General features: G+C 45.8%; 6 protein-coding genes and 1 pseudogene across 14 annotated transcripts; 3 read left to right on the plus strand and 4 right to left on the minus strand.

Moving 5' to 3' along the window:
- Positions 1–21,641: 21,641 nt before the first annotated feature.
- On the minus strand, positions 21,642–37,406 carry CD8B (CD8b molecule). The gene is made up of 6 exons (XM_032352704.1): positions 37,290–37,406; positions 33,821–34,180; positions 29,946–30,032; positions 26,097–26,186; positions 24,593–24,629; positions 21,642–22,397 (listed from the first exon to the last, which is right to left on the minus strand). Exons 1-6 carry the CDS (start codon positions 37,330–37,332, stop codon positions 22,385–22,387), a joined length of 630 nt encoding a protein of 209 aa, XP_032208595.1. The 5' UTR covers positions 37,333–37,406; the 3' UTR covers positions 21,642–22,384.
- A 15,848-nt stretch (positions 37,407–53,254) lies between these two features.
- On the minus strand, positions 53,255–71,504 carry KRCC1 (lysine rich coiled-coil 1). 4 transcript variants are annotated; one of them, XM_032352709.1, is made up of 3 exons: positions 71,265–71,503; positions 58,492–58,604; positions 53,255–54,654 (listed from the first exon to the last, which is right to left on the minus strand). In XM_032352709.1, exon 3 carries the CDS (start codon positions 54,630–54,632, stop codon positions 53,859–53,861), a length of 774 nt encoding a protein of 257 aa, XP_032208600.1. In that variant the 5' UTR covers positions 54,633–54,654; positions 58,492–58,604; positions 71,265–71,503; the 3' UTR covers positions 53,255–53,858. The 4 variants fall into 4 exon arrangements, with proteins under 4 accessions (XP_032208600.1, XP_032208602.1, XP_032208601.1 ...); XM_032352711.1 differs by lacking the exon at positions 71,265–71,503 and adding an exon at positions 70,885–71,255; XM_032352710.1 differs by lacking the exon at positions 71,265–71,503 and adding an exon at positions 59,026–59,130.
- On the plus strand, positions 57,470–57,943 carry LOC116596395 (annotated as a pseudogene).
- On the plus strand, positions 71,488–122,115 carry SMYD1 (SET and MYND domain containing 1). 3 transcript variants are annotated; one of them, XM_032352705.1, is made up of 10 exons: positions 71,488–71,673; positions 96,918–97,097; positions 100,935–101,148; positions 102,360–102,490; positions 104,755–104,793; positions 106,669–106,858; positions 113,696–113,788; positions 116,102–116,265; positions 117,302–117,470; positions 118,784–122,115. In XM_032352705.1, the coding sequence occupies exons 1-10, from the start codon at positions 71,492–71,494 to the stop codon at positions 118,940–118,942; spliced, it is 1,521 nt and encodes a 506-aa protein (XP_032208596.1). In that variant the 5' UTR covers positions 71,488–71,491; the 3' UTR covers positions 118,943–122,115. The 3 variants fall into 3 exon arrangements, with proteins under 3 accessions (XP_032208596.1, XP_032208597.1, XP_032208599.1); XM_032352706.1 differs by lacking the exon at positions 71,488–71,673 and adding an exon at positions 79,413–79,912; XM_032352708.1 differs by lacking the exons at positions 71,488–71,673; positions 104,755–104,793 and adding an exon at positions 79,413–79,912.
- Positions 122,116–130,065: 7,950 nt separating this feature from the next.
- Positions 130,066–135,188, minus strand: FABP1 (fatty acid binding protein 1). The gene is made up of 5 exons (XM_032352713.1): positions 134,973–135,188; positions 133,215–133,387; positions 131,696–131,788; positions 131,203–131,275; positions 130,066–130,190 (listed from the first exon to the last, which is right to left on the minus strand). Exons 1-4 carry the CDS (start codon positions 135,037–135,039, stop codon positions 131,225–131,227), a joined length of 384 nt encoding a protein of 127 aa, XP_032208604.1. The 5' UTR covers positions 135,040–135,188; the 3' UTR covers positions 130,066–130,190; positions 131,203–131,224.
- A 30,033-nt stretch (positions 135,189–165,221) lies between these two features.
- On the plus strand, positions 165,222–179,959 carry THNSL2 (threonine synthase like 2). Of its 4 annotated transcripts, none has more exons than XR_004287899.1 (10): positions 165,222–165,383; positions 167,320–167,554; positions 168,857–169,051; positions 169,453–169,605; positions 172,455–172,685; positions 175,567–175,715; positions 175,819–175,944; positions 178,327–178,478; positions 178,587–178,728; positions 178,924–179,016. XR_004287899.1 is itself a non-coding variant. In XM_032352716.1 (10 exons), exons 2-10 carry the CDS (start codon positions 167,332–167,334, stop codon positions 179,097–179,099), a joined length of 1,437 nt encoding a protein of 478 aa, XP_032208607.1. In that variant the 5' UTR covers positions 165,222–165,383; positions 167,320–167,331; the 3' UTR covers positions 179,100–179,959. The 4 variants fall into 4 exon arrangements, 2 of the variants coding, with proteins under 2 accessions (XP_032208607.1, XP_032208605.1); XR_004287898.1 differs by having other exon boundaries at positions 178,889–178,977; XM_032352716.1 differs by lacking the exon at positions 178,587–178,728 and adding an exon at positions 169,859–169,860 and having other exon boundaries at positions 172,460–172,685; positions 178,889–179,959.
- A 28,132-nt stretch (positions 179,960–208,091) lies between these two features.
- LOC116596396 (ATP synthase F(0) complex subunit B1, mitochondrial-like) lies at positions 208,092–209,331 on the minus strand. Its single transcript, XM_032353700.1, has 2 exons — positions 209,321–209,331; positions 208,092–208,715 (listed from the first exon to the last, which is right to left on the minus strand). Exons 1-2 carry the CDS (start codon positions 209,329–209,331, stop codon positions 208,256–208,258), a joined length of 471 nt encoding a protein of 156 aa, XP_032209591.1. The 3' UTR covers positions 208,092–208,255.
- Between the last annotated feature and the right edge of the window lie 76,976 nt (positions 209,332–286,307).

Below are 286,307 nucleotides of genomic sequence, written 5' to 3' on the forward strand. Positions count from 1 at the left end.
ACTCTTCTTTCATTTCTTAAGGTGGAAGCTTAAATTATTGATTTTAGATCTTCCTTCCTTTTTAAGACCCGTATTTAATGCTGTAAATTTCCCTCAAAGCACAGCTTTTGCTCTATCCCACACATTTTGATAAGCTGTATTTTCATTTTCATTTCATTCAAAATTAGTTTTAAATTTCTTTTGAGATTTATTCTTTGACTCACGTGTTTGTTGTTTAATCTCCAAATATTTAGGGATTTTCCAGATATCTTTCTGTTACTGATTTCTAGCTTAATTTCATTATAGTCTGAGACCATGCTTTGTATTATTTCTATTCTTTTAAATTTGTTAAATGTGCATTATGGCTCAGAATGTGGTCTGTTTTGGGAAATATTCTGTGTGAACTTGGGAAAATTTTGTATTCTGCTGTTGTTTGATAGGGTATTCTATAAATGTCAGCTAAATCAAGTTTGTTAATAGTACTGTTCATGTTGATTAACTCATTACTGATTTTCCCCCTGCTGGACCTATCAATTGCTTATCAAAGATTAGAAATATCCAACAATGGTGGATTGGTCTTTTTGCCGTCAGATCAGTTTTTATCTCACAGATTTTGACAATCTGTTGTTAGGTGCATACATGTTAGATTTTTTAAGTCTTCGACATTATGTAATGCCCCTTTTTAATCCTGAGACTTTTTCTTATTCTGAAGTCTGCCCTATCTGAAGTTAATATAACTCTAAAAGAAACAGCTTTCTTTTGGTAAGTATTAGCATGATACAGCTTTTCCCATCGTTTTGCAACCTATCTGGACTATACCTTTAGGCTTCTTGTAGACAGTATATGCTTGCATCTTGTTTTTTATATACTGACAATCTGTCTTTTAGTTGGTATATTTAGACCATTCCCATTGAAAGTGATTACGGATGTGGTTGGATTAATATCTATCACATATGTAACTGTTTTTATTTGTTGCCCGGTGGCATCCAGTAACTATTTCTCAATGTTTTTCCAGCATGTGCCTGAATAACACTGAAGTGAGTGAACCATACCTTTGGTGATCCACAGTGATCCCTGGGCCAGAGATGCCAGAACAGCCATGTCTCTGAGCACTTTCCAGTTCCAGCGCTGCCTTTTCCCCCAGCCTCTTGGACTTGGGGCAAATTTACTAAAGGTGGACACTCTGTAGGTCACAGGGGACAGAGGACACCACTCACCAGGGCAGAGCTAGAGTCTCTTACCTAGAGTCTGACTCACCTAGAGTCAGAGCTAGGACTTGGGATGGGGGCGAGGAGCTGGAACACACTGAGGGGCGGGGGAGGGACTCTGGTAAAAATGGGAAAGATCCACTCACATTGACCTGCATATCTTGCTGCTGATCCTCAGGGACCCTGGGGCCAAGCAGCTGTGGTGAGGTCACAGTGTGGCTGTACTTTGCAGGTGGGCATCATGAGGTGGGGATTACTGAAATGCCTTCTCTTTGGGGCCCTGCACAGGATAGGGGGCCCAGTACATGCCCTGAATTGGCAACAGGCTGTGAGTTACTTGCTAAGAACAATGGATGATTTACTCTGTGACTCAGTTGACCAGTTCCATGTTGTGTCAACTTACAGAGAAGGAGCCAGGACTGTAGCACTCCACAAGCCTAGGGCACCTAAGAGGATCCACCCTCAACTAATTTAGGAGCCCGAAGCCAGAAGAGGCAGTTTCTGTTTCTTCTGAATTCTCCTAAAGGAGGAAGTCACACACACTGAATCACTTATTGTAATTATGCCGCCAAAGTAAGCAAGTTCATCTCGTTTGGGAAAGGAGGCGTCATCGCGGGTTTCATCCCATAGTTAGTCAAGGTGAATTTCAGTAGCGTGTGACTTGCAGTTTAGTTCCCTGACATTTGGGATTGAAGGTGCAAGGGTGTGTATGTGCAAGAGACATCCTCATCCCTTTTTTTTTTTTTTAAAGATTTTATTTATTTATTTGACAGAGATCACAAGTAGGCAGAGAGGCAGACAGAGAGAGAGAGGAGGAAGCAGGCTCCCCGCTGAGCAGAGAGCCCGATGCGGGACTCGATCCCAGGACCCTGAGATCACGACCTGAGCCGAAGGCAGAGGCTTAACCCACTGAGCCACCCAGGCGCCCCATCCTCATCCCTTTTTTAAAAAAAAAAATTTTTAAAAGGTCTTATTTATTTGACAGAGAGAGAGAGAGAAAGAAAGAGCATACGTGGAGGTGGGGTAGAGGGAGAAGCAGGCTTCCCACGGAGCAAGGAGCCCGATGTGGGACTTGATCCCAGGACTCGAGGATCATGACCTGAGCCAAAGACAGACGCTTAGCCAACTGAGCCACCCAGGTTGTCCCAAGATTTCATCATGCTTTTAAAATTTCTCCCACCTGAGTTGTGAGGTGGGTTGGTCTTGTCATCTCAGGTTGGAAGACAAGCGAGTCTGTCCCTGACATCAATGAACTTGTTCTGACAAAAACTTCCTCTTAGAGATAAACCATATTAGATATGAAGACACAGCTTCAAGATATCAGTGTTCCCAGCTAATATGCAGAGTCTGTGTACTCTGAATGTCTACTAGATATTCTTAACAGACTGATTATAAACATCTAGTGGAAGTCTAAAGGGGCAAAAAAAGTTAAGGTAATTTCATTGATGGGTAAGGGGAGAACTTGCTTTTCCAAATATCAGGATTTATAAACTATAGTAATTTTAATAGTAATAAAGTGATAGAAGAGAGTAGAGGACCCAGAAAAAAAATATATGAGAATGTTCGAGTTGGTTGTACCCATCGGTAGTCATGTTGCTGTGACTACTGGCTTTCCTTGGGAAAAATATAAAATTTGACCTCTATCTCCAATCATTCGCAAAAGTATATCCCTGATGGAGCGAGGCAAAATGTGAAAATAAGTGCTTTAAAATTTTTGAAGAACAATATTTTTTAATGACATAGGATAAGGGCAAGATTTGCTGATCCAGACATAAAAACAAAAACCATAAAGGTCTGATGATATATCACATTAAAATTTAAAAAAAGAATGTAGGACAAAAACTAGTAAGTACAAAGTTCAAGGACAGATCTCAGATTAAGGAAAGATAATTGCAATGCATAGAAGCAACAGAAGATCATGATCCATTATATATAAGATGATTACAAATTGAAAAGAGAAAGACGTGTGGCTCAATTAAAAATGAACTAAGTACGGGGTGCCTGGGTGGCTCAGTGGGTTAAAGCCTCTGCCTTCCGCTTAGGTCGTGGTCCCAGGGAGCCTGCTTCCTCCTCTCTCTTTGCCTGCCTCTCTGCCTACTTGTGATCTCTGTCTGTTAAATAAATAAAATCTTTAAAAAAAAAAAAAGAACTAAGTACATGAGCCAACCGGTATCCATATAAAAAGATACTAAACCTTAAGTGAATAAGGAAAATGCAAATTAAAACAACCAATATCACTTTATACCCAAATTAGCAAAAATTAACAAGACTATTCATATCCAGTATGAGGAGAGGGCCCAAGAGCTCATAGGCAGTGTTGATGGGAATGTGAATTGGTGCTTCCACTTTGGAGTTGATTCGGCAAAATCTAGCAAAATTGAAGCTTCTCACGATTTTCCCTCAATCCACCCTCCCTCTCCAACCCCAACACCTGTGCTTTCAGGTTCATTCCTCAGAGAAACTGTGAAGTATAAGAATGTTCACAAAAATAACAAAGAACAGAAACTGGAAATTTATAATAAAAAAATTGGAATTAATTTAAATATCGAATAATAAAGGAATGGACAAATAAATCGTGATAAGTTAAATAACAAAGTGAGCGAACTGGGTCCACAGACATCAGCACAGATAAATCTCAAAACGTGCCGTTCTACAAAAGAAGCGAACTTTCAAAGTGTACATACAATATGGCATCATTTATAAAACATAAAATCACATGCCAAATAATGGTCTGCATTATTTCTTCTCATTATTGTTTATAAATAGATACTTATAGAATAAAGGTATTGTGATTATAAAAATACAAAAGCCTGAGTGGGGTCAGGTGAGTCCACAAACTTGGGATGAGGATTCCTTCGGTGATGAGTGGTAGTGGAGTGTGGAAGCGGGTAAAGTATTAACATTTTACATCTTGAGATAAAAAACTGAAGAAAATTTGGCGAAATGTTAAACTGTGTAAATCTGACAGTGGGTATCCTGGGGCATCTACTGTAAGACTTTCAGTGCTTTTCTTTATATTCGAAGTATTTAATAATTTAAAACAAAGTACTTGAAAATTCTGTCGTCTTTAGAAGGTTAATAGACTAATCATGTAATGAACATCTGCTATGTTCGAGGCACTGTTTAAAGTACTAGAATTTCCAGAAAATAAAAAATAAATAAAATAAAGTACTAGAATTTCCAAGGTTAATGAAACAGACTTTTCTGGCCTTGAGTGAGGGTAAACTTTAGGCGATTTGAAATCAGCCAGGCAAACCATCTATCTGAGAAGGGGCTAATATCCAAAAAATATAAAGAACTCATACAAGTCAATAGTGAAAAAACAAACAATCCTGTTTAAAAATGGGCAGAAAATGGAATAGACATTTTCCCGAAGAAGACATTTGGATGGCCAATAGTTACATGAAAAGGCGCTCAACATCACTAATCCTTAGGGAAACGCAGATCAAAAATGAAATATCACCTAGCACTTGTTAGAATGGTGCTGATCAGAAAGACAAAGATAAAAATGCTACTGAAGATGTGGGGAAGGGGAACCTTTGTGTACTGTTGGTGGGAATATAAATTGGTGAAGCCAGTATGGATAACAATATAATGATTCCTCAAAAAATTAAAAATAGAACTACCATATGACCCAGCAACTCCACTTCTGGGTGTATATATATATGTTTGGTATAATATTTATATTAAGCATATACTTCTGGATACACACACACACACACACACGTATGTATATATACACCAAAGGAAATTAAATCACTATCTTGAAATGGTATCAACATTCCCACATTCAATGCAGCATTGTTTAAAATAGCCAAGATATGGAAACAATCTAAGTGTCAATGGGTGAATGGAGATATATCTATAGATATAGATATAGATTAGATACAGACATAGATATAGACATATCTACATATATATATATATCACAGTGAAATATTTAGCCATTTAAAAGAAGGAAATCCTGGGGTGCCTGGGTGGCTCAGTGGGTTAAAGCTGCTGCCTTCGGCTGGGGCCATGATCTCAGGGTCCTTGGATCGAGCCCCGCATCGGGCTCTTTGCTCAGCAGGGAGCCTGCTTCCTCCTCTCTCTCTGCCTGCCTCTGCCTCTCTGCCTACTTGTGATCTCTGTCTGTCAAATAAATAAATAAAATATTTTTAAAAAAATAAAATAAAAGAAGGAAATCCTGCCATTTGTGACAACGTGGATCGACCTTGAAGGCATTATGCTAAGTGAAATAAGGCAAATGTAGAAAGACAAATACTGTATGAGGTGGTGAAATGGGTTGGCAGTATTCTTTCTATTTATTCACAAGGGTACAAACCCATATATCAAAAAACACAAACTTCCAGTTGTAAGATAAATAAGTTCCGGGGACACAATGTACACAAGGGCAGTTATAATTGACAATACCGTATTGTATGTTTGGAAGTTGTTAAGAGAATAGATCTTGAAAGTTCTTATCACAAGAAAATAATTTATAATTATGTGAGATGATGGGTGCTAACTAGAGTTACCGTGCTGCTCATTTCATGATATATACAAATACCAAATCATTATGTCGTACCCTTGGAATTAATAGAATGTTGTATATCAATTATATCTCAGCAACACGGGGAAAAACAGTAGACAGGGTCACTTGCCTGAGATCAGGTAGGATCCCAGGATGCTAGGCTTTGCCCTAAGCATTGAACCAGGCTGTCTTGTCCCCAGGACTCTGGATTCCGCCCTCCAGCCTCACCCCTTCCCCTGAAACATTCTGTATAGCTGGGTTTACCTGATTTGAAAGGGCTTAACTTTTTTTTTTCCTCAAATAATCCAAAAACTCAGACTTTTTATCAGGTTACACACATATTCCCCCAAGTGTTTCTCCAAACGCATGGGCTCGCTGTTCCTCAAGGTCTAGAGGAACAGCTCTGTATGCCCAGCAAGCTTGGGGAGTAGGTAAGGTATTGGATTCAGGCTGCCCTGGGGGTTGAATCCTAGCTCTGCGACTTAGTAAATGCTGTGTGACTTCCATCGTGCTGCTGAGCCTCTCTGGGCCTCAGTTTCCTAACCTGTTAGAGGGGTCAGTTACTACCATTCACCCTGTTAGCCTGTCAGGAAAGTAAGCCAGAAAGGGAACGCACCTCTCACGTCCTGGTGCCGGCGCCTGGGAGCCCTCAGCGTGGGATGGCATTATTATTCTTGCTTGTCTTGTGCTGAGGCAGCAGATGGAGTCTCGTCCTGTCAGGCATGCTTGAGTTATGACATAAGGGGCCCTCGCACCCTGGCCCAGGCTGGGATACTGGACATGTTGGGGCCATTGTAGCAGGACCTTCGTCGCAGAAAGCAGGTGGGGGGATTATTTTTAAGCCAGTGTGGACCTTCAAGTGGAACATCTTCCCTCCCAGGGCAAACCCCTTTAGAACTCTTGGAAAATAACAGTTTCACTTTTAGCAAGACCCCACCACAGTGTGGGGAGGCCCCCACAGCACCCAGTCCTCTCTGAAAGGGGGTCCTCCTGGCAGGGCTGCACACTGCTCTCTTGCCTTCCTACCACCTAGTTCCCTAGCTCCATCCTGTCCTGCCTTCTTTATCCTTTTGAGTTTTCCAGCCCCACTCCTCTCACACTTTGGAGGGCTGGTGGAGCCTTGGCCCTCCTCGTGGATTCTGGACGGTCTGTGTGCCGTGGTCTTGATGAGGAGCCTCTCCCCAGCAGCCTCGTGTGCCCCTGCACGGCTCCGTGTTGAATTGGGCTTCGGTTACCGCTTCCGAGCAGTCTGCCCTGATTTGCCCCCAAGGACAGGTGGAAATGAACCAGGTACCCTGTCTAGGGTTTGGAGTTCCTGCCCTGTTCACAGCATAAGCTCTCTACTTCAGCTCTGTCACACAGCAGGCAGGTCTGCACACTACAAGGAAAGATGTTCCCCTTGGGAAACACAGAGTTTTAAAATGCAACATTCTTCTAAGGTGTGACCCATGAAAGAAAGAATTGATAAGCTGGATTTCATTACGATTAATCACCTCTGCTCAGCTAAAACAACACCAAGAGAGTGATTAGACAAAGACACGGTCTGGGAGAAAATATTTGCAAAAGACATAACTGAGAAAAGGCTGTTACAAAACACTCTTAAAATTCAACAAAAAGAAAACAAACGACTCAGTAAAAGGGGCCTAAATCTTAGCTAACACTTCACCAAAGAACATATCCAGATGGCAAGGAAGCAAAAGAAACAACACTGCGTCCTAGGTCATCAGGGATATATGCATATTAAAACAAGACACCACTACACACCAACTAGAATGTCCAAAGTCCAGAACACTGACAACACCAAATGCTGATGAGGGTGTGGGACAGAGGAGCTCTCAAGCATTGTTGGTGGAAATGCAAGATGGCATGACTACTTTGGAAGACAATTCAACAGGGTCCTACAAAACTAAACACATTCTCATGCCTTGGTATTTACCCTAAGAAGTTGAAAACTCATGTCTACACAAACACCTGAGTAGATATTTACAGAAGCTTTGCCAAAACTAGGAGGCAACCAAGATGTCTTTCAGTAGGCAAACGGATCAATAACTGTTGGTATGTGTGGGCATGTATCAAGCCATGGAAAGGCATGCAGGAACCCTAGAGGCACACTACCAAGTGAAAGCAGCCCACCTGGAAAGGCCACATACTCCCTGATTCCAGTTATGGAACATTCAGAAAAGGTGAAACTATGGAGATGGTCAAGGGTAATGGTTGCCAGGGTCTAGGGAGCAGGAAGGGATCAACAGCACTGGGGTTCTGAGGGTAGCAAACTACTCTGCAGGACGCTGTAATGCTGGAGACATGTCATCACACATCTGTCCAAACCCAGAGCATGCACACCAGGAGTGAACCTGAACACAGACCGTGGACTCCGAGTGATAACCGTATGCCTGTGGCGGTCGATCAGTTGTACCAAATGAAGCCTCTGGTGGGGATGTTGATCATGGGGGGCTGTGCACGTGTGGGGGCAGGAGGTGTATGGGAAATCCCTGTACCTTCCTTTCAATATTGCTGTGAACCCAAAACCACGCTAAAAAAGAAAGTCTTAAAAAAAATGTAGTAATCTTCCAACACAAGGTTACCATACAATGCTGAAAAAATATTTCCCACCTATAGCCTGGCAGGAAAAAAAAAAGGTGATACATGTTGTGGGTGAACGTGGGGTGAAACCGGGACATGCTGGTGGTCTGGAAAAAAATTTTAAAGCTATAAAATGTTTATACCCATGTGCTCAGTAATTCCAGTCTGGAACATTTCTCCAGTAGATATCAATCTTTGATTCAGTACAATAGGGTATGAACAGAGATGTTAAATGTTGGAAACAATTGAAATCCTTGAAGTAACAGATTACTTAAGTAAAGTATGATAATCCACTTAGCAATTTTAAACATTAAAGATTTGAAGTATTATAATTATGAGAACTTTATAGGAACAAGAAAAATGGCTTAGAGGAGACTTTATGAGAACATACATTCTATGTGATTACAACTATGTAAGTAATATCTAAAAAAAGTTAGAAGAAAATGCATCAAGATTCCTTTCCCTTGCTCTTTTTGCTAATGTCTTAATTCTTGTAATGGGTAGCACCGCAGATCTATTACTTTTACAAATGGAAGGCTTAAAAATAACTCACTTCCCTTCTGGGGGACTGATGCTCAGGGCAAAGCACAACCACTTTTTAAAGCTCTTTGAGGATAAGGACCAAGGCCCTGAATCATTCTCATTTCAGACGTACTGTCTATTTGCTAATTTATTTAGTTTGTATTGTGCTGGGGGGTGGTTAAGCAATGCTCAAGAGACACGTGTATTCTCCGAGGCTGACAGCGTGGTGGGACAGAGGTAACAGGGCAAACAGAGTGGAAGGAACAGCAGAGTGTGAGGACTGGGGACTGGGAACCCCATGGGGTCTTCTGAATGAGTGGGGGAATGAGCTGGGAGGAATTGCAAGGAGGAGCCCTGGGGGTCCAGGGAGAAAGAAGGGGAGGGGCCTTCCATAGTGTGTGTGTGTGTGTGTGTGTGTGTGTGTGTGCGTGCGAGCGTGCCTGAGCACAGGGGCCTCTGGTGACTGGGGAGCCAGTCGGAGTGTATTCTAGGTGTGGTGGGGAGCTGGAAGGGATCCCGCACACCCTGAGAGGAGGAAGGGAGCACGCAGCCAACATGCCAATACCTCACGCTAGCCACTGACGGCCACGCTCTTTACCCACATGACCTCCTGGGCCGGGACGCCGAGAAGCCCCGTTCCTCCAACACCGCGCTCAGGGCAGCCTCTCTCAGGGCTGCTGGCAGCTGAATGGGCACGGCCCATGCCCACGTCTACCACTCGGGTCTATGTCTTTGTTCACGGCTGCCATAGAGCTGTGTGTACAGTGTCTTCTGAACGGCAGGAGGGCGATTGTCATCTCCAATTTGCAGAAGTGGAGACTGAGGCCAGGGAGCAAGAAGCCATCGCCCAAGGTCTTGGAGCAAGGCAGAGAATGAGGAGTGAGTCTGTCACCAAATGAGCAAACAGAAAGAGAGAAACATCTGACTCCATCCCTCCCTCCCCCAAATTCCCTCGCAGGGGCCTGAAGAAGGGGCCCAGCGAAGGGAGAGAGAGACCTGTGGGTGTTGGCAAGAGCAAAGGGGGGAGCAGAGGCCCCCACAGATGATGACAAGAAGATTCTGGTCTCTCCAGAGCATGCTCGAATGTGCTTTCTTGTGCTTCTTTCCCGACCCTTGTGTTGACCTGACTTCCTGCAAATGCAATGTTACGTCCTGTTTTTCCTTGATTATTTGCATAAACAGTCTGAGTCTTTTACGAAATCTTTATAAGCTCCATTTCTGAGCTTGGAATAATCATCTACCAAGTAAACAAACCACAATTTATGAAAATTGATTCTTACTATCAATCATTTAGGTTGCTTTCGGTATTTCTGAAATACATAAATAATAATATTGAATAGTGTGGATAACATGAGCATCTTATTTCCTGAGGATTAATCTGCAGCCTGGGTTTCCAAGGTCTGAGAAGTTTCTTTGGGTCCTATCGGTGTTGACCTTCCACAGAGCTTAAGGTGGCTGTGGGCAGGCAGAGGAGTCCAGGGACAGAGCCGGGATGACACTGCGTCTGTGTTTGTAAATGAACTTGCTCTTTCAGGCCCAAACAGTGGGGTGGGGAGAAGCAGGGGTGCGGGGGGCACTGCTGGAGCCGAGAGGGGCTGCCCTACATAGCATCCCCACATAAAAGGGCAGGTGTGCAGGTGGGACCTGGGGTGATGGCAGTTCTGCCTGACTCCCCAGCAGAGCTTGTTGGGGGGCAGGGATCACCCACATCACCTCCTCTCAGGCCCTTCCTTGGTCTATTCCCTTTGACTCCCTCGGGAAACTGTCCCACATTCCGGGATTCTCTGTGCATTTCAACCTGACCCCATTTGAAGCAGGGCCCCGGCGTCTGTAACTGTCACAGCAAACCCCAGGCACGCACAAACAGAGGCTTGTGGCTGACTTGCGGTTGCTGTGATCACACCAGACTCAGAGAACCCCTCCTCGGGCGGGCGTCACCCAGCACATCCCAAGTGGGAAGAGCCCCGCGCCGGGTGGATGTCCCAAGGATGTCTCTGAGAGAGACCCCAGCCCTGGGAGCCTGGGCTTCAGCCAACTTGGCCTCCTATTGGTTGATTCCTTGGGGGCCAAACACCTCTGGGAGGAAACCAACGAAATTCATGCAGAAGCAACGCAGGAGAAGAAAAGTGCTGTGTCCCACTCTTGCCTGCCTCCTCCAAGTCTGCATGGTCAGCAGACCGGACCATAACCAGAGGGGTGGGAGCATCCCCGAGAAGGCCTCTCCCTTCCTAGGGGCTTACCTCCAGCCCATCCATCCCTGCCCTTTACCACCATTACCTGACTCTATCCGGCTGGGTGACTCAGCATGTGTGTGCCAGCCATCCCCAAAGACACACACACCGTGGAGAGCAGCTGCAGCCCCTGTCCTCAAGGAAGGGACACCGGGCACAATTCAATCACGAATAGGAGCCACATACCTGAATGTGTGGATACTGATGGCTGGAGCTCCTCCAAGCTTTGATAACTCTGTAGGCCAAGCCGACTCAGACACCTGCGTTTTTAAGTGGTTTTTTTAAGAAAGTCTCATGTATGTTATATTATTGTACCCCCGAAAGACTGAAAGGAAGTGTGGTCTTGTGGGGGAGCGCTGTGCAGGCAGCACCAGGCAGCAAGACCTGTTGTCTTCTTAGCTCTGCCCCTTGTTGTCAGAGGAGTCCATCTGCGTCTTGGGAATGAAGGCAGGTCACACCTGCCCCTTTGGTTAGCCAGCGACACCTCCCCAGTTGGGGGGCAGGGTGATGGAGTTAGAAAGCCAAATTGCTCCTTCCAATAAACAAAGTAAAACAAGACAAGGAGCAGTTCTAGAATAGTGACTTTCTTGCAAACAATGAAATATCTGAGAATCTGTGATATCTGTGGGTTTGTAAATGAAGAGGAAACAGGAACCGCTGATCGTAATGATACCATTAAAAGTGGCACTGGTTCTGGGCCAGGGGGCAGCAACAGACATTCTGGGAAAGCAGATGACCCAGGAAGAGAGGCATTCCCTGTAATACCTTCTTAAACTTCTCTGTATGGATATGTTACTTCGTCACTGCTGGCTGTGAATGTAGCAATTAGAAATAACCCACTTCCTTAAAATAAGTGGAGCGGGTTCAAGGCTATTCCTATAAAATAGAGTGTCACCTGCTTACTTGTATCTGGTATGTTTCCTCGAGTGGGCTAGAAAGGGATGGAGTGACAGTTGAGAACTGGCCACGGAAATGGTCACACGTGGATATCTTTTTGAATTTTGTGGCAGCAAAAGGCTCATCTTGGTACACTAGTGACTCAAAACTGCAGTCGTGTAAGCCATTGAGTAGACTTGCTTTAGGAGGGGTTCTTGGAAGCTTTCAGGGACTTCCTTTGAGAAAAACACTTCCTGGTAGAATTAGAGAATGTGAGTTTCATTAATTTAAATGTGGGGAGGACGAGCCCGTGGCAGGGCTGCCCTAAAGGGTCTTCAAGTATTATTTTGGAAGCTGAATGAGACTAAGTTCTTTTCCCAACATAGAGATCTGAATTCTAAAGGATCAGATTTTACCAGTCACAAAAAATTTTTCGAATTTTTCATTTCTGTTGTAGTTTGCTGCTGCTTCTGTTACAACCAGAGTAAAGAAAGAGCCCACAGCATGGCTATTTTGTAGCAATCATGAGCTCTGGGGCTTCATATGGTGGTAAGACTAGTTGAGCTTCTGCAGGACCTAGGATTAAATTGCCCTTTCTTTTGTCCCCACGGCTTCAGGTGTGGTCACAGGACATCTCACTAGGTATCACTGGGTGGTGGGACTCAGAAGAGTCCTATCCCTGACATTTGCTTTATAGCTTGGTTGCTTGGTGATGCTTAGACTTGGCATCCTGCTTGCACAGTGGCAAGAGTGCACACGTGCATAAGGGCTTAACTGAGAGAAGGCAGGTCAAACCATATGTTAATGAGCACTTAACAAGCCTTTGAGAAATAGCGGTGGTGGCTGGCAAGTGAGGCCAAATGTTAATGAACAATGTGTGAAGATATGGGTCATCGGGTCACTTAAAACTTCTGGTGAGACTGGATGTGGGCTACCCTCCTCTGGGAACAAGTACAACATGGGTGCGTGTATGGTCAGACCCATAGACAACTTTTGACAATAGATAAACAAAGTAGATCATCTCATCTAGATTTTGGAAATTTAAAATTTATGTTTATCGTTTATTATTTGATGATTGTTTTGCTCACCTCATTGGAGATTTTGCAGCTTCAGGAGATGCTCTGGATGAGCTCGCCTCTGAAGGTTAAGATGCCTTTTGAAGGGCCCTGAACTCACAGTGAAAGCCCCAGAGCAGCCGAAGATGATGAGCCTGTGATATTCGGCAGGTCATGGATGACTTTTACTTTCGTGTTCATGTGTGTGGATTACTCGCATCTCTGTGTTACATGTACAGCCAGACAAAACTATAAAGCAGTTTCAATTTTGAAAAAAAAAAAATATATATATATATATGAGGAGAATGTGACAAGGAAGGAATTACTGTTTTAAAAAAGTTATGGGTGGGGCACTTGGGTGGCTCAGTGAGTTAAGCCTCTACCTTCAGCTCAGGTCATGGTCTCGGGGTCCCGGGATCGAGCCCCACACTGGGCTCTCTGCTCAGCAGGGAACATGCTTCCTCCTTTCTCTCTGCTTCCCTCTCTGCCTACTTGTGTTCTCTCTCTCTCGGTCAAATAAATAAATAACATCTTTTAAAAAATGTTAAAAAAGTTATAGGCACCTGGGTGCCTCAGTTGGTTATGCTTCCAACTCTTAACTTAGGCTCAGGTCATCATCTCGGGGTCATGAGATCGAGCCCCGAATTTTTGTCGCTATAATTCTGTTGCACACTCATAGTAACCTTTCCATGATAGATTGATAGAAGAGGATTTACTGGGTCAAAAAAGAGACGTAACTCTAAGGCTTTTGATACCTGTTACCAAATTGCCCTTTGCAATGGTGGCACCATTATCAGTACTCTCATCTATCTGAAATATTATATTTGGGATAATCTATCTGGTAGATTGCCTTTTAAAAAATGCATTCCTTTTAAAAATTTGTTGTTTAAACAGTTCTGATCTGTATTAGAAACAAGTTCATATTTATTTTTATTAGTTTATTATTCACTCAATTACTAACCTCCTAGTATCTTGCTTTCAGTATATTTTTTAAAGTATTCACTTATTTAAGACAGCTAGACTCTCTTTCCACATAAGATGTGAAGCGTGAAAACTTAATTTTTTTTTCAAGTAGCTAACCAGTAATCGCTTTATTATGTTAATCCTTTATTATATAATCCATTATTTCCCCTTGTATGTAAATGCTACTGGTGTCATGCACTCCAAATTGTCTAGTGGTTTCTATTCTCATTTTAATTATTAGAATCAGTGATTGTAAATTGGTCCGTATGTGTCTAGTAGCTGATAACCTTATTGGGAGGAAGAGGCTTTTGCCTTTGAGAAAGAAAACCTTGATTCCAAAAAGCTGGATCAGTCACATTCCTCTATCTCTGCATTTTTTCCCTCTGCTAGGACCTAAGGATGGGAAACACAGGACATCACTGTGAGGACAGAGGAATCCAGAATTCAAAACCTTGGTGACCAGTAACAAAGCCTGTGGGAAAACTGCAGCTCCCCTTCCCTCGCTGGGTGGGGTGCGGGGAGGGCTTGGGGCGGAAGGGAGGGGTGTGGGGGGAGGAGAAGAGAGCAGCAGGAGGGGGTCACAGTAAAAACTGAAGATCCGCTTCTGGGATTCTGACGCTTTGAGAAACCAGCCAAGTTCTAGGACCCTGAGAAAAAAATTAAAAACCAAGAGTCTGGGGAGAAGAAGGAAGTATTATCTCGTGCTTTTCAAGAAATTAGTTAAATAACAAACAAATAAATAAAATGATCCACAGGGTCATGCTCAAGTAAATCAATGACCTCATTGTACCTGTGCTTGAAATGCCTTTTTTTGAAGTGTAGGAACGGACAATAGGTCTAGCTACTGTACAAATTCTACCTCTGTGAAAAAAAAAGTCTGAACGAGTGGCAATTGCGTGCTCTCACATAACCGACCAGGCAGCCAGGTGGTGACACACGAACCCACAGCCAGAGCAGCACAGTGGCTCTGGGGTGGTGAGTGGCAATTTTAGGCAAATAGAGAGGAGAAAATAAATTACCTGGAGTGACTGGAAAACTAAACATAGAAAGAGGTGATAACACATCAAGCAAGGTGAAGGACATGGTACCATCAAGTCTTCATGTGGTACCTACCAATGGCTCAGCTAGAGTAGGAAATGTGTGTTGAACACTGACAGGTGCTGTCGCCACCCGGATGCCACCGCTTTGTCCCCACTCCCCCATTCCATTGCTGCTTTGTCTTCTTGTACTGTTCCCTTTGTGTGTGTAGCTGTGTCATGTGCCCCAAGTCCCTTTTGAAATTAGGGAGTGTGCGAATGAATAAAAATATTGATTCTTAGGTGCTTTTCAGAGTATTATAAAACTGAACTTTAGCAATCAAGTTAATGAATAGGAAAAAAAGGAGGAATTCTTTTGTTTCGATATATCCTTACTTCAGGAAAGCTGGTTCCTTTTCCAGGGGAGTATTGGCTGCCCAGCGCTCATGCCCAGTATGGGCGGTGAGACGCATCTCCTTCTACGGTGACATCTGCATGATCATAGGCTCGTGTACCCTCAGCCCGAGACATGTACATGGTTTTCCGTGGGTGATCACTTGCTTTACAAAAAATAGGCTCATGTTTCAAATTCTGCTTTGAAGGAGAATTTTCGTCCTTTTCCACCTTTTCCTCCCTAGGGATTCCTGGCAATCTCACGAAATCATTGTCTTGAGTCATTCTTTTGATGGCCATGTGATGTTATTTTAGGGCATGTACAGATCACATTTTATTTGGTAATTGCGTATCGATGAACTGGGGGTTGTTTCCAGTTTTTATTTGTCTCAAGAGAAATGTATAAGTATATAAACGTGTAAGTATACTTACTCTTTTGCAATAATTACTTTATGGGGGTGTATTCCCTGGATTGTTGGGGTAGAATATATGATTTATATTAGACGTTACTAGATACTTCCAAACCATTTTTCCAAAAGGGAAACAGCTGTAGTGTCTTGTGATACCACCAGCAACCCCCGTGAGTGGCCTTGTCCACGTCCTCTCCGCACTGAGGGCTGTCACTGTGACTGTTTTCACCTACCCAGGGACATCTGGATGCAAATGACAGATTTCCATTTTCCTGGAAAATGTAATCTTAACCTTGACCTAGTCACCACCCATTGTCTGGAGATAAAACTGGTGTAGAGGTCATGGCAGGAGAGATGAGACCTTGTGAATCAACTGTTTTCTCTTGAACACGCAGACACACTCAGAGGGCTTCATTTATCTCAGGGCAGGGAGAAGAGTGCGGAGGTTTGGAGTTAACACCAGCCGCGGCTGTCCAGGCTCAACTGTGGGACAGCTGTCCCCTGAAAGGTCCTGTGGGGCACAATAATCAGGAACCGTCTATGAGGCAAACACACAGGGGCTCACTCCTTCTGAAGAGGCACAGATTAAATCCCAACAGTGTCACCCTCTTCCACTGCTAAGCTCCACAGCTGCCCGAGAAGATGTGGAGAACGGTTAGCAAGCTCTGGCTCCCATCAGACTCCAGTGAGCCTTCCTTCTCTCCTCCTTCAACCCCAATGCCTCAAGGTCGGCCATGAGAGAAGGGAGGCTGAGTTTCTGGCCAGGTGGGCTCTGAGTGTGCTCTAGGGAAGGGTTTCCACGAAGGCCTGCTTGCCTTGTGAAAGTATTCCTCTGTCCCCGTCCCAAACCAGAAGTGTTAGCGTGGCAGTGGGGAAAACGGTGGGCTAGAAGGAAGGCCCATCTCACCCCCAACTTGTCCTGCCCTGCTTACCCAGAGGCTTGGGCCAGTCCTCTCATTTGTGCTGGGTGAGTCTCCCATGGCTCTCTGCTCCTTAGGCCTCCCTGGCTCCCCAGGCATGGCAGAACCCCAGGGTGGAGTGAGGGTAGAGGGCAGAGGAACAGGAGTCACGGCCTCCCTTTGGCCTGGCCTAGCCCCTTCAGCATCCTGTGGGCCAAAAGCTGGCCCGACGCTAGACCTAGACAGCAAGTCTAGCCAGGCAACCAGCTTTTGGCCCACAGGATGCTGACAGGGGGCTGTGGAGGGCTGTGTTGGGGAAGATGGGCCTCCGCCTCCCCACCAACACTTCAAATCTTCCCCTCTTAACTTTGTCCCCACCCAACCGCAGAGACCTCCACAAAATCTACTGTGAAAGGCCTCATACTCTGCCCCCAGCCGAGCACTTTTTGTCGGGTGGCAACTCGTGCCTTCTGCTTGTGTTAACATCACCTGGGTATTTGCCTGTTCACCCGTTTACCATCCGTCCAGGACTGGCACAAGGTTGGGTCGCCGAGGGCACTCGCTCTTGGAGTCACACAAGTGCTGGGCCTGTGTCTATGTCCCCCATGATGCTTTGAGCCTATGGAGTTAGGGATAGTGTCTGTTGAACGCATCGTTGGTGCCAAGAACTCTATAGGTGCTCAGTTAGTAACTAGTTTGTCGGGCATATGGTCTCCAAGGGGTTGGTTGACTGTACCTGTCAAATCAAACACTGAGAAGTGTGGCTAAGTCTAGTCCTCACAACCTCAGGGCCCAGATAGGCTGGGAGGGGGAGCTGGCGGAGAGGGCTGAGGGGGTGCCAAGGGTAGGCTGTGTTCCTAGCTCAGCAAGTGGGTTTCTTGCTTCCTCTTTTATTCATCTAGATTCTGGTTTCGAGGCTCAGGAATGCTGACTGTGTATGTGGGAGGCAGGACGGGGCCAGAGGTCTCCCACAGGCCTTGGTGCCCCCCCAGGAGATCAGGAACTGGCCAGTAAGGAGGGATCCAGGAGGCCAGGCTGTGTCTGTTCTGGTTCCCCCCGTCCCAGCGCAGGGCCAGCAGGACACACAGAAGGTGCCCGGAATAAATACCATCGAATTGTCATGGAGAAGCCTGAAGAAGACAAGGACTAACCTCGGAGACCAGGCAGGTGATGAGCTCGCTTGTCAAAGGGGACAGGGTGGGAGACAGTCTGCAATTAAAAATATATGAAAAGGGACACCTGGATGTCTCAGTCAGTTAAGCATCTTCCTTTGGCTCAGGTCATGATTCTGGGGTCCTGGGATCGAGTCCCACATCGGACTTTTTGCTCAGCCAGGACTCTGCCTCTCCCTGTGCCCGTCCACTGCGCATGCTCTCAATCGCAAATAAATAAATAAAATCTTAAAAAAAATTATATATATATATATATATATATGAAAGGAAACATCGACTTTTTTTCAAATTCTGAAGGCCAAGCTAAGCTCAAGATGGGTACTTGCACATAAAAGGTATTTAACGAGGGGGAGAAAACAGGATCCAGGAAAGCCCACGAAACTGTGCAGGAATAGAGTCCTTTTTCAGCCCTTAGGCGTTCAGCATAACAAGAACCCCCCCACCCCCAGCCCCGCTCCGGGGGCAGGGGGCAGGCATGTGTCTGTGAATCCCAAAATGATTTGGTGTTGGGGGACGTGGCTTCCTTCTGTTTGGGCTGAGGCACCCAGTTAGATAGCCCTCGGGTCTCCAGGAACCCGTGAGTCACAGTCAGCTAGGAGTGTGAGTGACGCATCTGGGGAGGTTTCCCAAGAAGTGGTGGAGGAAATCTCTTTGGTCCTCTACACCTGGAAAGGCCTCTGAAGACAGGGCTCTTTCTCTCTTTTCCTTTGACTGGGTGGTAGATTCGATCAGCTCTGCAGCCCACACAGGACCGGGGATCACTTTGTGAAAACAAGTTGCCCACTTCCTACAGGTAGAGAGACACAAGCTGTGGGGGCAGGGGTGGGGATGAGTAAGGATGAAAGGGAGGGGGTGGTGGAGGAGCCCCCTTCTTCCTTTGAACTTGTGCTGTTGGGTGCTGCACCTGCAGGCTGGCACCCAGAATTGGCTACCCTTGCTTCCCGCTGAGAGGAGGGCCGACTGGGGCAACCAGCACTGGTCTCAGACCCTCCTATCTGCATGCCCCACAGTAAGGCAGAGAGACAGAGACTGCTGCTGCACAGGACGGAACTGAGGCCCGCAGATGTTACAGGAGCTTGCTCACGTTTGCACGACTGGAGACTTAGGCCCTGCTGTCCGGCAGCCCCCACACGCATCACATGATTTCCATTGCTCAGATTTTTAAAAATCATGACTTATGAACAAATCTCTCATTGATGGCTACTGGAGCGGATTCCAATTTTTTAATATTATGATGATCAGAGCCTCTTTTTAAAAAGAGACTGTTTGTTTTTTTCCAAATTATTTTTACCCCCAATTATAAAAGTCACACGATTGCTGTAAAAATTCACACAACACAGAAATGTACAAGGCAGAAGTGGAAATTCCCCAGAGTCACTACCATTAACAGCTTGGAGTATACCCTTCCGGACCTTCTTCTATGCATATACAAATATGTTTAGAGGCATTGATAAATTACCAGAGGGAAAAAAAATCAAATTTGCAGAATAATAAGATTTGATATTTTTTATATTCTATATCTTAGGTATTATGTATTACATTTTATAAGATTTCGACTTCTGTTTAAAAGAACACATGCAGGAAAAATCTGGGAGGACAAGAAAATTTTAATGCCAATTTTGCATATTTCCGCAATGTTCTGTACTTAGATATACAAAACATGCCTTTGTTGGAGTATAATCTCTATCTATTTCCATTCGTACATATGAGAGTTGGCATACCATGAGCATACAGCTCAGTGATTTCCACAAACTGAACACACGCATGGAAGCAGCCCCCAGACAGGGGACAGGACATGGCACCCCCCAAACTTCATACTCCCTCCTACTGAGCAACCTTGCAATAAGGATAACCATATCCTGACTTTAATGTGTATTTGCTTTGCCTGTTTTTATTGTGCTTGAATTTTAATGGTGGCCATATATTGCATTTAAAATGAGGATAATCAATACAGATGTTCAAGCACATGTAGGTGTAGTAACTGTCATGGAAAGCCAGGATGCATGGGTCTCACTCATTCCCTAACAGCTGCATGGATTCCCTTGTATCACAACTGATCTGTCTTTTTCTTTCTTTTATTGATCTTTTTCTGATGGACATTTGGATTACTTCCAATTTTTGGCTAATAAGTAGGACGACAAAAACCAATCTGATGGGTATTTGTGCATGTAGCTTTGAGATGTGTGTGTGTGTGTGTGTGTGTGTGTGTGTTAAAGATAATTGCCTAGAGGTGAAATTACTAGTCAAAAGATAGCTAGGTTTAAAAATTCTTTAAAAAAATATTTTGCCATGATGGACCTCCAGAAAGTAGTAGATGCTCAGTTCCTTCTTCAAAACAAAAGTCAGGGGCCGGGTGCAGACCTCTTCACCGCAACCCCTGCTGCTGGCAGCCAAGCCTGCTCTAGCTCTCTGGGCAGACCAAGCTGTAGCAGGTGCTTGCGGCACAGAAAAGAGACGGAGGTGCGCCCCCCTTGCCCCCCTTCCCCGGCCCTGGTCCCCCAACCTTACCCCCATGTGAATCTGCAAACAACTAAACGTGATCGCAAAGACAGCAATAGGGAGATGCTGCTATATAGCCGAGACAGAAGCGGGGAGAGGGGCCTGGAGGCCTGCTCTTACTTCCGCTGTGGCCTGGGTGTGAGCCTGTAGGGAAGGCAGGCTGCGCCTCTGGGCTTAGTTTCTATCTTTTTTTAAAAAAGATTTTATTTATTTATATTAGAGAGAGAGAATGTGTGAGGGACAGAGAGAGGAAGCCAGCCTGAGCAGGGGAAGGGGCCGGAACAGGGGCAGGGAGAAGCAGACTCCCTGCTGAGCAGGGGGTGGGCTCTTGGGCTGCATCCTAGGACTCAGGATCAAGACCTGAAGGCAGATGCTTAACCGACTGAGCCACCCCAGACACCCTTGAGCTTTAGTCTCTTATCACTAAATGGGATGTCTCAGAGCAAGAAGCCCACCTTAAACATGAACCTGAGAGGAGTCTGGCCCGGGCTGCCTGGGCTCCTTACCCTCTCCCTGGGAACCTGGCAGGCAGCTTGTCCAGTCGTCTTCAGAGCTGATGGGCAGAGAGCATTTGCTTTTCTCAAGAACCTCTTGCACCAACACCTTCTAACGCCCACCCACCACGCCTAGTTCTGCACCCTTCACTCCACAGGCAGCATCTCAGATGCCCCCTCCCCTCGACCCATCTTTCCTTTCCTGTTTTCTGTGGCTGCCAGAACTTCTGAGCAGAGCCTGGTTTGCCACTGCCCTTCATGAAGGGCCCCTCCCAGCAGACCAGGAAAAGCAGGTGGGGGCTCTGTTCTCCGTTGGCCTGATGCTTCTGTTAACTCAGCCTAAGGCTGCACTCATTTTTGGCTCAGTAGCTTTTACACTGTGAAAGCCCAGGTCCCCACCCCGGGCTTTTTCAGAAGGCACGAGATCCTCGTCTCAACTCCCTCTTCCAGCTCAGCATTTTCCCCTAGCATTTGCTTTCCCCATCAAAGCTGAGAGAGAGACCCTAGCCTCTCACCTTTTCTTCAGTACAGGGCCAGCAGTCTGTGGCTAGGACTCCCTGGGGTTCCACTCAGTAGAACCAAACAGGTATAGTGAAGGTGGCTTGGAACGGCCAGAGGTCAGCCCTGGGGCCCCTACTGCTTGGCGCTGGGTGCTGGGGTGCTTCCCAACCTGTGAGACTCTCCTTGAGCCTACAACACGGACGACAGCATGTCACAGGGGCAAATGAGCACGGGCACATTTTATCCTTGTTATTTCTTTTCAGCTGAGCGTCAAGATCTTTACCGTACAGATGGGCTTTGTGCTTTTCCATCACAGGACCCATTTGCATCTTTTATTCAGGGCTTTATTTTTACAACCAAGACATTTTCATAAAAAGAACAGAAAGTGACAGAGAAATTTACAAGCCATGGGAGGGCAGAAGTGAAAGCGGGGGAAATTCTTAATAGGAGATAAAGTGACTTCCCATTCTCAAAGCCACAAGTCCTCAGACCCAAAAGAACATCCCCGGAGGCTGGAGTAACCGCAGGAGTCAGGTCCACCTTTCACAGAAAGCTGGTTTCCAAGCTGGGGCTGGTCTCTGGGGCTCTCAATGAGGACAGTCAGCCCCAGCCTGGCAAGGCCAAGGAGGAGCCATCCTGGGCCATCCCATGAGAGACTCAGGACTCTATGTCACTGCCCCTTTGGGGCAAAGCAACTGGAGAGAAGGGGGCTGGACGGCCAACATAAAGGCCCCAGCCCAGCCCAGGGGAGTTCGGGAGCTGGAAGTGGTGTCATGGCGGCATTTTCTACTCCATCTTCCAGTGTGCCCCCCAACTCCGAGTTGCAGGAAGCTTTTGGGGGACTCTGAAGCCTTCTCTCTGTGACTCCCGATGACCAACTAACAAGTTGCTCCCATGCGTGAGGCCCACAGAGAGCGCTTGCAATAGTTAAAAGCAGGCAACTTCAGCAGGTCCATGAAATCTCCACAGTGGAGTGAGTTGAACGTAGCCCTTCTCTCTCATTTTTCCAGATGTCGCTTCCTACTGACCAATGCATTTTTGTAGCAGGACCCCAAAAGCATATTTTTTGCTTATTTATAAAACCTGAAAACAACAGCAAGTTGAGACACCACTTATTTTTAGGGAAATGATATGCATTTCTTGTAACAAAGACAAATGACAGGTGAGGATCCAGGGCTGTATTTCCAGTAAGGAGCCCAGGCCAGGAGTTTTCCGTTAGTCTGTTCTTAGGGTCCAACTTAGTCATTAAAAAAAATGTTAAGAAGCTCAAAAAACAAAACCCAAAGCCCTCTAGCTTTGAATAGTGTTACTTCCTGCAGGACCTTCTAAGAGAAGCTAGTCACAAATGTACACTCAGGGGCCAGAAGCATATGGCTTGCTGATGGGAAGATTTTCCAGACTCAGCTTTGGGCTGGGGAGCGTCTGCTCCAAATCGAAGTTTGAGTTCAGAAGAGCTGATCTGTGGGGCCCATGGACTCCTTCGCCCACACCCGGATCATGGTAGCAAAACTAGACGTGGTTTCCAAACTTTGTTTTAGCCACAAACCCTTTTGTTCAAATGATTTCTCTTAAGCAAGTATAACTACAGATGGCCCATGAGGCAGTACTGTGAGCAGAGGGTGAGGGAGCTTGCGGCCCCCCGTGACCACCCCCAGCTCCTTCCCCACCTCGGCGGATCCTCAGCACCCCTGGGTTTGCCAGAGCATGAAATCCCATAAAACTGGCATCAAATCACCAGGGAACAAGTTAAAATAAAGGGCTAAGGGGCGCCTGGGTGGCTCAGTGGGTTGAAGCCTCTGCCTTCGGCTCAGGTCATAATCTCAGGGTCCTGGGATCAAGCCCCACGTCGGGCTCTGCTTAGCAGGGAGCCTGCTTCCTCCTCTCTCTCTCTGCCTCTCTGCCTACTTGTGATCTCTGTCTGTCAAATAAATAAAATCCTAAAAAAAAAAACAAACAGGGCTGAGCAGGGGCAGTACCCTGATGGAGATTCATTCTCCATTAGACGTCACCATGGGGAAGATGCTGAACAGAATATTCTGCAGATCTAGGCTCAGACAAATACACTCAGGTTACTGTCTCTTAGGTAGGGGATATCTTCTAAGTCCAGCACATCAAATTGTGGGAAGGGTACACCATCAAAGCTATCATTGAAAATTGCCCATAAAAGACAGCAGGCATGTTTCAGTGACTATCTCTAGTCAAGCAAATATATAGACAAGTAATAATGTATATAATAATGCAGAGAATATAATACAGAGTTTATATGGAGTTTAAATTTTAAGTAATTAGGAAGACATTTTTGTTCCTTGGTAGAACTGACTTTCATCAGAGACATGAGTTTTGTGCTCTGACTTTGTGGGACCAGGGCTGGGCGCAGGTACCATGATCCTGTTTTACAGGTGAAGAATCAGAGGCTCAGAGGGCTTAAGCCACTTGCCCACGGTCCCACGGTTGGTGAGTGGCAGATAGGATTCGAACCCCCAAGCCAAGCCAGGCCCTGTTGCCCTCTTCAATCTAGAGGCATGATGGGCTTCCCCCCCCCCCCCCCGAACACCTCTAGATAGAAGGGACTGTCATTAATGAGAGAGGTAGATGTGAAACAGTCTTTTGAGGAAGAAAATGTAATCCAAGAACACTGCCCATGGCCGGGCTGAGGCCTGGCAGTCCCTTAGGCTGGAAGCAGCCTCTGGCCATCGGCCTCTCAAGGTGTCAACCTCGGGGGGCTCTGCCCGCACTCACACAGCTCAGGGGCCTGAAGAACTAGTGCTTTTTAGCTTCCATGTCTGTGTGACTCAGCCTTTCATTCTGCCAACTCTAGGGACCCAGGCTGCCCGACGCCCCACACCAGTAAGGAAGGAAGCAGTGAACTGCCTTGGCTTCTAATCCAGTCCTGCTCTTTCCTAACCCAAATGCTCTGAGCAAGTCGTTCAACTAGTCTGGAACAATAACCCTCCTATATCCTTGCAGGACCAAGTCAAATGAAATGTTGTGTGGGCAAGGGTTTGGGGTATCCTCCTGCATTCTATGCTTGCAAGAGTTGACTGTGATCATTTCTAAGAGCTAAGTCCGTGCTTGAAATACCCAGAATGTTCATTTGTTCAGATGATCTCTCTTCCTGAACTCTTCGGCTCCCTCTATTTATACAGTCTAAGATTTTTTTGCAGGTGGGGTCGGGGTCTGGCTTTGGCTCCTGCAGGTAGAGGCTGTGGCAGCAGCAGGGGCCGATACCATACCCAGGGCCGCATCACCGACACTTTTCTGGGGCCCTAAGTACTTACTGTTTCAGGAGACGAAGCCGGGCTCTCCTCCGCAGGCCTGGAAGAAGAAGAAAACAAGAACGCGGGTTGGTGTGGGCTGTGGAGTGCCGACACCCAGCCTCAGAGAGCGAGGAGGGAGATGAGGGGGAAAAACAGCACCTCAGACCTCTTTTCTGGCGCCAGGCTCACAGCAAACCTGTGACGACTCCTCTTAATATCTCCACTGGGTATATGGGGAAACTGGGTCCCAGAGCATGCATGGCACAGAGTTACTTGCCCAAAGTTTTGCAGCTAGTAAGCAGTAAAGCCAGAATTCAAACTCAGTGAATCTACTCCAGCCTGTGTGCCCTTAAACATGCCAGTTTGTCCTTCGCAGCAGGTTGGGAATGGAGAGCTGTGCAGACAGGTGGTCTCGAGCTAGAGGAATCACAACTTTTCCCACCGGGATGCGGGAAAGAAGTGAGGGCATGTCTATCTACAGGTCTATCTCATCTTTTATTACTTTTCAGTTATGAAACACATTTAATAACATACTTACTATATGAAATAAATACACCTATTTGCAGTTAGAGTTTAAGAGTTAACTTCTGGTCTATTTGCAGCTGGGGTTCATAATTTAACAAGTTTTTATTAACAAGATCCTTGATGGAAAAGTTTTGCAGACCACTGAACTTTAATGGGGACACATGGATCCTTCCGTGAATGACAATGTTACATAAAAATGTTCACATGACACATTTTTTGGGGGAGAGGGTCTGTACTTGCTATCACAAGTTTAAAGGGGTCTATGACCTATAAAAGAGTCACTGATCAAGTCCATGCCCCTGCGAGCCACCCTCCCCTATTTTATAGAAGCCCAGAGAGGGTCAGTGAGTTGCTCGTGGTGACACAGGTGAGCAGAAAGGCCAGGGGTAGGGTCTGGGACTCTTGGGCTGCCGTGTGGGCTTTCCCTGCAGCTCCCCCCTTTTCTGCTAAAGCCTGGGAGCCCAGAGCAGGAGATGATCTCGTCTCCAGAGTGGCCGAGAGACAGTCATCTTCAGTCTCCCTGCAGTCTCACAAAGGAGGAGGAGTCCGAGCTTCTGGGAACATAACCCAAACCCCAGTGCCATGTCTTCTGTGTTCTGATTCCATCCTGAGTGTTCATGGGAATTCCCACTGACTGAGCTCACACCCCAGGTTGGGACCTCTGGGCAGGACTTTACCAACAGCAACCCTGGAAGGTGAGTAACATTGTTACTTCTGAATGGGGTAGTTGAGGCTCAGAGAGGCCAGGGCACACGCCCAAGGCCCCTAGATCGGCAAATAGTGGGGTTGGCTTCAAGCCCAGGTCTGACTCCAGAGACGGCATGGTCTCTGATCCCTGCAGCGTGGCATCAGACCACAAATCACCTCTGCGGCTTCCATGGGTTGGGGATGGGTATAAACTTCTGCTATCTGTTCCCCTTCCCTAGAGAAGGAAGGATGCTTAGGGGCATCTCCAACAGCAAAAGCAGCCACCACAGTGGTCCAAGAGGGCACAACTTACGGTGTAGGTGGATGGCCACTCCCAAGGACACCAGCAGAAGCAGGACTCCGGCCACCAGGAGCCCGAGGGTGACGGGGCCACAGGACGGGCCTGGAAAAGACACACTCACTGAACATCTGAGGCGAGCACATAAAAATACAAAGAGGGAAAAATCAACCAGAAATCGCACCTCCCAGGGAATGCCACTTTTTTTTTTTTTTTTTTTGCATATTCTTCTCGTCTTTCTTTCTAGGTACTTGAAGCACACTGAGATAATTTTACACAGAAAATGTTGTGTCCTACATCACTCTTTTAAAAAATTAATTAAGCTCAGGAGCTACTTATGTTCAAAGGAGATAATTTTCATGCCTGGTAAAGAGATTTTTACTATTTATTTTTAAAGCTCTTATTTTAACTACACAAGAGACAGCTGAATATATTTTCATTGTAAAAGATTCGAGTATATGGCTAGAGAGCTCCTTGGCAAACTAGACCCCTCACAGGAAAAAAACAGAAACAAACATGCTATGGTTAATTTGGTACCTTTCTCTTTGTGTTTACACATGCATCATTTACACAGACACATACAGGTTTTTGTTTTTTTTTTTAAAGCACACAGTGACTTATATTGTACAAATTATTTGGCAAACCATTTTTTTCTTCACTTAAATAGATTGGGGGCCCCCCGGGTGGGGCAGTCAGTTGAGTGTCTGACTCTTGGTTTCAGCTCAGGCCGGGGTCATGACAATGAGACCCGCAGCAGGCTCTATGCTCAGCGCAGAGCCTGCTGGAGACGCTCTCTCCCTCTTGCTCTGCCCCTCCCTCCACCTCTCTCTAAAAATAAATAAGAAAAATCTTTTTAAATAATACCTCAGCACACACTTTTTCTAGCAGAGTAACCTTTGCAGTTTGGATGTATCATGGATTACTTGGTCCTCGGATGGGCATTTTGTTTGCTTCCTATGTTTTGCTTTTACGAAAAACCCCAGAGAAGCCGCTGGTACATTCTTCCTAAAGTAGGAGCCTGCCCGAGGCAGATATTGAAAACAGGAACGGCCAGGGACTCCTGGGTGGCTCAGTTGGTTAAGCGGCTGCCTTCGGCTCAGGTCATGATCCCGGCGTCCTGGGATCGAGTCCCATATCGGGCTCCTTGCTCAGCAGGGAGCCTGCTTCTCCCTCTGCCTCTGCCTGCCTCTCTGTCTGCCTGTGCTCGCTCGCTCTCCCTCTATCCCTGACAAGTAAATAAATAAAATCTTTAAAAAAAAAAAAAAAGAAAGAAAAAAGAAAACAGGAATGGCCAAACCATTGCCTATGTCCGCCTAAAGTTGCCAGGCCCTGTGAAGTGCCTTCTAAAAAGCCAGCACCGATTTGCCCTCCTAACTACCAGCTGTGCACCTGGCCAACCCTCGATATTATCAAAGTGTTTGATTTTCACTAGTGTCGTGGTTTAACATGATACGTCACTTCCAGTCCTTGATGATTTGTTAGCATCACCCTATTTTCATGTGTTGGCTACTTGTAGGATCTGGCCTGACTTTTCTTGCCTTGCTCGGTTTTCACAGTCCCCTGAAGCCTAGAGGTCACCAGCCGTTCCTCTCAGTGTCATCTCAAGGGACAGCCCAAAGCCTTCTGGAGCAGGCCCTTCCCCAGGGTGGCCATGTGGTTTCATTCACGATGACAAACTTTGAGCTCCAGCTGGGTGCCCCCCTCAAGATGAGTGCCTTACGTACAACACCTCATTCAATCATGCCAGGAAAACATCCTGATGTTACAGATGAAGAAAGAGGTTCAGAGAGGCTGAGTCACCTGCCCAAGGGCACACAGTACAGACAGTGGCAGACAGGGACCCACACCTAAGTCTGGCTGACTTACCACTGGGGTACCCTGTCCCACAGCCCCCATCCCCAAAAGCAACCCCACCTACTTCTCTCCCAGCCCCCATTTGGCCACCTTCACACTCATCCTGGTTATTCTTAATAACCTACTAATGCTGGACTTGCATATTTGCCCTGGGACTTAACTGAGGATCCATGTAAGAAATGATGTAAGAACTTCAAAGAGCTTTGTCCTCATCTCTTACAGAAGTGTTTTTTTTTTTTAAGATTTTATTTATTTATTTGACAAAGAGAGAGAGAGAGATCACAAGTAGGCAGAGAGGCAGGCAGAGAGAGAGGGGGAAGCAGGCTCCCTGCTGAGTAGAGAGCCCAATGCAGGGCTTGATCCCAGGACCCTGAGACCATGACCTGAGCCGAAGACAGACACGTAACCCACTGAGCCACCCAGGTGCCCCAACAGAAGTGTTAGAGAATTCAGTATTGCTCAGCAGTCCTTAGAGAAGGACGAACAGAGCGGCTTTCCTCTAGAATTTAACCCTGGGATGAAGGCTCTGGAGCCCAGCGCCTGGGGTAGTTTCTTCATGCCGCCGTAGAGGGGCAGGGGTTTGTGCAAGTTATCTGGTTTTGTGCAAGTGTTCCCTCTGGTGCAGCTGGCTTCCCTGCTTCTCTAGAGTCACCCTCAACTTTGTGGCCCTGCTGTTTGCCTTTGTGTCATTTTCTGTTATGAACTACCCGAAATCCTTTAGGCAAAGTTGTGGGGCATAGATGCTTTCTCCAATGAGGTCATTCTATCTCCACCTTTATGCTCCCCAAGACTGTGCCCTTCTGTGTCCGGGTTCTGACTTCCTTTATTACTGTGACCCCATGGGGTGGCTTCCTGTGCTCATCGCCTGAATCCCACTAGATGCCTGTCCTCGGGCTCCTTCTGTTACTTAACATATTTAAGACCGGGAAACCCCAGGAGCGCCAGGCAGCTCTAGTGTGGTGGTTTCCCTGCCATTCGTCCTATGGGTAGGAGCAGATGACACCTTCTGTTTGTCATCAGTATCTTTTGTGGGACAGAGGTTAAGTATTTTTCCAGAAACACAGTTGGGCTGATGGTTCAAGGGAAGTGTGTGCACGTGCGTGTGTGTGTGTGTGTGGCGTGCATGCGTGCACGTCTCCATCTGCCGTGTCTGGTGCTTACAGCACAGACACACAGCTTGTTCACTCATTAACAAACATATATTAGCACGTGCTGTGTGTTAGGTCCTCTGGTAAGCATCCGAACTGAGAAAGTTTGAAGTTCTGGTCCTTCTGGTTCGGTATTTTTGGTTGCTAACAGCTTTACTGAGATGGACTTTACATAGAGAGTTCGCCTGCTCCAAGTGTGTAATTTAATGGCTTTTGGTATATTCACAGAGTTGTGCAACCATTAGTCGCCACAATCTAATTTTAGAATATTTTCATCTCACCCCCCAAAAAATCCTGGACCCTTTCACGATCACTCCCCATTCCTTTCCAACCCCCCAGTTTTAGGCAACCACTAACCTACTTTCTGTCTCTTTGAAATGTCATATTCTGGGATCCCATAATACAGGATCTTTTGCATCTGGCTTCTTTCACTGTGTAATATTTTCAAGGTTCATCCATCCTGCTGCTTCCATCAGTAACGTACTGTCTATTGTGGCCAAATAGTACTCCATTGTATGGATATTCAAAATTTAACTCATCTATTCATCAGCTGGTGGACTTCTGAGTTTCGACTTTTTGACCATTATGAATAATGCTGCTAGGCATATGGTGTGCCGGTTTTTGGGGCGACACAGGCTTTGCCCTGTGATGATTTGTAAGCGTGTCCCCTACTAGACTGTGAGCTGCTGGAGGGCAGCACTGTGGTCATACTCGACTTCCCTTCTGAGCCCAGCTTGGCTGGAGCCCGAGAAACGGGCCAGAGTCCACACATGGAAAGGGCTTATGGAAGGAAGGAAAGGGAAGGGAGGAAGGCAGGCATCCTGCTGTGCTTCTGGTGGTCCAGGAAGCTGGGAGAACTCACCCTTCTGGGTCACTGGCCTTGGGGGCCGGCACCTTTTCTTCGTGGTGGTCTTCTTGGTGGGCTGGGCCGTGGTGGGAAGGACATCAACTACAGAAAGTAAGCAAGACACATGTTAGAATCTCATGTCTTCCCTCCAGGTGCTAAAGCCCCTGTGACTGTTCCCTGGGTTGCTGCTGTAGGTGTTTCCCCAACTCTCAGACCTATCTGAGAGCCTAAGCAGGGGGCTGCTTTGGTGTCCAGAAAAGAGAGGGGCTCTGCACCTACATGGTCCTGAACAGAGCCCCAGCAGTCCTGATTAACTGCTGTGTGACTTGGAGCAACTCCTACCACTTTTCCGTGCCTCAGTTTCCCCATCTATTGAAATAAAGATGACTCCCAGTTCCTACTCGGGAGTGTCATGAGAATTAAAGAAGACAGCAGGCCCAGGGAATTGCGCTCCCCCTGGCCACAGCAGGCTTCCCCTGGCTGAAGACCTTGAGGGGAAGCCAGAGTCCCCGAAACCTTGACAAGACCAGCCCCTCAGCCAACCTGCCAACTCCTAAGTGGTTGGAGGAAGCTCATAGAATGGAAGTGGGTGCCCTTTCCCATATGTACAACACTGGGCAGGTTGCAGTGGGGATTTTCTTTCCTTGATAAGTGTCTTTACAAATCTAGTACCAGAGCTGGAAGGACCTCTAGTCTCAACCTTTAATTTCAAAGATGAACAGCAGCGATGCGTGGGGCTGGCCCTGAGGCCCCACAGTGCAAAGAACCTGCCTGGACCCCCGACCCCTCTCCTGATTCTTGGGTGGGCCACTCCTCTCTTTCGTTCTAATCCAGGGTCACATTCTGATGCATGGGGGCAGGGCAGGGGGACAAGCACACAGAGCCAAGGGAGGCACTGGAGGCTTTGGGGTGCCAGGAATGGTGTGAGCACTAGATGCTGCTGAATCCATCCCTTGTCTCTGGGAGGTGAGCAAAGATGTTTCACTGCCATGACTTTCTGCAAAATGGTAAGAGGGGGAAGAGGGTGATCCCATAAATTTAAACTCTAGCATCAAGGTGATAGGGAGGGGCCACCCACAAAATGGTCATTTCAGGGCTGGCCAATCTTCCATATAAGAAGTGGACAGTCTGGACCCTCGCTGGCCTGAGTGTCCCCCAGAAAGTGGAGATAACATGCTCTCCTCTGAAGGTTTCGTGAGGTTTCTGGGAAGAACCAGCTCACCAGAATGGACCCCTGCTAAATTCCACCACGTGTTAGGGGCACAGCCAAGTGCTGCGGCTTATGTTTATTGAAACCAACAACTTTGGGTCAGGCACTAGTACCCCCATCTTATCCCCGAGGAGGCCTAGGCTCAGAGAACTGAAATAGTGTGTCCAAAGTTCAGAAAGCCTTGGGGCGCCTGGGTGGCTCAGTGGGTTAAAGCCTCTGCCTTCGGCACGGGTCATGATTCCAGGGTCCTGGGATAGAGTCCCGCATCCGGCTCTCTGCTCAGCGCGGAGCCTGCTTCCTCCTCTCTCTCTCTCTGCCTGCCTCTCTGCCTGCTTGTGATCTCTGTCAAATAAATAAATAAAATCTTTAAAAAAATAAAAAAAGTTCAGAAAGCGTTGAACAGCACTGCCAGGATCTGAGCCAAGAGACCCTGACTCTGGGCTCTCAAGCCGCTGCCCTGACTCAGGTGCCAGTGCCTTCTGACAAAAAGTTAGGCACATCAGGTCAAGTCCCTCGGCCATGGGAATGCTGAGGGAAACTAAGGTAAGAGGGAAAAGGACACCAGCTATGGTGCTCCCAGGGTGGGCCAGTATGTTTCCTCTGTTCCTCCCGATGGCCCTGGAAGAGTCCGTTCCCTTTACTTTATACACAAGGAGGCACAGAGGTCTCTCGGTCAGCGGGAAGCCTCCAGGGGAGCCAACTCTACAAGGCCTCGCATGTCTTGGCTGGGTTCAGGGGCCTGGGTCTGATGAGAGGTTTGTGGGGAGTCTCGTTCCATTTTAATTTCCTCTTGCCCAGAGCTGGATCCCCTTGATGACTCCTGACTCCTCCTGCACCTCCCATTCAAATCTCCCCACTTCTCTCCTCTTTGAAAAGGAGAGGACTTTTGAGCCCATGGTATGGTTAAGCGGCACCCCAAAGGCCCTATCTTTCTCCAGATACTTTCTTTACTACTCGAGCTTCCTCCTTCAGTATGTGCTGGCCTCCGGCAGGAGGGGCGGGGTGTGGCTCTGGACACCCTAATTCTGGCCAGATGACGCAGTTGCGGGCACGTGTTTTGGGAAGGGTCTGCTATTCTCAGAGAGCTGGGCAGCATGAAGGGTTTGGAAATATCAAAGCCAGGCATGAGTGGGTGGTGGTGTAGGTGGAGGGGAAGCTTCTAGAAGCCCGTTTTGTTTATTTCATCATCTATCTTTCCTAGACCCCAAAATCTCACGAGTAGGAAAATGTGGGTAAATTTGTGGGAAAATTTGTAGAGACAAAAACAATAAACTAAACCAAAACCCCAAACCCCTCAAAGCCCAATTTTCATTATAGGAATCAGCCGACACCCTGCTGAGGATGCCTGGGTTTCTCGCCCCGAGGGCTGACCCTCACCCCTACCTCCTGACTAAAGACCCAAAACTGGTGAGAAGGGACAGCAGCAGCAGCTTCCCTCTGTTTCTGTCTTCCTAATTGTGCTACTGTCCCAGCTGTCCCTGTGTCTTCCCATTCTGAGTGGTCCAATTCCGGGGGGGGTGGTGTCCCCTTGTCCCTCTTCAGTCCCCAGCCTGAGAAGAACCCAGGTGAGAGGGAAGCAGGACAGTGGGAGGAGCGCAGGGGGTCAGCCAGCCAGAGTCTAACATGGGGAAGGGGCTAAAGCCAGGTGCAGGTCTTTGAGAATTTCTGCCACGATTCCCTGACATCTCCCAGAGCTTACTCCTCACTGTCCAAGAGTGCGACCACCTGCCCCTGTGCCACTGGCCAGTCTCACTCGAGGGTTGCCGTGTGTAAGAAACACATCGAACACTGAGTATGCAAAATATTTCAGTAATAATTTTTAAATGGATTATAAGTTAAAATGATGATCTTGTTGATAAATCGGTTAATAATGTAGTATTTAAATTAATTCTGCTGGTTTCTTTTTCTTTTTTAACATGGCATTAGGAGCTTTTAAATCACATCCGTGACTTATCATCTATTTCTATGGGGTGTGCTGAACTTAACTCTCAGAACTGCAGCTTCTTGGGGTTGGAGGGTGTTGTGGAGGCCAACGGCAGCCCCATGAAACAGACGGGAAACCTGAGGCCCAGGGAGCAGAGGGACACAGTGCAAAGGCACACAGTGAAAGTACAGCAGAATTTGCAGCTAGGCCTGGGGTCCAGTCTCCTTCCTCCCTGTACCTCTGGGCATAGGTTTGAGCCACAGGCCCCTCCATTCAGTATGTAAGAGCATCCGCCGGCCCTAGAAATGCTCTCACTGGGCATGTCCAGGGAGCGAGGACCTTCTTTTCCTGGTGTGCACTCTTGGTGGGAATTTCTGAGACCACTGTCAGGTTTGGGAACTGATCCCAATCTAGGCAGAGCCTCATGTAGACCTGGTGTGGCTGAAGGACAGCACTGCCTTGTCCCCAAAAGAAACAGCAATGCTTCTAAGCAACCCACCTGCAATAGGTATCCGCTTCTTACCTCCCAGAGTAGAGGGCAGTGGGAAGTGAAATGACTCCGTAAAACCCCTGCTTCTGCTTGGCCCTGGGTAAGTGTACTCCTACCAGCTATGGGCTACTGCTCCTGGCTGACATCCTCTCTGGCAGAGTGGGGCTTGCCGAGAGCAGAGGCAGCTCCCTCGCCTGGCACGCACCCAGCACCCAACACCCAGCAGGTGTTCCACGCTCATCAGTAGCATTGAGCTAGATTCTTACCCACGCTCAGCTGAGTTCCCTTCCCGAAGTTCAGCTCAGGGCTCCCGATGGTCATGCAGAAGTAGATACCACTGTCTGCAGGCTCCACGCTAGTTAGTTTGAGAATGGACCGGCCGGCATCCAGAAACACAGTCAGCTTCTCTTGCTTCACCTTTTGGCCATACACAATCCCTTTTCGGGAATCCCAGACGGCCAGGAACTCATAGTGACTGTCTGGGCTTGGAGCCTGGCGCTGTCTCAGCCAGAAGATGCCCGTGCTAGTGCGGGAGGTTGTGGCTTCACAGGACATCATCACCGTCTTGTCGGTCTGAATCATTAAGGACGGCGGGGTCTGCAGCAGCACTGAGCTGCCGTGGAGAACTGGGAGAAGCAGAAGGCACAGAGATCATTAGCATGTTTGCCCAGCCACCCCAGTTGCAGGAGCCAGGGGCTATGATAAATGCCGCTGGTGGTTCCCGGACTCAGAGCTTGAGCACCTACATCCCAGGGGACCATCTGCAAGGCAGGTGTTTCTTATGGCCAGTTTGACCGAGGGGATGGGGAGAGAGCTCCCATGTATTGCTTGCATGCTTATATGCCTGGCTTTTTGTGTGAATGATTTTAATCCAACCTGAAACTTATTTGAGGATTTCCCCCCCCATGACACAGATGAGGAAAGTGAGGCATGGAGTTACTTGTTTCAAGTCCCACCAACAGTTAGTAAGTAACCTGGGATTCAAACTCAAAGATTCCAGGTCTGAAATCAAAGCCAGCTGTCTTTCACCTTGTCCTGCTGCCACTCTCTGGACAGACCTTTACAGGCTCCAAGCAGGTAGAGAAGACTCAGGCAGCCTGGAGGATCCCCAAATAGAGGCAGAGCCTGGGGACTGGCCTGGCCAATCTAAAAGAGGGCCAGCCACCCTTTCTGTAAGACCTGCTCAAGCAAGAGGAACTCACTATTGCCACAGGTGCCACTCAATTCTCAGCCTCGCATGTGCTAGGTCACTGGATCCCCATTCCCAAAGGGAAGGACAGACACCCCAGAACAGTCCTGGGATTTCATTTTAGTCTCAAGATGGGAAGCACTGACGAAGAGGGCCTTGTTCATGGAGAACCGGACCAGAACTCTAAGACCCAGTCTTGAACCCAGCTCTGCCCCCTACCAGCGGAGGGATTGCAGGAATTCAAGGAGTCCGCCTCTGCCCTGCTTGCCTGAGAGGGTGAGGATGTCCAAGAAAACGCACTGCAAACTGTAAAGTGCTGTCCATTGGTATATCATTGTCTCCATGTCCCACACCAAGTTGTTACAGGCAGCAGATGACATTTTAGGAAAGAGTTGAATGGATTCTTCACAGCCAAGTCCTACACACTGAATCTGACCTGGTGAGCCTTCCATTTTAGCTGTTGGGGGAAGGGAAATCCTACAGACCGGGGCAGAGACCCAGGAACTGCAAGGCATGGAGGGCACAGGGGTCTAGAGGGAGTGTGTGTGTGTGTGTGTGAGAGAGAGAGAGAGAGTGTGTGTGTACCCAAGGGAGCTGGCCTACTGAGGCAGCGGCCTAGAGTCACAATCCTGCCGAAGCTTGTGTCTCAGGCTGATTCATGGTCCCATAGCACTAGGCCACAAACGTAAGCTTTTTGACTCCACTTACAGGCCACTCCAAGCTTCTGCGTGCATCAAGAATGACATGGTACCTGGTGCCCTTGTGTCTGCTGGCTCTTCTCTTTTCTCCCTAAACACCGTCCTGCCTTTTCAGCAGAGTAGAGCTTCTTTACTGCTTTGGGGGTCACTGATATCTTGGGGGCGATAATAAGAGACGATGCTGCCCATCTTTACTGAACTGTGCCCAGCGTGGCGCATGCATTATGTCACTTAATCCTCAACAGGTCCTGTTCTACACCCATTTTACACGTGAGGAAAGACAGGCTCAGGCAAGTTAAGGCCACGCTCAAGGTCACATAGCCCATATGTGGTGGATGCAGATTCAAACCCAGGTCTGGGGCCCCACAACCTGACTTTGAGCCACTCCCTGAATCGAGGAGACCTGGGATCCTCTCCTGAGTGGCTAGCCTGTCCCCCTCTGCACACAGTGGGTCTGCAAATACGCAGACTCCTGAAATTCCTGCAAGAAAGCCCAGAAGTGACTCCTTTTTTTTTTTTTTTAAGATTATTCATTTATTTATTTATTTGTCAGAGAGAGAGAGGGAGAGCGAGCTAGCACAGGCAGACAGAGAGGCAGGTAGAGGCAGAAGGAGAAGCAGGCTCTCTGCCCAGCAAAGAGCCCGATGTGGGACTTGATTCCAGGATGCTGGGATCATGACCTGAGCTGAAGGCAGCCTCTTAACCAACTGAGCCACCCAGGCGTCCCTAGATGTGACTCCTTAAGGGGTCAAGGGGCCCCAAAAGGACCTGGCGCTTTGTGTGTATGTTCCCCTTCCTGTGTCCTGACACGTAGGCTTGCTAGGTGACATACCCTGGTCTCTCTCCTCTGTCCCCGGAGGCTGAATACCCGGCAGTGGCCAACCCCCGTATCTGTGCCAGACTCAGAGCCGGGCCTTGCTACCCATGCAGTCTCATGGTATTCATCTGACCTCTCCCAGTGATTCCACACTCAGAGGGACCTGCTATTTCTAAAAAGATCAGTAATAACCACTAGGTTTGAATGGCCTGGACTTGTTTCTACTGGAGATGTGGTTGAGCTCACTGGGTCAGAGCAGGGGCCTGGCAGACCTTGTCACGGTCGGCAGAATAACCAGCTTTGGGCTTTCTGGGGAAGACAGCAATCCATCACAGGTTAGTGGGCAGTTTGAGGCTTCTTCCAAGTGGCAGTCTTGTTGGGCTTATGAGAGGGACGGGGGGACTTCCTTGCTACATGTCGACTGCAACATTCCAACTCCAGCACTGCTGGTTGGTTCCGGGAACCCCGCCACACAGCACATACAAGCCAGGGAGTGCTGGGGAGACAGGGGACCCCTTAGGGAGTCCTCTGCCACACCTGTCCCAGAAGGGGCAGTAGCCTGGTGTTCGGCAGATTGTGCGGCCAAGTACAGGACATCAAAACCAGAACTGAGCTTCTGGAACCCTTTCCGGGGCACATCGCTGTGGGAACCCTAGACAAGGGTGGATTTTTCCCCTCCTCTCTGTACCTCCTTCCCCTTTCTCTTTCCTTCTTTCTTAAATCCTTACCCTTCTCCCTGCCTCCCTCCCTCCTCTCTTCTCTCCCCTCCAGGCTTTTGGGGGAGCTCCAGGGGTTCCAGGGATCCCTGGATAAAGACGGTGGGGGGCGGGAAGGGGGGCGTGTGAATTTCTTCTCCACCCTCAGGGTCTGTGCTTGCTGTGCCTCCTCCCAGGGACCCCCACAGCCCTGGCCTCTGGGCTCTGCATCCCGCCAGGACAGCCTTTTCTAAACTCTAGGGCTCAGGCTCTTCCTGGGGCCAGGGCAGACCACCCGCTCCAACCGCGCGCGCCCCGCGAGTCTCCCGGGCTTACCTGTGAGCTGCGCGGCCAGGAGGAGCCAGAGCCCCGGCTGCATCTTGGCACGCCCCGGCGACACCTGGTCCCCGCGGCACGCTGCTGAGACCGTCCAGGCTGGCAGTGGGTGGGGAGCGGGGCGGGGCAGCTAGGGTGGGTTGAGGGAGGAGGGGTGGGAAGGACCGGACGGGGCGGGGGAGGGGAGGGAGTCCGGTGTGAGATTGGCAAGCTCTGCGCCCTCATTCTCCCCGCATTTCCAAGGTCTCGGGTGCCTTTCCAAAGAGCACGCTAGAACCTTCCGCTTTGCTTTCCGGGGAGGAGGTGACACTGCTGTCCAGCGCCAAACAATGGCACGTATGTGATCGTGTCCTGCCCTGGCAGGGTCAGGACTCCCCGCGACAGTTGAGGCCACTGAGACTCAGAGAAGTCAGGATTCTCAAGGTCCCACAGACGTGAAGGGTGGGGCTGGACCCTAATTGTGGTCAATCTTTTCTCTTCCGTCTTGCGTCCACCTACTCTGCCCTCTGCCTTTGTTTTGTTTTGTTTTAAACTTCTTTTCTTTTGGAGAGGCCCTCCAGCTCAGTGGTGCCTAGAGTGACCAAGACTGAGGCCTTGCCCTGAGAAGACATGAGCAGACATTTCTCTGAAGAAGATGTACAAATGGCCAACAGACACATGAAAAAAAAATATATCACATCACTCAACATCAGGGAACTACAAATCAAAACCAGTGAGATACCACATCACACTGGTCAGATTGGCTAAAATGAACAAGTCAGGAAATGACAGATGTTGACAAGGATGCAGAGAAAGGGGAACCCTCTTATACTGTTGGTGGGAATGCAAGCTTGTGTAGCCACTGTGGAAGACAGTACAGAGATTCTTCAAAAAGTTAAAAATAGAGTTACCCTACCACCCAGCAATTGCACTACTGGGTATTTACCCCAAAGATTCAAATGTAGTGATCTGAAGGGGCACGTGCTCCCAAATGTTTATAGCAACATGTCCACAATAGCCAAACTATGGAAAGTGCCCAGATGTCCATCAACAGATGAATGGATAAAGAAGATGTCATGTATATACATACATACATACACAATGAATATTATTCGGTCATCAAAAAAATGAAATCTTGCCATTTGCAACCATGTGGCTGGAACTAGAGGGTATTATGCTAAGCAAAATAAGCCAGTTAGAGAAAGACAAGTACCATAATATTTCACTCGTATGTGGAATTTAAGAAACAAAACAGATGAACATAGGGGAAGGAAGGGAAAATAAAATAAGATGAAAACCGAGAGGGTGACAAACTGTAAGAGATACTGAACTGTAGGAAGCAAACTGAGGGTTGCTGGAAGGGGGGATGGGGTAACTGGGTGATGGGCATTAAGGAGGGCACATGTTGTGATGAGCAGTGGGTGTTCTATGCAACTGATGAATCACTAAATTGTACCTCTGAAACTAATTAAAAACAAAACAAAACAAAACACCCAGACCTTGCCCTTGTGAAGGAGGAAGGGCTGCTCCTACAGCCCAGCCAGAGGCCAGAGTCTCCCTCAAATTCTCCTTGTTTCCATGAGCAAGTGTGAGGCTGAGCATACACAAGGCAGACAGCCCTGGTGTATAGTGTAAGCTTTTTTCCCTCCTTAACTGAAGTGAAATTCGCATAACATAAGGTTAACCATTTTAAAGGGTACCATCCAGTGGTCTTTAGTACATTCACATTGTCATGCAACCAGCACCTACTTCTATCTAGCTCGAAAACATTTTTGTCTCCCCAAAAGAAATCTCTGTACCCATTATGTAGTCATGTGATACTTCCCCCCTCCCCAAATCTTCACCTAATCTCTAAGGATTTACCTATTCAGACATCTCATATAAATGGAATCATACAATATGTGGCCTTTGGTGTCTGGCTTCCTTCACTTAGCATAATGTTTTTGAGGTTCATCCATGCTTTGACATGTATCAGTACTTCATTAACTTTCTATAGTTGTAGTATTCTGCTGTATGTATACAAGATGATTTGTTTATAGAGTCACCTATTACTGGACATTTGGGTTATTTGTACTTTGGGCTGTTGTGAATAAGACTGCTATAAACATTCTTGTACAAATACACATTTGAGTACTTGTTTTCAATTCTCTCAGGTATATACGTAGGGGTGTAATTGCTCTGTTGTATGGTATTCCTATGTTTAACTTTTTGAGGAACTGTCCAACTGTTTTCCATGGAGCTGCTCCATTTTACATCTCTACCAATAGTGGATGAGGGCTCTAATTTCCCACATCCTCACTGACACTTGTTACTTTTTTTATTTTTTAATATATCCCTCTTAGTGGCTGTGATGTGATATCTCATTGTGGTTTTAATTTGCGTTTCCCAAATGATTAACATTAGACATCTTTTCATGTGTTTATTGGCCATTTGTATCTCTTCTTTGTGTGGCTATTCAAATTCTTTACTCATTTAAAAAATTGAGTTGCCTTTTTTGTTATTGAGTTATAAAAGCTCTTTATATATTTTAGATACTAGATCCTTCTCTGATATACGATTTGCAAATATTTTCTCTTGTACTGTTGGTTGTCTTTTCCCTTTTAATGTCCTTTAGTGCACAAAACTTTTAAATTTTGATGAAGTTCCATTTAGGTATTTTTTCTTTTGCTGTTCATGCTTTTGGGGTCATATCTCAGCATCCATTGCCAAATCCTAGGTCATACATATTTACTTTGATGTGTCCTTCTAAGAGTTTTATAATTTTAGCTTTTGTATTTCTATTGCTGATCCACTTTGAGTTTGTTTTCGTATGGTGTGAGGTAGGGATCCAACTTCATTTGCCAGCAGAACACTGTTTTGATCGCTGATGGGATGGTTAATTTTATGTCACCATGGTTAGGCCACAGATGCCCTGGTTTCTGATTAAACTTTATTTCTGGGTGTGTCTGTAACGTTCTTTCTGGAAGAGATTAACATTTGAATTGTTGTACTGAGTAAAGTCAATGCTTTTCCCAATATGGGTGAGTATCCTCCAATTCACTGAGGGCCTGAATAAAACAAAAAGGTGGAGGAAAGTTATATTTGCCCTCCCTCTGCCTATCTGCCTGAGCTGGGACACCTGTCTTCTCTTGCCCTCCACACTCCTGGTTCTCTGACCTTTGAACTTGGACTGGAATTTATATCAGTGGCCCTTAGGCCCTTAGGTCTTCAAACAACACTGTCTGCTCTCCTGGGTATCCAACTTGCAGACAGCATTTCACAGGACTTCTCAGTCTCCATAATTCCATAAGCCAAAACCTTATAATACAGTGTGTGTATATATATATATACACACATATATATGTGTGTATATATTTATCAGGTATCATATATATATATATATATATATATATATATATATATATATATAATCTCCTATTGATTCTATCTCTGTGGAGATAGTACATGTAACTTTCTAATAAATTTTAAAATCAGGAAGTGTGAAAAAAATTGGGAAGTGTGAGTTATTCAACTTCTTTCTTCTTTTTAAATGTTTTTTATGGGTACCATAGTCAGTTAAACGGATGCCTTTGGCTCAGGTCATGATCCTAGGGTCCTGGGATCCAGTCCTGCATAGGGCTCCCTTCTCAGGGGGTAATCTGCTTCTCCCCCTGCCCCTCCCTACTGCTCTGATCTCTCTCGCTCTCAAACTAAATAAAATCTTTAAAAAAAAATGTTGCTTTAACTATTTAGGGCCCCTTATATTTTCGTATGAATTGGAGAATCATCTTCTCCATTTCTGCAAAAAAGCCCATTGGAATTTTGATGGGATTGCATTTAACTTGTAGATTGCTTGGGATAGTTTTGTCATCTTAACAATATTAAGTTTTACAATCCATGAACACAAGATGTCTTTCCATTTATTTGAATCTTCTTTAGTTTCCTTCAGCAGCATTTTTTAGTTTGCAATATAATATAGTTTGCAGTACAATATAATATAGTTTGCAGTATAATCTTTGACCTTCTTGGTTAAATTTATTCTTTGGTATTTTTGGAGAGGTTTCTATTATAAATGAAATTTTAAAAAATTTTCCTTTTTAGATTGTTCACTGCTGGGGTATAGAAACACAGCTGATTTTTGTGTGTTGTGTTTGTACCCTACAACTTCGCTGATTTTATTAGCTCTAGCAGTTTTGTGGGTTTTTTGTAGATTGAGATTTTTCTATATATAGGATCATGCCATGTGAGAGTAGAGATAGTTTTATTTTTTTCTTTCCAATATGAATGCATTTAATTCTTTTTCTTTAATTGTTCTGGTAAAACTAGCAATATGTTATTGAGTAAGAGTGATGAGAGTAGGTATCTGTACCTCTTTGCTGATCTTAGAGAAGTTTTTAGTCTTCTATCATTGAACATGATGTTAGCTATGACTTTTCAAAAGTGTATTTTATCATGGTGAGGAAGTCCCATCTACTGTCAGTTTTCTGAGTATTTTTTACCATGAAAGGGTATTGGATTTCATCAAATGCCTTTTCTGCTTCGACTGAGGTTTTTTTCATTTTGTTCTATTAATACACTATATTGATTGATTTTCTTATGTCGAACCAACCTTGCATTCCTGGAGGGGGGTTCTCACTCCTTGCACTTATTGGAGACTTTCTTCTTGCAGGGCATATAGGGGGAAAGAGAACAAAGTGAGTAACCTCCTTTTGTCATTTCTTGTGTCTGTGCATTACTTAAAGTAACATTTGGAAACAAAGGTGGATGGAAAGAACAGTGGGTCAGGTCACAGAGCATCTTGATTAGAATAATTTCTTGGTTCTTCCAGCCTCCAGGCCTTGATTTCCTCATCTGATAAGTGGGGTTAAGATACCAGCCTTTTCCTGCATAACTGGGTTGTCATCAAGGACAAAGGAAATCAGGGCTCTGATTTTTAAACTGTCAGTTGAACTTCCAGAAGCTAAGTTAGGCTGTCTCTGAGTGAGTAGGAACCTCTGGAAGGGGGCATGTTTTGTAAATTTATGGGAGCCTATGTTGATTGTCTCAACACGTAGGTGAGGCGAAACAGCTACTGACATTTTGTAGGTGGAATTAGGGATGCCAGATGTTCAACAACTGTGGGGTGGTACCAGTCAGCAGACAACGAATACTCCCACAACCTTCAAGATTCTCAAATTCTTTCCAGGCCTACATCAAGGTGAGTTACCTGCTCATCATGACTCAAGCCCAGAAATGAGCTCCATTTTATACATCAAAAAAGCCTTCTTTTCTTTCAGTCTTTGTATCTTATTTGTATTTCATTCTCCGCTTTATCCTTAGTACCTGGAACAATAACTGGAATTTAATATTTGTTAACTGAATGTATACGTAAATGCCTATTTTCCTGTTGAGTTGTTTATATTTTCTTATTAATTGGTAGATACTTTTGTTCTATTAGGGCTCTATTAGTTGGGGCTCAATCAGAACACAAACCATTCTAGTAATTTAAAGAAAGAAAATTAAATAAAAACAAAATTAAACTAATAAAATGTTGTTAACTACTAAAACTAGTACAAGGAGAGTCTGAAACAGGGATTGACAAACTTTTTCTGTAAAAGGCCAGGTAGTAAATATCTTAGGCTTTGTGGAATATTTATGTATAACAATACAGAATACAAATCTCCACGACTTTTGTATTGATAAAATTTAAAATATAATAGTAGGGGCGCCTGGGTGGCTCAGTCAGTAAAGCAACTGACTCTGGATTTTGGCTCAGGTCATGATCTCAGGATTGTGAGATAGAGCCCTGAGTAAGGTTCTGGGTTTGGGGTGGAGTCTGCTTAAGATTTTCTCCCTCAGCCCCTCGCCCATTTGCACTTGCACTCACACTCTTTCTCAAATAAATAAATAAAATCTCCAAAAAATAATAAAAATATAATACTATAACCTTTGGAATAAAGTTCTTTAATGAGGAGAATGGGATCCATTCTATTCTAAGAATAGATCCATTAAGAACTATTCTTAGATGGGGGGCAGTACAAAAACAGGCAGGGGGCTGGCTTTGGACTGCAGACTGTAGTTTGCCTACCCTTGACCCTTGAGGGAGGTGAACATGGAAGAAAGAGAGAAACCTGGAAGAGGGTCTCCCCACATGACTGAGATCTGGACCGCTGCGGAGAGAATATGGAACGCACAGATCACTCAGGTCACCAGGGACAAAAAAAAAAAAAAAAAAAAAATCGTCACATGGTGTGGACTGCAGCTACGTCCCACATACAAAGGCAAGGACTTGCTGCTAGGGGAAACCAGCAACCTCAGGAAAAGGAAGAAAAGTCCCTCCTGCTCCCAGTTTATAATGTCCCTCTAGCGCCCTCTACTGGCAGAGAATAACACCAAGGCAGCGCGCAAAGGAGACCAGTTTCGATTGTCCAGTTTCACAAAGACTGGCAAAGAAGCTGTTTGGAGATAAGAAGCAATAATTTGATAACTGACACAGGAGATATTAATACAGAGTGTTGCAAATATTTTTTGGCAGTGTGTTGCTTTCCTGTTAAAAATATTTATTTAAAAGGTATTAATCTTGGGGTACCTGGCTGGCTCAGTGGGTAGAGAGAGCAACCCTGAGATCAAGGGATGTGAGTTCAAGGCAGGGTGTAGAGATTACTTAAAAATTTTAAAAATCTTTTTTTTTTTTTTAAAGGTAGTGGATACTACCTAATTCAAAATAGAAAAAAATGAACACTTTGAAAAGCCTGCGACCTCTGTCCCCCACCTACTTGGTTTTTGCCCCCAGAGCCAACAGTTCAGTGTATCTTCCTGGAGGTTCTATGCCTATATACAATACTTATCTTTTAATTTATTCTTAAAAAATTTACAAAAAGATGTTCTGTTATACAGATTTTAAATGTTTCTGCAATTACACTTATTATTTTTTCACCTTTATGGATTCTGAATAATGCATCTCATTCAAGAAGGCCATTCACACTCCAAAACTAATTTTCCTATATTTTCTCCTAATAGTTTTATACTTTAGCTTTTACACTGACATCATTAAGCCATCTATATTTTATATTCGAATATAAATCTGAGGTGGGGGTCAAGTTTTATTTTCTTCCAAATGGTGGTCACAGAATTGCTTCAGCCTTTCCAACATATCCAAATCATTTACTATCAGGGGCCCCAAATCCCCACCATCAGTAACAACTGCCGAGGATGGCTTCATCCCACAAGTCCCTCTCCTGCATGCTTTCTTTGCCAGGTTGCGTCTTCTCTCTCTGGGACCCTCTTCCCTCCTTTGTGGTATCTTGGTGGCTCTTCTTTCTGTGTTTGGGCTTTTCTGCGCTGATTGGCTGCACCTTGGCCTTTTCCTTGTTCTCTTTATGGGAATCTCCATCCTCACGATGCTTCGTCTTCCCCTCTCCCTGCTCCTCCTTGTCGCATTCTCCTCTTCCCTCCTCCCTGAACCTTCTGCCCTGGCCTTGATCGTGATCGCCAGCCTGATGAGCTCTGGTGGGATCCTCCTCCCAGAGGTGGCTGGTATCTTTCTTGCATTGTGCAGTATGGAGGTCAGGGGTCTTTCCTTGCACGGGTGGGCTTGGAAGCCACAGATTCTTGGAGAAATGGTCCTAATGTTTTCTGACAGTGGTTTAGAGATTCCAGTCTTTGCCTGGAGTGATGAAGTTTGACCTCGGGGGTAACTGATTTTCTTCTGTTCTCTGCCTTGGGTGGGAACTGGAGAATGTGTGGGTCCTCGTGAAGGAGGGTCCCTGCTCCAGCATTAGAGGTCTGGGTGCAGTGTGGCCTCTGTCTTTGTACTCAGAATCTTCTGTCACCTTTCTAAAGCATACCTCTGGTTGTAATCCTCTGGCTTTCTGCTTTCTAACATAATCCTCAAGTTCATGTTGAAAAGAGTCATAAATCTTAGAATTTTCTATTATGTTGACTATGGATGAATCTCTGCTAGGGAAGATGGAGGAAGAAATTTCTGTTAAATGTGTCATTTTGCTACAGATGTGTTCTTTGTCATTGAAGAGATAGGCTCTCATACTGAGCGGTGTGAAGCAGGCCCTGCCTAGAAAGGTCTCAGGTGCTGGCAGAAAATGTCTGTATCGTGAGATCCATTTTACCTTTGAAAGGCCCCTGGAATTTACCCCCTGCCTTCCATCCTTGCTGCTCCCTCCCCTGTCTGAGCCCCGGCTTCTCTCACTGTGCTGCTACAGGTGCTACAACTCAGCCTTCGTGCTCGCTTTAACACACCCTTGAGTCACGTTCCGGGAAGCAGCCAGAAGAATTGTGTACTTTTTTCAGAGTCAGTCTTCCTTCCTTCCTTTCTCTCTCTCTCTCTCCCCGTCTCTCTTTCTCTCTCTCTTTCTTTCTGTCAGTCTGATTCTTCTTCCTACAGCCAAACCCCTTGTGTTCCCTATTGTTTTAAAATAGTCCTTATTAAGTCCCTGAGGCCACCCCCAGCTGGCCTGGACCTATCCTCAGTCTCCAAGTACCAGCCACAACTGCGGTCCCCCATTTTTTCCAGCCCCTCTGTAACAGCCATGCTCCCTCAGGCCCTGAAACCTCTGCTCAGGCCCTTCCTGAGTCCTTACCTCAGCTGCTACTTTTCTCCACAGTCTGCTAGCTTGTCATGGCCCTGCCTGCTTCTGTGCCTCCTCTCTGCTTTGTTTTTCCTTCTGGCTTTGTTTTCTTAGTTGGGGTGCTATCTGTTAAGACAAACTGTTAAGACAGGCTGCTGCAGAGCAAACAGGTACACCCTGACCTCAGGGCCTTTGCCCTTCTCTGTCTGAAGCCTACAAAGCCCTTTATCTATTTAATCAGGAATGTCAGCTCTCAGAGTTTCAATGGACACCCTCAACCTCTGGGACAACCCCTAGGCCCCTTCCCTACTCTGTTTTTCTCCAGGGCACTTTCTAAGACCTGACGCAGTGCTTTGAGATAATTGTGAAAATGCTGATTCTGAACCACTGGTCTGGGACTCTGCATTTCTACCAAACTCCCAGGTGATGCTGATGCTGCTCGTACCCAGGCTCCATGTTGAGCAGCAAGCATCTAAGTAGAATTTAACTTGGGAATCTGGTCTATCTCCAACCCTGGAATAGAAGTTCCTTACCATATCAAAATGTGTTTGACATGAAATCAAGGCTTAATGCATACTGATGAGTATGAATCCGTGAGTGACGAGAGGCCCTGACCTCTCCTGACACTTCAGGTTCAGTGTGCGGGCCCACTAGGAAGCCCAGATCCAGGAAGTCCCCCCCCCCACCTCTTCAGGTTCACACCTCAGCCACCGTCCCCCACAACGAGCGCTCCAAATGCCACCACACAGAGCAGCAGACAAACGTGTTTGGTTCGCCTCTTACTAGGAACATACTAGTTTACTGAGAGAAATTTCCACAAACAGATGCAACCTTCATCTCCTCAAGTTCGTAAGTCCTTGAGGTGGTGTAAGGAGAAGTCCTGTGGGCCCACAGGGAACAGAGGCCACTGGGCTAGAATCTCAAGAGGAAGTGAGGAGCCTAGTGGAAAGTGCGTTTCACTCTGAGCTCCAGGAGAAGAATCCCAGCTTCCTCCTTGCTCAGAGGTCTCAGCAGCCAGAGGAGCCAGGAAATAGCAGGCCTCACCCTTTCCTTTGTCTTGGTTTTTGGGTTTTAGACCTCCTCATCCTATAGACCCAGGCTATCAGGAGAAACAAATCCTTTCAAGTTTTCAAGGTGATTCAGGAACACCTAAGCCAATCTTATCACCTTGGAATGCACTGTCTCCCAACATTCTCTCAACGTTCTCGTATCTTGTTTGAAGTTTATTGTGAGAAAAATTTTAAATAAAATCCACCACCCTTAAATTGTAAAGTGTAGCACACATGCAGAAATAAAAAGCACAATGATTCATCACAAAGGAAATGCCCACCAACGCACATTCAGGTCAGTAAAGAGACACTGCCCACAGTCCAGAAGTCCGTCTAGTTCCCCTCCACATGTTAACTGTGGGGCACTAACTTGACCTCTGTGGTAATCTTGTCCTTCTGTATAGCTTATCACTTAAGACATCTCGAAATAAGGTAGTTTAGTTTTTTACTATTATTTTATTTATTTTTTAAAAAGTTTTATTTGAGAGAGAGTGAACATGGGGGTGGGTGGGTAGAGGGAAGGGGAGAAGCAGGCTCTCCGCTGAGTGGGGAGCCTGACACAGGGCTCAGTCTCAGGACCCCAGGACCCCAGGATCACGACCCGAGCTGAAAGCAGATGCTTAGTGGACTGAGCCACCCAGGCGCCCCTTGTTTTTTTTGTCTGAATTTTACATAGGTGGAATCATGCACAATGTACTTCTTTTGTTCAGCATACTTTTGAATTTCACCACAATGTGTTCTTTTTCATGGTTGTATGGTTTTGCATTCTGTTGAACTACATAATCACAGATCATGTTTCCATTCAAGGACTTACACATGTTTCTATTCTAGTCTAAGAGCAAAATCTCTGGGTGACATGGCATTGCTTATTCGGCATTATCAAACACAGTAACACCAAATATTTTTTGAAAGAGGATTTTGAAATCCTCCCGCAGAAGTGTTTGATTGCTTCTCATTCTTTCTAATGCTTAGAATGATCAGACCTTAAGTTCTGTATCTCATTTTAATAGTTAAAGTAAAATTCAGAGTAACCAAAACCAAAACAAACCAAAACCAAACACGGGCATTTCTTAGTTTCCAAGGATACCGAGTACCTTTTGTAATACCCACTGGCTTTTTGGATGTTTCTCTCTTGTGAAGTTCTGGCGGAGGTCTCCTGAACATTTTCCTGCTGCCTTTATTGCATTTTCCCTATATTCTGCCAATGAGCCCTTTGCTGGTTCTACAGGTGTGAGATCTCCCACTCTTTGTCTTGAATTTTCATTCTCCTTGTGGCATCTTTTGATGGACAGCTAATGATAACGGGTGAAATTTCATGTGCTTGGCTCTATTCTCCCCATTTGGAGGGGGGACCTTTGAGACCACCCAGTCCAATGCCCTCTTTTTCTGTCCAGAAACAGCCCATTACCCCCTTTCCTATTAGACCAAGACTATGACCTCACTGTGCCCTCACGTTCTCTGCATATTCTCACATACAGAGAAGGTGTACTCCCTCCTTCCCTTCAAGGTCTATGGTAGACCTGTTTTCCGCACTCTTGGCCCCTCCAGGAAGCCCCTAGATCCCTCCAGGAAGCCCCTAGATCCTGTGAAGTCCGGCCAGTACCCATCTGTCAGGTACCCCCACCCAACACACTTCCTCCTAATTCTATCCCAGCTCCCTAAATGGCAGCGTTCAAACCTCAAACCTGGGAGGAGACAGGGCTGGGCTCCAGTGTAACCTTGGACAAATTACTTTGAATGATTCTCAGTCTCAGCTTTCTTCCATGTGAAATGGTGGGAGCAATGGCAGTTCCTTCTTTGATAGCTTTGGGGATGAGATGGATACATACCTATGTCACATGTGCCCAGGCAGCATCCATTGTTATTAGGGGCTCTGGTCTCCAGGCAATCCAAGACACACTGGGATATCCGTACTGCCTGTGAGGGTTGTCCTTTTCTTTGGTTTGTTTCCTGTCCATTGGAGGTCCATACTTTATGGTCCTGGAGGAGCCTCCCAAGATGCTGAGTGCCCTTGGCAGCCATCGTTTCCAGGGCAGATAGCATGGGGGTGGGGGGCAGGGCAAGGACTAGAGTGCAGCCCTTCTCCTCCATGATTAGTGCACCCTCATATCATGGCCTCTGCTGCCCCATCCTTCCAGTTCTTTCACATGCTTTCCTCTGGCATTCTAGGTATGAGGACTGCTTACAAAGTACTAGATCAGTGTGCTCCAGCCTGAGGACTGCCCTCATGCCAGTCTGTGGAGGTTGTTTTTAATTATGTTGAATGTTTACGTTGTGCCAAGCACTTTATCTCCTCTTATTTAATCTTCACAATAGCCCTGCTTGGGTACTTCTCTTATCTCCAGATTAAGAAACTCACCTAAAATCATGAAGTGTGTAAGTTAGCTTTTGCTGCCTCACAAACCACCCAACAACTTACGATTTAAAACAGCAAGCATTTATTTTTCACCATTTTGTAAGCTGGCCGGCCTGGCTCAGTGGGGGTTGGAAGGCCAAGGAACCTGGTATTTGGGGAAGAGGAAGAGTTAGTTCAAGGTCAACTGGGTGACGGAAACATGGCCACAAGTCTCTTATGATTCAGCAGGGCCTGTACAAGGTTGCTGAGTAACAGAAGTAGCATGAAGGCAAGCAGGGGCACTTTCCAAATCTAGCTTGCGTCATATTTGCTGTTCTCCCATTGGCCAAACCAAGTCCCATGACCAAGCCCAGCAGTATGGGAAGGGACTACCTCAGGGGTGGCATGGGGGGGGGCGGAATTATTGCTGTCATTGGCCCGACAAGGAATGTACAATACATAGCTTATAAGTGTCCAACTGGAGTTCAAAACCAAGTTCGTTAGATCTGAAAGTTCAAAACTGTCTTGGGAGTTATTGCCCAGGGTCTGAGAATCCAGAATACTTCATGCATTGCCTAAACAAGTCAACAGACTTTTGCATGCACACCTGTAACTGTTTTGCAAATGTATATACATAGTGCCATTAATAGACAAAAAATACACCTCAGTAAACATAGAAGCGTTTGTTCTGCTTCATTGCTTGTTTTCTTGTTTAGAGATTCCAAATATATTTGATTTACTTTTTATCACCTTCTTGCAAGTCTTTTGTATTATTTTCGTTACTTTTTTTTTTGGCATTATGTTCATTATTCTCCTTTTTACACTTTATTTCCTTTTTCTATGTTGTCTCTACTCTCCTGTATTTTTATTTCCTAAATGCTTTTATTTCCCTGTTGCTATTTTTTTCCTGTGTCTGTCAGGGTCATTGTTTTGTAATCACATCTAGCTGAAATTTGATGCTCCATGAATATTTCTGACTGAAAAAATAGAATTGCTTTTTTTTTTCTTTTTGCTGCATTACATTTTGTTTTCCCTGCAATTAATAATTATTTTTCTTTTTCAGTTGTGTAATTGTCTGGCCATTTTATTCCAGAGCTATTTTTCTAGTTGACGTGCTTTTCTCAAAGCTTTCATTACTATCTTATTTCAGCTCTTTCTGAAGTGTTAGGGCAGAGTTTTAATCTGTTTTGTGTCTGCCTTTTTTCAGTGTCCTCCTGTCAAAATAGTTCATAGTTCATTTTTCTCTTACAATATTTTATGTGTGCAAGATCACATTTTCCTCCTCTTTTCCAAAATTTAAATGAAATGTGTTAACCCTGACCAGTGGAAGGACATTTCTAAGGACAAGGGAATGGCCTGGAGTACCTTTCTCAGCTTCACAGCTCAGGGCTCCCTCTTTGTTATTGTGAAGGGTGTCAAACATGGTTACTTCTCGCCTCTCAGGGCTAAGCCTGCTGCAGAAAATTCTGCTCTATTCCCTATTGGCCTCTGGGTCTTGCCTGTCAAAAATACAAGATGTTGTATTTTGCTGTTATAGTCATTTCTGGGTTTTGCTTCCTCTGGGACCTTTTCTTGCTCCCTATTTGAGCCTTCTCTTCTTACTCCTAGTGTTACTTCCCTGCTTGATTTGGTTACTCAGCCTAGCAGGTTTTTTGTTTTGTTTTGAGGCAAGGTTTTGTCCTTCTGAAGGGAATGGTTGCTGGGATCTTGCTGAAATCTTCAGGGTGTAGAGGACCGTAACAGTAGTTGATTGCCTGGTGCTTCTGTTTCAGTTTTGCACTCACCAACTCAGAACCTGTGATGAGTTCTTCCAGTCTTGCAGTTCTTTTTAGACTTTTCCGGTTTAGTGCAAGGATAAATGATGGTTTGGGACAGGGCGATGTCAAGGAAGATGCAGAGAACTGGACAATAGGAGAGAGAATTCGATGATATAACCAGGAGGAATTACTGATAGGGTTGACGTAGGAGAGAAAGGGTTGAACACCTAATTCGGTGTTGTTAGTCACAGAGCTGGGGAAACTGGGTGGGGAGGAGGCGGGGAGGAATGACTGGTGATGAGGGAAGCAAGTACTCCTTTCCATTTCTAAGTGGAAATATCAACAAATGCAGTTGGATAGGAGTCTAGAACTCACAGAGATCTAGTCTAGAAATAGAAATTTAGAGGTCATCAACTGTCTTAGACACTTTGAGCTGCTGTAACAAATGACCAGACGCCAGGTGGCTGAGCTAGCTGTCTGGCCTCTTCTTACAAAGGCATTAATCCCATTCATGAAGGCTCAATCTTCATGACCTAATTACCTCCTAAAGACACCATCTCCATATACCATGACACTGGGGATTAGATTCCAACATATGAATTTGAAGGGTGGGGAACATGTAATCAACAACATACAGGTAAGTTTAAAGCCATGGGCCTGGGTAAGATCACTTAGGATGTGTGATTGCAGAGTAGTAGGCTAGCTCTGGTCCCCGATGCACCATATGTGATGATGCACTTAGAGGTAGGTGGGGGAGGAGGAGCCAGGAAAGGAGCCCATGGGAAGGAGGAGCTCTAGAGGTAAAGAAAATCGGGAGAATGTGGTGCTATGAAGGCTGGGGGAAGAGCATTTCAAAGAGAGATTGATCAACCAGATGGGAGGGCTGAGAGGCTGAGCTGAATACAAATAAAAAATATCCATTGGATTTGACAACATGGAGGCCATTGGAGACCTTGACAAGAACAGCTTCAGAGAAGCAGTAGGGACAGAAAATTAGGTGGAATAGGAGAAAGAGAGAAGGAGAGGTGACCAAGTATGTGGACAGCAGGTGTAGACAAGGTTTGATGTGAAAGGGAAAAGAGGTAGCTGCAAGAGGATATGGCAGTGAAAGGAGTTGTTTTTTATTCTTTGTAGAGGGGAAACAGAAACCTGTCTGCATACTAATGGAATAATCCAGACCTGGAGAAGGTGAGAGGGTATAGGATCCATTGCATGAGGAGAGACTCGTTTTTAGTAAGAGCAGGGACACCTTCATTGTAATAGGAGGGAAGACCAAGAACCAAATTCTTGAGGGAAGTTCATAAATCTGGTGGTATGGCAATGAGTTAAGGCCCCTTCTGAAGGCTTCTATTTTCTCACTGGAGTGTGAGTTGAAGTCAGGAGCTGAGAAAGGAGGCCTATGGGAGGTGTGAGGAAGGGAAAGGTTTGAGGAGAGAGAATATAAAAGCGGTACCTTGGAGTGGGAAACTTACTAAGGAAACTTGATGGATTGGAGGTTTGTGGTTATTAGTTTAAAATAAAATGGGCCATCTACCTTCTCTCCCTCTTTCCTCCCCTTCTTTCCTTCTTTGCTATTTGGGGCCCAGGGCAGTAGGAGCCCAAGTAAGGTGGTGTGACCCAGAGATGGGCCAGGGCTGAGTAAGGCAACAGCTCAGCAAGGGTAGGGAGATTGGTTCATGCAGGAGGAAGGGTTGAGGGGGATAGATATATTGATATATTTTATTATATTTATGTATCTTTTAGTGTACAAGCTAAAAATGTTTTTAGCAAAAATAATTCTGAAGTTAATATTAAAATAGATATGTAAGCACAACATTGTGAATGCAGACTTTTCATACCACAGAATCTTGTTATCCAAAGCGTATTTGATAATGAGGAAAATGAAGTTAAGCGACTCCCCCAAGTCACATAACAATTTGATGTCATAGTTGAGATTAGAATTCTGGGATTCAGATTCCCAGGCCATAGTTCTTTCTAAAAGATACTGATGTTCAAATATTTGATATACTTATCATAAAAAAGGGAATTATCAGAATGAAAGCATCGGTTAGGAAAGAATAATCTGCTAGCATTTTATTTCTTATGAATTCCTCTCTCTTCAATTTCAGCTTTTTGGAAAAATTGTCATCAATAATAGATCTCTGTCCTAAAAAGTGGGTTTAAATATGAATGAGCAAGGTATAGTAAAGTGTGACCTACCCAAAAGATCTTGCCTCTTAAGTACAAATTGCTTAGTTTTATTTCTCTTCCACAAGAAAATCATTGTTGAATGGGGACAGATCATCAACACAGAACAACAAAATGCAGAAATTAGAACACTTTATTATAAATATTTCCAGAATATAAACTGATTTTGCATAAAGACTCTTTGAAACTTTAAAAACTATATGTAACTTTAGCTTATTATTATTATAATGAATTCCATTCTCCACTTTCCAATCTAGAAAATACACTGCAAGTTAAATCAAAAAGGGAAAAAAAAATCAGTCTAAATTGTATCATAGAGAAAACTAATGAATATAAATATACCTCATTCAAAACTAAAACAAACCCAATCAAGAAACAGATTTTCCAAAGCCTATGAATACACTCCAATTTAAAGTAAATGACCTCCCAAGGGAATAATACTTCTACTATCATAGCAATTTGATGAGTAAAAGCAGAGCCACTCTCATTAAGGGAAATTACACCTTATACACGAAAAATGTAAGGATGCATTTAGAAAATGAGGAAAAGTAATTTCCGTGATGGAGAGTAAGCATATTAAATATTTCCTGTTCACTGCCTGTTGTTAGAAGTTCAAGTACCTGCTCACATGAAAAAAACTGGTAAGAACATGAGCATCAGAAAACCAGGCCCCTCAGCTATTTTTTCAATTTAACCTCAGGAGAACCAAGCCAAGAGCTTCAAAATCCGAGGATAGACTGGTCCCAAAGCATCTCCTCCTCTGTTCTCTCTTTACCTTGTTCCTTTTTCTCTTTTCTCCGCTTCCGTTCCTCTTTCTTAGAGGCTCCATCTCGGCTTTTTTTCTCCTTTCGATTCTTAAGCTTTCCTGTGCTGATCCTGTCTGCTTCCATCTGTGTTTTGCTGGTTTGGAAGTTCTTCTGTTTATCTAAATCTATTTCCTCGCAACCTTTTTTTCTCTTATGCTTGGGCCGCTCCTCCTCTGGTTTTTCTCTGCCTTCTTCCAGGTGCCTTTTTCCCTTCTGATGTAGCCGTTTATGATGGGCTGGATGGCCACTGGCACAGTTTGCTGAGGAGAGGCGATTGTGAACTCCAGATTCTACACTGTATGAATTATAGTTATACTCTTGCTGACTAAGGTTCAGGGGCCCTGGTTTCTCTGAGAAATAGTCCCTTGTGAATTGACAGTAGCTCAGGGAGTCTAGTCTTAGCCTGCTGTCATGAGCTGGTAGCCACTGAGGTAAGCGGGTTTCCACTTTTTGTGAACTAGGGCATGATCTTGGGTAGGTCTGCCTGGTTTCAGAAGAGAGTCTTTGATCAAACATTCTATACCTTGGTCGGTAATCTGCCTCTTCTCTGTATCCACAGGTTTCCAAACAGTTGTCTCTCATCTTTCTGAAACAAGTCTTTGGCTCTAAGCCTCTGGCTTTCTGCACTTTGATATAATCTTCAAGTTCATCTTGAAAAGAATCATATGTCTTCTTTGAATGCTTCATTAGGTTGAGACCAAGGGATTCTCTGTAGAGAAGATGGGAGAAAATTCTTCTTACTAGATTATTTTATTCTAAATATCTCCTTTGCTCTTGAAGAGAGCTTCAAAAAACAAAACAAAGAAGCCCAAACAAATTAAAACTGAATTTGGTATAAGTTAAATACCATGAAATTATATGTCAAAAAGGTGCAATAGGATAGTCAAATATTGGGTGCCTGGGTAGCTCAGTGGTTGGGTGACTGCCTTTGGCTTGGATCACGATCCTGGAGTCCCAGGATCAAGTCCTGCTTCGGGCTCCCTGCTCAGCAGTGAGTCGGCTTCTCCCTTTGATCCTCCCCTTCTCGTGTTCTCTCTCTCTCTCAAATAAATAAACAAAATCTTAAAAAATAAAAGGGTAGTAGACCACTCAGAAGTAGCTTTTTCTTTGTCAGATGTGGGATGAAGGCAGAAAGGAGATGGAATATAGGGTTCTGTTGTATAGCTAAAAATTTAAGACATATAGGAATGTGTAGATAAAGACTACACATTCCTGACAAGTGGCCTGATCAAGTGCTCATATATTTTCTAAAGTTCTGATTTAATAAATTTCTTGTATATTGTTTTCTAAGAGAATTAATAGAACCATATAGAAATAATTTAATTTCTAAACTCTTCCTTTTACTCAAACAAAATAAAATAAACATACATACTTACCTGACTAGAGTACTATAAGACTTAATGTTTACAAAATAGTTTGGGAATGCTGGAAACTAGAAATTCACCTATGAGAAGAAACTACTCTTTTGTATACAGCATGAGAGAAGATGAGGGAACAGAGTTCTGTACCTTCTGTATAGGCCTTGGATTTCATTCTATTACTTCTGATTGGTGAAGAGAGCATTCTAGAATGTCTTCTGCTTTGTTCTCTAATATAAAGTACTGGTGGGAGGGTTAAGGGAGGAAATGGAGGTGAAAGCTGAGACAGTGTCAGACTGACACAGAGAAAAGTTTCAGAAGAAATATAAAGTAGATACACTAGTTTTGTTGTTGGCATGTTTGATTCTTTTGGTGGGGGCAGCACTATTCCTGATTTATTTCTTTCCCCTCCCTCAAATTCAGAAAACACTTACTACAAGATGATAATGCCCTAGATATTTTTGGTGACTTACTCTGTCTCCAAAAATTAGGAGGCTGCATAATCCATGCAGAAGAGTGTATTTCTTCCCTTCAACAGAAATAAGCCTGACAATAGCACTCTAGAGTCATTAATGATCAGTTATCTTTTCTGGAAACTTGAGATTAAAAACAATGTTTAAGGGACGCCTGGGTGGCTCAGTTGGTTAAGCAGCTGCCTTTGGCTCAGGTCATGATCCCAGCGTCCTGGGATCGAGTCCCACATCGGGCTCCTTGCTCCGCAGGGAGCCTGCTTCTCCCTCTCCCTCTGACTCTGCCTTCCACTCTGTCTGCCTGTGCTCGCTGTCGCCCTCTCTCTGACAAATAAATAAATAAAATCTTTAAAAAAAAAAACAATGTTTAAATGAAGCCTCATTTGGTGAGTCAGAAAATTTAGCTCCTATTAAATAGTATAAAAATTCTAACTAGAAGAAAACAATTTAACAAATATTTGATTAAATATAGGTAAAAGATTTGAATAGATACCTCAGAAAAGAATATATACAAATAGCCAAAGAGCACATGAAAAGATACCATCAAGTCAATGTCCATTAAAATCACAATGAGATACCAGTATGAGCACTCACTAGAATGACTGAGATCAAAAGAATAACATTATCTGTGTTGGTGAGGATGTGGAACAGCTAGAATTCTCATACGTTGCTAGTTAGTGATGTAAAATGGTACAACCACTAACAAAAGTTTGGTAGTTTCTGAGGAATTTAAACATTTACCTACTGTATGATCTAGTTAGTCCATTCCTAGATACCTCCCTGAAAAGAAAAGGAAATATACATCCATACAAAGACTGATACATGAATATTCATAGCAATTTTATTTGTAATATCCCCAGAAAGGAAAACACCAAAATGATGATTGACAGGTAAATGGAACTATCAAATAGTGGTATATCCATACAATGATTTATTATCAGTGATAAAAAGGAATGAACTATGGATACAGTCAGCAATATGGATGAATCTCAAAATAATTATGTTGTACATATATATTATATACATATGTATATGTACACATGGATCTATGTTGATGGTATAATTCTAAACTTTATACATAATATATTGTACATAATATACACACATAATATATGTTTCCATTAAATAAAACTCTAGAAAATGTAAACTAATCTATAGTAAATGTAAACTAATCTATAGTAACAGTATTTGCCTGGGGATGAGGCAGGAAGGGGTGGGTGGGATGATTATAAATGGTATCTTTTCGGGTCTGGATATATGTTTACTATATTGATCATTTGAAGGTATATACATCTGTCAAAACCCGTCAAATTTTATATTTTAAATATGTATGGTTAAAAAAATAAATAAATATGTATGGTTTATTATATGTTAACTATACTTCTATAAACCTGCTTTTACAAAGTCACTAACAAGATTAAAAAGATGTTGATAACTGTTGAAACTGGATGATGGGTATATGAAGGCTCACTATCCTATTTTCCCTACTTTTATGTTTAAAAATATCTGATGCTTCGTACCAACAAAGATGGCTAAAATAAAAAAAAGGCAGATGACATTAAGTGTCTGCAAGGATGTGGAAAATTGGTAAATTCATTCGTTGCTTGTGGGGATGTAAAGCACACGGTTATTTTGAAAAATAATCTGGACTTCTGGCCCTGTGCACACAGGTCTGAGCCTACCCGGAGCCAGGTAGATGGTCACCAGGAAGTTCAACCCCTTTGTGATCTCAGACAGCAGCAGAAACCCCAAATGCCACTTCAGTGCCCCCTTGCACGTGTGCAGTAAGATCCTGTCATCCCCACTCTGCAACAAGCTGCGGGGAAAGTACCTCTGCTCCATGCCCATCCACACGGATGATGAGGTCCAGGTGGTTTGAAGACACTATAAAGGTCAACAAATCAGCAAGGCTGTCCAGGTGTACAGAAAGAAATAGGTCATCTACATCAAGCGTGTACAATGTGAGAAAGCTAATGGCACAACTGTCCATGTGGACATTCACCCAAGCAAGGTGGTTATCACCACGCTAAAAATGGACAAAGATCAGAAAAAAATGCTTAAACGAAAGGCCAAATTTTGACAAGCTGGAAAACAGAAAGGCAAATATAAGGAAGACCTTATTGAGGAAAATGTAGGAATGACTATAACCTGTTGTGCAACCATAGTGTAACTGTAGATTTTTTAGCCTGGTATGTATTCCTTTGAAACTTCTCAAGATATCTCTATCTCTTGAATATTTCATTTCCTTCTTGTCTTCTTATTGATATATAGCTCTGTAAATCTACTATTTCTGTTTTGATGAATACTTTTATGAATAACCACTGGAAATATTTCCTAATTAAAAAAAAAAAGAAAGAAAAACAATATGGCAATTCCTCAAACGTTAAACAGTGTTGCTGTATGACCCAGCAATTTCATTCCTAAGTACACAATCAAGAGAACTGAAAACCTTTGTTCACACAAAAACTTAACACCAATGTTCACAGCAGCAATATTCATAAGAGCTAAAAAGTAGAAAACTCAATGTCCATTAACTGCTGAAGGAATAAGTAAGGCACGGTATCTTCATACAATGGAATATTATTCAGCAATAGAAAGGAATGGAGTGCTGATACACAGTACAACACGGATGAACCCCGAAGGCATGACAAGTGAGAAAAGTGTCCCCACAGTCCACAGATCATGCAGAGATCAATAAAGAGGTGAATGGGAACTTACCCTTATCAGGCTGAGAACTTGGTGAAGAAATCTGATCATAGTCACCCATTAATTGCTTCAGTTTTCTAGCATGAACTTTCCCCACATGGAGAGACTGTCCAACAACCAGGAAGCTAAAAAACACAATGCAGAGATCCCCAAATTGATTTTTGTCTAATACTCTGCTCCCAGTCATCTGAAGCCAACTGCAATCTTGTTATAAAAATTAAATAGTTCAAAGTTTAGAATTACACCATCAACATAGATCCATCATCTGAAAATTCACACATCTCCCATTTCTTATCATCTTACTTCCTATAAGTCTAAAAGTTAGGCTAACTCTTTGAGCATGTATTTTACCCCTGAAAAATACATAATATTTTGTTTTAGAATAAAGTGACCCCAAATTTCCACATCCAAATTTGCAGATAGGCATTCATGATTTTTAGTTTATTTAGTCTGAACTAAGAGTGTAAGAAGCATATTGCTCGCTTCCAAGTAAGTCAGCTTCATAGAAATAATCTATGATCTAGAAGATCACTATTTTCTACCTACCTCATAATGTGAAATGCTTTGCAATTCAAACTATATCCCTACTCCCTATACTCCTTTTATAAGGGGAACCAGGAAAGTTCAATATTTGCTCATTCAATGTGGTACCTATGAATAAAATAAAGGGGGGGTAAGATAGAAATTACATTAAAGATACATTAAAGGTAATATTTTCGATCTTTAAATAGACATCATTTCATATACCATCTCAAATTTTAATTTCCTGGATGCTTGCAAGGCTACATACTAGCTTTTTGCTAATTAGAATGAAATTTTAGTATGAAAACATTTAGTAAGCCTCTAATCTTTAATATGGTAATATATTTTTATTTAGTCCAGAAAATACCATTCTAAAAGAGAAGTTACTGGGTCACCAGTCTGGACTTTATTGAAAGATAGGACTAAGGGGGGGCACCTGGGTGGCTCAGTAGGTTAGGTGACTGCCTTTGGCTCAGGTTATGATCCCGGAGTGCTGGGATCGAGTCCCACATAGGGCTCCCAGCTCCATGGGTCTGCTTCTTCCTCTGACCTTCTCCCCCTCATGCTCTTTCTCACACACTCACTCTCTCTCAAATAAATAAATCTTTAAAAAAAAAAAAAAGGTTGGACGAAGAAATCTGGCCTTGGCATTTTTGTGTTTTACAGTAGACAATTTCAAAGCATGCAGTTTGTTTTAAGATAGTCTCTGATTCTAGCTATACCCCTAATGTCATTTGGGAATCACACAGAGGAACCACAAATCACTTTACCTGTGACGGGAAACAGTCCTCCACAGTTGGGACAAACATGATCACAAGCAAGGCTCACTAAACCAGGCTCAGATAAGCCACTCAAAACTATAGTCATGTTCACATATTAATTTCCAGAACTTTTGTTCGAAGCCTTTCTCACCAGAATAAATAATCTGTACCAAAATGACCGCATTTATACTTGAGGTCTATGTTACTATCTAAAAGTTCTTAGGGGCGCCTGGGTGGCTCAGTGGGTTAAGCCACTGCCTTCGGCTCAGGTCATGATCTCAGGGTCCTGGGATCGAGTCCCGCATCGGGCTCTCTGCTCAGCAGGGAGCCTGCTTCCTCCTCTCTCTCTCTCTCTCTGCCTGCCTCTCTGCCTACTTGTGATCTCTCTCTGTCAAATAAATAAATAAAAAATCTTACAAAAAAATAAAAGTTCTTTTTTTTTTTTTTTTAAAGATTTTATTTATTTATTTGAGAGAGAGACAGTGAGAGAGAGCATGAGTGAGGAGAAGGTCAGAGAGTGAAACAGACTCCCCATGGAGCTGGGAGCCCGATGTGGGACTCGATCCCGGGACTCCGGGATCATGACCTGAGCCGAAGGCAGTTGTCCAACCAACTGAGCCACCCAGGCGTCCCAAAATAAAAGTTCTTAACAGCTGAAATTTATTGTATGGAAATTTAGTCATTTATAAATGTGATTATCAAAAATTGGAACATCAAAATTGTACTTCCTATGCAGCCATTTAAATGAATGTACGGTCTAGGAGAAATGTCCATTATATATTAAGGGGAGAAATGATACCACCTATTTACCTATTAATTAATCTTAAATCCAATTTTAGTGTAAAAACACTCAACATACAGAACCAAAAAAACCTAAACATATTCATATATGTTTATTGTAAGGAGGGGTTAAAAGAACTGCTCTACAACCCATTCACTTCCTTTCCTGGGGCTGGGGGAGAGGGTAGAAGGTAGGTGACTTCTGGACCTCTGACTGAAGAGACCAATGGTATTAGCTAGGAGAAAGGGAACTTATATTTGACATGTCCTTAGCAAGATGTCCCTGGCTAAGGATTATCTATAGTAAATAAATTCAGGATTAATGAGGCATAGCTTTCTGAAGAATGTCACGTAAGCTAGGAGGTATAAAATGGAGATGATTCATAATTTAAATACTCCCCTTGGCTGAGGTGACCCTCATTTAGAAATCTCATGTTATTTTGGGCCAGAGATGAATGACCAATGTAGGAAAACATGGTTTGCAGAGCCATCTTTCATGTCCTAGATATCTCCGCTTCTTTAATAGAGTTGCATGGTCCCTTGTATCCTTGAAATACTTAGTAAATGTTGATACTAGGTAATATTACTGATTTGTGTTAGTTTGATCTGACAGTCTGATCTTGTATATTGCAATATCCATAGAAAAAAAATCAGAAAAGATATACACTAAACTTAATGGGATTTGGGAAATGAGTTTAGGAAAGAAGCAATACACAATATTTTGCTCTCTGAACATGTCTGTATTGTTTTAATTTCTGCAAAAGCATTACTTTGTAACTGAAAGCTCTATAAAAATTTAAATGTTCTACAGAGTATCTTCATATTAAGCTTAATTTTTAGTACCAGCATATAGATTAAAAAGGTTTGCTTAAAAATATTATGAGTTTGGGATGCTTGGGTGGCTCAGTTGGTTAAGCATCTGGTCAGGTCATGATCTCAGTGTCCTGGGATCGAGCCCTGTGTCAGGTTCCCTGCTCAGAGAGGAACCTGCTTTTCCCTCTCCCTCTCCACTTCTCCAGGGCTCATGTGCTCTCTCTCAAATAAACAAATAAAATCTTTTAAAAAATTTGAGTTTAAGAACTGTAAATCAGAAACACTTTAGAAACGATGAATATTTAAACATGTTTATTATATATCTCTCTGAATTATCTGAGTTGTTTTAAGGTATGTAACTTAATTACATATGACTCCAAAGTTAAAATGAAAAGCAAGCTATAAACTAGGAGAAAATATTTCCAACTCACATATCAGACGAAGGACTTATATCTAGAATACATAAAGAACTTTTATGACTCAATAAGACAAATTCAAATTAAAATGGGCAAAAGATTTGGACATCTCAAAAAATAATTTATGTATAAAAATATGACTTGAAACCCTACACCATCACTGGAAATCATTAAAATTAATAGGACTGAAAATACCTAATGTTGGTAAGGATGCTGAACAACCAGACTTCTCATATGTTACTAGCTAGAATTTAAAATGCTACAAGTTTACAAAGCAGTTTGGTAATTTCTTTAAACATTAAACATCTACCATATGACCCAGTCATTTTGCCTGTATTAGTCCAAGAGAAATGAAAACATGCATCCACACAAAGACCTGTACATGAATGTTCATAGCAGATGTATTTGTAATAGCCCCAAATTGAAACAATCCTAATGTCTGCCAATAGGCTGATAAACAAAATACGGTTTATCTATACAATATATTTATTCTGCAACAAAAAGAAACAAAACAGCAATATATAGATAATATGGATGAATCTCAAAATCATGCTTAGTGTAATACACAAGAGTACCTACTGCATGATTCTATATTTGTAAAAAGTTCTAGACATATAAACCAATCTATAGTGAGAGAAAGCAGATTAGTGGTTGTTGGGAACAAGAGTAGAGGGTGGGATGGATTATAAAGAGGCCAGAGAAAACTTTTGATGTTAACAGAGGTTATTGGTGTTTTGTTTACAATGGTTGCTTGGGAGTATACACCTGTCAAAAACTCATTTTCTTGTATACTTCAAATATGTGTATATTTTAAGTGTATCTCCCATCCAAGTACTAACCAGGCCGGACCCTGCTTAGCTTCCAAGATCAGGTGAGATTGGGTGTGTTCAGGGTGGTATGGCCGCAGACAGTAAAGTGCATCTCAATAAAGTGTGCCAGAGGAGCTTAAGGATCTTTAACAGATTTTTTGGAAAAAGGAGTAATTTTGCCTTAATTTGTTCAACTAGATTTTTAAAGATTTTATTTAGTTATTTGAAAGAGAAAGATCACAAGTAGGCAGAGGGGCAGGCAGAGAGAGAGAGGAGGAAGCAGGCTCCCTGCTGAGCAGAGAGCCCGATGTAGGACTCGATTCCAGGACCCCGAGATCATGACCTGAGCCGAAGGCAGAGGCTTTAACCCTCTGAGCCACTCAGGCACTCTCAACTAGATTTTTAAATGTTGAGTTTATTTCCAGAAAAATCATTCACCTAACAAAGGCCAATTTATCTACACAGAACTACTGCCAAATTATGTCACTTAATCTCATTGCTCCTAGGGCCAGACATAGGGACTCTGGAGTCAGTGCTGGCACTCCTTAGCTATGTAAGCTTGGTTAAATTCTCAACCTTTTCGTGCTTCAAGTTCCTCATCTCTAAAATAAGGATATAATATATGCCTCAAAGAGCTGTTGTGAGCCTTAAGGAAATGAATACATACACAATCCTTAGAAGAGTATATGGCACAAGGTAGGTGCTGAATTAATGAGCTACTTTTATTAATCCTCAGGATTTCATCTATTTAACTGACATAGTGAAATATTCTCCCACTCAATTATTCTCGTAACTACATAAAACCAAATAAAGGAAAGATTATATGTAAACAGAGCAAGAGTGCCTGTCAGGAGTACCTAAATCTTTTTATTTCAAGCTAACTCATGTTTCAGAGGGACTTCTTAAAAATGAAAACTGAGGGGGCACCTGGTGCTCAATTGATTAAGCGTCTGACTCTTGATTTCAGCTCAGGTCATGATCTTGGGGTCATGAGATTGAGCTCCGAGTCAGGCTCCCGGCTGCTTGGGATTCTCTCTCTCCTTCTGCCCCTCCCCCTGCTCTCTCCCTCTCAAATAAATAAATCTTTATTTTTTTAAAAAGATTTTATCTATTTAAGAGAGAGAGAGAGAACATGAGAGAGCACGAGCAGGGAGAGGGGCAGAGGGAGAGGGGAAACAGACTCCCCACTGCGCAGGGAGGTTGTCCTCCAGCTTGATCCTAGGACCCTGGATCATAACCTGAGCCAAAGGCAGGTGCTTCACCAACTGAGGCACCCATGCACCCCTGTAGTAAACAAATCTTTTAAAAAAGTAATAATAAAAATGAAAACTGAAGATTAGACTTGATCACTGTCCTTTGCGATTGTTCTAATTTTGAACCAATTCTTTGAAGATTTCAGTTTAAATTGTTAATGTGTGTCATGTACAATACTCAAAAGGGTATGGAGTATCAGGCAGAAACACCTAGGACACAAGCTAATTTTACCATTTATAGGCTGTATTAGATCCCATCTTGAGTATTTTTTTAAGACATACCTTCTAGTATTTTTGGAACAAATCTAGGAAAATTCTGAAATCTTGAGTTCCTATTTATACTGCACATACACAAGCCTAGTTATAGATGAACACCCACAGAGTACTACTTACTTGTTCATTTAGTTCGAGAAAAGTACCATAGTGAAAAGAGCAAAAATATGGAATCTTTTATTTTGAAGAAATGAAACTATGTAGGTTATTCAGTAGCTGGAGGTTTGATCTTTTTTATTTCAGTAAAAATATGGAAAGTCATTGTGAAAGTTAAATAAATACATCATATACCAACTATTGTGTTAAATATGAAACACATGAGTAATATGAGTTACTCTTAATTCAAAATTGCCTAAAATAGCTTCATATCTTAATAAAAAAACTAAGAGCCACTCAAATTCTAGAACTGTCAGAGAGAATTTGCTACATTCCAACCACCCATTTAGAAATTGTAAAACTTGAACTTCTGCATTGTGTAAAATGTTTTTAATAAGTCTTGGGTTTGGTGAATAAATCAAGTGAATTTAAGTTAAAAAAAAATCTAATAAAACGTTTATGCCCCACAAGCACATCATTTGTGTTGTGACATGGCATTTAAACATCATACAGTATGAAGGTCTTAAAAAATGTTTATTAAATATCTCTGAAGAAAAAATGGGCAAAATTAGGATGTTAACCCGGTTAGTTTTAGCTCAATTCTTTCCCTTTAAAAAAATACACCAAAGAACATGGTCTTACACTTTTAAACCTAATTCACAAAGAAGCACTAAGAGATGTTTTGTATTTTTCCATTCTCTGCATCTTTTCCTTAGAGATGTTATGTAGCATTCTCTGTATTCTGTTAAAGCTATCTAAAAGTATTTTGGCTTTTTTTTTTTTTTTGGATGCAGTAGTAAATACTATTTTTTAAAATCTAAACTTACTAAATGTTTGTTGCTAACATTTAAAATGTTATTGATTTTGTATATGGGCCTTAAATTTTACCCCCTTGCTAAACTTGTTCTAGTAGCCTTTTCCTAGATTCCTTGCTGTTTCCTACATGTATGATCATCATCTGCAAATAGAGACAGTATTACTTCTTTCTCACCAATCTGAACACCTTTTGTTTTTCTTTTTTAAAATATACTTTTAAAGATTTTTATTTACTTGTCAGAGAGAAAGAGAGAGAGCACACAAGCAGGGGGAGCAGCAGGCTGAGGGAGAAGCAAACTCCTCTGCAGAGCAGGGAGCCTGATGCAGGACTCAATCCCAGGACTCTGGGAGGATGACCTGAGCTAAAGGCAAGCACCTAACCCACTGAGCCACGCAGGTATCCCACCCTTTGCTTTTCTTGTCTGACTGTAAAGGCTAGGACCTCCAGTACAATACTGAATAAAAGTGGTAAGACTGGATATCCTTCCCTTGTTCCTGCTCTTGAGTTCTGCAATCTTTTAACATTACTACTATCTCAGGAAAGACTAAACAGAACATCCATTAAATTTAGACTAGGTAACTGATTCTATTACCTTAGCTATCTTTTAAACTATTTGTTGTCTTTGCAACAAATTTTTTACCTTTTTTTTTTTTTTTTCCTATTTAAGTGTTCTTTAGAAATCTTAATTGTAGTACAAATGCAGCCCTATAGGGAGCCTGGATGGCTCCGTTGATTAAGCATCTGCCTTTGGCTCAGGTCACAGTCTCCGGATCCCGATAAAGCCCTGGATCACGCTCCCTGCTCAGCGGGGTGTCTGTTCCCTCTCCTCTTCCCCTTGCTTGTTCTAATAAATAAATAAAATCTTAAAAAAGAAAGAAGGAAAGAAAGACAGAGAGACAGAGAGAGAGAGAGAGAGAGAGAGAAAGAAAAAAGAAAGAAAGGAAAGAAAGAAAGAAAGAAAGAAAGAAAGAGATAGATGCAGCCCCGTACCTGTCACCATCATACTCTTAGCTATGTTGGTTATTAACCTTGCCTTTTCAGGAAATGAGATTAGTATCTGATGTAGGAGTTTGCCAGGCTCTAGCTATTTTACACTAACACAACAATCACAAAAATAACTAAGGGTTTACTACTATGGTATATTTCCAATGATAAAATACCAAAAAATTAACAAAATCCTTAACTGGGAGTATCTCACATTTAATAGTTAACACATTTAATACAACATTTATGTCTTTATATCTAAACTAAGTCTTTTAACACCAATAAACATTAAGGACTCTATGGCTAGCTAGCTCAAGGATCATGCTTGTGAAGTTAATTTGACTTGGACCCAAGGCAGACATCCTTCATCAGAATGCCACCAAATGTATTCCATTCCTTCCAAAGGGCTGGTAAATGTGAATGGGTCTTTAAGGGGGAAAAACCCCAATGCTCATGTCCTAACGTATATTTAATGAATATAGTAGGGGAAATCTTGTTAGTTGTTTTAACATGCTTAGTCACTATTCTCATATATGGATAGCTAATAAAGGCAACAAACCTGAAAATCACAAATAATCATTAGTGTCTCTCCAGACATCTTCCTCCCCAACCATTCTATCCAGCCGTCAGTTTTAGATTTACAACATAACATGCTCTGGTGTGCATGTAGCAAATACATCTTGAGCAGAGCACAGATTCACATAAAACAATGAACGACTTCTGATTATTCCAGGAGTCCTGGCTGATCTACACTTACACCTGCACTTTCTTCAATGTGCTTATCCTGCTATCTCTTACCCATTTTAGAGGCTGTCTATTAACCTGTCTCTCCCACCCACCAAGGAGAATTTGACTGCCTTACACTACTATCCTGTATTTCCTCTGCAGCCATTTCAGACTCACAGAGGGAAGTTGTTAATGTCAGAAATGGCAAAGCAGCCATGCCAGGTCTGGAGCACTTACCTTTACTGTAATTTGAGAGAGAAATAAACTTTTATTTATTTTATTATTACTATTTTTATTTTTTTATATATTTTTTATTATTATTACTATTTTTAAAGATTTTACTTATTTATTTGACAGAGATCACAAGTAGGCAGAGAGAGAGAGAGGGCGGGAAGCGATGCGGGGCTAGATTCCAGGACCCCAGGACCATGACCTGAGCAGAAGGCAGAGGCTTTGAACCCACTGAGCCACCCAGATGCCCTGAGAGATAAATGAACTTTAGTGTGTTTAAAAGAAACACTGTGTTTTTCTCCATTTTTCTTTCTTTTTCTAATTTCACTAACAAACATTACTACTACCAACCTCTTTAAAAGGGCTGTACCTAATTATCTGTATATCCTTGTACTGAGCAGATAACTGGTACATAGCAGGAGCTCAATAAATGTTTTCTGAATAAATGTCAACATGTTAGCTATTAGCTAGATTTTGTCATTTGATCCAGATCTCTGCTTAGTATCATGAAAACAAAGGAAAACACTTAGGCAAGTGCTATGTAAATGGGTTAATGATTCAATAAGGAGTCAAAAATATCCTTTATTCTAAAACTGAGTCCATTTAATTTTTTTTCTTAAAGAGAAGCAAATAAGCAAGAATTGTTTGTTGCAGTGTTGTTTTTACTGATCCCTCAGGAATATCACTACCAGGTGAAAAATTTTCTGTCAAAAATATTTGAAGAACATCACTGAATGAATTACAGTGTCCTGGAAAATCTTATGACAACTTCACCATAAATTCTTTGTATATTTCTTTTCATGTAAGTCTGGTCATGTGGTATTATTTTTTGGTGACTGAGTTTAATTTCTCAATTTCCTATTTGTAATCTTATACCTTGTGTACATTTCCTATTTGCCAATATTTAATCCTTACATCTGTTCATTATCAAGTCCAATACAGAAGAGCTCCCCTTAGGAGTGTTATAGCTATAGGTGAAAATGAATTAGATGTTCTTCAAATCAGTTTTAATTGTCCTATCAGGATCTTGAAAGTGACTGGAATTTTAGTAACTGGATACATGATAACTCTTTCATACCTTTTGGATGAATCTTCTGTCTTTCAAGAAAAAAAATACTGGATAAGTAACAAGCAACAGGTTTTTTTCCTACTTCTTGTTTATGCACTATCTTGACTGGCAATTATTTAGGGCTTTTACAAGTATCTCAACTAAAAATACATTGCCTCAGGGTGCCTAGGTGGCTCCTTAAGCATCTGTCCTTAGATCTAGCCCTAAGGCTTAAGCCTTTGAAGCCTTGGGTTCCCTGCTCAGCAGCAAGCCTGCTTCTCCCTCTTCCTGCTGCTCCCCCTACCTGTGTGCTCTGTCAAATAAACCAAATAAAATCTTTTTTAAAAAGTACTGATTCCTATCATTGTTCTAAAAAGTATAATATACCAAATATTAGTCATTTGTTAGATAGCAGTTAACTGAACAGTTAATGAAGGATATTTACCCAAAATAAAGTGACATGAGGTAATTTTTTAGGTGACGAATTGTATCTTTCCAAATCCTAGTGAATGGTCTCAGTCTTAACTCAGAGTTCATCACTCTTTTGAATGTCATCTGATAACCACTGTAGGTTGAAGTTTCATGTTTTATGAACTGCTGTTCTAGTACACCCCCAAATCAAGAATATCAATATAGAACTGTAAAGTCAGTTCATAATTTTAATGCTGTCAAGGACCTCAGAGTTCAGTTGGTGCAGAGGTCCTCAACCTTGCCACTACTGACATCTTGGGTAGGAGAATCCTTTGCTGGGGTGGAGGTGAGACGGCCCTGTCCATTTCAAGATGTCTGCAACATCTCTGCCCTTATCAAATAGATGGCAAGTAACTCCTATGCTCACTGTGCCCTTTCTTCCCCAGTGGTGGTAACTAAAATGTCTCCAGAAAGTGCCAAATGTCTTCTGGGGTGTGGGTGCAAAATAACCCCTGGCTGAGACCCACTCAATTGGGCTAATCCAATTCTCTCTCCCAACAGATGACAAAACTCAAAAAAGAAATTTGGGACTTTGAGTTTGAAAGAAAAGTTTGGGACTTACTGAGTTCATACAGCTAATGGGCAAACTAACACTACAACCTATTACTTGTTAAGATTCCTATTCCAGTATTCTCATTATGCCACCTTTAAGTTGCATGGAAAGGTTACTGCTAGCATGTGAACTGACGCTGTATAAAGTAACTGCACACATTCAAAGTCATCACACACACACAAAATGTCATCTGGCAAAAACTATTTTTCCATGAGAAACTATTTCTAGGTCTTCTGTGATCTGGGTATGAGAGCCAAATTGAACTGTAGCCTTGACACCTATAAACTGCTTAGGCTTACTTGTTGGTTAAGAGGCAATAAGTTTGGTATGAAAACAAATAAATCCAGATTTTTAAAAATCTCAGATGTCATAACCTAGGCTGACTGAAGACACTAAATCTAGTCTTCCAAAGGTTGCCTTCACTAAGAGACATTTAATAGAACAGCATTTGGTTGCAATGAAAAATTCCATTTTTAGTATATGGAATTTATATAAGGTGCTTATAAAAATATTTTAAGAAATGTATACTTTTTCTTCTTCTTTTTTTTTTTTTTTACTTTGCCATCCCATCAAAGTGAAATATGTAAGATTATGGAATAGCACAGAAAAGTAGAATATATCAAGAAAGAAGGTGAAAACGAAATTATTTTCATGAGGTTATTCACTGATGTCTCTCCAGAAAAAAGGAAACTAAATTATTCTATAATATTTTGGCTTTCACCATCTTTCATTCTGGAGACAAAAAGCAACATAAGGCAACCCAGCAAATACTAAAAATTATGAAAATGAAGATGGTTAAATGTTTCACTGAGATCTGCAATGTGATCAAGCTCCACCATCTAGAATCCTCTCCAAAACTGCCTTACAGCCTTACCTCCTCGTTCGGAACAAGCAGGCTGTTCACAGGCATAAAGTACTTGTAAGAACTCAAACATCTGTTAGACTGAGATGATTAAGAAAAAGCTTTTTGTGTTAGGGGAAACGTGTTGGTGAGAACTGTGAAAACTTGGGGCAGAAACACTCCTTCCAAACTCCTGCACGGAACACTTGCCCAAATTTTAGCATGGCCTCCAGCAGCTTAAGGCTGAACCCCTGGGATGACGCAGCCCCCTCAGGAGCTCCTGCTAGAAAAAGCTCAGGGCTGTCAAAATACTGTTTTTAGAGCCGACACCTGATGACAGGCCCCCAACCTCTCTTTTTCAGAGTGCTTAACCAAAAAGGGCTTTGGACTGTGGATCCTTCCAGTCTCTGAGACGGATGTGTACCTCCTCCAACTCAGAAGCGTCCTTCTCAAAGACCTGGAAGCCATTCTTTTCAAGTGTCATCACCAGGAAGGAGAGGCCTAAGTCGGGTCCCCCAGTGGCTGCGGGAGGACAGAATCCTAACTTCCTTACGTGCCAGCCAACAGACGCTGCTGGCTTAACAGCATCCACAAGGAACAACCCTTTGTAACTTAACTTCCCTGACTCCTCTTCCACGTTTCCTCCAGTCCCTCATTTTCCCTTTAAACTCCCAGTCAGCTCTGAGCAAATAAGAACGGCGCTCAGCTCCTTCCCCTACTGTGGGCAGTTTCTGAATACAATTTGTTTTTCAACGCTCTCATTAATGGCCGCTTTGCTGTCTTGGACACTGGTAGGTCCGTACTGAACTCAGGCCACTAACAAGAGGCCTATAAATCTAAGGAGCTGTTTTTCAGGGTGTTTCCCTCAAAAAGCCTAGAAAAACTCTCCAAAGAGGCGTCTCACAACTCTTGCCCCTCTTCTCCTCCCTCAGGCCCCCCGCAGTTTTAACCTCTCGGGGTACTTCCTGCTTCTCGGCGAAGTCCTGACTCCACTTCTGCCTAAGTACCTACTTTCCCGGATGTTGAATGGCACCCAGCCGAGGTCTCCACGCTCGCGCGTCTCCGGCTCTTTCTCTCCTCATCTCGGAACTTCCTCATCAATCCCGCTACCCTTTCCCTGACAGTCCCAGGTCGGCTTCTACCTGGCCACCTCTCTGCCCCTTCAACCCTCAGCCTCCTGGGCGTGCTGAGGCGTCTCTCTCCCCTCCGCGCTCCACCTGAGGGCCGTGGCGCCCCTTTCCAGGAGCGGCGGGTGGTGAGGGGAGCGGACGGACTCCGGCCCTCGACCCGGTCGGCCATGGCGCACATTCGGGGCGCGCACAGCCGTCCCCGGGCCGCGGAGTTGAGGGGCTGAAGACCGGGCCGCCCCCGCCGCCGGGGCGGGAACTCACCTTCTCTGAGGCAGGGGCGGGCGTCTACAACTACTGTTCCCCCTCCCCGCCAACGCCGCCGGCCGGGGAATAGGCCGGGGTGGAGGTGGCGGAGAGGCAGGGACAGGCGCTGCCGCCACCGCCGCCTCCGCCGCCGAGCAGGCGGGGTTAGAGGAGGAGGCGGAGACCCGGCTTCCTGAGGGGAAGTCTCCGCCACCACCGGCGACTGGCTGGACGGCGCCGGCGCCATGGCGGCAAAGCGCGCTATTGCGGTTGCGCGGATCGCCCCACTTCCAGAGAGGGCCTTTAGCCCCGCCCCCTTCTCTCGACTTTTCCGGGGCTCGCCCCTCTCGGTACCCGTGTTCTTCGGCCGGGTGCTTTCCCGTACTCGTTCGAGGTCAGGGAGAACGGGTGCGGCGGGTCACCTGGGGTAAATGAATCTCAAACCGACTGAGAAAGAAAAAACCTGGAAACCTCTGGATTCTTCCTTCAGAGTATCTGAGAAATACGTAATCTCCTTTAAATGTCTTTCCCTTGTTAGGGTCTTTAATGTACAGAGTTAGAGTAAGCCGAAGCCTTGGTCATGATACGTTGTCGTCATTGGTCCGTAAATGACTTTTTGTCTCGCCTCCTTCAGTATAAGCGTGTGTACAAACACACACATATACAACCTCACCTCGTCTCATTCCCCATCTCCTAAAGAGAAATCACTGCCCCGACTTGTCCTCATTTCCTTTTGTATATAAATCTTTATCACACAAGTGTGTAGCTAAAAAAACGTTTATTTTTGAATTTCCTAAGATTTAAATCTTTCTCTGTGCAGTATTCTGGAACTTGTTTCACTCAACACTTGGAGGATCAACCAAGCCGTTGCACGTAGGTGTCACTTTTTCACTGTTGTACAATATTCCACCCATTTTCCTGTTGCTGGGCTTGTCTCCTGGTAGCTGTGCAAGTTTCTCTTGAGCAGACTCTCCCTTCTTGTCACACTGCCATTGGTTAGTTTCAGGTGCTCGTCATCTCAATAGAATCATGGCAACAGATGCCCAACTTACCCTTCTGACTTCACCAGTCCAATTTACTCTTCATTAGTGCTGCCAAAGCGTTCTATCCAGAAGTCATTCCTGGCTCTCCATAGTCTATTGGAAAAAGTCGAATTAGACAAGTACTCCTGGGCTTCTGTGCACCTTGATCTCATTATCTTCCTACTGCTGTCACCTCCCCACCCTGCTTTCACTTTATGATTTAGCGACATTAAATCTTTACTGATTCCTATAAATACCAAACTGTTGCATGACTCAGTTTATTGTGTATGCTGCTCCTTCTTCTGGAATGTCTACTCCCTACTTTCTAATGAACTCCTCCTCCCTCCACAAGTAAATTGTATCCTGAATTCAGCATTTCTCATTCATTCTTAATGTTTTTGTTACATATATATCTATCTCTAAGTAACATGAAGTATTACTTTGCATGATTTAAAACTTTACATAAATGTCATTATACATACTGTTTATTCCCCTGCAACTTACTTTTTTCACTTAATTCTGTTTTGGCATGCAGATATGCTGAGATGTGAGGTTCTAATTCATTCATTTCCACAGCTCTATAACGTTTCATTGCATGACTACACCGTGAGCTATCCATTCTCCTATTGATGGACATTGAACTTGTTTTCCAGTTTTGCTTTTATAGCTAGTGCTACTTTAATGTTCTTATGTAGTCTTGTGCACACATGTGATAGTTTCTCTGAGGTTTATACTTAAGAGATGTTGCTGCCTTTTAACTAGAAACCTCAATAATACCCACTTGGAAGGGTGCTTTCCCGTGAAAATCATGGTAATGTTCATGAAAATCATAAGTAATGTTAATAAAGCACAATTTCACGCATTCAAACATTCATTGTTAGAAAAACCTTCAAATGTTTATGAAACACTGGGACATAAAGGCAATAGTCTGGTGCTTGAATGGTAAACAGAAAATGTGTGCTTCTGTAGCTCCTGCAATACCCAACTCATTGTAGTTGTTCGCACATAATGCTTTTTCTTTATCTCCACATCTCTGCTCATGCTGCTATGTTGGTGGGGCTGAAATAGTCACCTCCAGCTCTGGTTGTCTCCCTGCCTTCTTATCTTTGTCACCTACGTCTCTGAAGCCTTTCCTGACCTCTCAGGCTGCCCTGGATATCCTTTCCTCTTTGCTTCCTGTATCTCTCTCACCATTTTTACATGCTCTTCCATAATTATCTCTAAATGGTCAGTGTTCACAAGGCTTTAAAGACAGTGCTCACATTTATTCATCTTATTTCGGGGCACTGAGCGCAGTGCCTGATACATGTGCTGATAAATGCATGTGGAATGAGAAAATTTAGGGATTCTTGGGAAGAAAATGCAGCCAAGGATTTCTTGGGGCCAAAAGAAGAGGGAGGGAAGCAAGCATGCTATTTTATTAAGAGCACAGAGCCCAGAGAGTTTGAAATTTTGCCAGTGATGTAATTATACAGGATATAATGGACTGTTAAAGAGGACACCTGCCTCTGTCATTATGGCATGTGAGTGTTAGATGTGCACATCTAGCAGATTTTCTTTGATTCTATCCCTCTTAGTGATTATGAAATAAATGAATCAGCCAGTGAATGCACTTGAAAGCAATGAGCAGCCCCTGGCTTATTTAATGTTGCTAGACATTAAGTTATTATTAGTTTAAAGCAAACTAACTAAAATGTTGGCAAACATTGTCTGTAAAAGGCCAGATAGTAAATATTTTCAGCTTTGTGGGCCATATGGTCTTTGTTGCAAGTATTCAACTTCGCTGTTACAGTGTGAAAACAGTCATAGAAAATATGTAAACAGATGAGTATGGCTTTTTTCTTTTCTTTTCTTTTTAAGTAGGCTCCATGCTCAGTGTGGAGCCCGAACTCACTACCCCAAGATCAGGAGTGTCGTGCTCCACCGACTGAGCCAGGCAGGTGCCTCTAGTATGTCTGTTGTTTAATAAAATTTTATTTATGGTCACTGAAACTTACCTTTGATAAAATTTCCATGTGTCACAACATACTCTTCTTTTGACTTTTCCCCCCAATTATTAAAGAAGGTACAAACCATTTTTAGCTCAAGGTCTCAAAAAAAATTGTTGATGCCTGGCAAAAATGAACCTTATCCCCAGGTACAAAGGAGGTGGAATCCAGTGTTCTTTTACTAAAGAAATCTTGCAGTTCTCTTGATTTGCCACTAGAGGGGGGTCCCTTGTAGGTGTGTGGCCTAGAGAGCTGGTCTTTCCAATACAAAGGATGATTAGAGTTTTTCCGTAGTGTATGGTAAATGAGCCACTGCCATGTTAATGCAGGCTTAAAAACTGTCCTAGTGTTTCAGAATCATTCCTCTGGGTTTCATTTATATTGCCACCTTCATATTTATATTTATTCCTCCTTTCATATCCAACTGAAGGGAACACAACCATTCTCAAGTCCTCTGAGATTATTTGCTCAAGGGCTCAGGAGGAAAATAATGTGAATACAGGCTGTGGCTAAAGATTTGCGGGCTGCAGCTTGGAATCTAGGAACAGCTGCTAACCAAGATACAGGTTAATAAGTGGAGCTCATATTCAGAGGATGCTTGAAGCCCAAGTGTTGATATACTTAAAACTCCAAAATAGCCCCCATTCTTGGCCTCTTCGTGTCACCTTCTTCTACCCTTAAGGTGCATGACAGGACCCGACATTACCCTGGTCCAGCATCTTCTGCAAGTTTCGTTATACCCTTTTTAGGGTGCGGGAGTACTTGATAGCCATAGTGACATTCTAGGCACATATGTGTGGTCTGAAGTGCAAGGGAAGTTCAGCTGACATAGAGGTAAATAGAACCATAGTGGTTATTCCTGTCATCCTCTTGTCTGAAATCTCCCAGCTCAAATCTCTGTCCCAGGCAGGGAGTCCTCTGGCTTGAGCTGCCCCATTTTTCTCCCTTTGTCAACACCCTTCTTCAGACACTCCAAAGAAAGAGACTGGATGGCTATGAAAATCAATAACAGTGGAAAAAGTTTCCATCTTCTTGGAGCAGGAAAGGGCTTGACAGAAGCATAGCTTTTAAGGACTGTGAAGCTCAAATCTGTCACGTGGTTATGTCTGCTCTGGCCCCAAGTTTGACCTCTGAGGAAACGTAGAATAAATCTGTTTTTCCATACCTCAGTATGTGATGTTGAAGAAAACTCATGTTCTTCCTGAATCTTGCCTGCTAAACATATCTCCGGTTGGGCAATAAGGAATCCTTCCAAAACTCTAGAAGGGTTTTTCCTGATAACGAAGACGAGCAGTTCTCATGAAGGCAGTCCCACCACTTAGGGGGGCATTTTTAGAAATTGCGTGTTGGGGGAACTTCTGGTTGTGCCATGCTACTGGCATATTGTGTGTAGGACTGGGATCACAGAAGGGTTTGGATCCCAGTGGGAGGATCCAGAGGGGCGTAGGTGAGCAAAAATTTTTATATAGGATTTAGGTTGATGAGTAGTGCAGCAGGGCCACATGTCCTCTTCCATGTCACCAGCTAATAACTAGAGCCACCATCCCCTTTCTCGCTGATCCTGGCCAGAGATGCAGGATATCCTTAGAAGCAAGAAGCAGCCTTATGCATTGAAGATTCTTTGCCTGGCCCTCACAACCTCAAATATACAGATGTACATTTTAGGTGGGTGAAACTTTGATTATAATTATCAGAGTCTAGAATTCTGTTTTATATGTAATCATAGAATCTTTTTTTAAAAAGATTTTATTTATTTAAGATAGATCGAGAGAGTGAGAGAGAGAGCATGAGAGGGGAGAAGGTCAGAGGGAGAAGCAGGTTCCCCATGAAGCTGGGAGCTGGATGCAGGACTGGATCCCAGGACTTTGGGATCATGACCTGAACTGAAGGCAGTCGCTTAACCAACTGAGCCACCCAGGTGCCCCCAGAGTCATTTTAATATAAGCTAAATCTTCCAGGAAGGCAGCCTCTTGTTAACTGAAGAATTATGCTTGCTTTCGTTCAGAACTTAACTAAGAATCATTCACTATTTCAGAAAAATCATGTCACAGACAACTGTGCCCTGTGTGATATTTGTGTCTCCAGAATCAATCTACACTTTTAGCTGTTACTATCACAGCGATTCTACGTGGAGTTGCAAACATATGAACACGTTATCATGTGTTCTACTGCGGTTCTGCCTGAGTGTATACATAATGAGCTCACTGACATATTTAATTTACCATGAATATATATTATTTTATTATAAGCTGACTTTAATTTTATTTCTCCCTTATTAGGTTAGGGAAATGTTTTCATCCATTTGGGCTATAATAACAAAAGATCACAGCCTGGGTAGCTTATGCAGAACAGAAATTTATTTTTTATAGTTCTGGAAGCTAGAAGTTCAAGACCAGGGCACGGGCACAGTTAAGTGAGGACTCTCTTCCAGGTCGTTTGTAGTCCTCATGTAACTGAAGTGCCTAGGGACCTCTCTGGAGCTTCTTATTCATGTGGGCTCCATGTTCATGATTTAAGCCCCTCCTAAAGGCCCCACTTACTAAGACAATTACCTTAGAGGATGAGGACTTTCAACATTTTGCAATTTGGGATGGGGCGGAGGGGAGTAAGATAAAACATTCAGGCTACAGGATTAATAATTTATATTTTTTAGATATAAGAGCTAGTAAATTATATATGCCACTTCATTTCAGAGTAGCAAAAGGGTTGTTATATAATATTTATTAGAATGTGAAATGATAGTATTTTATATGTTTGTTTTCTGTTGTTGCCATAACAAATTACTTAGTGGTTTAAAATAAAATAAATTTATTATCCTCCAGGTTGGAGGTCAAACTCCAGAAATGGGGTTCCCTGGGTTTAAATCAAGGCGTAACAAGGCTGTTCTCCTTCTAGAGGTTCTAGGGAGAGAAGCCATTCCCTTGCCTTTTCCAGTTTCTAGAGACTACCTGTGTTTCTTGGCTCATGAGACATCCTCCATCTTCAAAGCCAGCAATAGAGTATCTTCAAACGTCTCTCTGACTCTGACCCTCTTGCTTCCATTGTTATATCTCCTTTTCTGACTCTGACCCCTGCCATCCTCTTATAAGGATTCTTGTGATTCCATTGGGCCCACCTGGATAATCCAGGATAATCTCTCTCTCTCTCAATATCCTTAATCACATTTGCAAAGTTCCTTTTATCATGTAAGGTAACATAGTCCTGGGTCTGGGGAGTAGGACCTGGACATCTTTGGGGGCCTTTGTTCGGTCTACCACACTTTAATATAATACTTGCTCTGATAAGGTTGACACTCGCAGATATAAATAAAGCATTAGGTTTGATGCTCCCTCTCTTTCTGACTTGGGGCAGCTAGATTGCCATCTTGACCTTGGCTGGGGCTGAACTTGTTCCAGGGGTATGGTGTCTAGAGAACAACCTAATCCCTCCCAGGCTGAGCCACTGGCTCCTGAGTGAAGACCTGTGGCTGCAAGGCCCAGGCAGTGTGGGTCCATTTGAAGTTGTGGGTCCCACTGTGGGTCCAGTGTGTCTTCATTTGAAGCTAACCTGGATTGAAGAGCTCCTTTTTAATCTTTTTTTATTCCCCCTACCCCATTGGGAACATGTGATGTTTACTCTCTGGGGAACCTAACTTGATTTAATTAAATTAATTAATTGGTTTTATTAAAGATTTTATTTATTTTTTTTAAAAAAAGATTTTATTTATTTATTTGACAGACACAGAACACAAGTAATCAGAGGGGGGGGGGAGTAGACTCCCTGCTGAGCAGAGAGCCCCATGCAGGGCTTGATCGGGGCTTGATTGGGGCTTGACTGGGGCTTGATCCCAGGCTCCTGGGATCATGACCTGGGCCAAAGGCAACTGCTTAACTGACTGAGCCACCCAGGAGCCCCTTGTTTTGTTTTTTTTTTTAATTGAAGTAGCATTGACATGCAATGCTATATTTGTTTCAGGCATACAATGTAGAGATTTGACAACTCTGTATGTTACCCTATGCTCATAAGTGCAGGTACCATCAGTCACCACACAACACTATTACAGTACCACTGACTGTATTCCTTGTGCTGGACCTTTCATCCCTTTGACTTATTCATCCCATAACCGGAGTCCCACATGTCCCTTTCCCCTTTTGCCCAGTCCTCCAGCCCTCTCCCCTCTGGCAGCCACCAATGTGTTCTCTGTATCTGTGGGTCTGTTTCAGCTTTGTTTGTTTTTTTAGGTTCCACATGTAGGTGAAATAATATGGTATTTGTCTTTTCGACTTTATTTTTTAAGATTTTATTTATTTATTTATTTATTTATTTGACAGAGACACAGCGAGAGAAGGAACACAAGCAGGGGAGTGGGAGAGGGAGAAGCACGCCCCCTGCTGAGCAGGGAGCCCTACCCAGGGCCGGATCCCAGGACCCTGGAAACATGACCTGAACCAAAGGCAGACACCCAATGACTGAGCCACCCAGGTGCCCTGTCTTTTCAACTCTGATATCGGCTGCCTCGTAATCAAGAAGAGTGGCAGTTAGGGGTACTTGGCTGGCTCAGTCACTAGAGCATATGACTCTTGAGTTGTGAGTTTAACCCCCACATCTGGTGTATTTTTTTAAAAAAAAAAAAATACAGTGGAATTTAAGTCAATGGACGTTTTAGAATTGCCCTTCCCATGTCCTCATTCCTAGGAAAGAAGAAAGAGGATGTTGGTGTTTTGGGGGGAGCAGATACATGTTTCAGGGAAATTTGATTAAAAAAATAGAAATGAGTGTTTTCTTTTTCAAAGTCTGCCTCCTCTCTCTAATACAGCCTCCACCAGCACATCTGCATCATCAGGGAGCTCCCAGACCTCCATGCCCTGGGTGGGGGTGCTGTGGGAGCACCAGATAGTACTGAAGAAGAGGGATGCCTCCAGGAGCCTAAATAGTACTGTTATGTATCTGCCAAGGGGGTCAGTTTGGCATCTGCTATATTCTGCAAACAGTCTGCCTATGGGGGAGGAGGGAGGGAGACAAGGGGCCCATCACACTTGAGAAGGTATAAGTCTGACAGCTGAAAGTTCCCAGAGCAGCAAGCATCATCTCTTCTCTTGGACCATTTCAGCTGTCTGCTTTGGATTGACAGAGGCATCTGGCTGCTAAAAATACCCTACTGACCAAGTGCTCCCTATTCCAACTAAAGCTGAGCACAACCGCCATCCGGAACTGATCTGCTTCTTGCAAAGGAATTTTTCAAAGTTTTCAGTCCCCATTCGAGGGGCACACCAGCCCATGGTCATTTCTGCCTTGTCAGCTTTGCTGGGTGATGAATGAGACCCTTGTCAGATCACTGTCATCTTGCCTGCCCCATTCCCACCTCCAGGAAACACGGCAGAGGGGGAGGTGAGGCCCCAGTGGCTGAGAGGGGGTAGGGAAGGGGAGGTGCTTGTCCATTTATAGGCTTGCTCTTTGGGATGCTGAAGGTGCTGAAATAGCAAGGACAAGGGACTTGGCTGAGTGTGAAATACCCACCGAGCGGCCTAAAGGACGCTGAGATGACAATAGGGAACATGGAGAACGTGGAGGTCTTCACTTCGGAGGGCAAGGGCAGAGGTCTGAAGGCCACTAAGGAGTTCTGGGCTGCGGATGTCATCTTCGCTGAGCGGGCTTATTCCGCAGTGGTTTTTGACAGGTATGAAATGTGGGGCAGTGTCGCCTTTTCTCTGTTGGTGTGGGTCTAAAATCCTTTGCTCTCAAAATCATCAGGGAAAGGGATAGAATCCATGTGATCATTTTTAACAAAATGGCACTTCTGACAGCTGTTTCCTGGCATCAATTTTTCTGCAAAGAGTCATTGCTAATGTGATTTACTCTGGTCCCTGGGAGGGTTGTAAAGGTGAACAAAGGCTTTGGGGCACTGTTTCACAGTCCCGTTGAACTTGGTTGAGTGGGTGTGCTGTATGTGGGAAGGGCAGAGAGAAGGGGAATGGAAAGGTGGGTGTGGTGCTGTAGGAAACATTTTCTTACAGAAGGCTCCATGTTTTTAGCTTCTTGAGTAAAATCAGTATATTAGAGCATAAAGTAATTGCAGAGACTTTAAAAAATCAGATGTAAATACACAACACTGGAATCCATTTACATTTGAAAAATTAGAGTACCACCAATGAAACTGAAAGCCCTTTTTATGTCTCCCACCCCTAACCCCAGTCATCTCTGTCTTTCCTCAGAGGTAATACCTGTTACGATTTTAATGTGTTTCCTTCAAGAATGTTCTTGTACTATGATACACGTATATCTGCATTTATCAGAAATGTATAGCTGTAGTTTGTCTTTTTTTTTTTAACAGAGGTGGTGTTATACTTCAAATGTCATTCCAGAACTTACTCTTTTTACTAAACAACATGTTTTAATATGTCTATGGAAACGCTAAGTCTATAGATAATTATTTAAAATCCTTGAAGATCTGTTTCTTTTACCCACATGTAGATCTATCTATGTTGATCCATATGCTGTGTGGATTGCCAATTTTAACTGCTGTGGATATTCTACCCTATAAATACATGAACACTTACCTATCCACTTCCCTCTTGAGAGACATTTGGTGGTTTCCAGTTTTTCATAAAAACAAACATTTCTGCAGTTAAAATCCTTGACCATGCTCACTTGTACATGTGTGTGGTTATTCTTCAGGATATATGGCTAGAAGAGGAATTGTGCCATAAAGAGTGCTATTTCTATTTTAATAGGCTCTCCAAAGCACCTGCATTAAATTTACATCCCCATTTTCCCACAACCATGTCTCTACTTGACTACCAAACTTTTAAATTAGTATTAAATCTTTATTAAAAAAAAAAAACCAAACTGCCAAGTGATTAAATTATAACAATATTCTCCAAGTCCAAAGTTGGGGTGATCTGTCTGACATTAGTATGGTCTGAATCAAGATGGCCTCTGACAATCTAGGCTTTGTGGTTGGCTGAGTGTACTTACCATCCTGAGAATGGGCACTGCTTTCAGAGATAATTTGATTAGTATTCAGATTTTCATTTCTCCTGTGTAGGGACCTTCAGGAGAAGGCAGTGAATGGAATATATGGCTGACTGTCACCTGAGGACTATAAGGGGGGCTGAGGTGACAGTAATACCTCTTCAATGGGAGCTTATCTTACTTGATTAATTTACATGTGTATGTTTCATGGCTGAAGATGAGTGCACTTGAGGACTCATTTGAATTTGGAATTAAGACTGAAAAGCTGGGAAACTCAACTCTGATCTTGGTGCTACCACTGAATGGTCACTTTGCCTTATATAGGATACTTCCATTGGTGCCTCCAGTTCCCTAATAGCCAATTAGTATCCCTTTTAAGAGTGTTTGGAGTTGGGGCACCTGGGTGGCTCAGTGGGTTAAGCCTCTGCCTTCAGCTCAGGTCATGATCTCAGGGTCCTGGGATTGAGCCCAAGTTTGGGTTCCCTGCTCAATGGGGAGCCTGCTTTTCCTTCTCCCTCTGCTGCTTCCCCTGCTTGTGCTCTCTCTCTGTCAAATAAATAAATAAAATCTTAAAAAAAAAAAAAAGGAAAACTAAGAAGAAAAAATACGTATCTTCACACAAAGATACTAACCCTAAACATCGTTGTATATGTCCTTCCAGCTTATTTTAAAACATAGGTTTCATTTTTACTACACAGCTGGAATCTTATTATAGAAACAATGATGTTTTACATTTAATAATTTAGCTGCTTCTTGATACTAAGTTCCCTTCATAATATAGTATTTAATGGCTGCCTACCACTTCCTTATGACTGAACATTTGGGATGTTTACATGTGTTTCTTACCATAAATAGATCATCATTCATTTGAAGTTGTAACTACAAAACAACTTTAGTGTACATTGAGATAACATGCTAACAAAATGTTATATTACTATTATAATAATAAAAACTGAGATTATTAGGGTAAATGATCTTTAAAATGATTGAAAAAAATCTAGAAGAGATGCTTTTAAAAAGTGATTTTTCCCAAATTTGTCCCTGCAAAGATGAAGGGGCTGCTCTTTGGGTGTACCTGAGATAGCCTGGAGAGGCAGCAAAGGAAACCTTTGCCCATGATGTCCTCCCATTTTAGCCTCCTGGAGAGATTCAGCCGCTGTAGAAGAGAAACCCAAGTGGGGAGGTAGGACTGAGTGACTCACAGAAGAGGCACATTCTAATCCATGTTATTGCAAGCCAGGCTTTCTACCCTACCCTCCAAACATAAACAGGAGGAAAGATTTTATTTTTAGTTGATTGCTATATTAAATGAAAATTCTTTCCAACAATACATGACATATATTGTATGTATGAATGTTATGAAACGTAGCAATAAATGAACATCTAGGAAACATAATAAATGAGCACCCATGAAACCATCATCCTGCTTAACTAGAGCATGCCATTATATTGCATCTTTATCTTTCCCTATCCAATCCCCGGCTTGTCACAAAGGTGACTAGTATCTTGAATTTTATGTTATGATTCCCTTGGCTTTTGACTAATAGTTTTATCACATATTTACCTATTCCTAAACAATTTACAATTTAGTTTTTGTGTTTTATTTTTGATCTTTGAAACAATGGTATAATATCACATATGACTTTATGCCACTTGCTTCTTTCACTCAATATTAGTTTTCTTATTCATCCATATGGTTTTGTGTAACTAAAGTGTAGGTTTGTACCACACTTTATTTTTCCATTCTTCTGCAAGTGGTTGCAATGGACATTTTTTATTTTATTTCTTGGTAAACAGATACATAATGTGTGTATCCTAGGAGTGAAAATTACCCGATCATAATGTATGTGATATTCAGCTTTAAAATATAATGCCATAGTGTGTGAGGCTGTCTTGCAAGTTTGCATTGTCTTTGTTAGGATGGACTTAGTTTAGCATTAACAGCAACAATCCAGGCCCTTATAATATAGTCCTTAGTCTGGTTAGAATCTGTTGAATTTTACTGGTTGGAAAAATAGGTGGTCTCCTTAAAGATAAAGGAGCAAGAATAAAGTGGAGACAATCTTTTCAGGGCTGGCAACACTTAGACTACTGAGATCCCTTCCAGGTATAGTTAATCAACTGGGCAACTTCTTCCTGAACTCCAATTTAGCCTAAGGAGTTTTTCTATCAGGGTGCTCCAAGAAGCCCTTACTAATCCATCAAAACTGGCATTTAAAAGAAAAGCTATTTGCCATCTCTCTTAGGGGTTTGACTGGGTGTTGGAAAGGGATGAAGGTGCAGTAGGTGGGTAAGATCAATTTACCAAGGAGCTGTCTTTCATGGACCCAGTCTTTTACAGTGGATGACCCCCCAAGGGTGGTAGGTGAACTGCTAGTTGCTCTCGACTCCTCGTGCTTTCTACTCTGAGTGTGCCCAGTTTTCGGGAGGACAGAGAATAGGAACCCATGATACCTTAGCTTGAGTGATCCTGCTTATTTCTACATGAGATTGGACTAATCTGGGAATTCATGGCATTGTCTTGTTCAGATTTTTAAGCTTTTTTATAAAATACAGAGATTATAGGAAAACCAAAGTAAGAAAATAAAAATTCTCTGCAACCTTAACATTCAGAGAAAACTACTGTTAATATTCTGGCATATATCCTTATGATTGTCTGTTTTGTGTTGTTTTTACATGAAGTATAATTGACTCCTTACAAATGTTTTATGCAGATATGATCCATATCGAATATTTTCTTGATCCTAATGATTTGTAGGTGGGTGGTGGTGGTGGGAGAAACACTACACTAAATGTATACCTTGATCGTAAAATGCTTCCCTAAAATTAACAGACTGTATTAAAATATGGGGGGGGGCAGCTTATTTTACAATGAAAGGAATATGACACAATATAGTATTTTATTAATTCTAGGATACATATTTAATTTTTACATCTCTGAAGTCATGATGTATCCTACAATCTGTGGCTCATGGTTTAATTGGGAGCATTTGTTTGTTTGTTTACTAATGGCAAAAAATGATATATTTAATAATTGACAGTATCTTAAATTCAATGTAATTAATGTACACATTTCTTCCTTTCACAAAAGTGGGTTCTCATGTGACTTCTTTATCCTAAAATATGTTGTGAGAAACTTTTCAAACCATTATTATCCTCCTAGAGCATATTTAATGACTACATTGTATTCCTTTTATTGACTGTTACGTATCACTTCATCAAGGTCCGTATTTTGGAGATCAAGGTTGTTTCCTCCTTTTCCTAATAGATCGTTCCATACATCTCTGATTATTTATTAAAGATAAACTCCTAGATGTGTTTTGGATTCAAAAGACAGTTTTAAGGTTCTTAATATAGATTTCCAAATCACCCCCACCAAAGAGGATTATTATACCAGTTTTCTTCACACGCGATATAGCATTTGCCTCCTTATCCCAGCGCTGGCCAACACAGAGAGCTAACTTTGACTTTTATATTTTATATTTTATCTATAAAAACTTTTTTAGTATTATTTTGTTTTCAATCTTTGTATTATTAGGGAGGTGAAAGGTATTTTAAAAATACATTTATTGGTCATCACCTTCTTTTGTGATTTGTCTATTTTCTTTTGATGCCCTCATTTGAAAACTATATGTGTAGCTCATATAGAGGTCATAGTTCATTTAGAACTTCTAAATTGGTTGACTCCTTCTGCATCATTTTGATTTATTACCTCTTTTGATTTTACCTCTTTTGTAATTCTCAGTTACTTCTATTTTAATTGATTAATTAATGTATTTATTTATTAAGTACATGCCACGCCCAGTGTGGAGCCCAATGTGAGGTTTGAACTTAAAACCCTGAGATCAAGACCTGAGCTGAGTTCAAGAGTTGGATGCTTTGGGCACCGGGGTGGCTCAGTCAGTTAAGCGACCACCTTTGGTTCAGGTCACGATCTCTGGGTTCTGGGATCGAGCCTCATGTTGGACTTCCTGCTCAGTAGGGAGTCTGCTTCTCATGCTCTCTCCCCCTCTGCCTTTCCCCACTGCTGGCTCTGTCTCTCAAATAAATAAATAAATAAATAATCTTTAAAAAAAAAAAAAGTTGGATGCTTAACTGAGGCACCACCCAGGCATCCCTTGTCCTCAGTTACTTTTGACTTTCTTTAATTTTTCATGTCTTTTATTTTTTAAAAACTATTCATTTTTCTATCTTACATATCTTTTAAAATGATATCCAAGCTTTGTTTTTAAGTTTATTTTTATTTTAGTTACTTATTGTCATTGCATTCTTTCACTTTCCTTTTTATAGCTTATTTAGTTCATTTTAGGTCGAGGGGAATGAGAAGATAAGTGGTTTTAGCCTTAAGAGCGACTCAGGCATTCAGCAAGATTAAGGCCTTATCTTTTTTGCTGCTTTGTCTTGGATGGACTGTTCCAGTTCTCTGAAGTAAAACCTCCATCCTTTTCAAACTATAAAATCAGTTGGTTAACCTAGTTGACCTACAGACCAAGGTCCATGGGGCACGCCTTAGCACACTGTGAATAGAATTGTATCATTGCCATCACCATCATCATCTTAAAACAAAACCCACAACCAAATAGATTCAGGGCCAATCTGGCATAGAATCAGATTTGACCAGGATAGGAATTTGAAACATGCTTTATAGTAATATTGGAGAGCTTCTTTTAATAGCCATCTACAAATAATGGACTGTTGTTTGGAAGAAAGAGGGTTCTGAACTTTTCTTTTTTTTTTTTTTTAATTGACAGAAGTGTGAGAACCAAGCACCCTGAGCAAAAGTTACAGAGTCGTATTTCGGGTCAAAATGAAGTGTGGAAGGGGTAGTGCTGGTTAGAGCTCAAGCCATCTAAGAACTAAGAAGGCCCTGAAAACCTTTACATTTAGAGATACCTACCACCTCACAATATATCAAAACGTAGTTTTTGCTTACCATTTTAGAATGGAGTTTTGTAACTTTGCTATTGGAATTGTTATTAATTTCCATTTGGCATTTTTCATTTTTTGTTTGTTTGTTTGTTTTAAGAAAACTTTGAGACTATTCAAAAGTATTATAAGTCCCAAACCTTTTCCTAGGTCACCTATAAGCTTAGGCCTTTGACACTGAGCCTCTATTGCCTAAACGAGACCAGGGCTGCCAGTGCTGTCTGGAGATGGAAAGGCTATTTTCAAGGTTGTGTTGTTCCTGATGGCAACCTGGCAGAGATGATGTCCATGAGGAGTCAGGCAATAGAGGGTAATTGGGTCATTTGGCCCTGATGATCCCCTGTAGCATGAGATTCTACAGGTTATATGATTTCTTCAGTACATGTGAAGGACTCCAGTGCAGCACCAGAGGGGTGCTGGGCTAATATAGAAATGGAGCTTATTCTGATTATTATTTTATTTTAGCATTAAACACAAGAAAGGGCATGGAAATGGTGCTCACAAGCAGTTCTAGGAGCCAAAAATACTGTGTAATGATTCCTTTTTTAACAATCTTAGACATCATGAATTTAGAGTGCATCTAGCTTTTGGGTTCATGGATCCTTAGCTAGGGAGAGACCTATACTTAGAGGATTAAAGTTTATGTGGATGTGCATCCATGCTTTCTACTTCCGGAGAGAAAGTCTATAGCTTGCATCACTTTTGAAATCACTTTCAACCCAGAAGAAGGTTGAGATCCATTGAGTATATTCAGTCCTCTTTTACAGATTGGGAAACAGCTTAGTGACGTGACAGGCCATGCCCACGTCATACACAGACAAATCATACACAGACTGAGATTCCTGGGATCTTGTCCAGCCATCACTTTTCACTGTGTTGAAAAGTGGGATCCAGCATTGCCTACTTAATTTCTTCTTTTCTTGTCAGTCCTGTTAATAATATTTAATTTTAATGCAAGAAATGGTACCCGTCCATCAGTTTCAAAACAATCAGTCTGGTTCTGGGACCTGAGAAGGGTTAGATCCAGAAACTAATTAGATCCAGAAACTAATAGGTAAAAAACAGGAATATACATGTGATTACCCAGGAAGAAAAGTGCCTGTAATAATGAACCAATGTATTCCCTTCCTACCATTTCTATAACAAATTACCACAAATTTTAGTGGCTTAAAAACAAATTTTTTAAAAGATTATTTATTTATTTATTTGACAGAGATCACAAGTAGGCAGAGAGGCAGGCAGAGAGAGAGAGAGAGAGAGAGAGAGAGAGAGAGGAGGAAGCAGATTCCCTGTGGAGCAGAGAGCCTGATGTGGGGTTCGATCCCAGGACCCTGGGATCATGACCTGAGCAGAGGGCAGAGGCTTTAACCTACTGAGCCACCCAAGCACCCTCAAAACACTAATTTATTATCTTACACTTTTGAAGGTCAGAGATCTAAAATGGGTCCATAAGGCTATGTTTCCTAGACTTTTATAGTTTCTTCAGGCTGCCTGTATTCCTGGTCTCTATCTTCAAAGCTAGCAGCATAGCGTCTTTTTCCCCCTCTGACCTCCTGCCTCCTTCTTAAAAGGAACCTTGTAATTACATTGGACCCACCAGGATACTTCAGGATTGTGTCCCCTTCTCAAAGTCCTTAATCTTAATTACATCTGCAAAATCCCTTCTGCCATGTAGTATAAAATATTCACAGGCTTGGGGGGGGTGGCTTTTGGGAATTTTAGGGGTGCCTTTGGGGATTTTGGAGGGCTATCATTCAGCCTATCACAACCAATAAGATGAATTGCATATTAATCCAACTCATCACAGAAGATGTTAAGAAGGATCAAAGATAGGGGCACCTGGGATCCAGCCCCACATCGGCTCTCTGCTCAGCGGGGAGCCTGTTTCCCCCTCTCTCTCTGCCTGCTTCTCTGCCTACTTGTGATCTCTGTCTGTCGAGTAAATAAATAAAATCCTTTAAAAAAGAAAAAAGAAGGATCAAGGATAGTGCATTCTTTTAAAAGATTTTATTTATTTATTTGACACACAGAGAGAAATCACAAGTAGGCAGAGAAAGCTGGGGAAGCAGGGTCCCTGTTGAGCAGAGAGCCTGAAATGGGGCTCATCCTAGGACCCTGTGATCATGACTGGAGCTGATGTCAGAGGCTTAACCCACTGAGCCACCCAGGCGCCCCAAGGATAGTGGATTTTTACCAAAAAAATTTCTATAAATAGAAACTGAACTGGATCCTTATTCTGTTGCAAGAGTTGAAAGTGCCCAGGAGATCATGCATTCCTGTATAGGAAAAAAACAAAGTTAAGAACATAAGAAAAAGTAGAGTACTTTAAAAGAAATTAATGTCAGTCAGGCTTTTTTGAAAATTAGAGCAGTTAGGAGCTTCAGGTCCACTGGAGACAGCTGGGCTTTTAGCTACTGTAATACTATGTAGGCCTGTGGGAACACTGGGATTAACGTGGCTTAAACACCAACACACTGTGGCCTTAAATCTGATAACAGCTGGTAGGGTGGGTAGTGAGGACAACTGGTGCTATAAATGGAAATCATTTAATAAAGGTATTAGGGAAATTCCTGAACAATTAGTTCAGAAAATGAATGAATCATTGTTTGCTATTCAACTTACAGTGTTAAACATTTACACTCAATGTTCAGAAAATAAATGAATCATTGTTTGTTATTCAATTTACAGTGGTTAAACATTTACACTCGGTGTTGAGGATAACCATAGCAGATTTAGAAATATGTCTTTATTTTGTTTTATTTTTAAGTAAGTTCTACACCCAACATGGGGCTTATACTCACAGCCCTGAGATCAAGAGTCACGTGCTCTACTGACGGAGTCAGCCAGGCACCCTTACAAATAGTCTTCAGGGGCGTCTGGGTGGTTCAGTGGGTTAAAGCCTCTGCCTCCGGCTCAGGTCATGCATAGTCTCAGTGTCCTGGGATTGAGCCATCGCACTGGCTCTCTGCTCAGCAGGGAGCCTTCTCTCCCCCCCACCCGCCTGCCTCTCTGCCTACTTGTGATCTCTCTCTCTCTGTCAAATAAATAAATAAAATCTTAAAAAAAAAAAAAAAGAAAGAAATATGTCTTTAGTTTGGCATTTTTAGTTGCAGAGACAAGACACAGTGAAATGTCACATGACCTGTTATAAGCTGTATTGCTAAATTTCATGAAATAACCCTTAGATGTGGAAGTTTGAGAATAATTGCTTTTTCGTTATAATTAGATCCAGGTTGTCCCCACAGCAATGTCATCTTCAGTCATGTGCATCTGAAGATGTGTTTTGAGCATGGGAAGTGGGGCGCGATCACAGCCCCAGTGTGGGAAATGCAGACATGTCCAAGTGGGGTGTGTGAACTTCATCATGTGAGTTGTGGCAGAGAAAATGCTGAGAATTGCTACTTAACTAAGGAAGAGATGTTAAAAAAAAAAAATAGGCAATACCTATATCTGACCTAAGGAAGTAGTATCACCTAACTTCTTATGCTATGTAGAGTACAGACATTAATCCAGCGATGCCCCATGGGCTGACATGGGCCATTTAAAAACAACATTAAGGGGCGCCTGGGTGGCTCAGTGGGTTAAGGCGCTGCCTTTGGCTCAGGTCATGATCTCAGGGTCCTGGGATCAGGTCCTGCATCAGGCTCTCTGCTCAGGAGGGAGCCTGCTTCCCTCCTCTCTCTGCCTGCCTCTCTGCCTACTTGTGATCTCTGTCTGTCAAATAAATAAATAAAATCTTAAAAAAATAAAAATAAAAACAACATTAAGTAGATGGCATCAGGAAATGAAAAATGAATCTCCCAGCCCCAGGTGTGTGTCTCCACTCTGCAAAAGTCTTCAGCGGCTCCCCTTTGCCTGCAGAATAAGGACGTACTACTGAGGGTAACATTCCAGCTCTCCTTGTGTCTGGACATTGTTCCAGCATTGACCCAGCAAATTAGTGGTCATTTCCCAGTGTGGTATAGCCCATGATCTTGTCAGATAGCTACTCCTGTCTCCTCCACATGCCTGTGTCCCCCATGTGGATGCCTTGACTCAAGCCAGTGCCTCTCCATGGAAGAACTTGACATTCTCTGAGTACATACTCAGCCCATGTTTAGTGGGTTCCCTCACAGATGACCGACTTCCCAGATTCCTCGCCTCCCCCACCTCAGTGTGAGTTCGGTCTCTCTCCCTTGAACCCTGCAGCAAGTTGCCTGCACTCCTGGATGGCATGCCTTAGGCATGCCCTACATGTGTTTATGCCTCAGCTCAGTCTGGGGACTGCTCAAAGGCAAGGTTTGTCTTGTTTATTTATTTATTTATTTATTTAAGATTTTCTTTATTTATTTGACAGAGAGAGACACAGTGAGAGAGGGAACACAAGTCGGGGGGTGGGGTGGGAGAGGGAGAAACAGGCTTCCCGCCAAGTAGGGAGCCCAGTGCGGGACCCTGGAATCATGATCTGAGCTGAAGGCAGACACTTAACCACTTAGCCATCCAGGCACCCTTGTGTCTTGTTTATCTTTAAGGCCCTCTGTTACCAAGCTCAAGGCACAACACACAGTAGATGCCCATAAAGGCTTCTGAAAGGAAGGTAGAGTGGAAAGAACAAAGAAGGAAGGAAAGAAGGAATTGAAAATATTGTAAAATCCTCTGGGTACTTGAGGGGAGGAGTATTCTTTTTTTTAAATATTTATTTATTTATTTATTTTTTTAGGGGTGGATTATTCTTTAAGACATGCCCCCATCGCACTGGCTCTCCATTTTTGAGGGAAGAGCCCCTGGCAGGGTGACAGTTTTTAGGAGTCCAAAAAGCCGGAGTAGTTGGTTCAGTCCTTTCTGGCTGTTTCTGGAAGCCTTTTCCACCTTGCAGGCACCTTCTCTTTGCATCTATCTGTCCAGTAACTAGTTGTTTCCATACAAGGAGCTGAGTAGCAGCTGCACGTCCAGCCTCTTGACTCTGACAGATGATATAACCCAGGACAGACTCCAGAGCAAGGAGTGAGTGGAACCGGCTGGCCAGGGCAAAGCATGCTCAGGGCTGCAGGCAGAGCCCAAAGGTGGGCTTTGGCACCTTCCTTTGTCCTCTGTGCTGGGCGCAGTGGAGGCAGCTTGAACTCCTATAAGCATAATATCCCTGGAAAGACTGTGGTCACTATTCTAAAGGGTTGCTGTGAAGGTCTAACAGAGGAGAATTGCTTACAACTTCTATTTGAAAATTGCAGAGTGTTGTGAAAAGGGGAGTTACTATTCTCTAGAAGCACTGGAAAAAGGGCATCAGAAGAAAAATGGGACTTCCCAAAGGTCTCCTGGCTATGGCTGGGTGGAGGAAGCATCTTTCTCTTGGAATCCAAAAAGCGGTTTTGGACTTCCTGTCTTCTGGATACTCTCTCTCTCTCACTGGGGAAAGTATGTAGGAGGGAGGTATTTCTGTTAGAGAATTACCTGCCCCTCCTACAGGGGTTCCCCTCTAGCTGGGAGGTCTTCCTTGCTGGCGGCTGCCTCAGAAGATGCTGGAGGAGAACAGGAGCTCTGAGATCACCTGGCCTGACCTCCCCACATGGCAGATGGGCTGGTGGACCAGGCTGACAGCTCCTGAGCCCTCATCTTGTGCAAGGCTCACTGAGCTGGCTCTTTTACATTTCATTTCATCTTCAAAATCACTCTGAGAGTGGTGGGATTTGGGAACTTCTTTATAATTTTCTTCTTGCTTGAATTTCTTAAAATAGTTAAGCATGTTTCATTAACAAGTAATATTCATCTGTCTAAAAGATTTCAAGATCTAGGTGTTGTTATTCCCATTTTCACATAAGGACACAACGACTCAGAGAGTTTAAGGTACCTGCTTGAGGTCACACAGCTGGTAGCTACTAGAATCAGTTGAACCCAGCTCTGACTGACTCCAGGTCTGACCTTCCATAATATCCATTCTGCCATCAGTCAGGGAGATGGAGACCAGAGGGACAGGATTTTTTTTTTTTTTTAAATTAATCTTCTCTTTCCTGCCTTTCTGACACTTCCGTGCATATCCTACGGGAAGGAGCAGGTTTTCTCCCATCTCTACATTCCTGTTACTCAGTTACAGCTCAGCATCACCCAGGAACTTGTTAGAAATGCAGAATCTCAGGCCCCACTGCAGATCTACTGAATTGGAACCTGAATTTTAACAAGGTCTCTGGCGATGTGTATGCACACTATGTTCGAGAAGCCCAGCTCTGCTTCATACCCACCCCCTCCTCCTTCCCAGTTCCAGCCTTAGGGCTAAGCTTATTGGCAGGTGAGGTGTTGGAGAGAAACATCGGCTTCATCCCAAGGAGATTTAAATTAGGAGATAACTCACAATGCTTTTCACCAGGATTTAAAACTTGACTTTAGGGGCGCCTGGGTGGCTCAGTAGGTTAAAGTCTCTGCCTTCGGCTCAGGTCATGATCGCAGGGTCCTGGGATCAAGCCCGACATGGGGCTCTCTGCTCAGCAGGGAGCTTGCTTCCTCCTCTCTCTCTCTGCCTACTTGAGATCTCTGTCTGTCAAATAAATAAATAAAATCTTTTAAAAATGAATAAATAAAACTTGACTCTAGGCCCTAGAAAACTTGTAGGATGGATTGTAAAACAAGTGTGTGAGCCTGTAGAAAACAGTTTGGATAATTTGGTGGCTAACATCTGGAACCTACTATGAGTTCACTATGAGAAAAAAAAAAAATCATTTCAAATTAACACTCTAACACCCGGTCTGGAGTGAAGTCTTCATGCTGCAGCACGGGACCTCTGTCTCTAGCCTTCTCCTGGTCAGAGTGGTTGTTAGTGACTTAGAAGGCACAAGGGGCTTTCCACTAGAATTTTTTTTGGACATTTTATAGCCATCATTCATGGCAGGTAGATTATTCTATAATTAGGCCCCATTAGAAGTGTAGTAAGTCAGTTCATGGGATCCTGGAGGCAGGTTCCAGGACAGATGTATTGCCTCCCTTCGAGCCAGGCTAAGAAAATTTGAGCTTTATAAGCAGCGTGGACCAAGGAGAGGGCAATGCCAGAGGTACATCCCTGGGGCAGACCGTAAGGGGGTGTTGTCTAAACAGAATTTAAAAACAATAACAAAACTGACATTTAAAAACCTAACTAAAAGACTTGGTTTTAATTGTCAGTGTGCATCAGTAATTCTAAACAATGTCAAGGATACAATACTCTTCTTTGGTGGGGAGTGGAGAGTCTACCTTGGTCTCAGTTCAAAATAATTGTTTTTTTTTTTTTAAAGATTTTATTTATTTATTTGACAGATGGAGATCACAAGTAGGCAGAGAGGCAGGCAGAGAGAAACAGAGAAGCAGGCTCCCTGCCGAACAGAGAGCCTGATGTGGGACTCGATCCCAGGACCCTGGGATCATGACCTGAGCTGAAGGCAGAGGCCTTAACCCACTGAGCCACCCAGGCACCCCAAAACAATTGTTTTTTCATAAACTTCAAATTAGCACGTTTTAAAATCACTTACCCAAGTGATCTTGTTACTCAAGATAACAAATTATCTTGCCCAGAGGTTAAGCCAGAGGACTCTTCAGTCATCTGGCCGTCACCTAACACCCATGCCTTCCACCACGTGTTTGTTGCAAGAGCAAGTTCTTAAGGTTCTCCGTTGCTTGGCCATGGTTCATGTCTCCAGCCCCTGTGCTACTACGTCTTCATGAAGTTTAAATATATTAGAAATAAGTGGAGCCCACAAAGATGAAGCAGCAGAACTTCTCTGTTATTCTAGGTGACCACCTGGAGTTTGTGGTTCTGTTTAAAATGTGAAACAGTGAAATAGTGCGGGAACTGCAAAGCGTAATATTTGGTAGGTGCAAATTTCAGTTTCCACATGAAATATGTCTATGGATGTGAATATATCTGTATAAATAAAAATATAAGGATATTATACTTGAGTAGTCTAAAAATATCTAAAAACTGGGTGTAAAATGCTAGAGCAGTCCCAATGTGGGGTTGTTCCCTGATAGCACCCCTAGAGCAGATAGGCATGGAACTCCATGTGACAAGTCACAAGTGACAGCCAGCATGATCATGCTTGCTTCTCTTTCCTCTCTTACTGTTTCCCTTTCTTTCCTGCCTTGGGTTTGTATTTCTGTTCTGGGTCCTGAGACCCCAGAAGTGGGCGTCTGCTCCTTCTTCCTCTTCCCAACCTAAGACTTGCTCTTAGCCCTGTATCATCTACCGATAGAAGTGATAGCAGAATGAAAGTTCAAAGTGGTCTGGACCATTTGGAATACTATCAGCTAGGGATAAAGGGGAAGGCCCCCACTTCAGGTTAAAAAAGTTCAATGTCATGAAGAAATTTTGGGGAGTGTTGGATAGGTTCACTGTCTTGGTCATGGTGATGGTTTCACAGGTATGTGCATATGTCTGAGTCTATAAAGTTAAAGATTTTGGATAGGTATGTCAGTCATACCTCAAAGCTATTTTAAAAAACACAGCATTGTATAGACACATTGGGGGAAGCTTTGACTCGCCGGCAGCACCTTTAAGAAAACTTGGGAGGTTCTGGTGTCTAGAATTGTCATTTGATCTTAAATAACTGTGAATTTTTTTTGCTGAAAGAGTTAACGGAATCACAATGTTCAGATCCAGGAAATGTGATACTGTACTCTGTTCTGGGCACCATAATGATAAAGCACTGTGACTCACCATCCACCTTTGAGTGACCAGGAAACAAAATTTGGAGCCTCATTGGGATCCAAATTACTTGGGTTCTTCAGCAGTTCAGTCTCTGCTGATGAACTTCATTCACATGCCTGCCAGAGAATGCTATCTTGACTTGAGGCAGATGTGAGAAATTTATAGCTTCCCATCTCTAGGGCTTTGTTGATGCCATTAAATGATCAGGGTCCCTGCCCGTGTGTTCTGTTCTGCTGGAGCACTTGTGGTAGATGACCTTCTCAAGCAGGGAATACCCTCTGCGGCATAGCTACGATGGGTGCAGATTCTTTGCAATTCTAAATATGCCAGTGTAATTCTACCCTTCCTCTCTCACTGGGAAAGCTTAAGGGATCGCAGAGGAGGGAGGAAGACATTATTATGGGGATACCCTTGAACCTGCTCTAAACTTAGAAATAATCACTAACCTTCCATGCCTGTGAGTACTTCATGGTTAATAACAAATTATTAGCAATGCACCTCGTAGTAGTTGGGGACACAGTGGTGTGTTGAGTTGACAACCCAGAGACTGAAAACTGTACTTTAGGAAACCCAGGACCTAGCTTAGAGTAATAGCCCATGCAGTGCCCTCAGCTTGGCTCTCTACCTGTCTGTCCATTTCTGGATGCTGTCCTGGGACCATGGGGCCTGGCCTTTTGGCTGTTGCCCTGACATTGGCCACTGGATCTTGCTTGATTGCCCTGCTGTGTCCACCTTCCTTTGGCTGCAGGGACCCACTGTGGGCACACTGAGACCAGAATGGGATTGTTGAAGGGACTGGAAATATTTAATGTTGAAAGGGGAAGTGAAGGGGAGTCACGCCAGTGGTCTTCAGATTCTGGAAGCACTGAGCTGCCCAGATCTGTTCCATGGGACAAGGATCTAGAGAGCCCAATGAGATGACAGGAGTATGTTTCTTGGGAAGGAAATTTGAGCCTATCAGGAAGAGGAAATCTGCCATAGTTAGGACTGGCTAACAATGGACTAACTCTTCTTGGAAGCAGTACACTCTTTTTTACTATGGGAATTTCAAAAAGGCTCGGTCAGGGACACAAGGGATTTCTGTACTTGTATGTTTTATTGAAGTTTTTTTTTTTTTCAGGCTCTAGAACGTATGATTCTAAAAACCCCTATTTTCCTATGCTTTTGAGATCCCTCTTTAGACTATAACTCCAGCCTGAGTTTGCATACCCATTTTCCCCGGGAAGCTCTGTGCTTCTATGCATACTGCTGAACTTCTTTTCATCATTTCTCTACTTCAGGGGCCAGGATTTCTTTTCCCCACATTGCAGAGATACTGAAATATTGCGCATCATACCAGATTTCACTCGCTCTGGGTGTTAGGTTATGTCTTGAAGTACGTTTCCTTCATGCTAACTATACCTTTTTCTGCCTGAAAGACAGCTCCCACCTGGGAGACACACAGCTCTCTCTTGGGAACACTGGGGGCTGGGAGCATGGGGTAAGGAAACTCATCTGCCTATGCCTCTCCCCCTCTCCTCCTGAGTGGGCAGGCATGAACTTCCTTCACTGCCACTCACTCTCTGAGCCAGGAGAATACAGTGGATGACCTCAGTGACATCAGTGACCTTGTAATTGTTACTCTTGCAAAACGCACAGAACTGACATGTATCACGATGTGCGGACCCCATTTTGTGTAAAATGTATCATGTTTCATGTTCCCTCATATTGTAGATATGAGTTTTATTCTTCAGGGAAAGGGTCACTGCATTTCAAGAAAGAGAAGTTCATGTCACACAGAGCGTTCCCTCCCTCCTTGTGGTGCCAGTGACCTGTGGCTTTTGGCAGGGGGACCATGAGAAATTTCCACCCAGTCCCTTGGCCTGGAAGACTTCCTGGGCTCCTCAAGTGTCTGTTCAAGTGTGTTCCAGGAACACCCCATGGGTCCACTATCCTAGCCTCCTTATGCAGGTTCACTCACTCTGACGGCTTATGTATTCCCAGTGCCAACCAAATAGGGGTCATAAATCTACACTCGCTGAGTTAAATTGAAAGGTTTATAAAGCAGGGTGTAATAGTATCTCCCACAGGGGGCCCAATGTCTAGTGCATTCCTTTTCTGTTGTGACACCCCAGTCACCTGTTTCTCCCTCCATTTCCAGCCTGGTTAACTTCGTGTGCCACACCTGCTTCAAGAGGCAGGATGCGAAGCTCCATCGCTGTGGACAGTGCAAGTTTGCCCACTACTGTGACCGCACCTGCCAGAAGGATGCTTGGCTGAACCACAAGAATGAGTGTTCGGCCATCAAGAGATATGGGAAGGTGCCCAATGAGAACATCAGGTCAGAGCTGGGCCTTGGGGGTGGTACTTAGGATTCCCAAATGTCAGGTGGGGAAAAGCCTTAGTAACAAGCATTCCCAGGCCCAAGGAAGCCAGGCTGTGTGCAAATCAGGATAGAACCTCAAAGAGACTGGAGAGGGGCACTTCTGCATCTGGGAGCCCATCTAGACCTGGATGTCTGCAACAGCCATTCCAGTCCACAACCACTGGTTGGAGCTGGTGGCAGACCCTTTCTCAATGGCTCTCTGGTATTTAATTCTTTTTTAATTGACCTGCCAATGTTTAAAAAATTGGGAAAGGCCACATTAAAAAAAAATAAGGATTTCTGGTTTCTATTTTTCTTTTTTTTTTTAATTTTTTTTTTTTTAGGGATTTCTGGTTTCTCTTGAAAAAAAAAAATCTCAAGATTTAGCCAAATGAGCTAGAACTCAATCGCAGCAGCTGCCTTTAAAAAATGAAGAGCTTTTTTAAAAAAGCTTTTATTTAAATTACAGTTAGTTAGCAGAGAGTATAGTATGAGTTTCAAGTGTACAATGTAATGATTCAACATTTCCACCCGTCACCCGGTGCTCATCACAACAGGTGCCCTTCTCAATCCCCATCACCTACTTTTCTCCATTCCCCTCCCCACTGCCAATAGCCATCAGTATGTTCTTCATGGTTATATAGCAGCTTATCCTCAATCATCAGATTATGGAAGCAGCCCATGTGTCCATCAGCTGATGAACGGACCAGGAAGATGCGGTAGATACACACACACACACACACACACTGGAATACAATATATACATATATTGTGTGTATATATATATATATATATATACACATATACATATATGTACAATGGAATGCTATATATATATATGTATATATATAATGGAATATTACACAGCCATAGAAAAGAATGAAATCATTTGCAATGACATAGAGCTAATGACTATTTTTTTCAAAGAGTATTATCCTAAGTGAAATAAGTCAGAGAAAGACAAATACCCTCTGATTTCACTCATATGCAGAATTTAAGAAACAAAGCAAAAGATCAAAGGGAAAGAAAGAGAGAGGCACGCCAAGAAAAAATGCAGAGCTTTTTAAGCACCACAGCCCGCTAGTCCCTGGGCTTGTGCAAACTGCCCTCTATCCTCATTACACGGGAAAGGCATTTGCAACTGTTGCTGATGACCCCGGCAGCTAAGGCCAGAAATCTCAGGGTCTACACTGCCAAGTAGGGCTGCGGGTTGGTGCTGGGAAGTGGAGAGCAGAGAAGTGGAAGGTGAAATTGGGAGCATTTTCACCAGGTTTGTAGGGTGTGAAGTTGAAGTACAGATTGGAATGATCATATCCTAGAAATTTTTAAGAAACTACAAAATGAAATGGCTCAGTCAACCTTCGCATCTCCCTTAGTTTCATCTGTTGAACTCCTGCTTCTTTAAAAAAATTGTCCTTTTGGGGTGCCTGGGTGGCTCCTTCATTATGCATCTGCCTTTGGCTCGGATCACGATCCCAGGGTCCTGGAATTGAGACCCACATCGGGCTCCCCGCTCGGTGGGAAGCCTGCTTCTCCCTCTGCCTCTGCCTGCTGCTCCCCCTGCTTGTGCTCTCTCTCTCTATATCTATCTGTCAAATAAAGAAATAAAATCTTTAAAACCAACCAACAAACAAAGTACTCTTTTGCAATTTTATTTTACTTATTTTAATTTTTTAAAAAGCTTTACTGAGATATAATTGGCATATCAGTTTGTAAGATATTTAAGCTGTACATCATGGTGACTTGATATATGTATACATTGTGAAAGGATGCCAACCCCCATCTAGTTAATTAACACATCTATCACCTGACATATCCTTCCTTTTTTTTTTTTCAAGTAAGAACTTTTATGTTCTACTCTCTTAGCAGATTTCAGTGATACAATACAGTGTTATCAACTATAGTCACCATGTTTTACATTAGATCCTCAGACCTTATTCATCTTATAGCTGAACGTTTGTGCTTTTACTAAGCCTCTCCCTGTTTCCTCCATGCCCCAGAGCCTGGCAACCACTTTTCTCTGTTTCCGTGAGTTTAACTTCTTTCTTTCTTTCTTTTTTCTCCTTCCTTCCTTCCTACCTACCTTCCTTCCTTCTTTCTTTCTTTTCTCTCTTTTTCTTTCTTTCTTTCTTTCTAAGATACTATATATAGCAGATACCATGCAGTTTTTGTCTGTGTCTGGTTTGTTTCACTTAACATAATGCCCTCAAGGTCCATCCATGCTGTCTTAAGTGGCAGGATTTTCTTCTTTCTTGGCTGAATAATATTCCATTATATATGTTTACTGCATCGTCTTCATCTTTTCATCATCACCTAGGTTGTTTCCATATCTTGGCTCTTATGAATCATCCTGCAGTAAACGTGGGAGTGCAGATAGTTCCTCACTATCCTACTTAGTCTTTCAAGCCCAAAGTAAATGTTACCTTCCGTGATGGGGAGCTCACTCACTTACCTGCACAGTCCCAGTTGTTAATATCTTCTGATACTGAGTCGAAATCTTTTTCCCATTTGTCTGTACTCTCTGAGCTCTGTGACCCTTTCCCTAATATTCAGAGGTAACAGACACCCTGCCCGAAACTTATTTTCTCCAGTGCTGTCCTGAGCTCCATGTGGGGATACCTTGGTTTCCAAGCACCTGGGATGCCCAGCAGGGCATCTTTGCAGAAATAACTCTATGATCTAAACAAGAGGAGAAGCAGGTCTGTTCTTTGCCAAGGGGGTCCCTCAGGGGATGGATCTGCCTTAGGCCACCAGACCTGCAGGTGCCTGGCCAGCATGCATTCAGTGAGTAGCTGAGAGTTGCCAAATGTCCCTCAGTCATAGGCTTGATCTTGTGGTCAATTAACAAGGGGGAACTTCACTGTACTCAGGGTGAAGTGCACCCCTATCTCACTCAATGCCCTGTGCTCTCTAGAACTCCCTCCTGTCCCACCTTGCCTCCACTCCTCCTCCAGAACCCTATGTCCCAGCCAGACCAGTCCCTCCCTGCTTCCTGCATATGCCCAGCCTCTGGCTGCCCCCGAGCCTTTGCTTACACTGTTTCCCCACCTGGATTGTCTTCCCACTTCTCTCTCTAAGCACTAAGACTCTAAGTTCACACACATGTGGACATCCAACATGTTACTTTGTCTTCCAAATACCACTTCAGGGGATGTGTATTATCCCTCTTGTGGCTAAGTTCAGGGAGGTTCAAATGAATTGCCCAAGGTCATACAGTAACTTGAAACAGACATGAACCCAGGCTGTTAGACTCCTTCTCCAGTGCCCATCTCAGTGAGCCATACTATCAGTAGACACCAGGCTGCCATAGCTCAGTGTCCGCAGACCCCTTTCATGGTCTCAAAGACCCCACGAGCCCTGGTTCCTGCCCACTTCTCTACCTTTATTTGCTCTGTACTCCTCACTCCCTAGGCTCCAGCCACTTTGACCTTCTTGCTGTTTCTCCATCATGCCAAGCTCGTTCCTTCTTCAGGGTCTTTGTGCCCACTGCTCCTTCTCCCTCTGCCCAGAGCCTGCTCCTTCTGTTCATTCCATTTTCAGCTCCGGGGCTCCCCCTCCACGTCACCTCTTCTGATCACCGTGGCTTCCCTTCCCCCAGCCACTCTCTATCGTATGACCCTATTTTATTCTCTGCATAGCACTTAGCACTAGTTTCCATTTGTAACTTGGGTCTCCCCCTCTATGAAAAGCTCCATGATTAAAGAAATTCCGTCTATACAGTTCAACACCGCCTGGCACACAGTAGGTAGTCAGTAAATGCATCTGGAACAAACGACTGCCTCGGGACATCCCTAACTCTGCCCCTGTCCACAGGCTGGCGGCCCGCATCATGTGGCGGGTGGAGAGAGAGGGCACCGGGCTCACCGAGGGCTGCCTGGTCGCTGTGGATGGCCTGCAGAACCACGTGGAGCACTTTGGGGAGGAGGAGCAGAAGGAGCTGCGGGTGGACGTGGACACCTTCTTGCAGTACTGGCCGCCCCAGAGCCAGCAGTTCAGCATGCAGTACATTTCGCACATCTTCGGTGTGGTACGGTTCCTCGTGACATCGCAGGGGCTGGGGGCGGGGGGTGGGCAGTGGCGGTGACTGCTGGGATTGGTCTGCTAAGACCTCTTCAGAGCCTGCAGGGCAGAGTGGGAGGGGAGGCCGAGAGAAGGAATGGAGGGGACAGAGGCCCAAAGTAAAGAACTTTCACCCCCTTCCTTCCTTCCTTCCTTCCTTTCTTTCTTTCTTTCTTTCTTTCTTTCTTTCTTTCTTTCTCTCTCCCTCCCTCCCTCCCTCCCTCCCTCCCTCCCTCCCTCCCTCCCTCCCTTTCTTCCTTCCTTCCTTCCTTCCTTCCTTCCTTCCTTTCTTTTTCTTTCTTTCTTCCTTCCTTCCTTCCTTCCTTCCTTCCTTCCTTCCTTCCTTCCTTCCTTCCTTCCTTTCTTTCTTTCTTTCTTTCTTTCTTTCTTTCTTTCTTTCTTTCTTTCTTTCTTTCTTTCTTTCTGGATTTCCCTACTAGGAAGTCATTCCCTCCTTCTCGGAAGCTGGCATCTCATGCACAAACTATTTGTTATCTCCAAATGGTAGATTTGGATAGAAATTTACCATCTGTACTTTCTACTTTTTCTCCTGTTCGTATTGAAAACAAAGACCCAATCACTACCCCTTGTTGTCCAGCGGTCACATTGAAAATGAGATCATTCCTTTTCCCAGACATGGTGGACAGGGTAATGGGCAGCCTGGAGCTGGGGGCTGTGGACATCGGGGAGAGGAGAGGAAGGACTTTTGGGGAGTGCTGTCTTGGAGCAGCAAAGCCAGACCTCTTGTAGCTGTAAGAGTCTAAGAGGTAGTGGAGGCTTAGGCCATACAACACCCCCACCCCTACACACACACAGACACACTAAGGCAGAGCAGGGCAGAGAGAGAGAAACCAAGATAGAGACCAGAGAAGACTCATGTGAGACCCAGATACAGGAAAAGGGAAGACTTCCCAGAAGCAACATTTCTGTTTTTGGCCTTTGTATAGAATACAACTACCCAAAACTTCCAAGGTGGCCTTGCATTTTAGCAAGTACGGTACTCCCCACAGGGTGCTTATCTCGAGGGTCCTTTGGATTGACCTAGAGAATAGGAGACTCTCTACGCATCTCCAGAATGCGACCGAGTCTTCTATTTTGTTGAACTCTCAACAGCCAGGATGGTGTTCTGTCCCTGATCTATGTGTGTTAACTGACTCTTTCATCTTTTCCTCTGGGTAGATTAGCTGTAATGGCTTCACACTCAGTGACCAGAGGGGCCTGCAGGCGGTGGGCGTGGGTATCTTCCCCAACCTGGGCCTGGTGAACCATGACTGTTGGCCCAACTGCACCGTCATATTTAACAACGGCAAGTGAGTACGTCTTTAACTGGGGATGGTGTGATGGGGATGGGGAGACCTCACTGTGTTTTCTCCACTTGACCTAAACCAAACCATGGAACCTGCACTAGTATGGATTTCGACTGGGCAGCAAATAGAAATTTCATTCTAGAATCGTAGTGAATAGGAGAAAGGTAATGAGGAGGATAGCAAAGAATTCCACCTGGGTAATTTCTGGGTCTTTACGTGTTTCTTAAGGCTGCCTAGATGTGTTAGGTAAACCTCTGACTACTGCTTTGAAGCTTGAAGCCTGGGATTATCTATCTAGAGATCACTGCAGAACAGCATCAGCTGAGAAGGGGCTGAGGCCGAGCATATATTAGTCAAGGTCCCAGCAGAAATCAGAAGGCACGCTCAGAGTTTACCCAAAGGGAATTTAGTAACAAGACAATCTACAGAAGTAAGGGTAAAGTTTAAGAAACTAACAAGGAATGGTGAGATGTCCAGAGTCTAGCAATAGTATGAAAACATTACTGCCTCTAGACCTAGGGGCCAGGTGTACCATATTGTTCCTGCAACTGGTAAGAGCTATAGCCATGGGAGAAGTTCCTTTCTCTATCCCCAACCCAATAGCTTGGCTGTACTGGTAAAGAAAGCAGCTGCTGCTGGAACCATTGCAAGGCAGAGAGGGAGCCGGGTGACTAAATACCCCAACCTCTCTCTCCTCCCACTTTCTGATCTCCTCCCATTGGCCAAACTCCAAGCAGAAGCCAGAGAGCAAAGGACCCTGAGTAATGAAGCCCTTTAGAAGCCCACACCCTTTGCCCCACACTCCAAAGGCACAGATCAAGGGACAGAAAGACAAAGAATATGTCTTGGGGGGCACCTGGGTGGCTCAGTGGGTTAAGCCGCTGCCTTCGGCTCAGGTCATGATCCCAGAGACCTGGGATCAAGAGTCCTGCATTGGGCTCACTGCTCAGCAGGGGACCTGCTTCCCTCTCTCTCTCTCTCTGCCTGCTTCTCTGCCTATTTGTGATCTCTCTCTGTCAAATAAATAAATAATCTTAAAAAAAAAAAAAGAATATGTCTTGGGGGTGGGCACAAGTGGAGAAGTCAGCAAATAGGAAGAGACCCTATTGTCCATGGCTCAGGGCTGGGGGGATTTGGGGGAACAAGACCTAAGCAGTATTACTTATTTTGCTCTTAGAGATGAGATAAGCTTTTATGACAGATGCAAGTCAACTCTGAGCCATCAACAGTGAGGAGATTTCCTTTCCCAAAACTTCCTGGAAACCAGAGACAGTGCTTTCTGGTTTTCAGGCAAGAATCAAGCCTAAACCCCAGTCTAGCAGGGCCTCTGATTCCCCCATTCCTTCCTATTTCTGGAAACAAGGGCCTGCATGACACCAGGCTCTCAAGCAAGTGAGAAAGTCACTCAAGACAGAGAAATTTATTTGGGACCCAAATGGTGATTTTCACGTGGCACTTGCAGTTCCCTTCCTAAGCCTCTTGGGGTCACTGGCGTGGACCTCATGGAATCCTCCTCAGAGGAGCTGTTGTTTCAGGTTAGCCTGGTTGGATCAAATCCAGCCACGTATAGGGCTGGCCATTCAGGATGTCACTGCCCCAAGCCATGGTGACCCAGGGCTCCCCTTGTGACATGTGACACAGCCATAGGAACCCGGGAGCCCTTTCTTCAGGTCATTCCTGGTGTCTGTTCCGGCTTCTTTGCATCCACTAACTTTGAGCAGCCACATTGTACCTGGCTTCTTGGCTGTTGTGCAAGAGAATGTGACAGCAGTCACCACCCAGCTGTCTGCCATAGTGGAAAGAACCCAATTCTAACCCCAAGAAACTTTATACATGACCTGTGGGACCTAACCAGTCTCCATACACAGTTCACACAGTCCCCCAAGATAGACATCAGAGAGGCAACGCTTACTCAGCCAAGATGCTTGTGAGTGGGATAACAATAGCATCCCATTACAGTTTTGGGCACCTACTTTGAAATGCACTATCTCATGGCAACTGCATTTCCAGGTTACAGTGGAGCATACTGAGCCCAGGAACGACGAGGACCTTTGAATCCAGAACTTTTCATTCCAGAGCCAGTGTGCTTTCCGCTATACCAGGCTGCGTCTGGTCGAGGGAGCCCTGCTGGATGGGGCTGGGATGTAAAGCTGGTTGTCCTGGCCAAAACTTTGATCGCACTAGCCGGGATGCTGTGCCCCCTTGCTAGCTGTGCTGAACTAGCCAATGGTAATGATTCCCATTCGGGTGTCTGTTTTGTCTTTCAGTCATGAGGCAGTGAAATCCATGTTTCACACCCAGATGAGGTGGGTCAGTCTTTGCAAGCATCCCTTCTCCTCTGACCCATCTCCCTCACTTGCCTGGTTTGCTGGGCCCACCCCTCCCCGAGACTCCGTGGCTGCTTCTCGGCTGTAATGTTCTCCTGTGTCCCCAGAGCCTTATCCTTGCTGAATGCTGTATTTTAAATGCATATATATGAATCATCTTGTTCCTCACCCACCCACTCCCTGCTGTGCCTTTGCTTTCCTTTGCTTCTTTTCTTCCCCGTCTTTCACGCCTGACTTCTCTCACTCCCCCAGCCCCAAAGCATGATGGTCCCTTCTAGTCCACATCACCTTAGCAAAGCCCACACTGTCCCTCAAAGTCCTGCTTATCATAAAAGGAGGACTGCTGATGTTATTGACCTACTAAAGAAGTGTGTTTGTTTATAACCCCCAACTTCCCACCCATACTGGCTTCTGAAAATAGCCCCTGTAACTCTGATAATTTTGATAAATATTTATTCACACTATTCTGTTTACTGCTTCTGGACAATTGTGAATTAGTGTTGTAGGTTAGATTTTGCTCTGACTTTTCTTAATGACAAATAAAATAACCCCAGATGGGTCTTTTTCTCAGGTTTGGTTTAAAAGGACTTGAAGTGCTCTTTGGATTAAGAACCAAACTCTGTGTGGGAGTTTGGGCTCTGGGAAGGCAGGGGTAGGAGTGGTTGGTGCATTGGAGTCTGTGTTGGCCTGCATCACACGTGACTTTAGATGATTTCCATCATTCCCTGGGCCTTTACTTCCACATCTATAGAGCCAAGGTCAGGATGAGACATCTTTAGGGACCTTCCTGGTTCTAAGTCTCTGTGGCTGTGGGCTGCATTTCTAATCTCTCCAAGAAATGCTTAAATAAATTGTCCACGTGTGGCTCAATTAGTTGACCTCTAGTTGACCTCTAGAATTGCTGGGCATTAGAGATGGAAGAGGGAGGATGGCGTGGTGCTCACTGTTTATCCCCTGATCCCCTTTCCAAGTAAGGTAAAATGGGGCACCCATATTTTCATATTTAAGTGACATTAAATTAATTTGGCTCTGGAAATTCCCTTAACATGATTGAAATAATTTGAAATACTATGAGACCTTGCAAGAGTTGACTGAGCCATGATGGGACAGAGAGCTGCTAGAAATCCTAAGTTTCCCGGCACTGGATCACTGTTGAACATCATGACAGAGCCGTGCCTGGAGAAGGGGTTGTTGGGGGGCAGAACTGACTTATGCCACCAGGACCAGATGCCACACTCAACACTGGCCCAGGAGTTGCTCACATGGAGCTCTTTAGAATATCAGCAGAGCCCTAAAATGAAGGGCTTTGGTGCATCTCCTTTCCTGCGCATGGCAGACCCAGGAAGCAGATGGAGGACGGTCCAGGGAGAGCAGTGTGGTGAGGTGAAGCATGACTGGCACTTGATTCAGATCTTGACTGTTGCCAAGGTGCTGTGGGACCTCGGGTGGGGGGGGGGGAGTTCCTTCCCCTCGACCTCCCCTCTGGGAGACAGCGCCCTCCCTTGTGAAATGGAGAGGTTGACCCCCTTTGTTGCAAGCAATCAGTAGCAAAATGCACAGGGATAATTGCAGCATGGAAGCAAGGTATGGTTTTGTGATCTCCACCCAGAATCTACTTAATTGGATTTCCAATCAATTAAATAAGTGGAGCAGATTCGATTGTTGATAAGTAGAGCAGAATTATCCACAAAACTGTCCTTTAGGTCACATTTTCCCCTTTTGGGGGGAAAATGGGAGTTTTCTCGAGCGCTAGTGGAAGTGGTCTTTGAGACTCAACTCCTAGAGACCTTGAAGAGCAGAAAGCCTCTTCTGATGGCCCTGGATCTGACTTCCTTTTTCCTTTACCCTCTCCAGGATTGAGCTCCGGGCCCTGGGCAAGATCTCGGAAGGAGAGGAGCTGACAGTGTCCTATATCGACTTCCTTAACGTCAGCGAAGAGCGCAAGAAGCAGCTGAAGAAGCAGTACTACTTTGACTGCACCTGTGAGCACTGCCAAAAAAAGCTGAAGGATGACCTGTTCCTGGGGGTGAAAGATGACCCAAAGGTACATGCGGCCCTGCCACTGGGGTGTTTGCGACCCTCTTCTCCACGAGTCCACGAGGCTGGCGTTCACTGCTAACCGGCGCCCCCTGGTGGCTAGTCCGTGGAGAACCAGCCTGTAACTGTCCAAAAGGTGTTAATGGGGGGTGGACGGAACACTGATAACAGGTCCCAGCTAGTGTCCTGGGGCCACCCCTTGCCAGGAGTTTACACTGGGAAGTTGCTTGGTTTTCTCATCTATAAAATAGGAATGATAACACCCAGTAGACGGGGTTGTTAAGAGGATCGAACAAAATAATATATGTAAAGGGAGTGGCATATAGGATTGGCACTGAGTAAATTTTAGTTCCTCTCTTTACCCTTTTGCTGGTTAAGTAATGCTGAGAATTTCACATATTGAGACCAGATGGGCAAAGAAACTAGTTGCCTGGTTATCACAAAGGTATTCCTAGTGCCCTGGGAATGGGTAATGTGGGCATGGGGCAATGTGGAGGCTGGCTAACAGGCTTAACTCCTGAGTAGCCTGTTGTCTGGTTGATGGTGAGACCATTGAGCAGCTGAAGGATCATGGAGGGGATGTCAGGAGCTCAGCTAAGCTGGGAGAGAGCCCAGCAATGGTATCAACGAAAGACTTAAACTGGCCACCTCCTGTTCCGTTTTCCCCCATAGAAGGGAGCACAGGTGGAGGTCAGGGCACAGATGTGGGGGGTCTTCTCACTGCTGGGGCGCTCAGAATAAAGGGCTCCATCACTTTTATAGACCCTGAGGTGGGGAGGGTGAGGGAGAGGGTGTGGGGGCAGGGCTAGGGGTGGAAAAGTGCTGGGTGCTGGGCTGGAGTGAGAGAGAGAGTCTTCAGATTTCCCCCCTCCTCCCCTGTAAGGCCTAGGAATGAAGGCCCTTGGCTGGGAATGAAATTGTGCAAGGAACATGAGCAGCAGAGGGCTGGACTCCCTTCAGAGACTGTTCAGAGGGCACTTTCCCCCACAGGCATGCCAGGTAGAGCCTTTATAATTGTGGTCAGGTCTGAAAAATTACACATAGGTTTTTAACCGGGAGCTGGACTCCTGTGGGGAGGCTTTCTGAGCTCCTCTCTATAGCCCACAGGCCACCAGTACACTTAAGATACAAATACACAAATGTGCTTCTTAGTGAGCTTAACTTCTGCATTGTATGTGTGAGCAGAAGTTTGCCTCTGATTAGAGCAAAAACTAGGAGCAAAACTGACTTCTAGGTACAGACAGTGGGGCCACTCTCAATTCGTTACTCAATGCTATCAGTGCTGATGTTCAGATAACACTATTTCCCCACTTGATTCATTTCTCTCATTCATCCTCTGGCCATTCTAGGCTATTTTTTTTTTTTTTTTGACACTAACTTTTTTTTTTTTTTTTAAGATTTTATTTATTTAGTTGGTGGCAGGAGAGAGAGAGTACGAATAGAGGGAGGAGCAGAGGGAGAGGCAGACTCTGCACTGAGCAGGGAGCCGGACATGGGACTCCATCCCAGGACCTTGGGATCGTGACCTGAGCCAAAGGCAGACGCGTAACCCACTGAGCCACTCAGGTGCCCTGCCACTAAGTTATTTTTATTCTTAGGATGTAATATTTATTACTCTTTGTCCAAACAGTTCTACTTCCAAGAATTTACCCAGCAGAGTTACTTACACATGTGCACAAAGGTATGTGTATAAAGAGATATGTTGCAGCATTGTTGAGAACAACTGAATAAAAGCTAAATAATTACCAATTGGGAAAATTTAAATTAAATTATTTTGCAGTCACTCAAACCAATGAGTGGACAAATTTTTGTGGACAAATATGGAATGACCTCTTTTTTAAAAAAAGATTTTATTTATTTATTTGACAGAGATCACAAGTAGGCAGAGCGGCAGACAGAGAGGAGGAAGCAGGCTCCCTGCTGAGCAGAGAACCCAATGCGGGGCTCGATCCCAGGACCTTGGGACCATGACCTGAGCTGAAAGCTGAGGCTTAACCCACTGAGCCTCCCAAGCGCCCCTGGAATGAGCTTTTTAAGGGAAAAGAACTAAGGGCCAAACACTGCCACTGTATTGTTTACTAGGGCTGCCATAACACAGTACCCAGAAGTGGGCAGATGACAACAGAGATGTTCTCTCTCCCAGTTCTGGAGCCTGGCAGTCCGAAATCAGGATGTAGGCCAGGTTGGTTCCTTCTGGGGGCCGTGAGGGGAGGCTCTGCTCCAGCTTCTCTCCTTGGTTCTCAGATGGCTGTCTTCTCTCTGCGTCTCTTCACGTTGTGTGTTTCTTTGTCTTCACCTGATATTCTTTTTGTAAGGACACCAGTCATATTGGATTAAGGACCCCCGCTACTCCATTATGACCTCATCTTAACTAATTAAGTCTGCAGTGACCTATTTCCAGTAAGGTGCATTCTGAGGTACTGGGGGTTAGGACTTGAACATATGAATTTGGGGAGGATGGAATTCAATCCATTACACTGTTTATAAACTATCATTTATAAAAATGCCATTTATAAAAAATAAAAGGGACACATACTCTCTCTCTCTCTCTCTCACACACACACACACACACACAAACACACACACAGATCCATGCACACATATGCCTGTGCAAGCATAGTCAGCCTTGATACAGATGGCAGGGGGAGGAGAAGGCTGTAAACAATGCATCAGTGATGCTTGGTGTGGACAAATTGAGGGTCACCCTTCCCAGACAGGATACAAAGGAGCTGGGACCCATGAATTATTATGTGTGTGTTTTTTTTAATTTTATTTATTTATTTGAGACAGAGAGAGAATGAGAGTGGGAGAGCCCATGAACGAACAGGGGGGTGGGGCAGAGGGAGAGAGAGAAGCAGACTCCCTGCTGAGCAGGGAGCCTGATGCAGGGGCTCCATCCCAGAACTCCAGGATCATGACCTGAGCTGAAGGCAGAGGCTTAACTGATGGAGCCACCCAGGTGCCCCAATACGGGACTTTTGTTTTTCACAAATCAAATGTTCTATATTCTGGAAAGTGTATACTGGCACGTGTATGCAGAGCATGGAACACAGTACCATAGAAGCTACAGGAAAGAATAGGCTCCTGTGTCCACCCTCGCCCTGACATTCTAGAACCTGTGGGATAATGTGTTTTATCTGCAAGACAGCCAGTCTTCCTTCCTGATGTGTGGCCCTGGGTATTTGTTTTATAACTTGCTCCCACCATTACTTAATTTTTTTTTCAAGATTTTATTTATTTATTTGACAGAGAGAGGGAGATCACAAGTAGGCAGAGAGAGAGGAAGGGAAGCAGGCTCCCTGCTGAGCAGATAACCCAATGCGGGGCTCGATTCTAGGACCCTGGGATCATGACCTGAGCCGAAGGCAGAGACTTTAACCCATTGAGCCACCCAGGTGCCCCCCCATTACTTAATTTTTTGTTAAGAAACCAGACTCTTTTCTCCCTTCCAAGATTAAATGTATGTGGTAACCTGGATAAAAATAAAAACCAAATATTTTTAAAAATGAGAAAATAACTCCACATTGTAGAACATTCCCCTCAACTGTAGCTTTGGAGCCTCCCGGTTTAGGTTGCTTGGGTTTTTCTTTTCTCTCTCCCCAGCCCTCACCCCTGGTTTTCACAATAGGAAGGTACTAGTTTTTCAAGGTTGGGGAACCAGCGTCCCTCTTTTTTCTTCTAGCTCTTCTCCCTTCAGTGACTCCTCCCCCTCTGCTGACTCCTCCCCTTTCTCCTCTAGTCTTCCTCTGGCTCCTCTTCCACTGTCATTTCCCCCTGCTCCAGTTCCTTACTCTTTCTCTCCTGGTTGTCTATTTATTTTATGTTTATAGGGAGGGGAGTCTCTCTCTGTAGGGTTCCTTAAATCCTAGCTGTGGATCATGCTTTCCTCTTGTCTTTACTCTGAAAAGTGGAGCCAAGTGAAACAGCCCCATTTCCTCTCTCAGAATAGCTTTATCACATGTTGCACATATAATTAACAAGCTTCTAGCCAGGTTGTTTTGAGAATCTTGGCAGTTGCTCCTTGAAAAAATTTGACTCACTTCCAGAGCTTGAAGTAACACTCTTCCTTTCAACGTCAAATCGAACAAGACTTTTTATTAACATCTGACCAGTTGGTATTCTCCAACTCTACCCTGCAAGCTATCGATTACTACAGAAGATTCACTAAGAATTTTGAGTTTTAAAGATGATGGAACTTAGATTAGAGACCAGTGGTCATAAACTAGATTGATTCTATGAACCAGCTATGGATGTTACCAAAAATCTAGGTTTGGCAGACTAGTGGTATACTTCTAGACTACTAGTTACAGAGCTCTGTACAACCAGATGAGACGGCGACACCCTTTTACTTATGTGCTTGATTGAAATGAGTTTAGGAAAGTGAATATGCACCAAAATGACTTGTCTATAACCAAGACAAGGCCTAAGTCTACAGAAGACTAAGTAGCACTCTGGGACTAGAAGATAGCCAGAAGCCAGAAATCTCGGCCATATTAAAGATCGAGACAAAGGTGGGATCAGGAGTGAGGCCTGTGAGCAGAGGTAACAGCAGCGGTGGCTACCTCAGTGGTTAGAGTCAGGCCGTGTGACAAGGGCAGGTAGATGTGCAGGATTCCAAGGAGGCCAGGAACAGAGGGAAAAGAGGATAGTCAAAATTGTAAGGACAAGAATTTCAGAGAAGCCAGAGTAGGTGAGGTGAAGAGAGGCCTAAGTAGAAAGTCCATTCCTTTAGGAGATCCTGACCCAGAAGCAAGCCGTCCTGGCCAGGGCCTCTCGTACTATAAGGAGGACCCTGCCGCACTGGCTCAGGACACCTGGGAAGCTGAGGGAAGATCCCGATCTCCATCTCTTAAGGGAGTGTTTTTAAGGGAATGAATGCCCATCCTACTGTTACTTTTTGATAGTGCGGTGAAGGTGACCTCACAAAACAATGTAGGCAGAAAACCTAAATGGAAGCTCTGAACTCAATTCCTTATAGTGAGAAATTTGGAAAACTGGAGAACTGGTTAAGTAAATTATTTTGGTTTTATACAGTGGAAAACTCTACAATTAATTGAAGTGGTAATGTGTTTTTATATTGGTATGGGAAAATATCCATACCTACTGAGTGAAAGAACAGACTATAGACATAAATCTGGTACACTTCCAGTTGGAAGAACTATTTGTGCTGTTGGCATATACACACACGCCTGTGTACACCTATGGAACACAGTTCAGCCAGTAGGTGCTGATAAGGCTGTAATCGACATGCTTCCTGTTTATGGTCAGTGTCTGTTCTGATTGGTCAGTGCCTTTCCTGGCCAGTTATTAAATATTTTAATATTATGCCTATATGTATGCTTTGGAAAATGTTCTTCGAAATGGTGTGTTCATCGTGGAGTGGATTCTAGGAATTTCTATTTTTATTCCCTACTTTTTTTCATATGTTTTGATTTTTTACAGTTTCCATCTATCAGTTTTGTGGGGTCCAAATGATAATGAAGTATTTTCATTTTGGAAAAAAGTTTTATCAGATATGCCTAAGCAAAAAAAAAAAAGAAAGAAAGAAAGAAAAAGAAAAAGTTAATTCCAGAAAGGAGTTTCTCATATGGACAAGCACAGCAAGTAAATTTTTTCTTTGGAAATTGAGAAGTTTGACACTCCTTTCTTCAAAATTGTGATGCCTTCATGGGCTTCTTAATTGAGATACCTCTTTCCCTGAAAAGCAAAACCTCATTCTTTTAAAAATAAGATCATTAGGGGGGGTACCTGGGTGGCTCAGTCTGTTAAGTGTCTGCCTTCGACTCAGGTCATGATTTCAGGGTCCTGGGACTGAGTCCCACATCAGGCTCCTTGCTCAGTGGAAAGCCTGCTTCTCCCTCTGCCTCTTGCCCTGCTTGTGCACTCACCCTTGCTCGCTCTCTCTCTCTGAGACATAAATAAATAAATAAATAAATAAATAAATAAATAATCTTTTAAAAAAGTAAGATCACTAGAGGGGCACCTGGGTGGTACAGTTGACTAAGCATCTGACTCTTGGTTTCGGTTCATGTCAGGATCTCAGGGTCATGATATGGAACTCTGCATCAGGCTCCTTGCTCAGCACAAAGTTGCTTAAGACTGATTCACCCTCTCCCTCTGCCCCTTCCCACCTCAAATAAATGAGTAAATCTTAAAAAAAAAAAAAAATCACTAGACCACTCAGGTAAACGCTATAAGCCTAATGAATCCAGATTTCACAGAGACAGCTGACAAACTCTTATGATGCAACCTGGTCAAGACAAAGAACTAGGAACGGGATGCTAAGATACTTCAGAAGGATCTGAATGCCCACAGCCACAAATCCTCCTTTTAATGAATTCCAGTGGCAAACTGGAGTAGGATTTATTTGGTCAAGCCTTAAGCTTCAGTCCTCAGCTCTGTGCTGGTCAGTATGTAAATCGGTGAGTTGAGCAAAGACTAAAATGCAAGGGCATATGTGGTTGACTTGAAGTGATGAGGAACAATGGGAAATATTCAGGTGATAGGCTAAAAATCCAAAATGCCAGAGAAAATACCACAGAGTTCAAGGTCCAATTCGGCCCTGGGGTCCAAAAACCCAGGCGAAGAGTGCAAGATGGGGAACAACTGGCTGCCAGCAAGGCTCTGGGGCTTGGTCAGTGGAAAGTGTCCCTTAGTCAGAAGCTTGATGAGGGAGCCTCAAAAGCTGTAGGGATCTGGAGCTTCCTGTATGGAAGTGAAGCATTCAGAATGAGGAAGGCCTCCATCTTGCACGACACTGAATGTCAAAGATGGCGACTCTGCAGAGATGCAATGGGTTGCTTCGTGAAGGGGGGTTCTAACTCATCGTCCGTCTCTTTCCCAGCCGTCTCAGGAGGTGGTAAAGGAGATGATACAATTCTCCAAGGATACCCTGGAAAAAATTGACAAGGCTCGCTCTGAGGGTCTGTACCATGAGGTAAGAATTCGTTTTTATAGGGATGGGATGGGGAAGAGAGCAAAAAGTTTCTTTGGTAAGCGGGGCGGGGGGGTGGGGGGAGATGGAGTGGGGTGGAGATGGGGAGACTACCAAGCAGGTTGTTTTTCTGGAGGACGCCCCTTGGTTCGGACTGTGACTTTTCTTGTCTTCAGAGCCTCCTCGAGGTATGTTGTCAGGGACTGTTCAGCCTACTGAAACTGGGTCTGGGGAGAGCACAGGCAGCCTGACAAATGTCCCTGGGGGATCTGTGATAGCTCAGGTTGGCATCAGAGGTGGAGGAATGGAGTGGCAGTGGCTTGCTTGCTTTTTCATAATTGAATGCATGTCCTGGCTACAGTTTTCAGTCTCTACTGAGTATTCAGTCCTGGCTCTCAAAGAAGCAGACTTACTAACTGTCGGTGCACTAGAATCATGGAAAAGTCCTGATACGCAGACACCAACCCAGGACAATTTTATCAAAATCTCTTGGGGTGGAACCCAGACATCAGGATTTTTCAAGCTCTCAAGTGATCTCAACAGTCACCCAAAGTTGAGACAAACTACCCCCCAACCCCCCTCCCAAGTAAACACTGACCTGCATTTCATCAAAGTCACCTGTGCAGCCTGCTGGAAATGCACAGTCCTGTGTCCCACCCCCTCTGATTCATCCAGTCTGCAACAGACTGCGAATCAGTATTTCGTTTCCAAGCTTTTTGAACATCTCGGGCATGTAGCTGGGCTTGGAAACCACTAAGGGGTGGCAGTGTGAGAGATGAGTGTGTGTTCACTTCTGTCTGCTTGTCCTTTATCTTCGTCCTCCTCGTTTACTCATTCATTGCACATTTAAAAAAAAGATTTTGTTTGTTTATTTGACAGACAGAGATCACAAGTAGGCAGAGAGGCAGGCCGGGGGTTGTGGGGGAGAGCAGGCTCCATGCTGAGCGGAGAGCCCAATACGGGGCTCGATCCCAGGACCCTGAGATCACGACCTTAGCCGAAGGCAGAGGCTTTAACCCACTGAGCCACCCAGGTGCCCCATCATTGCACATTTTTGAGCCCTTAGTGGGGTGACCAACACAGACCTGCTCCTTGCTTCCCAGGAGTTCTGTCGGGTGGGGAGATGGTCACATCAATGGGTGTTTTTGTACAATGTGGAAACCCTGTGTCGGAGGCCTGACCTAGGGGCTGGAGCAACCAGGAGGACTGCGGTGGTTCCCTCTCTTCTTCCTTGCAAACTAAGCAGGGCCAGGTGGAGGACTGGACACTGGCCCCATGGGTTGAAGAGGATTGTCTTCGAGATGAATGGATTGTAGGCCCACATTTTGTCACACCCCGACTCCGTTGCCTCATGGGACTGGGAGAATCTCAGAGCAAGTTTAGCTTCTGCTCATTTGAAATGGAAGAAATCACGTGGCATTTCTCTCATGACAGTGGCAAGGCAAGAAGAGAACAATGAGCAACTAAAATCCAGAGACTATCTGACTTTGTAGGGTCAGCCTAAGCCTGTGTAGACACATGAGTCAGGCAGGAAAGCTTGACTCTGAGCTGACTGGTGTCAGGCCTGTCTTATTCCTCACCAGAACCAATGCAACACCCTCCTGGTGGGTCTTCTGGCCTCCTGGGAGCCTCTCTGCCAGTTCATGTGGTACACTTTCCTCAGAGAATGATTGTCCAACCTCACTGTGCATAAGGACCACCCAGGGGCTTGTACAAACTACGGATGCCTGGGACCACCCCCGACCCAGTCTCCACACAGCCCCAGATATTTGGTTTCACTTGGTCTGGGGTAGGGCCCACACACCACGCTGTTTTTAAAAAGGTCTGCAGGTAATTCCGGAGCCCAGCCAGGGTGGAGAATCACAGGAATGGTTGTTAAGATAAAGCATAACTGCTTAGTTTGAATTTTTGCTCCATGTTTTACTACCTGTGTGCCTTTGGCCAAGTACTTACCCTCTCTGTGCTTCAGTTTCCTTATCTGGCAAAATGGGACTATTAGTAGTAACTATGTCATTGTACTGTTGTGAGAATCAGTCAATCAGTCTATCAGTCTCTCCCTTTCATAACTCTCTGCTCCCTACTGATCATGAGAACACCTCTCTTTGCCTGTTGCCATGTCAGCCACATCTCCCGTGGTTACCCTCCTCATCCCCACTCGTAGCAAAATTGGACCATTTTGTTATTCAGATCACAAACTTGGGATTTTCCACCCCTGTCTGCAATGTCCTGAGCCTTAAAAGAAGGGGTGTCCAGGGTTATGGTGACGCTCCCCTGCGTGAGGGCAGTGGTAATGGACGGGGCCTGTGTCTCCTCCAGGTTGTGAAATTATGCCGGGAGTGCCTGCAGAAGCAGGAGCCAGTGTTTGCCGACACCAACCTCTACACGCTGCGGATGCTGAGCACTGTTTCCGAGGTCCTCTCCTACCTCCAGGCCTTCGAGGAGGCCTCCTTCTATGCCAGGAGGATGGTGGATGGCTATATGTAGGTAGCAGTGCTGGGTCTCAGAAAGTACCCTGGAATGTGTCTGTTTCAGGGATGGCAAATAGACAGCAAATGTGTTGCTTCTTCCCCTTCCTGTAACTCACCCAGGCATCAGTAATCGATTGTGGTTCTCTCTATCTTTACGACTGAGCATTTTTACCGCAGTACTTTGAGTAGTAATAACCAGATCTTTAGGTCTGGTACCTGCGATGAAACCTATCTGTCATCTCTGGTCTTTCCCACATCCTCCAGCTCATCTATCACTTGGGCAGCGGCTTCTGCTTTTGGTTTTCTTAAGGCTAAGTCCCACTTAATTTAAGTGCTCAGAAAGGTTTGTCTCTCCAGCAGTCAGCATAGGCAACCTTTCTTTTATTAATGAATGAATGAATGAATGAGTGAAAGAATGAATAGAAGAGGTGTTAGCCAAGCCTGCTTTCACATTATAAAATGCAGAGCCCCTGCCTTCTCTCTGCCAATGTCTTCTCTTGCCTTCCATGTCCACATTGGCATGTGACTTTGTATCTTTGGCCAAATGAGTAAGTTGGCACAAGCAGGTTCCCTTTTTTTTGCGAGAATGTTATTCATAGACAAAAGCCAGGAAAATGGTGCAATATGCTAAAAGAAAACTATTAGGAGGGTGCCAAGGAGGTGAGAATACAGTTCTGTCCCAAGAAGGACATTCAAGTTCTTTTTATTCCCCTGAACTTCCACTTTCCAGGAAGAGGGCTGGGGTGTCCCCGAGAGCTCCCCTCTTCCTGTTTTCCCGTGCGGAGTCCTGACTCTTTTGCCCATGAGGACTTGGCTTCATGACCCACGGCAGAGTCTCAGTTCCCACAGCCTCACCGTACGGGGTGTTTGGTAACTTCTCCCCTTCTCTGTGGCTCAGTCCCTGCTCCATGGGCTGCAGATGCCTCCCGGTGCTGGGGGGAGAGCAGATGGACCAAGTCAATGAGGGTACTTGGTAAGCTGTCAGATGCTGTGCAGAGGTAAGGAAGATTGGGATTATCTGTGCCAATTATTTGCTGTGTCCCCACAGGAAGCTCTACCACCCCAATAATGCCCAACTGGGGATGGCTGTGATGCGGGCAGGGCTGACCAACTGGCATGCTGGTAACATCGAGGTAGGGCACGGGATGATCTGCAAAGCCTACGCCATTCTCCTGGTGACCCACGGACCCTCCCACCCAATCACCAAGGACCTAGAGGCAAGTAGCATGTCCGGATTGGGCCTCCTTTTCTGGTCCGAGCTCTCTCTACAGATGGGAGCTGGGTTCTAGACTCTGCTTTTTGGAAAGTCCATAGATTGCCCACTGGAGCAGAAGGAAATTCAGAAATGCTTTAGACCACTTGCCTTGTTTTACATCTGAGCAAACTGAAGCTCCCGGAAGGGCCTAGCCTGGCCATGGTCCCATGGTGAGTGGATGGCAAAGTTGAGGTTCGAAGCCAGAGATGCACCAAGCGTGGACGGAGAAAGCCCACCCAGCAGTGTGCGTGCACCCACGTACCTTGCAAGATGTGCTGTGCAGAGTGCAGCAGGGGAGCGCAGGCTCTGGAGTCAGACTGCTGGGATTAAACTCCAGCTTCACCCCTTTCCGGCTGTGTGAGCGCAGACATGGAATGTGTGCGCCTCAGTCTCCTCAGCAGTAAAATGGACAAAAGGGTAGGAGTATGATAAGGGTTCTGTGCGTTAATGTGTGAAAAGCACTCAGAACAGTGCTGAGCAAGTGGCATGCTCGTAATAATTGCTGTTTTCCTTTGTGCTTTGAAGGGCTGGTTTGTTGGAGGGTGACGGAGTTCAAAGGACTGTCCTCAGTCAGTACAGTACAGGGAAAGAGGATAGATTTTGGTGTCATAAAATGTCTGAGAAGACTAACTTTATGCCTGGTATACTAAGCTTGACTGCTGTATCCTCAGCCCCTCAGTGATGCCTGAGAAATAGTGCTTGAATAGAAATGTGGGAGCCTGGGGCTTTTCTGTATGTCACATACTATATACTCTTCCTGGTCCACTGTGAAGTATGAAGGAATCTCACCTACTTTATGTATGAGGAAACTGAACCCTGAAGGGATTGTCACTTGCCTAAGGTCCCAGAATGTTAGTGGGGACCTGTGTGCAGGATCCAGGGTTCAAATCTAGGTCCCCTCTGGTCCGTCCCTGCAAACAAGCATTCTTTGCCAAGAACATTCCCTCAAGCGACTCTCTCAGGCGTCTGACTCCCTCTTCCTAACAAACCAAGCCCACTCCCAGGACATTAAGCCCCCAGAGGATGAGTGAGTATGTGTGTGTGTGTGTGTGTGTATGTGTCTGTGTCTGTGTCAGTGTGTATGACTGTATGTGTCTGTATGTGAGTATGTTTGAGTGTGTGTGAGTGTGTCCTCTGAGCGCGTGCAGCTGAATCTCAGTGACTGGGAGTCATTTACTCTGTTGTCTGCCCTTTACAAAAGGACCAAGGTAGGTCAGAAGCCAGTATGTCCCTATGGCCTGTTGTCACTGTATGTGGCATATCTGTGTCCCACAGGCCATGCGGGTGCAGACGGAAATGGAGCTGCGCATGTTCCGGCAGAACGAGTTCATGTACCACAAGATGCGCGAGGCTGCGCTGAACAACCAGCCCATGCAGGTCATGGCCGAGCCGAGCAGTGAGCCAACCCCGGCTCTGTTCCATAAGAAGCAATGAGGCCATCTGGTGGGGGCGGGCTCCATGCCTGGGGAACTGGGGAGACATTCTGGAGGGAGTGGGTTTCTGGGAAGACCCTTGATGAGGATGTTCACTCTTGTTGCTGTGGGAATGTACTGTCCTGTGTTCCTCAGGTCAGTTTGGTTCATTAAACTTAGTTCAGTTCAGCTGAACCCTATCCCAGCCCTGCCTAGCCCAGCTTATCCTACCAATATTTATTGGGTGGAAGGCCCTAGGGATAAAGAAGCTTCAAGTGTAGCTGGGGAAGTGAAATGTAAACAGCTAAAGCAAAGTGTAATAAATGCAGTGGTAAACCGTATGGGGGGCGCAGTGGAGGGCATATGTCTGGTATGTGGGAGTGTGTGTATGCATTGGGAAGGGCATCATGGAGGAGGTGACATTTGAGGTGAGAGTGGCAGGGGCCTGGAGCCTCAGGAGGCTGCTCACTGATCTGCATTATCTCTGGGGCTGCTGGTCTCATTCAGGGTCTGGATTACTCAGGTCTTATCCGACGAGGATGGGTGACATCGGGCTTCCTCAGGTTAGCATGGAACTATGAAGAAGGGGCCATGTTTGGACCATTTAGGTTCTACTTGGAGAATCAAAACCTCTTAGTAAATATGAGAATGAGGTGAATATGCAGAAAGAGGTGTGCCTTTGCCTTAGCCACTGGAGGCCTCAGTTTAAGGTCTGGATTGCAAGTAATATTCGGAAACTATTTCTAAAATACCCAGAAAATGTCTCTTTCCCTCACCTTCACTGCCAAGCTTTGATTCCCTGTGATGTGGGTGCCACTTGGACAATATCTGAGATCTTTCTGGCCATTGGCCAAGTAGGATTGAAGTTGTAGCAGGATGAAGCTGAGGGAGAAATTTGTGCGATGGGTCTTGGGTTCAGCAGAATTGGTTTTGGGGAGTTTTATTTGCTTACATGTGCCTGGATGGTCTTTTCCAGCTTAGACATCATCATAGGCCCTCAGTAAATTTCTGTTCTTAGTAAGGAATAATTGTGATTTCCCTTGCTTAATTTCTTTCACTGCCCATGCCCTGGGATCTCTGCTCTCTCACCAGGAAGAGTGTCTAATCCAGACTCTGCACGCCTAGGTTAGGATCTCCTTGGTGATGTGACCCACTTGCCATCATGTCCCGAGAGGTTGCTTTGGTTTCCACCCAAGAGTGAGGGTCTTGGAATCAGCCAATCTAGTTGTCCTGTTATCTTCTGGAGTTCTAGAATTCTCACCAATGTTTTAGGGGAATCCTGGAGCAAAGCTGTCCATTAGGGGGTATCACCAAGTCTTCCAAACCATGACCCCAGAGCTCTAGCTACCATCTTGAAGTGATCCCACCAAGCCCCATATTTGTCACCTCTGCCTCAAATGTTAGTTCCTCCATCTCCCACTTCATCCTCAGAACCACCTCCTGCCTCCCTCTTAACCTCTCCAATGGCTCTTCAAATATGCCAAAAACTGGTCCAAAGCTCTGTGAGTGTGCTACCTCTTTGCAGAATACTCATGCCTGGCATTCCGCTGTTCTTCAAGGTTATCCCCTTCTCTAGAAGCTTTCACAGGAAGACTGGCAGTCTTCCAAGCCTTCATTCTAATAGGCCTAGAGATGGCACCAGCATTCTCCCAGGAACCCAGAGCACATTCAAATGATCACTCTCCTGCCTTCCTGTAAAACCGCCCTCCAAGCCTCTTCTCTTCTTTGTCACCATCCTCTGTGTACCTCTCTGAACACAAGCACTTCTCCACACTCCTTGCCAACCTCAGCTGGCCTTTGGGTGCAGCCTGGAAGTGTTTCATGTGCCCCTCATTGGCTCTCTCTCCCTTTTGCCCAGTAACTATTTCAGCCCTTCACCTCTGCCGTCTAGTCTTGTGCTTTCAGCAGAAGCTCATCTCCTGCTTCGTAGAGAAACAGAGGTCTCTGATTGGACGCCCTCAGTTCTCTTCCCACATTCATGCACATCTTGTCTGTCTTGACCTTCTTTCCCTCTTTCTCATGTCAGTGGAATGGGAGCCCCTCTCCTCGCACAAAACTAACTTTCCACCTGTGTCCTGGACTCCTCTGATGTCCTCGGGCCTTGCTTCACCTGTATTTCCCTCTCCACCCTGGATCCAGGATGTTCCTCCATCCACTGCCTTCCTCATAAACAAACATGCTGAGGATTCTTGGATCATAATCTTCACAGCTGAGTATGTTTTTTAAAGGACTTGTCTCTCATAGTTATTATCTGCCTTTCTTCACTTTCCATTTCTTCCTGAACCCCCTGCAGGCTGGCTTCCTGAACTCCACTAATATGGCTCATACAAGGTCACCTCTGGCCGGGTAGCTTCTCGTCCGTATTTGGCTTCCCTGCATCAGGTGACACTCCCAACCCTTGATTTCTGGGTATCATTTCCTTGTGATGATCCTCTGATGTCCGTGGTTTCTCCATCTTCTTCCCTAACCCTGTTTCTCTGCCTGCCGCCGATACATTGGCGTTTCCTGGGGTTGGGTTTATTCTTTCTGGTCACTCTTGGATCGTCCTTATCTCACTCTGCACACACTCCCTGCATGAGCCCGGCTAGGCCCTTTGTTGAATCACTACCTTGAGGCTGATGTTCTTAATTCTCTATTCCCAGGCCTTGCTCAGGAGCTCCAGCCCCACATGCTCTCTCGAATGTTCTCCAGGCACATCACACTTGGCACATCCAAACTGAAACTCTTTCTCTTTCCCTTGTCCCCTCTCCCACATCTGTCCTTCAACACCCGGCCAGGAACACCCGACTTCTGTTCTAGTCTCTCACTTCCATTGCATCCTAGACACCAATCCGACCTGCTCACTCCTGGGTCCCTGAGTGACTCGTGTTCTCCTGGGTCTCTCTTTGAGTTTTGAAACATTCTATCTAAAATATCTCTGACCTGCCAACTCCAGTTCGTCTTTCAACATCCAGTTAGGAAATCACCCCTTCAGTGAAGCCTTTCGCCAAGGCCTTAGCTTTTGCTGGCTGCCTGTCTGAGTCTCCGATATCACCTTCAAACCCCCCACCAGAACATTCTCCTCATGGCATCACAGTTGCCTTTTTACTTATCTGCCTCCTCCATCAGATTGTGAACAGAAGCCGTGTCCCTTTAATTTTTTCCTCTCCCCAGAACCTAGTCTGGGTCCTGGAATATAGTAGGTGCTCAGTTAATGTGTGTTGAGTGAATGAATAAGTGAATGAACTTGCTTATTTCAGAGCAGAAGAAACATAAAACTGCATATTTTGAGTTTTTATGTTGTAGCAGTCAACAAAGGCCATTAAATCATCTGTATTTCCAAGCAAATGTGTGTGGCTTCTTTCTTTGTGACAGTCTATTTAGAGCAGTGCTGTCGAATAGAACTTTCTGTGATGATGAAAATATATTGTGTCCGTGTCATCAAATATAGTACCCACTCACAACATGTGACTAAGCTCTTGAAATGTATCTAGTGTAAGTGAGGAACTGAATTTTAAATTATACTTCATTTCAGTTTAAATAGACAATGTGGCTACTGGCTGCTGTAATAGACAATGCAGTTTTAGAGAATAACGTACTTTTAAGATTATGGACGCTGAGACCAGTGACGTTCCTATGTCAGCTCTCCTGATGTCAGCGGGATGACGACGTAGGACTGGTGATTTCACCCAGGCCTGTTTCCTCATTTCTACCTACCACACGGATTTGCTGTTGTGAAAGCCCTTTGAACAATGCCTGGCCCATCCTAAGTGCTCCAGGGGCACTCCAGCCATGCTTCTGTCGAGGACCCCTCCCCCTGCAGAGAAGGTGAAGGTGGAGGGCAGACAGGAGCAGCAGTGGGCGGCCAGCTCTGGAGAGCCGACTGTGCCCTTCTCTTCCAGACTCCACATTCAGCACCATCCACGTTGATAGCTCGATATTGGCCATGGTGGGAATATTTATACTGGGGGCAATCGGCTTAACTTTAGAAGAACACATGAATTTTGGGGTGTTGTCCATCTATAAAAATGGAGTTTGCTACATGGAAGTAACAGAACGAATAGTTAAAAATGCCATTAAAGAAATCTTTCCTAACCCTGGGGTGAAATCTGCATTCTGAAGCTTGTGCCCCAGGACCATGACTAAACAATCTAGGACCTCTGATTCCTCCCCTTCTGACTAGGCCACCGCTCACTGCACCACCAGTGTGTCGACAGACACCCGTATTTAGGGCCCGATACAGCCACAGCTTGGGCCAATTGCTCAGGGTTTTCTTCTGTAAGGGTGCAGGAGGGAATCAGGAGAGCTGGGGCACACAGCAGAGAGAATGGCGACATATGGGAGGGCAGTCAGAGGTGCGAGCTCCCGGCCCGAGGTGTGCACATGGTAACAGGTGGTAACATCCAGGGCACGAGGATGAACAGCACTTCTGGAAGCTCCCTTGCCCACTCCTGGTCCTGCATTACAAATCACCCAATCCGTTTGCATAAGGCCTCCAGGAGTACGTCATCAGTCTCGGAGAAGCCCCACACACAGCACAACCGGGGGCTGCCACGTGTGGTCAATAATCTGGCATGAACTCGTCCTCCTCGTCAGCACCCCAGCTCAGCTTGGTCTGAGAACAGTCTGGTCCAGGCACAGGACTATGGTTTCCCAGATGTCCTTAGGGGCCTGTGGCCTGTTGTTGTTGTTTTAAGCCACCTCAGTGGCTTAAAATAACACAGATTTATCATCTGACAGTTCTGGAGGTCAGAAGTTCAAAATGGGTCTCACACGGCTAAAATGGAGGTGTCAGCAGAGCTGGTTCCTTCTGGAGACTCTGGAGGAAGAATCTGTTTCTTGCCTGTTCCAGTTTCTAGAAACTTCTTCTAGAATGCCCACACTCCTTGGTCTGTGGGCCCAGTCAGCAGCCTTATCACTTCTCCTCTGATCCTCCTGCCCTCCTCTTTTACTTACCAGGATACTTTGGGCCCACTGGGATGAGCCGGGATAATCTCCCCACCTCAAGGTCTTTACTTTAATGAGTCTTCCCTCCCTTGCATCACATTGCAGCCACGTGCAATTTGCCTGCTTCCTCTTCCTCATTCACCAAGACAGGGGTTGTAGGTGCTCCCTAAGTGAACCTCAGTCCTGTCTCACCGCCTTCCTCTGCCTGCCTGTCCCAGGCAGGTGTGGTGTGTGTGGAATCCCGCTAGAGACCAGGCACCTTCCTGGGTATGGCAGAGAGCCGGGGGCGGTGCAGGGACCTGTAACTTGAAGCATCAGAGAGCGTTCCAGATGTGTGGTTTGTGTCCTTCTGCGGCATTCGCATTTAGCCTCATAGGCTGGTTCTTCGTCCTTAGGCACCATCTGGCATGTCAGGGTGTGTTTCTTGTGGGAAATTTTGTCTTGCTCACAATGGTAGGTGTTCAGGCCCTTCATACTGCTCATGGCTGAACTCATCATTTCCCTCCAAACCTCCACCAGCATCCACCTAGTTCCCCAAGATCTGGGCTATTATTATTACTTTTTAGATTATTTATTCATTTCACAGACAGAGAGCACAGTAGGCAGAGAGGCAGGCAGAGATAGGGGGGAAGTAGGCTCCCCGCCGAGCAGAGAGCCCGATTGCGAGGCTCGATCCCAGGACCCTGAGATCATGACCCGAGCTGAAGACAGAGCCCAACCCACTGAGCCATTAGGGGCCTCTCTCTCCTTCACCCCCTCTAACGGGCTTCTGAGCCAGTCTCTTCAGCCCAGCATCTCTCCAATTCTGAAAACAGTACCGATTCAGGCTCTAGAGACTCCGCTCTGCACAGGTCACAGGAGGTTGCTCAGGACAGGCTGGCTGAGGACCCAGCCTGAACCTATGGTGGGGCAGCGTTCCCCGACCCATAATGGGTGTGTTGGCAAATATTTAATAACGGTGTTGAGAAGAGCCCAGATATGTGACACGTGCTGATTTTTATGAAATACATACATACCCTCACCAGGGCCAACACTGAAGCTACCGAGCTGTATGTTAAGTTGGGAGCAGGTTCTAGCTGATTCCTGCATACCTCTGGATGCGACCCAAGCTAGGCAATTGGGCTCTTGGCAGGGCCCTTCTGAATTGGAGGAGGGAGAGTAGAGTCCCTGCTCTTCTCTGGGAACACAGCTCTCAGTGTGTGACCTGGGAGGTGCTGCTAGTGATACTCACTGCTGTTTGGAAAGTTCTGGGAGAACCTAAATGCGTCCAGAGAGAAAAAGGATGGGATAAGAAGAGAGAATGATTGGTAACATTGTTGTAAGACTTTGGACCCACCTGTTCTTTCCACTTCTGAGTCAGTGAACCCCCTCTTCACCCCACCCGACTTTAATTTTAGCCTAAGTAAGTATATATATATTTTTTCTATTTGGGACTGAAGGAGTTCCCACTGTGCTGGTTTGTTTCCGTTTATCTTACATCTCATCTCCACTCATCTCTGCCCTGCTCTGTGCCCAGAAGGCTGATCTCTGCTTTCTTGTTCAGCCCATGGGAGGACCCAGTAGAAGAAGGGAAGACAGGATGGAGAGGTGGCATGTTACTCCCCATAGCAACCTCCCTTTCCTGCCCCCGCTCTGCCTATCCAGGGTTCAGCTCCTGTTGGGTAGCTCTCCAGTGGCTCCAGTGCTCAGTGAATTCAAGTCATGCAGTTCCCCACGTAGTCCCTTCAAGCCTGTGGTTGGTAATGGCTTTCAGTGCTTGCTCGTCCCTGGGTGCCTCACCTACCTTGTGGGCTCCCTTTACTCAAACCACACCTGTGTGAATAGTGCCTCCCTTAAATTCTCATCAGGAGAACCCTTTGAGTGAGGCTTATTTCCTGCTGATACATCCCTGACATATATCCGTCCAATGCGCTTCTTACCTCACAGGCAGTGCCTTGGTTCAACCCCCCACATCTCTCATCTGGGCCATTGCCACAGTCTCTTAATGGAGCCTCTGTATTCAGCCTTGACCCTTCTCATTGGTCCTTGACCCCATGGCCAGAATAATTCTCTACAATGCATTTAGTATTATGTTATTCTTGAAGCTAAAATCTCTTCAGTGATTGCCCACTGTCTCCAGGATCGAGTCCAGACTGCTTACCAGAGTGAAAGAATATTCACGAAAGAGACTCTGTGTCCTCTCTCTGCCTCATCTTTTGCCAAGTCTCCATTTATACCATGCCTCCTGGCCAGGCAAACAGCCTTGAACGCTTTGAGAGTCAGCTAAAATGTCTGGAGCTTGCACCCACTAGGATCACAGCAGGGATCATACTGTTGCCATGATGGATTAGGGATTGATCTCCACCTCCCAGGACCACAAGTCTCCAGGGGAATCATTGTCAGAGCTTAGCACTGCCCAGTCCTGATTTGACTGAATGAGGCCAGGTTGTGTGGAGAAGATACACTTAATTTGATTTCTCCATGTCTACCCCATATTGGCTCCATGAAATCCTAGAAAATCATGGGATAGCCAGTGTGCCTCTAGTATATATAGAAAAAGTACTCTGAAGATTGAATATTGATTAAGTTAGACACTCCCCCCAAATCACTTTCTTTACCCTAACGGGAATTAGTTTTTTAAGAAGAAGATAATTGGAAAAGTCTACATTTGCATGAATATAGATGCCGAAACTGGCTCTTTACAAATTAATGAGCACTTGTAGGTACAGAGTGTGCTCTGTCGTTGGGATGCCCACAGGACAGGTGGAGAGAAGGGAGCAGGGTCAGGAGGGGAGGGGGGTCAAGGCAAAAATAACTGATACCATCAACAGCTGTTTATTCAATTTAAAATTGACTTCAGGCCCAAAGTTCTCTGGGCACCTATACAAAATCCAAATGCAGCATAAAATTAAATTTATTTTTTGGGTATAAATACACAAACAATCCCCTCCAAAAGTAAGAATTGTTCCCAGGAGATCTCAGTTAGGAGGAGGCTTTGGGAATGTTGTCAGATCCCAAGAGACCTGGTTGAAGAGACCCTGTTTCTACTACATCCCTCCCCCTGTGTAGCTTCTCAGCTGCGTGGTCCTTGGAGACCTCTCCTCTCCGTGCCTCCTCATCCGCTCACAGATGCTTCTCTGGGCATAACAGAGTGGCTGCTAATGGTCTGGAGGTCAGAGCCAACTGCAGCTCTCTCAGGAATCCAAGGGGCAGTAATGACATGCCTTTTGGAATGGCACACGCATCATTTTTTTTAAAAGATTTTATTTATTTATTTTTTTGAAAAGATTTTATTTATTTTATTTTTTAAAAGATTTTATTTATTTGTTTATTTTATTTATTTGCACACACACACCCAAGCAGGAAAGTGGCAGGCAGAGGAAGAGGGAGAAGCGGATTCCCTGATGAGTGGGGAGGCTGATCCGGGACTCAATCCCAGGACCCTGGATCTTACCCTGAGCTGAAAGCAGACACTTAATGGACTGAGCCGCCCAGGTGCCCCCATGTGCATCATTTCATCTGTTATTTACCCAAGCCACAGGAGAGGTATTGTGTCGTCCAATTTACAGATGAGAAAACTATGATCCAAAATCAGGGGTTAGTTAACTAGAACCTTGTCTTCCAGCCCACTTTTTTTTTTTTTTTTTTTTTAGAGAGAGAGAGGGAGAGAGCACACAAGTGCTGGAGTGGTGGGCAGGGAGGAGCAAAGGGAGAGGGAGAATCTTACTGCCCTGGACATGGAGCCCAAGGCAAGGGGTGAGGGTGGGGGTCTCAATCTCAGGACCCTGAGATCACAACCTGAGCCAAAACCAGGAGTCTGACACTCAACCAACTGAGCCAATCAGGGGCCCCTAAATCATATACTTCTAAAAAAAAGGTCAGGGCTCATTAAAAAAAATAATTCCACATAATTAGTTCCTTGCAGAAAATTCAATATAAATAATGCAAAAAGTTCTCTTGACTTCCCACACCAAAGACAATGGCTATTATCTGGCGTTCCATCAATTTGTGATCATATACATGCATGTATATTATGAAAATAGATAATTTTGTTTCATATTTTAACAAAATTTACATGATATTGTACAGGTGATACTATTCAGAAACTTGCTTTTTTTTTTTTTAAAGCTTTGTCTAAGAAAGAGTTCTATGACAACACTTAGAGACCTACCTCATACATTAACTCTACCACACGTTATTTCCAAGTATGACTAACCACAATTTATCTAACCTTTTCTTACTCCTGAGCATTTTTTTCCAGTTTTTGGCTATTGTATCCTTTATATGCTTTTTTTTCTTTTTTTGGTATGTGTTTAAACATTTCTCTAGGGAGACAAGACATACAACAATGGTATTGCTAGGTGTTAGAGAATTCACATTGAAAATATTAGTGGGTATTGTTAAATGGTGCGCCACACAGGCTGTAACAATTTTCATCTGTACCACTGATGCAAGAGTCATTCCTCACATCCTTACAAACACTCCCTGTTATCAACTCTTTCACTTTTTGCTAGTTTGATTTGTAAAATGATATCTCATCTTACCTCCCTCCTTCCTGATTACTTTGAGACTCAGCCTACTTCACACTGAGAATTACCCATGAATATGCTCACCCCACATTCCCACTGACTTGCTGGGCTTCTTACTGGTTTTGATATTCTATTAACCTCAGTTACGTAAGTCGCAAATATTTCTCCCACTTTTTTGCTTTTTTTGGAAACTATGTTTATAGTGTCTCTTTTCACGCAAAACTTTATGTTTTTGAGGTAGTAATATGAATGAATCTTTTCCTTCGTGGTTTTTACACCTTTTTAAGAAGGTCTGTATATCGATATGTTTATCTACAGTATCTATTTTTAATATTTTAAAATTTAATATTTTAAATATTTAAATTTAATATTTTTAATACTTTTAAATATTTCCCATTTATTCACTTAGCTCTTTAGTTCATCTGAAATTTATTTTTGTGAATGGTATGTTGTAGTGTGCTATAGGATTTTCCCCCCTGTATCTTCCATCTCTGAATTCTCACTGAAGCTCTGAAACTCTTTCCTTAAGGGTGACTTAGTAGCCCAAATTATGTTCCCCCTTTTTTCCCAAGACCCTGCTCCACACAGGAGGAGGGAAAACTTATGGTAGATACATGGATAGTGCAAGGCAGGAAGAATTTCATCCAATAGACCTGTGCTGATAAATGCCAGAGAGAGGGAAAGAGCACTTTCAGCGGTACAATTTAGGATGCCTTCTTGAAGGAGGTGGCAGTTAAATTGCTAGGGGAATGAGAAGTTGTTTAGTTTGATTGGAATGCATATTACAGGAAAGGGTTGCAGGCTATAATCACGCAAGGGTCAGCAACCTACAGTGCCTGGGTCAGTTCCAGTTGCCACCTGTTTCTATAAGGTGTGCGAGCTTAGAATGGTATCCAGTGTTTAAATGGTTGAAAAAAAAAAAAGAAGAAACTGTTTTATGACATATGAAAATGACATGAAATTCAAATGTCAGTGTCCATAAATAAAGTTTTGTTGAAACACAGCCATGCCCATTGGTATATTGCCTGTGGCTGCTTTGTGCTCTAAAAGCAGAACTGGGGAGTTGAGACAGAGACTGGATGGCCCACAACACTGAAAATATTTACTCTCTGGCTTTTTATAGCAGAATTGTCCCAACCTCTGTTAGAGAGACCTGAAGGTTTAGGAGTCTGACTGTTATGTGCTAGGGAATATTGTAGGAAGCATTCTGATCAGTGTTGTTTTACGGAAGACGGCTGTTCGTGGAGATTGGTAGATGAGAGAGAGGGGGGCATCCAGCTCCTTGCCTGTATGGCTGACCGGGAAAGGTCATTCCAGGGTGGCTTCACAAATGCAGCCACATCTCATGTTTCTTGTATGATCACCTGAGTGCGCAGCCTGGGGTCTGCTTTCAGGGTGAGGATCACCCTTCGGACCTGACCCAGCAGGATAGAACATACAGATCATCAAGATTTAAAAAAATATAGGTGACCAGGGGGCACCTGGGTGGCTTAGACTGTTAAGTGTCTGCCTTTGGTTCAGGTCATGATCCCATGGTCCTTGGATAGAGCCCCCCTCTTCTCCCTCTCCATCTGCCTGCTGCTCTGCCTACTTGTGCTCTCTCTTTCTCTTTGTCAAATAAATAATAAAAAATAAAATAATATCCATATAGGTGATCAGGGCCCATTGATACCAATAGCACCAACATTGACAAGCCATCAAGAAGAAAAGATTTTTTTTTTTAAAACAAAGTTCGCTTTATTACATTAATTTTACACAGTAAAAGAATATGAAGTGCAGACTTGTTTAAATTCTCTTGCTGACTCTCTTGAAGACAATGTCACCCAATGTCATGGTCTGAAAGTAAAAAAAAAAAAAAAAATCATGAAATGTTCATCCGATGTTCAGTTGTACAAGGTAATGAAGGCTACAAAATCATCCCAAATATGCCAGCATGTGAAACAACCCAAAGATTTCTCTGTTTTCTGTTAGATCAGAGGAAGGGCAGGTGATCTTTTCTAAAATCCCATGCCAGGTCTTTTCCACTTCACTTCCTCCTATGAAGAACTGTCCTGCCTTTTAGTGAATGCCTTTCTATATCGATGGCTGTGAAAGCTAGACCGTCCAAATGAGTCCAGTTCAATCCAATTTCTCGAAGTTTCATTGAGTGCCTACTTTGTACCAAAGGAGTCCTTTAGCTTCAACAGCAATGGAACGGAATGAAAATATCTAGGTTTGAACCCTGGTTCTATAGCTCATTAGCCGGATGGCCTTGGACAGGTCAACCTATTAAATCCCTCATCTTGCCTCCCTCACAGCTGAGGGGAAGATTAGGGGAGCTATCAAAAGCATATCCAAACAGACAAAAAGCCTATCAAAGGACTTTGGCCGGACTAAGACCAGGACAGGCTCGTTTCCCTCCACCCTGCTGGTACCTCCTTCCTGCTGTGCTCTGAATGTGCCTGGCAGGGGTGGGGAGAGCATGTTTCCTTGCTGACCTTCACACTCCCCCACTTGAACAAGGAGTGGTGTGACAGACCCCTGGGTAGCGTTCTGCCTTCTGTTACTCCCCAAAGCACTTTCTGGGGGGCAAAAAGGATCCAGAGGACCCTCCTCTTCTGCTAGAGAAACACTGTGCTATTCACCCCCAAATCAGGGACAGGATGTGGCCGACTCCCAGGCACCAAGGAGGATTGCCCATCTGGAGAGTGCCCCTCATAAGCTGCCGTAAAATTGCTCTGAATATGATTCTCCTTGTAAAAGCCCGTGAGCAAGTCTTACGGCTCCATCGTGGTGGAGACTGAGAAAGGTGGGTCATGCTGGTGGCTCTGAAGGACCCTGTCTCTCCCTGTACCAAGCACCCACTTACCCATCCCATGTGGGATGTTTGTTTAAATTCTCTTGCTGACTCTCTTGAAGACAATGTCACCCAATGTCATGGTCTGAAAGTAAAAAAAAAAAAAAAAAAAAAATCATAAAATGATTTTTATGATCATAAAACAGGGGGGAGGCTAGCCCGCATCCACTCCAAGATGGTCCCAAGTATATGAGCCCACACCATCTCTAACGGGAGTGGCTCCCTGTAGGACTGGGCAGCACACAGCTGTGGATGACAGCCCTCGCTCAGAGGAGCCCTCGTTCTGTCATTTCCTGGCTCTTCGTTGCCTCAGTTTCCCCCCTTAGAAAAGTCAGGGTGTTGGGAAGATAGAGATCGTGTGTGTCAACTGCCTAGTACATCATGGGTCCTCAGTAAGTGGTAGCCAAGGTCGAGCACAGGAAAGGTGCTGGGAGAGCTGCACCTCACCCTGACTTCTCCCTTCCCCTCAAGCATGGGGAGCCACCAGCTCAGAGTGCCAACTCACGTTGGTGATCACGTCGCCATTGAGTTCGGTCACGGACTTGATGCCTTTGAAGGTTGTCACCAGTTTATTGTCACCTTCCATCTGGACCACCGCCTGCAGGGGAGAGAAGAGATGAGCTGTGAGGAAAGTCTGGGGAGGGAGCAGGACTCTTGCCTGTAACATGGACTCCCCCCTCCCCCCCAGGTCCTGGCTGACAACAGCCAAGCCACTTACGTCCCCCAGTCCTCTGGATTAAAGACAGGAGGTGCATTTGGGTGGCTCAGTGGGTTAAAGCCTCTGCCTTTGGCTCAGGTCATGATCCCAGGGTCTTGGGATCAAGCCCAGCATCGGGATCTCTGCTCTGCAGGGAGCCTGCTTCCTCCTCCCTCTCTCTCTGCCTGCCTCTCTGCCTACTTGTGATCTCTATCTGCCAAATAAAATAAATAAAATATTTTAAAAAATAAAGTAAAAGCTAAAGAAAATGCCAGGGCTCCTTTGATCAAACTTTTAATTTATGGTACGTGAACTAGAAATGAGTGTAGGACACCTAAGTGGTCTCAAATGCAGGCACTAAGATAAAACTGGAAAAATCCCAATTCTCCAAACTGATGGACAGAGGGAATAGCAAAATTCCAAACACTAGCTGGTTGGGAGAACACCTATCTAGCTGTGGTATGTGTTCCTTCCGGCACATTTTATTGCGTATTGTGGTCTCCTTTTCGAGCTTTATGCATCCAGGAAGAGACAGCAGAAACCCAGCAGGAAACAGAAGAACCTGGACAAGGTTAAGAATGTACCTCCAAGATGGACAACTGGAAAAGGCCTGTGGTAAAACCCACAATGGCCTGCCCCTTCCTACAGGCATATCAAGAGAATTTCCCTCCTAAAGTTTATCACACATTTCCTGGCTTGTAATGTCATATCTAGGGAAGGAGAAATAAAAGTCTGTCAGTAGAGGTAAAAAGACCAACACGCTGAGGCCAAGGCACAAAGTTGTCGAGAGTGGGAGGGGTGAAGACAGCTGCTCTGTGGTATTGGCTGTACTAGGCGTGTGGAGTTTCCCAGGGAGGAGAAGAAGTCTCTAGTGGGCACCCCACTGCCTCTGATCTCTCTGCCTTCATCTTCTGGCCATTTCCACAGTGCCCTCACCCCAGCTCTCAGGGCACACCCTGAGCCACAGCCCAGCAGAGTGATGCTGCCCTGCCCACTGCCTTCTGTCAGGGAGGGAAGGCTATGGTATTCTGGTGTTCTTGGTGTTGCCAGTACCTCCTCCAGGAATTCTCTGCCCATGACCAGAAAGTGTAGGCTCAGCAAGGCTGGTTTACTTTGGGCTCAAGGATGACATCGCAACAAGAAGGGCATCCCTGGAGCTTCGTTCCTGAAGCTATTCGGTCTTTCTGGCTCCCACCGCAGAAGTGGAGCCACAGATAAGGTATCCGTGGTGGGAACTGTGAGGTGGGAGCCTGGCAGGATGAATCCCTAGGACCAGGTTCAGGGAAAGTTCCAGAAGCAGAGAGTGGTGTGAGGGGGCACCTCCTACCTTGACCTTCTCCCCAGTCATGGTCTCCAGCTCACACTCTTCCCCCAAGGTGAACTCATTTTGGATCACTTTGGGCCCCGTGGTGATGGTGAGCTTGAAGTGCTTCCCGTTCTGCACAATTTCTGACACCCCTTTGATGTCTTTCCCCTTCTGGATGAGTTCGTCAGGCAGACCTGGTGGAAATCATTTGAGGTTCAGAGATGACCAGAGGTGGGAGCTGCAGGGCGGCGGTCACAGAGAAACTCTGTGGCGTGGAGTCAGACAGGGAGGGGCCGTGTCTCCCCAGAGGCCAGAGGCCCGGACTGAGTCCTGTGAGCAACATGGGCTTGGGCCTCTGAAAGGAAAGGTCGGTGTCCTGACTTGGCCTGACCTGGCGGTCCACTGTTGGGGGTTATAAAAGAAGACACTCCTGTGTCCTGAGGAACCTTTACTCTAACGAGTGCCCTGGTTCCCGCTCGCTCTTCTATCTCACACCAGACTTTGCTCTGAGTATCAGTGTTTCATTCCACACCCAGAGTGACCACACAGTTTGTGTTCTGGCCAGGTCCCTCCTGAGAGTGAGAGGGGGAGCTATGAATAATATGCCAGGACAACGCAGGCCAGCCAGGACAGCGCCCTGCGATCCTGTGGCCACGGGTCCCCCCTTCGGCCTCTGCTGTCGAGGTGCAGGGGGACTCCCTTGCCCTGGGACAGATCTTTACACCTTTCAGGGCACAGGTATGCTGTTCTACGAAGTGAGGGCCCCATGTGTTGGCAGTGGGGGTAGAGAGTCCTATGGCCTGAGTAAGGGACTCGCAACGGAGGTGGCGTGGCACCCTGTAGGAGAAGAGCCTAGCTCTCGGCTAGCCCTGGAGGTCCTCCTCTCTCTGCCTCTGCTGTCTTCCCCACACTCTTCCCCGTTGGCACGCTTCTTTGTCCCACTGCCCCTTTCCTCATAGGATTCCCTCTGCCTGGAGCATGCTCCCTCACCCCATCTCCTAGGGACCGCTTGCCAAGGCCCAGCCGAGGCTCACCTTCACCGTGAGCAAGCCCCCCTTTGTGCCTTCCCATGAGCCCCTCATCCTTCTGCACATGACCCGACGGGGGGTGGCACAGAGGAGTAAAGTGGGGTCTCTGGAACCAGTATCCACTTCGTATCCCAATGCAAATGCTTCCTACCCATGTGACCTTGGTCTGTATTACTTAACCTTTCTAGGCCTCAGCTGTCTTGACTGTGAAATGGGAACGATATTACTATCCAACTCAGAGATTTTTGGTGATGATTCAGTGGGGTATTGTATATTAAGGGCTTTGCACAGTGCCTGGCAGTGAGTCAGGTTAGGAGGTTAGGAAATGTTTTACTGTATCTCTACTTTTTTTCCATCTCTAAACTGTGACTTGGAAATGGGACTCATTTCCAAGTTATCTGTCTCCCTGGTATCCATCCAGCACAGTGAGCAGCATGTGGTTGGCCTGAGTCAACGTTTGTTAGAAGAAGGAATGAATGAATGAATGAACAAATGAATGGATGAATGAATGGGGGAGGGAGGTCACATAGTGAGGGACCAGCAGAGATTGCCTATAGAATGGTCTTGTCCAGTGAGTAATAGCACAAGCTGCAAATGACTACAAAAATCTTATGCATCACATGGCCTCTGGTCTGTGCAAAGCCTGGAACCTTCCTCCCATCCCCGAATCAAGACTCTGATGAGCCACTGACAACAGGGCCAGACCCTCACCACCATGACCCCCACCCTTGGTGCCCAGCCCAGCACTCACCAACGGCCTTCATGAAGGCCTCAAAGTTTTCCTGGCTCTGCAGCTGGTACTTGCCGGAGAAGTTCATGGTGGCGACAAGGCTGGCTCCAAGTGGATTGGCAGCTCTGCTGGCTGGGCTGCCCAGTGTGGTCTGATTTATAGGGGGCTCCTTCCGCTTCGGATGTCGGACATAGGTCAGCCGCTGTCGACTCCTTTACGGCCAGGTTCAAACATTAACTGCTAAGAGCAATGGTCAATGATAAAAAAACAGGATTAGAGCAGAGGTTTGCTCTAATTCAGTAAACATTAGTGGCTGTCCATTAAGTGCAAAGCCCTAAGTTCCTATAGCCTTTAATGTGCCAATCCTCCGTTAAATGTGTGTGTATGTGTATGTGTGCGCATGCGACTGTGTTCCCAGAGATGTGTGCTTATAAATGTATGTGTGTGCCCATATCCATGTGTGTACTTAGATCTAGATACGAAGAAAATTGCCGAAGAATGCTTTTAAACTCAAAACTTCTCCTTATTTACATAACCTTATGATCTCTTCCATCTTTTTTTTTTTTTAAAGATTTTATTTATTTATTTGACAGAGAGAGACACAGCAAGAGAGGGAACACAGCAGAAGGAGTGGGAGAGGGAGAAGCAGACTTCCCAGGGAGCAGGGAGCCTGATGCGGAACTCGATCCCAGGACTCTGGGATATCATGACCTGAGCCAAAGGCAGACACTTAACGACTGAGCCACCCAGGTGCCCCATCTCTTCCTTCTTTATCCTTCTTTACACAAACATAATATTTACAAAGCTGTCATAAGCCCCTGGCGCTCTTTCATATTCTGGGATTCCTCTTGATAATTCCAAGCTCTGCACTGTGAACATCAGTCTCCATTTAAGGGTATCAAACACAGCACTGCTTCCTGAAGGGTAGGTGGGAACCACAGAAACTGGGTGTGCGGAAAGTGAGAAGTATTTTATGAGGCAGAGACGAGGTAGGAGAGAGGAAGCAGGTAGTACCAGCTGGGCCAACAAAACTCATCCAGGGGGTGCCATGCCCCATGTTTGCTTTCTCGCGGCACCCTCTGCCCTTCCCTCCCCTTCTCCACTTGCTCACCTCCTCTAGAAATCCTCTGGGCTCATAGGGCACTTTGTAAATACCCATGTTCCAGATCCTACTGGGGTTATTTCTCTATGTTTTCTTCTTCGTTTCTTCCTTGGTATTCCCAATACGTAGCACCTCGTAGGTGCTCATTATCAAAAGATAATGAGGCCATGGATCTCCTTGTTGAAGGAAAATGAGAAATATGGAAAATTAGGTTGGCACAGCCCCTCTCATCACTGCATCACTGGGGCAGGGCAGTGGGGATCAGGGTGTGTGTGTGTGTGTGTGTGTGTGTGTGTGTGTTTAACCAGGCAAGTGCATAGATGAGACTCCAGCGAACAGGGCTGGCAGTGGGTAAATCTGGGACTGAGCCGGCTACTCTCTTCCCACCTCTGTCCATTCTTTCTCCTTCCTCCGAGGTCCCGTTCTGCCATTCCAGCCCGCACTGGGGTAGACGGTGGGAGATTGGTTCTGTCACCTGGACAGGGCTCTCCGCTGCCAAGGGACCCTGTCTGTCCTTACCGGCAGCACGATCGCCAGGATGACTGCACACTCACTCACTCAGCTGCCAACATTCTGGGTTGCCAGACGTCTGCTCTGGAAGCCCAGCAACTCTCAGGTTCTGGCTGTAAAGGAGTCAGGGGACACATGAGTGTATGAGGGCTCGTCCCAGGGACACTGACCACAGGAAGACAAGCCGGGGGAGCACAGCGCTAACACAAAAGTGTATCGGTCCGCAGGAGAGCCATGCTCTTTATCTCCAACTCCCTCTCACGTACTCTCTCAAATTTCCAGAATGTGGACCTGCGGCTCTAGCAAAGCACTTGAGAAGTCCTCTCATCCCCCCATATGCTCAATTTCAAAGCCCTCTTGTGGTGTCCCTGCCGGGTGGTGTCAACATATAGCCTGCCACAGAAAGATCGCTCTCTTCTGAGCAGCATGGGCAGAGGGCACTGGTTGACGGCCATCACACAGATCCTAGCACCAGTAAGCCCGTCCCTCGGGGGCAGAGGGGTGCTCCCTTCTGCCCTCTCTGTTCGGTCCCCCTCTGACAGTGCCCAGGACACAGAGTGCTTTCCAGGCCACGGGTCAGGATGGCTCCTGGAGAGCACTAAGCAACCTTGGAAGCCCAGAACACACCACCATTTTTAGGCACGGCAAATGCCCTAGCACCCAGCTGGCAGGGGGAGAGCAGACTCAAGGGATGACAGGCACATCTTGTTCTAAGCCTTAATTATGCACCTCATCATATCGACTTACTCATAGTAGATCCTAATCTCCTCCAAGTGGGACAATGACTTTTTTAAGATTTTTTTTTATTTATTTGAGAGAGAGAGAGAAGGGACAGATGGCAAGAATCCCAAGAAGAGCTGTGAGCCAGATGTGGGGCTTGATCCCATGACCCGGAGATCATGATCCAAGCCAAAATCAAGAGTTGGATGCTCAGCCAACTGAGCCACCCAGGGGCCCCAGGAACAATGATTTTTTATTTTGTTTTTTAAAAAGATTTTATTTATTTATTTGACAAAGAGAGATTACAAGTAGGCAGAGCAGCAGGCAGAGAGAGAGGGGGAAGCAGGCTCCCTGCTGAGCAGAGAGCTTGATGCAGGGCTTGATCCCAGGACCCTGAGATCATGATCTGAGCCAAAGGCAGAGGCTTTAACCCACTGAGCCACCCAGGTGCCCGAGATTTTATTTTTGATATGTATATATAAGGCAGTGAAAAATCCATTATCTTAAAAATTGGCATTGGAATTCCTCTCGGAGAGGAAACTCTCTGAGTGTGTGTGTGTGTGTGTAAATGGTAACTCTCTGAGTGTGTGTGTGTGTGTGTGTAAATGGTAACTCTCTGAGTGTGTGTGTGTGTGTGTGTGTGTGTGTGTGTGTGTAAATGGTTGAAGAAGCCTCTTGGGAGGGAGACTGAGTGAAACCCAAGATCTGTGATCAGCGGGGGCTCGGGAGGTGATGTGGAAATCCTGCTGGGCTGTGCAGCAAGCCAGAGAGGCCACCTTTCTCCCCGCTGGAGGTCAAGAAAGAAAAGAGAGCAGTGCTGTGGGAGGGGAACCAGGGAGTGGGTGTGGGCTGACGGGCACGAAGACACCCCCAGTGGCAGTAAGGCACGGAGAGCTTTAGGAAATTCCTGTTGCTTTTGAAGCTGCTTATTTGCTGTCAGCTGAATCCCCAACCATCCTTCCTTAATTCCCTCCCCAACCACCTCAGATGCTTTCGTAAAACGTAATTCATAAGTGTATAAGGTGGTGACTCACAGACCTGTACCCCTGGGGCTAATAATACATTATATACTTATTAAAAAATTAAAAAAACGTAATTCATAAATCAGGACAGGTGCAAAAGGAACATGATGAAGGGCTGAGTTTCCTTTCTGGATGTTTGTCACGGAGATGAGATAGCACACGTGAAACCATACAGATCTTCCTTGACTTACGACAGCGTTATGTCCCAATAAACCCATCATGAGCTGAAAACACCGTGAGTGGAAAATGTGTCTACCACACTTAACCTACAGATCATAGCTTAGCCCAGCCTCAATTGCACGCACTCAGGACACTGACATTAGCCTGCATTGGGCAGAATCATCTAACGCCAAGTCTATTGTATAGCCAAGTATTGAATGTCTCATGTAATTTATTGACTACTGTACTGGAAGCGAAAGACAAAGTTTACACAGGTACAGAATGGCTGTAAGTGTATTGATTGTTGACTCTTGTGATCATGTGGCTGATGGAGCCAAGGCTCACAGTGGCTGCCCAGTATCTCAAGAGATGATCGTACTGTGGATCATTAGCCATATCATAGTCACACCAGGGTAAACTCAAAAAACCCTAAGTTGAACGTAAATCAGGGACTGTCTGTATCAGGAAGCAGGGTGTTTACAGGATCACGGTACGCCTCAATGATCCCCCAAAATCTTAGCGAGGTCTTTGGAGGAATTCAAACAAATTTTACCCAAATCCCAGAGTGCCATGTGATCCCAGATAGTACTGGGTGGCACAGACTAAGCCACAGGCTGTTAGCTGGTGTGTGTCTGTGTAACAACTGCCGTGGCCGGACTAAATTCAAATCCCAACCGAGACCCACCCAACCCCACCTCACCTACCACCTCGCCAAAGAACTTTCCAAACACCTATCAGGGAGTAAATCAGTAGGAACTTGCCTCAATGAGGAGTTTGGGAGTTTTTAAAGGCAGTGAAATAATCACTAAGGAAATGGTGATGATGAGGCTATTAACCCTCTCCCTTGTGGCCGTGAAGGGCTCAATTTGGGAGACTCTTTGGGTAGTGCCACAGGCACACCATGTTGTCCCACGTGGCCGCTGCCGCCCAGCATCTCTCCTCGGATGAAGGGATACCCGGGTCCACATCTAGACGCTCTCCCCTTGACCACAGATGTCACTGGACCCACCCCACGGCACTGCTCTCTGGGCTTTAAGGAGGAGGGTGGAAGGAAGGCCATGAATTTGTCTCCTTAGGGCGAGCGAGCACCCATCCGAGAGCCCTCTCAGGAAGGCTGGGGCGTTTCCTCCTTTTCTGGTGTCCGACTCCCTCCAGACCCTTCTCCCTGGCCCTTCACTCCCTCCCTACCCAGCCCAGGCAACACGGGGGCAGGAGTCACTCCGAGGCAGCTCAAGAGGCAGGCACAGTGGTAAGACCTGCCACCTCTCTCTGCAAACGGACAGCCTGACAGACACGAGGCAAGGACCTCTTCCTCTTCCTCTTCTCAGGCAATCTGCGATGGCCTCCTTCGGGCCAGATTTTTGTGTGTGAGGCTGGAGGCTGAGGAGGTTAGTGGCCATTTCAAAACTTAACCCTTGTTAAGTAGTTTTCCGTAAAATTAGGAGAGGGTAATGACATCTCCTGCCCACAAGCCAAGCAAACACAAGAAGAGATAAGCTTAACTGCAATGAATGACAAAGTTCAAGTGGCTTTCAAGAAAAAAAAAAAAAAAAAAAAGACTCTCCCTTCATGGGAACAGTTTTCAGTTCTAAAAGAGTAATGTCTCCCCACTTCCCACGAGATGTCCTCTCTCCTCATGCTCCCTACCCAGATGAGCAAGGGGTGGCGGGGGAGAAGAGGTGACTCGTGCCTCTTGGTAAGCAGAATATGCCTGGCATTCTTTGAGGTCAGGCCACTCTCCGGTTGTGTCTGACCCTACCACGTCGGCCCACTTGCCTGCCTCTAGGGTGTGGCTGGAGGTGCCCTGAACTGCCCATTCTCCTGCTAGGGAAAGGGCTCTGGAGAGCAAGGAATTTGTAGTTTGGGCCCAGATTTCTCTACCTGACCTGAGATCGTGGACAAATCACTCAGCCTTCCTGAGCCTCCACGTCCTTATCTGGGAAGTTGTCGTGACATTCTCTGTGAATGCCCTGTGTAAACTGTCGAGTCCTTCAGGAATGTGAAGCCCCTATCAGAGGGGATCAGAGCGCTTTGCACTGGCTTTTGCCAGGTGTCTCAGAGCTCTCTCTAGCTCACAACCGATTTTTATGTTTTTCTCTTGGCTTGGGATCAAGTTTCTTCCCGTCTCCCTGGGCTGGTGGGTAGTGTCTTCCATCCCTGGTATGCTAAGGTGCAGTGGCCTACCAGGGATCTCAGTGCCCACTTCGTGTCTTTTGGGGGCCCCGAGGCCTCATCGCCTGCTCCGGGGGGTATGGAAATCCACACTCTCTGCACCCCCCCGGACCTATTTCCAGATCTGGCGATCACCCCAGGTGACCCAGCCTCGTTGCACTGTTTACTGCCTTTTCAGATCCGTCTGTGCTTCTGACACTTGGGGATTTTTCTTTCTTTCCTTCTTGTGACCTCACTTCTATTTCTGAAAAACTGTTTTATGGCTCAACCTGCACCTTTTAGCCATGTTGAGGGAAGAGTTTGCCTTAGTTCCTTGGACCATGTTGTGAGGCCTGGAAGCCTTGTGTTTTTATTATGTGCTGTTTTAAATCCTTTTTGTGGAATTTCAGGATGTACCTACTTCAACAAAAAATTTTATTTTATGATTTTATGATTTTTTTATTTTATTGGTTTTTTTTAAAGATTTTATTTATTTACTTATTGGACAGAGAGATAGAGCACAAGTAGGCAGAGCAGCAGGCAGAGGGAGAGGAAGACACAGGCTCTCCATGGAACAGGGAGCCCGATGCGGGGCTCCATCCCAAGATACTGGGATCATGACCTGAGCCGAGAGCAGACACTTGACCGGCTGAGCCACCCAGGTGCCCCAACAGAAAATTTAAGAAGACATACTTTTTTTTTTTTTTAAGGATTTTATTTATTTATTTGACAGACAGACATCACAAGTAGGCAGAGAGAGAAAGAGGAGTAAGCAGGCTCTCTGCCCAGCAGAGAACCCGATGGGGGGCTCAATCCCAGGACCCTGGGGTCATGATCCAAGCTGAAGGCAGAGGCTTTAACCCACTGAGCCACCCAGGCACCCCTAAGAAGACATTCTTAAGCTTTGCTTTTCATATGTGTATTCTATGTCTTTGATCCTTGAATTTCCTTAAAGAAACCCCTGTTGTTGAGGGATGCCTGGGTGGCTCAGTTGGTTAAGCCGCTGTCTTCAGCTCATGTCATGATCCCAGGACCCTGGCTGGGATCAAGTCCCACATCAGGCTCCTTGCTCGGCAAGGAACCTGCTTCTTTCGCTGCCTCTGCCTGCCACTCTGACTACTTGTGTGTACTCTCTCTGACAAATAAATAAAATCTTAAAAAAGAGGGAGAAGAAGAAGAAGAAGAAGAAGAAGAAGAAGAAGAAGAAACCCTTGTTGTTTACAGTCCCTTCTAGGGCCAGTATCTAGAACAGAATCTGCCTTAAAACCATCCAATATCCTTAGCGTTTTTTGAGGTCTGCCTGCTTAAAGAAACCAATGGTGGGCGGGGGGGGATGCAACTATGGTAAACAAACATTGTAGGTGGTGGTTTGCACTATATTAACAAAAAAAAAAAAAACCACACAGATTGCCCTGAATAGTGTACTCAACTGAATGTCCTTTTACAAATAACTTTTAGGAATATCCTTGTTGTGGAAAGTGAGACCTTCCTATGAGTTGCGTTAAGGACCCCTGTGAGTTCTGCTTTACTGTGACACAGTAGAGGGAAAAATCCTGTGGATTCCATGGCAGGCAGTGGGGAGGATTTACAGGCTGATGTAATCAAAACAGAACTCAGAACTTAACTTTAAGGCTGTTTATAAGGCTCTTATTTTGGCTGTAAAGCTAATAGTGTTTGCTTGTCCTGTATGCCTGTGTCCTCGTGTCCCTTGCCCTCTGAGGGTTGAAAGGTAGCCCAGTTGGCCTCAAAGTCAGCCTGATGCTTCAAAGAAAAATCTTTTCCAAGCGATCCTTGGCCGCCCTGTCACCCTCACCTTCCAACCTTGCGTTCTCTCTGCTTTAGAGCTGTGAGTCAGCTCTTTGGACCCGGGAAGTCCACTCCACTGACATCCCAAAGGCTCAGTCCATACTCCCTCCCCATACAACCTTCCTGAGGTCTCTGCTTTCTCTGCCCTCCTAGATCAATGTCCCCAGCGCCAATTTCTATTCTCTTCCATTGGTTCTATTACAGTCTTAGTGATAAAACAATAGCTTCTATTAACTGAACACTAAGTAGGTGCTTTTTCTGTACTATCTCATCACATTCTCAAAATAATACTATAAGGTGTCATTATTACCATTTTTCAAATCAGAGAACTAAAGTATGAAAAGGTTAATAACCACTTCCCCTTATGCAAATAGGAATTTGCCAAAGAGGAGCATAAGCCCAGTCTGTTGGACTCTAAAGCTTATGTTTTTCGACCTTTATTATTTCTGTATTAGAATTTTTAAAGGAATATCCTGGCTACTTTCCTGAAAATTCTTCTAAACCAGAGCTTAGTGTTGCACCTTTCATGGAGTACGTGTCTAGAAAATGTTGGTAGGACAATAGTCCAGATGTTGTTGACCTCTTCAGTCATTCATGGTTGACTGACTATTGGCTCAGAAGTGTCCTCTTACTCTAGACCAAATAGCCTCACCATGCAGGTGCATGAAGAGAGAACTCAAAGAAATAAAAGATCCGGAGGTGGCTGCTGGGCCCTTGTGTTTGGTGGAGATGCAGGGCAGAGTATATGTCACTAAATTCTAATTCCTTAAAGCTAGTATCTGCAATTCTTTCTGTATTCAATTTCCTAAGCTATCCCAGGCACACACCTTGTGCTCAATGGTGATCGTGCCCATCATTCTCTCCCCTCCTCCAGGGTAGCCTTTCCCCAGCTTCTATCCCAACAAAGCCACAGGCATCAGATAATTCATCTGTTTCTTGGGTATTTGCTCAACAAATACTCTGACCTCCTTGAGAAATTTGTGGGGTGGGGGGGGGGGTATGTTTTGAACCTACAAAGGAATTCACTGTAGGAGGGAGCATGATGGGAATTAAATGCCTTTGGTGTGGGATGAAGTTTGAGGAAAACTTCAAAATGTAGGGAATGATTGACTTAAGAGTAAGAAGGAATTTTCTGGTCAGGGAAGGAGTCAAGATTCATGAAAGATTGGCTTCCATGAATTCCAAGCAAAGCATGCAAAGGCATAGAAAAAAAGGCTGCTGCTGAACAAAGCATGAGATTCAGAGAGGAAGAGAAGAAAAGGGAAGGGTCTCTGTAGGGGACCTGGGGATGGGAGCCAGAAAGAGAGGCTGCAGTTGGGTGGTGAAGGGGAGGCTGAATTGTATCCCCGGACGAGAGTGTGTATATACCCAGAATGGGGTTTAGATCAGCACAGGACATGAATTTAGATGGTACATGAAAGACCACTTTCATATTAATATTAACAGTTATGCATTGAGTCTAATACAGATTAGAAAAACATGCACCAGCTTAGGACCTCATTAGCCGGATGGCCTTGGACAGGTCAAGGACAGGTTATTGGTTAGGACAAGGGCTAGTTGTTTCTGTTTTAGGAGTAACTTAGAGAAAAATCGTACATAACTCATAGGACAGGAGTCTGGGACAGAAAGCAGATTCTGCCCTGGGCGTTTCAAATGAGGAAATTTAAAGATAGGAGACTGGTCACCGAGCTGTTGGGAGAGCTGGAACAGCAAAAGAAAAGGGAATCAAGGTTGTGAATACGCTGGGGCTGGGTTCCAGAGATCGGCACTTGCTTCTGCAGGGTTGGAGATGGCTGGTGTCTTCAGTTCTGGATCCGGTAAAGTGGTGCTTCCTTGGCTTGGACTTGAGCTCCTGAGAGGGGCCAACCCCCAGACGGGCTGCTGGAACCTAGACCCAGTGCATTCCTGCTGCCCAGCAAGTCTGCCTCTTCCTCTTGCCTTCCATTATGCCTCTGCTTGGCTCGTCCGCATGCCTGAGGTCCGGACAGGAGGCAGTGGAGTTCAGAAAATGTAGCCTGTAGACTCCGAGTCCCTAAAATACAGAGCTGAGTGGTAATTGAGGGCGAGGGGCTGAGAGACAGAGGCAAAACCCTAGCATGAGGGACACCTGCAGATATGACAAAAAAACAAAACAAAACCCGTGAGGCTGATATGCTAGTGACAGCATTTTGGATATGCTGTGCTAGGGGATGGGCGGTCAACAAAAGTTTTAAGCAGAAGAGAGTTGTGATTGTGATTTTAGACAACTACCCTGGAGGCGGAAGGAGATGAGGAGAGGTCTGGAGATGGAGAAATGGGTTAGGGAACTCCTGCAAAAATTGTGGGAAGAGACGAGGAGGACCTGATCTCAGGAGGAGGCGGGTGGGTGGGAAGCGGAACACAGTTGTGCAACTGTAACTGAGAGCGTTTGGGGGTCCACTGTAGGGTGGGGGGAGGAGCTACAGATGCCTCCCCATGGCCCTGCTGCAGACCCATGCGTCCCTCCCACATATCCTTGTGGCTCCATCTAAGACCTCCTGAACACTCACTGTCACCAGGCACATGGGTAGGAATTACCCGTTTTCGCAACACATGAAAACCCATTTTTAGAGATGAGAACTCTGAGCCATAGAGAAGCTAGGGAACTTAAGCTCTTCCCAGGTGAGAAACACAGGAAAGAGCCAGGATTCAAATGCACAGAGTCTGGCTGCACAGCCCAGATGGGTGTCATCAACGCAAGATAAAGAGTCACACTCCAGCCTATTTCCCAGGTGCGTCCCGATTCATAGGGACCCACCTACCCTCACCGACTTCCCAGGAAACTTGGGCAGAAATCAGGGCCAAATGATTTATTAATGTCAAAATCGTTCAGATCTTCTTATTAATACTGGACCTGGGTGTGAGTCCACAGTGGAGAAACCATGCTAAATCTTTCATCAGGATGTTTCCCACAAACGTTCTCCAGACATTTGGGACAGCCCCACCATGAAGGATGCCTCCCCAAATGCTCTGTGGAGTTTTGGAGCCTGCCTAGGTAGGTTTCCAAGAGTGGTAGGTTTCAAGCCTGAGGTATTCCCCAGCACTGTCCCTAAGCACAGGGATGCCCAAGGCTCCTTTTGGTCTGAGGCTAAAGGGAAAATCTTGGGGCTCCCTGAGTTATTCTCTCTTCTCTTGGACCTCAAACTCTGGTGAAATTATTAACTTTTAAATTTTGTGGAAATCTGAATAAGAAGTAAAGTTTTCACAAAACACCAAAACCCAAAAAATTTCAACTGGTTACTTTCAGTGTATTGATCTCTGACTACGAGGATTTCAACTTTGAGGAAATGATAATCATAATATTAACCCAGGAGAACAATGATACAAACAGAGGGTTTAGGTTTGTAATGACATTTCTATTTCTGTGTTCTTTTGTTTATTATGTGTAACTTTCTTGAGAGCAGGAACTGTGCTTTGATGTGTATCCTTACAAAAGCTTAGCAAAGCCCCTGAGGGAGAGTAGAGAGCTTTCGGGACCTGCCTGTGGGATGACCAAGTGAACGGATAAGAATAAAATAAGTGTGGGGCATGTGGGGTGGGGGGCTCAGTTGGTTGGGCATCCCACTCTCGATTTCGGCTCAGGTCATAATCCCAAGGTCGTGAGATTCAGCCCCAGGTCGGGCTCTGTACTGGGCATGGACCCTGCTTAAGATTCTCTCTTTCCCTCTTCCTCTGCCCTTCCCCCTGCTCGTGCTCTAAATAAATAAATAAACAAACAAATAAAATCTTTTTTAATAAAAGGAATAAAATGCCCCAAACCTTGCCTACAGGTGACAAGTCTTCTGGCATTTGCCTTCTGGCAGGATCTTCAATTACAAGGGGAACAAATTGCCTTGCACAGAGCGGAGATGTGATTAGAGATCTACGAGAAAAGGCATCAGGTTTGTTTAAGCAATATCTTTATAAATATTTCATAGAAATGCTACAGCCCACTGCCCTTGAAAAATAGCATGGGGAAGTTAAAGGATTCCATGATGTGGGCAGAGCTCATGACATGCAGACTGTCCACTGAATGGAGGGATTGCCCCATCTGCTGACACGTGTGTGTGTGTGTGTGTGTGAGTGTGTGCGTGTGTGTGCGTTTGTTTCAGGGGTAGGTACATTTTTAATCACATGTCCAGCTCTAGCCCAAGTTTCTCCTTTGACCAAAGCTTTTGACAATTTGGTTAAATTTCAACTAAATATTATTTAACTAAACTACCCCCTTTGTAAGTCAGGGCCCTGGAGTCTGTCAGCTTTCTTTGGCTGTGTTTGCTGAAAATAGCTCTGCTAGGAGTTGTTTTCCAAGATCAGGGCAAAGTTATCCAAGGAAACCCTGGTGTCTTGAGAAAGGACAGTACTGGCCGTGTTATGCGGGAATCAAACTTTTATGAGAAGGATGTGTGGGCCTGAATGCTACCAGTCTGATGCCTCAAACTGACTCCTTTATTTGACTCCTTTTCCAAATAGGCCCAAGTGGACCAACTCTTGACCCTGGTTTTGCTTGATATTTTTCATTGTATTTGGGGAGACTGATTCAAAGAGAATCCCGATGGCCAAAGGTTAGGATAAAATGCGAGACAATAATCTGTACAGCGTAGCTCAGCTGGACGTACACATCTCCAAGCACCCCTTGGGTAGGCAAGATGCATACTACTGCTTCTGCTTCACTCAGATAAAACTGAGATCCAGAGAGGGAAAGTGTCTTGTCGAGGCTGCACAGCTGGGAAACTGCAGAGAAGGCAGCCTTTCTGGGAGTAATGCTAGAACTGTCTCCTCTGTGCCAGAGATGCCTCTCTTTGCATTTTCATTCTAAAATGCAAAACAACTTTGTGTTTTAATGAAGCATGCATACTAAGAGTTTGGAAATTTCTCTTTTAGTCCATAGCAGCAAGTTTGGCTACCAGACCAAAGACCTAGAGAAATCAGTGTGTGCCACACTACAGGTGCTAAAGAAATATTTATTGAATGAGTGAGTGAGTGAATGAATGAATGAACAAATGAGGTTTTACTACCGTTTCAGAAGCCTCCATGCTGCTGCAACAACACCCCCCAGCCTTTCCTGTGAGCTCAGCTCAGGCGCAGGCTGAGCCCAGGCCAGAGCTGCTCTGGGAGGAGCAGACTTCTTGGCTCTCAGGGCCTGGTCTGCCCCAGGCACCACTGCTTCTGGGCCACCTTGGCTGCTGCTCTCAGAGCCATGCTGAGTGCCTAGCCCCGCCCACTACCCCCCTCCCCCCGCCACCCTGCAGGCCTCTATGGCAGCGAGCGGTTTTGCTTTTCAACCTTGCCCTCTGCTTCCACACACAAGTGACACACACTGCCCTGCCCGGTTTCTAGTGTGAGACATTTCTCCCTCAGCCTCAGGGGTGCAGATCAGGACCAAGTGATGGGTGTCCCATAATCATAGAAAGAAACTTGAATCCATATTATCAGAGGAAAGAAAAAAAACAAGGAGACTTCTGTACTTCATTATTAAAGCGTGACTTTACTTGACTCTTGACTCTACTGATAGGGCTGAACGTGTTGCTGGAGGCCTGTCTGAAGCATCCTGGATCATCCCGGGGGTTCCTTTCCTACCTTCTCCATCCCCTTTGGAAAGCTCCTACTAGCCCTGCAAATTAACTACCATCCTTGCCATTCAAATCTCCAGCAGAGATCGCTACATCCTGGCTTCGGAAGACCACTCCAGCCCCCAAGTGAGCATAACCAGCCTGCCTTGAATTGTACCTTGAACCATTCACAGAGCCAAACTGCAGCCTTTACCCCTTGGAGAGGGTCCCAGCTTCTTACTTCCACCTCGGCTCCCAGTCTTTAACGGACATGAGAACTAGGCATTGCCATCCATGGAAAAAATGGAAGGATTTGTGGGCGCCATGCATCATGGTTTGCTGGCTACATCAGCCTGGGTGGGGGTGCGTCAGCTTCTCTGACCTCAGTTTTCCCACTTGTAGAATAAGAAGCAATTTCCTTGTTCACTCATTCAACAAATACCTATCAAGCATTTACCTCGTGCCAGGACTTTGCTCATCCGAGATATTAACACGTTGCAGCCATTGTGCCCCAGGACTTTGCAGAGCTTTGATCCTCCCATGAGTCAGCAGGGCTGTCCCTCGGCTTGGCTGAGGGGATTTTTTTTTTTTTTTAAGATTTTATTTATTTATTTTAGAGAGAATGAGAGAGCATGAGAACAGGGAGTTGGGGAGGCAGAGGGGGAAGCCAACTCCCCACTGAGCGGGGAGCCCCATATGGGGCTCGATCTCAGGACGCTGAGATCATGACCAAAGCCGAAGGCAGACAGTTTAACTCAGATGCTTAACTGACTGAGCCACCCAGGCGCCCCTGCTGAGAGGATTAATGGAGATCAACCGTGTGGATATCTTTGTAAAGGCTTTCTGGGGATTGCTATGCAAAGCTGAAGGCGTGGGCACAGGGAGCTGGGGAATAAGCAACTCACTTAACCTTCCCGAAGCCTGTTGTTTCAATGGTAAAATGTGGGGCTAAATATACTATAGAGATCAAATGGTCTAGACTCTGCTTTTATGGATGATGGTAAAAGGCCAAAAATGTTGAGAGATTGACCCAAAGTTCCAGGGCTCTTGTGTGGGAGCTAGTATTCGAAACTTAGGCTCTTGATTCCGAATCAGAAATGTCTCCCTAGGGGCGCCTGGGTGGCTCAGTGGGTTAAAGCCTCTGCCTTCGGCTCAGGTCAGGATCCCAGGGTCCTGGGATCCAGCCCTGCATAGGGTTCTCTGCTCAGCAGGGAGTCTGCTTCCTCCTCTCTCTCTGCCTGCCTCTCTGCCTATTTGTAATCTCTGTCTGTCAAATAAATAAATAAAATCTTTTAAAAGAAAGAAAGAAATGTCTCCCTACACCATGCTTAATAATGCAGCAGACACTTCGATTGTATCCTAACATCTCCTTTGCTAATAAAACCCAGCCTTGTTCAAAGGGTACTGTACTTTCTCTTATGTGGAGCTCTGTGCATTTCTGATAAATCGAGTATTTTCTATACTTAATGTCTGTGGCTACATCAATCTACAGAGATTAGTCATCCTTCCAATATTGCGCGATCCCATCGGATGCACATCCTCTTAGATTCTTTAATAGAGTTCAAACAATTTAAAAATTTCCCCATGGAGGTATCCTATGTTTTATAAAGTCAATTCCCAGATGCTTTGCGATTTTTGCTGATATTGTAGATGCACTTATATTTTCTAATGTATTATTGCTGGTATAGGTAAATGCTTTTTTGTTGTTGTTCTTGTTGGCAGAAATCTTGCAACTTTGTCGAACTATTTTATGCTAAAAGACCAATTTTTTTAACAGCTCTATTGACGTCTAACTGACATGTAATGAACTGCTCATATTTAAAACATATAATTTGATAAGTCTGACATATGTATGAACCCTTAAAACTATTACAACCATCAAGTTAAGGAAATATTCGCTACAGTCAAGGTTTTCCTCATGGCCCACTGCAAATTCTTTCCTCACTTCTTGCCACCCACTGCCCCCATTCCTAAGCAACCACTGATCTGCTTTCTGTCACTGGGTTAGTTTGAATTTTCTAGACTTTTGTATAAATGCAGTCATACCAGATATATGGTTTGTTTTTGTCTGACATCTAATTGAGTATAATCAAGTCATACCATAAATAACAAAAACCCCAAGACAAACACAAAGAAGGCATAATTTCAGACGGAACAGTTGATAACCTTATTCTGCTACATTATATAACCTGTCACCATTTAACAGTGGGAGACTGAGCCTGGGAATGAGAAGAGGGGGACAGTAGGCTGACGCAGGACAAAGGTAAAGCAGGCAAGTCACACCAGCCTTGCATGTATGGCCTCTCCTCCAGGTGGGGAGGATGATGGATGGCGGTCAGGAGTCCCTTGCCAGCTCACATGTCCCTATGAGTGGCCCAAAGCTTCAGTGGCCCTGAGTTTGCTCTTCCTATCTAAGAACTTGGCCCTCTGACCTTTGACCAGTTGGCCATGTGCCACCGATTCAATTAATCTCACTGAGATTAGGGAAGCATCTGGAGCCAATGGCTCCTTTGATTAGGCCCGAAATGGTCTGAACTCAGCACTCATGCACTCATTCTAGAGGCCTCCGATGGCCTCTAGATAATAGGCAGAACTGTACCCTGGCTCTGGTCTGGATGAAAGGTCTTCTCAGGTCTGACAAAGATGACTGAAGACGTTTGGGCCTCACAACTGCACGGGTTGTCCTCCCCCTTCCCAGAGCATCTCAGCCCATGAACTGCATGAGGAATGGGCACCATGGCCATTATCAAAGTCATTACTTATCTAGAAAGACTTTTTTTCTCAGATCTGAAGGAGAAGGGTACAGCTGGGGCCCCTTCCCCAAGCCGACTTTTCTTAGAGTCAGCTTTTGATTAAATGCAGCTCTTCTGAGATGTTCTGCTTTCTTATAGCCCTGGATGTCCTTGGTCGCTCATCACTCCCAGGAGGCTTGGCCATCAGTGTCTTGGTCAAGGTTGGAGAGATTTGTATCTGCCAAGTTAGTGACCAGCTCTTTGATCGCATAAAATGCAGTGTGAGGCGCCCATGCAATGCAGGAGACCACCCTCAGGCAAGGACTCCAAAGTTACTGTCCGAGTGGGAGTCCTGCCCTCTCTCCCCAGCTAGCCTGCCCACAGCCTCCAGAATCCAGATCAGCCTCGAACATCGGAACTAAAAGGAACACGTTCTTGGAGAATTCTTTCCAAAAGACTGTAACCAAAAATTTAAGGGACCCCAAACAGTCTAGGAAGACCCTAAAATTGTGTGCAACATATACTGAGTTTTTCTGATAATGCTTTAATTAGATTCTCAACCTTCATCTCTCAAAAAATTCAAGAAGCTCAGAACTAATTCGATCCCTTGGTAAGATGGGGAGACAAAAAAGTGGAGTGGTTGACTCCAACTCCCACAGTGGGCCTGGAAGAGAATTTGGGGCTTGGCTCTATCCTGCTTTCTATCCCTGCTCAGAGTCTAGAGCAGAAGTGCTCGAAGTGACGGTCTTCTGAGCTCCAGTATCAGGTTAAGCATTTGGATATCTGGGCTTGCTACAGGCCGGCTCAGAGTCAGAGAGTGGGGCGGGAGGGTTAGCAAGATCCCTCAGGGTTTTAGGGCACACTAAATTTTGAGAATTGAGGACCATCCCTAGGGGTGCCTGGGTAGCTCAGTCAGTTAAGCACCTGACTCTTGATCTCAGCTCAGGTCTTGATGTTGGGGTTGTGAGTTCAAGCCCCACAGTGAGCTCCACACTGGGCGTGGAAGCTACCTTAAAAACAATAACAACAACACAAAAACCACACTTAAATGGTAAGATAATGAGACTACTGCAACCACTTTCAACTCTTTTGGCTTTCTTTTCCGGGCACTTTTTTTCACATTTCTAAATAACACTGTTTTAAGATCTTTCCTTCTCTTCTCTTCCTTCTCTCCTTCCTTTTTCAGTCATAGATATTACCGGCTAAGTTATTATCGTCCGGACTAGGGTGGGCAATAATTATACAATCTCCTGCGTCTCTGCCTACTTGTGATTTCTTTCTGTGTGTCAAGTAAGTAAATAAAATATTTAAATGGAGCCTGTGTGGTGAACCACTCCCCTTGCCTCTGAGCCCCTGTGTGACTCTCATTGTCTCCTGGTCCCCTGCGCCTGCCTTCCTTCCCCTGAGCATCCTGGGTGATGAGGATCGTGAGCCCTGTTTGGTAGTTTCCAGCTGTCCATTTGGGCTCACCCCTGCCATTTCTCTGTGATGAATGTTCTAGATGCAGAATTGACAAACCTTTCACCGGCCACGGCAAGTCTATGGTTCTCTCCCCTGGGGGAGGTTGGAGAGGGGCCGTGGTCTTTGCTCGGTCTTCCCTGCCGCCTTCCACTGCTGCTGTGAACCCTCAAGAAATCTGGAAATCCTCCTTAAAATTCTTGTGCCTTCTCTCTGGGCACATGTGGGCAAGAGAGGGGATCTTTGCTTCTCCTGGGCTGCAATGCCAACCGGCTGCCTCTATGCCACCAGCCCTAAACCCCAGTGTAGGCTTCATTCTTCTGCCTGCACACTTTTTCCTCTCTATCGCTTTCCCAATTCATGTGAAGTTGATAATTTTTTAATGTGTTGTTCTTCCATTTGTGTTCATTTTTTTAAAGGTCATTCCATAAAGGCACTTGCTCGTGGAATAGCCTCTGCTTCCCCCATTTTGACGGTAAGCATCTGCAAGGCTGAGACCATCAGTCGGCTGCTACTCTCCAGCCCTCGTGCAGTGCTTTGCATCTAGCAAATGTCTAATGCATGTTTGTTGAATGAATAAAATTGTCCTGCAAAATATCTGCCAGTATTCTTTAAAATATAGTTTCCCTAAAGCTATGAAACACAGAGACAATACTGGCTTAGTTAATAAGAAATTTTAATCCCATCAAAAGGGGATTACTGGACATAAACCAGGTGACTTTGGAGATGAGGCTCCCAGCTCCCGTTTAACATCTGTAAATCATCAGGGAAGTCCAACCTATCTTCTGATTCTAATATATCATAAACATTTCAGACAACAGCCGCTTTCCAATCATCATCTACTTAGAGAAGCTGGAGGAACATGAGAAAGTAATAGAAGATGGTGTCAAACGGAGGTCACCAAGGAAATTAAGTATAGCATCACCAATGTGTACACCTGGTACCTGGCCAGGAAGTAGGAAGGACATAGTAAGAAAAGCTCATTCCCATGAAAATTCCAGTTTACCCATTTTCTCGAAAACCTGGAAGAGTAATTTCAGTCTACGGTGGAGAGCAATACTCTTACTATTTGCTTGATTTTTCAATCCTTTTAGGCACATGAATATATATGCCATATGCAATTTGATAAATTAAAGTTAAAAAAACAAGAAAGAAAAACCAGAAAAATCCTACTGCCAGTCCCAGGAACGCACCACCACTCCCAATTAGCTCACCCAGAGGGTAAACCACCCCGGACTCCAGGGCTGACTTAGCAATAAAGCAGCATCTCTGTGACAGCACTTTTGACCCAATACTGCCATCTAGCGGCATCGAATGAGACACTATGGTTCATGATGGAACTAGCAAAGGGAGGTGGTGTTCTGGGTGTTGGTACCAAGCTAAGAGAGGAGAGAGCCAAACGCTCTGTATCAGCCAACTTCCTACCTGGTATGAATGGGTGAAAAGAAGACCTCTTCTGTTCTATTTATAGCTTCAGACCTGAGTCACAGTGCTGGACCAGGGGTCACCTCCTCCAGGAAGCCTTGGGTGTGACTCCTGAGCCCCAACTCTTTGTGCTGAGTCAGGCCTGCACTTTCTTTCCTTAGAGCCTTGCTCATTTGAGCTGTGAGTGTCCCTCTCCCGCTGCTCCCCAGAGTATGGGGTCCTGAAGGGCAGAGGTCTTGTTTCATGTCTATAGCCTGGCCCAGAGCCTCCTACTCTGTAGATGCACAAGACATATGGACCATAATTATACACCAGACATCATATGCACAATTATATATAACTATTGTACAATTATATATAACTATTATATATAACTAGTGAATTATATATAATTCATCCATAAAAATGAGTGAATGACAGAGTAAATGTTTGTCACCTTCCTAATGTCAGCTCCAAGAGAATGAGACATCACTCCTCTTAAATCATTTTCTAAAGGCCATGGCTGTTGTAATACTCTGACCATATCCTCCTTCAGGAAGAAAGAGCTTTTTCCAAAGCTGCTGGGAACCACGGGGAGAAGGCCTTCTGCCCCCAGCCTTCTTCGGGGATTGTATCAGCTGAAGACACAACACTAGACACTGATTGTACCAGCCTTGCCCAAGGTCACACCTCCTTCCGGGGCAGTCCTGTCCAATGACGAACCAACGTTAGGAGGGCAAAGGCCCGCATTTACAGAATCACCTAATTCCTGAGGATGCCCGGGTGCTTCTGAGGTCTGCCCCCTCGGCCTCTGTCTCTTTCAAGCCCCGAGCGACATGTCCCATTTCTACACCTGAGGAAACGTGCTGCACTGTTGAGGGTCCCAGCTCCTTTTCCTACTCCTGTCAGGCAAGATCAGCTCAGTATCACCTATTTTTAAATGGAGTCTGGGGCACCTGGGTGGCTCAGTGGTTTGAGCCTCTGTCTTCCGCTCAGGTCGTGATCTCAGGGTCCTGGGATCGAGCCCCGCGTTGGGCTTTCTGCTCAGCGGGGAGCCTGCTTCCTTCTCTCTCTGCCTGCCTCTCTGCCTACTTGTGATTTCTCTCTGTGTGTCAAATAAGTAAATAAAATCTTTAAATGGAGCCTGTGTGGTGAACCACTCCCCTTGCCTCTGAGCCCCTGTGTGACTCTCATTGTCTCCTGGTCCCCGCGCCTGCCTTCCTTCCCCTGAGCAGGTGTTTTCCCAACTCTTCTCTTGAAGTCCTGTCGAGAAACAGAGTCCTCCCAAGTGTTCAGATAAGTACTGCCCATCTTTGCCTCCCTGATTGTGATTCTACTTAGGAAAAATCTTCTAACCCAAGGTGGGTAAACATTTTCTGTAAAGGGCCTGCTTTTAGGCTGTGCCAGCCATGCGGTCCCTGTTGTGGTCTCCCCACTCTGCTGTTTTCAGTGCAAAGACAGTCCCTACAGGACTCAGGTGGGTGGGCACAGCTGGTTTCCAGGAAAAAGGCATCTCAAAAACACACCACGGACCAGATTTGGTCTCGGGGCCCTAGTTTGCTGATTCCTGTCCTAAGTAGTCAACATGTGCTCCCAACCTGGGCTCAATCTACAGCTAGCCTGCCTGACTCGTGTTTTCTTAACTTCGCATGACCCCTGTCCTATGTTATCTCGGGCTTGTTCCGTGTGACCCAGACCTGTGCTGTCCAAATGGCCTGTCCCAATACCTGTGCCAGCTTGAAGCTCACCTGTAGTTTTCTCTTCACCTGAAGTAACAAATTCCATGCTGACCTTAACCTATTGGGCCTCTCCCAAATTTGTGGAAAACCACATGTAACCACACGCAAAGTAGCATGAGTCAGTAAGGAGAGTTGACTGCTTTTCCTCATCCATGGCAGGGTGGTGGTAAGAACTCTGGGGCCTGGAGGCACCGGGAGGAAGGAAAGGTATCCGGGTGCAGAGAGGGCCGGTCATCTCTGTCACCAGGGTCATGGTTTCCTTCCTCCTTAAGCGAATATTTTACTGAACACACATATCACATGGCAGGCACTATTCTAAGCCCTGGGGTTAAATCAGGAGAATGGAACAGAGTTAGTCACTGCTCTTCTGGGAGCTTCCATTATGGTGAAGAGAAACCAAGGGCCCTCCACAGTGTCTGGGGGTGATAAGTTTATGCAGAAGAATAACGCAAGGTAGGGGGATAACGAGCATTGCTTTAGACCGAGGGATTATGGAAGCCCTTTCTAATTAGGAGACCATGGAGCAGAAACCTGCCTGCCTCTCTGGAAAGAGCATTCTGGGCAGAGGGAAAAGCCAGTGTAAAGATGCAAGATGGTGTTATGTGTTACTTGGAGGAGCTGCCATTGTGGTTAGAGCAGAGAGAGCAAAAGGGAGCGTGTAGTGGATGGAGTTAGACTAGTTACTCGCCTATTTCTCGCTGCCCGTGAAAAGGAATGGGTGCTCAGTTTTTCCCTAAATATGAACCCAGGCCCATTGTCATGAATGATGCCATGCTCTGTATTAAGATTTCAGTGGCCCGTGCCTGAGCTTCTGGGCTAGACATTTTCAGGTGTCTGAACAAGGGTGATTTGCAACATCGCATGACAAGCTTTCTATTGTGTCACTCTTCCTTACAACCCATGAGAAGGTATCTGCAAAGAGCTCCTTCTCTACCACAGCCCAAACCCTTCTGCTATCTCCCCAGCTGCCATTTGCTACCTTTCTTCAAGGCAGCCTGTTAGTGCCTCACTCCCCTTGAGTTTTTTTTTACGGCCATGGTCAAAGACAAAACGTCTCTAGATGTATCAGCAGACCTGTTGAATCAGAATCACCTAGGCCACTGGTTAAAAACAGAGATCCCTGGGCGCCTGAGTGGCTCAGTGAGTTAAAGCCTCTGCTGTCAGCTCAGGTCATGATCCCAGGGTCCTGGGATCGAGCCCCACATCAGGCTCTCTGCTCAGTGGGGAGCCTGCTTCCTCCTCTCTCTCCACCTGCCTCTCTGCCTACTTGTGATCTCTGTCAAATAAATAAATAAAATCTTTAAAAAAAGAAAAGAAAAGAAAAACTTGGGTTTAAAAAAAACAAAAAACAAAAACAAACAAACAAACAAAAAACTAGAAATCCCTGAGCCCCTCCTACTGATCTTCTGGAGCAGGAGTTTGGAGATTGAACCCAGGAATCTGCATTTTAAACAAACTTTCTGGGTACTTGCTACTCAAAGTGTGGTCCTCAGACCAGCAACATTGGTCTCACTGGGAAATTGTTAAAATGCAGACTCTCCACCATACCCTAGATCTACTGAATTAAAATCTACATTTAAGAAATGTCCTCAGGGGAAGCTTTTGGCTGTTAAAGCTTAAGAAGCATAGGGCTAGATGATATTTATATGTCCTGGAGGGTAAAAGCTATGGATCTAACGCTCTCAACAGGTGAGAGTAAGTATTCTCAGAATAGGGTCTACGCTCAGATTGAAGCCCCAGGCAACGGCTGGTTCAGGTGTCTGAACAAGGGCAATTTGCAACATTGGTTGCAACATTGGTTGGCTCCCCCAGAGGAAGAATATTACGCAGCTAGCTGCCGGTTCCTTTTCTACATTCAAGACCACTCCAGTCCATGCAGATTCTCTCGTTCTCAATGTATTCATCTGCCAAACACGTGTTCTCACCCTGTCCTTGCTGACCATGGTGTCCCAGGGATGGTTAGCTTGGCCACCAGCTATGGAATTTCTTATTGGGCTCCAACCAACTTTGGCAGGCTGGCCTTTGCTAAGTGAGTAACCAGCGACATTTAGGTGGCTGACAACTGAAGCAAGTCAATTTTGCTTTCTATGCATCGTACTCATTCGTTCAGTAGGCACACATGGAGGGAGGCTAGGAATTGTCTCGGTGCCGGGGATAGAGGGGCGGAGCCAACCCCATAAGGTCTGTGTCCTCAGAGAGCTTCCGTTAAAATAGAGAGGGGAGGGCGCCTGGGTGGCTCAGTGGGTTAAGCCGCTGCCTTCGGCTCAGGTCATGATCTCAGGGTCCTGGGATCGAGTCCCGCATCGGGCTCTCTGCTCAGCAGGGAGCCTGCTTCCTCCTCTTTCTCTGCCTGCCTCTCTGCCTACTTGTGTTCTCTGTCAAATAAATAAATAAAATCTTTAAAAAAAAAAATAGAGAGGGGAGAAAACAGCCAATGAGCTCAAGAATGTGACACAGGGAGTGCCATGAAGACAATGCAGTAGTGCTGGGCATTAAGGAGGGCACGTGTGGTTATGAGCATTGGGTGTTACAATGCAACTGATGAATGGTTGAACGCTACATCAAAAACTAACGATGGATCAGAGGTTGTCTAATTGAACATAAAAAAAGAAAAGACAATGGAATGGGGCCCTATGGTGGTGGCTGGGGAAGGGTGAGCTCTAAAAGGGTTGCTCGAAGGCCATCTACTCTCTTCACGCCTAGAAAACAGATGTGGCTGTCACATGTACCCCAGCCCACATTGATTAAGACCTTCAGTGGGTGGTGCTGGGCCCAGGATCTTTAGACACAGTGGTGAGTGAGATAAGGGTAGATGGACAGGAAATTGAACAGCAACAAGCAAGAGAACTTCAGAATCTGGTCAGTGCTATAAAGAAAGTAAGGATAGTGGGAAAGGGAGAGTGGTCAGGGAGGGTTCTCGGAGAAGAGGACTTGAGTGCAAATACCTCAGGTGTGAAGAAAAGCCAGTCGTGGAAGAGACTGGGAACAGCATTTTGTCAGAGGGAATGGCAATGCCTAGAGATACGAAAACGCTTGGCTTGTTCTTAAAGGGGAGAAAGCTGAGTGCTGCCCCGTCATCACAGTAGGTGAAGGTTGGAATATTTCAAGGTGAGGTTGGAGAATTCTCTCAGGCCACATGGGCTCAGAATTAAATTCTAATAGTGACAAGAACTACTGAGGATTTAATGACTAGGGCACTGGGAGTGGACCTGCTGCCAAGAGAGGGGATGGTGGGTCAGGAGGGTAGAGGTACCAGTGGGCTGGTGGGGAGAAGATGGAGGTGGTGGCACGTGGACCAAGGAGGTCAATTCTGTGGGCACAGCCTAGAGTCTGCTGATGGATTGGATCTGGGGGATAAGGGGAAAGGAAAAATGAAGTATTCCTATTGAGGGTTTTTGGCAACTGAGCCCATAAGGGGCCATCCATGGAGAGAGGGAAGGGTGGGTGGTGGATGAAGGGTCTGTGTACAGCATGTTGTACTGAAGATGAAACGGCCATCTTTCCATACTCTAGTTTTGTAATGATTCTTTGTCTCACTTGCCCCCCCACGCCCCTCTTTTTGGGCTTCTCTTTCATCCTATCAGTTTGTGATAGAAGATACTAGCAGTTAGGGTGCTGTTTGGCTTCTAGCTTCTAGAAACCCTGAGAAACCAAGGTTTAAACAAGTTGAGTCCAGGTCTGGGTCAGCTGCTCAAGGATGCCACCAGGGTCGTCCTCTATGGTGCAAAGTGGCTGCTGAGCCTCGAGGTGTTGGGGAAAAATTCTCGATGGACATTTCATAGTTTTGCCTGGTCCAGGCTTTCTGTACCAAGGGTATGTTTGACTAGCAGAGGACTGGGAACCTGGAGATAGTGTCTCCCTAAATATAGGGACCTCCAGAGAGATTTAGAAAGTTAAAGCCCTCTCCTTCTACATCTTGGAGACATTTCTTACATTCTAAGGTAATAAACCTGGCCATATATCTTCCCTCTTGCCCAGAGGCTTGATTAATGAGTCATCCAGGGGGCAGATGTGCCAATGGCCTAAGAAACTCCGAATTTCAGGGTTCCTCTACTGTGATGCCAACCCCACTGTATGTACAGGTTTAGCCCAGTTCTCACCATGATCTCCCCTGGAGGTTGGGGGTTAGGGAACTGGTCTAAGATGCTGCTCCAACTGCTTTTGCCAGGAATGATCAGCTGTTTGATCCAGAAAACCTCATCTCCTATCAGTAGATATACATCAAGTGTGGCAGGCTAACATTAGCTTCCAAGCAGGGTAACATCTCAGACACTTCACGGTTTCCGACTTCACATCAGGCAACCCATCTAAGTTCCAGGTGCCCTTGCTAGTTGGGTCTATTCCTTACAAAAGCTCTCTTGGAACCCTTCCCAGGATTTCCATCTTATAACTCATTGGCCGGAACTTGGTCACTTGGCCACTTCTCAAGGCAGAGAAGTTTGAGGACACATGTGAGTTTTCTAGCTGCCCATCTTGCCACATCAGAAGGGAAGATGAGCGTGGAGGTTGGTCAAGCCTCTCACAGCCGTCTGTCCTGGGATGTTTGTAAGCCTGCTCTTACACTGCCATCTTTCCCAGGTTTTCATCATTTCTCATTAATGGAAAAACTCGTTTCCAAGTTCCAAGCAACTTATAATCATGCCAGGTTGAGAAGGAAATGGGAGGTGGAATGGGGGGACCTCGGGGGAGTCCCAGCTGCACGGCTCTCTAATGGTACGCCCTTCGGTAGGCTACGGTCTTGCTGAGGCTCAGCCCCTGAAAATGGGGAATGAAGTGGTGGGGACTGGGAGAATCTATGAGCTGATATAGGTGAAGAGTCTTAGGCACGTGAGTCCTGGCTAAGAGAGTGGAAGAGCAAAGGGCAGGTCCTGCACGCGCCGGGCAGCGTGGAGCCAAGTCCCCTCCCGGAACAAAGCAGGAGCCTGCTGCAGTGACGTGATGTATCCAAGTCCACAGAAAACTGGCACAGGACCTCACATCCTGACAGCCAACAATACCCACGACCGTGGAACTGTACAGGCCGTTTACAGTTATTACCATTCTACGGAAATAGGCAGAGCACACAGGGTCAGTCTGGACAATGATCTTGAGATAAGGGAACATGAGTCTAGGCTTTTACTTAATTCTGCTTCAGTGGAGATAATTGGGTAGGCAGGATTTCCTATTTGCCTGAGCAAAAGTACCTTTGAACTTGGCATAGATGCTTTCATGCGTGCAGAGCGTGAAATGCTTAGCACGGGCCAGGAGAAGGAAGAAGACACACATCCATGAGAAATCAAAATCCAGCCCTTAGGACAGACATCTGTTGTGGATACCCACTCAGCTCTGATGGCCGGAGAGCAGCACCTAAAGGCACAGCAGCTAGGGAACTGTGTGTACTCTTTCCCAGTGGATTCTGCAGGTTTCTCAAAACCTGGGGAGTAAAACCAGATTATCAGGCTGTTAACAGGCATCTCTGACCTGCCTCAGTTATGCACCATTGACTGCTCTTCCAAACAAATTCAGCAATGGAAGAAATTTATTTAGAACAGTAGCAAAGAATGCATAATGAATACATAGAAGGAACTTCTAGCATTGAAAAAGTCTTAGTTGTTCTTTCCTGAAATGATTTCTAAAGCAGTTTACTGATTAATTAGATCACATCTGAATCAGCACCACTCTCCTCTTGTTTTGTACTCTAATTGGGAGCAACAGGCCGCTTCTCAGGAGTCAGTCTGTCCCTTCTGGCCGTCGGAGTTTTTCTCTCTGGACAGCTGTTTTGGTTAATGCGCCTCGATTCCTAGCCAATCAGTTTTTATGTGTGTGTGTGTGTGTGTGTGTGTGTGTGTGTGTGTGTTGTGGTTTTTTTTGCAACTTTTTAATGTTATTCACAGAGTATTAATTTCACCCTCTCAAGTGTAGAATTCAGTATTTTTAGTATATTACAAATCCGCGCAACCATCCCCACTAATTCCAGAACAAGCAAATCATCCCCTAAAGAAACTCGGTCCTCTTCTGCAGAGTCATTCCTTATTTTCCTCTCACACAACTCCTTACAGCCACTCATCTCCTTTCTGTCTCTGAGGATTTGCCTGTTCTGGACATTTCATATAAAGAGAACCACACAAGATGTGGAGTTTTATGTCTGGCTTCTTTCACTTAGCAGAATGTTTCCAAGTTTCATCCATGCCATAGTATGTTCATCCACACTATAGTATTTCTTTTATGGCCAAGTAACATTCCACCTCAAGGATGTACCACATTTTGTTTATCCATTCATTTGTTGGTGAACTTCTGGGTTGTTCCTGTTTGGGGGCTGTTATTAATAAGGCTGCTATGTACATCCATGTTCAGGATTTTGTAGGAAGATGTTTTTAATCCTCTTGGGCATGCCCCAAGGAGTGCACATTCTGGGTCATCTGGAAACTCTTTAACATTCCTAGGAAGGGCCAAATTGTTTTCCAAAGCGGCTGCTCCAGTTTACCTTCCCCCCAGCAACAGGTCTCGGTACGTGTATGAAGGTTCCAAATATTCCACACCTCCACCAGCACAATCTTTCTGATGCAAGCCATCCTCGTAGCCATGCCGTGGTATCTCATACAGATTTTGATGTGCCTTTCCCTAATGACTGATGATGTTGAGCATCTTTATATGGGCTTGCTGGCCATTCATAGCTCTTCTGTGAAGAGATGTCTCTTTAATCCTTTGCCCATTTTTAAATTATGTTATTTTTTTTATTATTGAGTGGTAGGAAGTTCTTACATGTTCTGGATACTTGACTCTAATCAGATTTATGATTTACAAGTCTGTTCTATTCTTTTTTTTTTTTTAAAGGATTTATTTATTTATTTATTTATTTACTTATGTTAGAGAGAAAGAGAGAGAATATGCATGCAGCATGAGCAGGGGGAGAAGCAGAGAGGGAGGGAGAGGAGGAGGGAAGGAATCTCAAGCAAAGTCCACGCAGAGCCCATGTGGGCCTCGATCCCACAACCCTGAGGTCAAGACCTGAGCCAAAACCAAGAGTTAGATGCTTAGCCACCCAGGTACCCCAATGTTCTCTTATTCTATAGATTGTCTTTTCACTTGTTTAATAGTTTCCCCTGATGCACAAAAGCTTTAATTTTTTTTTAAAGATTTTTATTTATTTATTTATTTGACACAGAGAGAGAGAGACACGGTGAGAGAGGGAACATAAGCAGGGGGAGGGTGGGAGAGGGAGAAACAGGCTTCCTGCTGAGCAGGGAGCCCGATGCACAGCTCAGTCCCAGGACCCTGGGGTCATGACCTGAGCCGAGGGCAGACACTTAACCGACTGAGCCACCCAAGTGCCCCAAAGCTTTAATTTTTTTATGAAGCCCAGTTTCTCTCTTTTTTTCTTTCGTTGCATTTGATTGGGGGGCCATGTCTAAGAAACCATTGCCTAATCCAAGGTCATGAAGATTTCCATTGTTTTCTTCTAAGAGTTTTATTTTTTTTAGTTCTTACACTTACATCTTTGTCCATTTTGAAAAATTTTGCATATGGTATGAGGTAGGGGTCCTAAGTCACTCATTTGCATGTAGATTCCTAATTATCTCATCATCATTTGCTTCGGGTCTCTTCTTTCTCCATGGAAGAGTCTTGGTACCTTTGTAAAAATCAGTTGACAGTACGTGCATGGGTTTCTTTCTAGACTATCAATTCTCTTCCATGGATCTGTATGTCTATTCTGATGTCAGTTCTACACTGTCGTGACTATTACAGCCTTGAGCTAGATTTTAATCTCAGGGAGTGTAAGTCTTCCACTTTGTCATTTCTTGTCAAGATTGTTTTGGTTATTCTGAGTCCCTTGCATTTCCATGTAAATTTTAGGATCCACTTGTCTGTTTCTGGGGGGAAAAAAAAATAGTTGGGATGATACTAGTCAAGTTTTTTCTTGATAATTTGAGACTATTTATTTGAACCCCTTGTTCCAGAGTCAGGAACTTGGAGTAATGAAGGTAACTGAGAGTATGTGAGCATAAATACTAACCACCCCATCTCCTCAACCACCAGACACATGAAGTATAACAATGGATTATCAGTTTAGGAAGTCAAAATGCTCTGAGAGACCAGGTGCGTCCCGTCTCTGAACGCCCTCTTTTCTTCCCTTTGCCTTGCTGCCCTTGCCCCACCAGAACTCCAGAAAAAGTCTGAGTGCTGGCCTGTGGTCTGCACAAATGGCTGGCGGGCTTCCGGCAGGTCATGTGCTCCTCTGGTAGCCTGGCTCCTCTGTGCTCTTTAACATTTAAAGAGGGCTCTGGCCCCTAGCTCCTACAGCCCACCGCAGGGAGACCATAGTAAACCGTCTGTGTGCAACGTTTTGTAGAAGCCTCTCTCAGCTGGCTCTCTAGGGACACATGGAAGAAAATAGCACCTCAAGGGGCCCTGGGGCTCTGCTTTGAAGCGTGTTGGCTTCAAAGCCACAGACAGCTAAGCACTCTAATCCGTAAGGTCAAAAAGCAAAATAAGTACATAAAAGCAATTTTTAATCTTATAAAAACTCAACGTCGGTCCTGTGTAAAAGTCTCAGGGAATTCCACATTGTTGCTATCCTGTTCGGCACTCCGAATTCTATCCTCCTTCTCGTAGGCCATGCAGAAGTTTTTCTTTTCCAGAGCCGTGTTGTTCTGAATGTCCTGGGCAGGGATTCCTAGTACATTAAACCTCTTCTTTCCCCAAGCCTTTTGCTCCTCTCCTTTCTGAGGGAGTCAGACGGTTTACAAAAACTTCTGGCCTTCCCTTCTGCTTACAGAATAATGAACTCCTGAGACCTCTGTAAGTCTGGCGAGAGGCCTGAAGGGAGAGCTCTGTGGAAGGTACTTTTGGCCTCCCAGGGTTTTTGAGACTCCATCCTGGTTGGTGATGAGCATTGGAGCATATATGGCTGCGTCTTAGGGCATTTTTTCCAGGTGCCTTAGCCTCCCTGGCCTTTGAGTGATAAAGTTTACCTGATACAAGGAACAGATACCCTTTGGGAGGTCCTGCCTGGCCTGGACCCCTAAGAATGGCTCCCTGGCTTCTGGGTGAACTCCACGACAAAAGTCCATCAGCTGAACAGTCAGACTCTCTTTCTGGAATCTGAGGGCCATCCAGACTGGAGTTAGTCAGTAGCATGTATGTGGGCTTGGGTGCCTCTGTCCAATGAGCACATGCGGGCTGAGGTCTGGAGAGAGGTGACTTGAATAAGCAGAGACCACAGGTTTAGGAGAATGTCATAAACGGGAGGAAGAGAGGGCAGTCATCTGCGTCTTCTGCCCCCATGAGTCCCAGTTGTGTCCACTACGGGGACCAGGCCCAGTAGAGAGGCAGGAACCAAACCTTAGCTGACACCAGTTTAGCCTCTCAAATTTTGCCTCCTAAGGGAGTTGGGACCCAGGAGGATGAATGTGAATCCAGAGGCATTTGCCGTGTCCAGAGGACGTTTTTCCCAAGTGTCTTGCTTCTGAATCAATTGAGCCACCCAGGCACCCCCCACCCAAGTGTCTTGCTTCTTTAAAAATAAATAAATAAATAAATAAATAAAGTGGGGAGGATTTTTCCTCTAGAATAGATCTGTACTTCGTTAAGAAGTGTTTTCCTACGAAGAACTGTCAGGGCTTAAACAATGCCTGTCAGGGCTTAAACAATGCCGGGTATCCCCGCGGATTCCGAAATCAGGATGTACCAGCCCTAGGGTCTGAGGAACAAAGAGTTCATCCAGAAGTCTGATTTTACAGGTGAGAAGCATGAAGCCCAAAGAAGGGGTTCTTCCATCTTGTCCTGTTTTCTAATCGGAAAAAAAAGGTTCCAGGGCGGCGGTGAAGGTGAAGAGACCCAAAGTCAGTGATTAGCGAGGTGCCTTAAACACGTGCCAACTTAAAACACACACACCCGTGCCGAGTGAGGGGTGAAGGGCTGCGCTCCCGCTGGCACCTCTTCCCGCGCCGCCGCCTCCCGCGCTCAGCCTCACCGCCCCGCGGTCCTTGTCCCTCTCCCGGCGGAAGCCCGACCCCGCCGCCGAGGCCAGCGCGCTCCGCCCCGCCTGGGCCCAGCCAGCCGCCTCCGGGGCCGCCCCCCGCAGCCGCCCGTGCCGCGGACCCGGTAATCGCCCCCCCAACCCCCGGCCCGGGCAGCCCTTCCGGCTCCTCGCGCCCCGGGCGGCCGATCCCCGGGCTTGGAGGAGGGGAAGGCAGGGGAGGGGAGGGGAGGGGAGGGGAGGGGAGGAGCCCCACGGAGCCTGCGTCTCCGCGGCCAAACTCCCCGCACACAGGCCGGCGGCGGGGCCCCTGCCCCCGTCGGCTTCTGGTGATCGCGGTGGGGGGCGGGGGGCGGTCCTCGGTGGCGGCTAATCTGCGCTCTTGAACTCGCGGTTGACTTTACCGCGCGGCTTGTCCGCCTCCCCGCCCCTTCGTAACCTCTTAGCGGCTGCGTTCTGCCGGCGCTCGGAGGAACCAGGGCGGGTCCAGGGTTTCCGAGGCTTTGCGCGGTCTGTAGGGTTTCTGCAGTATCCGGAGCCCGAAACTGAGAAGTCCAGCGTGTTTTCAGAGGCCGGGAGCGTGCCTTATCCTGTGGGCCTTATCAAAACCTCCTTCCCTGACCCAGGGCCTGGTTAGCCGGAGGACTGGTGCCCGGGGACCTTAAGCCGGGGCCTACCTGAGACCGCGGGGGGGCCTCCGCCCCCGACGGGGTCTGTGTGCTATCAGTGGCCAGTTGCTCAGGCCCTCAGCTCCAGGCCCTCAGGCCCTCCTGCCCTGCCCCACTTTTTGTCAGAAAATTTCTTTACCTGCTAGCCCTTCCTGAAATGTTTCCTGGCCTTGGGGCTTTAAAACCAGAGCTCCTGGAATCACCTCCAGCGGCCAGAGAAAGGTATTCAGAGCGTAAGCTCAGCTCCTGGACCTGGCACCTGGCTCCTGAGACCCTAACTGAGGGGGCACTGGGACCAGAGTTAGGCCTTGGGCGCCCTTGGACGTTCCGCTTCCCATAACCCCAGAGTCCTAAGCCCACACAGGACCAGTTAGCCTTGGCTAGACTGTCTTAAGGGTAGCTTGCCTGCGCTTCTAACGATTCTAGGATTAGGCCTAGAGGAAGGGCACTGGTTCTCAACTAGCATGACCAAACCATTCTAGTTTGTTTGGCATTGATGGGTTTTCTTGGGACATGCTGCTTTCAGTTCTAAAACTGGGAAGGTCCCGAGCAGAGTGGGACAAGTTGGTTACTGTCTTCTTAACCCTCACTGCACAGTAACATCACCCATGGAGCCTCTCACATAGAGGTTTTAATCTCATTGATCCAGGGAGGGTCCCAGATAGGAATACTTTCTTTAAAGCTCCCAAGTTGGGGCGCCTGGGTGGCTCAGTGAGTTAAAGTACCTGCCTTCGGCTCAGGTAATGGTCCCGGGGTCCTGGGATGGAGTCCTGCATCAGGCTCTCTACTCAGCAGGGAGCCTGCTTCCCTCTCTCTCTGCCTGCCTCTGCCTACTTGTGATCTCTGTCTGTCAAATAAATAAAATCTTAAAAAAAAAAAAAAAAAGAAAAAAGCTCCCAAGTTAATTCTAACAAACAACCAGAGTGAGGAACCACTAGGTTATAGGCAACATTGCTGTATAACCATCAAAAGTGGTTACTTTTTTAACAGAAGTGGACCCACTTATCTCTCAAAAGGGTGCCTGACCAGCTGTGGTGGTCCTCTCTTTATCAAGAGGGCTATCAAAATGGCGCTTGCCTTATTGCTATGATCTTTTCCCAGTTCCCTTATTCCTCCACAGTGAGGACCAAACTTTCTCCTTTCCTTACATGACTTGGCAACTCCTCTCCCAAAGTCAGTGAATTGGCCTCATTTTCACTGGAGAGGTCATGATTTGGACTGTCCCAGAGGAAGCTGGCTTGAGACTCGACAGGGCTCCAGTCTCTCAGACTGGGAGGCTTACCCCCATGAGTGGTGGTCCAAGGGCTAGCTGAGGGTGCGTGTACACTTCAGCTTTTTCCTGTGGGGTACTGAGCTTGGAGATCAGGTGCCTTTGGGACTGTTCCCTCTGCAGGCCACCAGGATCATGTGGTACGTCAGCACTAGGGGGATGGCCCCACGGGTCGACTTTGAGGGGGCCCTCTTCTCTGGCTATGCTCCCGATGGCGGTCTCTTCATGCCCGAGGAGCTCCCACAGTTGGGCATAGAGACCCTGCGTCAGTGGAGTTCGCTCTCCTACCCCAGTCTGGTAAAGGAGCTGTGCACCCTCTTCATTGGTCCTGAGCTCATTCCACGAGATGTCTTAAACGGTGAGCATCCCCAGCCTCCCTTCTCCCACCTCATTCCCCTGGCAGTCCATGCCCCACCAGAGCTGCAAATCCATTCCTTAACCCCTAGGAGGTTTCTAGTCCTATTTCCCAAACGTTGGAGATTTTTTCCCTCAGATTCTAGAATCCCAGAAATGGCAATATTCCCAGAGAGTTTATCCATTCCACCGTCCATCTCCAATGAGATGAATGCCATGGTGATTTGCATAGAATGTTTTCCTTTAGTTTATTTTTCAAAAACCTCTTTAAGGCTAGAGACTTCACCAACATCCTGAGATGCTTGAATGTTGGGCTGTTTCCTACCTGTATATAAAGCATGTGGACCCTCAGATGACTGTTCTGTTTCCTTGAATGGTAATTCCAGAAGGGACTTTGGAGAGTGTCCTGGACCAACTCCTCTCAAGCTGGAATATGCCCATCGATTTTCCTGGGGATCCTGTTAAAATGCAGATTCTGATTCAGTAGGTCTGGGGTGGGCCTGAGACTCTGCATTCCGACCAATAATACTCGTACTGCTGGTGATAATGCTGCTAGTGATATCACTGCCAGTGATAATACTAGTGCTGCTGGTCCATGGGCCAGATATGGGAACGAATCCACAATGTGGTGGTGAGAGTTCAGGGCTGGAAGAAGAGGACCACTCAGGAATGTGGTCTGATGGCACTGTTGGCATTGCCCAAGCTCTTATTAGAATTCTCTGCCTTCCTCAGACCTTCTGAACCAGGATCTGCATTTTAAGGTCCCAGGTGATTGGCTTGTCAGTTAATGTTTGAGAAGCACTACCCAAGATGGACTTGCCTTGGGCAGGATTATATGTAAACCAGCCCTAGGCTCTGGTATCACAGGTGTGAAATTTAGTGCAGCAAAAACAAACAACGTCTGGTCTTTAGGAAGAAACATTAGAAGAGAGGAGACATGGATCCGTTTGTTGCACAGTTGTTGAATTGAACCTCAGCTGGCGTGCATGCCCACAAGACATCCAAACGATGACGTTTATAAAGTGAAAGATGGAAGTCTTAGACTATTTCTCTTCTCTGGGGGACATCACTCAGGAGTCTACAAACAGTGTGGTTCATGTCTTTTCAGACTTTTGCCTAGGATTCAGTAATTCTGTTCATCTATGGTCTCCTTTGGGGTAAACGTTTCCGGTCTCGCATTGGGTAGCAGGAGAAAGAAACTTGACCTTCAAAGCATAGAGAGACAGGGTGGGGTTGGGGGGAGAACCGGAGAACCTGAGGCTGAGTTCAGGCCTTCCCCCGCTGTTCCACTTCTCTCCCCGCACAGATCTGATCAACCGAGCCTTCCACAGATTCCGCCACAGAGAAGTGGTCCATCTGTCCAGACTGAGGAACGGGCTGAACGTGTTGGAGCTGTGGCATGGGGTCACATACGCATTTAAGGACTTGGCCCTGGGCTGCACAGCACAATTCCTGCAGTACTTTCTGGAGAAGAAGGAGAAGCACGTCACCGTGGTTGTAGGTGTGCATCGTGGGCACTAGGGCCGAGCCCCGTAGGCACCCTGACATGCCAGTGTCTACCATAGGGTGCTCCGCATGGATGGCTCGAGGAGCATGTGTGACTGGTTCTTCTAGAGCAGGATTTGTCATCCTTTCTGTGCCGTGGACCCCTTTGTCAGTCTGGTGGAGGCTACGGAACCTTCTCAGAATAATATTTTAAGTACCCAAATATGTAAGATTATATGGTACCCAGTTCACAGAGGCCTTAGTTTCTGTCCCCTAGTCTCTAGGAGGTAAGTGGACCCCAGATTAAGTACGAGGTTCCAGCTCTCCAGGTATCTGAAGTAGACATAGCCTCTTTCCTTCTTTCCTTTTCCATTGCCCTTGTTGTACAGGGGAGGGTTATTTTTTCTTCCTATCCAGGAACATCTGGGGACACAGGAAGTGCTGCCATTGAGAGTGTTCAAGGAGCAAAGAACGTGGACATCATCGTTCTGCTGCCCCAGGGTCACTGCACGAAGATCCAAGAGCTCCAGATGACCACGGTGCTGAGGGAGAACGTCCATGTGTTCGGAGGTGAGAGCTGGGATGGAGGCTCCAGGGAAAGTGTGGCCGCCTTGAGGGCGTCTGTTTTGGGAGATGGGCTGGAGTACAACTGGCCAGGTGATGAGTTGACCATCCTTCCTCCTGCCTTTTCTCTGCCCCTCGCTTCCTTCATCAGTCATGAGATTGTAGCTTGGCTTAGCTCTGGGCAAGCTCTTGGCAACACAGTTTCAGAAGCTATTGGAGGGGACAAATGCACAAACTGTTACTGACGGTATAACCCAAGAAGTGGCGGTTGAACACCAAACCCCAAAGAACGCCACTTCTGTGTGGGTTCACCCTACTGGTGCCATATATTCAGGCCGCCGCCAGACCCATAGCCTGAGCCAAGTGACTTGGGTTTTGTTCCAGGGCCCTGAACTTCAGCGGACACAAAGACATTCAATAATAATTTTAAAAGAATGTGCCCTTACATGGTAACAGCTCATGCCCTCCGTTATGGTCTAGAAACTACTCAGTCAGGCATTTGGTTAGCAGGTGTGGGAAACTACTCAGTAGTACCCACTGGGCATCTGTTCTGTAGAAATCGAGACTCGAGAAGGACAGAGGGAGCTTGAGGGGAGCCGTATGTGCTTATTTCCACTTTTCACACCTAGCTAGAACCCAGGTAATCCCAAAGTAGGGATGGGGGTATGAGGAGTAGGGGGTCTGGGTGAGGTATTGTACACTGTGGCCCTGGGAAAGCTGTCCAGGAGGCCTGGCCCGGCTTGGTCACTCACTTAGCAGGAGAGCAGTTGGTGGCAGGAGGCATTCCTCCTACACCTCACCCAGGCTCCTTGTATGACCCCTCAGAGGGTGCTTTTCATAGAATATGGATTTCGTCAAGGAGCAAAAGCATGGGGCAGACAGACCTTACTCATGGGGGTAGCATGAAGATCCTTTGTCCATGAGTTCAAAAGTAAGCCCAAAGCCCCTTCTACACTTTTCTTTAATAAGCACCTACACATTCCAGTGAAGAGTTCTGGGTTTAGCTAATGCAGGTGTTGGAAAATCTTACATGTCCCTTAGCTTTGGTCGTTGCCCATATTTGGCTGCATTTTCCCGCACTCATTGCAAAATTTGGATGTGTGATATCTGGGCTCCCGAGGGTCCCTGTTACGCCCTAAGCACTACGATTGCTAGTTATAGATCTAGGACTATTTTTGCCTAGAATTGAAGCAGAGAATAACATTTTATACATCTGTCCTGCCACCTACTCCCTTCTTGCCTTATACTAGGTATTGGAGGGCTTTTACATGAGGACTTGTGTGTAAGCTCCATTACTGACCATGGAGCAGAGAACAGTGCCCACTTGCAAAATAGTAGGAGAAATGTGGATGGTCATGAGTGCCCTATGTCATAAATGTTTTCTTGCTGGAGACCAAGGGACGTTTCTGTTTTATCCGTGTTCTGAGCTTCAAGAAAATAAGACAGTGGACTTTACATATATTAAGTTTTGTTCCTAAATAGACCTGTTCTGGTCCTTCCTTTCCTTTCTGGAATCTTCTGATCTGGTTTCTAGGAGGATGGGTGTTTTTTCCGGAGCTAAGAGTGGACATGTCTTTTCTCTTAGACCAGGGAGCTCAGGGAGTAGGGATGGGCCACCTGGATTGCCATGAATTGGACACTGAGGTTTTTTAAAGATATTAATTTCCAGATATATTTTGTATTTGGTTCTTCTTAAGCACAGAATAATGAGCAAGTGCTAGTTATACATTATTTAGGATATTTTTGGCTGGAAGTGACAGAAAATCTAACTCTGACCAGCTCGAACAGAGTATTTTCCAGCTTATATAACTGGAATAGTTATGTAAGTACCCGAATGGGTTCCTGAAGAGTCGGTTCAGCGACTTAGCCCTCCCTCAGCAGAGACGCAGGTTATTTGCATTCCCTGCTCTGCCTTCCCGGTCCTAAGGCTCATCTCCCTCATGGCTTATGATGCTTACTTCAGGTAACTAAGTCTCTCTTCCTGGGGCTCCTTCTTAAGAGCAGTGAATCTTTTCCTAGAACCCCAGCAAACATCCCTCTGGTGTGTGGATCTGGGGTTAGCCCCATAGCCTCATTGCCGATAAACAGTGCAAAGTAGAATGAGTAACAACCTTGGGGCTTACTCTGGCACTTCCCTCAGTAAATCTTAGCCCTGTCTTTCAAGTTGGGATCAAGTTTGGTGGAGAAATAGACCCAGATGTCGGATAAGAGATCAATATTGGCTTGGTGGCTGGTTGGGCTGGACTAAGGAGGGCAAGTTGGACTAGTAGCCAACTCACCTGTAAATTGACCCAGTAATTCATCCATAAATTAAACCGTGCCCACACCCAGCTCAGGGAGGAAAGGTCCATGCCAGCTTACCTACCACGTGGGAGCAGAGAGCAGAATGCCTCTCTTTGATCTAACTGAGAGAAGGGCAGATCATATGAGAACGGATAGTCTGTACCCCCAAGTCCTGGTAAAGGACCGAGGAGTAAAGAAAAGATCGGCCTCTTGCCACACCATAGCCTCAGAAACCATCTCTCCTTGTTCCTAGAGAGTGGGGCTAGCGGGCATGGACTCCAAGGAGGAGGCCTTTTCCCAACATCCCAGAAGGTTGACGGTTTATGTCTAATTTTATGTAATGGTAGAAATGTTGGAAGTATGACCTCAAGAATAATAAGACATGGTTTCTTTCCTTCCGTTGCTTGATTTCAAGTCTAGAAAGCTAGGCCACGACATAGGAGAGCAGAAACCAAGGCTGAGTGAAGGTCCCGGCTGGGTGGGCCCAGTGCGGGAGGGCCTGCTTGCAGGCAAGTGCCGACTGGGGGTTCTCCGTGCTCCTGGTAGCTCCCCTCCCCTCTCTCTCCTGACAGTGGAGGGCAACAGCGATGAGCTGGATGAGCCAATCAAGGCTGTGTTTGCTGACGTGGCTTTTGTCAAGAAGCACAATCTGATGAGTCTGAATTCCATCAACTGGTCCCGGGTCCTCGTGCAAATGGCCCACCACTTCTTCGCTTATTTCCAGTGCGCGTCATCCTTGGACACCCACCCCCTGCCCCCTGTGGAGGTGGTTGTGCCAACAGGGGCTGCCGGTAATCTGGCAGGTAAGGAGGCCCTTGGGCAGAGATGGTCTTTCCAGAAAAATGCCCGTAGCCCTCGTCCTCCCAGCTGCCCTTCGGCTGCAACTGTGAGGAGACCGTTCGAGTCCTCGCTCTGAAGGTGACAGGCAACCACGCAGGAGAAGCCCCCAGCAAACCTCCCTGTCACTCGCGGGGAGGACAGCTCGGCTGCTCGCTGCAGGAGGGAAGGACGGGCTCTAACCCCCCTCAGGAGAGTGTGGAGAGATGCGGTCAAGGTTCAGGGGCTCTGCTGGCCTGCCAGGGCCTGCTTCCAGAGAGGCGGACTTTGTTCCCGGCCTCAGCCAGCGGCCTGCTGTGAGAGCAGCCAGCACAACGTGTTCCCACCCCAGAGTCCCTACCCAGAGACCGCGTGAGGTGGAAGGAGGTCTGGCCCCAGCAGAATGGCCCTGGGGACAGTCCCTTAGACCCAGCCGCTCAGCTGTAAAAGCAATACTGGATAGCTTATCATATCTCTCAGGGCTCCCGTGAAGTACAAGTAAGATCCTTCACATGTGGGCATGAACTTTGCAAGGGCGCTGCGCTGTACCTTTGCGTGGCCATGAAACCACCTTCTAGAATAAGAATAAGCATGTCTCCAGCACTTCCTATGCATCAGGCGCCCCTCCACGTGCTTTTCACAGATCAACTTACTTAATGCTCACACGCATCTGTGAGGACGGTACTGCTGTCTCCACTTAATGAAGAGGAAGTGGAGGCACAGGGAAGTTAGCCAGCTGGTCCCTGCTTACACTCCGGTTGGGGACACAGCCAGGATGACCACTCCTCCAGAGTCTGCGTCCCCTTGTGAGCTTCCGAGGCTGCCTCCTCAGCAGTGACCATTTCGGATGGTTCTGTAGGCGGCATTGCTTCTGATGGGCTCCAAGGAGGGCTTCAGTGAGGCTGCAGAAGCAGCTTAGTGGTCCGGGGGCTTCCTGACTTCCTGCACTTCCATGGGGTTGGGACCGTCTTCACCACCCACGGTGGGGAAGCGCACTGAGCTCCCCATTCGCATCAGCCTCCCGTGGATGGTGCCACCTGCACGCATCCCAGGGCCCACCACAGTGGCTGGCACAAAACAGATGTTTGCAGAGAGCGCTCCCGACCCTCTCTGCTCCATCAGGAACTGGCTGTGGAAATTTAAGCCCCTGGGCCCTGGTGAGCATCCCTTTCTCCTCCGCCATATACAGAAAGCGTGATGTTTACAGGCGGATCAAGTGGAAAATAAGAATGTGAAAGTGCTTTTTTGCAAAAGGCAGAGTGACGTTGGGGTGGGGTGGTGATCCCCAACTCCTCTTAACGACCCACCAGAGAGGAACCATTCATGGAAGTAGGTAAAACCTTCCTAAATGACTACCTTTACGGACTCTCCCTCTCCCAGGGTGAGGAATGCTTTGTTTGTTCCATGCAAACAGGAGCTGCTGGTTGGGTGGGCCGAGGGAGGGCGCTGGAGGAACAGGGTGTCCAAAAGGGCCGCTGCTAGGAGGCTGAGTCGGGGACTAGCGTGTGTGCCATCCAGCAGGCTTGGGGTGGGTCATTTCAACTTCCCAGAACCTTCATTTTCTCTTCTGCAAGGGATAGCGAGCAGGTGTGCCTGGTGTGTATGTATGTGAGAGAGAGAGAGGAAGAGGAAGAGAGGTGGGGAGACATATGGGGGTGGAGAAGAGTATCGGGACGGTAGCATCTCCTCTTCTTTCCTGTGTGTGTGTGTGTGTGTGTGTGTGTGTGTGTGAGCTTTATTGTTATATAGTATAACTCATAACTTTATGCATACATATATATACACATACTATACAATTCACCTGTTTAAAGTGTACAACTGAATAGTTTTTAGTATATGTCAGATTTGTGCAACCGTCCCCACAGTCAGTTTCAGAACATTTCCATCATGTTGGAAAGAAACCGTGTTCCCTCTAACAGTGAGTCCGCATTTCCCCGCATATCCCCAGCTCTAGGCAACCACTGATCTATTTTGTCTCTATCAATTTGGCTATTCTGGACATTTTATAGAAATTGAATCATACAATAAATGACCTTTTTTTTAGCTTCTTTCACTTACTGTTTTCAAGTTTCATTGACATTGTAATCAGTACTTGGTTCCTTTCTGTGGCTGAATAATACTCCATTGTATGTAAACACCACCTCTGTTTATCCATTTATCATTATTGGACATTGGGATTGCTTCAGTATCATAACTATTATAAACAATGCTGCTGTAAACGTTGGTGTCTTAAGTTTTCATGTGGACCTGTATTTTCATTTCTTTTGAGTATGTATACCTAGGAGTAGAAGTTCTGGGTCATAGAAAAAAAAGTCATAACTTTTTGAGGAACGGTCAGACATTTCCAAAGCAGCTGCACCATTTTGTATTCCCATCATTTGATATTCCCAACCCAACGCAACATGTGAGGGTATTAATTTCTCCATAGCCCCACCAAAGCTTTGACTCTAGCCATCCGAATGGACATGCAATGGTATGTCTCTCTGACTTCGGTTTCTAGTTCCCTGATGTTGAGTGTCTTTTATGTTCTCACTGGCCATGTGTATATCTTCAGGAGAAATGTTGGTCTCAGTCTTTTGCCCATTTTTAAATTGGGATATTTGTGTTTTTATTGTTGAGCTGTAAGAGTTATTTACATATTTTTTATGCCAGTCCTTTATCAGATAGAGGATTTGCAAATATTCTTTCCCATTCTGTGAGCTGCCTTTCCTTTTTCTTGATCGTGTCCTTTGAAGCACAAAAAGTCTTCAAAGAGCACGAAAGTTTCTTAATTTTGATGAAATCCAATTTATATAAATTTCCTTTTATTTCTTGTATTTCGGACGTCATGTCTGAGAAAGCTTTGGTCCTCTCCTCTCCCGTCTTAAGCTGGGTGCCTTGCTCAGAAGATGGGCCTGCCCATCCGCCTGGTTGTGGCTGTGAACCGCAATGACATCATCCACAGGACCGTGCAGCGGGGAGACTTCTCTCTGTCCAAGGCCGTCGAACTGACCTTGGCTTCAGCCATGGACATTCAGGTAGGACCTGTGGGAAAGTGTGCGCTTGACCCAGGATGGTGGGGTGGTGGGATGGACAAGGGCTGAGGTCCGTGGGGTCCTGGCACCCTGCCTTCCTGCTCAGGTACCCTACAACATGGAGAGGATCTTCTGGCTGCTGTCGGGCTCTGACAGCCAGAGGACGAGAGCCCTCATGGAGCAGTTTGAAAGGACCCAAAGCACGAGTCTACCCAAGGAACTGCATGACAAGGTCAGTCACCACCCACACATCACAGAGAAAGCAAAGGGTGCAGCCGTGAAACCCAACTTGGGTTTGGAGATCTGGTTAAGGGAAGAGGGGACCTGTTTCTTGAGCACCTGCAATGAGGCGGGCACCTCTGCAGTCACTTTCCATGGATTAATTTATTAATGAGGAGACACAGTAGAGAGCATTGGTTTAGAGACAGGGCCCGTTTCTTAAATTCTGTGCCTCAGTTTCCTCATACGTAAAGTGGGGCTTACGAGAATGCCTACCACTGTTGAAGACTGAAGTCAAGTAATGCCCATGAAGCACTTTGTATACTGCCTGGAAATACAGGGCTTGGTACATTAGCTGTTATTATTTCTATTTATTGTTGTTGATTTTCAGCAGCAGCAACAATTGGCAACATTAGCCTCTTGAGCTGTCTTTTTAAAAGGAAAAGGAGAAATGTTATTTCTTCAGAGTGATAGGAATCTAGTTGGGAAGGGTTGCTTTTATCTTATTTTATTTTATTTATTTTATTTATTTATTTATTTATTTATTTTATTTTTGAGAGACAGAGTGTGCGTGCGAGTGGACGGGGGCTGGGGGAAAACAAAGGCAGAAGGAGAGAAAGAATCTTACGCAGTCTCCATACTCAGCACGTCATGACCCTGAGATCATGACATGAGCCGAACTCAAAGAGTTGGACCCTTAACTGACTGAGCCACCCAGGTGCCCTCGTTGATTTTATTTTAATGCAACCTGCTGATGATCTACTTATTTTGCCTTAAGAAAAAGGATATTGTATGTTGACATTGCCTTTAATTTTCTCTACCACGTCCCACCAAGTCGTCCAGACTCTATGTCCAGGGACCAGGACCTCAGACCTCACACCAGCTCTCATCGTTACGAAGTTCTGTATGTTGAGCTGGGATCGCCTCCTTTCAACTGAACTCTGCACGGGGGAGCCGTGTGATTCCCATATTTGAAGAGAATTTCCATTTCTCCCCTGAGTCTTCCCTGTTCCTTTAGCTGTCCCTTATGTGACCTAATTTCACCTAGCCAATGACTGTCTTAAAGGTTGTTTCCAGAACTGGATATAGTTCTCTGGCCTTAGCCACCCATGCACACCGGAGTGGAATTTGGATGTTTCCTGTGACACGCACTCTGTCTTCGTTGGCGCTGCTATAACGAAGTAGAGACTGAGTTGGCTATAACCAATAGGCATCTATCACTCACAGTTCCAGATGCCAGAAGTCTGGGATCAGGGTGCCAGCATGGTTGCATTCTGGTGGGAACAACGTCCATGGCAACGGCGGACAGTCAATGTGCTGTCATCGCCTCACATGGTGGAAAGGCATGCAGCTAGCTCTCCAGCCTCTTCTTATAAAGACACTAAGTCCATTCACGAGGGCACCCCCCACCACCAATGACCTTCCCAGTCCCACCTTCTGATACCATCACACTGGGATTCAGTTTTTCACATATGAATTTGGGTGGGGTGGGGGGACACAAACATTCAGACCATAACACAAAGATCAACTTACTCGGTTAATGGTTCATTCTCCTCATGTAAATGAGGTGCTCCAGGAGCATAGTCACCAGATCCCACCCTGCGTCATTCTCTCCCTGGCTGTACAAGACTGTGCATCTGCTGGAACAGCTGTCACTCACTCGTTCGTTCTTTCCTTCCTTCCTTCCTTCCACATGTCTCCTGTAACCAGGAACCATGCTACGTACTAGAGATAAACAAAGATAGAGAAAACACATTCTCTCTCCAGCGGAAACCCTAATGGGACAGGTAGCTGTACAAAGGATTTATGGCACTTGTGGTCTCTGCTGTACGCATATATCGGCGGGGTGATGGGCACATCGATAGCACACAATAAATTTTCAGAGAATGATCCGATCAACCCTCCCCACTGAAGGGGCCTTGGGAAGGGAGTCTTCCTCTATCTGCTGGTTGCAGGGAGGCTTCCTGGAGGAGGCGTGACCTGGGCTGAGTGGGAGCTCACTGGGTGAGCTCCACTGGGTAGGAGCTCATTGCACCCACTGGAAGGGTTTGTACCAACGACAGGGCACCAGGAATGTTTGAATGCCCTTAACCTTCTGTGTTTTGTCCGTTTGTTGAACAAGACTATATACAAACTTGCTAATTCATAAGCTAATCTGAACTAAATTTATGGACCTGAAACTCAAAGGATCCTTCCCCCAAGCTGAGGGAAGCAACTTAAAACTGGGAAACACGGGAACCAGATTTTTTTCTGAGCTGAAGTTGAGCAACTTAGTCTGGAGATTCCTTCTGAGTGTCTGGTGTTGGCTGCCTGTGTTATGTAGTGCGTTTTGGCTCGCTTTCCCGGGTACCTCCTAGACTCTGATTCCCACCCCTCTGACCCTGGGACCTGTCAGCTTTCAGAGGCCATGACGTCTGAGTCCGTGTCAGATGAAGCCATCACCTGGACCATGAGTCGATGTTGGGAAGAGAACCAGTACCTGCTGTGCCCTCACTCGGCTGTGGCTGTGAGTTACCATTACCAGCAGACTGACCGGCAGCAGCCCAGGTATGGGCCATGGGTGCTTGGGTCACTGGGGTACTCTGGCTTTCGGGGGGCCCTCCTCTTCCCCAAGCAGGGGAAGCAGGAATCTGCACAAATGGCTTTCACGAGCAGGATCTGTGCTCTGAGAACTGTGGTCCCAGAGGAGGGTGTGTGACAGCCCTCTGGGGGGCAGCCACAGAGAGGTGGTGGTTGAGCTGGGTCTCCCACAAAGAGGAGCAGTTTCCCTGGCAGTGTCTGCAAAGATGAGTTCAAGGTACCCAACATCTGCCTCTTTCTCTCTCTTCCTTTCTTTGTGCACCACCCTATCCCTACGTCCCCTGTTCCTTCTCCTCTTCCCTCCTCACCTCTCCTTCCCTCATCTGTCTGTCTGGTCTCTGGCCTGCCCTCCTGTTCCCACCTGCCCCACCGCACAGCCTTCCCCGGTGCTGTCTGGCCCCCGCCTCTGCAGTCAAGTTCCCAGAAGCTGTCCTGGCTGCCGGGCTGACCCCTGAGACCCCCGCGGAGATCTGGGCCCTGGAGTTCAAGGAGACGCGCTGCACCCCGATGCGGAAGGGTGACGACTGGACGCTGATGCTTCGGAGCACCATTGAGGGCCTGAGCTGGCAGCAGAGGGCTCATTCCTGAGTGCTCCGGAATAGCCGGGCTGGATTTGACTTGAGTCAAGTTGCTCTGTTGCTCTTGTATCAGGGTCCCCTATTCTGTGAACACAGGGCGGGTGTCACAGCACCACTAAATAAAGTCAGAGTGCCTCCATTTCCATGGGTACCTCCATAACTACGCTGTCCCAGAGAAGTCATACTGTCCGTTCCTCTGAGACTATGACTCCCCCACTCCCCTCTCCGTGCCTTCCACCCTGCCTCTGGGACAGTCCTTTGATGAGTCGTGGTTCCTGCAAATTGTTGACCGTGGAGTTGTCCCTCATCAGCCTGGATGGACATAAGGGCTCCTGATTCTGGCAAAATCATCAACAGTAGCTTTCCTAAGACGTTTATTCCCTTCTACCCTGTTTTATGGTTTTCCACATTAGACATTACCTCCTCATCTTGAAGCTTCTTGAAGACAAGAACCCCTGTTTAACACAATGGGCTGAAACACTTTGGGTTGGCTCCTATTGATCAAAACATTTTAAAAATTTGTTCTCCCAACATATGTATACTAAAGTATATATAAGCCACACAAACCATATGCTAAAATAAGAATAGGAATAAAGGACTAATTAATGATAAAAACCTACATTGATCTTTCCTCCGCATACTCTAGTGGCTTGTCTTATGGACCCATCTTTGACAGTCCTAACTGAGCTTGGTGCCTGGCATATTCTGTAACCAGCAGGAACTGGGGTGCGGCGTCCCTGTGATTGTCCATCTGCCCAAAAACTGTGTGATGGCTCTCAAAGTATGGTCTTTGGGTCTCAAAAATGCACACTTCTGGCCACCTTCACATGCAAATCTCTGGAAATGGGGTGGATACCTGCAGTTCTTTTTTTTTTTTTTTTAAGATTTTATTTATTTGACAGAGATCACAAGTAGGCAGAGAAGCAGGCAGAAGGAGGGTGGGAGCAGGCTTCCTGCTGAACAGAGAGCCCAACGCCAGACTCCATCCCAGGACCCTGAGATAATGACCTGAGCAGAAGGCAGAGGCTTAACCCCCTGAGCCACCCTGAATAATGTTCTTACAAATTCCCTGAATAATGGGTGCCTGGGTGGCTCAGTTGTTTAGGCGACTGCCTTCAGCTTGGGTCATGATCCTGGAGTCCCGGGATCGAGTCCCATGTTGGGCTCTCTGCTTCCCCCTCTTTCTGCCTGCCTCTCTGCCTACTTGTGATCTCTCTGTGTCAAATAAATAAATAAAATCTTTAAAAAAATGCTTATGTTCTCAATGGGGGACGCAAGGGGCACCTTTGGAACACCCGTGAGAGGTGAGACAGGCACAGTATGGAGGGAGTTTGGGGGCCACTAGAGGATGCTGTTGCTACCATTCTGAGGGCTGCTGGGAAAAGGCATCCTGCCTCCAGAGGCCTCTTCCGGGACCCTGAGGTCTAAAGGAGCCTGTCATCCACGTTGATCCTGCCCTTCATTCCCACAGCAGAACATGCCGCCCCACAGCTCTGTGATGCCCGGAGAGAGAGAGAAGGCAGAGGCCGGAAGACACCCTCCCACTGGGAAATTTGTCATTGAAGCATGGCATTCAGTACAAAGAGGGAAAGGCAGGAATGTTGGATCCACAGGAGGATGGACAGAACATTCCTAAAGAAATGACAATGGCCCTTGCAGGCCAAAGCACCAGGCAGTTTCAGAGACACTGTAATATCTACATTAGCAAACAGGATGGAGCCCTAGGGCCCCTTTTATCCACTAGGCACGATAGGTCTGATGCTCAGGAGTCACAATACATTTAGAGGCCTATGAAAATGTTTTCGTTTCTTTTAAAATCAAAAACAATGACTACAATCCAGCTTTATACCAGCATACTTGTATAGGAGAATTTTTAACATTTGTGAGGGAGGAAGAAGGCCAAGGAAGCAAAAGTGCCCGGAAGTCACCACATGGGCCTGATCAAAGCTACTCTGTGCCAGGCAATGTTTTACAAAGTGGCTGATTGAAACCCGACCCCCGGTGACAGAGGTATGGTTATTATCCGCATTTTGCTGATGAAGAAACCGAGGCACTCCAAGGTGAGTACTTGGCTGGGGTGGCACCACGATGGGGCAGAGAGCCCGGGACTTGAACCCAGGTACTGTGTTTCAATGGATAGTTTCCATGACACTGTGTCGTCTGCAGCTGGTCTGGGGTCCGCCGCTTCCCATCCTTCCCCAGGCTGTGGTCCTGCTTCTGGGTCCTCCTCCACTCTCCCTTTCACATGGATTTGGGAGCTTGGCTTTGCATCTCTGAGAGGCCCTGGGGGCCTGCTGCAGCCTTGCTTGGCGGATCTGTCTAATGGGCACTGGCCCCGGCTCCCAGGCGCACTGTGGGCTGGCCTGAGCCACTAGCGCCATACCTTTGGCTGCTGTTTTTCTGACGGCCTTGGGGCCGTGTTGGGGTCATAGGGCCCCCAAAATCCCTGCCCTCTGGATGGCTCAGAGACCTCCAACTCTGAGAGGTCACCACACTTGGAAGAAGGGACCCAGAATAATGCCACTGAACACAGTGCTAACAGAGACAAAACATGAACTACAGGATATCCTGGCCACCGGAGATCTTGGGGGCCAATGGAGGAGCAGGGCAACTCCGAACAGAAAATCCAAAGAAGCACCCACTCCATAAACATTCAGCCTGGCTATCCCAACACACAATTACACACACACACACACACACACGCGCACGCGCGCACACACACACACACCCATACATACACACACATGCATCCCACGGTCACCAGGTGAAGTTAGAACAAGCCAAAGTGATCCTTCCCGAGTCCCCCACTTACTGGCCGCACAATTACAAGCCTTTTCACCTTTGTGAGCCTCTGGTTCCTCGTGGGCTAATTCCAGTCCTTACCAGGCTGGTTTGTTTTGAGGATTACATGAGATAATGTATTTCCAAGTGCTAGGTAAATGCTAAAATGCTACACAAATGGTTCTTCTTATTAAGACAATTATAGTCTGCACCGAACAATTTAGTGCTTTTAAGCTATCTTGTATTTTTTACTAATTGCTTTGTGAATTAGTCTTATCTTGCCACAAGACTGCTTCTTCCTGGAGTACCGTGTTCGTCCGCGGCCCCGTGGGGCTGGCATAGCTCTGGGCACTGGGTTGGAGATGCCCTCGCTAGCCTATATGCCTGGCAGCAGGCTCTGCAAGCCTCATTCTGCGGCTCAAGGGCATGGATTGGTCAGTCGTAGCTCTGCTCGCTCCTTGACAAGGCTTGCTAATTTGCAAAGATGATGGTGATGGAAGGATGCCCTCTCTTGAGCACCAATGACCGGCAGAGCCCTTTTTGAGCACTTCCCAGACATTGACTCTTTTGATGCTCACGAGGACTGTATGAGAAAGTACTATTAGGATCTCTGTTGTAGAGATGAGGAAATGAAACTCAGAAAGGTTAAGTCACTTGCAGAAGGTCACCCCAGCTAGTGAGTGGTGGAGGAGAGATGTGAAGCTGGGTGTAGGGTCTGTCAGCTCAAACATCGTGTGAGCCAGGGAGAGGCATTTTGGGCAGAAAGCCCTCTATGTTCTTTTGAAATCAGAGTGTGCAGTCATCTGAAGGTTAGATGGGGAGATGGCTGACTCTGAAGTTGGCCAGTGCTCTGGGGAGGAAGCAGGGAGACAGAACCTTCGCTGGAGGCTTGCCCCTGGCTCTGGTTCCCACTGATGGAGTGGGTTCCTCACTGGGGGAAGGCTGGGAGCAAGTGGTCTGCTGAGTGGGGTGGGTGTTGTCCCAGGAGGAAAGTGGGTGACAGAGGTTCTGAAGGGTTTTTCAGCTGTCATCAGGGAGGCCCTCCGCCTGGCGGGCCCCACTGGGAAAACCCAGAGGGATGGAGTTGGGAAGACTTTGTTGAGTTTTCTGGGTCCCCAAATGAACAAACGGTGAGCGACACAACGAGGGCTGGGCCATTCGCCTCCTGAAAGAGGAGAAGGATGATGTCTCTCTGTCCTGCTCAAGAAAGCTTCTGCCCAGAACCGCCCTTCAACCTACCAGGAGTTAGCCCCTATGTTGGGTTCCAAGGGAGAGAGAAGGAGTAGGAAAAGATGGGGTTTGGGTTGACCCACGTAGGATAAAGATTTGTGACCACCCCCACACCCCAGGGCTGTGAGTGACCGGTTCTTGAATGCAGGAGCCCGGCAGCCCTCCTGGGCCCCCTCTACCAGGTCCTACTCCAGCAGAGAGCCACAATGTTGCAATGATGGGTTTAAGGACCTTCTCGCGAGAGACCTAGACATTTCTGAAAGACTGCTGTCCAGTACTGCATCAAACAGACCTAGCCCCCAAACCTAGCCTTCCTGAGTATGGCCTCAGTGAGAGGCTGAAGGGAACAGAACTGGCTGGAGGGCTGCAGGACCCAGAAGAGGAAAGCCAACAGGAGGAGACAGAGGGCTGGGGGAGAAGAGGTCTGCTAGGTGCCAAGGCGGTCCTCCTTGATTCAGAACTGTTTCCTTCTCCTCTTCAATAGCTTGGTCATCGCAAAGACCTTTTATAAGAATGTGGAGGGACCTCCTTGCCCCTGAATGAATGCGTAGGATCTAAGTAACCAAGGCAAAGTTCCCATAACAGGTACAAAACTAAGAACCCAGACAAGGCTCTGGGTCCTTCAGGCCAGGGTGAAACAAAGAGAGCCTTCTCCTGGTGTGGCCACTAGGGAGACCCATGGAGTGTCATCTCTCCTGCTTCCCCTTCAACTCCTGGGGTCACTTGAATCACTGTCTTCCACCCACCATCCCTTACCCAAGCCTGGTCCCCAAGCAGAGACAGTGTTTGCTTGTGGAATGGATTCAGTTTAGGTCTTGAGGGATCACAAGGGTTGGGGCTCCGCTCTGTGCCATGTTGCTGCAAATAAAGGTCACTTTTGCCCCCTTTCACCCCAACCTTGGGCCAAAAAAATCCCTCCCAATTCTCCAAGCCCAGGGTGATCCCCCAGCCAGGGATTCACATGGCCAGCAGAGGGCAGCAGAACACCCCCCCCAGGCCCTCTGGCTCCAAAGGTGATGACCCCAGCCCCAGCCCCAGCCCTACCCCCTAGGGGCATGCAGGTCTGACTTTGTTCTCTAGGAATCAGAAACCCTGAAGGTCAGGTGGGGGTGGGGGCAGAGGTGTTTTTTGTTTTAGTTCATTCTCAGATTTAATATTGGGACCTCTCTCCTGTAAAAAAAAAAAAAAAAAAAAAAAAATGATCGCAGATGCTTCCTATGTTTTAAGTAGTTTTTGTTTTGTAATAATGCTACTCAAACATGTACAAACATAAAACTACCTGTGAACTCCTTATACTGATAACTCCCATACAAAGATAAACAGAAATGAAAATTCAGATTAAAAGAGAACAAATCTACAAACGAAATCCAGGTTCAAAGTAATCTGCGGAATGTATGCGAGGCATCGCAGGTCCCGCTCGAGCCTCCTCCCGAGCCACCGGACTGGGGCCCTGCAGTCCTCGAGTAGGATTTATCCTCTGTTTATGATGGGATAACTTCCTTCTTCCACCCTTCCCCGTTTCCAACCAGCTGGAAACATCCCAAGCACAGCACGTTGTGATGTCATACAGCCTTTGCTTGGCACCAACTCTGTATGTCTTTATCACGTGGTCAACGCTGCCTCACTGGCATGCGACAATCAAGTCAGTATTGTCACCTGTGATTGTAAATACACATAGGCAAATGCAGACACTGGAATTCTGCGTCAGACTTCATTTTAAGGTGGCTGGACACACACAAGAGCACATACCAAAAAACCACACCACGGGCTGAGAACTCCCAAACAGCACGAACAGGGGACGCCTGGGTGGCTCAGTCAGTTAAGTGTCTGCCTGTGGCTCAGGTCATGATCCCTGGGATCGACTCCAGCCTTGGGCTACCTACCCCCCAGGAAACCTGCTTCTCCCTCTCCCTCTGCTGCTCCCCCTGCTTGTGCTTTCTCTCTCTCAAATAAATAAATGAAATCTTTAAAAAATAATAATTTATTTAAAAGAGATGGGCATTCAGAACCCCATGTGATGAATGCCATCTCCCCCAAACTTTGATTTTTACGGATGAGCACGAAAACTGAGTGAGGAGAGCTGGCTTAGCCAAGGTCGCAGAGCCAGTCAGGCGGGGAGGGCTGAGAGCCCTGGGACTCTCTGACCTCGCACAGTACCACCTCCTGCGAACACACACCAGCAGCCCCTTTCGGGCTTGGCTCAGGGAGAGGAGCCCTGGGGGTTCTCTTAGGGATTCATCATTGCTGTTTGGGTGGTTCCTTGCAGGTTGCAAGCCGCCATCTTGCGAAATCTGGAATATGAAAGAAATCGGATAAATACAGTCTTGGTGTAAATGAAAAGAATTTGTTTAAAGCCCTTCCAGGCTCTGGGGTCTAAAGAGAAGGCCTGGCCTGCACCTTTCTGAATGTTCTCATTTTCTGTCTGTGTATATATATAAGCTTCCCAAGCCTTTCGGTTATTGAGGACTTATTGGATGCTCTTTTCAGGGCCTGGGGAAAATAGGCCATCTCTGTCCCAGCTCCAGGGGCAGGTTTTGAAGTCGAGGTCTAATAACTCCCAAAGGGTTCATGGATAGAATTCGAGGGGTTTGAGAACCTGAATGGGAGAAAACTACAGCTTTATTTTCCCTAGCCTGTGACTGAAAAGTTAGTACTTAATTAAAGTGTAAATACTGGCAACCAACGGATTAACAGGAACAACAGCTGGGATTCTGCCAGAACCCGCAGTCAGACATTCTCACAGGACCATACCACAACAGCAGGTAGCATGACATATTATTAACACTTGTCCCCACTTTGAAATAATATTAGATCTGACGCTATATTATGTTATTTGATTATCAAAAAGGAACATACACAGGGTTTCTATATTAGAAGCATTTTTAAATATTTTAATAATGGTCTCTCAATATAATCAGTTCATCTGCGGGAAGCAAATCTGCGGAGAGTTACATCGACCTCAAACTGGGCACGTCCTGGGGTTTGGTATGTGTGTTTTCTCTGGCAGCATCGAAGTGGACAGTATTATCCCCCCTTTGACACATGAGGAAGCTGGGAGGTGCCTAATATCACACCCTCCACAAAACAATAAATATGTCGAGTCCTATGATAGACACAGGGAGAAAATGAGGGCAGCCCCGTGTCTGGGTCTGCTCACGACGACTGTGCTCCCATGTCTGACACCTCTTGGACGCTCAGTTGATGTTTGTTGAATTACTCGATGAGGAGACATCCAGTAGCTCCGCCGCGCATTGGGTAGGAAAGGCTTCAAAGGGAAAGTGAAGGTTGGGATGAGCCCCAGGGTCTTGGGGAAACGCCCACTCGTGTAAACCAATCACGGTACTCCGTTGCCCAGGTCAGTTTCAGAAAGGGCTTGTCACGTAGTTTGGCCCATGAGATGCAAGGGAAAGCCCATCTAGGATTAGTTCTGCCTCTTGACATTGGAATGGGAGGCAAGGACACTTGGAGACACTGCAGCCACCCTGCCCTCATGAGGACGGCAGTGATGGTCAGGGCCCTTGGCTCTCAGTGATGCTATAAACCCTGAACTGAATGGCCCAAAGCTTCCTGCCTCTGGACTTCTAGTGAGGGGAGATCACAAGGGTGGTTATATTTAAATGTTTGAGTTGAGTTCTCTGTCCCTTGTAGTTAAAGGCATCCTAATGATGAGTGTGTCTGCACAGGAAGACAGGGGCCTTATCAGGAACAACTTCCATGCCATTCTAAGGAGCTTATGGCTTATCCTTAGAGGTGATCGTGTGGGTCGGCAGGGTAGGGGATTAAATGATTGGGAAAAGGGACTGAGATGGTGTGACTTATACTCTAGAAAGAATACTTTGGAGGCAATGTAGAGGACAGAGTAGTGAAAAATTGGTTAATAAATAAAATGATAAAATAGTGCAAATATGGTTAAGTAAGGAAACTGGGGTGGGGCCTTATTCTGCTCTCAGCTTGAGGAAAAAGAGAAATAGATCAAGTAAGCATGTTAAAATTAGAAATTTGTTGTAGAGCTCAACTTGCAGGGGACCCCAATCTCACACACCTCACAGAAGACAGGCTGTTGGGGCTGGTACTTAGAATGGTGACACTGAGACCCTGCCAGGACCAGTGAGGCCACCAGCATCATTGAACATAGGGACTTGTTTGCGTGGGGCCATCACAGTTTCTGGAATTTTCCCTTCTGGTACACACGATTCTTTGAAAATTGATCGGCTTTCTGACTTAAATGGTTACTCTTAATGAACCAGAATATCCCCCTTTTTTTTCTAAATTAAAAAAAAGTTGGCTATGTTTGGGTGTGTGGGTCTGGTTTGAGGCCTGTCCTGGGGACAGAGGTGGTGCTTGTGGTGGACAGAGGAATAGCCTGGGAGTCAGAAGGCCCCATTCTGGCTCCTGTTTCTGTCCGTATCTGGCCGGGCGCCCTCAGACATACCTCGTCCCCTCTCAGCGCTGCTGTGTCCTTGCCTGTGAACAGTGGTGTTAGCTCCCCGTTCTGTGTTCCTTCCTGATCCCCACACCCCTAGACTCTGACAACCCCTCCCTGGGCTGCATATTTTACTTGCACTGGTCCTTCAGAAGGAGGGTTTGGGATTCCTTAGAATGAAATATATCATTCTCAAATCTTGGGGTTGAGGCCAGCAGCCAACCAAACATTCAGTGTTGATAAAGCCCCTACTATGTGCTTGGTACCCTGTGCGAGGAAGCTTCCTCAAGAAAAAGGTAGGCTCCACTCTCCAGTGGTTGCCAGAGACTTATGTGCACACACACACACATGCACATCTGCGCAGAGCTGCATGGGACCACACACGCACACATACAGACACGAAGGGGTGGGAGCAGTAAGTCATGTCCCGTGGTCATTCTGAGAAGGGGGGACGTCACTGGTTCAGTACTGGACAGTTCATGAAAGCTTCCTAGAGGGAGGGAGTCAAGTTTTTTGCCCAAGGATGGTAGCTTTTAGCTGCTGGTCTGTTAACCACCATGGACTGGATTGTAGTCCTCCAGATACTCACATGGGCAAGTCCTAAGCCCCAGTACCAGAGAATGGAACTGCATTTGGAAATAGGATCTTTAAAGAGGAAATTAAATTAAAATGGGGTCATTAGGGTAGGCCTTAATCCAATATGACCACTGTCTAAAAAGAGAGGATTGGGCACCGACACATAATGGACAGAAGATGGTATGAAGACACAGGGAGAAAAAAGCCGTCGTCAGGCCAAGGAGACAGACCCTCTGAGCCAAATCTGGTACGTTGGGGCAGAGACTTGACAGATGAAGTACGTGCTCTTCTAGAGCTTTCCTGCAGGGGCAGGAGGGGAGCAGGCAATGGAGAAATAAATAAAGAAGCCAGGTAAGTCCAGACCGAGATATGGCCTCTGAGAGAAGCCAGCAGAGGGTGCGGATGAGGAGACGGGGGAGGGGCAGGGACAGGTGTCGGCGAGGTGGTCAAGGGGCTGCCACTCCAGGGATGAGGACTAAATAGCTAAGCTCAAGAACATTCTAGAGGGATATCACAATCCGGAGCAGGGGCATAGAGGTAGGGTGTGCTGTGGTGATTGAGAACCCCCCTGGCTGTGTTGGGTGTGCAAGGATACAGGGGGATGAGATGAGCTCCTTGAGCCCTGGCAGGGACCCCATCACGCAGACCCTTGTGGGCTCCAAGAGAGTCTTGGGACAAAATGGTTTAACTTTCACATTTAAAAGATGAGTCTGGGGATGCCTGGGTGGCTCTGTCAGTTAAGTGTCTCTCTTTGTGTCAGGTCATGATCTCAGGGTTGGGATCGAGCTCAGCAGGGAGCCTGCTTCTCCCTCTCCCCACCCCTTGCTTGTGCTCTGTCTTGCTCTCTCTCTCTCTCTCTCAAATAAATAAATAAAATCTTAAAAAAAAAAAAAAAGAATTGAAAGCAGAGACTTCAGCAGATACTTGTACGCCACATTCAAGGAGCGCTATTCATAAGAGCCAAAGGTGGAAGCAACCCAACAGAAGGATGGATAAATAAAATATGATGTATCCATACATTGGAATGTCATCCAGCCTTAAAAAGGAAGAAAATTCTGACCCATGCTACAACACGGATGAACCCTGGGGACATTTTACTGTCCCCAGGTGATATTTTACTGTCCCCCAAGTGAAAGAGCCAGACCCCAAAGGACAACGATCATGTGATTCCACTTTCGTGAATACCTAGACTGGGCAAAGTCATAGACAGGAAGAAGAGTGGTGGTTGGTGGAGGGGGGAGGATGGGTGAGGGGAGAGGGGAATGGGGGTAGTGTTGCAGGGGTGCTGCGATTCCCTTTGGGAGGGTGAGAATCTTCTGGAGGTGGTCATTCAGTTTTAGGAATATACTTAATGCCCCTGAACTTAAAAATAGTTAAAAATACTTAAAAAGTAGTTAGAATATTCAATTTTATGTGTATTTTACCACAGTTTAAAAATAAAAGAAAAAGAAAAGAAAGAGCAGTCTGGTTGCAGCTGGCGTGGGGAGTGAGGCACAGCCTGGAAATGTGGGCAGGCCACAGGCTTCCCAGTACTGCATGCCCCACCCCACCACCAACCCGTGCGCCCCGCCCCCCCACAGGATGTCCATTCTAACGCTTTCCCAAGCTCCAGCCTTGGGGGACGGTGGGCCTGCAGCAGAAGCCTGGACTTCAGACCCTCGGTCTCAGGGCTCCCCGTTCCAGAATCACAGGGCAGTCTTGCATCTGGTTGTCATCTTCTTGCTGAGGTCCAGGAGGCGGCAGGGGTCAGGGGGAGTGGTGCAGGCCAGGGCCGCCTGCTGCGGCCCAGACCCCTTGCAGCCTCCCCACAGCAGAGCACCCTGATGGGCAGCAGACAACCCCAGCAGGCTGTTCCCTCCTGCGGCCCGCCGTGCTGCCTGGGCAGGCCCATACAGGGGAATCACCCTGGCCTGGAAAAAAAAAAAAAAAAAGGCCGAGAGAGGGAGAAAGCAGCACCATTAAAATCTTAGCGTATGAATAATTACATTTTAAAAATCCCCACATTTTTTTTACATCAAAAGGAATTCTGTAATCAGAGGTTTAATTTGCAGATTTAGTGGCATTTGGCAGGTTAAAAGTAGGTGCTGTGAAGTGAGTAAGCGTGGGATTTGGGGCTGGAAGCAAAGAATGGGGGAATCTGCTCAACCAGAAATCCCTGCTTGGAGCTGCCTCTCAGCTTCTCGGCCTCACTTCCTCTGCCCTCGGCCGCCCTGGGACTGTGCTACTTTCTGCTGTCGGGGCGGGTGGCATGTCAGCACGAAGAGGGAGAAGCTAGCCCTCCAGCCCTGCGTCCTCACTTCCTACTCCTCCTTCAAAATAGCTTTATTGTTTTTTTTTTCCTGATTATTTGCTCATTGCAAACCACCCCCCCCCAAATCCTGAAAATATAGAAAAGCAAAAAAAAAAAAAAAGAAAGAAAGAAAGAAAACAAAGATCACCTGTGGTTTTACCGCCCGAAGGTAGGAGCGCCTTTTCCTCCTTTCTAAAATAATGTGGATGAAAATCCCTTTGCCAACTGGCTTGGGCTTTACTGCTGTACAGGCTTATTATTCTTGTCTTTCTCTACTTTTCCCTCTTCTCCTCCGGGAGTCTCCCTCTCTTTCCTTCCTCATGAGAAACAAAACAAAGCAGGAGCTTTGACATACGAAGTTCAGGAAGGGAGATTTGGGCCCCGAGAACCTTTCCAAAGCTGATGCTGGCAGACCAGCCTCCCCGCAGGGGCTCACGGCAGGGCCAGCCTGGCTGGGCGGAGGAGGTGGCCTGGCCGAGTGGAGTGTAATTCTGGGGCCGCCTTCCTGTGGAAGGGAAGGAAAAGAAGCAGGAGTGGGCAGTGTTTGTTTCTCATGTCAACCACTCATCGGATGTGGGCTCCCCCCAGAAGCAGGGACATTGGGTGACGTGACACCCAATGCTGACAAGCTGAGAGAATTTCTACCTAAGTAGGGCTCAGGGCTGCCTTTAGCAGAGCTCCCAACAGTTGGGGGTTGTTGTATACCCTTTAGTCCTGAAGGGGGATGGGGTGTGTGAGAGAGAGACAGAGACACAGACACAGACACAGAGAGACAGAGAGGGCTTCTGGAGCTCACCAAGGCAAAAATCTAAAACTAGCGCAAGGTGGCTGCTCCTGGAGAAACTTTGCCAGCTGCCAGGCATTTTTAAGATGCGTCGATGAAGACAAATGTAGGAAGGAGACAGCCGCTGGGTCGTCCTGCAGCTCACTGAGAGAGGACCAAAGTCATTGGGCTGTCTGGCAGTTGTGGGGAATAGGACAGGCACTTTCAGGAGCTTGATGGCAAAATCCAGAGTGGGAACAAAGTGCAAGACTCTCCTGAGGAGGCCGAGGTGGCTCGCCCACAGCCCTTCTGTCAGCACCTTTCTTACCACAGACTCTGCGTGTATCTGGCAAACGTGAATGGCTACCATTAACCTAGCATGACTGTAGTGCCCCCTAAGAAACTGGGGTTCTGCTCTTGTACCAACCCAGAAAATGAGACTAAGAGAGGTTGAGAAACTTGCCCAGACTCACAGGTAGGAAATGGCAGAAAGGAGGTTCAAAACCAGATCCTCTGACTCCAAGGTACTCTGCATTTCTACTGGTTCTTGTGACCCTGTTTCTCCAACTTCTGCCCTCATGAGATACTTTTTAAAAGTCTAGTGGGTTTGAAGGCATGTGGATCACACCAGACGGAAGAACACGGTCTTCTAGATTAACTGTAGCAGGAAATTATATTTTTAATTTAGAACAGAATAGCCATGTTCTATACATTAACCCAACTTAATTTCATTAATAATTAAATAGATCAATTTTAAATATATATTTTATATTTTTTATTATAAAGTGTGCCCCCCTCAAAATTATTTCAACTGAAAGAATTCTTTTTGAATCATTTAAAAACCACCTTTTCGCTTAATATCAGGAACAAGGGGGCTGATTAGGATCTTCCTTATCGGATTCAACATCAGGTCTATTTCCATATTCTGTTTCTGTCTCCAGTACAATGTATCAAAGGAGAAAAGATCAACTTCCTATTTTGCATTGTTTGTGTTGTGTCTTATCGTGGTTGTTCTTATTGTTGGCAATTAATTTATTCATTTTGAACAGCTCTTCTCCTAACATTTTTAGATGCTCTCTTCAACTGGAGGCTGCTTAATTGTGTGGTTCTATGATTCAAACCCAGCTTGGGAACACATGATTCTGCGTTTTCTTTGAGAGCTCCTTCTTCTGGATCCATGAAAATGATATGGGGTAGAGGCTACATTTAGGGCACAATAAATATTGAATTATATCACGAATATATTCAGTTTTCGATGTGTGAACACGTAATGATCTTTGAAGAATCACACAGCACAAGAGTCCATTATTAAATACCACACATCGACAGAGGCTATATCAGATGTCACATGTGTGTAATTAGGTAATGCTTCCTGCCTTTTTTCAATAGGGAACATCATTTTTTATTTATTTATTTTTTTTTAAGATGTTATTTATTTATTTGACAGACAGAGATCACAAGTAGGCAGAGAGGTAGGCAGAGGTGGGGGGCGGGGGAAGCAGGCTCCCTGCAGAGCAGCAAGTCTGATGCAGGGCTTGATCCCAGGACCCTGGGATCATGATCCAAGCCGAAGGCAGAGACTTTAACCCATTGAGCCATCCAGGCGCCCCAGGAACATCATTTTTTTTTTTTTTAAAGATTTTATTTATTTATTAGACAGAGAGACATCACAAGTAGGCAGAGAGGCAGGCAGAGAGAGAGAGAGGAGGAAGCAGGCTCCCCGCCGAGCAGAGAGCCCGACGCGGGACTCGATCCCAGGACCCTGAGATCATGACCTGAGCCGAAGGCAGCGGCTTAACCCACTGAGCCACCCAGGCGCCCAGGAACATCATTTTTTAAAAGGAGACTCTCGAGTAATAATATCAATGGCACCTATACAAATCTATCCAGGGTTTTTCTTCAGTAGATAAGTTAAATATTTTCAGAGCAAAAATATGGCTATTAGAGCTTTGAGCTTTTCTGGTGCTACACCTATTAACATCCCATAGCACAAGGCTGCACCTTGGCCTCCATGATAAACTGGTAAAATCACGCTAATTTGATCCAATGCGTAAAAAAGGAGCAAATGCCCTGGATGCCAGGATTAAAGACTTGTGCTTTAGACATGCATTCTAGAGAAAGACCATAACAGATTCAGTCACAGGCTATGTTGATAAAGTTTTTAAGGTCCAGTGGTTTGAGCCATGACCAGATTAACTGTCCAAAGTAAGGACAACGTATTGCACCTTTAAAACTCCTACTACTGAGAAAGAAGCCTAACGCTCAGTAGACTTCTTTGGGTTTTGGAAGCTACGTATTCCATACTGAGGAATCCCATTATGATCCATTTATGAGGTGTGAGAGAAGGCTGCCAGCTCTGAGTGGGGCCAGACCCAAGGTGGGCTCTATAGCACGTCTAGACTATTGGACAGGCATCCCTGCTGCTAGTGAGGACAGCCTGGGAGATCGCATGGTGTCAGACATGTCTGTGGCCAAGAACAATGCCAGGTGGAGCTTCTGCACATCCCAATAAGAGCAACAGCAAGACACTTAGGGTTCTGCAACAAGGTCAAGGCCTTTGGACAGAGATCTACCTACCCTTATCGCAAAAACAGCTCTTGACGTGTTAGTGGGTTCTTGTAGAAATTTAGCTTCTGACCCTGGGGAGTCAAAGGACCATGAGGCCATGTAAGATCCCCAGGTCACAAAGCTGGGGAGGGAAATAGCAGAAATCGCTGATAAAATAAAAGTAATACATTGGGGATTGGGCTGAAGTGGGTTCAGGGGGCACAAGGGAGCTGCACCAATGGGTGAACCACACACCATATCTGTGACCACCATGGTACCAACATGTCTTCCTCAGCTGAGACCTCTGGTCTTTGTGTGACCTAGACCTAGACCTAGACCTCTAGATCTAGAGATATCCTTCTAGCCCCCTTGCGGAATGTTGTGAGAGAAAAATAAGATAATAGACAGGGGAAAACAGAAATGTTAAAATTACTATGCAAATTACAATCAAATACTATCATAAATGAAGCTCGAGTAAGGCTTGACTTGAGCCAGGGTGTAAAGGCAGGAAGAGCTTGTGCTAATCCCAGGACTCTCTGGACTGGAGTCCATGACTCCGGAGGAGTCCTCAGCATACCTGCAGCGGCCTGGGTGGGGAGAGGGCTCCTGGCTCTTGCTCTGGCTGTCTCTAAAGCACCTCTGCTTTGATCTCTTTGTTACGATGGGCATAGGACTTACAGGCCCTGGGCACCTGGGTGGCTCAGTTGTTTAAGCGACCGCCTTCAGCTCAGGTCATGATCCTGGAGTCCTGGGATCAAGTCCCACATCAGGCTCCCTGCTCAACAGGGAGTCTGCTTCTTCCTCTGACCCTCTCCCCTCTCATGCTCTCTCTCTCACACTCACACACTCTCTCTCTCTCTCAAGTAAATAAATAAAATCTTAAAAAAAGACTTAAATGCCCTGAATACCGAGAAGACCAAGAAACCCCCATCCCTACGTATTGACATTATAGTGGCTCCTCTCTAGTTCTGCTGATGGAAAATTCTAGCTGCGTTTATTCAAATGGAACATTTCTCTGTCCCTCATCTTGTTTGTCCGGTGATCTGAGCACTTGTTTAGTATGCTTTTTGGGATAATCTCAACACTGACTGGGCTTTCACAAAAAGATTCATTTTATTTTTTATTTATTATTTTTTTTTTATAACTGGCTGCTCTTTTTTTTTATATATATATATTTTTTTATTTCCAGCATAACAGTATTCATTATTTTTGCACCACACCCCGTGCTCCATGCAATCCGTGCCCTCTATAATACCCACCACCTGGTACCCCAACCTCCCACCCCCCGTCCCTTCAAAACCCTCAGATTGTTTTTCAGAGTCCATAGTCTCTCATGGTTCATTTTAAAAAGAAGGTTCAGGAGAGCCTGGAAGGCTCGGTCTGTTGAGCGACCCACTCTTGATTTCAGAAAGCTCAGATTGTGATCTTGGGGTTGTGAGATAGGGTCCCGTGTGCTGAGCTTGGGATGGTTCTCTCCCTCTCCCTTGGGCCCTCCCCTGGCTTGTGCTCTCAAATAAATAAATAAATAAATAAATAAATAATAAACTCTTAAAAAAGAAAGAAAATGGAAGTTTCATTGTTTAAACTTTTGATCAAATCTAATGTTTATTTAAATCCCCTCGCCATCTCTCACCAAATATTTTCTCCACGGTGGCTTAAATACTTCTCATACTATTTTCTATCCACCGAGTGACCCCAGCACATCTTGAGATTATTATTAGAAAGTCTGGTACCGAGACCAAACACCTCACCTTCCAGCTTCTACCACTGGGTCTCCCTCTGCCCTCAGGGCTCTGCTGAGCAGGTTTAATCCCTGCCCCCCTTGCCTCTGCTCAGCCAGGTGCTTGGGTGCGGTTCTTGGAATCAGCCTGTCTTCTCTCTTTTCTCCAGCCCTGGGTCCTCAGATAGTCTCCCCAGGTAGTGATAATAATTATAACAGCCTCCATTAACTGGACTCACCATGCCAGGTGCCAAAGTCACACACCTAGAGGGTTTTAGAGCCAAATGTTAGTTTGTCTGATCCCAGGGTCTCTATTTTTAGCCTCTGCATTATGATTGGAACTTCCCATCTAGTCTGAAAGAACTTCAAAGTGTTGTCTCCTCAGAATGTTCAGAGCAATTGGTATAGGAAAAAAATTTAATGTACCCTCCAGCCATTGACATGGAGCATTGCTTAGAGCCTGAAATACTAAATCAAGGAGACTTCACTTGTCAGTCAAGGGCCCTGTCCCTGAGTTGGGTCTGCTCTGGCTTTTCCTTTAAGGAAGCATCTCTTTGGTGAGGGGGCAGGGTTCTAGCTAACTATGGCCCTTGGCAGCAGGAAGAGTCACAGAATCTGCTGTATGTTCTCTGGATTATTCCTGATATCTGCAGTGATCTCCTGTGCACCTGGGCAATACATCTCCCATAGGAAGTACATGGCCATGGTGGTATTGGCACTTCACGAAAGCCAAGGCAGGTGGGGGCTTCTGGTCGTCTAGCTTTGACCTCATGACAGTGCTCTGGCTCTAAGACAGCTGGGGAAAGAATTCCAGGGGTTTCTGCTTCCCTAGTGCAAGGTGGGCTCTCCTCACCAAGATTAATAAGTAGGGAATCTTCCAACATACGAAGAGAGATCATATGTGATGAACCAAAACGTGTCCACACCTCTGTAGTTATGGAATTCTCCAAGTCTTTTCCTTCAATGAATCAACTCCCATTTAACTCTTATTAATTAAAGTCCAAGGTCCGTGTAAGGCACAGTGAATGGGAAGGTGACTGTGTCATTTAGTTGAAACCTCAGACAACCATTGGGCTCCAGGTCTTTCCGTTCTTGTATGCACCAAGCCTACCCTGTGCTCTTCATTGACAAGACCAGAGATCAGATTGGATTCAAGTGACTGGCCTTATCCTCTCAGATTTAAGACCCCAACTAAAATCCACAAACTTTCATTCTCCTGCCAGGGCTTACACGGGGTCGTCACTGTGATATTCCTAAAAGGTATATAAAATTGTGCCACCGGGGCACCTGGGTGGTTCAGTCAGTTAAGAGTCTGCCTTCAGCTCAGGCCATGATCCCAAGGTCTTGGGATCGCATCAGACTCCTTGCTCAGTGGGGAGCCTGCTTCTCCCCCTTGATTCCCCCTGCTTGTGCTCTCTCTCTGACAAATAAATAAAATCTATAAACAAAATAAATAAAATCATGTCACTTCCACGGTCAGAAATCACTGATTGATCTTCTTTACTCAGAAGCTAATCCATTCATTTATTCATCCATCCACCCACTCAGAGCATACCTGTGCCTGTGATACACCAGGTACAGTGCTAGACCCAGGAGATGGGAAGATGAAAGCCATGGGCCCAGGCCACAGGGAGCCCAGAGTGTAGCCGAGGAGATGGATATGAGCACGATTACATCGGGGCAGACGGGAGCCCATGCAGCAGTGTGCCCTTAGTCCTTCTTGCTGAAAGGCCCTCCCCAGCAGGCAACTCCGCCCCCCCCCCCGCCCCCGCCACACTGATACCTGTATCCTGTAAATCCCGTGCTTCCTTTGAATCTAATCTAGACATCTCCCTGGGAGATCTTCGATGTTTCTCTGTGTGTTCCGAATACTGGAATCTCCTGGAAAGCAGTGTGGGGTGGGGCAGGAGGGCCTGTGGCATTTTTACTGTGTGTTTCCTGCAACACCCTGCAGAACACACTCTTAGCAGCTAATAGAAGGACTCCTCTGGGTTCTCTTCCCTCAAAATCAACACAGGTTTGGTGATGCCTTTCTGGAAGACGATACACATTTTCATTTTGCAGCACCTGAAAGGGATGGGGTTGCTCCCCCAAGTCACATCCGCCCTGTGCTCTGCACCTGCTAGGCACTCAGTGGGGTTTGCTAGGAGGCTCATCTCCTGCCCCAACTGGGATTGCAAGCAGGGCCCCCCAAGTCAGGGGGTGCTCCCTGAGACAGCTGGGGGCTTAGGGAGTGCTTTACTGCTCGGGGGATGCTCCGCCCCCATCAGCTCTAAGTGAGGAATCTGGGCCCAGAAGATAAAATGGTTTTCTGCCTGATGGAACTTGCTGCTTCCCAGATTGGCCAGCGGAGCTTTGGTTTCCGGCCAAGTCCACGGTGGGCTTCCCTGCTTTGATGTGGTTTTGCAAGGAAAACATCCGCAAATGAGCAACAACTAACAGACTCTCTTTCTGTCTTAGTCCACCTTGGTTTTTTTTTTTTTTAAAAAAAAAAAAAAAGTGTTAATTAGCTTCTTGGAGTTGGGGCTGGAGACCACCGGCCCTCTAGAGGAGAGAGGGATACAGGCTTCAGAGTCTGAACATAGGCATCAATTTAGATGAAGCTGCGATCTCCAAACAGTTGCTCAAATGTCTGTCATTGGTGGCAAGGTATTTTGGAATTAGGAAACCCGGTTCCTGAGTCACTCAGGCTCTACCCCTTAGTTAAGGTATACCATTTCATATCTGTGCCTCGGTTTTCTCATCCATAAAATGGAAAGGCCAATTAAAGTACCACCTCTCCAATGAAATGGAACCTGTCAAAGTCCCGTGTGATCTGTACGGCTCTATCCATGCTAGGTGCCAGGGGCAAACAGCAACCCCAAAATAAGACAAAAGAATTGTGTATGACTATCAGAGGCAAAACACATTGATCAACTCTTTTTGAAAAAAGGCTTTTCATTGTGATATTTGTATCACCATGGCAATAGCAATAGAGCCTGTATAGATTTATTCTTAAAGACATTGAAACTTGTCTCTTTTTTGTCGTGGTTCATGCAGAACATTTTCTTAACTTCTTATTTTGAAACAATTATAGATTCACGGGAAGTTGCAAAAACAAGGGGTAGGGAGGCCTATGTGCCCTTCGCTCAGCCCCCACCCCACGGTTGTTTGAGGGGGACGTCTTCTGTAACCGTACAATCTCAAACCTGGCAGCCGATGTTGGCCTAATCCACAGAGTTCGCTCGGATCTCACTGGTGCGACAAGCATGCGTTTGTGTCTGCGTGCATATAGCTTGGTGTGATGATCACACACATGGCTACCTCGTCCATCAAGACTCAGATCTGTTCCATCACCACTGGCTCCCCCTCATGCCAGCCCTTCACGGATTCTTATTCTCTCCCCAGACGCCTGGCGCCCCCACGCCTGGCAACCACTGATCTTTTCTCTATCACCATTGTTTTGATATTTCAAGAATGTTATCTAAGTGGAATCATAGAGTATGTGACCCTTTGAAATTGGGATTTTTTTTTTTCACTCAACATAATCCCCTTGAGATCCTGTGCAACTTGTTGCATCAATAATTTGTACCTTTTCTTTGTGGAGTGGGATTGATGACATGGAGGAACTGTAGTTTGTTTAACCCCTGAAAGACATTTGGGTTGTAATTATTCCTTATAAAAAAAGGGAAGTGTGTTTTGGTTCTTGCAAGAGATATTTATGGAGTTGCCCCATGTGTCAGGTTTGACCACAAATACTGGAGATGCAGCATAAATGAAAGATGACAAACCCTCGGAGACAATGACTGTGGGGGCAATAAGGGGTAAGAAGGAGCTAAGAGACCAGCAGAGCCCAGTGTGCAGGACTCCTTCAGAAGGGATGCTGTGGGGGAGAGGGGTCCGCAGAAGGGGGCTGCATTTAAATCAAGACCTGAATGAGGAGGAATTAACTCTTCAGTAAGCCCTAGGTAAGAGCGTTCTAGGCAGAGGGAAGAGCAAATGAAAATCCCCTGGGCAGGGGGGGGGGGGGCTGTGCCTGTTTGGAAAAGGAAGGGAGGCTGTAGGAAACGTGAAGACAGGGTTAGGAAGGGTCCAAGATGTGGGCAGGGCTGGGTCAGGCAGGGTCTGTAAACTGCAGAGAGGAGTTTGGATCTTATTCCAAGGGTATCACACAGGGGGAGGTATGATGCCATTAATGTTTTAAAAAGATCATTCTAGAGTCTAGAGAAAAACTCTATTTTAAGCTCCAGGGTATAATTTCATTGAGTTACTGCTCATTTATTACTCACAAACCGTTGAACTAGAATTGAGTACTAACAACCTTCGTAGCCACTAGTCATGTGGGACTACCCCCTCCCAATTGAAGGTGAGCCCTTGGAGGATAGGCAGGGTCTAACATTTTCTACAGCTCCAAAGCCAGAGGCTCAACAAGCATAGATTCATCCAGAAGAATCTGCAAATTTTTTAATAGACACCCATTGGATTTCACTTGGATTTACTTAGACGCCCATTGGATTTCACCCCCTATCCATCCCACTGTGCACCTGCCCCCCATCCCTGAGTTCCCCAGTCAGTGGCAGGGGTGAGAGGAGAAGGGCATGGGTAGGAGAAGAAGGGGAGATACTCATCAGGGGCCTCAGAGAGCTCTCGGTCTTCTTGAGGGATTGGTGGCTAGGTTAGGGGAGAGAGAGAGAGAGAATGAGAGAGTAGAACAAGAAAAGAGTAATGTGAACTGACATGGAGACAGGAAGGGGCACTGACAGTCCAATCACAGCCCTGGTAGTGGGGAGCAGTCACTTTGCCCCTCTGGACTTGTGTGTCCTCATCAATGGCCTGTATGTTCTGGTCAGAGGATGCTTTCTATCTGCAAGACAAGTCAGTTCAGGACAAACGGGCATTTCTCCGTGGATGATCTGCCTGAGTGAAAGTGAGGGGGTACTGAGGTTAGGTAAATGTGGAACTATCTCCCTTCTTCAACTTAATGGGGTAGAGTCTAGAAACAGAACCAACTTTAAAACCCAACAGCAGAAGTTGACCACCTGCAGGGAGGTTGCCCTAAGGCCTCCAATTCTGAAGTAACTTGCCTTAAGAATATCTGATATGGAAAAATTTAATTTTCCTAACTGATAGACTAGGGCAGGGTGGGCAGATCATGACGTATATGACAAGTCTGGCCCACTGCCTACTTTTTGCATGGCTCTTAATCTAAAAATGGTTTTATATTTTTTAATAGTTGGGGGGGATAATCAAAAGATGAATGACATTTTGTGACTGCAAAAATTAAATGAAATTCAAATTTCTGTGTCCATAAAGTTCCATTAGAACACATTCATTTGTTTAAATCCTGCCTATGGTTGACTTTGCACTACAAGGGCAGAGATGAATAGACAGAAACGATCTCACTTGCTAGTCTAAAATGTGTCCTCTCCAGGCTTTGACAGACGTTTTGCTGATCCCTTTGTTGGACGGACTCTAAATGGCCCCATGAGTCTTGCTCCCAGGGAGTCACACCTCTGGGGAATCCCTCCCCTTGAGTGTGGGCAGAATCTGTGACTTTCTTCTAACCAATAGGAGGCAGCAAAGGCTGCCACGCCCCTGATTACATCACACAGGGCTGTAACTTCCGCCTTCCTAGCCAACCCTCTCTCTCTTGCAGCTTTGGCAAAGGCACCTGCTGTGTTATGAGCTGCTTTGTGGAGAGACTCCTATGACAAGAAACTGGGGGTTGGCACCCGACCACAGTGGGCAAAGAGACTGAAGTCCAACAACCTGCGAAGAGTGAAATCTGGCCAAACGCCACAGGAGCTTGGAAGTAGATCTTTCCCCATTCGAGCTTCAGAGGCCCTAGCCCTGGGTGACACTTGGCTTACGCCTTGTAAGGGACCCCAAAGTAGATCTTAACGGAGCCCAAACTCTTGACCAACAGAAACCGCGAGATAATAAATATGTGGGTTTTTAAATTTTTTTGTTATTGAAGTAGAGCTGACATAGAATGTAATGTTAGTTTCAGCTGTACAACACTGTGATTTGATAATTCTGGACATTTCGCAGTGCTCCCCACGATAAACCCAGTCACCATCTGTCTCTATATAACGTTACTATGTTATTATTGACTATATTCCCTGTGTTGAACTTTTCATCTCTGTGACTTATTTATTTTGTAACTGGAGGTTTGGAGGTCTTAATCCTCTTCACCTTAAATATGTGTTAAGTTGTTAAGTTTGTGTTAATATTGTTTCACAGCAACAGGTAACTAGGGCATCAGAGTTCAGATTCTCTCAAATATGGAACATTCCGTGGGATTCCCTCCACACAGACAGGGTTTCTACACAGCTCCTCTGGAGCAAAGCAGAGAAGTGAGGCGAGGCTGTGGCCATCCAGGGTATAGCAGGAAGACCACGGTCAGCAGAATCTGGGCGAGTTAGAAGAGATTCCTGAGGACAATCCAATCACCGAAAAGCCTTTCATTAAGGGGGTTACTAAGTGGGCAGGACTGGAACAGGGTGAATTCCCTAGATGTGCTTAGGGTCCTGGGGTCCTATGGCCCTGAGGCACACTGGCTGCTTGGCTCTGAATTGCTGCAAGGTCATGGCCCTGGAGAGCAGGACAGACCACTGAAATCTGAGGACCTTCTGCAGCCCATGACTTTAAGTCTTAGCCCGGAGTCAGGATCGTGCCATCTATATTGCGTCTGCTCTCACTGCTTCCCTGTGGCCATCCCTTAATCATAAGAAACCCCTCTCCAGTGCCCCCTCGACCAGACAGTCCTTAGACCAATCCATGGTGAGAAAGTAGAGCTCAGATAAACTGGGAAGACAGCAAGAAGGGGGGAGCTCCAGGCTCTACCTGGAAGTTAAAAAATGTGGATACATGTGGACACAAAGAAGGATCTGATTGTGAAATTTGGACAATAAACTAAAGAAGCGGTTAGCTATTTTTAAAGAGAAAGTTCGAAACCCTTGTCAATCCCCAAGTTAAGAAACATAGCCATGGGGTTCAGGAGAGAGTTGTCATGGGGCCAGTGTGTGCAGGATGGCTGGTGGAAGGCGAGGCTCTCCACTCAGCTTCCGCTGCCAGCGGGCTCCCCCTTTCAGATCAGCCTCAAGACCCTGCCATCCTCTTGCCAGCCTGAGGCAGAATCAGGACTGATCTGCCAGGGTCTCTAACAACTAGAAGTAATCATGAATATTAATTTTCAGACAACTAAGTGCCCTTTTGTTTTAAAACTCCTGAGGCGGATCCCCTAGGTGGCTCAATCGGTTAAGCAATGTCCGTTGAGTGTCTCCTGTACTCCAGGCACTGTCTTCAATGCCGGAGACACGAAAGTAGACAGGATGGGCTTGCTTCTAGCACAGGGCAGCCTCAGGGAGTTTCAGATGACACCGTGGCCGTAATAATAGCTTTTGTTATTATGCCTATTACTGTTACTATAATTTATAACATAGGTCCTCCGTGACATCCTTGCTGTTAAAATTTTCAAACACCTGTTAGAGTCCACCATGAGCCCATTAACCGTTGAACTGCACGAGCTACGACCCGCGTGTCCCAAGATTATTCACGGATATAAGAGAATCTTCTCTGTAAAGTGTTGTCACTGGGGCTGAGATGGATCTCTCAGGGAAGACCAACTTAACATGCACTTGACGGTTGGTCTGCAATTTGCTTACTCTGGGATCAAATAAAACTGTTTTGTGGCAATGCTTTGGGGGTAGGTATGTATTTTTCAAATAAAAATGTATCTGTATTATAGAACAAAACTTTGTAATGTAAAGAATGAAAGACCCCATGAGTCTTTTTAAACTTTCTGCATTTATTACTTTAAAAAAATGAAAATTTAGAGAAATGTCATAAGTCAACCTTGCCTTTACTCAGTGACCCCCTTGCCCCTCCCGGCCTGCCCACATACAATAAAAGATGCCCACTCTTGATAGCTGCTGTGGGTCCTTCAAGCTTTTCTGTGCATGCAAACGTCCAGATTCCTGGAATAAAAATAGGCCATTACACCCGCTTTTTAAATATGCATTCCTTCCCCCACTGAACACTACATACCTCAGCCAAGGAGCAGGCCCATTACTCCCGTGGCTGCAGGAGGTTACCCCTACACTATTTTGAAAGTGATGTAGGATTCTGTTAAAGGCTGTTCCACAATTTTAACCAGTTCTCTACTGATGGACATTCGGATGGCAAATGGTCATTTGCCAACAGTGCCGTGGTAATCATTCTTGTGTGTGCATTTTTATGTGTGCATTTTTAGATAAATATTCCCATAGGGCAAATTTCTAGAAGTGGATTAGAGGTTAGAGAAGTAGATTAGAGGTTCAGAGAGGTTGATTGACTTGTCAAAGGACACACAGCTGGAAAGTTGCCTGGCGGGGACTGGAAGCTGGGCCATCTGATCCCGGATCTTCCCTCCTGAAACAGAGAGCTGGATGCCTCTCGAGGCCGGGGTGTGCTCAGCAGACCCCACTTCGGGAACTCTAATTCTGATGGGCACTGCACTTGTAATTAGAAGGCAGGGTTCAAATCCCAACCTTGCTGTTTTCCAGCTGTGCAGGCTTCTGGAAAATGGGAGCAATGGCGCTGTGCTCTTAGAGTGGCTCTGGGGAGCTGATGCGACCACAGTGCTCTATCATTACATAAAGGGAGGCTTTTATTCCGTGATGGGATATGAAAGGAAAGGGGTAGGATGTGAGGGGGTAGAAACCTGCACATACATTCAGCATTAGCATGACTGCTAAGCTGCTAAGTAGGGGGTCGGCCTCTGCAGGCAGGAGACAAGTTTCCCCACCAAGGTCTGTCCTGGAGGAAGTAAGGAAGGGCTTAAGACTCCCTGCTGCCTCTTTGAGGATCCTCAGGGGCAAAGCTATCCAGAGGGGGAGAGCCAAGGGATCTAAGGCCAAGGGCACTGTGCTTCCTTCATTTGGATATTTATATTTTATTTATTTTTTTAAAGATTTTATTTATTTGACAGAGAGAGGGAACAGAAGGAGAGGGAGAAGCAGGCTCCCTGCTGAGCAGGGACCCCCCCCCCCAATATGGGGCTCGATTCCACGGCTCTGGGATCATGACATAAGCCGAAGGCAGAGGCTTAACGCACTGAGCCACCCAAGCACCTCTGGAAATTCATATTTTAATGTCTCTGAACTGTTATGATAGATGAGAGTGTTTGGAATGATATGTTCTTTCTTTCTTTTTCTTTTTAAAGATTTTTCTGATATGTCCCTGGAATGATATGTTCTTTCTTTCTTTCTCTTTTTAAAGATTTTATTTTATTCTTAAAATTCTTTTATAATAATTTTAAAACGATTTTATTTATTTCAGACCGAGAGCACAAGCGGGGAGGGGATGGGCAGAGGCAGAGGGAGAAGCAGGTTCCCTGCTGAGCGGGGAGCTCCAAACAGGGCTTGATCCCAGGACTCTGGGATCATGACCTGAGCTGAAGTCAGACGCTTAACCTGAGCCACCCAGGTGCCCTGGAATGATCTGTTTCTTCTATTTTCTTTTTCTTTTTTATAGTATTTTATTTATGTATTTGACAAAAAGAGATCACAAGTAGGCAGACAGGCAGGCAGAGGGAGAGGGAGAAGGAGAGGGGAGGCAGGCTCCCTGCTAAGTAGAGAGCCCGACGAGGGGCTTGATCCCAGGACCCTGAGATCATGACCTGAGCTGAAGGCTGAGGCTTTAACACACTTGGCCACCCAGGTACCCCAAGGATCTGTTTCTATCAGTGACTGGACAGTCCTCAAAATCCTGTCCCACAAAGGACCAAGGGAGTCCTCCAATCAAGTAAATTCTGGGCATATCTTGCTTCTTCTCTTTAGAGGAAATTGAGGCCCAGAGAAGGTGAATGACAAGTCCAGAGTCAGGGAGCTAGAGTAGGCATGAGCAGGGCCTTGAAGCCCCTGTGTGCTTTCTAAAATTCCAGATCCCTGAGGCTGAGGGGCCCGGAGTGGAGGAAGGACTGTGCGACACTGCCCCTTTGGGAAGTGTGGGAGGGGTCCCCAGGGGTCAGGCCTCAGAGAGGTGGCTTACATTAATTACCTTTGGAGCCTCTTCATGCTCCACCCAGAGCCCTGACCAAAACCACGGCAGTACCATCTGTCAGCTGGCTCGCCCTCACCGCCCACCACGCAGGGCCCTGAGCTCGTGTCACTGCACCTGTGGAGAGGGAGGCACAGAGAAGGAGGGTGAGACTCAGACCAGGGCTGTCGCTTGGCCAAGGTCACATAGCAAGGAAGTGGTGCAGGCAGGATTTGAATCCAGTGCTTGTCAGAAAATGTCATCAGACAAAAGAGGACAAGGCTGTGCATCACCCTTGTGGGGGGAGGGTCTGAGCGTAAAACAGCCGAAGTGACACAGGAGTGCCTGGTCTCAGACCCTATCTGGGGTGGGCCTGAGAATCTGCATGTCTAACAAGGTTGCAGCCGAGGCTGAGGGTGCCCCTGTTGGACCACATGTCCAGGGCCACTTTTTGGTTTTGCTTCTTCTGCACCATCCCCTAACTCCCCCTCCCACCCCATCTGGGCTAAGACAAGGGAATTTCAACCAGCCATGGCCTCAGAGAGCGAGATGATGAAGGACTCTGTGGTTTGAAAAACCAGGGTGTGATTTTCCTATCTTTTTAATCTCTGTGTGACCTTCTTTAAGTCACCTGATTTCTTGGAGCCTCGGAAAATTCTCTAGAAAATGCAGATGCTAAGACGTACTTCCTAGATTGCTGAGATGATAACTATAAGCCCACGCAGGGTTGTCACAGGAGCTCAGTAAGTTACCCTGTGTCCAGCACACGTGATTTCCCTTTGATTTCTGCTTCTCCACCAGGCGTCTGGACTGTGGCTGGGTCAGGATGTTCGAAACTCCGGGGGTGGGGGGGCGCTGCATGGAGCCGACTGTATTCTGTGTTCTTTAAAAATTATTCCTAAAGGCAGCATCAGCCTGGATTTCCCCAATCTCGGAGCCCCCAGTAGAAGAGACAGCCAGGGAGGGCAGGGAGGCACCAGAGAAAAGCCCAGGAGATGAAAACTGCCTATAGATTAACCCCTTAGGGACCCAGGACAAGTGCTCTCTAGTCCCTGACAGCTGTAGGCTCTGGGCTTCGTCATGTGGGAGGAAGCAGCTGGCTCTTGGGTCCTTACCTGCCGCAGCAGATCTGGGCCTCCTGGTGCACAGGTGCTGGGGCTGCTCAGTTTTGATCTTGCACGGAGCCTGGCAGCTTGCAAGTGTGCAACAAGCATCTGGTCTGCGGTCAGGTGTGTGCCTGACCCCATCTACTCACCTCGCTTCTACCTATGTTCCCTCCTTCCTGGGGGCTGCTGGAAGGTTCCCAGGGGCAATCCAGCTCCCTCCCACCCCAGCTCTGAGACAGATGCATGGGCATGTTGTCAATTTGCCCACCTCCTTGGCCAGGTCAGATCCTTGAATTTAGCTTGATTTAGCTAGATCCTTGAATTTAGCTCAGAGTTTTGGTCTTGCTGGGGCCACCCTTCTGGCCTGTGCAAGAACCTGCCCTCCAGATAATTCAGTCAGTGAAGCAGAACCCTGGGATTTGTTATAGGATTTGAATGTATGCAGCTATGGGAGGGGGGTTAGCATTCTCTGGTGCTGGAGCTTGAAGCCATAGGACGGACAGACAGGACAGGAGGATGGATGCAAAGTGAGGAACAGAGGAACATCAAGGACAGGCAGTAAGCCACACGCATGAGCTCGAACCAGTATCGGCGCCCTGTATAATTTGCTAGGGCTGCCATATCAAAATACCTCAGGCAGGGGTGACTTAAGCAACAGACATTTATTTCCTCCCAGCTCTGAAGGCTGGAAGTCCAAGGTCAGGTTTGGGTTCTCCTGAGACCTCTTCTTGGTCTGAGGATGGCTGCCTTCTGGCCAAGTCCTTCCATGGCCTTTCTTCTGTGTCCATGCATCCTTGGTGTCTCCTCCTCTTCTTACAAGGACACCAGTCATATTTTAAGGACCTATTTAGCCAGAGCAACTCCATCTTGGTTAAAAGCTATTTTGTTGTTTGTGCAGTAAAACATAAACTGACCCTGCCCCCCTCCCCCCAGAGAAACTTACTTAGAAGCAAGTCTGGGAAACCAGTAAAATGGGGTCAGCTAGTTCCTAATAACAGAGCCCAGAATACAAGGCCAGGTCGGCCAGTTCTTGATAACAGAGCCCAGGTGGAGACATCCAATCAGTAAGAAACACACATACTTTTTCCCTAACCACCAAAGAATGTAAACCCCGTCATTTGGGCGCCAACCTTGAGCACCAATTCTGACCAGAGTAATAGGTTAGGTCAAACATCTCTATAGGGTAAATTGTAATTCAATTGGCCACCTGCGTGTGACCTAACATGACTACAACCTCATTGGCCACCTATGTGTGGCCAGACTTTTGCTCTATAAAAGATAGTCTGTAAGCTGGGGATGGTCGCTCTCTTCGGAGAAGGCCCTTAGCATAGGATAGAGCTTTGCATAACTTTAACTTTGTTTCAGTCTCATTCCCCTGACCGATCAGTCTGATTTCTAATACTTGGCATAAAAGCTTTAAATAACTTTCAATTTGTCTCAGTCTCATTTTGTTTAATAACGGACCTAACAATATCGGATTTTTTTGTTGTTGTTGTTAGCCACCAACAAGTTTTATTAAAAGCAACTGCTCATTCAATAGTGATCATGGAAGGATGAAAAACATCTTGTTCACCAACAGATTGTTTTAATTCTCTCACTATAAGAAACAAACTTTTCATTTTTAGGGAAGGTTAAGTGTAACTTCAGTAGACAGCAATACAGAAAGATTGTGCACATGGACTAATTTCTTCAGTCAATTGCTTCTAGCTGTCTCCACTGGGATAGAAGCATTTACAGAACTGGCTGTGCTTGAGCCTTCTTTGCAAGCAGCTTTAGATCTGCAATGCACTCGGCGATTGTCTCCTTTTCCTGCTGTGCAGAGATGCTCTGCACCACATGCTTCTCTACCCAGTTTATCATGTGCTCTTGTTCCTTTCGACGCATCATGTTCTGCACAGAGATGTGATAGTCCAGGCGATTCTTAACCGCCCTGTATACCTTGTGCAGCCACTCCCGGTAAGTAAGCTCCAGTGCCATAGCAATGTTATTCCTCTGGACATCAAAAAGGTAATGGCGCTTGTCAACCAGTGCCTGCTGTGACTTCTCCATATCAATCGCATCCTGGATCTGTTTGATGGAAGCCTGTTTCGCCTCTTCTAGCTGGGCAATTTTTTGCTCATTGAGTTTATCAGCAAATTCTCCAACTCCCCACCACACGACCTGATTTAACCTAATTATCTCTTTCAAGGCCCTATCTCCAAACACGGTCACATTGGAAGCTAGGGCTTTAACCTGAATGGGGTGGTCTAGCCATGGTCTACAAAGACTCTATTCTAAATAAGGTGACGTTCACAGATACTTGTGGTTAGGAATTCAACCTATCTTTTGGGGGGCACCATTCGGTCCATGACAGGGGGTAAGTTTAGCTAGGAGAGGTTGCAGAAGAGCAGTGCAGGCCCACCAAGAGGTGAGGAGACCTGATAGGAAGCCATTGCAGAAAACTGGGTAAGAAGCAGAAACTTAAGGGGCGTCTGGGTAGCTCAGTTGGTTGAATGTCTGACTTGATTTTGGCTCAGGGTGATAAGATCGAGCCCTGTGTCTGGTTCAGCACTCAGCGAGGAATCTGCTGGAGATCCTTTCCCTCTGCCTCGCCTCCTGCTCGTACTCTCTCTCTCGAATAAATAAAGAAGCAGATACTTAAATAAAGCCCCGAGGACAAGGAGTGGGAGGCAGGTGAAGTGGGTGTGATTCTCTTGCTTTACAGGTGAGGAAAATGAGTCACAGTGCCCCAGTATTACCTTTCTTGAGGTCTCGCCGTGCACCGATAGGAGCCTGGATCTGTGATTCTCTGCTCACTCATATTCCATGGTCGTATCTCCAAAGCTGGGCCAAGGGCCCCTGACCTTGCAGATGGTGAATGACCCCTTGACTGAGGTCTTCCCATTTGAAAAGAGATGGAAGCACAGCTGAAAGTCCCATTCTCCTGCCCCCAGGTCCGGGACCATGTAATCCTGGGAGGTCTCTCTACTGTCCCAAGGGGGGATTAGGAGCTCTTTCCTTTCCTACCATCGAATGCTTCTATTGTAATGCAGGCTCTTCTCCAGGCCTGGGTTAGCCCTTACCTGTGCCAGCCCTATGTCCTTAGACTGTGTTGGTCAAGAGGCCAGTTGAGAGATGTCAAGACCTCGCTGCCCCATATGCCTCTCTTCATGGCCTGCCCTAGTCTTCCCTATCACAGCCAGCACTTGGCGCTTCTGGGAACTGGGACCACAGGTGCGAACCGGATGTGAGAAACCTTCTGAATGCCGACTGCCTGGGAAGAAGGGGGTTCATTCTTGCCAGAGCATACCACAGCAGCCATACCACAGACAGCAGCAGGCTGTTGCCTGGCTCCCCTAAGCCTGAGAAGGCAACTGAGAAGCGGAGACACCAGCTACAGCTTGGAAGAGAGAAGATTCAGCCTCTTTGCACCAAACTTTTCAGGGCCTTTCAGAACCTCGGTATCTTTTTATTTTTTTTTTTTTGGACAGAGAGGGATCACAAGTAGGCAGAGAGACAGGCAGCAGGCAGGGGTGGTGGGGGGCAGAGCCTGATGCGGGACTCGATCACAGAACCCTGAGATCATGACCCAAGTTGAAGGCAGAGGCTTAACCCACTGAGCCACCCAGGTGCCCCAGAACCTCGGTATATTTATCTGAAAAGGTGGGTCCTATTACTTAATTCCCATGGTGGGAGATTACATTGAGTAATTTTGCAATAACGCAAGATTCAGAGCCTGAGCTAGGAGAAACTTCCTCAATACATGCCAAGTCTCTCCCTTTACCCCTTTGAATCCCTCAAGCCTGTGTTCCAGTGTCAGACCTGGGTTTAATCTGAGCTTTGAGTGCAGTTAAGGGGTGTATGACTGTGGGGAAATGACCAGAACCTCAGGTTCCTTTTATAGGAAGCAACTGTAGAAAGGTGGTTAGAAATGAAAAGTCTAGAGCTGGAGGGGCCTGGATTCAGATCATGATTCCTCTACTCATGAGCTGTGTGACTAGGCGAGTTCCATAGACTTTCCGTGCCTCGGCTTCTCCCTCTGTAAAGTGGGGATCACAAGACCATCCAATTGAGTACATGACTTGGGGCAAATTTTGTGGGTTTTTTTTTTCTTTCCCATGCATCATTTCTTCCTTGTGTTTCAGTTTGGGTCATTTATATTGACCTGCTTTTGAGTTTTTGATTCTTCAGCTGCGGCTTACTGAGTTGGCAACTATTTTGGATAAAAAAGAGACAGTCAAGCTAGAACTTTATGCCTTTATGAAATGACATAAGTCATTCTTGGCATCTTGGCCATTTCATTGGTCTCTCCAAAACTGACAAGCAGGGGTCTGTGAAAACATGTTAATTTGCAAAACGATAGATGTGCAGATAAATGATGAAAATTGCACACCCCTCTCATTCCCCACATCTGGAAAATAGTAACAATAATATCTTTTTTCTGTTACATTAATGGGATTTTTGAGAAGGACAAATAAAAACCGACAGTTACTATGTATATGCCAGGCTACTAAGTGTGTTTGTCTTTCAAATGGGTATGACTTCCTCTTGGAGCTGTTGTGAAGATTAAGATCATGTTATGAGTGATCTCATGTGTGTGAAACTGGCAAGATGAGGCAGTGTTATAGATTGTGAGAGCTAGAAGGGACTGGAGAGGTGATTGTACCCAAGTTCTCACTCCATCTACATGAGAGGAGACTCAGAAAGGTGACAAGGCATGCTAGATGGTTAGAGCAGCAGAGCAGGAACCATGGAATGGTGGCATGAATGAACCATTCATGTTTTTGCCCTATAAATGTTTGTTAAGCACCTACTGTGTGCTAAAGCTACATTTGGTGCTAGAATTGATGTTCTTGGATTCTCTCTCTCTCCCTCTTTTTAAAAAGATATTATTTATCTATTTATTTATTTGACAGAGAAAAAGAGAGAGAGTAGAAGCAGGGGGATCGGCAGAGGGAGAGGGAGAAGTAGGCTCCTCACTGAGCAGGGAGCCCGATGTGGGGCTCGATCCCAGGACCCTGGGATCATGACCTGAGCCGAAGGCAGATGCTTAACCGACTGAGTCACCCAGGTGCCCCTCAGATTCTCTTTCTGGTCCTCTGTCTTGCTGGTGTGATCGTGAATTTGACAGGTGGCTCTACAAAGAGCTCAGTTTCAGGTCTGCTTTAAAACACTTGGCACAAGTCATGGACAGCCAGGGTGACTCCTGAGCTCTACTCTTTTCAAAAATAACTCCATCCCACCCAGAGATCCCATGCTTCAGTGCCAGTGTTCTTAAGTTTTTGGTTGGGGCAGAGCCTTCTGCAGTTTTCTTATAACCATATAAATAATCATTAAAAGTAAAATAATCACTAAAAAATTGGCAGTTACAAAAATGTTTGTCTTTTTGTAACTCTTTGTTTAGAGTCTTCTGTTATGCCAAGGGTGCCAACTTAGAAAGAATAGTACTCACTGAAACCTAGGACCGTAGATTTCATCTCGGTAGAGTGTTCTATAAATGCCAACTAGATCTTACTGGTTGCTTGTTGATCTCCGCTGCTGACACTACTCGTGTCTACCAGGTCTATCAATTGTTGAGAAAAGAGTGCTGAAGTCTCAACTTATGGGTTTGTCTATTTCTCCTTCCAGTTCTATTAGTTTTTGCTTTGTATCTTTTGAAGCGCTATTATTTTGTGCCTACATATTTAGGATTGCTATGTCTTTTTGGTGGACTGATCCTTTAATCATTATGTTTCGTTTTTCTCTGTCTGTAGTAATTTTATTTGCTCCAAAGTCCACTTTATCTGATATTAACATAGACATTCCTACTTTCTTGTGATTAATGTTTGCATTGTATTTTTGCTATCTTTTTACATTTAACCTACTTATATCGTTATATTTGAAGTGAGGTTCTTGTAGTTAGCATATAGTTGAAGCATATTATTGTAGCCATTGGCCCAATTGGTCTTTTTTTTTTTTTTCAAGATTTTGTTTATTTATTTGTCAGAGAGAGAGGGAGAGAGAGAGAGTATGCACAAGCAGGCAGAAGCAGAGAGAGAAGCAGGCTCCCTGCCAAGAAAGGAGCCTGATGCGGGACTCCATCCCAGGACACTGGTATCATGACCTGAGCCGAAGGCAGAGGCTTAACTGAGCCATCCAGGGGTCCCCCAATTGGTCTTTTAACTGGTGTATTTAGACCATTTACATCAAATGTAATTGTTGGTATATTAAGGCTTAAGTATGTCATCTTTAATTTGTTCTTTGTTTATGCCCTCTCTTTCCCATTCTTCTGTATCCCTTTTCCTTTCTTTTTATGGATTACTGAATATTTTTAATGATTTCATTTTGATACACTAATAGTGTTTTGGGAGGTACATTTATGTATAGTTTTTTATAGTTGCTCTAGGTATTACATATATATATAACATAGTAGTCTACTAGTGTAGCAATCTTACCTCCATTTAAGTCCTTTTACTTTACCCCATTATCTTAAATATTTACTGTACAAACTTTGAAAAACACATCATATAATGTTTTAATTTTGTTTCCAACACCAAACATAATTTAGAAAACTCAAGAGGAAAAGGAAAGTCTATTGTATTGTATTTACTCACATTTTACTTTTCCCATTTTCTTCCTTCTCTCTTGATCTTCAACAAGTCCTTCTATTATTTCCTGTCTGTTTAGGGAATTTTCTTTACCCGTTCTCATAGGGCAGGTCTGCTAGCAACAAATTTTCCTTTATCTGAGAATGTCTTGGTTTCCCTTTTACTCCTGAAGAATATTTTTGTGGACATGGAATTCTGGGTTGACAGTTTTTTTCAGCAGTTGAAAAACGTGTGGGATTATGAGTTCAAGCCCCATGTTTGGTATAGAGATTATTTTTAAAAAGAGAGGGGAGAAAAATGTGTTCCTTCCTTCCAGACTTCAGGATGAGAAATCTGCTGTTATTCAGTTTTCTCCCCTTATAGGTAAGATATCATTTCTCTCTCGTCACTTTTAAGATTTTCTCTTTGTTTAGTTTTAAGAAGTTTGATTATGATGTGGGCTGGCATGGGTTTCCTTGTTTTTTTGTGTTTTTTTTTTTTTTTTTTCTATTTGAGGTTTAAGCAGTTTCTTCAGTCTGTTTATGTCTTCTGCCAAATTTGGGACAATTTCAGCCATTATTTCATAGAATATTTTTTAGGCACATACTCTTTCCTTTCTCTTTATGGGACTCCAATGACATAAAAGTTAGATCTTTTGTTATTTTCCACAGATCTCTGAGATTCTGTTCTTTTGTTGTCTACTTCCTTTGTGTTGTTTAGATTGGATAATTTTTTAAATGATTTTATTTATTTACTTGAGAGAGAGAGAGAGAGAGAGAGCACAAGCCACGGCAGAGGGAAAAGCAGACTCCCAATCCAGCAGAGAGCCCAACGCAGGGCTGGGTCCCAGGACCCTGGAATCATTACCAGAGCCAAAGGCAGGGGCATAGCTGACTGAGCCACCCAGGTGCCCCTAGACTGGATAATTTATTTTGATTTACTTTCAAGTTTACCGATTCTTTCTTCTGTCGCTGCTATTATGCTCTTGAGTCCATCTCGTGAGTTTTCCTTTCAGTTATTATAATTTCAGTTCTAAAATTTCCATTTGGTTCTTCTTTCTATTTTCTACTTCTTTCCTGAAGCTTTCTACTTTTTCATTTCCTTCAAATGTGCTTATAATTGCTTACTAGAGCGCTTTCATGATCATTGCTTTAAAATGCTTGTCAGATTATTCCAACTTCTGTGCCATTTCTGTGTAGATGCTTTTTGATTGCCTTTTATTTTTTCATTCAAGTTGAGATATTCCTGATTTTTGGTATAAGAAGTGTTTTTCTAATGTGAGCTAGATATGTTAGGTATTCTTCCGTGAGACTCTGGATATTATTTAAATATTCTAGCAGCGCTCACTGACCCTACACCAACAGAGGAAACGAGGCTGCCATCTCCTTACTGCCAGGTCATGCAGAAGTCCAGGCTTCCCACTAGGTCTCTGGGGACACTGCAAATGGTGGGCTGGGGAGAGAAAAAAGAGGATTATTATCACCGGCCATGGAGTAAAGCCTAGGCTCCCCCTGGACCTCAGTTGTTGACAGTTGCCTTGTTTTTCCCATGGTGTTTGGCTGGAGTAGAGTGAGTATTTTCAGAAAAATTTTGGATCTGCAAGGCCACTTATCTTCTGATCCTTCTGTTAGAGATTTTCTTGGAGATTAGGTTTTGTTTTTGTTTTTGTTTTTGTTTTACACCTCTTGGTGTTTCCTGATTGAGGGAAGCCATAATACATATAAGAAGAGAGAATTAGAAAATCTAGGAACTCATTGCCATGTCATTCCTGAAATCCTGGGGTGCCTACCCAGTCTTCTTTCTCACCTCTCAGAGTCTTCTTGTATTTGTCTTATTTATTTTGTCAGGGTGTTTGGTTGTACTTAGAGGGAGGAAGCTGGAAAAAACGCGTCTGTTCCATTTTGGCTGGAATCAAGAATCTCTCTGACAAAATTAATTATTTTTTTCCAGGTTTTACTGAAATATAATTGATATACATTCGTTTTTCTGAAGTGTAATAACAAGACTTTTTTAAGATAGTTCTTTTTGAGGTACATACTGAAATATTTCCATATGAAATAATATGATAGTTGGACTTCATTGCAAAATAATTCAGTGTGGGTGGAGGTTGGTAGGGAAAAAGATGAAACAAGAATGTTCAAAAGTTGGTAATGAAGCTGAGTGATTCATTTGAAGTAGGGGTTTGGTACTCTGTATCAGCTTGATTCAGAAGAAATTTAATGTGACCTACATACATATTAAAAAATTTCTAGCCACATTTAAAAAGGAATGAAAGTTATTGTTAATTATAATAATATAGATTATTCACCTCACCAAACCCAAAATAATATAAAAATTACTAAGGAGGTATTTTACATTTTTTTATACTAAGGCTTTGAAATTGGTGGGTATTTTACACATATAGCAATTTCAATGCAGACTAGTCATATTTCAAGTGTTTAATAGCTGCATGTGGCTGATGGCTACTGAATTAGCACAGTTTTGTAATCTCTTCTTTTATTAATGTTTGGAGCTTCTCATAACAAAGTTTTTAAAAATCTAAATCTAAATTCAAACCCTGCGCTCTTAACCTTTCTTTTCTTTTTTTTTAATGTAAAGATTTTATTTATGTATTTGAGAGAAAGAGAGAGAGAGAATGAGCAGTCAGGTGGGGCAGAGAGAGAGAGAGACAGTGAGTGAGAGGGAGAGAGAAACAGACTCCCTAGTGAGCAGGAAGCCCAGTGTGATGCGAGGCTCCATCCCAGGACCCTGAGATCATGACCTGAGCCAAAGGCAGATGCTTAACCGACTGAGCCACCCAGGCGCCCTTAACTTCTATTTTCTTTCACTTCTGCAGGCTTTCCCCATCATGTGGGACTCTCTTGGACACTGCTTAGCAAAGTGATACACACAGGTATGGGGAAAGACATACCCCTCACCACCCTCTCGTTTCTCTGCTGCTGCCCATTATGTAACCCAGCATCCAGCTCTCTCTTCTGCTGTTTTTAAAGGTCACACAGGTCAGCATCCAGGGCGGACTCTCCCTCAGCACCTAATACGTACTCAGCACATAATTCATGTTTCAGGTACATTGACTAAGTAAACAAATGTAAGAAAGAGGCAGGAGCTCCTACCTACTGTGAAGTGGGTGACAGCAAAGAAAATTGAACACTTGGAATGCACTGGGTGTTTTCCCACATGAGAGATCTTATTGAACCCTTGCGAAATAAATGTGCCTGAAGTGTTATTATCACCCCCCAGCAAGTGAGGAAATAACTCAGAGCATCTAAGTCACCAATCATTAAGTGTGAAAGCCAGGCTTTCAATCCAGATCCTCTGACCAAAACTGCATCACACCATCTCCCTGGAATTTGCCGAACAGCTGCAAGGGAGTGCAGGGTCTGACCAACTGACCACAAGTATCAGCTCTCTCTTGCCCTCCTCACTTTTGCCCCGGTTGCCTTTTCTCAGCATGTGGTGGACAGAATGAGGGGTCCCACAGTCTATGACTGTGCTAGGTTAGATGGCAGAGCAGAAATCAGACTGCACATGAAATTAAGGCTGCTAATCAGCTGAAGTTAAAATAGGGAGATTACCCTGGGTGGCCCCAGTGGACCCAACATAATCAGAGGGGTCCTACAAGTGGAAGAGGCATTTGGAAGGGAGAACCAGAAGCAGCATGGGAAGGGCTCAGCCTGGTGTTGCTGAAGGAGCCAAGGAGTGCTGACGTCCTGTTGAAGCAGGAAAAGACAAAGAAATGGGCTCTCCTCTAGAACCTCCAGAACACAGCCCCACCTCAATGTCCAGAATGAGCCGCCATTCTCATTTGCCGCCTTCCTTCTCTGGAATCCTGACAGGTCAGCTGGCACTGGGCTGGGAGTCACAGAGGTCTTGGTGACTTTTGGTACTTTTCCAGTCTTTCCTGGTCTGAGGTGTCATTGGTCTCTTTCAGGTCAGTTACAGGGGTTTCTGAAGTGTCGTTAGTCTCCTTCAGGTCAGTTATATCCTTTGTGGTGAGTCTTGCCTGTGCCCATGCTCTCTGGGGACTGCCTGGCATTTTGGTCCTGTTTGCTCTATGTTTTCCTATGATTGGGTCCCATCTGGGCCTGCCTTTAGCAGGACTTCAGGTGGTATTTCAACCCTGCTACGTTGACTATCTCCTCCTGAGACAGAACCATTTTTTTTTCCCCCTGCAAAGCTACATAGGATAGGAAAAAGGATTTGCCACCCAGTGTCAGAGAGCCTGGGCCCATGTCCAAGATGAACGTGGGCCACCCATCCACTCCTCTTCCTCATAAGTGATAATAACACCCATCTCACAGCGTTCAAAGTTCAATTTAATGCACAAACATTCGGAATTAATAAATAGTGACTAATCATTATTGGGTGATTTATACTCCAGATATCATGCTGAGCATTTGATGTATTGTTTAATCCTCAAAACAAGTCTGTTTCATAGTTATGGAACCCCTGCCACATGGAAATAAGAATGTTCTGAACTTACTGTGCAGATACGTCCTCTATTTTTGTTCTGATGTCCTTCGCTTCAATTTTTAAAAAATGTGAAGAATCAGTCTTTGTACAATTAATTTACAGTGGTAATCACTATCAAGTTTAGTGGTAGAAGTAAAAAAAGAAGAAATCTGACATCAACTAAAATAGTGCTGAGTGAAATATGAAAACAAAAGAATCACATTGAAAGGAAAGACATCTCTATCTCTACTACAGTATTTGAGTTCTAGAATACTTCACTTCTGGTTCCCAGATGTGAGAATTTTCCACACCCAGCAATTCTGCAACTCCAGCTAGATGTCCTACAATGTGATTCTGGTACCAACTGGAATGAGTGCCGACCCCACAGGGGAAGGGTTCAGTCCCACCAGACTGTCCTCCTCAACCTTAAAACACCGACTGCAAGTGGTGGGTCCCTGAGTTACCTACAACTTGTCCAGGTTGGCTATAAATTGGAGATTTGAATTTGATCAAACCTTCCGTGGTTTTGATCGTTTGCTAGAATGGCTCATAGTAAACTCAGCAAAACAATTTGCTTCCTAGATTACCGGGATATTACAAAGGATATTGACATATAGGAATGAACTGCCAGATGAAGAGATAGAGCAGTTGAGGTCCAGAAGGGTCTGGAGAATAGGACCATCTGTCACGGTACAAGTGGGGTGTGTTTCTGTTCACCAACCCAGAGCCTTCCAAACTCCATCCTTTCGGGGGTTTTATGGAGGGTTCGTTACATAGGTGCTGTTGATTAAATCATTGGCCATTGGTGATTCGTTCAGATTCCAGCTCCTTTCCCTTCTCTGGAGATGGAGTAGGGGCATACAAGTCCCAACCCTCTAATCATGTGGTTGGTTTCCTGGCAACCACCCCCAATCCTGTGGTTATATAGGGGCTTTCTAAAAATCACCTCATTAACCAACTCAGGTGTTGTTGACAGACATTCGTTACAAGTAATAAGAGACATTAATTTACCTTTATCTCACTGGAGCTATTTCAGGAACTGAGGACAAAAACCCAAATATTATAACAAAAGATGCTCTTACCACTCTAATAACTTAGGAAATTACAAGGCTTAGGAGCCAGGGACAAAGACTAAAATACATATTTCTTATTATATTCACCACATCAGATCTTTTGAGTTAACATCAAAGATGCAAGAATTGGTCCAAGAAAAATTGGTCTGTGTAAAAATATTCAACATATAATTAAATCATCATTTTACATGGTAAAATGGGTTTTGGATTAAAAATGGACAGAATTAAATTTTCTCGGTAAAACTGAAAACTTTAGGCCTTCTTAGGAAAATTAGGTTTGGTAGAAATAAAACCACAAAACAAAAATTAAACTGTTAGGAGATAGGTATCATTATTTAATTTGACAAAAACAAAGCCCTGATTGTTAAGCTCATCATCTTTCTTATTTTTAGAGCAAAAAGAGAAAAACATGATAGTGTTTAAAATTTTTCAGTAAAATAAAAATGGAAATAAGGGGGAAACTCTATAACTGTGTTGTGTAGAAAATTGATCTAGAAATTCATATCAGCTTAAATGAGACTTGCTTCTGAAAATTCTCTCTCAGTGAAAAATGTATTAATACTGTTATATGTTCCACTTCTTAAATTTTGTATTTACAAACCCAGAGTCCAACACCTTCAGGTCAATATGATGATGTGTCTATCATTTGGGTTTCAGTGCAAAAAAACACTGAGTGGCTCAGTCGGGAAATGGGGTAACGTCTGCCTTGGGCTCAGATCATGATCCTAGGGTCCTGGAATTGAGCCCCACATAGGGCTCTCTGCTCAGTGGGGAACCTGTTTCTCCCTCTCCCTCCCCCTCCCCTTGTTTGTGCTCCCGCACGCCCGCGTGCATGTGTGTGTGTGTGTCCGCACTCTCTCTCTTTCTCATAAGTGAACAAAGTCTTTTTTTAAAAAAGATTTTACTTATTTATTTGTCAGAGAGAGAAAGAGAGAGCAAGCATAAGCAGGGAAAGAGACCCGCAGAGGGAGAAGCAGACTCCCCACTGAGCAGGGAGCCCTATGTGAGGCTCAATCCCAGGACCATGGAATCATGACCTGAGCCCGTGGCAGACGCTTAACTGACTGAGTCACCCAGGTACCCCCTGAACAGAGTCTTTAAAAATATAAAATAAAATGTAAGAAAAAAAAAAAAGAGAGAAAACCCCTTTAGTATTTCAAGAAGGAGGTTTTACTGTGGGGAACAGGTTGCTTAGAGCGAAGAATCCCTCAGGGACCACTACTAGATATTGATCAAACTGCCCCTCACGTTTTGATCCAGAGGTCAGACCTGCAGGAACCTACTTCTCCAACACAGAGACCAGGTGGAGGATGGGAAGGCGAGCTGGCCACTGCAAAATGTCACATCTGCAGACGCTTATGTAAGCTCTAGTGCTGGACAGAGACGCCTGTGCCTTGTTTCTGAATCTCTCAAAAGCTGGTCCATGGGCAGAACCTTAACTGTGCTGGCAAGGGAGTCTGGGAAATGTAGTTCTCAGGTTTCTAGCCTCTACAATACAGTGGAGAGGACAGAAGGGGGAAGGAATAAATAAATGCTGAGCACCTTTAAACAATATCCAATAGCAGAGGGATGTGATGGTTCATTTGATGTGTCAACTTGTCGAGCTACGAGCTACAAGCTACAGAGTGCCCAAGTATTGTGATACATTATTCTGGGTGTTCCTGTGAGAGTGCTTTTATGAGAGATTAACATTTGAATTGGTAGACAGAGTAAAGCAATTGCTTCATCCAGTGGAAGTACAGAATAGAACAAAACACTGACCTCCCCACAGATAAGAGAACATGTTCTTGCCTGCCAGTCTTCCAGCTGGTGCACTGGAAGACCTGACTATACCTCAGCTTTCAGCCTGCCAACATGAACTGGGACAGTAGGTCTGCCGATTCTGGACTGTCAGCTTCCTCATCAGGTGTACTAATTCCTTATCATAAATCTCTTTATATGTATATATAATATATAGTCTCTCTTCAAATATGTATATGATACATTAATGCTTATTATTAATATATAGTAGTGTATATTAATATATAATTTCATATATATATGTAAAACGAATATCCTATTTGCCCTGACTCTTACAGGGGTCAAAACACCTTGTGTCTAGATAAGTCTTAGAGGGGTTAACCTAGGGTCACAGTATGAGTCATGGGGGATACAGAACTGAGAGATACTGTGTCTGTCCTCTCGGAGCTTACTGTGAATGGAGGGAGGCAGATACAGAGCATCTCGTAAAGCATGGCCACATTTGTAAGCTCGGGTGCCGGAGGGAGGAAGGAGAAATTCACACTCCCTGGAACAGGGGGAGTGAAGAAAAGGTTTGAGGGACGCCTGGGTGGCTCAGTCGGTTAAGCATCTGCCTTACAGCTCAGGTCATGATCCCAGGGTCCCAGGATGGAGCCCTGTGTCAGGCTCCCTGCTCAGCGGGAACTCTGCTTGTCCCCCTCCCTGTGCCTGTCCCCCTGCTTGTGGTCACACTTGTGCTCTCTCTCTCTCTCTCTCTCTCAAATGAATAAAATCTTAAAAGAAAAGAAAAGATTTGAAAAGTCAACAATCTTTATTTGATTGTTCAAACATGGCTGCATTCCTGTGGTGGGGAGAACTTGGGCTTGCTGAGAGGAGAAAACAGGCTGAAGAAGATCTGACAGGACCCTCTGCATTTGGACGTGCCCCATGGCCCCCAGTAGTTAAGGCTTCAGACACTGCACTGGTGTGTGGCTGGAAGAGGACACAGCACAGACAGCAGTTCAGGCTGGGACTGAGGGGTGTCCCTGTTGGCCACAGGCTCTGGAAAGGAGCAGGAGAGTAGTAGCACCTGGAAGTCTCTTAGAGCTCACCAGCATGGGGCTTCGTGAGCAGGGCTGGGCTCAGTAACCAGACTGAAGAGAACATTCTGGGGCTATGGTCCCCAGGGGCACAGCATTGCAGGGTGGACTCCATTTTCTTCCTCCCCTTCACAGATTCAGCCCTTGACTCTAAAGAACCCACCTCCCAAACCTCTTTCTGCTTTTTGGCTCTAATTCCCTAAACTTCCAACAAGTAAATGTTTTTTATCATCTTTTTAGATTTCCCAAATCCATCTACCAAATTAGCAGCTCCTGGGGTGTGGCTGCTCTCGCCAGCACAGCACTGAGAGGTGGATTGGGTTTTTTTAGGCATAACTAGACTTTCACAGCTCTCTGAGCAAACCCCAGGGCTGGTGAACCCTGAACTTTGGTCCAAGGCCCCACTGGTTTTGTCTGACCAGATATTTGACAAAGTTGGAGAAAAACTGGCACAGTTATAACTGAAATATGAAGGTACAACAGATCATTAGAGGAGATGGTGTGGGGAACAGAACCTACTAAGGCCATTCACCTTTGATAACCCTATAAAGTAGGTGTAATCATACCTATTTTACAGATGAGATAAGTGAGTCCTACCTAGATAGAAAAAGCTACAGCTGAGACTTAAACTAAGCTCTCCGCTTCCAACTCTAATGTTCTTCCCACTGAGCCACAAGGCACACCCCTCATTTGGGGGGCCCTTGTCCTCTGTCTTCTTTGATACTCATCCTTGCAAGAACGTTCTACAGTTAATGTCCAAACAGGGACACTGTTTGGTGACAAATGGTAAACTGGACAGGGCAATAGATGCAAGCTTGACTGTCCCAGTCAGACTGGGCTATAGGGTCACCCTATTTATAGTGAGCAAAGTTTGATATAGTGAGCAAAGGAGAAAAAAGATGTACACATGTCATTTACATATTAAAACAAAGGTAAGGGCAGATTTGTCCTAGGAAGAACCTAGGGATAGAGTACAGGATATGGACTAGCTCTAGGCACCCCTGGGAAGGGCCAACTTCAACCCATGCTGCTTCTAACCAGGTGCTTCGAGATCATCGAAGGCTCCCACCTGGATGCCAAACTTCCCTGCCTAGCAGCCCCATCACTCCCCCAAATCTATTCTCCTTCCTGTAATCTCCACTAATATTCTGGTGTGAACTGTGTCCTGTAGAGAGGCAGCAGGAAGCTCTGCCTGGATTAGCCAGGAGAAGTGAGATTTTAGGGGACAAAAGACATCCAAATCTTGCAAGTGTGGGCGGAAGCTCTAGTCTGCTTGGCAGGAGAAGGGCTCCAGAGTTTTCCAAGCAAATGATGTGTACGTTGTCTCTCTCTCTCTTTCTCTCTCACATGCACACACACACATGCGCATGCATGAACATACACATACATATGCTCGAATGTAAAATCTTTCTTTAAGTTTGAGAAGTCAGTTGCACAAGAACATGTTGGGGATGATCAAACGTCACTCCAAAACATCTGAAGCTTCCTACCCCATTTTGTGTGTAACCTGAGCTGGCTAGGTGTTATACTGGCTTAAAGTAGTTCTCTGGGATTCAGTCTCACCCTCTGTAAAAGGAGAATAAAATTTAGAGGAGAAAGGGTGGTGGATGGGCAAAACGGGTGAAGGGGATTGGGAGGGACGAGCTTCCACTTATGGAATGAATATGTCACAGGGACGAAGAGTACAGCACAGGGAATGTGGTTGATGGCCTCGTAATATAGCATCATGTGGTGACAGATGGTACTCACACTTGTGGTGAGCAGAACACAGTGTATGGATTTGTCCAATCACTATGGACAAAGGATAGAGCATTGAGTGTCCACTATACTTCCACTCTTTTAAAAAAGAAAAAAAAATACTTGGTTCCATGAATTTTTGATGGACCCACTGGCTACACTTCTGAGAACACAGGCGAAATTCTAGGGTTAACTCAAATGTATGACGTGGTGGTGATGATGAGGATGGACAAAGGTGATAATGGTAAAAGGTGATGCTGTTGAGAAAGAGGATGCTGGTGAGGATATTGGTGATGGTGATGATGGTGACAATGAAGATGGTGGCAAGGAGGAAAGTATGAGGAAACTAACAGTTGGGGGACCACTGGACAGTTGTCTTCAGGCCATTGAAGAGCTGACAGAGGTCCGAAGAGTAGATATAATCTTTCTAGCTCCAGATTAACCCCAAGGGAGGGAAACCCACATTTCTTGAGCATCTGCCATATTCTAGAGCTTCCCAGAGCTTTGATGGTCTTGTCTTGCTCTCCTCCCAACCCACCAAAGCTCCATATCAGGCTTAGCAGACAAACTGGTTTGCTTAAAGTCACATGGGCTAAAAAAAAAAAAAAAAAAAAAAAAAAGAGGCAGAACCAAAACTGAGATATTATAGCTTTATAAACCCAACCTTTGTATTCATCATTTCCCCCATATTAAGGAAGACTGTTTCCAGGCCAACAGAAGGAGCATCCTCAAGACGAATGAGGAAAAAATTCCCAGAATGTCCAGAAACCATCCAAACATCTATTTATGAGGGTTATCTTCTGGTGCATCAAGCCAGGTGACCTCCTGATCCTGTCAGCTCTGTGATTTCAGAACACACACACATTCATGCCCTACTGACAATCTATACCCTCTGGAACGACCAGTCGGTTTCATCTCTTTCAGCAGTAAAAAACGCTAGTTAAGATCACAGATTCTGGAGTCCCACAGACCTGGTTGCAGGTTCCCGCTCACGTTTTACAGGTAGGCATGGGAAGGCCCAGAGAAGGTAAGGGACTTGCCCAAGAATGCATACTGAGTCAGGCAGTGGCACCAGGTGCAGAAACCAGGCGTCCTGAGTCATCATATTCTTCCTTAAGAGACCAAGCCCTCCTTTGTGGATGCCAATACACACTGTCTACACTGTTTCTCGAGTGGCACATCTCACCATCTCTTCCATATTTACCCAACCAGTGGGCTGACGGTCACGTGAGTGCCCAGAGGCTGTTATTAAGTTCACCTGCTTCAAATAGCTCATCACTGGCCTAAATCAACCAGAATCCTGGCACGCTGACAAGGGCACTCCTGTGAAGACAGACAGTGGTGTGTGTGTGTGTGTGTGTGTGTGTGTGCGCGCGCACACGCATGCGCACGCATGAGCTCTCCTGTGCATGTGCTGCCATGGCTATGAGGGCAACTGGTCTACCTAGGTGATCTTATTGACACCTCAACCACAGCTCAGGGAAGCAGGCAGGGCAGGGATAATTACCTCTTGTTGACGGATGAAGTAACAGGTTCGCTGAGGTTACCTGCCAGTTACTCCCCTCTGTGGGCTTGGTTCCCTCACCTGGCATCCAGTTCTAATAGTTGATGCCTCTGTAGGTTGTCCAGGTGGACACAACTATTTAAAAGCAAACTCAAAACTAGGACCGAAGTCATGTGGCTCCTATACCACTGATATTTTCAATGTTCATTGCATACGTTTCCTAGGGCTGCTACAACCTGGATGGCTTAAAACAAGAGAAGTGTGTTATCTCACAGTTCTGGAGACTAGAAGTTGGAAATCAGGGTGTTAGCAGGACTGTGGTCCCTCTGCAACCTCTAGGGTAAGATCCTTCCTTGTCTCTTCCAGCTTCTGGTAGCTTCCATTCCTGGGCTTGCAGCAGCTGCCTCCAATCTCTGTCGCCATCTTCAGTGGCCATCTTCCCTCTGTGCCTGTGTCTTCATGTGGCGTTCTCCTCTCTATACCTGTGTCTCAGTCACCCTTTTCGTATAAGGACACCAGTCACACTGGATTACGGCCACCTCTGGTGACCTCAACTTGATGACATCTGTGAAGACCCTATTTCCAAATCAGGTCACATTCATAAGTACCAGGTATTAGGACTTTAACATGTTTGGGGGTCTCTGTTCCACCCATAACATTAATAATACATAACTTTTATAAAAAGATGGCTTTACTACAGGCTCTTTCAGGTGGATTATCTCCTTTAACACACCTGTGATGTAAGTGTTCCCAATATCTCCCTTTAGCTTTGAGAGACTTAGCAGAGAAGCCGAGTGACATGCTCAAGGTCAAGTAGTCAGAAAGGGGCATAAGTGGGGCCCAACCCTGCCTCAGCCGACAGCAGAGGCTACACCCTTAGCTAGTGGGCAACACAGCCTCTCTGTTCCGTGGGGCCCTGTGGTGGCTGCAGTGTGGTTTCCCGCGGGGGTGGCTATGAGGAAGATTGTGTCTGGGTGGTAAAGAGGACCAAACATGGCTGGTAGATTTGTTTGCTCAGCTGAAACGCCAACACACAGTGAGTCGATATTGAGTCTGGTGCCTTCCCCACGATTCCCTGAGTGGCTGTGGTTTCCCAGAGCAGCCTTAGCCCAGGATGAAGTCACCCCTGGTGAGGGGGCATGACGTGAGTCCTCGGGAGGCAGGAATGCTGGGAACTTCACCTCAGTGTTGGGCTTGGGGCTGGAGGGAGTGCAAAATGCATGCACAACCGAGCAGCCCAAGGGGGGCCCAACGCAGGCGGCTTGGGGCAGAGTGGGTAAGTCTGTGGACTCAGGCAGCGCTGGGATGAGGTCCTTGATCCTTCACCTACTGGCTGTGTGACCTTGGACAACTTACCTCAATTCTCCAAGTCCAAGTTTCCTCAGCTATTAAACGCAGATCACAACTGTCCCTACCTCAGGGGGCTGGAAACATACACACAGGAGTACTAGGCCCAGAGCTTAACCCCGAACCTGGCACAGAGGAAATGCCGCAAATGCTTACACAGCATAGGAGGCAAGGCAAGTTTTGGGTGTGCCAGGAAAGAAAATAGAGTATTGATCCCTTCAGAAAATTTACCAGGCAAGAGGTTGCCCAAGAAAGTGTTTGTAGTACATTTAAAGGAAATTCAGATTAAGTCAGAGCTAAGAGTTGGAGGTTCTATGGGGAAATAGAATCCTAAGAAAGATGTTGAAGGAAGGTAGGGAGGAAGACTGGAACAGGTGAGGCTACAGGCCTAATAAAGGCTCTATATCCCCGAGGATTCTAGAACCTTCTTCCATGTGCAGCAGTTCTCGGTGATGCTCATTTTCCTCTGGTGACCTTGTTCCAGACGTCTCCTGAGATGGCCAAACTCCTCCTTCCCCTTCCTCCATCCTCCAAATCACACAGAGCATCGCCCCCAACACACACACAAACACACACCCTTACCGTTCCATGCTGCTTTTTTGTTTGAAGAACCACAGAGCTCGGGTTTTCCCTGGGAAGGGCCTGTCAGTCAAGAAGTGTGTTCCCCAGAGCTAATGAGTAACTCAAGAGAGATCAAAAGATAGAAGTGATGCCTTTTATTAAGCTCGTAGATTTATTATAAGTGAGTCGGCAGGACCACACAGGTCTGTCCCAGTGCGGGAGAACGGAGTGTGTGTGTGGTCTGCAGCAGTCGAAAGGCAGTGAGACAGCGGGTGCGAGCCTAATAAAGGCTATAATTGGCACCTCCTTTCCCACAAAACCCAGCGACCACCTTCTCCCATTGCCAGGCTTTCTCCTTGTGGGGAGGGGGGTAAATGGGGAGGAGCCTGGAGTGGGCAGGGGAGGCTTCAGCTGATGGGCTAGGGCTCTGAATGTAAGTGCAGCAGGAGATGGGGATGGGGGGAAGGGGTACTTCTTCCTGGGAGACTACTCACTGGGGGTCAGGAGGTGTTTTCAAGGACCGCCCCCCCACCCCGGCTGGTCATAGGCATTCCATGACATGCTCCTCTCTCAAGACAGAGGACGGGGAAGGTGAGTCATTTCCACAAACTGTTGTCTGGTATATTATTGGTATTAATATCTCATTATAATAAGCACTATGATGAAATTATAATATGATGAATATTATGTTATAATAAATATTTTATAGTATAAGGTTATGCCATATTTATATAATATTATAAATTTTGTTGCAATAGCAAAAAAAATTTTTAAAAAGCTGTAACCATCAGTTTCTATCCCCAAATACCCAAAGAAAGAAAATAGTAGCATGAGCCCGTGTGTATGTGTACCCTCTCCACCCAAGGGTGATGGACAAGCAGTTGGCAGTGCCTCAAGACTTTTATGAGACAAACTTAGCACTCTCTGGACATCTATTTCTCTTTTGGCCAAAACAGGACACTGACTCCCCTTCCCTGAATGACCCGCAGGAAGTCAGCCATTTACAATAAGGTTCTTCCGTCACAGAGCACGCATGTCCTTGGCAAGTCAGAACATGACACGCGTCCATTTTGTCGTCTGTGCAATGAGAGAGTAGAACCACCTGATATGCAAGACTTTTCTAGCTCTGACATTCTGAACCCAGGCCTCACAGCGAGGCCCATTCGTAAGTCAACCGCACGTTGACTGCAGTGTCCCTCCCCTTCCCATCACCATGCCCCAGCCCATATTTGCCACTGGCCCTCCAGCCCACCCTGGCAGCCCCCCACCTCCTCCCCAGGCTCCTGCCTTGCTTCCAGCACTCTCTCCATCTGCACGCCGCCCACCGCACGCATTAGAGCCCAGCTAATTCTGCTTTGGCAAACCCACAAGCCTGATAATTCCCCCTAACATTCCTTGGCAGGATCTCCTCCTCCTCAGCAGAGACTTAAGAGCCAAGAGCAGCCATGAGCTCATGTTCTGGTCCGGCTTTATTACTTCTAGAAAGTCAGCTTCATTTACTAATGTGATATTAATTATTGCTGCAAGTACTTGAATCTCCATTGAATATTATGAGACAGCTAGGAAAAACAAAAAACAAAAAACTCCAATCCAGGAAGTTTACTCTGAATGCCTTTTTTCTTGCTTGCTCTGCCTTAAAACTTTACTTATATGGCAAAAAATAGAAAGTTGCTACTGCGACCAAACAATGGTGCTCAGAATAAGTCTTGCTAGATGGAGGGCAATAGGGAGAGGCTCCAGAGATGGAAAGGATGAAGAATACTGACATTATCTAGGTACTTCATATCTGCTTGCTCATTTAAACATCAGAACAATTGACTTTTATTATTTTCAGCTTGCAAGTGAAGGGACGGAAGCTTCAAGAAGGTAAGTCCTACAGCCCATGGCAGAACGGGGTTTGGAGCCAGGCCTGTCTCGCTGCAAGCCCTGTGTTCTTTCAGGGTGCCCATGACCTTTATTCACGTAGGCTGAATCTTCCTCAAGTATAAATGCAAGGACATCAGCCCTCCATAAATACATACAGTTAAATTCTTTCCCTCTTGCAAGTTAATATCTGATCATTTGTTTCATCAACCAGTAGGGACTACTGAACATTTTTAGATCTTGGAGAAAAATCACTTCACATTTTGAGTAGGTAAGAGACATTTTAAATAAAATCCAGGCATTATGGTTAGTAGGAAATGATTTTTGCTTCATAATAGAGCAACAGAAAAAAAATAACTGGGTGGGCCTAAACTTTATAGAACTGAATTTTAAAGTCACATTCTGTGGCACCTGGGTGGCTCAGTCATTAGGCATCTGCCTTCGGCCCAGGTCATGATCCCAGGGTCCTGGGATCGAGCCCCGCATCGGGCTCCCTGCTTGGCGGGAGGCCTGCTTCTCCCTCTCCCTCTGCTTGTGTTGCCTCTCTCACTGTGTCTCTCTCTGTCAAATAAATAAATAAAATCTTTTAAAAATAAATAAATAAAATAAAAGTCACGTTCTCCCCCACAAGCCTTACATGCCCACTACTCAATTTCTAAAGAACCTTCCTCTACAGAGAGCTCTGGATGGTCCTTGATCCTTCTGCTACAGAAACGTGAAAGCATGGTTAAGAACTCGTATCTTGAACGCTAAGGCAGGTGTATCTGTGAGAGGACTGGCGAGCAGGAGTTAAGAGGGAAAATATGAATGTTTGCTCCAGGATAAAGTTAGCACATGGTGGGGCTGAGGGGTGGGGGCAGAAGGGGAAGGCAGGAGGGAAAGGAGGCTCAGAGACTTTGCCGCCTGTAGCACTTCTTATTCGACCAGGAGTCACCAAACGTCAAGCCATATGACCACATCAGGCCCGCCACCTGTTTTCGTCTAGCATATGAGCTAAGAACAGTTTTTAAATGTTTAGAGTTGAAACAAGATGTACCCCACCAAGAGTGAACCCCACTGTAAGCTAGGGACTCCAAGTGATAATGGTATGTCAATGAAGGCTCATTGGTTGTAACAAATGTAGCCTCTGATCATGGGGGGCTGTGCTCGTGTGGGGGCATCAGGTGTATGGGAAATCCCTGTACCTTCCTTTCAGTATTGCTATGAACCCAAAACAGCTCAAAACAAATAAGGCTTTAAAAAAAAAATCAAAAGAAGAAGAATAGTTTGTGATGCATAAAAATGATATGAAATGTAAATTTCGGTGTCCATAAATAAGGTTGAATTGGAACACAGCCATACCATTTGTCTCCGTGTTGTCTTGCCTGCTTTTATGCTACAATAGCAGAGCTGAGTGGTTCTAACAGTGCCTATGTGACCCTAAAGCCTGAACTGTTCACCACCTGGCCTCTTCCGGAAACAGGTTGCCGCCTCCTGCGTTTGCTAATTCCCACTCTCAGCCATATTCCTGTTCTCCCTCTCTCTCTTTTTGTTTCCCTCTCCCTCTCCCTACTGTCCCCTTTGTGGTCATGGAGGGGAAGAAGGATGATGGCTGTGTGGAGTTGTAGGTTGCCTTCAAGGTGATTGAGGGTGTGTTGTGTGTGTGTGTGTGTGTGTGTGTGTGTGTGTGTGTGTGAATTTGATAAGGCTTTATTTCTTTTTTGGTTTTTGTTGCTCAAGGAATAGGTTTCAGCCTCTGGAAATCCCATGCTCTGATGCAGACACTGAGACAGACACTGTGTTAATCAGGTCCACATTCACTCCTCCGCAGGTAATGCCTGCTGGATAAAGTTGTAATGGACCCACAGGATTTCAGGCTCACCTAGACTTAGGAGCAGGGGTCTGAACAAAAAGGAGACGTGAAATAATTGTCAGGATGATTTGAGCCCCTACCTCAGCTCTTTAAAGAAAAGAGGACGGTGTCTGGGTGGCTCAGTCAGTTGAGCCGCTGCCTCTGGCTCAGATCATGGTCCCAGGATCCTGGGATTGAGTCCCACATCAGGCTCCCTGCTCAGTGGAGAGCCTGCTTCTCCCTCTCTCTCTGCCTGCCGCTCTGCCTACTTGTTCTCTCTCTCTCATCAAATAAATAAATAAAATCTTAAAAAGAAAGAAAGAAAGGAAAAGGAAAGGAAAAAAAAAGAAAAGAAAAGAAAAAAGAAAAGAGGAGGAGGGATGTCATTATCCAGAGAGATAGCACGCACTGTGTGATTGTACCACCAACTCGGGACCCTCCCAAGGCTCGAACAGCCTTCTCTGGGGAACCATGATAGATGCTGCAATCTGACTCTGTTGGGAGGAAAGCTCTTTCCAGGTGTGAAATGCTGTGGTTGGCACGGCCTTCAAAGGGCTACACTTTCACTGTCTGTCTTACTCCCACACCCGTGGGCCCAGCACTTGGGGGACCAGGGTGAGGAGGGGACAGGCCATCCCGGTCCATTATTAGCTCCTATCCTTCTCAGGGCTCCACAGTCTAGGCTGCTTTCCATATACTGTCACGCACGGCACCATACCCCTTTGGCTCGGTTGGCTCTGAGAATTCTACCTCTTGCCACCTCTCAAGAATTTAGAGTTCCTCGTTGGCATTTCAGGCTTTGTCACACACCACCTGTGGACCACGTCCCCTGGATCCTCTTTCTCCCCCAGCCACAGGGGTTGGTGATTTCAAGTTTCATTCTCCCAGGAATTCCCATGTCCCTCTGTCCCTCCCATACTGATGACTCCAAAATCTACATAATTAGTCCAAAACCTTCTCTAGAGCAAGCAATGTATGTTTCCAATGCATTTGTTCACTCACTTGCTTGTTATTCATTGAGAACTTGCCCCTCTCCAGCACTGAGTTGAGCACCATGGTACAATGGTGCTCCCGTGGATATGAGCCTTGTCCTGGGGGAGAAGGGAGACAGAGTAACCAAGTGGTTGCACAAAGTATAATTACTTTATACAAAGTATCACAGCACATCATGTTATAAAGTGCATAACAAAGGGGACGTGTAATAATAATAATTCAGAGGGAGGTCTGGAACTTTACCAAGGAATGGGATTTCAAGCTAAAATCTGAAAAACTCAAAAGCGTTAACAAGATAAAGTAGACAGCTCTGGCTAGCAGGAACAAAATGGGTGAAAACCCAGAGGTGGGAAGGAGCCTAGCATCCTCAGGGGAGGGAGGAAGGTCATGGGAGAGTTGTTTGAGAACAAAGGGAGAGTGTTTTCAGATGCTGCTGCGGGGCGGGCTCCAGACAGATGACGCGAGGTCTCTTTATCAGAGTGCTTCTGGCTGCAAGTACAGCAACCTAACCTCACTTCCCCGGCTTCAGAAAGAGGACAATGTATCGTTTTACATGACTGAAAGCCCTCCCCACTAAGCAGCCTGCCCAACTGACAACCTAATGACATCATGTTAGTTAACAACTGCTGTGTAACAAATTACCCCCGAACTTAGAAGCTGAAAACATTATCATTTCGTTCCCAGGTTTTGGCACCAAAAAACAACAACAACAGCAAAACACACAAAAAACAACCACATTATCGTTTCATACTGTCTCTGGGTCAAGAATCTAAGAAGAGCTTAGTTGGGGGCCCCTGGTCCCAGATCTTTCACGCGGATGTCACCAACGTGACTGGGGCTCCAGTGATCACCAACCCTTGCCTGGGGCTGAGGGATCTGCTTCCAGGATGCATCATAGGATGAGGCTGAGAATCTCTGTTCCTCACCATGGGATCCTTTCCACAGGGGTGCTCACAGCCTGGAACCTGCTTCCCCCAGTGCAAGGGAGCTCAGGGAGAGAGAGAGAGCAAGGACTGACTCTACTTGCCTGGTTCATTCTTGGGAGAAGAGCAAGAAGCGGGGCAGTTCAGTCATGAAGGCTGTGGGTCTGGGTTAGCCGGTCCTGGTTTCCCATTCTGGCTTTCACAGTTACACACTGCATGATTTTAAGAAGTTACTTAACGTCACTGAAACTCAGAGAGGTTTCCTCACTATAACACTGATTGTCGAGGCATGTGTGTGCGCACGCGCACGCGCGCGCACGTGCACGTGCATGCGTGCATGTGCATGGACAGGGGTTCTGATAGGGACTTGGGGCAGGTGAATGTGTGGCAGGGTACCTGGAGCCCGGTGGTTGACATGATACCAGGTGCTCCATAAATGGTAGCTGATTACTATTAAAGTTTCTAATAAAATCACTATGGAAACATCACCTTATTAAATCTCATCTGCTCCAGGCTAAATGTGTTAAACATTTCACGTGGATAATTCACATAGCCCACTATATTTATACTAGGTTTCCTTTGACTTCAGAGCAGAAATGAATTTGGCAGTTCTTCCCTCTCCTCGTGGAAGACTCAGTGTCCTCCAAGGGCCACGTGGGGGTCTTTGACACTGGGCAGGCAGGGCACCCTCTGGCTCAAGTGGGCAGACCTTGGGTGTGTCTGGGGTTGACCGCTGGCCTGCCTCACCCACTCTGTTGGCCTCAGACAAGGCTGGTGCTAGGGGGCTGCTGGTGAGGAGCTAGGGACCCCAGGCCTCTGAGGGCAGAGACCTACCCAGACCTCCTCCACAGAGGCCTCTGCCACAGAGGCCTCCGCCATCTTCCTTTGCTCCTTCAGCCCGCACCCCCAGGGAATTCCAGACTTCCCCCCTGTCCTCTCTTTCCTGTTCTGCCACCTGCTATTTCCGATAGGTTTTGTCTCCGCCTGCTTAACTGCAGAACAGATGGCAGGACACCTTAAAGGAGGGTCTACACACACACGTTGCCCCGAAGCAAAAACCCAGGCCTTTGAGTTTCTAAGATTTGTTGTGGCCAATTACAAAGATGATATTCTGAGGTGAAAAACCTCAGTTCTTCCATTTTCTCTCCCTCTCCCCCACACCCCTACCCCCTTACGCCTTCCTGCTGTCTTTCCTTCCCTGGGCGCTCCCTTTCCCTGCCTCCCTCCTTCCCTCTCCCCCACCCCTTCCTTCTCTCCCTTCCTCTCTGCACCCCTAACCCTAACCAAGCCTCTTTCCAGTCCAAGAAGAGTCCTCAAACACCTGTTGGGGCACAGAGAAGATGAACAGCGATATTTGTCTCTGTCCTTTCTGTTTTCTTCCGTGATCCTGGGATGCTGGGTGGGGTTTCCAGGTTGAGTATGACAAGAATCGCTTTGCTTGCACAAAACAGGAGAACCTCTGCCAAGTGAACCTGGCCGATTTCTAGCTTTCACTCTGAAGACACGGGAAGGTGCGACCGCGCTCCAGCACTGTGTTTGAGGGCTTGGCTCGAAGTTCTATTTCTTCCAGGAAACCTGGTCCAGGTGAGGGGGTGGAGGTGGGAGGGGAGGGTCGGAGCTATGTGTTAGCCTGATTTGGGGCTTTACTCCTGATTTCTGTGTTGTGTGAATTTGGACATGATTTTTTTTTTTTTTTAATTTGATGAGGTGATTGGGCATGGATCATGCTGCACATCTGTTATTATGTAGTGACATGTCGACTCAAGAGAAGTAGGTGTTTTCTGCAATTACACGTCCTGTGCCGTGGTCACTGAAAGGTGACCCCTAGTGTTGGGGCCCTGGTGTTATTAATCACATGTGGCAAGTGAAACCCACGCGTCTGGAACCAGGCAGAGCAAGGCCTGCCTGTACCCTATTTGCTGCTAGCCAGCTCCACTGAGAAATCCAACAAGCACTTAAACCTTGTCATTCGTCCCTTGAAACCCGCTCTCCCCTCCGACTGCCCGCTGCAGCTTCCACCAAGGCACGGAGGTGAGGAACCTGGGGATCCTTTTATCTCTGGACCCTACTCATTCTACCTCCCAATGGTAAACCAGCCCTCTAATTCCATCTCCTAAATATTTCACACACCTTTTCTCACCTCTCCACCACCCTCACCCAGGGCCCCCGCTTGCTTGCGGGGACACAGTGAGAGTCTCATCTCACAGCCTCTGCAGGGACACCTTCGGTCAGTCCACTATACAACAGCCATGAGCTAGAATATAGAGCTGATGCTATGATGTCCTTGTGCAAAGCTCTTTGGTGTTACCTCCTTGCCTAGAAAACGGACTCCAGCAAGGTCTTCTGGCCTGTGGTCCTCTGTTCTCTCCTCAGTCCCTGTCAGTACTGACTGCTTTGGAACCATGAACTATGGCGTGGCTGGTTTCCATTCTTCTGTTCACTTCCTTTTTCCAGGATGCCCCCTCCCCCAGCTCCACTCTTCACCTCCAACATATTGGGCCTCTAACACCAAATTGAATTCTTATGTTTCTACATAAGACTTAGCCCAAGGATTCCCTCCTCCTTCCCCCTGGACCAGGTCAGGTCCCCTCCTCAGTCCTCCCATCATTCTTTTATAAGGCCCTATCACTGCCTGCACCACACAGCTTTCTAATCAAGACCTTCTGTGTGCATCTCCTCTACCAGAAGGCAGGGGCCGGATCTTACCTTTGTGTTCCAAATGCATGGTATACAGCAGGTGCTCAGTAAATTCTCCTTGTGCAATGGAATCAAAAGTCTGGACTTCTTTGTACAAAGTTGCGATCTGTACTGGACCAACTCGAATGGAAAGTTATGGCATACGAAATGATTCACTTATTGTACAGATGAGAAAAAGGAGGTTCAGGAAACCTTAGTGGTTTACCCAATGTCACATGTCTTTTATGTGGCAGACCTCTCTCTCTCAGACCTGGACCTCTGACAGCTGTCAGCCCTGACCTTGCTGGTTGGCTAAATGTTGGGGGTGGGCTTCATGGAGACCAGGCATGTTGCTCATTTTGTCCATGGTTTTTCCAGTGCCTCAAACCAATGGTAGACACTCAATATGTATTCATTGAATTAATTCATGAGTTAGTGAATGTTGGCATGAGGTAAAGTTTTGTTGGTTGGAACGGAGGAGCCAGGCATTTGGGAATTCCAAACAATGGCATAAAAGAGATATCAAAAGAGCCTCAGTTCTAGGAGCAACAGGGAAAAAGAGGATCGCTTTCTCTCCCAAACCCAGACAATCAGTTGTCTGTGGGGTCCCTCAGGGCTGAACCCCCAATACTCTGGTCTCACTGAACAGGTGAAAGGGAGCATTAGCAGGCAGCCGGCTCCTACCACCCCGAGAGTGGGGTTCTTGGAAAGGTATTATCACTCCTGGCTGTCAGGACGGGACTGGAGCACATCGCCTTCCAAGAATGTGACTGACGGCAAATTCGAGTTCAAAAGAAGATTGGATTTCAAGGCAACTGGAAGCTATTCAGTCAAAGCCAAGTTTTACTGGGAGGAAACTCTCCTCTCCTGTCTCCTCCTCCCTCCAGGGCAGCTCGGGCTTGTTGAGACCTGAAAGCAAACTGACAGTGCCTGACTGTTTCCCTAATTGAGAAAAGGAGAGACAGAAAACCAGACTCTGGACTTGTTTATGAGCCCAGGCAGGATCCAAAAAATACATCTCCCTGGGCATCCTTGTGAACTGGCTGTTCAGAGTCTGCCCAACATGGCAGCCGGGAGATGATCCCATGGATGCCCGGGCTGGGCCTCCGTACTCGTGTGCAACCCTCGGCAGCCTCCCTCGGGAAAGAGGCCTTTTACCATGCACCCTGTTGACTATAAGGGGGGACAAAGGGGGCCTCTAACAACAAACTGAATTCTTATGTTTGTACAGAATTTTCCAGTTGACTACCACAACAAGTAGGTTGAAACAGCTACGCAGGTGTCCCCATAAACTCTGCGGTGAAGAAATCTGGACAAGGAGAGGTTACAGGACTGGGCCATGGTCACATAGCCAGCAGATAGTGGTACAGGCTTAAAACCAGGGTCCGTGACAGAAGGCAGGCACTGGTCGGTAACTAAAGCCTTCCTCAGCCCCAGCACACCGTGCACACATTAAACCCTTAAGTCTCACAGCAAGCCAATGAAACAGATGCAATTTTTATTCCCATTTTATAAAGGAAGAAACAGAGGTTCAGAAACATTCAGGAAATTGCTGAAGACCATACAACCATTAATAGTGGAGCCAGAATTTGGTGTTCAAGCACAGACAGCCTGACTCCAAAGTCAGTTATATAACCAGCAATTGACTGTGAATTTCCAAACTCAGAGGAACACCTCCCCCAGTGTTTTGGGGGTGGTCCCCATGTTTGAACTTGGAAGATGTCATGTTTGTCCCCTTCCCAGTCCTCATCAGATCCTCCCCAAGGCAGCTGTCATTCTTGGCCATGGAAGGTGGAGGGCCCTACAAGACCCCAACTGGAAGGCACCAAGCACACAAATGTGACAGCCCATGTGCCAATGGTCAGACGGCAGGTGGACAAATGGAAATCAAAGAAATGCAGTGACAGGTGGGCAAAGCAAGGAAGGATGTGCAGAGCCCGCGTGGCCAGTCCCACATGGCCGGGAAGTCTGGGGGAGGAGGAATGGGCAAAAGAAAGGGGTGGTTTCAGAGAAACACAGATTCTGTCCGCTTGTTGATTTCAGTGCACTCTTGGGTACTGATTGTGTGTCCTGTTTTCCAGGTGCAACTTTATTTAAACCTCAGGTCAAATTTTTCATGGAAACTGAGTTCTGAGGGTCTGAATTACCACCCACTAGTCCTGCTAGAGTGTTAGCAAAGACTTCCTGGCTGTCAACATAAAATGATCTAAATTCTAAACTATTATTATAATTTTTCAAGGTTGGGGTGCCTGGGTGACTCAGTGGGTTAAAGCCTCTGCCTTTGGCTCAGGTCATGATCCAAGGGTCCTGGGATGGAGCTCTGCATCATCGGAGTCTCTGCTCAGCAGGGAGCCTGCTTCCCCCCCAACTCATCCCCCCCACCTCTCTGCCTATTATGATCTCTCTCTTTCTCTCTCTCTGTCAAATAAATAAATAAAATCTTTAAAAAAAAAATTTCCCAAGTTTGCCACTGGCAGTCAAATGAGCACAGCATATGCACCATTCCTGTCTACGAGGAGCTGGCAAATTCATCGGGGAAAGACTCCAGTCAAGTTCATCTTTATATCTAGCTACCAACAGCAGATGAACCGGTGTTTTGTTTGAATTAGCAAAGCAGAGTGTTTTCAGCATGGAAAACTCTAGATATAAAGCACCGAAAACAAAACAAAACATAACAAACAAACAAACAAGTGGAAATAGCTTTTCATTCCCTCATTAGTACAAACTTTAAAACATCTATTAATAGTCATAAAACAAGAGTACTGAACATACACTCCTCATTATGAAATAAGGAGGAACATATGCTGTTCAAAAGTCTAGTGCAGAGGAACGGTGACATGCCTTTGCAAAAAAGTGATACAATCCTCTAACCACTTAGTTAATTAAACTTAATTTTATTTACAGAGTCCTCCTGGCCTTTCCCTTGTTTGGGTTCTCTTCCCAACCAAACGCAACCAGTTCTCTCCACTCCGTCGACCGGGCAGTTTTTCTCCGCGCTTGCAGCCCCTTTGGGTCTTCTGGAGAAAACTCCTTCATTCTTCCCAAGTCCAGCCCAAGGGGAAGCCAAATAAACAAACCAACAAAACATAGCTTGCTTTGCAAGGACACATGTAATGGGATAAAACAAGAATTCCCACAGTAAATGCTCTGTATCAGATGAAGGCTCTAGATCTGAGGTTCCCAAACTTTCTCTAAGAACCCTTAGGGCCTCAGTGACATTTTGATGGTGCCCCCGGGGCCAAAAGAAATACCAACAGTTCCATTTATTAAATAATTAAGTAATTAGGTCCAAACAACTTAATAAGTATTTATGGCTTAACAACTTAGTAGCCACTTGGAAAATTAATACTCAAAAGGTCGAAAGAGAAAATATTTATGTTTCACTATTAAATAATTACAATCATTTATGGACGCCGCACAACTCTTCCAACCATGGAATCAAGTGTGATACAACATTGCCAGCCTCATTTCCTATCGCTCATTGATTTTCACATGATACTTTATTTTTTTTTTAAATCATCCTAAGTGCAAAACTACGTTGTCAGAAGGAATGTGCCACTATAAAGTGGAGACCCTAGGCTAATAGTTTGCAGGGCATCTGACAGATATTTCTTGGACAGAAATCTAAAATATTCCCAGCACCCTAAGAACTTGCTGCGGTGCCTCTGGGTACCTCAGCACACAGTTCGAGAACCACACCTGCATCTCATAAATGCCATGAGCATTCATGGAGCCGCAAGTGTTCACAGAGAATTTCATGCAGAAGGAGAAACGGGAGCTGGCTGGCTGGTGTGGCCGGGTGAAAGGAAGGGGTGGGAGCCCGCGGGCATAGAAAGAGGTGTCTGTAGAGAGGGTAGTGTGCAAAGTGCAAGGAAGCCAGCAGAGTTCCACTGGCGGTGATTTCTGTGCAAAATCTCCTGGGCGAGCTGGAGGAAGGCAGAGTAGTAAGCAGGCTGCACAGAGAGCGGAGGGTCCCAGCCGTCAGGAGGAGGGCTGAGCTGGCTCAGCCTTCCTGTGGGCCATTCCCCAGGCCTCCCCTTTACTGAATTCCTCCCAGTTTGTCTCCTCAGCAAGACTGACAGCTCTGCCCTTGCAGGGCTTGCTAACATTCGGGCCTTTGCAGACCCAGGCACAACCCCAGTGATGAAGGCGTGGCCAGGGTTCTAGCACCAGGCGGGGCTGCTGAGTTCCCTCTGGTTCCTGCTGCACATTCCCACGAGGTGAGTTTGCGGGAAGTGAGAGGTGAGACCGGGCCCATGTTGTTTTCGAGAATAAAATGGAAAGCGCCAAGAATGATCATTTCCAGATCTCTTATCGGTTGCATCTCCCAAGTTTTACCAGGAGGGTAGATTCTCGGGAATGCACTTGCTGCCAGCCCGGCCTCCCTAACATGCCCGTTCCCACGAGGCAGCCCAGATGTGACAGTAGCTCCTCAGAGAGCTGTTTGTGTCTTTCTTATTTACACTGTAAACAGCATTTAGGCTGCAGCTTTGGAAGGCCTCCCTCTATTTGTTCGGGTAAATCCATGGCCCTGGATGTGGTTTCCGCGTGAGATCTCAGGCCATGAAGGCGCAGGAGGTGTTTGCACAGTGGCTTCTGGATTGTTCCTCCCCCCTGGCCATTACAGAAACAGAAAGAATTCCTCCGCTCTCAGTGCTTTTGCATTTATTCCATTTATTTGCATTGCTCCTAAACAGAGTTGGCCAGGAGCAAAGATGGGGCTTGCCTTTCTGCACTACTGTCCTTTCCTTCTGGAACTCAGCACTGCTTAGAATAACAAGTCTCTTGGGAACAGAGCTTTATAACGAAGTTCATTGTATCCCAAAGCAGAGTCAACACTAACAAATGAAATTTTCATAATCAGGGACTGCAGGGCTACCTGGGTTTGCAGCTGTGCAACCCAGATGTCTCTGTTTCTGATACAGCTATGTCCTTGGAGTTTACTGGCTTCGGTATATATACATAATGGTACATTGGTCACTGGTGGTACCCTTTACTTTTCGAAAGAGCTGAATTCTAGCAAAACTAACACATAATGGATTCTGCTTCAAAAGAAGCCTATTGTTTTCCTGTTAATTCCCTTCATAAAATTGAAAATGCTTTCTCTGCTTCTCACGGTCTCTTTAAGGTCTGGGTTTACAAAGTAGCAATCAAGAGACATTTCAATTCCTCCTAGGTATTTTGTCCTCAATTAGAGTAAATTACCACTAGTTGGATAGTAATGCTTCATGATTCAACCACCCAAGCTTCTCATGGGGTCCTGAGCCTAGAGAAAAATCCGCATACTTTTCCTTTAAACATGCCTTTTAGGGGCATCTGGGTGGTTCAGTGGGTTAAAGCCTCTGCCTTCGGCTCAGGTCATGATCTCAGGGTCCTGGGATCGAGCCCCGCATCAGGCTGTCTGCTCAGCGGGGAGCCTGCTTCCCCCTCTCTCTCTGCCTGCTGCTCTGCCTACTTGTGAGCTCTGCCTGCCAAATAAATAAAATCTTTAAAAAAAAATGCCACTGAATTTCCAAAGTGTACCAATTTTTTTTACTGTGCTTCAAATAAATAGAAAAAATAGTTAAAAAAAATTTTTTAAATGTGCCTTTTAAAGTAAAAACTGTAACATCAGTTGTGATCACCAAACAACATCGACAGCGTAGAAGACAAAAAGAAAAGCCAGTCCAGATAAAATTTGGAAATTTCCTCCAAATTCTTTTTGTTACTAACCAATGCATAAGAGAATTCAGACTTTCGGGTTGCCTGGGTGGCTCAGTTGGATGAGTGTCTCTGACTCTTGGTTTTGGCTTAGGTTCTGAGCTCAGGGTTGTGAGATCAAGGCCTGTGTCAGACTCCATGCTGGGTGCAGAGTCTGCCTCAGGTTCTCTCCCTCTCCCTTTGTTCCTGCCCACCACGTTCTCTCTCTCTCTCCAATAAACAAATAAATATTTAAAAAGAAGGGTGTGGGTACCAGGGTGGTTCAGTCGGTTAAGTGTCTGCATTTGGCTCAGGTCATGATCCCAGTGTCCTGGGATCAAGTCCCACATCAGGCTCCTTGCTCAATAGTGAGTCTGCTTCTCCGTCTTCCCCTCCCCCCCAACTCAATCTCTCTCTCAAATAGATAAGTAAAATCTGAAAGAAAGAAAGAGGAAAGAAAGATAAGAACAAAAAGGGAGAGAAAGGAAAGGAAGGAAGAAAAGAATAGAAAGCTCAAAGAGAAAGAGAGAATTCAACTTTTTGTTTTCCTCCAAGACAGAATATAGGACTTTTAACTCACCCTGGATGTTAACACTTCCTCAACGCAAAGCCATTCGTGGGTGGTGATTTAAATTTTCATCCAGCTGGGCATTAAAAACAATGACAAGCAAATGAAACTCTGGCTTTGGTTCTGTTTTCCAGTGATCTGCTCTGGTGAACTCCTCCCCAGTGGAACACAAGCCCCTTGAAGGCAGGGATTTTGCCTGTGTGGTTCACTGGTTTACCCTGAGGGCTTTGCAGGAGAGCCTGGCATACCCTCTGTGCTGAGAAGAGCCTTCCTGAGGAAGGACCGAAGCAGGCAGCACCCGGAGAGAAGTGCTATAAGGCATAGAAGTGACAAAACACGCTGAGCAGTTCTCAGATCCTGCTCAGTTTTCTTTCCCTCCCTTCCCAGGCAGCCCCTTAAATAGTGAAAGATCAGTCCTGTTTCCCAGACCATTCACCACACCACTGCTTTACCTCGACAGTGGTGGAGCCTGTTGTCTGTGGCTGCCACTGCAAATTACCACAAACCGGGGGGCTGAACACGACAGAAATGGGTTCTCTCACAGTTCTGGGAGCCAGAAGAGCCAAATCAAGGTGTTGGCAGAGCTGCCCATCCTCCAAAGGCTCTAAGGGAGCAATCCAGTCCTTTGCTGTCTCTTATGGGCTCTGGGGGCTCCTGGCAATCCTTCGAGCACCTTGCCCTGCCGCTGCACCATGCCTCCCTCTTCACACTGCCTTCCCCTCTTTTTGGAAGGACATCTGTCCCTGGACCTAGGACTTGCCCTAAATCCAGACGATCTCCCTTAATTCACCTTAACTTGATAATATCTACAAAGAACCTTTTCCATATTCTGAATCTTGGGGGTGGGGTCAGAGGCACCATTTAGCCCACAACAGTGAGAACCAATGAGGTCTCATTTTTGCTTACCACAATGAGACCATCGCTCAGATGACCTCATGACTTAAGAAATGCTAAGATTTCTACATGTTTCAGTTGCCAAGAATATCACTGGCTCACATGAACTTTGTCATCATGCGAACACTGATTTTTTGTGAATACTGCGAAACCAGACCTCCCCAACTTCCTTCGTGTCTTTGTTCATTAAGCAAACAGAGGTCATCTTATTTCCCGTTGGTGTCATGCAGAGGACATTGGGAGACTTATCCTCATGGTCCCTCATTGTTACCTAGCTGTAGGTCAATATATCGAACACAAGGGAGCCAAAAAGAGCCGTGTGGGGAAGTTAACTAGAATTGTATCCCTTTCAAGCACTCATTTAATGAATATGTATGGTGTTTTCACACTGAGTGAGATGCTACACTGGGCTTTCTGAATGACTCCAAATTAAGATACAGTTGAGAGTACACAATATTACAGAAAGCTCACAAAGCCACTGATTGAATATTTTTTAGATAAACTCGAAGAACTCAACTAAAACCACATGCTTTTGTATTATTTATAACAAATTTATAAATAGTAAATATTTAAAATTATAAATTTAAAATACAATTATAACTAATAAATGTTTAAAATTTTAAAATATTTAAACTTTATTTATTTATTTATTTTTAAGATTTTATTTATGTATTCAACAGGGAGAGAGAGAGAGAGAGATCACAAGCAGGCAGAGAGGCAGGCAGAGAGAGGAGGAGGCAGGCTCCCTACTGAGCAGAGAGCCCGATGTGGGGCTGGATCCCAGGACCCTGAGGTCATGACCTGAGCCAAAGGCAGAGGCTTAACACACTGAGCCGCCCAGGTGCCCCTAAAATTATGTTATTAAAAAAATCAAATTTTTTTATTAAAAAAAAGGAAACTTGTCAAATGCCTTGCTTGACATTTATGTCGAGATACATTACATCTACCAGTTTGCCAGGTGAATAACCAGTCTTATCAGGAAGAGGCTTTTGATTGACAGGCCTTATTTTAAGTGAACCTACATCAGTTCCTGATGATCACTGTTGAAAGACTGATTTGAAAATGTTGCTGTTGGCAGACAGCAAGCCTATCAGACTAAAACTTAAAAAAAAAAAAAAAAAAAAGAAACCACCAAAAAGCAAAAAAACCCAACCCTATAAGGTAGAAACGACCTGTTATGCCTTCTTCACAGATAAGGAAAATAGCAAAACTGGGTAAAAATAAATATTTTGTCATGAAAGCTGGACATTTGAAAGGAAGCACTCGTTTTGCTCTTCCTGAAATAGGAACAGAAAATGCTCTTAAACAATTAATCAGTTAATTAATTAAACAGTTAAGGTCAATGGTTCATCGTAAAGTCACCAGAGAGAACTTTATACAATAACAACCATAAAGTTATAGCTAAGCCCTTCTCCAGACTAATTAAAAAGGGTCAGTGGGAGTGAGGCAGAGAATCAGCACTTTTAAAGGCCTTCTGGGTGATTCTCATGTGCGGCCAAGGTTCTGAACCACAGGTGGAAGAACAGCTCATCTAAAGGCTGATATCAGAGTCTTTCAGCCTTCAGTGTGAGTCAAAACTACCCAGGAGCTTGTTAAAAATGCAGATGCACGATTGTTGCCACGAGAGACTCGGACTCCAGAGTGGGGTCTAGGAATCTGTATTTTTAACGAGCATCTTGGGTGCTTTTAATGCACACACCCCTTGACCACATTTTAAAAAACAACAAGATGGCAAACAAGCAAAACAAACAAACGACAAGGCATGGTGTCCTCTTTTGGCCTATCCTGGGCTAAAAATGGTTTCTCTTGGTCTTCCCTTGCCAATGTAAGGATCATCCTATTTCTAAAAATATTTAAGTCAGGGCGCATGGGTGGCTCAGTGGGTTAAACCCTCTGCCTTTGGCTCAGGTCATGATCCTAGGGTCCTGGGATAGAGCCCTGCATCAGAGTCTCTGCTCAGAAGGGAGCCTGCTTCCTCCTCTCTCCCTCTGTCTGCCGCTCTGCCTACTTGTGATCCCTGTCAAATAAATTTTTAAAGATCTTAAAAAAAAAAAAGGATTTTAAAAATATTTAAGTAGACTACATGTCACATTCGCCAGGTTGGGTTCTGCTGTAGTAACAAACACATTCTCACACTTGACGAGTTTTATAGAAAGTTTACGTCTGGTTAGACACCATGACTTTCACATGGGGAGGTCTGCTCCATCTGGTCATTCGGGGACCCAAGCCAATGGAGATGCCACTCTCTGAGAACACAGCCGTGTTCGCAGGTGAGGGGCAGAGGAATTGGAGAACACTGCAGAAAACTCAAAATGGCTCGAGGTCCCTCGGATGGAAAGTGACCCTGGCATTGCTACGCACAATGCATTGGCCAGAACTAGTCACTTGACCCCCAAGAGGGCGACGAGGGAATGCAGGGGAGCTTGAACAACAATCAGTAAGGCTAACTGTCTCTTCCATGGGATTGGAAGAGCTGTGCCTTATCTCTGGCTGCTTTCATCTATTGACAACGCATTCTCTTTCTCAATCCAGCAAGCATTTATTAAGCCCCAACTCTGCGATCAGGACCGTGCCAGAAAATAATCGAAGACAGGCTCCAAAAGAAATAAAAAATAGGCCTCCTAGTCGTTGAGATTCCTTAGGGCGATAACGCAGATAAGAAGGAGGCACTGAACAATAGGCAATGTTGCGCCATCGGGGGCCAAATTATGTGGGCGGCTCTGCAGGCAGTCACTGCTCAGAAGGGGTGAGATCATGAGGCCTGGGACAGTCAGGGGAGACCTGCTCAGGATAGGACTTGGAAGAGGTCTAGGTAACGGCTTACAGAGCAGGTCTAGGAATGATTGAGCATGAATCTTCTAGAAGGATTAAGGTGTTAAATGTCCAGGGAGCCTCGACTGGTACACTCACTACTTCTATTTTGGTTTCTATTAAAGCCCATAATGAACTGAACTCAGGCTGTCAGTGAAAGTCAGCTCTTGCCAAAGCACAAAGTCGCAAATTCGAGTGGCTTGGATGTAGGACTAACTTCCACCTGTTCCCTACTGAAGGGGGGAAGTACCGGGACATGGTTCTCAGATCAGGAGACTCTGTGGAGCTTGCTGTGACAGCCTCTGTCATACCCCTTGCATAGTGGCTTCTCCTCTGATGACCAGAGGTAGAGTGTCCCAAGGAGGAGCTGACTGCTTGGAGTTCACCGGTCCCATGGGACGGGGGTTCATCTCTTAGGACTCAGTGCTGTCCCATTGTTGCCACCGCTGCCGCCTTTTGGATTTCCAGAACGGTGCCATCTGCGAGCTCCCAAGGCTTTCTCACCAAAGGCAGGACTCTGTCAGCCCAATAAATCAGCAGAAAAATAATAAATAGATGCTCTCACTGCCTGTCCAGGGGAGGTTTATGCAATTCTCCCCCACCCCCCGGCCCCATGCTACTGTCACCGCTCCTGCCTGGGACCCAGGGAGACTGGGGAGGGAGGGCGTGGGTGCCTGCCTCCCCGGAGACAAAGAGCCAAGTCTCCGAGAGGGCTGAGCACGGGGCTGGAGGCAGTGCCTGAGGATGGGGTGGGCTGGGAAGATTGGGATCTGCGGGGCTGTGTTGAAACTGAGTCTCGTGCTGGGCCTGGAGGAACAGAGCGTCTGCAGATAAGCGGGCTGGGCTGGAAGTCTGGGTCAGGATGGGGCTCACCTCTGAGAACAGCCTGCTTGGCGGTGCTGTGAGAACGGAGGTTTGGACATGCCTCCTCGCTTGTGGCTTTGGCCCCCACAGCAAGACGCGGGGGGAGGGGGTGAAGGGGAGGAAAGTGTTGAAATATCAACAGGGAGGCTGAGGCGGTTCTCATGGGTGGCTGCGTCGGGGTGGCCGCGAGGGCAAGAAGGGAGAACCGGGACCTGGGGTCTGGGAGGAGCTGCTTCCGAGGGAATGCAGAGGGGGAGACCTTAGGGCCCGGGTTAGACCACCTGTGGCTCCTCTGCCTTATAAGTCACCTCTGTGAGGCCTGGAGAAGGAGGCCGGCCCACCCAGGTCACACATCTCTTGGGGACAGAGTCAGCGCTGCTCCATTCTCCGGGCTCACAGTCTGCCCCGCACACCTCCTCCGCCTCTCTCTCCGCTTCCCTCTGAGGCTACACAGGGCCTTCGTCCAGCAAGAGATCCTTCATCTCCTATCACAGGTGAACTTCTGATTTTTAGGGAAGGTTCCATTTGGTCGAGAGGTAACCCCCTGGCATAGCTTTGGTGTGACCACAAAGAGATCTCTGACACACGCAAAGTGCCGATAGGATCCCTTGGACTTGGGGCAAGGTCTTCCTGGAATTGTTCTGGGGCAGAGTGGGGACAGGGCTGCTCACTGGGTAGGCGTCATTGAAATGGATGCCCAAAGTCATTTCATGACTCTAGGGAAGTGATGTGTTGAGGATCACCCTGTTGAAGGGGTTAAATGGGAGAGGCCCAAGGGCTGCTGGGACAAAGAGGAGAGGCCCAACGCCCACACCACAATCAGCCAACACTGACAGGCCCCCAGGCGTCGGAGGGGGTGTCCTCTGTGTGGGCTCTGCAGGAAAATGCCACACGCTCCCTGGACCCCACACTCTGCTTTCCTTACCAGTCCCTTCCTGCCTCGCTGGCCCCATGCCCATGGCTGGTCTTCAGGCACTGGATGGAGAGGACGTGGGTCCAGTGGCTAGAGACACACAGACTCTGCAGCCAGACTGCTCAGGGGGAGTCTCAGCCCCACCACTCAGTGGCAGTGATTTTTTTTTTTTTTTAAGATTGTATTTATTTATTTGACAGAGAGAGACACAGCGAGAGAGGAAACACAAGCAAGAGGAGTGGGAGAGGGAGAAGCAGGCTTCCCGCTGAGCAGGGAGCCTGATGTGGGCTTCGATCCCAGGACCCTAGGATCATGACCTGATCCGAAGGCAGACGCTTAACGACTGAGCCACCCCGGTGCCCCCAGCGACAGTGATCTTGAGCGAGTTACTTGACTTTACTCCTCAGGTCTCTTATCTCCAAAATGAGACTAATAATAGTACCTACCTTAGAGGGTAATTATTGGGGATGCTATTAAGTATGCAAAGTACTTAAAAGAATATAGCACCACGTGTTACCTTAGTATAATCAGCGTTCCCTCTTTTAGACATAAAACTAATTTTTTCTGTTTTATGAGTGGAGCCAGCATGAGAGAGAGACTATGGATTACAGTAATAAAAGCTTCCCAAGCTCACTCGTTCATTCATTCACTCATTCATTCAGCATGCATCGTGGCTGTGCCTTTTCTTTTCTTTTTAAGTAAAAAAGCCACAGATAAAATACAATCATTCAAATATAGCTTCGGGCACAGCTTAGCTTGCGCTTGCTTCTCTGGGCTCTCCAGCTGTTCTCCACAGATCTGTAATTGTCCCAGCTGCTTTCTGAAAACATCAGCCCAGCCCCTCTCCCAGGTGAGTGATGGCAGCGGCTGGCACGCCCGGGTCCCACCTGGGCACCCAGCGGGAGCATTTGCATCCTTCCGAGGCTCTCCTTTTGAAATTCCACACCAATAATTAAGGATTTCTAATTCTGTAGTAATTGAGCACTATTTGGGACTGACTAAGTAGATACTATCTAAATAATTATCTATTACCGCTTTGCTTTCTTTTGTGTGGGCTATGAATGGCTTGTCCAAAGCGAACATATCTCTCTCCCACCTGGCCCTTACCATGTCTCTGCATTCTCTGTCCCCGGTTCTGCCTTTTCTCTGCTCCTGTTTCTCTTTCCCTCTTTCCTTCTTTTGCCAGGCTTTGCCGCAGGGACACATGATCCCGTCATTCTGGTGATTTGGGGATAACATCAACTCCAGCATTTGCTCTATCAAATTCCAAACCAAATAGCAGCACTGGTTTTTATTTTCAATGGTAAAGTTGACTGGTGGTGAGGGAACCCTCTTCGTATCATGTCCAGGAGTCGGGCACTTTATGAAAGGCAGTTTAATTTGTTATATCTAATTTAATTAAACGATCACGACCATCCAACAAAGTAGCTAGAACTCTGTGTACTTCACCAATTAAGAAATGGAAGCAGAGGAAATAAAGGAGATTGCCCATGGGTGAGACACACATAACACACACTAACATGTGTGATAATGGAGGACGTACGTTCACGTGTACCGTAATGCACAGAAAAATGAGCTCCCTGTTCATTTCAAGTCACTCCAGGAGTGAGGCGGACCACAGATGCCCCTCCCTCCCCCAAGCCTGCAGATCTTGTCACCTCACCCTTCCCGCCATGATGAGGTCCCCTGGCAGCCAGAGGCCCCTGACCCCTTACATTCCCAGTAAGAGCCTGCAGGGAAGGGCCAGGCCCACATCCTATCTGCCTCCATCCATGTCTTCACACTCAGGCCTGTGCTCAACGCATAGCAGGCCCTCAGTGCATTTTTGTGACTACCTTGAAAGGTTCCAAGGGCCTTCTGTTTGCAGATATCTTAGTGCTTTGAACTGCTGCCCACTGGTTTGGACACTAGTGGGAAGCTTACACTAACCGTTTCATCTCTTACCATCTTGTCTATCGAATAATAGCACCTGCTCCTTTCCTCATCCACTACGGAGTCAACAGGTGCTGGGTTCCTCAAAAGGTCCTTGCCAAATTAGACTGAATTACTAATAGATGGCAGCTCTAGGGCAGTTTTTTAAAGAAAAATAAGGGTGCTTGTCTTGTCTCTGAGCTGAAAGCTCCGGAGGATGCCCAGCTTGCCCACCTGTCCATCAGGTTCACCTGTCAGCACAGATTGTTGCTCATGGAGTCATAGTTTCTGCAAAGTACACATAGTTAATTAAATGGTTGACAGGCCCGCTTATCTCACATTTTAGTGACTCCAAGAATTCCCAGGCTGTGGCCCTTTCATTTGGGCTGATCCCTCATCAATAGACATCCAATTGCTAAAACCATCCCTGCAGCAGGTGTGAAGATGTAGCAAACATCTTTTGTTTGCGATCTGAGCTAGCTTGGAAATGAGAGACATTTGTCTGTGTAAATATGAGACATCCTAGGACCATATGTCCCGGTCTCCAGAGGCCAGATTGTCTAGAAAGATTCCCCTCAAGCTCTCTCTGCATCCTGGGATGGGTTACTGCATATCTTGAAGCTTTTTATTTTTCCCTCATCTGTAAAACGAGGATTTTTTTTCTTCTTTGTGGTCTCGTCCACACATCCAACCTACTAAGATTCCATGACAGTGGGGATGGTACGAGAATGAGTCATGAGACTCAGAAGAAGTTGTGAGAAGTTTGACTACATAGGATCCAAAGCAACACTAGGAGAGAAAGCCTGAGAAACTCCAGTTCTGGGCAGGAAGAATGAAAAAGAGATGAATGGAAGAAACAGGCAGTGGTGGAAGAGACTAGAAAGGACGTAAGGTAACAAGGGAGGCGGTGGGCACCCGGAGTTGGGGTGTGTGGCCTATGATGTAGGGTAGGCCCTTAAGAGGAGGGGAAAGTTCCTGAGAGCAGGCAGGGGCTCCAGGCAGCACCTGGGGATGCCACAGAACTTCCTGGGGAGTTTGTTAAAACTATAGGTGCCCATGGGACGCCTGGGTGGCTCAGTCAGTCAAGGGACCGACTCTTGATTTCAGCTCAGGTCTTAATCTCAGGGTTGTGAGATTGAGCCCCATGTTGGGCTCTACACTCAGCGGGGAGTCTGCTCGAGATTCTCTGTATAAGAGTATGCTTGCATACTCTCTAAACAAATAAGTAAATAAAATCTTAAAAAAAAAAAAAAAAAAAAAACCAAAACCAACCAACCAACCACTATAGATGTCCCTCACCCCAGCCTGGAGATCCAAGTTATGCCTGACTTGGAGTTAGGCATGAAAACATTTTTAAATACAAGCCCCACGTATTCTCGTGCAGCAACCTGACCTTTGGGTCTGGTGTTAAAGCTAAGGGCTAAGAGGACTTCCAAAGGGCGGGTGGGGGAGGTGCATTGGCCTCAGAACGGTGGGATTAATGGTATCTACTTGTCTAGGTGTGAAGCTGGACTTACGCTTTAGGAAAGAAGAGCTGATTCTCTTCCTGGGCATCTGTAATTTGTCAGCGTGTAGAAAATGTGTAGAAAATCCCAAGATTCCTCAGGCTCTGGCTGATGTTCATGCATTTGTGTATGAGGACTTGGGGGGTGCATGGGGGAGGGGAGCTGCACAGTTCCAAAGAGATGCTTCCTTGTGCTTTACAACTGAGTATCCAGAACTACCTTTCTCTTTTAAGAGGCCGTAAATAGAGGCATGAAGCGTACAGAATCTAGAGCCAGAGAGCCTGAACTTGGATCTCAGGTAGGGTTGCCAATGTAGCAAATAAAAATACAGGACATCCAGTAAAAACGGAATTCCAGTGCTGTATTTTATCTGGCAATGCTAATCCCAGCTCCAGCACTTACTAGCCATGGGACAGTGGGCACTGTTGAGCCTCCCTGTACCTCAGCTCCCCATTCGAGGAAATGGGGCATTAATAATACTCAGCCCATAGCACCACTATGAGGATTCAATAGGTTAAAAATTTGTTAAGTGCTTAAGGCCATGCCTGGCATATGCCAAGTGCTGGGTAAATGTTAGCTTTCGTTAGAATTTGATGGTGCCCTTGCACTGTTTTCATCCCCAAACCAGGTCAGGAGCAGATGGTTAGCATTCGTGAAGTCACAACAATATCCTTACTTTTACCCCAAATGATTAGATCCAATCCAAGATCACTTCCTTTGTGAGCTGATAGGAGTGTTCGTGGTCGAAAGCTGCATCACGAATTCTGAGCGGATGTACCTCTAGTAGCTGCTCTTGGTCACAAAGTGAATTTACTAGCCAAGAGTAGACCAGTTCACTGTGCTCATCTCGCTGGCAGAGATCAGCTGTCCTCAGGGCACGTCTCATGGGTGTGAGTAGTGATGCTCGTGGAGCAGAAACAAACAAAACATAGAACTGAATTGTTCAGAGGGCTTTAGGATGATCTAATTCCATCACAGGCAGCACCACACAATAGAACTTTCTGCCACAATGGAGACAGTCTACATTTGCCCCCGCCAACGTGATGGCCCCTAGCTCCATGTGGCTTTTGAGCACAGAAAATGTAGCTGGTGTAAGCCAGAAAATGAATTTTTAGTTTAGCTTCATGTGGTGAGCAGCTGCTTGAGTAGACAGCCTAGGAAAGGAAGCATCTGGAACCCAGAAAGGACAACTTGCTTCCCCAGGCCTCACAGTCAGTGACGCATAAGGTGAGGGCGAGGACCCAGGTCTCCTGACTCCTTTTCCGGTGCTCCTTCTGGCTGGAGCCCTTCCCAGCACATGCTGCGTGGCAGGGAGACGGTCCCTCTGCCTAGAAAGCCTCGTAACATTAAACTAGATTACAGAGACTTCTTACCTCTAAAACCCTGAGAACACCGTCAGGAACAAGGAGGATAAGATGCAGAAATGCGGCCTGCAGAGTTACAGACATTTCTTAAGGCTCTAATCCTCAAATAAACAGCTCTGCTCTTTCATCTCCTCCAGAAGACACCTCCTTTGTTAAAGCTGTCAAACTCCGTGACACCTTAAGCCTGACCGGCTACATTAGCGGGCATGCTGCTGGGGGCCCACCTGCTTGGGTCACGGCTCCACGTGTGCTGGGCCTGCCCAGCTCCAGCGGCACAGGCCCTTTATGTCCTTCGGAACGGCCACATTCCTAGGGGTCCCATCTGGGTGGGACAGGATGAGGCTGATCACTGAAAGGAGGGGAAGCAGTAAAGTGGGTTGGGCTCTGGAGCCAGCCAGGATGCCTGGGTCCAAATCCCAATGCTGCCAGTTGCCACATGTAAGCTGGGTGACCTTAGGCAAGTCAAGTCACTTAACCTCTCTGGGCCTCTGTCTCCCCGTCTGTGAAATACGAGACAATAAGACAATAACCATACCCATTTTACAGGATTGTTGTAGGAGTAACAGAATTAATACACGTAAGGTACTTAGAACTATCTCTGGCACGGAGGGGAAATATTTGACAAACACGAGGTGTTTTTTAGAGAGGGTTTTAACAGGGAGTTGTGGTCGAGGGGGTGGTACTTTGCAGACTGACCTCTGAACAGGGGTCGTTTACTGTTTCTGTTTTAAGTCTAAATGATGAGAATAGGGAGGTTCCCCCGTTAAGAGAAGGAGAGAGAACAGCAAGGCGGGAGTTCAAGGAACAACCACAGTTTTATGGGATTGTGAGGTGTTTAAATCGCCTTTTCTCCTAATAATACCCTCTTAGAAGTTCAGGAGGTCTGACTTTCCCACTTCAGGGCAGCGACCACACCTCACGTCCGTCTCACAGACCCTTCCAGAAGGTGAGATCTTGGAGTCTAAAGAGTAGAAGCTGGGGCCCACTGGGCAAATCCAGGCTGCAGATGTGTTTTGCTTGGCCTGCAGCAAAGACCCAAACAATGTTTTTAAAATGTTTAATTAGTTGCCAGCATTAAAACACACACACACACACACACACACACACACACACACACACCCGAGAGATTTCACATTTAAAAAATCCACGTTTCCAGCTACTCTTGCAAAGCCTGATACTACGGCAACACTGGTCCCTCCATCAAGCCAGGCAACAACAGCTGGCTCAGGGCACAGGCCCTCTCGGGGGTGACATTCCCAAGCTGGCCCACCTCACTCTGTGTGACCTGCCTGGCTCCAGCCACCAGCATCCCCTGATCTAGTCCAACCCTCCTTTCTACTGATGGGAAGATGGAAAGGCCCAGTTTCCCAGCCCCCAGGCCGGTGCCCTGCCTCAATACCAGTGGTTTTTGAACTTGAACGGGTAGCAGAATCACCCAGAGGACCTGCTGAAACACGGATTTCTGGGTGGAAGTTTCTGAGCAATAGGTTTGCATCTCTAACCAGTTCTGGGGTGATGCTGATGCCATTGGTCCTGGGAAGAACCACTGTTTCACATCCAATCACTTCTTATTTGGGAACTTATCCTGGCACCGACCCAACAACTGAATGTTCCCCTTGATCGCACCCCTTTTTCCCCACTATCCTTTTCCCCTTTGCGTATTTCTCATTTTTTCCCCTCCTTAGCCTTTTTTTTTTTTTTTAACCTGCACCCTCACTTTTCTCAGTTATCTATTTTCTGGAGGTCGGCTGTGGCAGTGCCAGGCAGCCCTCTCCCCATCATCTGCCTGGCACCCCCAAACTGCCCCCCTTCCGACGCCCAGCCGCCACTCTGCCTGCCGACCCTGCCAGGGGCAAATGTCGCCCTTCTGTTCAGTCCCGGAACCTCGGGTTCAGGGCGGGGAACCACGGGGTCCTCGGAGCCCCAGCTTCCTTGGAGAAGCCTTCGCACCTCCGCCACAGAGAGAGCCCGGTGCTAGAGCTCCGGGGGGCGATGCGCATCCCCACAGTCACGGCTGCCACACCACCTCATCCTGCTTCCCTCCAAACTCCTGTATTCAGAGAGATTTGAGCCTTCGGGCCGGCGCCGAGAAGCACCGTGGGGATCGCGCGGCCCCGGGCGCCCCCAGATGCCTGGCGGCCTCCATGGAGCGGCGGAGTTAGCCAGGACAGCGGCTGCTCGGGAAGACCAAGGCGATCGCCGTTCTTAACCCAGGAATTTTCTCTTCTGAGAGAAGCCCAAACGTGCGGGTCGGCCTGTCTTTGGCGGGTGGGCTCCGGCCCCGCGCCCCTCCCCGCGCCCCCTCGTGTCTTTGATGTCGCCTCCCGCTTGGCCCGCAGCGACCGCCAAGTTTGGGCTCGGGGATGCTCCCCAAGCTGTCTGCCAATCCGCAGGCGCACCTCCCCCCAGGCCGGCCCCAGTACCCGCTTTGCACCTGGAAGGGGCCCCAAGCGTCTTTGGTGAGATTCTCTCCCCCAGGTGGCTCAGGGGTGGAGGGGTGTCTGGGTCAGGGGGAGGCCCCAAGTAGATAATAAGGAAAGAGACAGGTGAGAACTTTCTTTCTGGGAGGGAAAGAGACGGAGTGGAGGGGACTTGGCACCTTCTCTCATGGCTTCTGGGGCTGCCACCAATAGAGGCAAGAAGCAGATTCATCTTGAGTCTCAGCCTGTCCGGAGTGCTTGCCCAAGTCGTTGGCAGAGCAGGGCTTTGAAAGCTCTCCATTCACCCCTTGCACCAGAAGGGAAGCTCCCACTGGACCTGGTATTTTCACTTTGCCCCCTGCCCACCAAGCAAGGGCGAAAAGGGAGGATTTCTGCATCAAAAGGCCCATAGGGAGCTCTACCATTCTGCCTGCGGCTCACCACACAAGTCCTGAGGCCAACTTGCCTATAGGGTATCAGGGAGCGGTGAATCCTATAAAAAGGGGCTGTGGGGAGAACTGGTGGCAGACAGGGGTCTGGGGGAAGGGGAGGGTCTTCTGCTAAGACTTATCTAGTCTGCCAAGATTCAGTAACTCGCAATTGCTGCTCTCTGTTGAGGACTCACTGTTCTCTGGACACTGTGCCAGGTCATGGCTGGCTTTCTCTCAATTAAACCTGTTGCCCTATAAAAGAGGCACCTATTGTACAGGTGAGGAAGCGAGGTCTGGGGCTGGATGAGCTTCACTGGCTTTGAGTAAAGGAATAAGGTTGTTTTTTGTTGTTGTTTTCTTTTTAAGGAATAGAATAAGAGACTATTTAATGGCTAAATATTCCAAAATTTTCAGGCCCATCCTCATGGCCAAGAGTTTGTCCTGGTCTACTTAGTAATGAAAATATCTCAGACAAATTGTTATCTGGAATCCAAATTTCCAGGCAGACTCTGTTCAACAGAAAACCTTCCTGGGAGTCCCACCTCTTGACATAAACACATGCTTCCTGTATCCTAGGAGTTTTCCCTTTGTCAAGAGAAGGTGCTGGCCAAAGGAATGGCCCCGTCTTCATTTCACCATAACGCAGACAAAACTTTTATGAGGCTATGTTGAGGTTTCCTGGAAGCCTGTAACATTCTTTTATTTGTTTGTTTGTTTTTGATGATCTCTATTTCCCTATAGTGATTTACAGGAACACCTTGAGAATTAAAAATGACTTTACAGATTATATCACCAAACTCCTAATTTTACAGGTGAATTCAAGGAGGCAAAGGGACTCATGACCCAAGATGGCCCCATTAGGCACTGGTCAAGGTGGAGCTAGAACCTGGAGTTGGGGCATCATGGTCCGGTCCGGGGTAGTTGCCCTCCAGGGAAATGTAAACAGCTCTTGTGCTCCTTACCTGGAGTGGGCGGGGGGATTGTAGGGGTGGGAATGTCAATCTCAGGAATCCTAGGAAGTAGAGAGGGCTGTGGCTAGAAATAGAGGAGGAGTCCTGGGAGACAAGAGGAGAGAAAAGGAGCTGGGCTGGCCCCAGAGGGCACGGAAGCCACATGTGTCCCCAGCTGGTACACATCACCAAGGGTCCTCAGAAGAACAGTCACTCCTTGTTCAGGTCTTTTGGCTCAGGTATAAAGTATGAGCAAAACCTTCCAGGCACTCCCTGTCATCCCTTCCCTTTAGTCCGCAGATCCTTCCTGTCTCGGAACCCACACCCCCAGGTTCTGTCCTTCTGACTTCTCAGTCCTTCCCTCCTCCTGTTCCCATGCAGCCTCCCCTGTGGACTCTGGCTGAGAGGACTACATGTTTTTTTTGTTTTTTTTTAAAAGATTTTTCTTTATTTATTCGACAGACAGAGAGCACAAGTAGGCAGAGAGACAGGCAGAGAGAGAGAGAGAGAGAGGGAAGCAGCCAGGGTACCTGGCTGAGTAGAGAGCCCAGTGCAGGGCTCCTCGATCCCAGGACTCTGAGATCATGACCTGAGCCGAAGGCAGAGGCGTAACCCACTGAGCCACCCAGGTGTCCCAGGACCATGCTTCTGCTGGAAGCCTGCAGAGGACACTCCTTCATCTCTTCTCGAGTTTTTCCCTGTCTTCGGTGATGCTGTCGGTCCCATAGAGAGCCACCACCCTTCAGAGGGACCGGGTGGTAGTTCTGAGACTCTGGGAGAGGAGGGATGCTACTGATGACAAAGCAGAGAGCAAGTTCCCCCGCTGTGTTCTAGTCTCCTTTCAGACTTGCTGTTCCGCCCTGATACCCCGCCAAACAAAACAAACAAAAAGTGCCTCTTTCAAGATCAAAGTCAAACTTCCTTTTGACTTATTCTTACTAAAGAAAAATGATTTACCTTTTAAACATTAAGAATGTTTAAGTTTTAAGGAAGATAGGAAAAAGGACTGTGATGGGTTTTAAAAGTTTAAGAAAAGCAGATTTAGCTATGGTGGTCTTCTAGGATCTGGGCACCTGGCTTTGCTGTGGCTTGCTTCTCCCGCCTGCCTGTTCCTAATACTTATTTGGATATTTGGAATGTGTATCCATTAGGACTGCAGGCCCTAAGGTCTATGTAACAACTATTCAAGTCTGCCTTTCTACTCAGGTCATGATCCCAGGCACACGGGATCAAGTCCCACATCAGGCTCTCTGCTCAGCGAGGAGTCTGCTGTTCCCCCTGCTTGTGCTCTCTCTCTCTCTGACAAATAAATGAATGAATAATCTTAAAAACAAAACTCTGCCTTTCTAGTATGAAAACAGCCATTACATGAATCAGTGCCTGTGACTGTGTTGCAATAAAACTTTATTTACAAACACAGTCGCCCTTAGGCATAGTTTACCAACCCATGATGTAAAACAACAAAGGTTTGCTTCATGCTTGCGTTCTATGCTCACCGTGGGTAAGCGGGGCCTCTGCTTCACAGGACAATCACTCTTGATCCACAGGCTAGCTCGAGGGAGGAGCCTCTACGTGGAACAGGACTAATCACCTAAGGCAGGGAAAGAAACCTGCAAAGTGTGTATGGCTTCCAAAAGCTTCTGTGCCACGTGACATATCTATTCTGCTCACGTTTTGTTGCCCAAAGCTAGTCACACGGGCCCACCAGAGTTCAACAGGAAGAGAAGTGTAATCTACTCTAAAGGGAAGGAGAACCAAACATGTGCGACTAGTCATTGTGTTTAGCAGAGAACACATAGCTGTAGGTGAAAGGAAATCTCGATCTTGCCCAAGAAAGTTTGGTCATTCTGCACGCAGTCGTTGAATGCTTCTACTCGAGGACCAAAGACACGGAGCCCCTTTACAGTGGCTGTAAATCTCCACCAGTAAGAGACAAACAGTGTGGTCAGAATGGATAGAGAAAAAAAAAAAAAAACTCGTGAAGAAAAATGGCTGGAGAAAAGAGCAACAAAAATCAAGAAAGCCATTGTGCTACAAGATAAGGGAGATGGGTATGGTAGACAGATAAATGGCGGGGAGAGCAAAACCACAGAAAGGAAGTACATCAGAATGTTGCCAGTAGCTAGTTCCAGATAGTCCAGATTACTTCATTTTTGGTTTTTATGTTTTTCAGTGTCCAACTTTTCTTCAATGATTAAAGCATTAATTTTGTATTGTCGTATTGTATTGTTCTTTACTTTCTTGTGCTTCCCAGCTATGGCAGGGACTTTTTTTTTTTTTTTAAACTAATTGAAGTTCATGGCAACCTGTGTTGAGCAGAACTGTTGACACTATTTTTCCAACAGCATTGGCTCCCTTCTTGTCTCTGGGTCACGTTTTCGTAATTCTAGCAATATTTCAGACTTTTTCATTATTATTATTATGTATGTGTGGTGATCTGTGATCAGTGACTTCTTTCCCCCACTTTTTTAAGATTTATTTATTTATTTTAGAGAAAGCAAGGAAGGGTAGGTAAACTATGCCTAAGGGCGGACTGTGTTTGTAAGTAAAGTTTTATTGCAACTCAGTCACAGCCATTGATTCATACGATGGCTGTTTACATGCTGGAAAGGCAGAGTTTTGTTCTGCCTTTAATCCTTCTTAAGGATTTTTATGTCATTATTTGTCAGAGAGAGAGAGAACACAATTGGAAGGGACAGAGGGAGAGGGAGAGAGGGTCTCAAGCCGACTCCATACTCACTGTGAAGCCCAGCTCCGGGCTCGATATCACAACCTGAGCCAAAACCAAGAGTTGGACACCTAACTGACTGGAACACCCAGGCACCCTCGATCAGTGATTGTTGATGTTATTATTGTGATTGTTTTGGAGCACCACAAACCACACTTCCATAAGATGGTGAACTTAACTGATACATATATGTTCTGACTATTCACTTGCGTGTTTCTCTTCCTCCCCTCAGGCCTCCCTGTTCCCTGAGACAATATTTTTTACTCAGATAGATGTTGTGTTAGTGCACCATGCTTGGTACAATACATGCGTTCCCCCCCCCCCCAATTTTTTTTTTTTTTTGCAAGTCAAATTCTATATTTGCCATTAGTAGTGCAAGTATCTTGTAATCTATCCATAGTTTATCTGATTCAAGTTTAAGATACTCATAATCATTTTCTGAAATCAAACCCTTCTACATTTTGTGTGTTCCTTCTGGTACTATGGTGCTTTACATGGACTATCTGAGCCAGGTTTTTGGTGTCTGTGTCAATGACTGGTCTTTGGCTCAAAGAAGGAATCAAAGAACCTAGAATCCTGTGGGCAGAGCCTTACTGAAACCAGTAGAGGAAATGAGCTCTGCCCGTTCTTTAGCCATGTGACTTGTATTCCTTCTTTCTTATTGTCATGGCTTTAAAGACCTGCAGAAAAGCCTGCTTCTAGACACCCTTACCCTACCTTGAGTATTACAATTTCAGGAGGCTACTCAGGGTAGTAGTGGGGGGTGTAGAATCTAAAAAGGTCTCCCTAGTAGGGTAATAATAGAAGAGGAAGAAGAAAAAGAAGAAGTGGGGGGAGGGGAGGAGGAGGAGGAGAAGAAGAATGGGGAGGGGGAGAGAGAGGGGGAGAAGAAGAAGTTGTTTAAGAGTTCATGGAGAACTTTAGACAATTTTGGCTGAAGAAACCGAGGAAGTCTTGATATTATAGGAGGTAAATTTTGAAGAAGGACTTAACATCCGAAAAGAATTTTCACTGTTGGAGATTAGTGGAGGAAGCATTCTAGGTAGAGGGAATGGGTAAATGGGATTCTGGAAAAAGGAGGTCCTCCAGCTAAAACAGCAAAAAGTTGACTCCCCATGGAGCAGTGGCCCAAAGGAGGGAATCCTGGACTCTTCCATGGAAAATGCAGACTATTTCAGATGCATATAAAAATCTTCCTAGTTAGATGCTGACCTGCTCTAGGTCTTTTCCTTCTTTAATAGCTTCAACCCCCCAGTCCTACTGATAGCCAGACTATAACCAAATTGGGTAAGAAAGTTTTGTCTTTGAGCTCACCTTTTTTTTTTTTTTAAAGATTTTATTTATTTATTTGACAGACAGAGATCACAAGTAGGCAGAGAGGCAGGCCGAGAGAGAGAGGGGGAAGCAGGATCAGAGAGCCCGACGCAGGGCTCAATCCCAGAACCCCGAGACCATGACCCGAGCCGAAGGCAGAGGCTTAACCCACTGAGCCACCCAGGCGCCCCCTCGACCTCCCCTTCCCTCCCCTTCCCTCTCCCCCCTTGCTGGTGTTCACTTTCCTCCTGAGTACTCAAGGTCTGTGAAAGAACAGCTCATGATGCTCACTAGCCTTTATTTCTACTGGACATGCGTCATTGTTCTGTACACATGGGACTTTTCACTTCTCCACAGGAAGAAGAAAAGAGAGATGCCACCTGGGAGAGGAGACTGGAGCAGGGCTGGGGCTGAGAACCTGGGCTGAGACAGGTTTGTGCACTCATTGGGATCTGGCTGATGTCAATAATCTCTGCTATGCAAATGAGCCAAAAAACCAAGTGTCTTGTCTAGACCAGAAACCAGACCTCAGTGGGAGGTCGCTAAAGGGTGTGGTGCGGCTGGAAACAGAAAAATTCGTTTCATCTGGCCTTGAACAGAACAGGATATTCATCAGACTAGCTCCGGGGAGGCAGGTAACAACACAGAGCCCAGAGGCCTCACAGATGAGAGGCCAAAAAGTTGCTAATAGAGAGTCCAATCCCCAGTGCGGAGAGCCTCTGTTTTAGGCAAATGTGGGCTGGGAATTAGATCGCTAGCATCAGGAGAAACCTGCACTTGGCAGATCCACTTTGGTTATGATTTCTATTTCCTTGCTTGCCCTTTGGAGACACTTGACGCCAAAGTGGGTCTTGGAGGCTGCCCGGCAATCATACTGGTCTTCCCAAGTCCATTCATGCTTCCACTCTCCTAGAGGCTCATTCTGCGTCTTTCTCAGCAAATCTCCTAGTCCTCTGCCCCATCTTCTGCCTCACCGAGAAAATGGGGCAAGCAGAAGAGAAGGTCAAAGACTCTGGCCTCCATGACTACCCAGCTACCAGCCACGACAGCCGCGGTGTCCTGCTTTCCCGCCAGTCGCCATGCCCTGTCCTGGAAAGCGGATTCTAATGGCACCAGCTGCTGCCTTGTTCCCCCAGCAGATCTCTGCCCTCTGCATTTCCCCCTTTCTCCAGATTACTCCAATCAGTTTACAAACACACTGTTCCTTCTCCCGTTTTAAACAACCCAAGGGCCTGCAAACATCCCTTAAGGACCATCCCGTTTCTTTGTTCCTCCTGGCAGAAGACTCTTCAGAGAATCACCCCTCACGTTCCTAAGACTGATGGTGGACTCTCCATCCTCATCCTATGTGACCTTGAGCCATATACGACCCAGCCTCCCGCTGCCTCCTCCTTGGCTCCCAGGAAACCCTGTTCTTTCTTTTCTTCTCACCCCACCGGCTGCCCCCTCAGCTGCTTCCTCTTCTCTTCCCCCCTTCATGTGGGATGGGTGGTTCGTTGTCTCTTGAAGTTGCAACAAATTATCACAAACATGGTGGTCTACACAATAGCACCTTATTATCTTCTGGTTAATAAGAGGTCAGCTGCCCAGTTCCACCGTCTCGGAGCTATCTTTGACTCCTCTTTCCCTCCCACATGATTCCTCCTGTAGGTCTGGAAATCTTGTCTCTCCCTTAGAAATACTGTAGCTCCCTTTTTCCATGGAGGATATGTTCCAAGACCCTGATGCCTGAAACCACAGATAGTATAGAACTCTGTACATACTATGCTTTTCCTGCACATACATACTATGAAAAAGTTTAATTTATAAATGAGGCCCAGTAAAAGATGAACCATATCTCCTTTTCAGCAGATTCTTTTCTCCCTTTAAAAAGCACAGAGAGGGACACCTTGGTGGCTCTGTTGGTTAAGTATCTGCCTTTGGCTCAGGACATGATCCCAGGGTCCTGGGATTGAGTCCCACATCCTGCTCCCTGCTCAGTGGGGAGTCTGCTTCTCCCTCTGCCCCTCCCCCTGCTTGTGTTCTCTCTTTAACAAATAAATAAAATCTTTAAAAAATTTTTTTTAATTTTAAAAACTGACTTTAAATTAATTAATTAATTAAATGGAAATAAGTAAAAAGCATAGAGAATAATGTTCACCACACTCTACCAGGTAGATTTATGAAAGTCAAGCAATCTGTGCCATATGTATGTCAAATTTTCTTTTTTTTAACTGCAACATTTTTTTAAAATTTTTTTTCAAGATTATTTATTTATTTATTTGACAGACAGAGAAACCACAAGTAGTCAGAGAGGCAGGCAGGAGGGTGGGGGAAGCAGGTTCCCTGGTGAGCAGAAAGCCTGTTTGTTGTTGGGCTCCATCCCAGGACCCTGAGATCATGACCAGAGCCAAAGGCAGAGGCTCAACCAACTGAGCCACCCAGGCGCCCCTCAAATTTTCTTTAAGAAATAAAGTGTCATCAACACAATTGAACCTCTGTGTGTCCTTCTGCATTCCCTTTCCTTTCCTTTCCTCCCAGAAGCATCTGCTCTCTTGATTTTGGTGTCTACCATTCACACATCTATTTTATAATTTTTATTGGTGTTTTAAAAGCACTCTCCTTGTTGTTTTAATGTGTTCATCAAGATGAAGCCTTCAAAGTCCCGAGAGGTCAAGACTTGTTCAAGGTCACAGAGCAAGGTGAAGCCAAGAAAGAACAAGAGCCTAGGACTTCTGACCCTTAATTCAGGGTCTTCCCAATGCACCATGATGTATCTTTTCAAAATGTATATAAATGAAATATATACCATCTACTATGTTCCCGAAACAGTACTAGATTCCTTTTAAAAATACATTCGTTCATCTAACCTTACAAATGAGAAAACTGACGCTCAGAGAGTAGTCGTTTTTCCAATGTCACCGAGATAGCAGGCAAGACAGGTAAAATTGGTGCCCAGGCCGGCCGGGCTTCGAATGCTGCCCTCTAGTGGGTAGTATGGGAAAGGCACAGGTTTTGTAAACAGAAACCCCTATCCTGCGTTCTGGTTCCACGATCTGCTGACCAAGTGAACCTAGATAGGTCAATTAAAACTACCATTCAGTGAACGTTCACTAAGCCCCAGCAATTTTCAGTAATCATCTTATACACCTTAAGAGATAGATGTAATTTAATCTTTAGAGGGAAAAACTGAGACTCCAAGAGATCATACCACTAATAAGAGCAGAACCAGAAGCTGAATTCAGGATTACCAGCTCCAGAAACCATGCTCTACCCACCTTTTTCACCTTCCTCTCTTGGCTTACAGGCATTTTTCATTTTGTTTTTTTGGTTAGGGGCACCTGGTTGGAGCATGTGACTCTTGATCTCAGGTTTGTGAGTTCAAGCCCTGGACTGGGTATAGAGATTACTTAAAAATAAAATATTTAGGGATGCCTGGGTGGCTCAGTCATTAAGCATCTGCCTTCAGCTCAGGTCATGATCCCAGGGTCCTGGGATTGAGTTCCACATCGGGCTTCTTACTCAGCAGGAAACCTGCTTCTCCCTCTCCCACTCCCCCTGCTTGTGTTCCCTCTCTCACTGTTTCTCTCTCTCTCTCTCTGTGTCAAATAAATAAATAAAATCTTTTTAAAAAATAATCAAATAAAATATTTACATTATCATTCGGTTGGGCATCACATATCTGATAAAGACTTGTATGCAAAATATACAAAGAACCATTAAAACTCAACAATAAGAAATGAACACCCCAATTAAAATTAAGCAAGAGATCTAAACAGACACTTCATTAAAGAAGATGTGCAGGGACACCCAGATGCCTCAGTGGGCTGAGCATCTGATTCTTGACACTTGATTCAGCTCAGGTCAGGTCTTGATCTCTGGGTCATGAATTCCAGTCCCACATTGGACTCCATGCTGGCTGTGAAGCCTATTTAAAAAAAAAAAAAAAGTGCCTATGGAAAATAAGCATAAGAAAAGATATCGGGCGCCTGGGTGGCTCAGTGGGTTAAGCCGCTGCCTTCGGCTCAGGTCATGATCTCAGGGTCCTGGGATCGAGTCCCGCATCGGGTTCTCTGCTCCGCGGGGAGCCTGCTTCCTCCTCTCTCTCTCTCTCTGCCTGCCCCTCTGCCTACTTGTGATCTCTCTGTGTCAAATGAATAAATAAAATCTTTAAAAAAAAAAAAAAAAAGAAAAGATATCAACATCTTGTCATTATGGAAATGCAAATTAGGGCAAAAATGAGATGTTACTATATAACTTTCAGAGTGTCTAAAATCCATAGATCTGAAAATATCAATTTCTATCAAAGATGCAGAGAAAGAGGAATTCTCATTCTTTCCTGGTGAAAATTCAAAATGGTAGAATCACTTTGGAAAAGATTTTGGCAGCTCCTAAAATGTTAAACATAGATGTACCTTATGACCAGCAATTCTACTCCTAGATGTATAGCCAAGGGAAAGGAAAATTATGTTCACATACAATTTGTACACAAAGTGTTCATGGTAGCATTGTTCATAACAGCAAACAAGTAGAAGCAACCTAAATGTTCATCAGCTGATGAATGGATAAAACAAAATACGATATGGCCATACAGTGGAATATTATTCAGCCACAAAAAAGAATGAAGGGTTCATTCATGCTCCAACATGGGTGAACTATGGAAACATTACACTAAGTGAAAGGAGTCATTTACTAAAGGCCACATATTGTATGATTCCATTTATATGCCATGTCCAGGAGAGACAAATCCATAGGGACAGAAAACATTTTAGTGGTTGTCTAGGGTTGGGGGCAGGGGAAAAGGTGAGTGAGCTATTTTGGACTTCTAACTTCCAGAACTGTGAGATAATAAATGTGTGTTGTTTAAAGGCACTAAGTTAAAGCAGCAATTGGAAACAGACACATTCCTATACTCAGACAACATTTGCCTCCTTGAACCCCAAGCTTATGTACTGTTATACAATGTGTACGGTAGAAATAGTATGTTCATGTAAACCAATAGCCTAAAATTAAATATTACAACTCCTAAACCACATCTTTCAATGAAAACATTTATACGAAATGCTCCTCCAATACTGATACTAATCAGCACTCTTTACTCCTGCCTAGAGCTCAGGGAAGGAAGTGGGAAGGACTGAAGGATCCTGGGGATGCTGACCTGTGGCTCCTCCCAATCAGGACAGGCTGTCGTGTTACCCCCAAATGTCTAACAGCAAGTTGGAAATCACAGGCTGTAGCAGTTGGCCTGGATGCAGTAAGCGAGCTGGTTTCTGGAAATCTCAGTTCTAGCCTCCTCCCGATGCTGAGGACAAGTCCCAGAAGGGCCACAGGTGTGAGCTCCAGGGTGGAGGGCAATAGCTGCTCACGACCCAGCTGGATTGGGGTTATCGGAGACCCCGCTTTGTCCTATGGGCCTGCCCCAGAGTGCAGCTTCGCCTAAACATTCCCGTGTGGCTTCTCCCTGGAGAAGAGCAAGGGAAAGCCATGTCCCTGCCCCCCCACACAAATCTGCCTGATGACTGGGCCCAGTGGGGAGGGGATTTGCCCAGCAGGCTGCGTGGAAGTTGCCCTGCCAGATAACCCCAGCTCCAATTAAAGCCATTAATGAGAAATGAAGCCAAGGGCCATTCTCCCTTGTTAGGCCCCTTTCCCCAAAAGTCTGGGCTTGAAATCACAGTGGGGCAGCCTAGGAGCAAATACTCCATGAGGAACTTTCCTTCGAATCATTCCCCAGTCAAATTCTGGTTGGCCTCTAGAGCGACCAACCATCCAGGTTTGCCTGGAATCAAGGAGTTTTCCAGGAGAGGCGATCCCAGAATCAAACTGGGATGAGTTGGTTCCCTTCCCTTCCAACCTTGATGCTGCGGGTTTTGTGTAGCCCTCCAGCTGAGAAGACAAAGCACAGATCCGCTGGACTATTTTCCTGAGCTATCGGAACTCATTATGAATCAGCAACGTATCCCTAATTCTCCTAGATGCAAGGCTCCTCCCCCAAATTTCCTGGTTACAACAATAGCTCCCCTTTATCGAGGGCTTACACCAGGAAACGCCGAAAGCAGTCTCCTCTGTGATTTCTGTTAATCCGCTTCCTAATCCTAAGGGACAAGAAATTTTATTTTTATTTTACAGATGATGAAACTCTGGCCATGAGAGCTTAAATAGTGGCTCAAGGTCATACTGAAAGCGGGAGGCAGAGCCAGAAGAGCGTCAGGTGTCTCTGACTGCAGAACAGGCTCTCAGTACCACTGTGCCCTTGGCCTTTAAAGGGACTGACCCAGCCGACAGTGGGAACGTGTCTTTGGGGGAGGGAGCTTTTGTCTTGCAGCCGGCACAGTAATATGCTCATAGGGCAGACGCTTTCCTAAGGCCATTTGGGACCCCAGGCTGCTGTGGCTTCGTTTTATGGAAGAAGGCTATCCCCGGCCAGACACAAATTTTCTGACGACTGGAAAAATCAGAGCGAGCGCACAGGGCCACGGTGGCCCGTTCCAGCCGCGGAAGGGCCCTCAAGCTGCGCCCCGCTCCCGCACGATCCCCTGGGGACCTCATCTCTGGGATCCCTCCCCGTGCGGTCGGAGGTTGGCGGCGCTCCGCGTCAGGCAAGTGCTGATTCCCAGCCGCAGCCGCCCTCCGGAGCTCAAGATCCCCTGCCGGCAGCCCCCGTGGCAGCTCCCGGCACCTCTGCTTGCAGTAAACATGACCTTTGCCTTCTGCCACCAACATGACATTGGCATGTCGCTGCTGATCTGTAAACACAATTGTGTTTTCAATCTTCTGACTGAATTTCTTTCCCGGGATCCTAACAGGCAGCAGGTCTCTGTTTATCTGTAAACAGCAGCCCCATTCCCCCAGCAGAGAGGTTAGGATGCTGTTTGTTTTTATTACACTACAGTAAGAAGAAAAGGTGGCTTGGGACAGGCATCCACGCTACCCCTCCCTCTGCTGGGTGTCTGAGAAGATAATCTCTGTCTCTCCCTGAACACAGAGATCTATATACCAGGCCAAGAGAAAAAGTGGAATAGGTCTTGTTCTGCCCTATAGCATCTCATGAGAGGACACTGAAGAATCTGGGGGAAATCATGCAGATAATAAATGTCTTATTCTGTGTGGCACAACCAGCGCAGTCTCCTGTGCGGAGGAAGGAACTAACATCAATAGCTCCCCAGGAACCTCAGCCTCAGAGCCCACAATCCCCAGGTTCTGCTTTTTTGACTTTTGTTTTTTAAAGATTTTATTTATTTATTTATTTGATAGAGGGAGAGAGACCTCGTGGTCTCAGGCAGAGAGGCGGAGGGGGGGGGGCGGTGTGCGGAGTGGGGGATGCAGGCCCTCCACTGAGCAGAGAGCCTGATTCAGGACTTGATCCCAGGACCCTGAGACCATGACCCCAGCAGAAGGCAGAGGCTTAACCCACTGAGCCACCCAGGCGCCACCCCCGGGTTCTGTTTTTAAGGTGACTCACAGTGGGCAGCCCTGGGTGCCATGTGCGCCTTGAGAAACATCTGTATTTCCACCTGTCTATATTGGAGTGTCTTCCTGTCAAACTCAAGTTTTCCACTAAAACAGGTAGATTTGCTTGCCTCCAAAGTTTGTGTTCTAGCTAAAAGAATGTGATCTTTTAACAGAATGCAGAAATAAGCTGGTGAATTGAAGTTTTTTTTTTTTTTTTTAAAGATTTATTTATTTATTTGAGAGAGAAAGAGAGAGATCAGCATGTGCAAGAGAGCACAAGCAGGGGGAGCAGCAGAGGGAGAGGGAGAGGAAGAGGAAGAAGCAGGCTGGATCCCAGGACGCCAGGATCATGACCTGAGCCAAAGGCACCCAGGTGCCCTGAACTGAAGCTTTTAAAGAAAATTTCCAAAGTATTGATTAACATATAAAAGGTATAGCTATTAGATATAAATTTCAATTTTCATTAACTTTAACAGTGGAATACAAAAACCAGATTGGTATCTCTTCTACTAAGCTAACTTGTCAGGGACATTGTAATTTAGGAAAATTTGTAAGGTTTCACAGGCGTCATAAGGTAGAGAAAATGATGGAAAAGAAAATTAAGGTATTTATTCTTATTAGATGAGAAAAGCAAAAAAAAAAAGAATCATTACAATTCAAATAGTAAAGTACTGGAAGATGAGGAAGAACATATGACTAATTGAATTACAACAGAATATTCAAAATCAAGTTTCTTTTTTTTTTTTTAAAGATTCTATTTATTTATTTGACAGACAGAGATCACAAGTAGGCAGAGAAGCAGGCAGAGAGAGAGGGGGAAGCAGGCTCCCTGCTGAGCAGAGAGCCCGATGTGGGGCTCGATCCCAGGACCCTGGGATCATGACCTGAGTTGAAGGCAGAGGCTTTAACCCACTGAGCCGCCCAGGCGCCCCTCAAAATCAAGTTTCTTAATAGGAATAATTATTCCAGTTAATTAAAATGGGAACTTGGATGTTTCTTTTTTCTTCCACTGTTCTAAAGGAATCTTTTTTTTTAACTAGGGTTGTTAAAATAATTTGATTGGGTTATCAAAACAGTTCTTTTTTTAAAATTTATTTTCAGTGTTCCAGAATTCATTGTTTATGCACCACACCCAGTGCTCCATGCAATACATGTCCTCCATAATACCCACCACCAGGCTCACCCAACACCACCCTTATACCCTTCAAAACCCTCAGTTTGTTTCTCAGAGTCCACAGTCTCTCATGGTTCGTCTCCCCCTCCAATTTCCCCCAACTCACTTCTCCTCTCCATCTCCCCATGTGCTCCATGTTATTCCTTATCAAAATAGTTCTTTAAATAAAGAGTTATGTTTTATTGGGGTAGAGAAGCGGAATGAGCAATTTCCTGTAAGAGTAAATTCAGTTGAAATCTAAAAATCAAAACTTAGAAAGTAATAAAACATCTAGTTCAACATGATGGGTTGAATGTATGCATTTAAGTGAAATAATGGGCTGCATAATTTTCAAATAATAAATTTAGAACAGGTCTGGAAAATAAGACATGGTGCCATCAACACAAAAATTTAAAAGAGGTTGGCGGAAATTGGGAAACAGATGCAATCAGGTTCATGGACAAAGCTCATCTGAGGCAGATACAGTGAAGAATTCCCCTTTGGAAGGTCACTAAGGAAAACTTAGACTCTTCCTCTCAAAGTGCAGAGACCAGCTGGGATATCCAGAGGCAATCATGGGAATAACTAGTTAAAGATCCCCAGTGCAGCTCCTTCTCCTTCTCAGAGCAGCCGAGGAGGGCATCATCCACAAGAGCTGAGCACAGCTCTCGAATGAACTGGAGGATCTGCTGAGGGAAGCTCTGGGACATGGTATTAGAGCCAGAAGAAGCAAAGCCAAGCCTAGTAACTCTGCACATCCATGATCGGTGAACAGAAGCTGAGAGATACTCAGGTCTCCCTCCCCACCCACTCCCCACAAAGAAATACACTGAAGTGTTTCTCCTGCTTTGGAAAACCTTCTCCTTTGACAATTCTGAGAACTCCTGGTGGCCTGCCAGCCTGCTGCTCCCCAGGCACGTGCTCTGTAGGCGTTATCTACTCAGCCTCCCATTCAAGGGTGAGGTCTGCTGGGGAAACAGATTTGAATATTGGCAGGGGAACTTGTCGTAGCTACAAACACTTAGCAAGGATCTTTCATAGAAACATGAATGGACAACCAAGGATCACCAGAGACCTTACTAGTCTCTGGTGACCTCTTTATTGTTGGAGAATCATATGATTCTCCAACAATATAAAATGGAAAGATCAAGATGAACAAACAGGACAAGCAATCTTGAAAGGAATGGATGTGCGGCGCCTGGGTGGCTCAGTGGGTTAAGCATCAGACTCTTGGTTTTGGCTCAGGTCATAATCTCAGGGTAGTGAAATCAAGCCCCACATTGGGCTCCACACTCAGCATGGAGTCTTCTTGTCCCTCTCTGCTCCTCCCCTTGCTCATACTCTCTATCCCTCTCTGAAATGAATAAATAAAGTCTTTAAAAAAACATGTCATGTAGCCATGAAGCAAGTCTCAGCAAATGTGAAAGAATAGTTAGCATATAGACCACTGCTTTTCAAACTAATAGGTACACAAATCATCCAAAGATCTTGTTGTTGTTGTTATTTTAGGATTTTATTTATTTATTTGTCAGAGAGAGAGAGGGAGCAAGCAGGGCAAGCGGCAGGCAGAGGGAGAAGCAGACTCCCTGCTGAGCAAGGAGCCCCATATGGGACTCGATCCCAGGACCCTGGGATCATGACCTGAGCCCAAAGCAGATGCTTAACTGATTGAGCCCCAGGTGTTCCCAAAGATCTTTTTATAATGGATGATGATGATGATACCTGAGATTCTGCTCTTTTATTAAGTCCCCAAGTGATGTCTGATGCTACCTCTCTGCAGAATATACTTTGTGTAGCAAGAATTATAGACAATGTTCTTCTACTACAACTTCTTAGTTTGAGTTCCCCTAGAAGTGGACCCAAAGATAAAGATAAAGATCCAAGAGGCATTTTATAGGAAAAACTACCAAACCAGAATTTTATATCTAGCAAAAATATCCTTCAAGAATGCAGGTAAAATACAGACTTCTTTGCCAGTAGACTCTCACCACAAAAATAGTAAAAAATTTCTTCATACTGAAGGAAAATATTACCAGATGTAAACAAACATCTTTAGAAATGAATAGAGAGCATTGGAAAAGGTACATATCTGGGTAAATTAAAAGACTGATTTTGTTTTGTTTTGTTTTCTCTTCATTTCTTTATACACATGACCATCGATAGCAAAACTTGTAACATTTTTGGTGGGATTTATAACCTGATATATAACCTGATATAGATATAGGATATACGATAGCTATATCATATAACCTATAACCTATAACAGATATAGGATATATGACAGCTATAACTTAAAGGAAGGAGGTAAGAGACATATATGGTTACAAGGTTTCTGTTTTTTCCAGAAAGTAAAAAATCAATAGCTATAAGTGGTTGGTGAAAAGATAAAAAGGTGTATTATGATCCAGAACTACCATTAAAAACAGTGCAGAGAAGTATAACTTAAAAAACAAGAAGAAGGGCTGCCCGGCTGGCTCAGTCAGTTAAGTGTTTGCTTTTGGGTTTGGGTCATGATCCTAGGGTCCTGGGATTGGGCCCCGCACTGGGCTTCCTGCTCAGCAGGGAGCCTGCTTCTCCCTCTCCCTCTGCCATTTGCCCTGTTTGTGCTCTCTAGCTCTCACTATATCTCTGTCAAATAAACAAAATCTTAAAAAGAAAAAAGGTTAAACTGGAATTCTAAAATATATTCAAGTAATGAAAAAAAAAGAGGAACAAGAAAAGAGGAAAAGAAAAAAAAAGCAGAGAGATAGAGAAAACAAATTATAAAATGATATATCAACCATTACATTAAAGATCAATGAACAGGGGCGCCTGGGTGGCTCAGTGGGTTAAGCCGCTGCCTTTGGCTCAGGTCATGATCTCAGGGTCCTGGGATCGAGCCCCGCATCGGACTCTCTGCTCAGCGGGAGCCTGCTTCCTCCTCTCTCTCTCTCTCTGCCTGCCTCTCTGCCTACTTGTGATCTCTCTCTGTCAAATAAATAAATAAAATCTTTAAAAAAAAAAAAAAAAAAGATCAACGAACAGAACTTCTTAAAGAGCAGGAATTATCAAAAGAATAAAAAAATACAAGACCCAACTGCTGTGGACTCAGCTGTGCCCCCCAACCCAAATTCATATGTTGAAGCTCTAACCCCACAGAGTGTGGCTATATTTGGAATAATAAATTAATCAAGGTTAAATACAGTCATAAGGGTGGAATCCTGATCTGAAAAGATTAGTGTTCTAATCTGAGAAGACTGGAGAATTTGTTCTCTTTCTTCTCCATCATGTGAGAACACAGCAAGAGGGTGGCCACCTACCAGACAGGAAGAAAGTCCTTACCAGCAACTGACTGGCCAACAACTTGATCTTGGCATTCTCAACCTCTAGGACTATGAGAAAGTAAATGTCTGTGGTTTAAGCCATCCAATCTATGGTATTTGGTTAGGGCAGCCCAAGCTGACTAAGACAACGACTACATGTTTTCTTTAGAAGACACACAGAGGCTGAAAATAAATGGTGGAGGAAGTTTATGCCATTCCAACAGTAAGCTGAATAAAGCTTAAGTGGCTATAATATCGGGTAAGAAACATTTCAAGACAACGTATTATGGGACAAAGAGGAACACTTCAAAATAACAAAAAGACCAATTCATTAAGAAGACCTAATGGTCATAAATGTGTGTAGACCTAATTACAGAACTTCAAAATACATGAAGTAAAATTAACCAAAATTAAAGAGAGAATAAGACAATCCCATTCTCATATTTGGAGGTGTTAAAACGTCTCTCTCAGCAATGAATAGATCAGATAAAATAAAACCAACAAATGCACAGACGAAATGGGCAACACTATCAGCCCCCTTGACCTAACTCATATCAATAAAACATCACACCCACCAAGTCAGAACATACATTCTTTTCAAGTGCACATGGTATGTTCACCAGAATAGACCACACATTGAGCCATACAACCCGTCTCAATAAAATCTAAAAATTAAATCATATCAAGTATTTCCTTTGACCACAATGGAATTAAATTAGAAATCAATAGCACTAAGATAACTAGGAAAACAACCCTATTTTGGGAAATGAAACAACATACTTAAAAAAAAAATCAACATACTTTTATATCAGAGCTTCTCTACCTTAGGCTGGAAAATTCCTTGTTGTGCATGGCCATTCTGTGCTTAGCAGCATCCCTGGATCTCCGTCCCAGATGCCACTTGTACCTCTCTAGTTGTAACAGCTAAAATTCCAGACATTGCCAAATTGTCTCTAGAGGGGAATTAAACTTAAAAATAAATTAAAAATTCCTGAGGCATCTATGCATAGGCTAGGAAAACTAATAACTTGGCAAGATTGTATAGTACCATGTGAATATACAAAAATCCCTTGCATTTTTGCATTATAGCAGCTAATACTTAGAATTAAAATGAACCTAACTCTATTAAATGACACCATACAAACTGCAATGAAGAAACTAAAAATGCAGGGTGCCTGGGTGGCTCAATGGGTTAAGCCTCTGCCTTCGGCTCAGGTCATGGTGCTGGGATCAAGCCCCACATCGGGCTCTCTGCTCAGTGGGGAGCCTGCTTCTCCCTCTCTGCCTGCCTCTCTTGGTCTACTTGTGATTTCTCTCTCTGCCAAATAAATAAATAAAATCTTAAAAAAAAAAAAAGAAACTAAAAATGCTCAAAAAATAAATATAGTGGAGATATGCAAGATCTGTATACTGAAGGCTACAGAATCTTGCAAAAAGAAATTAAAGCTGACCTAAGTCAATGGACAGATGTGTTATGTTTGTAGACTGGGAGATCAATGTTTAGGTCAATGCTACCTGTGACATAGGCTACCTGTGACATAAGCATCATCTTATTTTGACATCTATTTTTTTCAAGCCCACATCTTTTTATGCAGCTCCTTCACCTAGTCCCTTTATCCATTCACCCCCTTCCATAGATCAATATAAATAAATAAATAAATAAATACAAACATACATATGAACATAAATATGTGCCTGTAAATATGTGTATATATATGTATATGTTCTATTACATTATATATTAACACTATTCGTTACCTTTAATTGTTTGGTTAGAGTAGAATTTTGCCCTTCCCCTTTACCACCACCTCACTCCTGTCTCCCTCCCTGGCCCCACACTGCTTAGCTCGATGCCAAATCATTACAGTTAATTTAATTGTGCACGTAGTATCCAGCCACTAACACTTCCTCCATAGTTTGCTTCACAATCTGGCCTACTGATTACTACTTAATAGTGAATATACTTGTTTTTTGGTCTTTACCTGCCCCTATCACATAGCCTAGCAATATTCTATTTTCCTTGTTCTACAGATGAGGTCCTCAGGTTCCAAGAAGCAGGGGGCTTTGTCCAAATTTACCATGTGCTCGCAGGTGCCCTTCCCCAGGTTCCCATAGACTGCACTCTGGATTTTCTATTTCTTCACCTGGCCAAGGCTTGTCCTCCTCAGCTATAGTCCAAAGACTTAACTTATTTTCTTTATTAAAATCTATCTCTCCGGGGCACCTGGATGACTCAGTCAGTTAAGTGGCTGACCTTGGCTTGGATCATGATCTTGGGGTCCTGGGATCAAGCCCGCCTCCTGCTCCCCAATCAGCAGGGAGTCTGCTTAGCCCTCTGCCTCTCCCCCCCAACTTGTGCACGCTCTCTCGCTCTCTCTCAAATAAATAAATTAAATATATATATATTTTTAAATCTATCCTTCCTAGTTAATTTCTGTCAAACACCTTCATGCTAAGAAACCAAATTAAAGTTAATAGTTTAAGGAGGACCATGCATATTTCCACCTGTGGCTAACACAAACCCCAGGAGTATGATGGGAGACAGATTACCAGTCACATTACAGGCTGTAGGTGTTTGGGGACTGTAGGGATGGACAGAAGAAATCCAGTCACTTGGGGACTCTCAGTCTTGTAGGACCCAAAGATCACAAGCTTAAGGCCCTGGGAGTTAAGGATATTGCCAAGTCCCAGGCACAGAAGGTTCCCCTCCTTTGCTTCTCCTCCAGGAAGTCTGTCCCATCGCCAGACGGCTCTGTTACCCAACACCCAGCCCAGGAGCAGCCAGCCGCCCAGTCGATGCTGTCGGTGATCTCATTAGAACGAGATGAGTCAACATTCACACAAAGACCTTCTGGCCTGCAATCTGAGAACAGGTTTAGGAAGAACAAAGCAAAAGGGAGAAATGTAACCAAGAACTATCTCTTTATTGCTTTTCAGTTGTTTAAGGGGGTTTTAAGGGATTAAGGCTAAAGAAATGTTGACTGTAGGGAGAGGCGCAGGATATCGGTTGAACAGAATAGAGGCCTTTGTGCTGACGAAGAGGGGATGCACATTAAAGGAAAATCTCATCAGCCCCGCTGCAGCCGCGGGACACGGCTGCAAGTCAAAGGTGAGTAAGAATGCCAGTTTCTAGCAGGGAGAGAAGTCAAGGCACAGAAGCATCTTTGGGGTCCCCCCTAGTTATGCATAGACAACCAAGGGACTACCAGAGATCACCTGGTCCCGCCTTTCAATCTGTAACCAAATTCTCAACCCTGGGAGAAAGCTCATCATAAGCACCGGACACCAAAAGGAGCTAAGGCCGGGGAGATATGGAAGCAGTGTGCCAGAGATGTGTCTAGAAGCCGAGAGAGCCGCAAAAATATCAGAGAGGCATATACATTGGACTTGGAGTAGAATAGGTCCCACCCCATTCTTTTCTTCTTTTTCCTACTTCTCCCCTCCCTATAGGACCTTCTTGTTTCTCTCATCCTGTCAGTCGGTGTCCCTCTGCTTTGTCCTCTCCCCGTGTGTCATTCATGTCTGTTTCTCCGTTATTCTGTGGGGATGTTCCTCCCCACACAGCCACTGTGGATACAACCCCCATCTCCCTCAAATGGATGCCTGACCCAAAGGGGATTTCCACTGAGGAAAAATTTCCTCACCTTCTCTATCCCCACCTGCTACACACCCACAGTCAAAGGCACAAAGAACAGATAAGGGCTCTGGGCGAAGGAATGATTTATTCTCCTCTTTCAAGTGAGCGGCCTCAAAAAGCTCAATAATACTTTCTATTTTTATCCCTCAGCAGATGTTACCTTCCCATTCTTCCAGCACCCCTGCCAGATGGAGTTTTCCTTGACTGGGAAAATCCATCAGAGCTGCAGAAGCGGGGGAGGGTGTGTGTGGGGGGGGGGGTAAGAGGAGGGAATGCCTGTTGCCTCTCCCCCTCACTGACCTTCCCCAGGACTGGTCTTCCTTCAAAATATCCGTATTTGTTTCCTCCTTTTTCCCCTGCAGAATTTTCCTTATTGTTAGAAGTTCGACCTCTTGGATTAGGGAATCATTGCGCCACGATAAATTCTGCTTTCCTTCTGCCCCCTTCATTCAGAGCGCTGAGCGGAGGCCCTGGCTTTGACACTAGGAAGCTGTGTGAGCTGGGGATGATGACGCTGACTCCTCTGGGCCTCTTTTTCTCCGCCTTCAAATGAGATGTGATAGGAGGTGTGAGTCTCTGATTCTAGTTGGAGTTCTGCTTGGCTTCTTTGAGGGCGGGAATCCTTAAACCACTCCTAGGAAGCCTTGTAAAGCATCCCATCTTATCCAGGATGTTCGAGACATTAGAATCACTCATGAAGGGATAGCTGGGTGGCTCAGTCAGTTAAGCGTCTGCCTTCAGCTCAGGTCATGATCCTAGGGTCCCGGGATTGAGCCCCACATCGAGCCCCCTGCTCAATAAGGAGCCTCCTTATCCCTCTCTCTCTGCCTCTCCCCGCTGCTCATGCACGTGTGCTCTCTCTCTGAAATAAATAAAATCTTTAAAAAAACCACACACTCACTCATGAAGCTTTTAAATCATAATTTCACATGAAAATCTCTTCAGCATAGGAAATTCTGATTCCATGGCTTTAAAGCCAAACTTGGAGAGTATTCATTTTCATTTTTTTTTTTCTTTTAAACTTCCCTAATGTTTCCTGATTGACTGACAGACCAACCGACATAGATCTCCTTGCTTGGGTCTCCAATACAAAGTGAAACGGATGTATCTAGTTATTATCTCATTATTAAGTTCACCTGAACAACCACAATTACCAAAGAGGATAATTCCTGACAGAAAAAAGAAACCCACAGGCTGTCTTCTGCACCCCGATCTTTTGCTGAAAACTCGGGTAAGATTTCAAATTGTAACAGGCAGAACCAAAACAACCTACAGTCACACTCAGAGAGGTTAGTGTATCCACCCTGACAGAAGCTTTCATGTCAGAAGTCAGGGGAGCCGGAGCATGACAAAGGACAAAGACAAGAGGCTTCTCTGTTTCCTCTGTGTTGTAATTCTCTGGGAATCGATAGGAAGACTTGTCAGCTGTTGAGAGTCTGTAATAAGGTGCTGCGGGATGAACAGAGGTGAGCAGGAGTGGGGGTTGAGCCCCAGGAGCTGTTAGTCATCTTCAAGATGACTGCAGGTCAGGGGGGAAATCGGTAGCGGAGAGTCGATTCACTGTGGCTGAGACCACCAGGGACCGACTTGGGAGATGCCGAGCATTAGGGTTTCCTCTCTGCATCTCCCTGTTTAGGCTCTATTCCTTGCGATGTAGCCCTCGGACTCTCACAAAGTCTCAGCCTCAAGAGGAAAGGCAGGGAGGAAGTGGCATGAGAGGGGTCGGAGTGATGGTCAGGGATTTGGTACGGTAAGGCTTTGTAGACTGGGAATAAAGCATGTTCATTTCACGATGTGTATGTCAGGGAAGCTTTAGAGGGATTTAAAGGTAAATTATGGGGGCGCCTCGGTGAGTCAGTGGGTTAAAGCCTCTGCCTTCAGCTCAGGTCATGGTCCCAGGGTCCTGGGATCGAGCCCCTTATCCAGCTCTCCGCTCAGCAGGGAGCCTGCTTCCCCCTCTCTCTCTTTCTCTGCCTGCCTCTCTGCCTACTTGTGATCTCTGTCAAATAAATAAAATAAAAATCTTTAAAAAAAAAAAAAGCTGAGTTATGTATCTAAAAAATCATTCTGGCTACCATACAGAGGATGGGGGGCAGGGGATTCACAAGAATGCGATAAGGAATGGAATACCTTCTAGAAGACTACTGCAGATGTCAGGTTTGAAGAATGTGGTGGCTTGGACCAGAATGGTAGTGAAGGACATGGTGAGATGGGGCTGTATTTTACAGACCAAAGTATATACTGGAGACATCTTTATTAGGCCTTGCTGATGGATTAGACATAGAGAGTAAGGGGAAGAAAGAAATCAAGATGTCTATGCTTTTTTACATGAAGAACTGTCTGGATGGTTGTGTAATTTACTGCAAAGGAGAAAACCTAGGGAGAAGCAGGCTGAGTAGGTGGTATGGAGGAAGTACACAGAATCATGAGTTCTGTCTTGGCCACGTTAAGCTTGAGATACTTACTAAATTGTCAAGTGATGATATCAAGTAGATAGGAAAATGTATGTCTGGAATTCTGGTGGGGGCCAGGGCCAGAGATATGAATTTGGGAGTCACTGGCATGTAAGTAAGATTGAAAGCCACAGACAACATTAACTAAAGTGAGAGCTGGGATATAGAAGAAAGGCAAACTTGGGATTCAGCCCTGGTTTACTCCAAAATACCGAGAGGTCTGCATCAGTCAAGGAGGAAAGAGAAGGGGTAAGTCATTAATCTGTACACACACAGGCAAGTGAGGCAGCACAGATGTTTAGCTCTGGTAGTCTTACTTCTGGAAATGGTCGTGAAGATGTAGCTGACATTTATGAACTTCCTTCTCCACGGCCCCTTCTAGGTTTCCTTTCACCTGGCCAAGTGACACAAACGTACATTCTTGGAAGATCTGAATCTTCAGTGTCCTTGTCATTCTGGGGGGTTGGCAACATTTTCGTTGACTTTTACCATTGCACATGGAAGTGGAGAGATATCCCAGAGATTCTCTTGGGTTCCAAATGTGTCCTGCCTGCTCACGTGTTGCAGCAACAACTCCATTCTTTCTTAGTATTGAGATCAACCACCCATTAATCTCCACAAAGAATAGTAACACTTTTCCTCGTCTGCGGAGTCTTTGTCAGGAGAGGACCAAAATGGCCAGGTGGCAGTTTCATCTGCTAGTTCAGTGGAATTGCTAATGTGTCCTTTGGTGGAAGCATTTTTTCCCCCCTTGAGAATTAAGACTGTAAAACCAACAGAGCTCAGTATGGTGGAGATGGGAAGCAAAAATTATGTGAGTGGGTTACTAGATAGAACGGTGAAAGGCCCCACTTTATTTCTACCTCCTGATAGCCACACCCAATTTCTGTATCAGTCAGGAACCATCCAGATGACAGAAATAGCACCATTATTTAAATAGAGGAAATGTAATATTAAAAAATGTTACCTAGGTATACATGTGTTAACTAGGTGAATGAAAGGGTAAATCCGAACCCTCAAGGCATCAAGACGGGAAGAATTACAGGAAGCTTCTATCAATCCCAGGGCTAAGGGAATACAGGAAAGAGGTTAAAAATATGAATGCCTGGAATTTAGAGAGGAGGGGTACTAAGGAGCTGAAACTCAAAATCCTAAGAAGAGGCATTGCTTAACGAGTCCTGGTATCTCTGAGCTCAGAGAAGGGTCCTTGTGAGCCTGGGAACCAGACCCTTTGGAGAGTCAGCACCAGCCAGCTGATGTTGGAGTTTCTGAAGTGAGACACTACAAAGCTAGCTCTGCAAATATTAAATCGTTTTCATCCTTATGGCATATGCAAAGCACTTCTCATAATGCAAATGCAAACTCCTGTAAGTAGAAAGTATGATAGTTACAGAAGGCAGATGGTACATGATGGGTTCCTAATAAACGATGACTATTTTTAATGTTTGTTTCTGTCTCCCTGAAGCATTAAACTTCAGACAAGGGGCACCTGGGTGGCTCAGTGGGCTAAGGCTCTGCCTTCGGCTCAGGTCATGATCTCAGGGTCCTGGGACTGAGCCCCACATCAGTTCCCCCCTTCTCTCTGCCTACCTCTCTGCCTACTTGTGATCTCTTTTTCAAATAAATAAGTAAAATCTTAAAAAAAAAAAAAAAAAAAAAAAAAACTTCGGACAAAATCTCACCAAGGTTTACTAAATAGAGTATCTGGATGTGCCCACCTGAGGAACCCCAGGCTTAACCACTTTTATCCTTCTTTTAGCCCTTAACGAACCTTGCAGGAGGCCGAATAGTGATCTAGAAAGATGTCTGCATTTTCATCTTTGGAAACTGTGAGTTTGTTACTTTACATGACAAAAGGGACTTCACAGATAGGATGAAGTTAAGGATCTTGAGATGGGGAGATTACATGGGATTGCTGAGGTAAACTGCTAAGGTCTGAATGTTTGTGTCCCTCCAAAATTCCTATGTTGAAATCCAACCCCCAAGGTGAGGGTATTAGGAGTGGGGTCTTTAGGGTGATGAGGTCATAGGGCAGAGAGCTTGTGAGCAGGGATTAGTCCCCTTACAAAAGAGACCTCTTCCGTCACCTGAGGATACAAGAAATCTTTGACCGGGAAGAGGACAGGGCCCTCACCAGCATGCAGCAGTGCGGCAGCCTTGATCTCAGACTTCCAGCTCCCAGAACCAGAAACAAATTTCTGTTCTTCAGAAGCTCCTCAGTCTGTGGTATTTTGCTGCAGCATCCCTGTCTAAGACATGGGCCTAATTTCATCAGATGGGGCCTTAGAAGTGGAGACCCTTCCCCAACTGCTGTCAGAGGGAGACATTACCTCAGAAGAATCAGAGAGCTGACAGTGTGAAAAGGACTTACCCCGCCATTGCTGGTTGAATATGGTGGAGGCGGGGGTGGGGGGGGGTGCGGGCGGGCATGGGCCAAGGTATGTAGACAGCCACTAGAAGTTGGAAAAGTCAAGGAAATTAATCTTCCTATGGGGCCTCTAGAAGGGAATTCAGCGCTGCTGATATCTTGATCTCAACCCAACCAGACTCATGTCTGCTTTCTGACCTCCAGAACCCTAAGATCATAAATTAGTGGTTTTTTAAGATTTTATTTAGGGGTGCCTGGGTGGCTCAGTGGGTTAAAGCCTCTGCCTATGGCTCAGGTCATGATCCCAGGGTCCTGGGATCGAGCCCCACATCGGGCTCTCTGCTCAGCAGGGAGCCTGCGTCCCCTCCTCTCTCTCTGCCTGCCTCTCTGCTTACTTATGATCTCTGTCAATTAAATAAATAAAATATTTTTTTAAAAAAGATTTTATTTATTTATTTGACACAGAGAGAGAGAGAGAGAGAGAGCAGCAACGCAAGCAGGGGGTAGTGAGAGAGGAAGAAGCAGGCTTCCCACTAAGCAGGGAGCCTGATATGGGGCTCGATCCCAGGATCCTGGGATCATGACCCAAGCTAAAGACAGACGCTTAACGACTGAGCCACCCAGGCGCCCCATAAACCTGCGTTGTTATAAGTGACCTAGCTTGTTGTATTACAGCACCAGGATGTGAGTACCAGCACTGCCGTTCCTTTATTCTCTTCCTGGGCTCTCAGTCCCTACTCTCAGCAGCAGCCACGGAGGGCTCTGAGGTCCCTGTGCCCTGAGATTCAATTTTAGAAGCAAGTGGTCATTTCTTCCCTGTGTCCCCAGTTGTGGCAGAGGGATCCTGGCCAGGGCGGCAAATAGACGAAGGGCTCATCACCAGACACTGTCCAGACCCTCACAGGTAGGGCGAGCATGCTTTCCCTCAACCACGGTGTCTGTGCATTTATTACCCTTGTACAGCACCATGGTGACTAAACTCTACCTTTAGTTTATTAAAATCAAACTTCTTGCTGTGGCCTGTAAGGCCTGTAAAGTCTAGCCTTCCCCCATCAACTTTCCTTCATACCATGCCTCACATCATCACCATCATCTTAGCAACTCCCTCTCTCTTGGTTTCTCCAATGGGCCTCGCTATGTCCTACCTCAGGGCCTTTGCACCTGTACTTCCCTCTGGAACACTCACCTGCCACTCTTTACATTGTGGCTGCTTCTCACTCTTTACATTCCAGCTCAAATCTCACCCTTCGGATCCCCCCCACCTTCCAAGACATTCTCTGTCAGATCAGCTGTTTATTTCTTTCACAGCTTTTATCACAATTAGAAGCTCATTGGTTTGCTTTCGTGTCTACTCATTTACTTCTCTGTTTACTGCATTTATTAGAATGTAAGTTCCCATGCCGTCGGGGCCCTTGTCTGGCTTGTTTGCTACTCTATTCCCAGTGCCTAGAATAGCACCTGGCAAATCACTGACATTCAACAAATACTTCGAAAAAGAGAGAAGGGAAAGAAAAAATCCTGGTTATATCCCTATTTCCTGATCTAGTATGAGTCCCAAAAATCATTTAGGGTCTACCCTAAGCCTGTTCCAGCTGAGGTCAGAATTGAGCACCTCCCTTGGCTTCTGGAAACTGTCTGCTGGCGGGTCTAGCCCTTGACCCCAGGCCTGGTCCAGCAGATCAGGCAAATCCTGATCAGGCAGATCAGAAGTTATCCTGCTCTGGTTCTGCCTGATTCTTAGAACAGGACCCTGACTTGGGAATCGAGACCACAGAGCACCATTACTCATGAACGGAGTCTTGTTTTGACAGTTAGGCCGTGCAGTGAGCGGGCTGCAAATACTGGAGTTGGAGAATTGCAGTATGAATCATGCCCACACCATCTTCTCGTGCCTTAGTCAGCGGCCATAACGAAATACCAGAGACTGAATTGCTCAAACAACAGAAGCTGATTTCCTCACACTTCTGCAGATCAGAAGTCCAAAAGTCCAAGATCAAGATGCCACAGAGGATGGTTTCTGGCGAAACTTCTCTTCCCGGCTTTGAGATGACCACCTCCTCACTGTGTCCTCATATGGCTTCTCCTCTGTGTGCACACCGGGGAAGACGACAAGAGACCTTCTGGTGTCTCTTCCTCTTCCTAAAACGACACCAGTCTTAACAGATACAGCCTCGCTTAACCTTAATTATCTCCCTAAAACTCACTCTGACTCCGAATACCATCACATGGGGGAGAGGGGGTTAGAGCTTCAACATATGCATTTGGGGGGCACACAAGTCAGTCCATAACATCCTGTGACTAATTTCTTCTGAGCCTTGCTTTTCTTGCCTATAAATTAGGGAGGGTGATACACACCTCTTATAGTTACTGACAGAGCATTACATGTGGTGAAGAAACAAGTGTGTTTCAACTATCTGATACTGCACAACAGGCCGCTCCAAAATTTGGTGACTTAAAATAACATTTTTTGCTCACCAGTCTGCAGTCCAGGCAGGGCTTGGCAGGGACAGCTCATCTCTGCCCCATTTGGCAGCCACTGGAGAGGCCAAGGGGTGCGAGCTGGAGCCATCTGAAGGTCACTCATTCCCATGTCTGCCACGTGGGCAGGAAAGATTCAAACATCTGGGGACTGGAGCATGTGGGGCTCCACGAGCATCCCTCTCGATATTGATAGAGGTGATGCAGATATAGGGAGGGAAAGAAGAGATAGATAGTCTTTCCAGGTGGTAGTTTCAGGATAACTGAACTTCTTAAATACCAGCTTGGGGCTCCCAGGTTCCAAGAGAGATAGTCAAATGGCAGCTGTATCACTTCTAAGGACGAAGCCTTAGAAATCAGGGATCATCACTTCTGCTTATCAGATGAGGCAATCCCAAGGCCAGCCCTTGTTCAAGGCGAGGGTGGGGGGCGGGGAATGGTCAGCATCTCTTGATTGGAGAGAGACAAGCTTCTGGAAGGCGGGTGAGACTGAAAACACTGTTGTGGTCATTTTTAGAAAATGAAGGCTGCCACTGTACTCAAATCTATGATGTGCTTTGAACACAATTTTCAGATTGCTAGGCTTAGCCCCTTGTCAGCCCTTGGTTCCTTGTGAGAGCAGTAAAGCCTGGGACACACCTGGGTCCAGAAGACACAGGGATAGGTCTCCGGATCTGGAACCAAAGTGATCATTTTGCTGACTTCTTTGCATCCGTGGAGTTCCTGTGGTTTGTCACATTGCTGTTCATTCAGAAGTCTTTCAGAGATGAGAAAAATCTAGGATCGTTTTCCAGCTGAAATCTCTCATCCATCATATCCTATCCCAGCTGGAAGACACAGGCCCAGCTGTGCTGGCCTGAGGGCTGGAACTGTAGCCCAGGCTCTTTTTTTTTTTTTTTTTAGATTTTTATTTATTTATTAGACAGAGAGAGAGAGATCACAACTAGTCAGAGCAGCAGGCAGAGTAAGGGGGAGAAGCAGGCACCCTGCTTGAGCAGAGAGCCCAATGCGGGGCTCGATCCCAGGATCCTGAGATCATGACCTAAGCCGAAGGCAGAGGCCTAACCCACTGAGCCACCCAGGTGCCTCTAGCCCAGGCTCTTTTACACCCCTAGAGGGAGGTCTATCGCACCCTCCCCCCTCCACTGCACCTCAGCGACCTCTCCTGGTACCCATCACGATCAGCTTCATTGTTACCAACCTGCTCACCACAACTTGCACAGGGTTCTTTGACTCAAAGAAATGCTCCTCTAATGAGAGGTCAGGTGAGAGTCCATGGCCACCCCATCTCCTCTTTCCGCTTCTCTTTGCTGATACTCTTCATTTACTCTCTCCTTCTGTACCACCCCTTGTTCAAGAACACACCCATGGCTCCCTCTGTTTTAGACCCCGCAGAGGGGAGACACACCCTCCCTGCTTCCTGGACACATGGCTGAGGGCCAAAGGGGCCTGCAGACCTCCCTCGTTTTTCCCCTTCTCACATTTTTTCTTGAACTGTGCTGGGCTCTGCCCAAAACTGTCAGTCCCTGAGTGCCAGCTCTCTCCTCTGCTTTGCCTGACCCAGGAGAAAAAATACAGAAAACTCTCTTTGCCCTCACTTCACAGAGATAAAGATAAACTTTTCAGATGGATCCTCTGTGTGACTCTAGAGCAGAGCAACAGGTAGAACTATAGCCTCTATTCTACATCTCACTCTTATTTTGGCTACCTCCTGGCTGAAGGCTGGCCTGTCCACAGCCAGCCCTCACCATCTCCCTCTCTGGAGCAGCAGCTGGGCCAGGCACAAAGCAAGGAAAATGTGCAATTTCTCCTTGCAGCTGGGGCCCAGGCTGCCATCTTGAGCACTAGGCCAGGTGTAGTCAGCACATCACTACTTCCTTCTGATCACATCAGAGGGCCTTTCATGTGAGGTTTCCAAAATACTGATTCGTGAGCGGTACTAATCTGATAAGGTCATGCATGGCTCTGTTATAAAATAATTCTGACAGAGGGGAGCCTGGGTGGTTCAGTTGGTTGAGTGTCTGCCTTTGGCTCAAGTCATGATCCCGGGGTCCTGGGATCGAGTCCAGCATAGTCGGGCTCCATGCTCAGCAGGGAGTCTACTTCTCTCTCTCTCTCTCTCTCCCTCTGCCTCTCCCCCTGCTTATGCGCTCTCTCAAATAATAATTAATAATAATCATAATTCCGACAGAACAAATTATAAAAAGTAAACAAGTAACGCATCCATCAGCTGGAGAACTGGGAAGGGCATGTAACAGCTCTGGGCTTTGGTTTCCTCATCCGCCAGATAAAGAACTTGGAAGCAAGAGAACCTATGAGCAAGGCTCAGGCTGACAGGATAAAGGGGCCTCCTGTGTGCCCTCTGTGGTCCGTCCACTCTTTGCCTGAAAGCCCCTGAGAAGTCTGTCACCCAACTATTTCTTTTTCCAGATAGCTTTGCTTCCGTCGGGTCGGGGGGTCGGGGAGGGGTGGGAACTGCAGGTGGGGAGGGAGTCCGAGGATTAGAGGAAGGCGCTTTGGGGGAACTTTAGAAATCGGTTGTGTGCCATCGTCTCTCCCCCGGTGGCCGCTTCGCTTGGAGGTCTGGGTGGAGCGCTCCTCCCCAGGGCACAGGCTGCCAGGCTCCCACCCACCGCCAGCGGCCAAGCCCCCGGGAGACCGCGGAGCAGCAGGAATTCAAAGGAACCTTCCCAGGTACAGGTGTGTGCATTCCTGGCCTGACAGCCGCCTCCTCCGCCCCGATCTGGGGCCGTTTGTCCGAAGGCATTATGCAAAATAAAGCTGCCTTGTTTCCCACCCCCCACCCCCGCCTGGCAATCCGGGCCTCCACGAGGCCTTCGCGGTGGGAGGGAGGATCAGAGAGCGGGAGCTGCCGGGGTCCCTGCGGCTGAGCCTTTCTCCCCTTCACCCGGTGCGGGCGGAGGTGGGAATTCACAATGGGAAGCAGCGAAGGGAACCCTCTCCCCGGCTCCTACCTCAGCAAGGGGGACCCCGGAGCTCTCAGGTTAGGCAGCCCCTCACCGAAGATTCCACCACGGACCCTAGCACCGCCTGGGAGGGTCTGCACGCCGGCGGAAGAACTGGAATTCAAGCCCCGGATCGGTTTGCGGGAGGGGGACTTCCGCCGTCCGCCTCTAGGTGGCATGAGTCTGCTCAAGAGCCGGCAGTGAACCCTGGCTGGCTGGGGCTGGGCCGCAGAATAAGGGCTGAGGTCTGGGACGGTCGCAGGACACAGACCAGACAGCCCATTTCCTTTCCAAGTTGATCAAGTCCCCACATGAGCTGCCGGCAGAAAGCCTTGGGGACAGGACCCCGCTGGAGTTCAGCATCTGGGCAGAAAAGCCACGGTCCTAGGTCTGACGTCTGCTTCTAGCTCTTCTGCCTCGTGGCCTCCTTGGTCTACCCACCCGGTCTTAGTGGCTCACTCCCTCGCTTGTCTGCATCAACCACCAAAAATGCAGAAGAGGGAAGACTTAGGAAATAAGGGCTTCATTCCTCTGTCATCCACATAGAACTTTTCCAACTTGACTATTAGCCTAGAGAAGAAATGTATGCCTTTTTTTTTTTTCTGAGTGTCCTGAGGGAAAGCAGTTTTATAAGCAGATAATTATAATGCCGTTTAGTATGGTTGTAATAAAGGCATATACAAAGTTTTATGGAAGTTTGGGGAGAGGGACTTAAATTTTTCCAGCAAAGTTGAAGTCTCACAGAGAAATTAAGTCTTGATGAAGAGAACGCTTTTAGGAGATGTGAATGATGGCAATTCAGAAAATTAAGAACAAAATCAAAGACCTTGAGGCAGGAATGTACAGACTACATTTGGAGAACAGTATCACTATTTTCAGATCACTTGAGTGTCTAAACCGAAAGTACAAAAGAATCATCTGAAAAATTATTAGGGCTTATGAGTCTTTGGCAAAGTGGCTTGTTACAAAACATGCAGGTAAGGGGCACCTGGGTGGCTCAGTGGGTTAAAGCCTCTGCCTTCAGCTCGGGTCATGATCCCAGGATCCTGGGATTGAGCCCCACATCCGGCTCTCTGCTCAGCGGAGAGCCTGCTTCCCCACCCCCTGCCTGCCTCTGCCTACTTGTCATCTGTATCTGTCAAATATATAAATAAAATCTTTAAAAAACAAACAAACAAAATATATGTGAGAAAAATTAGTCATTTTCTTCTCTTTAATTTTAGAAGTAAGCAATTAGTAAATAAAACGGAGGAAAGTCTCCTTTCGGCACCAAGAGCAGTAACAAAGAAAAGACCAAAAAAATAAAATAATAAATGGGC

The sequence above is a fragment of the Mustela erminea genome, chromosome 7 (assembly GCF_009829155.1).
Source record: "Mustela erminea isolate mMusErm1 chromosome 7, mMusErm1.Pri, whole genome shotgun sequence".
Lineage (NCBI taxonomy): Eukaryota > Metazoa > Chordata > Mammalia > Carnivora > Mustelidae > Mustela > Mustela erminea.

What these genes read in the sequence shown, in the direction of transcription:
- CD8B (XM_032352704.1), bottom strand. Translation starts at nt 37,332, where the DNA reads ATGCAGCCGGGGCTCTGGCTCCTCCTGGCCGCGCAGCTCACAG. An exon ending in GGGAACTCAGCTGAGCGTGG is followed by an intron (nt 30,033 to 33,820) that starts GTAAGAATCTAG and finishes TACTTTCTGTAG; the next exon opens with TTGATGTCCTTCCCACCACG. An exon ending in AAGGCCAGTGACCCAGAAGG is followed by an intron (nt 26,187 to 29,945) that starts GTGAGTTCTCCC and finishes TGTCTTTTCCAG; the next exon opens with GCCCGTCCTGTGGCCCCGTC.
- KRCC1 (XM_032352712.1), bottom strand. Translation starts at nt 54,632, where the DNA reads ATGAAGCATTCAAAGAAGACATATGATTCTTTTCAAGATGAACTTGAA.
- SMYD1 (XM_032352705.1), top strand. Translation starts at nt 71,492, where the DNA reads ATGGCGGCAAAGCGCGCTATTGCGGTTGCGCGGATCGCCCCACTTCCA. An exon ending in GGGTGAAAGATGACCCAAAG is followed by an intron (nt 106,859 to 113,695) that starts GTACATGCGGCC and finishes TCTCTTTCCCAG; the next exon opens with CCGTCTCAGGAGGTGGTAAA. An exon ending in CAATCACCAAGGACCTAGAG is followed by an intron (nt 117,471 to 118,783) that starts GCAAGTAGCATG and finishes TGTGTCCCACAG; the next exon opens with GCCATGCGGGTGCAGACGGA.
- FABP1 (XM_032352713.1), bottom strand. Translation starts at nt 135,039, where the DNA reads ATGAACTTCTCCGGCAAGTACCAGCTGCAGAGCCAGGAAAACTTTGAG. An exon ending in GGCCTTCATGAAGGCCGTTG is followed by an intron (nt 133,388 to 134,972) that starts GTGAGTGCTGGG and finishes GATTTCCACCAG; the next exon opens with GTCTGCCTGACGAACTCATC. An exon ending in TGACTGGGGAGAAGGTCAAG is followed by an intron (nt 131,789 to 133,214) that starts GTAGGAGGTGCC and finishes TCTCCCCTGCAG; the next exon opens with GCGGTGGTCCAGATGGAAGG.
- THNSL2 (XM_032352714.1), top strand. Translation starts at nt 167,332, where the DNA reads ATGTGGTACGTCAGCACTAGGGGGATGGCCCCACGGGTCGACTTTGAG. An exon ending in TCCACGAGATGTCTTAAACG is followed by an intron (nt 167,555 to 168,856) that starts GTGAGCATCCCC and finishes CTCCCCGCACAG; the next exon opens with ATCTGATCAACCGAGCCTTC. An exon ending in GCACGTCACCGTGGTTGTAG is followed by an intron (nt 169,052 to 169,452) that starts GTGTGCATCGTG and finishes CTTCCTATCCAG; the next exon opens with GAACATCTGGGGACACAGGA.